At 37.4% G+C, this 271,976-nt stretch overlaps 6 protein-coding genes across 8 annotated transcripts; 2 read left to right on the forward strand and 4 right to left on the reverse strand.

Annotated features, from left to right (window-relative positions):
• Positions 1-2,016: 2,016 nt before the first annotated feature.
• On the reverse strand, positions 2,017-20,604 carry gareml (GRB2 associated, regulator of MAPK1-like). Its single transcript, XM_044106923.1, has 7 exons — positions 19,628-20,604; positions 14,949-15,089; positions 8,662-8,792; positions 8,055-8,220; positions 5,177-6,006; positions 3,755-3,924; positions 2,017-2,913 (listed from the first exon to the last, which is right to left on the reverse strand). Exons 1-7 carry the CDS (start codon positions 19,737-19,739, stop codon positions 2,322-2,324), a joined length of 2,142 nt encoding a protein of 713 aa, XP_043962858.1. The 5' UTR covers positions 19,740-20,604; the 3' UTR covers positions 2,017-2,321.
• A 2,088-nt stretch (positions 20,605-22,692) lies between these two features.
• On the reverse strand, positions 22,693-25,355 carry atp5mj (ATP synthase membrane subunit j). The gene is made up of 4 exons (XM_044106879.1): positions 25,210-25,355; positions 24,443-24,566; positions 24,185-24,211; positions 22,693-22,814 (listed from the first exon to the last, which is right to left on the reverse strand). Exons 2-4 carry the CDS (start codon positions 24,564-24,566, stop codon positions 22,801-22,803), a joined length of 165 nt encoding a protein of 54 aa, XP_043962814.1. The 5' UTR covers positions 25,210-25,355; the 3' UTR covers positions 22,693-22,800.
• Positions 25,356-27,083: 1,728 nt separating this feature from the next.
• syne2a (spectrin repeat containing, nuclear envelope 2a) lies at positions 27,084-59,524 on the forward strand. The gene is made up of 36 exons (XM_044107433.1): positions 27,084-27,379; positions 27,618-27,720; positions 30,546-30,607; positions 32,702-32,797; positions 32,901-32,978; positions 34,362-34,454; positions 34,535-34,716; positions 36,059-36,258; positions 37,387-37,487; positions 37,838-37,927; positions 38,103-38,216; positions 38,287-38,424; positions 39,237-39,401; positions 39,481-39,593; positions 39,681-39,849; positions 39,971-40,067; positions 40,748-40,932; positions 41,029-41,181; positions 41,266-41,403; positions 42,067-42,168; positions 43,287-43,442; positions 43,537-43,695; positions 44,511-45,041; positions 45,742-45,876; positions 48,012-48,164; positions 48,242-48,387; positions 49,748-50,069; positions 51,349-51,452; positions 52,492-52,645; positions 52,725-53,500; positions 54,302-54,460; positions 55,250-55,400; positions 56,405-56,563; positions 57,302-57,469; positions 57,573-57,674; positions 59,315-59,524. The coding sequence occupies exons 2-36, from the start codon at positions 27,648-27,650 to the stop codon at positions 59,522-59,524; spliced, it is 5,934 nt and encodes a 1,977-aa protein (XP_043963368.1). The 5' UTR covers positions 27,084-27,379; positions 27,618-27,647.
• On the forward strand, positions 59,409-139,112 carry LOC122825189 (nesprin-2). 2 transcript variants are annotated; one of them, XM_044106375.1, is made up of 75 exons: positions 59,409-59,520; positions 60,967-61,074; positions 61,272-61,551; positions 62,618-62,790; positions 63,688-64,003; positions 64,751-64,915; positions 65,005-65,283; positions 65,386-65,513; positions 66,172-66,304; positions 67,682-67,828; positions 68,905-70,320; positions 73,446-73,616; positions 75,136-75,291; positions 76,178-76,416; positions 77,072-79,088; positions 79,933-80,267; positions 80,338-80,482; positions 82,082-82,270; positions 82,366-82,604; positions 82,675-82,825; positions 83,536-83,679; positions 83,770-83,901; positions 84,110-84,292; positions 84,410-84,547; positions 85,355-85,540; positions 85,643-85,765; positions 85,905-86,084; positions 86,851-86,955; positions 88,317-88,415; positions 88,808-88,855; positions 88,945-89,310; positions 89,401-89,477; positions 89,568-89,724; positions 90,011-90,106; positions 90,923-91,075; positions 92,312-92,512; positions 93,618-93,710; positions 93,849-94,007; positions 94,159-94,329; positions 94,448-94,582; positions 95,285-95,484; positions 97,093-97,207; positions 97,951-98,112; positions 98,649-98,798; positions 99,314-99,490; positions 100,287-100,442; positions 100,625-100,786; positions 101,343-101,513; positions 101,865-102,001; positions 102,910-103,099; positions 104,997-105,179; positions 105,262-105,375; positions 105,463-105,638; positions 107,003-107,150; positions 107,445-107,539; positions 109,925-110,153; positions 110,243-110,440; positions 112,542-112,652; positions 113,974-114,129; positions 117,490-117,648; positions 118,522-118,688; positions 123,721-123,883; positions 124,676-124,866; positions 125,650-125,800; positions 126,617-126,799; positions 128,496-128,633; positions 128,867-129,058; positions 130,279-130,594; positions 132,980-133,113; positions 133,199-133,325; positions 135,219-135,421; positions 135,507-135,683; positions 137,301-137,429; positions 138,394-138,644; positions 138,713-139,112. In XM_044106375.1, the coding sequence occupies exons 2-75, from the start codon at positions 61,031-61,033 to the stop codon at positions 138,912-138,914; spliced, it is 15,582 nt and encodes a 5,193-aa protein (XP_043962310.1). In that variant the 5' UTR covers positions 59,409-59,520; positions 60,967-61,030; the 3' UTR covers positions 138,915-139,112. The 2 variants fall into 2 exon arrangements, with proteins under 2 accessions (XP_043962310.1, XP_043962311.1); XM_044106376.1 differs by lacking the exon at positions 88,317-88,415 and having other exon boundaries at positions 105,460-105,638.
• Positions 139,113-141,714: 2,602 nt separating this feature from the next.
• On the reverse strand, positions 141,715-171,350 carry esr2a (estrogen receptor 2a). The gene is made up of 9 exons (XM_044106064.1): positions 171,156-171,350; positions 160,175-160,772; positions 158,841-159,007; positions 156,325-156,441; positions 154,551-154,859; positions 152,673-152,811; positions 150,649-150,782; positions 147,492-147,675; positions 141,715-146,054 (listed from the first exon to the last, which is right to left on the reverse strand). Exons 2-9 carry the CDS (start codon positions 160,543-160,545, stop codon positions 145,823-145,825), a joined length of 1,653 nt encoding a protein of 550 aa, XP_043961999.1. The 5' UTR covers positions 160,546-160,772; positions 171,156-171,350; the 3' UTR covers positions 141,715-145,822.
• A 46,568-nt stretch (positions 171,351-217,918) lies between these two features.
• Positions 217,919-271,573, reverse strand: jag2b (jagged canonical Notch ligand 2b). Of its 2 annotated transcripts, XM_044105911.1 has the most exons (26): positions 271,161-271,572; positions 269,603-269,920; positions 251,788-251,842; positions 246,034-246,291; positions 244,892-244,952; positions 240,918-241,048; positions 238,497-238,616; positions 238,204-238,317; positions 237,971-238,084; positions 235,003-235,116; positions 234,603-234,649; positions 234,351-234,524; positions 229,733-229,895; positions 228,620-228,781; positions 228,427-228,540; positions 228,195-228,308; positions 227,315-227,428; positions 226,931-227,047; positions 225,705-225,732; positions 225,124-225,209; positions 223,004-223,117; positions 222,757-222,872; positions 221,921-222,178; positions 221,703-221,834; positions 220,765-220,915; positions 217,919-220,257 (listed from the first exon to the last, which is right to left on the reverse strand). In XM_044105911.1, exons 1-26 carry the CDS (start codon positions 271,227-271,229, stop codon positions 219,746-219,748), a joined length of 3,756 nt encoding a protein of 1,251 aa, XP_043961846.1. In that variant the 5' UTR covers positions 271,230-271,572; the 3' UTR covers positions 217,919-219,745. The 2 variants fall into 2 exon arrangements, with proteins under 2 accessions (XP_043961846.1, XP_043961847.1); XM_044105912.1 differs by lacking the exon at positions 235,003-235,116 and having other exon boundaries at positions 271,161-271,573.
• Between the last annotated feature and the right edge of the window lie 403 nt (positions 271,574-271,976).

Raw genomic sequence — 271,976 nt, forward strand, 5'->3', positions numbered from 1 at the left:
CCTAACAATACTTTGAATTAATTGGTGTTATAATACGTCAAATATTAATGAACAATAGCAAAAACTACATACCCCTAAGACAACAAATGCTTCACTATTTAATAATTAAATTTTGTCATTATCAGTATAGTGACTGAACCACTGAGTGACTTTTCATCGATTGCAAACTGCATGTTGATGAGTTCAGCTCAGCTAAAAACTATCAAAACTCATTTAGTTATTTAGTATTTCGCACATCACTCATTTATTTCTGCATCGTTCGTCTGATGGCAGTCATGCAGTTACAGGGTCAATATTTCATTTACTTCAGTCTGTAAAGTAACACAAGGAGCAGATTTCAAAACATCATTAAGCAGCTTTTTCATTCGTCTATAGACCACTGAGTTTTGGGAACATAAACTTTTTTTAAAGAGAAATATAACTGATATAATGTCGCAACAATACAATCATAGACAAGTGAGTATAGAAAAACAGAAATTGCGTCTTCATAGTTATCCGGACACATCTGGCCATTTTATTATTCTATAAATAGAAAATAAGTCTGTCAAATCAAATTTGGGTCTTTAAACTTTAAACTATCTAATAAGTTAGCAGGTTAGACTTTTTAAAGATCGGTGATTGGCCAGAAATCTGCAATCTGTCTACTTTTACTGGGACTTTAAGTTGTTCTAATTTAAGTTTTAAATGTTTGTGAAATAATGACAAGGAGATTTTTAATTGTAGTTACATTTATTTGGGTAAATAAAGCATAACAGAACAAGAAATTTGAGGTATATCATAAAAACTCATTTCTCAGGTTTGGGGAAACTAAAAAAAAAAAAAAATTAATGTGTGATTGAAGCAAATTAATGCAACTAAAATTATTGATAATGTTATGCTGTGATTCCCTGTAGAGCCAATGCAGTGAAACACAGAAAAGCACAGACACTCATGGCTGAACTTTTAACCCCAATTTTGTACTTATAGAGTTAACAACACATTATATTTGTTTTTATTTTATTAATTTAGTTTAACTAGCTGTTGTTGTTGTGTTTTTTTTAGCTCCTAAGCTCCTCCATTCATTCCAGTTATATCCCACAGAAGCTCAAGGGAAACCAGTTTGAAGGATATTTTCAGTTTTACTCGTCCTACTGGTCATAAGTTTAGGTTTAATCGACCAAAACTCATTGAGTACCTATAATAATAATAATAATAATAATAATAATAATAATAATAATAATAATAATAATAATAATAATAATAATACCTAGAAATTACAAAAAATAGTCAAAATAATTTTTGCCTTCTTCCAAGATATTGAAAATGTCACTGAAAAACAGAGCATCTTCAGTCAGAGGCTTCTTCAAATTCACCGTGACACACACTGCTACAGGAGATCCTTCCTGCCCACATTTACAAGAACTCTGAATAATTTTGAATTAACATGAGTTAAAACAACATTTAATTTTCCTTTGGGGTCAAAAAAGCATTTTTGAATTTGAATTTTAAATGTTTTTTTGGGAACACTGTATTTCAAGGGTTGTTGTCAGCAACTGTCATTCTGTGAATAATGACATTTATTAATACAAAGTTGCGTAAAAAGAGTAACTATTAATCCAAAACTGCATTTAAAGAGACAATTTTAATGCAGAGTTTCATTAAAAGTTGTAAATAGTGACACCTTTAATGCAAAGTTGCAATCATAATGTCACGTTTTCTGCAATACTGACACCAAAAGACACTTTTAATGCAAAGTCACAATGAAAGTGTCACTTTTAGTGCAAAGTCACTTTAAAAGTTGGAAATAATGATTCTCTTAATGAAAAGTCATATTAAAAGTGTCACTATTTATAACTTTTAATGCGACTTTAGAATAAAAGTGACACTTTTTATGTGACTTCTTATTAAAAATGTCATTAATTACTGAGTGACACTTCAGGACAACAGTCATGCAGGTTCATGACGCCTCCTTCATGTTTATGACTGCAACATGTCAGTCTGATGCATACACCTTCAAATAAAATGTTTTTTTTTTTCCTTGTTTCATGGCCACTGAACTCCTCCTGGTGTCTAAAGGCTGTTCTGTTGAAAATTGAAATAAAAACTAAAGCGGGAATATTTGACTGTTCAATTCTCACCTGGAGTCAATGTTAGTAAACTACTTCCAGTCTGAAATTCAGAGAAAAATAAAATTCAAATCTGCAGTTAGAGTGAAGAGTCAGTTCTGCAGTTTAACCACAGGGGGGCATGGTTTCCTTAGGGGCTCAGCAGCCAGTGGGTCACAGTGGAAGGCACATTCAGGATGACTGAGTCGCCATCAGGCACATTACCGGGGTGGTAGGTTAGATTTTGGGCCTCCAGCCTTGGATGAACTGTGTGATTTTGGTCACATGGAGGCGGCTCAGGTGGAAGTCGTGTGACAGAATGTCTTCAGTCAGCTGCACCAAAAGGCTGCCGTCGATCCGCTCCCTCTGGAAGACGGCCACCGCCGCCTCCGGCAGGCCGATGAACCGCAGGCACGCCGACACCTCCTCCAGTGACAGAGCAGAAAGGTCACTGGGCGGCCTCCAGGTGGGGTCAGGAGGAGAGGGGGACCCATCAGCGCCGCTCGATGATGTCCCGCCGCCTTCCGCGCCTCTGGAGGAATCATTCATCATGGGTTCGGGCGAGGGGCAAGGCGACTGGCGGTTGAAGGGGTTCAGCGCGCCAAACGGTGCGAATCGGCTCTGTGGGGGCGGCGGCCGGAGTCGGGGTGTGGGGGATGTGTAGGACTCCACCCAGGGCTCCGCCCAGGTGGCCTGCGCAGGCTGAGAGCTGGATGTGTTTTCTGCAGGGGCGGCGGAGGCTGGGTCCGGACTGGCCGGGTTAGGAGCGGGACAGTCGGCCCAGGAACAAGGGTAGCAGTAAAGGGTGGAGTCTGGAGAGGGGGAGCAGCTGGGAAACAAACACATATACCAACATATCTTAAGCCTTATGTTTGGAGCAAATTGGAAACAAAAAAGTTACGTTTTTATTAAATAACAAAAATTAGCTATTTTAAAATGAGATTTAGTAGTAAAAAGGCTAATTTCTCAAAAAGGAACAACAAAACCAACAAATACCACGACTTCAGTAGAATCTTTTAATTCTGTAATGCTTTCTAAACTCTTTTCCATCAGGGATTAATGAGTTTTAACTTACGAATTCTTCATCGTTAAAGTCGATCTGTTAGTTACAAGATTAAACTTTTTGCACCTAAGAAAAATCAATTAAGAGGGTAGGCTTAAGGGACTTTTCCAAAACAATCATTTAAACATTTTCAGTTAAATGCACTGCAGGATTTAATTTGTTTCGATGACCAAGCCTTATCTACACAAAGATTGAAGTTTAAAAATATTGGGCATATTGTGATATTAGTGTTTCATGTCAGTTGATATTTTGTGTTTTAAAATCTGAAATACAAAATATTATGTTTCCTCTTTTATTCACAGTTTTCACTTCACATTATTATTTTGTTTATTTTTATTTTTGAGCAGTTATGAGGCACAGTGGCAAAACCTTAAACCGCTGCTGTGCCAGTTACTCAACACTTTGTTGCTAGGTAACCAAAGAGTGAGTGAGTTGCTAGGTAGCCAAAGAGCTGATATATTTATTTTGCACTTCATTACAAAACTGTGTAGTTTGGAAATCAAGCACTTTCAAGGACTTAACATAGAAATCAAATACTTAAACCTTGAAAATGCTGAACATAAATTTAAGCATTTCCAGCACTTGTTGAATGCAAGTTTTCCTGCACCTGTCCTGCAGTCCGGAGGAGTAGAAGGAGAGGTTTGGCCTCGGGGAGGTGGAGGTTTTGGGGAAGCGAGGTGGAACCGGCGGGCTAGGGGCTGGACTGGAGATGGAGCCTTCTTTAGAGCAGCGAGGCGGCACCGGAGGGGCGAGCAAGTAGCGGCACTCCTCCCTCACCTACACACACACAGTATAACACACATGCATCAGGGAACAAAAGTGAACGCCCAACACTTCTAACTGTGTGTGTTCGACTTCGTAAATGTCAAACTTGGTGACCTTTACACCTCAAACAAACTCTAATACACACACACACACACACAGTTGTGTCTTTGTGTATTATGGAGACTTCACATTGACTTCCATTCGTTTTCTACAGCCTTCCCCTAAACTACCCCCTACCATCACATACTTAACCTTTACCCTAGCCCATACTCTAATCCTCACATACCTAACCCCTAACCCAAAAACAGTATTGCCCCCAAGAAATGTCCCCACAAAAAGCAGTGGTCCCCACAAACCCACAGACAAAAACAGGTCACCATGAGAATATAAAAACGGGATTCTCACACACACACACACACACACACACACACACACACACACACACACACACACACACACACACACACACACGCAAGCCCATTGTTCTGGCAGGCTAAATATCAGGGAATGAAGAAGACTGTTGGAGAGGCTGTAATTTAGTTGCTAAGCAGATGTCTTCACCCACACAGAGAAAGAGAGAAGTTTAGTAAATGATAATCTAGTTTTCTACATGAATGTAGAGGGACAGATTTGACCTACAGGAAAAACTGTATATATATGTTTTTATTTCTAATAATTCGATTTAAATTTTTGTCCACTAGAAGAAAAAAAAGTTTTGTTTGGTTCATGAAACTAGATACTGAAAACTACCTGACTGCTTGAGTTGGTGAATAAAAACATTTTTCTTTCTTTATTCCATTCTTCCTTCTTTCCTTCTTATTTTTTTCTTCCTCCTCTCCTCCCTCCCTTGATCCCAAGTTAGAATCAATGTGAATATTTTCTCTATGATCCTTTAATCATTTCTCTTTGTCTTGATTAATATGCTCTTACTTGAACTCACATTGCTAATAAAAAAAATCACATTAATTCATTTTTAGGATCCTTGAACTGAACTTAACTTTCATAAAACATTCAGTAAAACTGAGAATCAATCAGAAAACCAAAACAGTGATAAAACCAGTCGTCTTAACCTGCAGCTGTTTTACTTTTAATTATCATATCTGTTTGAATTGAGTTTTCAAAGATTCTGTTAAGAGAAACGTTTCCTGAAAACGGTTTGTGTGTGTAAGTGTCTCAGGAGCTTCAGAAGCTCTTATATATGAATAATTCAAGCTTCTAAAAGCCGGATGCAGCTGAGGACTGATGAAACCCAGAAGACACTCACAGCATCAGATTTTGGAGGTATAGGTGGCGGGGTAGACACTCTGGTCACCACGGTACCAAGAGATCCGTCCAATGAGGAAGACGTGTGGAAGGAAATGAGGTTTGGTTCTTTCCCCAAACTCTCTACGTTCTGATTGGTCCAGAGTTCTTCATAAGGGATTTCCTCATTGGTCCTCAACTCGTCCTCAGTCCAATCTGGAGTCACATACTCCCTTTCGTCACCGGGTCCTTCACCCAACCTCGCCCCTAGGGAGTTTTCAGAAAGCCCGCCCATGTAGCCGCACATGGAGAGCCGCTGGAGCGCCGGTGCTAGCGAGTCCTGACCCGACACGCAGAGCCGCGACCGCCGGGGGCTCACGCACTCCTCCGTCATGCACTCAAGCTCCGGACGGGTCTCTCTAACTGCCCGAGAGTAGGCATCTGGGTCGAAGGCGTGCCTCAGCAGCAGGCTCTCCAGCGCCGCCGTGTGGACGGAGGCCTCGGCCACGTTAAAGCGAGGCATGCAGCGCAGCAGCAGGAAGTGCGAGGGAGACACTTCCTGCCGCCGGAGGACCAAGCAGAGCACCACCGTCTTGCTGACGATGTTCAGCAGCTTGTAGCGGTGGCCCTCGCGCACGCTGTGGCGGTCGTACGGGTTCCGTGGTGGGCGTGAAGGCACCGAGACGTTCACAGGGAGGCGGACTCTCTCGATGATGCTGCGGACTGTGTGCTCCCCTCCCAGCATGCCTTGCTCCAAGGGGGAACGTGTGCAGAAGCGTCCGCGGCAGCCAAAGGGCAAGCTGACACTCTGGTTGGTGCGGTGGTTCATACAGACCAGACAGGGCGTCTTACCTGAAGAATCAGAGAGAGGTGTGAAAACCTGACAACGCTTTAACCTGACTTATTATGCTTAGGTTAGGATATATTTATGGCCCTAACAAATCACCTATTTTGCACAAAATCATTCTGGCTGCAAACATTATGCTATTATACAACCGTACATCTTTGACAAGCAGAAGTAGAACCTCCTGCACAATAAGCAATAATGCAGGAAGTGTTTTCTAAATGGTAAGTAAACAACAAAACACTTGTCTTTTCCAGCAGCTGACCAAACATGTTGGAACTCAGCTTGGGTTGCTAGGTAACGGTGCAGTGTGACTAAACAATTGGGAGGTTTTTGAAACGGCTCCTTTTTGGATTCAATGACTGAAATGTTTTGATAGCAATTTTATTACCAAAAAAAGAAAATAGGAAATGGTGATTACAGAAAAAAATAAAAATATATAGAAGATGCAAAGCAAATATAAACTACATGGCAAATTCTTGACATATTTTGGACGTTTTAATTCAATTTAAAGACTTTTTATAACTTCTAAAACCTAATCAAAAGCCCTAAAAAAGTATTCGTGCCCCTTGAACTTTCTTATATTTTGTCACCAGTTTACTGTCATCATTTCTGAAAGATGATTCTTTCAGGCCACACTTTTCAGAGTTTCATTTATAAAACTTTGAAATCCGTCTGTTGTTTTCAGTCTGATTTGCAATTCAATGCTGTACCATTTTGTTCAATCACATAAGTTTGTGGTTGTTATATGACAAAATGGCGTGAATACATGTACAAATAAAACAAATTAAACATTTAGAATGAAAAAAAAAGTCAATTGAATTCAATATCAGTAACGCGTACATGTTTGCCAATACATTGCGTCAGAGCGTTTTTATACAACATTCTAAGAATTTGGAAGCCCTGCAGAGCTGTTGGTGCAGCTTTTAAAGTGAGATGTTTTCTTTCTCAGGCGGTTTAGCCTGCAGCTCGCAATGTTCATGATTTCCAAAAGAATTACAGATTCATCAGGTTATGAGACAGTTTCCGCTTCACCTCAGTCCATCGTAGACCAACTAGAGGCAAGCTGAGGCAGAGGCCTTTCTGGATCGTGTTTACAGATGTATTTTTTCCTCACATGCCAGAGTTTAAACATTTTTTATTAATGCAGCGCAGCCGGAGGGCCTAAAAATCACTACCATTAGAAATTGATTCTTAGCCGTGTCCCTTGTGTACAAAGATCCTCCTGGTTTCTCTGAATCCTTTAATAATAATATGTGCTTCAGATGATGAAATCCTCAAATTCTTTGCAAGTTCTATTGACAACTGTTTTTCTTAAATTGCAGAACTGTTTGCTCATGAAATTTTTAATTTTTTTTCCTTACGAAGTAGTTAGTCTTTCTTATAAAAGAAAAGGTTTTCAAAGCTACATCTATCACGTTTCTGACTCTTCAAATTGAGTTTATAAACTTCAGAAGTTAGTTTGAGGTGAAATGTCACTAGCATTAAATCCATAAAATAATTGTATGCTTTCTTTAATTCAAACAAATCAATAAAAAATAAATATAAATACAGATATATGGTACATTTAAATATATTCACAAAAATTTACAACATAAGAGTCAGTCATTTTAGCTGCTTGTACTTTTTAAATTCTCACTTTCTTATACTATTCTTCAATAAAAACTTATATAAAAAGTATGTTTATACTATATTTAATGGAATCATCCAACAAATATCCTGTATTATATGTATGTATGCTTCTTTGTCCAGATAGCTATTTGGAAATATTTTTGTACTTTTTTGGAATATATTTATATTTGTACATTGCTATGAGTCATACTATTCCACAAAGTCACCCAACAACAAAAAAAGAATTCTGACATTTGTTCCTCAGAATTCTGAGATTAAAGTCAGAAGTCAAGGAAAAAAATTCTGAATTCGACATAAAAGTCAAAGGAGAAAAGAGTTGGAATTCTGAGATTATGGTCTAATTCCTCCTCACCTGTTTGTATGTTACTAAAACAATTTTGTCAGATATCCTAAAACTTTGAGCTCAATAGCCTCCCGTACTTACTTCTTGGAGTTTTTCCCAGGCGTCTCAGGAGCGCGGTCAGTCCAGTCTTTTCCTTCGGGGGTGTGGCACACAGAAGCTCGGCCTTCCCCATCAGTGACAGTTCATCTCCAGCCTGCAGAGTGAAGCTGTAGGACTCGCTGTCCTCACTGAACTCCCCGGAAACCACCTGGAACGGAGCAACACATGAACCTGATCACAGTCTGAATGGTAAGTGTTAAAAAGTGAGTAACTTAACATCAAATGACCTGCTGTAGACAATCCAGAGTTTACTGGAGAGTTCTATACATTTTCAATCAAATTATTTGTTTATTTTTGACCCATTTAAAGTAAAAAAAAACAAAACAAAAAAAAAAACATAAGTTCACTGAATTGTACTACAAACATCCATCCATCCATCCATCCATCCATCCATGGATAGACGATAAAAAGAGTATTTATATTCTCTCCTCCTTTTTCTATATTAAACCTGAAAATCACACAAATCAAATTCCAAAATGTTTTCCGGTCATTCCCAGCCTGCGTTGGAACCCGGCTCTAAACTCTATGAATCGCAGCAGAACATGAAGTGTGCTACAGGTGAGCCCAACAGGAAGTGAGCGGTTTTCACCTTGACGCTGAAAGTGATTGTCTCCATGACAAAGACCCGGTCAGGGAAGACTCCAGCAACTTCCTCCACACTGGAGAAATACTGAACCGGATCCCGGACGTCGCGGTCCTCATCCAGCAACTTGAACTTCCCTGGAGAGCATCACGAAACAACAACGTCCAAACGAGTCGGGAAGAAAACAGGAAGAAAACATTAAGAAATCAGGAAGAAGTCACGAAGGAAACAGGATGAGAACAGGATGAAAACAGGAAGAAAACAGGAAGTAATCAGGAAGAAAAGAAGAATAGAATGTTAAAAAAGGAAGAAAACAGGAAGTAATCAGGAAGAAAAGAAGAATAGAATGTTAAAAAAAGGAAGAAAACAGGAAAGAATCAGAAAGAAAACAGGAAGAGAACATTAGGAAAAAGGAAGAAAACAGAAAAAAACAGGAAAAAATCAGAAAGAAAACCTTAAGAAGTCAGAAAGAAAACAGATAAAGAACATGAAGAAAACAGGAAGTAATCAGGAAGAAGTCGTGAATAAATCAGAAATAAAACAGGAAGATCAATGGAGGTTAAAAGGGAAGTAAAAGGCAGAGAGAGGAAGAGAAAAAGTTTGTTTTTGTGGAAATGTGTACGTCTACCGCATACAAGGAGAATACAAAGACACCTCAATGACCTTTGACCTGGCACCAGACTTTACCCAACTGACAGCCAACAGTGTCGGCATGGCAACCAATAAAGGGGCCCCCATTTTCACGCAGAGCAGAGGCCCATCACCATGGAGACAGTTACACATACAACTCTTTCTTTTCCACCGTCGCTTTTCTTTTCTCATCCTCTCGTCTGACTGTAACCTTTATGGAGTTGCATTTGCATGGCTGATATTTCTGGCTGTTTAGCTAACTTTCTTTGATGGATTCATGGAATGCAACCAACATATCAGTTCGGTTTCAAAGAGCCTTAACAGTATCCTTATTTATCACTTCTCTGGGTTGCGTTTAAACAACTACATGCCTTGGAGGAGTCTCCTTTTTTCTCACAAAGTGATGGACGTGTGAAGATAAGACCAAAGAGTTTTTCTTTTCTATCTGCGAGGCAGAGCGGCATACCAAACTGTACCATCCTCTACCAGCACCGCCTTCCTCCTACTAATTCAAGCTGAACCCCAAGGAAAAGCAGCTTCTCTCCACCAAACAATGCAACACTAATACTAACACACCATCAGGGATTTTTCAGTTCTGAAATGTTGAAATTCAAGCATTTTTTTGAGCACTTTCAACATGTCTATAGGATTATCTGTAATAAATAGAAAAAACATTAACTGCTGAATCTCAGGTTTGATTGTAACATGATTTTGTTTTAACCATGTTACAATTGTGAATATTTGTCAACATTGATTTATTTGTCGTTCAAATTAATTTTGCTTATTTTCTCCTGCTTGTGACAGTCGGTGGTTACCATAGTAACCAGTTATAACACTGACTTGTAGTTTTTAAGTTTGTCAACATTGCTTCATTTGTTCTTCAGATTCATTTTGTTTAGTCAAAAAGTTTGTTTTTTTCTGTATTTTTTTTCCTGACATTTATTGCTCCTGACAGTTGGTGGTTACCATAGCAACCAGTAATAGACAGTCTGTCCCCTTTTCCTGTTGCTGTCAGTAACTGAGTATTATATTTTAACATATATGTTAGAAAAATGTAAGGGTTTTTGTGTAGCTTTGTATATATTTTAACATAATTAATGTTGTGAATTTTAGCTGTGTTTACTTTTACAACTGTTAACTGCTGCCAGTTGTTCATTGGGAACCATTTCCCTGCAGGTTGTTCTGGGTTATTTATTGTATTTTCTTCGGGGCATTCAACTATTTCAATGAGGATAACATTTTCAAGCATCCATAAAAACTCTTAATAAAAATCATATCAGGGTTACTACAAAGTATTGGGGCCGTACTAAGAAGATAAAAAAAATAAAAGCATGAGAATAAAGTTATAGTATTATGAGAATAATCTTGTATAAAGTTGAAATAATATGAGAATAAAGTCATAAAGTTATAGGATTAGGAGGATAATGTCATATTACGAGAATAAAATTGTAAAATAACAAAATCGAAATAATACAAGAACAAAGCCGTCATAATGTGAGAATACAGTAATAATATTTTGAGAATAAAGTCATGATTTTACAATAATAAAGATTATTATTATTACGAGAATAAAACTGAATGAGAATAAATTTGAAATAATATGAGAACAAAGTAATAATTTTATGAGAATAAATTCGTAATATTATGAATTCATTTGTTATTGTATCCATATTACGGAAGGATCGTCCAACTCTTCCAATCTGTCCTTATATCATCTTCCTCGTCAAGAGGAGGATGCAGTCAGCGGGATGAAGAGGGAGACATCCTGCTGTCTTATCCCCCCAGAGGAAACCTATATTGCTCTCATCCGAGGCTTATTTAGACTTCCTGTATGAAGTCATGCCTCAGACGTTAGCTCATCGCTGTCGGTTGGCCTCTGATGCCAAAACACCTGCCATAATTAAAAAGATCATAAGTGATCTTTAAACATAGGTTTACGTAACTTCTACTTATTGACCCTTTACAACGCCATGACGGACGTCGGAAGTGAGAGAGGAGAGCAGCTGAAATTGTTTCCAAAGTTGTTTTTGCCACTTTATTCATGGATTCTACTTGTTTGAGTCGAGCTAATTTGTGTGTGACGTAACACACCTGATTGGGGCTCATAAACGTCGGCGGTATTTACACAATTTTCAAATAGCCAACTTAGAAACCGACCCATACCTCATCCCTCCTGACGTGTTGATCAAATTACCGACTTTGCCTGAATTCGCACCACATAATTTCTGTCACTATGTCATAAACAGCATTTCGTCTTCAACCGGAGCAACATTAAAAACTTACCAAAGACGAGATGCTAACCAGTTTTTCTCCATACATGCTAGACTACATGACGAAATTGTTTCCATGGTTACTGACGGTTAGACCACATACTTTCTGTGTTCCTTTGTAACCATGGAGACAGTGCCGCATCGTCATGTAGCCTAGCATATAAGGAAAAAACTGGTTAGCATATCTCGTCTTTATACTTGCCTAGCGCACACAGTGAGAAGGAACTGAAGGTTGTAAGAAATTGATGAAAGATTAATTTATTTTAATAAGTTTCGACATCTTTACCAGCCGTGTTAATAGACGTAGAAGTTTCTGTTGAATAAAAATCGGAGTTTTTTTCCCCTTCTTATCTAATCAGTGTTTTTTCTGTCTTTTCTTACAAAGAAATATCAGGAAAGATGCACCGATTATCATTTTTATTTTATTTTATTTTTTTCTAAGAACTTTTGCACATTAGAGAAAAAAACTGTGCTGCAGGTTTTCAGATTTAAGTATTACTTTTGAACCCTTGTCAATGAGAAATTAAAATAAGATTTGATCTTTAATAAACTCAAACAAATGCATCTAAGATGGTAGATGCGTTTAAAGATCAGACAAAGATGGGAGCTTTTTAATAAGGACAACATATCAGGAAGATATATATTACTATATAAGAGTATATTACAATACTATTACTGAATTTCATGTTACTCTATTTCTTTTTTTTTATCATCACACATTACTATCGTCATTGTTATTGTTAAACTTGTCTTTTATATATTGTTTTAACACTAAACACTTTTTTATTCCTGATTATGCTGTTGCACCTGAATTATATGTTTCCTTTCTTTATTATTCTATTTTATTCTATTTATATAGTTAGCTGAAAGTTATTTAACATTATTTCTGGAGATTCAAGGTCTTAAAAGTCTTTAATATGTGGAGTGTTTTGTTTTGTTTTGTACTGTGTTCTGAAATGCTTACCACTTCTTTTTCTTTGTATATAAGGTGATAAACTGTCAAAATGCAAACAATTAAATCGCATGCATTTAATTTGTACATTTTAATTAGTTTTGAAGTTGAGGTGTTAGAAATGTAACAACTAATTTAGTTTCCAACAATTTTTTTTAAATGTGACTATAAGACTCTGTGAGCTTTTATATCTTATCACTAAAAATCTATACTGTCCATGAAATATATTTGTCCAAATACTCCTCTGTAAATGCAACATTGCACGCACTGAAAAACAATTACAACGCAATATATCATGCAGATGTAGTTTTGATGCATTTAAAATAGAAATTTTTTTTTTACCTGCTGAACATCAATCACAGACAATAAAATAATAAACTGTCTGATTCTGAGCTCTTATTTAAGTGATTTTAAAGTAAACCTTCTGGTAAATCAACTCCAATTTATTGACAAATACCATTTCTAATTGTAAAAACGTCTTTTTACAGGGTTACTGTGAATTAGTGAATGGTCTGAAGTGACGATGATCTCAGCATCCCCTCCTCCAAAACAAATATTCATTCTTTCTTCCGAAGCGGAGCCTGAGAGGCGGCAGCAGCGTGAGGTGACATCAGCGCTGCATCAGAGGAGGAAGCAATGGAGATGAGGCATTAAGATCCAGTTACACAGCAAATACTGAGGCTGCAGTGAGAGGGAAGAATGGGCTCCGGTGAGGTCATCCTGACTAGACTCATTCAGCGGGAAGACCACAAGTCAATGAGCAGGAGGTCACATGGTGGCAGGTTGGAGGCATGAATGAAACGGGAGCAGTAAGAATATTTGCAGTAACGCTGTTGTACTGTCAAAAGTGACATTTTAAACAACAGCTTAAAAGCTGCCAATTTCCATTTTTCCTACCTTGTAAACAAAAATGTAAAAATGAAAAAAGATTAGACTGGAATCTAGATAAAAACTTATTGTTTTAAATCTATAGGTTAAAAAACTTTTTGGTAAAACTTGCCAACAATAATAGGGCTGTAACGATTCCTCAAATGATTCGATTATTAAAATTCCTTGAGGAAAATCTTTCTGCCTTTAAGCTTTGTTAAGTTCTGTTTTAATATTTAGTGTCCCGGCTGGGTTATTATTTGTGTTAGGCAGCGTTCTCACTTCCGCCTCTGAGTTGATGCTAGCATAACGGCAAACTGTCCGGGTATTCGTTTTTTTGGGTGAACTAATAAACACTTTAAGTTGACTGACGCGTTGCTTGGAGTACGATAGCTTCTTTCCTCCTGGAACAGCGAGGTTACCGTTTCAAAGTGAGCGGTGGGAAAGGCGCTACCAGTGTCATTTTGAGAAAGTAATAATAGAGAGAGAGACAAGGTTCTGATTACTTGATTAATAGGAAAAATAATCGATAGAGTAGGAATTCTTTTACAACAGCCCCAGTCAATTACACAGCAATTAAAAAAAAATACTTCTGTTCAATAAAAGGTTTTGTAGTTTATCGGCTGTATTTCACTAAACTGCAATAAAAACACTTTTTTTTTCTCGTCACACGAGTCACATGATCAACAACCGGATGCTACTACTGGACGAAAAGACGAAAAAGACGATAGGAAGTGGTGGAAGGATGATGGAGCAGCATGTTTTTTAATGACACGTCACATCAACAAACTTATTCATGTTTGATTTTAAAAGCATTTATTATTTAATGGTAACTAGACTTTAAATTTATGCAACTTACCTCAAAGCTAACTCAGTCTGTCTTAACTTAACCCACCTTTTAACTCTAAATTAAGTAATTTAACCTAGCATAATTTAATTAAAATTGTTTTAACTTAACTTTTATGTAACCGAAGTATTATTTGTTTAGTTTCTCTTAACTTTTAAATAAACTTCAGGTTAATAACTTACATTAATCTTAACATTTAAATTTCTTTATTTTAAATGAACTTAAATTATCTCAAGTTGATTTAAGCTAACATCAGCATAAATTTAACCACACTTAATCCAGACAACAAACACTGAACTTTAGGATATTTTTAACTCTCAGAGCTCAACTGCACATCTGCAGCGTCATTTAAGAGCACAGTGACCAGTCCTGCTTTTCAAGATGAGATTTTTCTCTGTATTAAATAAGCAATAAATTAAAACCAGATTTCAACACAAAAACACAGCATTAGTTTCCTTTCCTTTGACATTATCCAGCCTGCTTTAAAAGGAACAAACAGAACCCTCTAGAAATAGAACAAGTGGAATATGTTGACCTTTACCGAAAATAAAATGAGTATTTATTTTTACCCCCAGAGAGAATGGGACATTTTATAAACAATGGTTATTTTTAGGTTGTGGATAAACGTTTGAGCGACTACTTGGTGATTCCTTTGTCTATGGGCTCCATGGTTATGAGTAACCAAACTGCAGCTGTGAACTGTGTGTGTTTAAATGTACATGCTGACCCTGGTACTGCAGTGGGATGTCGATCTTGGGCCCGATGACGTAATGTCCCTCCTCCAAGCTGTGGGCCGTCACAGTGGTCCACTGACGGCAGGAGTGCAGCAGCACCACGTCGTCCTCCGACAAACCCTCCACGCATTCACCTGAAACGCAGAAAAACACAATGGAAGACTGGATTTATTAAAATATTTCACCTTTACAGTCTCACTTACAAGGAGATCTGTGATGGAAAATGCTTGAAAACATTTAAAGTTGGTTTAAATTGAAAATGAAAGTCCACCTGCTTCCTTGAAAATGCAATTTAAGTCGACAAGAAAATTGTTTTGTTTTAACTCAGAAGTTAAAGTTCATGAGGTTGATTTAACAACAGAGACAAGTTGTCTAAACATTGTTTTTAAGCTCATTAATCTTGAATAGTGAATTTTAACTTAATGCTGCAATTTAAAACCAACAATTATTTCACAATAAAAAGAAAAAAAACTGCCCTCACCTGGTTAAAGAGCCACATTTTTATTTTATTTCACTTGCAGCATCAAGTTAAAATAACTATTTATTTTACTTTTGAATAATTTGAATTCTTGTTTCAAATTGCATGAACAAAATCAGAATTTTATCAAACATCACAATGAATTCTGCTGAAAAACATTTAGTGTGAACAGGACATTAACTTCAAGCTTCGCACTGAACTTCATTAAAATAAACTCTTTCCTAATTAACACACCGAAGTCAGATCAATGTAACGCACTTTCATCTCAGGATATAAAAACAAGCCGCTAAGCATTCTGGGAAATAGTTCCCACTCCTGCCTTTTTCTTCTTTCTGTTTTTTTAAGTGCTAACCTAAAAACTCTTGTTTATTCAACAATTAGTAAAACGTTAACACAACTTACTCCTGTAAGTTTATCTTTCACAAACTCAAACATTCAGGTTCAAAATCTAAATCTGGCTGAATTTATTTGACTTAAAGAGCAGCAGAGTAGACACAACAAATGTGGCTCAAATGTTTTACAGTGTGACGTCCACACACACACACACGCACACACGCACACACTCGGGGTTCAGTGTTCATAATTACCACCATCAGAAACGCCTCACCAACTCTCTGGCTGCTACTTACCAGGACCCTGTTATTCAGCTGGCATCCTACTATTAGATAACCCACCTTCCTCCTCCTCCTCCTCCTCTTCCTCTGTAACGCCACAACTGGACTGATCTCAGCTGACAGAGCAGTGGTCCAGTTCAATCACAGAAACACTAGATTTTTTTGGGTACAAACTGTAGAAAGGTGGCTCAATAAAATTTTTATTTTATCTAAATGTACAGCAGATTAAAACTTCTAATTTACCAAAAATATCCTGATTAATGTTTTATGAAGTAGAAGGATGAAACATGAAACCACTGAGTGTTGATACAGGAAATTTTATTTTATTATTGTTATTATTTTTTTCATCAGGTTTTAATTACTGGTTTTAAAAAAGACCATTTCTATTTTTCCTATCCTGTAAATAAAAATGTCAAAATGAAAAAAGGTGGAACTGAAATCTGGATAAAAACGGGAAATAAAAACTTGTGTTAATTTGTTAAATCTTAAATCTAAAGGTAAAACTTGCCCTCAACTACAAAGAAACTAGAAGTTGGGTTTCCATTGACCATATAATTGCGCAAATTGGAAATAAATTTGCTTAATGGAAACACGTAAAAGAAAAATCTCCCGTTTTTTGATAAAAAGGTTTTTTCACTTGAATAAAGTGGTTTGCGTCAACATTAGTGTATTTAGTCAAACTGCAATGAAAACGATTTTGTTTGGATCATAGAAGTCACATGATCAACAACCGAATGTTACTACTGGAGGAAATGACGAAGAAGACCGGGAGGTGGTAGGAGGAGGATGGCGCTGCATGTTTCACGTAATTTTAAAAACATTTCTTATTTAATGGAAACTAAGCTTTAATTCATGTAAGTTATCTTTCAACCCTGACTGTATCCATTCATTTTACATTCATTTTAACCAATTTTTAAGTAACTAATTTAATTTATAAGTTTTTTAACCTAACCTATATGTAATTGAACTAATATGTATGAACTGTTGATCTTTATCAAGTTATGCAGCCAAAACAAGAGAAGTTGATTATCTTTACAATCAAATCTGTAACTACGTTTTTTTGTTTTGTTTGTTTTTTGTTGTTGTTTTTTTTAAAAGAAACAAAACAAAACAAAAAAAACCCCATAAGAATGGCATCATTATTTATCTCCTTCATATTCTGGAAGTTAGATAAACTTTGTAACAACCAAAGTTTATAAAACTTCCCAGTTGTAGGATTATAGATGTCTGAGGATTTCCTTTGTAGAGCCAAATGTAACGCAATCAGTTCGACTTCTAGATAATTTAATATCGTGCAATCTGGAGCATTCATAACGTTGCAGGAAATTCCCAGTCACATTAGCTCCTTACGCACTCACGCAACCGCACTGCAGTTTCTGCACGCAGATAATCGCCCTGTTGTTTGTTGACTTGAGAAAGTTGTCATCTTGTTGCACATAAATGCCATCTGGCAGTGCAAACAAGGAGGGATCTGTGGGGGCAACTGCGGCGCAGTTAATAAAGACCAACCGGTGCTGCGGCCAAAACAAAACGCGCGTCTCCAGGAGGCGAGGTGCGCATTTTTCCAGGAGTCCGACATGCGCGCTTCTGTCCACGGTGAAAAGTTGGAGCTTTGCCTCGCCGTCGCTCCTCGTTAGTATTCTCCACGTTCGTTGACAGATTACAGCATTTGCATATGAATGGGATTGAGCAGCACTTCAGCAGCACAACAGACACTTTGTGGCTTTCCGGGCCTCCTGGACTGGAACAACTTGGCCGAGATACCCATCGCCCGTTCCCATAGTGAAGACAGCAATTCTGCGGTCAGAGTGGAAAATCTTCTGGCAGTAAAGCATGTGACGAATAAACAGTGTGCGCGATGAAAATGTTTAGTTTAACACCTCCGTGGGCGAGTGAGTGGATTGATATGAAAGCCCTTGAAGTCACTGCCCTGTTAGAGATGAATCAAGAGCCACAACGTGGACAGATTTTCCCAAAACGCAACGGAAATACACCTAAGCTGATTTCAAAATAAGAGTGGAAAGAATTGGTCAATTTAAATTTGAGTTGGTAAAGTAGGTGGTTAATTAATTAACTCGTTGCATTTATTAAGAAGAATGGAATAAGCATTTTCATATTGTTCAAATAAGTGAATTAGTTCATGTCAAACTTTGGAAAACAATCTAAACTTAGGAATGATAAAAATTTAAAAGAGTTGAAGTATGTGCATACACTGAAAATATTTAATGTCTACATTATTTTTATGTAGACAGTACATATTGGGTTAGGTGGGTAACGTAACCCAATATTTGAGATGGATTGCACAAAAAAATGTTAAAAACAATCAAGGTAGTTTCATGGAAACATCACAACTCCAAAGCATTTAGCACTTTCTGAAAGAAGAAATTGATTAAAATTGTATTTTATTGTCTTGAATCTCAATTGTTTCTTTTAGACAGGAAGGTTAGTCTCTTTAAAAAAATGTAAATATTTATTGAACAATAATATAATAATATATCTCTATTAATAGTAGACTTGCAGGAATTTGGCCTAACCTGTGGAGAGTATTATTTAGATTATATTATCCATTCCCTTGAATTTCAGATACTTTTTTGGTCTTGGAATTTCTTCCACTGATTTTTTAAAATTATTTGTCTAAAAATATATTTTTTTTTTTCAGTAGGGATTTGGCCTGAGTACTTCAAATGAAAAACATTTCTACTCATATCAAAAACATTCTTGTGTTAATTATTATTATTAGGAAGTCATGGTTATTGCTTCCTTGGTTCTCTGATTATTTCATAAAGTAAATTGTGCATCAACCCTTTTGTGGAGCAAATCTACCAATGACACTGCATGGCAACCTAACCCACCATAAAGAAGTCATTTTATTTGTTTATTCCATTTTCTCAGCTAAAACACAACATATAACAGCTACATTTATGATTTAATGCTCCATATTAGTCAGCGTACACACATTTTCTTATTATATTTGACTCATTTTTCTTAGTAGGACAAACTAATAACTCAAGCAAACTAATTTGTAATCTCTTCTGTATCTTTTAAATAGTAAAAAATTTTTCTTGAAAGAATGAGTTCCTTTAAATCAAGGCTAAACACCCACCCGTTTAGAGTTGCTTTTGAACCTGCATTTTTGAAGTGAATTGACAGCAAATTAGTTATTTATTTTTGTTTTATGATTTAAATAACTTTGATCTGCCTTGTTGCTGAAATAATACATATAAACTTGATTGACTTTTAACATTTCTTTTCTAATCTTTTCAAAAGAAGTCAGTGCATTTATTTTGAAAACATTAAACCGGAAGTTGCCATTTTCTATCGAGCGGCTTGATATTTTCTTAATTTCAAATTTTTTTCAGTAAAATTTTTACAATTGTTTCATAATACTTCAAAGCTGTACTTATAAAAACTCATACAAATATTTTTTTAATATATCGATTTAATAACTTTTTATCTCGCTTGCTAGCAGCAAAATCACATTTGTGATTATTTATAATCGTCAATACTACAAACATGCGGTGAAAAGTTGACAAATGGCGAAATCTTTTTAAGCACCCACGGGGCGTGGGTTGTCTCTTACCGTGGGCCAAGCGGACCAGAGTGGGCAGGCGGTACTTGCTGACCACCGCGTCCAGCGGCAGCGCCAAGGGGCTCCAAGTGATCTCCGACAGGCTCGCCGACAACTTCTCCATCCTCCCGGGTCATCACGGGGCCGGAGATAACGGCAGCGGTGGCGGTAAAGATGGTCACGCTAGCGCTGAAGCGGAGGACGGTGACTGAGGTGGGATAATGGCAATGAGTTTCGCCATGTTTGAATAATGTAGGAGAGAGGAGCGGAGCTCGGTGCGCACAGGGAGGAGGGAGGTGGGAGGGAGGCAGCGCTTCGCTTCCCCTCTCCGTTAACCGGTTTCTGCCTGCTGCCGCCCCCACGCAGGCAAGTGAGCGTAAAAAAGTCAAGTCAAAACATTTAATGTGGCCAAACAGAGTTCGTAACTGAGCCTATTTGCATACATTTGCAAGTTCTTCTTGGATAATGTCATGGAGAAAATTTTATATTTTTAGGTGTTGCTAATTAAACAATTTTGATTAACCGATTACCAAATGTATGACCAGCAGCTTTCTGCTCTAAAACCTACAGGCAGGCGTTATAACACTACGCCAGGAGGAAGAAGAACAGCAATAACTTTAAAGTAATAATGATTCCTGCCTTTCAGTCTGGAGTGGACTGAAAGAAAGTATCCAAAGAAAGTCTGAAACGAATGTGCTGAACCAACTGGTAACTGGAGCATACAATCTGAAAACAAGGCAATTATCTTTTGAAACTCCTTTCATTTACAGGAGACCTGCTACATACATCACAACAAATAACACAAACACAACAATAACACAATCTACTTAACACTTCTAAACATCCATACCATATATGATCTTTGTGAAGATCATGTATGGTAGAACTCAAGTGGCACCTGGTTGAAATTTTGCTTAAACACAACTTCTTATTAATGTTGCAGTATGTAAATTTTTTTTTTAAATGCTTTTACATATTTCTTGAAACCTTCACTATGTCGGGTCAGTATGGCATTAAACACTAACAGATAATCTATGAAAAAGTTGAGGTTCTCTGCCTTCCCACAGTGCTAACGTGAAACAACCAATCAGAGCCGGGGGGAGGGTCTTAGCGCTGTCAATCACAATTTACAGCTAGCATAGCATGTTGTGAATGCTAGGCTAGTTAGCATAGCTACCAATGAGAGCAGGTGAATAGTATTACTGTAGCCGTAAGTTGTTTTTTTTTTTTTTGCTTTTGGCACGTTTAGCAGGATTGATTGACAGTGCTAAGACCCGCCTCTTGGCTCTGATTGTTTGTTTTTGTTTGGAAGTGGAGCATTTCTTCATGCCGTAGTAGCTCAGGGAGGATGTGAAAGAGATTGACCATTTCACAGATTGTGTCATATTTCACTTTTACAACATGGTGACAGCTTTAATAAATATGGAAAACATTTTTTGTAATAAAAGTTTCATACAAAAAGCGTCTCAGCACCTCTTTTTCATTGACTATTAGCAACACTTTTGCTGTTGGGTCAGTAAATGTTCAACTGGGCCCAGATCCGCCAATAAAAATTCAAACATGTCAGGTCAGTTCCACTTTTCCACTTCCATTCTTCACCCCATTTAACACAAGTTGCAGACTTTCCTTGACTTACAATCTGGAGTAAAATTAGGCAAAAAGTTGTGTAATGTGTCCAGATTCAGAAACCTGCAGCTGTAATCACAACTAAATGGTATGAGGTGGGCAGAGTATCCAAAACCTGTATTGAAGTAAGAGTAGCACTACTTCAACTTAATTTTACTCAAGTAAAAATTGGCCATCCAAGAAATTAATCAAATAAGAGTAAAAAGTATTTAGTAAAAGGTCTACTCAAGTACTGAGTAACTGATCAAATGATCAACCATTTAATATTAAAAAATCACATAACCAGACAGACCAAAGTATAAAGTTAAGGGGAAATTTTGGACAAAAATGTCAAAACAAAAACAAGCAATAGAAACCATTCAGCCATTTTCTGTACACCCTTGTCCCTGGATTGTATTCCTTAATCATATGTGGAAGTTTATCCTCATAATTATTTTTCTTTATAAAAAATGAAGTTTTGGGGCGTGCTCCGGTGGCGTAGAGGGTAGCGCGCCCCACGCTTGGAGGCCCTCAGTCCTCGACGTGGCCGTCGCGGGTTCGATTCCCGGACCCGACGACATTTGCCGCATGTCTTCCCCCTTCTCCTGTCAGCCTCCTGTTGTATAAGGGACACTAGAGCCCACAAAAAGACCCGCTGGTGGGGATAAATAATGTAATTTCAGATTCTGAGTCACTGAAATCTGTTTTAGTGTGTCTAGTGAAGTTCAGGAGCTTTTTACTTTGCCATATTAGCAGAATCATTTATGCATTACTTATGTGTTCATCAATTATTTCAACATGATGGCATTAATGTTTTCATCAGCTCGTGCAGGCCGTTCATCTAGTTTCCCAGCTCTGAATTTGTGGCCCCGAGCGCAGCGAAAGCTCCGCGTTCTCAGAAGCAAAGTGTACAGACTGCTGTTCTTTGGTTATTGATTTTTGTCAATGAGGCAGTTGTGAAGCTAAATCCATTGTGCTGTAATGCAGAGTAAGGATTTCAGCAGAATTATGTAACCAAGTTAAACGTTTTATCCATCATTAAATCAGGGAAATTGATTCGAAAGGTCATCCGTGATTTTAGAGGATCATCCTCAAGCAGCATCTAACCTAAAAAAAAAAAAAAAAAGTTTCCTGCAATCACTAACCGTATAAAAACATCCACTCAGCACCAAAGAGGCAATATGGAGGTTTATTCCCGGTTCAATTAGTTAAAATGCAAACCCAAACTGTGATTCATTGGCTACAAATAGCTCACTAATTCTCTAAATGGAGCAAAAACTAAAACACGCAAGTACAGAAATGTTTAAAAGGATCAAAATCAATTTAAATGAAGCAAACTTTTAATACTTGTAATGTATCAAAGTTACACATTTTCCTTTTCCCCGTTTTATTATGTGTGAAATCCAGAGTTAGTCCTCTTCACCAATTAAAACAAACTTTCACAAAAATATAATTCAACAAAATGACCAAAGTTGAGGACAATAATTTTATTTGATCCATATTAATGAAATTCAAACATAAAGTTGGACTTTGGGATTGATGAGACAGGTATATCACAGGTGAACAGGATGGTAGGAAGGTCAGTGAGAAGGCTCTGAAAAAGTGACAAAAGATTAGGGTCAATTATTTCTCATTTATTAGCCATGAATAATAAATGTGCATATAACCAATAAATTAATCTCAAAATAAACCAAATTTGATACTGTAAATTACAGATGCATCAATGGTGACCTATAACTGGGCCCAATAACCTAAATAAAATACTAATCAAAATACACTTTATGGAAATTATTTTTAGTAATTTTTCACAAAATTCAATCGCTGAAGTTAAAAACTTGCAAAATATTTATGAAAAATGTGAATTAGTCTGCAGTAGTCTTAAAGACAGACAAGTTTAAGGAGAAATAAAATAACATTGTAACAACGGGCTGACATTTACAAACATTACTGTCAAATAAAATCATTTTAAAGAACCTCAAAAATATTAAACTTGATTCTGATGATAGTTTTTCAGACTATTATTCAATATCATTCAGACTGTGAAACATTTAAAATGTGGGTTAATTTAATCTAATAGCATGATCACAATATTTAAGAATATCAAAATGACACATCCAAAAATAGTACAAACACACATTTTAAATATTAAAATATGTGTATTTACATGGCTACATGTAAATACACATTTTGTGTGTTTTCTTATTCAAAACATGGCTATTTAGTAACTTAATATATAATAAACAGCTGTTTTTCAAAGATCCCATCCAGCACAATATATTGTAAATGTATTGTTATTGAAATATTACTGTAACTGATGCCAGATCATTGCTATAGTTTTTTTTTTGCATTTGGGTTTTTTGTGCCTGTAATATATTTGGTGACACCAGCCTAATATAGCATGAGAACGTTTAGAAGGTAAAGAAGTGCTATAGTGTTAAAGTTATTAAAAAACCTATTAAGTTGTTTAAGTGTCTCAATATCAACCAGATATTAACTTGTTGTTGAAATGGAAATAATAAAATTAACTTTCATAACAGTAACTGGAAAGACTACTTGCTATGTTGGGTCTATATTTGCTAGGAAGCCAAAACTGAATGACAGCAACAAGTTATTATTTATTTATCTCAAGCCACATCACTAGTGCAACTTTCACCAAAATTATAGTATGTTCAACGAACCGTTGTCCTTATTACGTTTTTTCTAAGTCTTGTTTAGACACAGAGGGAGGTAGATAAAAGCAGAGAGGACTGGGAGGCAAAGTAGGAACTTATTATGTCCCAATAAAGATGATTTTAGGGGAATTCGAGCAGCTCTGATGAAATCTCATTTTGTAATTTAAAACAGGAAAATATTTTTAGTTTAGAATCCATCTGCACAGAAGTAGTGAAAACCTGCTCTCACATATGATCATATTGCTTAAATCTAATTACACATCATAAGTTAAAAATATATTAATGAACTTACTGTTTGTCACTGCTGCCTCCTTCTTCCCTAGAATAGAGAAAAATCAAAGATATATTAATCTCACACATATACATATCGAAAATATTATTCAGACTGTGAAACATTTAATCTACATAATCTGAAAAGCACAATGATAAATTGATTTACAGACTGTTTGCATTGAAATAGTCTCAGTTATGTCACACTCCATCCAAATCAACTTTATCTACTTCACACAGCACATCTCTAGTTTATAATGTGTCTTACTCTTCAACTTACCCCCGTAGGAAATTCTATAATAAATGACAGCCATTATGCCAACTCCAATATATACATCCCTGTACGTCTTAGTGTAGTAAGGGCCCATTTGGGCCCACCATCTCCTAATGGCACCCGCAAGCATCTGTGAGAAAAAACAAACAAAAAAAGAAACAATAGAACTCACTAAACCTGACTCAAATTTGTAATAAATCTAAAAATAATAACAATAATAAAAACTTGGCTTGCATGCCTCCTATGTTAGGCAGAGATATTTTATTACTTTGTTTTCTTGAAGAAAATATTTATGAACATTGTTACATTTGACATAAATCCAGCTGATAAACTCGGAGAGTTGCCAAATCGCTTAGAAACGATGGAGGAAGATAAAGTTAGCAAGTTACGTAGAAATCAGACAGGACCACTGTTGTTTGTGCTAACTGAGAAGCTACAATAATGCTACCAACTCCCATCTTCTTCTTAGCAACTTTAAATGCAACTTTAACCGTCCGACAAAAACTCAGTGATTGATGAGCAAATATGAGACTAATTAATCTCAATTTCATTTGAAAATATCAATTCGCTAACGAATAAACTGCTCTGCCATCACTGGCTAACCCCAGCTTTAGCATAAAGCTAAACTGCTAGCTACGGATAGCTGCAAGAACAGTCCGTTCAAACATGAAATATAGCGACTTATTCGATTAAGATTAAATAATTAAGTCGGCGTGTGTCACACGGACATCACCATAACATCTCAGAAATGTAATATGCAAATAAATACTCACATTTCAGTTTATCGCGCTACAGTTAGAAGGTCAAACGGTCGCTTTGGCTAAACGTCAAAGTCGAGGGGGGGGAGAGACTTCTTCTCCTTTCAAGCTATAAGGTGCTGCAGTTCCGGTTTGATTAGGAGCGCCCCCTAATGGTTAAATAGAACTGATAACTATGTCGTGAACTGTTGGCTCCACCTTGTGGATAATTATTAAAACAAGGGGTTTAGAGCTAATATTTGGTCATTTATCTTTGATTTCCAAAAACAGTGTGACTTTGCCATATTTAAAAAGTATATATATCATTCAAATGTAGTATTAAAATGTAGTTTTCAAGTAATGTAAAAGATTAACACAAAATAAGAGGAGGTACACAACAGCATCTCAGTGAAGTACAATATGCAAAATTACTTTATTTCAGCAGTTCGCTTGAAAAAGTGAAAGTCACTAAGGCTCATTACACACAGAGTGAAATGTGTATAACATTTATTTACTTAACTTTGATTATTATGGACTATGGCTTGTGAAAATACAAAATCCAATGTCTAAAGAAAACAAACAACAACCAGTGGAACAAAATGTTTTGTTCCACTAGCAGATTATTTCACTTATAACTAATACTTTTATTTAGTTTTTTAATCAATATTAAGATATTAAGGACTTATTAACTTTAATAAAAGCTCATATTTCTTGCTGAAAGTTACTTGTAAATTAGTTTTGTCTTATTTCAAGTGGTCTAAGATTTTTGCTTTAGAAACGACACCAAAATTACTTGGTAAGATTTTGTGTTTTTGCAGTGTGGAATTGTCATAGCATAAAATCTCTACATTTAAAATCCCTTTTCATTAGTCACAGGCAGCATTGTGATTTTCTGAAAACAGATGATTGTATTTCCATTACCTGTAAGTCATAATCAATCAAATAAAGAGTAAAAAACACCTGAAATATATTCCTATGTATCAAGTCATAAATGAGTTTCACTTTTTGAATTAAATTACAGAAATAATTAAGTTTTTCAATGAGAATCTAATTCATTGAGATGACTTTCTGCTAATCACAGCCAATCTGCCCCACAGTAACTGTCCTTTTTCTCGAGTTCATTAACTCACAGTAACTCTGTCTTGAACTTGAACTTAAATCACTTCTTTTATTCAGTTTCTCTTTTTCTCCCATCGCTCCAGCCAAAGCTCCCAGTTTACAGCTGCTGCATGACATACAGACTCCCCACCGGCTCTGCCTGCTCACCATAGCGAAGGAGTAAATAAAACTCTGGCACAGCGCTCAAGGGTAAATGTGACACTATGTAACAACATTTAGAGCAACCTTGTGTTTTTAGGTGAAAGGGAATTTAAATAGAGAAGACCTGCAAAACATTAATATCTAATCTTTCAATTCTATCTACTGGATTTTCTTAGAAACATTTGTTGTGAATTGGCACTAGATAAATGAGCTGAACTGAATTGAATAGAAGTTTATTTTGGATTTCCCTTTACATTTTAGAGGAATCTGAAGCAATTTCTTATAAATGCTTCAAAGCAAATAGGGAAACTATTATAAATAGTTTCCCTATTTTCAACTTGGCCATCATTACTGCCTTTCTGAAGAAGAAATTCCCATATAATGAAGTGATACTTGTTTTTCTTTCAGAGACTGCACTGCAAAAACAGAAAATCCTGTCAAGCTTTTAGCTCAAATATCTTATTATACTTGAATTAAGATACAAACTAACTTACAAGTAACTTTTCAGCAAGATATAGGAGCTTGCCAGATTTTGAAAAAAATACTTTTTGTTAATCAATATTATGGAATATTTAGACTTAAATAATCTCCTAAATCTTGCTGAAAAGTTACATGTAAGTTAATTTTGTCTTAATTCGAGTGGGATAAGATACTTCCATCAGGAAATACTTGATAAGATTTTGTGTTTTTGCAGTGTGTGGTGCTTTTTGCCCGGGTTATGAAGTGGATCTGGGAGCTGTGAAGTGATTTGGACCTGCAGCAGAAAAGGTGGGTCTTTTCTCTCTGTTCTTTCATGCAGCTCCAATGGGCAGCAGGCATCTTGCTCAGCTATGAGCGCCTAAAGGCCACGCCGTGTTTGAAGGCATTCGCGAATGTGTCAGCTGAGGAGAACAGCTGAGCGAACAATCTTCACTCTCAGATGTTATAACATTCTGCCGCGCTCCAGGTATGTTGAAGAGCAGGTCATCTATTTTTGTACCCTCATTTTAACGGAAACTGGATTTTAGAAACTGTTGAGCTCTTTGGTGGAGAGTTTGCATGTGTGTGCTTGTATGAGTGTGTCTGCGGTAAAACGAGGGTGTGTGTGAGCTTTAGATGCGTTCCTGACATGACCAATCAAGCAGTCGACTCCAAGTCGTTCTTTGGAAATGTTCAGCTTTGATTTTGCTGCTGTATTTCTTTAGTTTCCAGGAGTTTCCAGGGGTTCAGACAGCATGGCTTCAGGATCGGAGGGAGACGATGGAGGCATTGCCCTGGACATTGACGATGTCCACATGCTCCTCCAAGGTCAGGCTATTTCTGCTCTGGTGTGGATGTGGACGTGATGTTGTGCCATGTGTTGGTTTTGTTCTGCTCCCACATTGGAAATAAATGATAAAAATGACAACAAAAGATAAAAACTGTCATAAAAAGTTTTGTTGTATCTTCTGCTTTGTGCCAAGAGTCTGCTCTGGTTTTAATTTCTCTTCAGTCTTTTGCTTTCTGTTCAGGAAAATACACTGTAATTCCAGAAGTGAAAAAACTCAACTTGCATATTGCACTGCAAAAACACAAAATATTACCAAGTATTTTTTGTCTAGTTCCCAATGCAGATATCTTAGTGCACTTGAAATAAAACAAAACTAACTTGCAAAAAACCTTTCAGCAAGATGGAGGAGCTTATTTAAAGTCAATAATTACTGAATTTTGATTTAAGCACTTGTTCCAATAGCAGATTTATTTTCACTTACAAAACAGGAAAATGTTTTGTTTTCTATATTTTTCAACTTGTTTTGAAAATTATTTTCCTGTTTATTAGCCAATAGTCTATTTAAACTGGATAGTTTTAAATGGCATAAAGAGAAAAAAAAGGTTCTATTGTGGAAAATAATTTGAACTGCCTCGTTGCTGAAATGGGCTACACAATAAACTTAACTTGACTAATAAGATTTACAATAAAATATATTCATAAACACATCTATGCTCTTAAACACAGAGTCTTGACAAATATTTATTATCTTCTTGCTTTTTTGTTTCACCTCGATGCTTCAGATCATCAAATACATTTTAAAATCAGCCAAATTTTACAAGAGGAAAAAGGAAATGCATTTTTATCTAAAATAAATGAAAAACAATATCCAAACCAACCTGGCCCTGTGTGAAAATATAATTCATAAAATAACTGTTCATTTATCCGATTCTCCATGTCAGGAGGAACCAGCAGACCAGACACTCCCAAACCTTACACTGCAAAAACACAAAAGTATTTTTATCTGGTTTCTAATGCAAATATCTTAAAATGCTTGAAATGAGACAAAAACTAACTTAAAAGTAACTTTTCAGCAAGAAATATAATATTGTTTTAAGTAAATATAATTGTACAAAGAAGAGTGAGTCAAAATTCCCATAAAATGTTAGATTGTTTTGCCTTTTTCCTCTTAATAAATGAAATAATCATTTGAAAACTGATTTTTATATTTATTCTGGTCATCTTTGTCTGATATTTAAATTTTATGATGTTCTGAAGCATTTAAGTGCAACAAAAAAGCAGAAAAGAAAAAATTCTTCAAGAGACAATTTAAGAATAAAATGTGTTAAGAAAACATAAAAACAAAAAAATCATTTTTATTTTACTGTAAATGTTAAATAGAAAATTGCATTTAAAATAATACAGTAACAATATGTTATCTCTTAATGTCTCAATTTTTAATTGTATTTTAATGTTTAAAAGTTTTCCTTTAAGTTTTTCAGAACAATTTATTTCTAAAGGGAACTTTTTGTACACTTAACATTACATCTGTCAAGCAATTAAAAAACATTTAAATATCAAAATAGATTGGAATAAATTTGATAATCAATAAATTGCCCTTAAAACTGAACTGAATGTAGCAGGAAACTCACTTTTGTTCAGTTTTGTCAACACATTAAATTTTTTTGCAGACATTCTTTAAATAAAACATTAAAGCAGAAAATTGAAAATAATTTCTTTTTTTGTGTGGAAATAAAAACCTCACAGTTAAATAAATTACGGCGGTGGAGGAGTGATGATGTGGGCTTAAGTTTATATAAATGGTCACATTCTCTTTCTTACAAAATAATGTTCCATGGTTTTAAACTCGATACAAACAACTGAGTTTAAAACCATCTAATTTACAAAAGTGTAAATAAATCAGATGCGAAGAGTTTAAAGTGAACGTGCCTGAGCATGTCTGTAGTCGCTCCCTTTGAAACCCATTTACTGCTTTCATTTTTACGCAGAGAAACATATTAAACAAGTGCTGCCTTTCCTATTGTTTGCTCTTCAAACAGGGTGGAGTCCAGCTATTAGCGGTATCTGCCGTGGCAGGCTCTAAAACAAACGGAAAAACTTCAAACTCGATCCGATTCAGGCGCACTTTATGAAAAACAAGCAAGTTTGTGGACAAAAAGCTCAAGTTTTTCTGAAAACAAACAAACTGAAATTGGAGTGATGCAGGAGTCCTGAAACATCTAATGTTTAATTTGAGCTGCAGTGTGTTTCGGTCTGCAGTGTGTGCTTAGTGACGGGGTGTGTGTGGGTGTGTGTGCGTGTGCGTGTGCGTGTGTGTGTTTGGGTGCGTATCTATGTGTGTCTCCGTCTTGGAGGCGATCCCGTCCTGCAGGCAGATCCTGCTTCTTACATTTACTTTAGTCTAATGAGAAAGCCAAACGCTCTCCAGCTGCACCAGAGGGAAAGAATAATAAGAAGAAACTATTTAAACAGTTTTAAATGGATTATGTTTTATTTTTTAGTCATAATTCATGGGCAAAATTAGCTAAAGATTAAAAACATGGAGTTTAGAAAGGTCCATTTCTCTGACGTAGGTGAGTGATTGGTGTGCTTGTACCGATATAATCCACATCAACAGTCCAGTCTATCATTTTAAACTCTTGATTTTACTCAGCTTTGAGCATTTTTGTGCTACGAGTGTTGAAGAAATTCACAAATTTGCAGTGAGGCATAACTAGGATGTTTGGTTAAGGATTTTTTGTAGATATTGTTGGTTTTGCAGAACTGGAAATCACAGCACATGAGCGTATCTATCACATGTTGCATCATATTAATACCAGAAAACATATGAATAATACTCTATTTACTTCTCGTTTTTTGACAGTGGAGCATGAACAGATCCAGAAAAGGACATTTACCAACTGGATAAATGCTCAACTTGCCAAGGTTTGTAGGAAAATCGTGATTATTTTCCTGTGTCAAGATCACAAAAACGTTTTCTAGAGATATTTTCAGAGTTTGTGTTACATTTGAATCCTAATCCTAATAATACGTATTGTATCTGCAACCCATTGCTCTATTCTGCTTTTGGATTTAAAAAGCAGCCTATTTGTTAATGTGGAGCTTGACATGCTGTGTCAGAACAAACCAGTGCACGTCTCCTTGCTGTTCCTGATCCGTTGCTAAGCTGAACAAAGCTGCGTTTGGAGCTCGGCTTGCTGACTCACCGGTCAGAGATCAGTGAAGCAACTCGTCCCGACTCCCTTTGGACGGAGACGCCGAGCTGCTGACATGGAGCAGGAGTATTAATAGAGCTTCTGTGGAGCAGAACGGGTTGTAATGTGAGCCCAGACCCTTCATAACTACATGTAACACTGACCGAGCTCATGACCTGCGACCTGCTGAAGTTCAGAAACTGGAAGCTGTTTCTGTCTGCAGCTCAACGCTCAGCGCTGAGATCAGACAAAGGACTGAAAGAACCAGGAAATATTTATGTTCTAGGGGTTTTGTTGGCCTTCACATTGAAAGTTATGCTTTCACTTTCTCTGCTTCCATGTGGCAACAAATCAGTTTCTGTTCTCCTACACTCTAAAACGAAATTAGTTGAACCAACTTAACTGAACTGCTTCAATACTTAACAAGTAATTCAATTAACTTTAACCAACCTAATTTATTAAGTTGAACCAACTCAATCAATTCATTTTGTTCAACTTAATAAATTAAGTTGGACAAACTTAATTGAATTACTTGTTTCCAATTGAAGCAATTCAGTTAAGTCGGTTCTGCTATATTCATTTTTCAGCTTGAAAAACTAAAATAATATGTCAAAACATACATTTAAAATCATTTTAATCGTAGCCGTGTTTTAAGTACAATGTGAGTGATAATGTAATTGTGAATATTTTAGTTTTTTAGTTTGGAACAACTTAAATCAGGAGTGTCCAAACGTTTTGCAAAATTGTAGACTGCAAAGTCCAAAACCCAAACCTAAAATCAAGCAAATAAATTTTGTAAATAGGAAAAAAAGGAGTACATTTCCTCCTAAAACTCAGAAATTTTCCAGAAAACTTGTACATTTTCTAAATAAATTTTTAATAGAAAATTTTTGAAATTTGAAATTCAGACATTTTAAGTCAAAGAGATTTGAATTATTTGTTAGAAAAACAGTGATTTGAGTAAAAGAGACTTAAATTTGTCCTATTAATGAAATAAGTTATAAAAACGTAGTAAATTGAGTTGGTCCGGCATTGGATATGAAGCTGGCGTTGAACTCAATTGTTTCAAGAAAAGTTGAAGTAAAAAGTTCCTTTAAGTAAATTGTAAGTTGTCATCAATAAACCCAAAAAAATTTAATGTAAATTAATATAAATAAATCCATTAGATGAAGTACAGCCAACAGCACTTTTTAGAGTGTAAAGTATCTTACTGTGTAGTAGCTTTCACTATTTCCCAGAATGCTTAGCGGCATGTTTTAGTATCCTGAGATGGAAGTGCATTGATGTGGCTTCTGTTTTATTAAAGCAAAGCTTAAGGATAATGTTCTGTTAACACTAAATGTTTTTGAGCTGAATTTAAGAAAATTCATTATCAGATCAGAAATTTTGTTCTTTCAATTTGAAACAAGAATTTAAATAACTTTAACATAAAATAAGTATTTATTTTAACTTGATACGTGAGTAAATAATAGAGAAATGTGGTTCTTTAACCAGGTGAGGGCAGTTTTTTTTCTTGCATATTGTGAAATAATTATTTGGTTTAAATTGCAGCATTACATTAAAACTCACAATTCAAGATGAATTAACTTAAAAAACAATGTTTAAACAATTTGTCTCTGTTGTTGAATTAACTTTATGAACTTTAATTTCTGAGTTAAGACCAAAACAATGTTCTTGTTGACATTAATTGCATTTTCAAAGCAGCAAGTGGACTTTCATTGTCAAGTTTAACCACATTCACATGTTTTACAGTGTAAGCTAAAAGTTTTAAAAGTTTCTTTTTCTCTTCCTACTGGTCCAGTATGTTTTTATTTAACTCTTTCAGAGATGTTCGCCTTCCTACGTGTCGGACTTATTTTCGGACCTCAGAGATGGTTCACGGCTTCTGGACCTGTTGGAAGTGATGAGCGGTCAGTCGATGGTGAGGAAGGACTCCAAATGCCTCCAAAATGCAACAGAGTTTAGAGCTAATGCTACAAGAAAATGTGCTAAAATGTGCTGAAGCTGCTAATTTGTTTTTCCAGAAAAGACAAAAAGGTCGAGGAGTTTTCCAGCAGAGGGCCAACGTTGAGTCGGCTCTGGACTTTCTCAAGAAAAAATCTGTAAGTTCATTAACATTTAATTTCACAAATAGATTGCAACACAACAATTCAGTGAAGTGATTGAGGCTGTTAGCAGAACATATGTGCAGGGGCGTGTCTAGACTTTTTTTCTTTCGGGGACCTGGCAGCGGACGAACTGTAGAAAGGTGGCACAATAAAATTGTCATTTCTTTTAAATGCACTGCAGTTTTGAAAAACAATAAACAGTGAGCCAAAATTTTTATAATTATTTACCCAAACAAAAGCGGAGGTAGACTATATGAGATTTTGTTGCTTCGTACTGCTTCTTTTAATTCAAAACATTTGTTTATGTCAATATGTAAAATGTTAATTTTAAAAGAATGTAAAAGAATGAAACATGTCGATCTTTTCTAGCATGGGAAATAAATTTGCTCATTATTATGGCTTAGGGTTAGCACTTTTTAGCTTACAATAGCTTAACTGTACAAGGTTTCCCGCAGAAAACTGGCTAAGCCCGGTGGTTGCGTCCTAGGTCGTGTTTTTGAATTAAAAAATGTTTAAAGTTGACAGGAAATCTGAAAATATCACTTGATAATCATGTGTCATTGAAAGATTGGAAGATTATTACCTGAACACCAACTATAAAAGCTTTAAAAATGCAAACATTTTAAAAAGACTTAAATAACTAGCTATTCTTAGCCTGGCGGGGTCACCAGTAAAGCCTGGTGGCCTGCCAGGCTTACAATACTCTGGGGGGAAACCCTGCTGTATACAACACCATTTTTAGCACCGTTATGCTAACTATATTCAACTAATCAACTAAAAGTCAAAATTATTAAACCATTATAGGCTATAAATTGTGAACAACTGCTTAATTACTCATTTTCCTCCTTTATTAAGATTTTTATTTTTGTGTGCAGTAGCCTGGAGCTGCTTTTTAAAATTATTATTATTAAACATTATAAAACATTATAAACATTGACCTGCCAATGGTCTTCAAAGAGGTTGAAGTTAGCCACTTTGCTATAATCTCATGTATTTAAAATAAATAAAATAAAAAATGCTAATGACAACAAAACGAGCATTTCTGGTATCTACTGACATGGACTGTCAGTAGAAACCAGACAAAATGCTAATCTACAGCAGTGGTCTCCAACCACCGGGCCAATTGGACCAGTTGGTACTGGGTCACGCAAGAAATAATTAAATATGTCCATTCTATGTATTGAGTCTGGAGGAGCTTTTATTTTGAAAATGCTAAACCGGAAGCTGTTGGTTACGTCTTGCGCGCCAACATGCAGCAGTCTGTACTGTATGATCTGAACAAAGTGAGCCAAACAGATTTCGACCACATAAACTTCAATTTAAGATTAAAAAAAGAAAAATTAACGGTCATGCTAAGTAGAATCGTTTTGTGTTTAGATCAAGCTGGTGAACATAAACATCCCAGACATCATAGACGGACGTCCTTCCATCATCCTTGGCCTTGTATGGACCATCATCCTCCGCTGTCACGTGAGCATAACTATATTTTATTATTTTAGGCCATTTTATTAATGGGTTTCAAGCCTTTTTCCAACTTTTACATGTTTCAGATTGAGGAGTTGGCCAGTGCGTTGTCCTTTAGCTCCCGTCACTCTTCCCTGGACTCTGTGTCAAGCCTGGACTCCTGGTCCGGCAGTCCGGTCCCAGCCGGTCCGATATCACCTCTGCACAGGCGCTTCCGTGTTTCTGCCAAAAAGGCCCTGCTCATGTGGGTCAGAGACCAATGCAAGAAGTAGGTTTAACACAAACACATTTTTATTTCGTTTTGGGTGTTAGTTTCTGTCTCTTTTGCCAGTTTTTTCAACAGGGTACTAAATAAATTGGACGATTTTATTTTGTCATCAAATACGGACTTTCTAATAATTATATTTGATCAGTTGTAATTCTATGTGTTATACTGTGAATTTAGAGGTCAAGGATGCTCTTAAAGGGCCGGTTGTGGCAGAATGTTTTGATAAAACCCATTAACAAACTGTTAAACTATTAATAATTAGCTGTTTTCGCATTCAGTAAGTACTTCTGAAAGGTTGTTCACATTGATCAATCCCTCCAGGATTTTGTTAATGTTTTTGTGATTTTTTTTGCAATCAGAAATTGGGTTTCTCAAATGTATTTGATGAATTTGGCAGTATTTGTTCTTATGTGCGACTGTAAATGGACATTTGTGTTGCTCGTTATATCAATCACACAACTATGTACCAACTATGAAAGTAATATAGAACTAATTTTTGCATGTACAATAACATTTAGATTACATCATTCAATCCCATTATATATTTTTATTATTCTAGTTTGCTCCTCTTGGGGGCCCCCTGGTGGTCCAGAGGCCCTAAACAGCTGCTTTATGTGCAAATGCCTTGGGCTGGCTCTGTTCTGCTGCAATGCTGCTTCTTCAGCCTCAATTGTGCCTCTTCACCACCAGGGGGCCCCCAAGAGGACCAAGCTAGAATAATAAAAATAGATATTTTTCAATAAATGGGATTGAATAATGCAATCTAAATGCTATTGTACATGCAAAACTTAGTTCCATATTACTTTCATAGTTGGTACATAAATAGTAGGTTGATATCTTTTTGTTATTGTGTAGTGCTACTGTTGGGCAAATACAATTCAACTTCCTATCTTATTTACTGTATATTTAGTGTTTATCAGCTGATGTTACTTTAAATAGTTAAAATATTATGGCTTTTTTAAAAAGTTTGCTGCTCCTGTAAGGTTAAAATAAGCAGCCATAATAACACCAGTACAATGTAAGCTAACTATAAATTATGCGAATGATAGCTTAGGAATGACGATGTTCATATGTTGGTATGGGGGCCCCTGAATTAAAATATTCTTAGGGTCCCAGAAAGGCTTGTACCGGCCCTGTAGAAGAAGTATGAAAAGCTGCCACCTTCAGGAGGGAGTTAAAAGTCACTTAAGCCCAATGGATTTGGCTACTTTCGCAAAACAAATGTGCAATGAATTCAAAATTATGCATTAAAGCGAGAAAATGCGAGTGCCTGTCGATTTTGGGTGAATTTCCACAATCGCAAAATTGTGAAAAACTGACTTACGGCTGTGACTCTGCGCAGGGTTCACTGCACTGCCAATGTGAAAGACTTTAAGTCCAGCTGGAGGAGTGGGGAGGCCTTCCTGGCCATCCTGTGCTCGCTCCGACCAGAACTGGTGGATCTTTCACGGGTCCAGACCCGAAGCAACCAGGAGAACCTGGAGGAAGCTTTTCACCTGGCTGAGAGGGAACTCCACATTCCTCGCCTCCTGGAGCCCCAAGGTACGTCTGGATCAATGATGCTTTAATAACACTTTAAAAAACTAACTACACTGCAAAAACACAAAAACTTACCAAGTATTTTTATGTAGTTTCTACTGAAAATATATTAGTTCACTTGAAATAAGACAAAATTAACTCAAAAGTAACATTTCGTCTTTAAGTTAATAATTACTTAATACTGATAAGAAATTAACTTATCAATATAAGTTAACAATATAGATTTGATTAAAATCAATATTTTATTAACACAATTGTTAATTAAATGTTGTGTTTTTATTGACAATATTTTGGCCAAAATATTGGCACAATTGTGCTAATTGAACAACGTGTCAATTGTTCAATTGGCAGATTTTTTCATTTATACCAAGACATTTTCCACGTTACAAGATTTAAAATATAACATGGGAACTATTAGAACTAAAATACCTAATTAATTTTCATCAATGTGGCGTTTTAAAAACAACAGAAGTTGATCAAAGTTCCTCACAAGAACAAAATCTAAAATAAGCCAAAGCTTGAATAGAGTTTTTCCTGAACAAACTGGTTAATTAATATGACTATAGCATATAAATACTATAGTATTTAATATTAGGGCCATTGTAGATGGGAAAAAATATTCTAGAAAAAACTGCTAAATTGCAAAGATTTTTTTTGTAGACATTTTCTAAGCTTAATCTCAAAATCTCTCAATTTTTTCTCGCTGATTTTGGATTTTACAAACTCAGATATTTCAAAGTTGTTTTGCTTTGTTTTTTTTTTTTAAATTCTGATGTCAAGATAAAAATGTCCAAAAAGAATTTCTAGCAAATTTTTGACTTTTCTCAAAAATTTCTTAGATTAAGCTCAGTTTTTTGGTGGATGTTTACTCCTTGTTTTCTATCTACAATGTCTGTGTCATAAATAGGTGCTTTGTAAAAACAAAAAGTAATTTATTGCTGTTTAATTTGCCTCTAAATTGCAGGGAGTTGGTTAATAGACAGTTATTACATGGTTTATTTCTGTGACTTAATGTTACATGTTTCTAATGTTATGTCTTATTATTTGCATATTCTGTCCCTAATATCTCCACATTTCAAAAACAAAGTATTAAAGTAACAAAGTCACATTACTGATGATGGATCTTTTCAGATGTTGACGTTAAAGATCCGGATGAGAAGTCCATTATGACGTATGTGGCCCAGTTTCTGCAGTACTCCAATGATCTGCCGTCGCCTGATGATCATCTGCAGGTTAACATCAGAACCTCTTTCATTCAGCTTGTCCACCTTATTGAATTAAAAGAAAAATTATTTTAGATTTGGAGTTTGTATTTTTCCCTTGTTTTATCATTTTACTCATTAAATATCTTGGAATGTCAAGAAATATCCAATAATCTGATTGGTGCTAGGAGAGAAATTTTATGATTTTTTTGTAACCAATCAGAACAGATTAAATTAGTTAAATAGTTGCTGTTCTGCATTATTAGTTGATACATTTTAAGAAAGTTGTCAGTTCTTTCCCTCCGTTTGGAACCTCACACCTTTCAGCTCATCTTCTCTTCCCTCTGACTCTGTCTTTCTCTGAACTGGTGGTGGTGCAGCTGTTTCCTTTGGAGCAGCCTTCAGGTTTCTCCTCTGAGAATTTGCATGCTCACTTCGCTCCAGCAGCTGCTATCTCACCATTACACCCGGTACATCTTTTTCTCTGCATTTGTCTACTCATTTCACATGTTATTTGGACGTGTTCTCAAAGAAAACATAAGCAATGTTGGGTTTATTTTGTCAGAAATCTTTGTTATTCAACTGTATTTGTGATTGTGCAGCAGAAACACTGCAATTCTCATAACTTGAAGAATAAAATTGCAGGTGTCACTAAGCGATCGAGTGCAGGATATGATTCGTTGGCTGCAGCAGGCCTGTAAGGAGCTTTCAAAAACATGGACAGCTACAGAGGGATCAAATTATGCAGAAAAATATCAGGTAAGGCAATGCACCAAAACTTCTAAAATGTTTTAATTTTAGATTTTATAGTAACTAGGTTTTTTTTCAGGTATACAAGAACTTCACTGCTTCCTTTGCTGAGCAGAGACGATCCGTTATGAAGCTCCTTGCAGCAGCAAGACGGCGCTCAGAACTAAATCAAGAACAGCAAGCTCTGAGGACAGCGTGGGATCGGCTGGAGGAAGAGGTAAGATGATCTGCTGTGTATAAAAAGCTCCTGGTAGCACCACTACAGCTTCACTTTGCTTATTAAATTAAGTTTTTTGCTTTAGTCTTAGATTTTTGGCACAAAATGGGAGAATATTATGTATTTTTCATACATAATGCCAGTTTTTAATCACAATTAAGCAACCGTGTTAGCATAAAAATGCTACATATTAAACATGACTCAAAAGAAATTTGACTTCTTAATTTAAAATCTTGTAATGGGGCGTATGTCTCTTTAAGAAGCTCCTGCTTTTTCTGACACTCCGCCTTCAGGAAGCCATCACAACAATGTTCCTCCATTAAGCTTTTAAAATCGTTACTATAAGTGACTGGGAATATTATTCCAAACTGAAAAAGTTTGAAAAAAGATCAACTTTGATTTGAGTGCTTTATTTTGTCATTGGGAAAACTAAGAAATTATTATTAACAATTCTGATACTGGGGGAAAAAGTCGGAATTCTCCCACAATTTTTAATAATCTGAATTCTGAGAAAAAAAACACAATTGAATTCTAGGATTAAAGTTAAGATTACGAAAAAAGTTAAAATTCTCATTATAAGGTCACAGTTGTTAGAAAGTGTTAGGAATTCTGCCAGAAGTTTTAAAAAATCAGAATTGTTAGACAAAAGTCAGAATTCTGGAAAACAAAATCTGAAATTTGAGATTAAAGTCAAAATTATTATTTTTGTTAGTGGCCCTAATTTATTTCTGTCTTAATACTTAACGCTGACAACAGAGAAACTTTCTCTAAATGTGTTGAGAAAATGTTGTAGTGAGTCTGTCCTTGTCCAGCTGTGGCGGTGTGAAGCAGATCTGGAGCGGAGTCTTCCTCCTCCTCTGGACTCGGTCGTGTTGTGGCTGCAGAGAGGAGAGGCGGCGCTGAAAGACGAGGGAGAGATGACCGAAGGTCATGCAGAGGCGGCCAAACATGCAAGAGCAAAACAAGACAAACTAAAGGTAGTTTTATTTTAAAGCAGCAGAAACTGATACCAAGCATTCTGGTAAATGTATAAAATGAGCTGATTCTGTGTTTCAGACATTAATCAAGGAGATGAATCATTATGTGACGCTCACCGACTCGTTCCACAGTGTTGATGATTCTGGGAGTGTGACGGTACCTTCAGAAAAGCTGGACGACATAAAAAACCGGTGTGTGAAATCATTTTTAAACTTTCACCAGACGACGTTGTAGAATTCGTTATTAATTTGTTACATTTTTCAAATTTTTAAAAACAGTTTGACTGGCATCCGAGTGACCACAAAATACGAAATAATAAAGCTGGAATACGAGGAATCTCATCACACGGTCCTGGATCTGCTGGGAGTCGTCAAAGTAAAGGTCCAGTCCTGGAGAACTCCCTACGGATCTCAGCAGTCTGTTCAGGTTCTTCTGCTTGACTGGCATGTGAGTTCACATCTGAAAAAGCAACAAGTAACATTTCATCTAACATTTATTATTATTACTGCAGAAAATCTCTGTTTCTGAAAACAGGACAGCTTTATTCTCCTGTTTGATGTTTGTCCAGGAAACAGTGGAGCGCCGAGGGTTGCTCTTGATTCTGACTGATGCTCTGCAAAGCCTGAAGGGCAAGATGGATGTTTACACCAGGAAAGCTTCTCTAGGTATGAATTAAACATTTACTCAGAGGTGGTTAAATAGCCAACAGTTACAAAAGTGTGTAAATTAGTTACAGACCATTGTTTTCAAGACTTTATCTTTGTTAATTATGATGATTTTGCATTTACTGTTAACAAAAACATGACATTAAAAGGGGACCAATTATTCAAGATTCTTATTTTGCACATTTTTGTACTTCCACTTGCTTCTAAGGCAACTCAAGCGCTTAAAAAGAACACTCAGTTGTTTTTTCGTAATGTTTTTTTTTTTTTCTTGGTGTTTGAAAAATGAACATTTTCAAAAACACCTTATGCCGTTACCTTGCAACCCACATGGAGCTCCAGCATGTTGGGTCAGCTGGTTTTACTGCTATATGTGCTGTACAATGGCTGCTGGAAGAGACAAGCATTTTGTTTTTGGCTTACTATTCAGAGACCACTTGCTGCATTCATTTTGGTTGTGCAGAAGGCTCCACTTCTGCTTTTCAAAGCTGTGCTATTGTATAATTGCGCATCCTTTTGCAAATGGTACTTTTAGCCTGACAAAACAGCCTCAACAGCATGTTCTATTTTATTTAATATGGCTGTATGTGCATTTAAACATTACCCATTGTCATTAATTCACTGCAGAGTGTTATATTCATCTTTAAGATGTAATGCTTTTTTCCACACACTTCATTTCCCAGGTGGAGATTTGCAGAGTGTCACTCGTCAGGTGAAGGAAGCTGAAAGCGAATCAGAGCTGGTCAAACAGATGACAGCGGCTGCTAAAGAAATGATGGAGAGAGTGGCGTTTGCATGGGACGTGTACAACAAGAACCTCACTTCTCTTGAGACATGGCTGGTGAAATCTTCAGCTGCAGAGACACGGGTAAGCTCAGCTAGATTATCCTGGAAATCTGTAATTGGAATAAAAATCCATCAAATTGGATTTTGGTTCACTTTTTCCAAACGTTGGTCGTTGTAGGATGTGAGCGAATGGAGTTCATGTCATGCTCAGTTGAATGAGGCGGGAAACCTCCTAATTGAAATGACAGAAGCTTCAATCAGCTCCAGTTTGGTGGAGCAACTCAGCAAAGTCAACCTGCAGTGGGCCGAACGCATGAAGAAGACTGTGTTTGTAAGTGAGTTTTGGAACAAGGTGTACTACAAATTATTAAACATTACTAATGACGAATGATACAAATGTTTTTTCTTTCTATAGGAAATACAGTCAGAACCTAAAGTTGGTTCCTCATCTGTTCTGATGTTGGATTCACTAACACAGGAGGCAGGTTTGCTCCTGAGACAGCCTCTGGAGGTAGCTTCAGTCCCTTTGAAGGCTGTCAGACAAAAACTACAGGTGAGCTAAATGTTAGACAAAAAGGATCTGAAATGCTATAGTCATATTTTTGCTTGATTTTACTTCCATTTTGGGTCTCAGCTGCTTTTAAAAACAAACCAAGCTCTTAGGAAAAAAAAAATCACCCAGGTGTTTTTTGGTGTCTGGAAAATGAACTGTTTCATAAACCTTCCAGATGTAACATCACAAATCAGCAGGCACTGTCCTCTTACCTACCAACCCAGAAAGCTCTCCCTGTTTCCTAGCAACCTCCAGCATGCTTGGTCAGCTGGTTTTACCACTGTATGCACTGTACAATGGCTGCTGGAAAGGTTGGGTGTTTTGTTGTTGACTTACCATCTAGAAGCCAATTGCTGCATCCTTGCTGGTTGTGCAGCAGGCTCTACTAATGCTTTTCAAAGATGTACGGTTGTGTAAATGCTTGTAGCCATTTTCATGTGCAAGCGTAAACGATGAGTTGGTGGGTGTGGCCAATTTGGTTGTAAAGTAACAAAATGCCCTTAAACAGCTCATTCTGTAAAGAGCTCAAAATATGCAGAACTAACCAGACTAAAATCTTATTATCTTAGAATGATTTTGTGCAAAAAATGTAAAAACGTATTCAGTGTTTAAATATTTATTTCAGGTCTGCTGTATTATTTCTCTCTTTTCTCTCTTTGTCAGTCCATGAGAGCAAAGATCGGAGAAGTGGATGCATCATCCAACATCCCTTCTGCAGACTTTCAAAAGGGCCAAAGAGAAAACCTTCAGCAAACTCTCTTAAAGGTAATGTGCAGAACTCAATCCCTCCTTATAGCTTCCCGTCATAGAAAGTTAAAATGATGCAATATCTTGCAAAAGTATTTGTACTCCTCATATGATTTATTGCACATCTTGTCACCTTACAACCACTTTAAAGTCAGAACTTCAATTCTGTGTCAATCAATTTCAAAATCTGAATAAATAATCCAGCATTCTTAGGTGTTTCAAGTCCAGTAGGTTGACTTCATTACAGACACATTCAGGTTCACCGGGATTATTCTAACAAAATAGGAAATCAAATTGGTGGTTAACATCAGTCCAACGGCTTCTGCCTCTAAACATTAAATAAAATATAATAAATAACCCTAAAACTCAGAGCAATAGCTCCCAATGAGCAATTAGCACCAGTTAGCAGTTGTAAAATTAAACGTAGCTAAATTGGACAACATTAATAATGATAACAGCTAAAACAAATACAACATATTGTAAAATTCCTCATGAAACACTATATGACTAAATTTGACTAAGATATAACTTGAAATATTATATTTGTAAAGAAAACACAGAGCTGATCCTAATAAGTAGGACAGTTACAAACAGCAACAGAAAACGGAGGGAGGGGGGCAGGGGGGAGCTGTCAGTTACTGGTTGCTATGGTAACCACCAACTGCCAAGGGCTTACCGGCTCTTCATACACCGGTATGAAGATCCGGTGTATGATCTTCATACACCGTTAGATGTCAGGAGAAACAACTTGAACAGGATGCATTCAAAGAATAAGCGCATTTTGATAAACCTTACATCTTTAATATTGTTAAAATAAAACACTATTTGTGTGAATTATGATGCTAGTATATGAAAATGATACATCGCGGTGCGTAAACAACAATTCTGATTCTGTGGAGAAATTTTTTTTTTAAATTGTCAGAAAAGTCCAAAGTCTTTTTCTTTTTTTTTCAACTTAACAGAGGGCTGGTTAGAAATTCACTCCACACTTTAGAATTTTATTTTTTTTGCTCCTGAAATTCTTATTTTCGGTTGCAGGTTGACAAAAGGTGAACAGATTTTATTGGTGTGATCACTAATGCAGCATTCTGTTTTATAAGGAGCTGGACTTTTAATCTCTTACGTCTTCATAGCAGCTTGTTGAGGCAGAAAGGTGCTGCGGGGCTCTGCAGAGAGCAGCGTCCCAACTCGAGGGGCGTGTGGCTGAACTCGATCACTGGAGCAGCGAAGCTCTGGACTGCTATGATCAGCTGATGGAAAGGAAACCCAGAGGAGAACAGTCTGCTGCCAAAGTTAGTAACCACAAAAACATCTTCTTAAACCGTTTTGGACAGATATGTGGGTTCTGGATTTGTTTGAAACCGTCTACTTTAATGCGTCGTTTAGGTGTTGATCTCTCGAGGGTTGCTGCTAGCGCAGCAGGTGGTTGCAGAGTCGCAGCATCTGGAAGCTTTTGTTGCAGAACAACAGAAAACGTCTCCTTTGCAGACTTTCAGCACCGCTGACACGCAGGACAGGATTGCAGCCGCAATCTCCCAAAGCCAGGCAAGTTATGTAATCATTATGGTTTATTGAGTATGTATTTTGGTTATTCTGGTCTTCTTGTGTTGTGTTGTCCACCTTTAATTGTTTCCACATGTCTCTTTTCTAATCTCTCCTCTGTGGTTTTTTCCCTGCTGGATCCTTTAGTCATTTTGCGTCACTTACCTGCTACCTCCTGTGTCTCCCTTCGTGTCTTGGACTTGTTACAGATTAAACAACATTAAGCCATTTTTTACTACTTGACTCTGGGCTTCAACCATCTACCTAAAGAAATCATGACAAATCATTTTAATTATGGATGAATCTATGTATTACTCTGACAATCCGATAAAAACAGGCATTGTCCAGATTTTTCTTATGCAACATCAGAAATACATTAAAAGATGCAAATAAGCAAATAATTCAATTCCAGGTATTTTGTATTGAAGAAATACATCAGCTTTTCTGCGTGACTTAACGTCAATACAGTGTAGATCTCATGTGTTGATTAATTTTTGGATTAAACGATTAGTAATTGGATAACGAAAGGTGTTTAATAGGAGATTTATTTTACAGAATTTGAACCAGGTGAAGCTAAAACTTTACATTTAGGATAGAAAAATCTACGCAGAAATCTTTAAGTGTTTCTTGTACACTTTGTCTTAATTACCTCTCTAAATGCGCTCTTCTTTCAGTAGTTGGGCTATTTTTTAATCTGTGTACTTGATTATTAAATTAGTTGATGATAATTAATCCTTTCAGTCCTGAATGAATGAGTAAAACTTAATTAGTTGCTGCGTGTCAGTAATTTGGAATAACATATTTTTTTATTTGTGTAGGAGATACTTGATAAGTTTAGTTCCTGTGGTTTCAAGCAGCAAGTTGGAGACTTCTGTGAACGGATGCAACCAGTTGAAACTCTCCATGCAGACACTGGATCATACGTTCTGGCCAGAACCAAACAGATTGTAGATGTTAAACTGCAAACTCCAGAACTCATTCAGCTTCCTGATCAGGGAGTGAGACGTCGCCACGATTCCAAACGAAGCACAGAAGACAGGAAGGGCTCTGCTTCCCACGAAAAAATTAAAACAATCCCTCAACCTGTGATGGTTCCAGTTCAAACCGAGAGTCCTGCAGCAGGATCGACAGAGATCAAGTCCAGAACAGCGTCACAACCGAACACCACACAGGGACAAACACACACACAGCCGCCGCTCATGATCCACAGTGAGGTTCATCGCAAAGCCCAGTCGATGGCCAGGAGCCGACTGGAGAAGGCCAGGCTTCGTCTGCAGGGACGCATCCAGCAAGCCATGAAGTTATTCAGTGGCAGAGAGATGACCGAGTCACAAATCAAGAAAAAACAGGTGCAAGATCGATCAAATGCAGCTTATTTAATCCATTTCAGATTTTATCCTGCCCTTTGACTTTTGGTAATTTGTGCTGTTAGAACTTTTGACGTATTTAAGATTTAATGTAGATTTCAGACAAATTGAAATACATTGAAATTCTGCAGAATTTCACAAAATTCAGCAAAAATTTTGTATTTTCCGACAGCTCACTACTTCTGCCGACTTCAACTTGTTGCTTATTGCTGTAAATACTGGAAAAAGCTTATTTATGTTGTTATATGCAGTGCTCAAATTTTACTTGAAATTGGAACAACAGTATGAGGACATACACTACAAAAAATGCTAAATGTTACCAAGTATTTTGGTCCAGTCAAAAACAAACCTACAAGTAACTCAGCAAGATGTAGTAGCTTGATTTAGGTCAAAACTCCTTAATGTTTATGAAAAAGTACTTATTATAAGTGGAATAATCTGCCAGTGAAACAAGCACTTTTTCATCAATATTGACAAACTCCTATTTATCTCTGAGAAGTTACTTGTAAGTTTGTTGTGTCTAATTTTAAGTGTACTGATATATTTTTTACTTGGATCTAGACCAAAAATACTTGGTAATATTTTGTGTTTTTGCTCGTATTCTTTAAATGTCTGATGTTTTGGTTTGTCCGGCTGTCAGTTTTGTTTGAGCGCCTGTCCAGCTGTGTGTTTTTCTGTGCAGAAAGCTCTAAACACTCTGCAGCCTGCCGTGCTCGATGAGTTCCTGGGTGCAGCTGAAGCTTTCGGGGCCTTTTGTTCGGGGCCCCAGCTCCAGGACTTGTTGCTTCTCTCTGAGTCAGTCAGAAATCAGTGGGAGGTAAAAACTGGACAGAGTCTATAGAAGACTGACTATCTAACTATGGATGCAAACAATAATTGACTTACGATTAATTATTTCTTGATTAATGGTTTACTAGAATAAAATTAGTTTTTATTTTAAAATTAATTAGTTTCTTTTAGCAGGGCCGGCGAAATTTGGTTCTGGGCAATCAGCAGTCCGACCATTAGGTCATTCCCACACTTTCTATAAACTTATTGCTTCTCTGCCAGTGCTGTTTACATTATAAACATATATAATAGGATACATTTATTGGCCAACTGATTTATCGACCAGTTGATTTCTGGGTGCCGATTTCCTTTATTTTGGGGGATTGTGATTGGCCAATACTTACATGTGAACCTGATCTTATCCCCTAATCTTATCTTTGTCAGCAAAGGTTTAAAAATCAGCTTCTGTCCTCTTCTGCTCTACAGTGAGAGGTTTGACTGACAGACCAAACCACCAGGTCAGGTCTGAACGATTACAGTTAATATTCACCCCACTGTTGCCAACTCACCGACTTTATTGCTATATTTAGCGACATTTCAGACAAAAAAATTAATATCAGCCAAAATCAAAATGGGCAGGTCAAGCTTTTTAAAGATCAGTAACCAGGGATCGGCCAGAAAACTGCAATTGGTGCAGCTCTACCCACATATTCATGATATTCTTTGATTAAATAAATTTCTCTTTAGCGTAACTCCAGTAGTTAAAACTTTAATTTATACCAGGTAAGTTTTTCTGCTTTGAGAATGTGGACCGGTACCGGTACCGGGTTGATTCTGAGCCTTCAAATGATTTTGGCAGAAGATTCACATAACTTAGAAGTGGATGTAAAAAAAATAATGTTTGTTTAATTTATTATTTATTAATTTTTTTTAGAACCATTAAAATGATGATTTCTACATACATTATCAAATATATATTATTGTAAAAACAAATTACTTCATAGTGAAATTGTGTGTTTTGATATTATGACATAGAAATCATCACAAAAAAAAAAACAAAAAAAACCCATCATCTCCACTGAGGGGGCCCCTTATTGGCATTGGGGCCCTAAGCGGCTGCTTAGTTCGCTTAAGCCTTGGGCCAGCCCTGCTTTTAGTAACGTCTGCTCAGACCTCATTTTAGAATTGTAGTTCGACCTCCATCCAACAGAGGGCGCTGCTGGTCATCCTCAGGCGCAGCCGTTGACATGGAAACAAAGATGACGGAGCTGTCTTTGAACGTCAAAGCGGAATGATCGAAACAGAGTTCGGTGTGGGATGTAAAATTTACTTTATGCGTTTTTTTTTTTGTTTTTTTTATATAAACACTCGACAAGCTCTTTAAGTTATCACTTTAATAAATCTAATTCAACCGCGCCGCAGTCAACTTCTCGTTCAAAAGTTAATTGTTTATTACGAAAGCGACAATCTGACAACAGAAAAGCAGAGGAGATTAATTAAAAAAATCGTAATATTATGAAATAAAACATGATGTCAATAAGTAAAGGTGATTTTTTTGATGGCTGTGGTGAGTTAATGCACTTCATGGAGCGAAGTTTTAACATTTCTATCTTAGGCAACGATGACAGCACTTTTGTATAACTTTCTGTTAATGAGGGGGTTTTATGTTTCACATATTTTAATGTCATTTTTCTATTCAGCAACGTAAGAAGTTCCTGTTTATATTTTAGAAATATCTCTAACTATGTGAGAAGTTGGTATTAATACAGTTGATACAAAATAATATTTTAATTTAAGGTTTTTCACCATATTATGAAAAAATGTGCCCAGAACAGCGGTCCTCTTGATAAAAGAAAAAACTCAGATTTTTAAGAAAATGGCCGTTTTATGAATTAATCGTTAGTCAATAGATAAGGTCAGTCAACTGTAAATCAACTCATTAATCGACAACTTGCATCCCTAAAACCAATGCTATAATCAAAAGTTAAAATTTTGGCCTAAAAGCTATAAAAACAGATATGACATTTGTTTGGGTGTACAATGTATGTTTATTTTAATAAGTAAAACTATTATGATTCCAATTTAATGCCTTTACTGTTTACATATACTGATGTGAATTGAACTAATTAACATAATAACGTCACCCCTAACAGACACCAGTGTCCTTTTTTGTGTCATGTTCAGGATGTGCGCAGAGAAATGGCTGACTTTATTTCCATCCAGGCGTCTAAAATCAGAGAAGTAAAGCAGCCATTTACTGCTTGTGACATTTTTACTAATGCTCTGCATGACGCTGCTGACCAGACTGACCACAGTTACTTTCAAGAGAACCGTAAGGTACTTACAGGAGTTTAATATTACCACAACACCTGATGATATTTAAAGATATTTATTAAGAAAGGTTTGTCTCCCAGGCGGTCACCCAGGAGGCTGCATCTGTCGAGGAACGCTTTGAATCTCTCAGAGAACTGTGTGAGACTTTGTCAGTGGAGAAATCCTCCGGCTCGGCAACAGACCGGCAGACAGAGCCTGGGAAAGTGCAGAAAACTCAAATTAAGAGGTAAGATAATGCACATCTAGATTTGCAGTTTATCCTGCATTTAGTGCAAAACTAGAACAGTAATTTCTGGATACTCTACCCACTGAGAGTAACTTTTCTATGTTTTCACAACATAAAGCACTTTGAGCTGTCTTGTTACTGAAATGTGCTATACAAATAAACTTGATTGAAACTTGATTGATTATAGTTTTAACCAAAAACTCACCAAACATGCACACACTTGGATTCTTTGGTTAGTTTCATAAGTTTTATATTGAAGGAAACTGATTTAGGACAATTTTTCTTTTTCAGATTTTGTTATTTTGTAATTATGTTAGTTATATGAATTATTTTCATTTTGCTTGTTAAAATACCAGAATTTCAACAAAACTATATTTTTGGTACATCTGACGATGTAAATATTAAATGCTTAAAGTTTAGATCAGTTTCTCAGCACTTGAGTAAATTTTATACCAAACACTTTTGTACTTTTTATTGAGTTATTTCTTGGCCGGCTACTTTATACTTTTACTTGAGTAAAAATATGTTGAATTAGTTCTAATAATTCGTTCTACTGATTAGGGCTGGACAGTAAATCAATAACAATATATATTGTGATACGTAAACAATATCAATATATAAAAGTATTCAGTATATAGAATATTCAGTGAACTCAGATTGAAAACTGCACAGCGTTCTGGGTGATGTAGGCAGAGGAAAGGCTTTATCTGTTCAGTGTCTCACAGCCAGCTAAGCTAGGTTGGTGGAATCAACTAACTCACTTGTCCTTTGGTTACCTAGCAACAACCTGTTGAGCAGCACACGCAGCAGCAGTTTAAGGTTCCGCTAATCCGCCTCATAACTGCTTAAAAATAAAAAAACAATGACATGGAGTGAAAACTGTGGATAAAACAGGAGCTCCGCCAGTTTGGCATTATTTTAGATATTTAAAACAAAAACCTTATCAATAATTATCAATTTCAACTGACATGAAATTCTTATGCTGAGATACGTTTTTCATCCATCATGTTCAGCCCTGAATTCAGTTGATTTCAACCTTTTCTGTAAATTTATTTATTTTCATCATCAGCTTGTTGTTTTTTATTACTTGTTCTGTCATTAAGTTTATTATTTATTCTTATTGTTGCATTGAAATTATTATTATTTTTTTTTTTTTTTGACAGATTTTCTTTAGAAAAGTGTTGAATGTTTATCTGGGTAAAAATCGTTACGCTTGATGATTTAACTGATGCAAAAGATTTTATTTCCAACTTTTATCTCTCTAATCCCTGCAGTCTCTAAATTTAATGAAACGTCTGTTGGGTTGAGTAGCTGCGGCTGCCTTTGGCCTCCCCCTCATCAGCGTCTCTTATCTCAGCAGGGGACAGCAGCCTGCGGTAAACCCCCCGCTGAGTCCGGCCGACACGCAGCCAGGCTGCAGTCTCGCTCCGGAGCGCGGCCTGGACGGAGCGCAACAAGACATTTTGCCCTCAGGAAAGGCAGCGGACGCTCAAAGAGACGACGACGCCCTGCGGATGCGAGTCTGGGACGTCCCGCCAGGAAACAAGGACCACCTGAGGCAGAACCAAGGAGACAGGCGGGAGAAGAAGCAGAAGCCTTCACTTCGGGCTGAAGAGCAGCTGCTGCGAGCTCACCTGCTGCACATCACAGGGAGCGGTCAGCAGGCTCAGAGTCATATACAGGTATGATGAAAAATATTGTTTTCTTCATGTAATTTAGCTCCGGAGCTTCATTTATTCACATGGTTAAGAGGTTGAATACCTGATTTTCCTCACTCCAAGTTCACAAAAATGAAATGAAAGCCCAGGTCTTTTAATGTATTTTGAAAGATGAGTTGTAGTTTTGTCTCCAGAAAGACTTTAAGTAGATTATCGCCATAAACTACAGTTACCTTGCCTACAATCTTTAAGTTTTAACTTTATTGCATTCAGCAGTTAGCATTTGTCCTACAAAGCTTTAAAGTTAGACTGATCTTTATTTCAACACTAATGTTCAAAAACAGACCCATTATATGTTTGAGATATTATTAATATTATTATTTTTTCTTGTTTTAAATTTACACGTGTAAAAAAATAAAAATAAACAGATGGAAAGTTTTAAGTGTTTCACACGTGCAATATAACTTACATTTAAAAGTTTTGTTTTTATTTTTAAAACATTTTTAATAACCAAACATTTTTGGAGATATTTAAATATTTTAATCCCTAAATGTAAAAGTAAGCGGTATAAATCCAGTTTTGCTCCAAAATTCAATTTAACATAACTTTAATATATTTTTTAATTTTTTTATCTTGTCCTAATGTGGATACTGTATTTAACTGTATGTTTTTATTTTATTGTTTTTATGTTTTTTTAAACATTTTAAAGTATTGAGCACCTGGCCACATCTAATTATATTACTATTTATTGTGTAAAGTTTGCTGTTTGGCAAGAAAGCTAACTCTTATTACTGTAACCAAATCTACCTAATGGTATAAATAAACTTGATTGATTAGTTTATATTTTGGTTGCTTCTTTTATTTTTCCTTTATCAATTTCTGCCATTAGCCTTTCAAATAATCACAAAATAATAAATATTTCCTTTGTAAATGTTCCCTTCTTTCTGCAAGGGATTATTCAAGCTCAACTTGAGTACCAATCATAGTTTCATTGCTGATTTTAGTTTTCTCTACCGGGTTCAGCTCAAAACTCTGACTTGTTTGCTTTACTTTCAGATTATTCTCAAATCTGTTAGTATGGTTTTATGTCCTCATTGTTAAAATACAAAAATGATAGATTAGATGTGTTTCTTTATCGTTGCCTTTTCACCAACCTGCCCAGTCAGAAACACACTCAGCAGTTTCACCTGCCATGCTTGACCTGTACAGGAGACTAATCTGTTTTTAATCGGATAGGCTCACTGCTCCACCTCTTCCTCTCTGCTCTGATGGTCTGTTACTACGCAGCTCTCTCATCTTCCAGGCTGTTGTTAGGAGCAACACTGTGGAGAGCAAACAGGAGGCAGAATGGACCGTCATCCCAGAACCAGATGAGCGGCGGGCCACTAAACAGGACGCAACAGGAAGGTACAGATTAAATTCACTGACAAACACAAAACCTTACCAAGTATTTTTGGTCTAGTTTCTAGTGCAGCTAGCTTAGTACTTGAAATAAGACAAAACTGGCTCACATGTAAAATTTCACATATAGGAGCTTCTTTTAAGTCCATAATTCCTTAATATTGATGGAAAGTTCTAGTTCCACTGGCACTGTTACCTAGCAACGCCAAGCCAAGCCCAGCCCGTCGCCTAGCAACCCAGTTATAGATCCACTGGCAGATTATTTTATTTATGATATGGAAAAAATGTCAGATTATAAGTGAAATGGTGGATCAATATTAAGGATTTATTTACTTAAAAGAAGCTTTTACATTACATTACATTACATTTTTACATTACACACATATAATGTGAAAATTATATATATATATATATATATATATATATATATATATATATATATATATATATATATATATATATATATGGACCCAACTGTGTGTCCAAACTTTTGGTCTGTACTGTATATCAAAGAGATGCAGGTAGAAAATTATATAATATATTTGCTGGACTATAAATTGCCCCAGAAGTTACCGCGCTAAAAAATAATATTGTTGTTTTTAGATCATTTTCAAGTAATAAAGTGGTAATGCCATTAAAATGCAAAAAGATATCCTCAAAGATCAACAACGTTAAGTTCTAATGAACATTTGACTCTGGAACGGAAGACATTTTAAATATCCCAAATAAATAAATAAACAAAACGGAAACATAAAAATGAATTATCAAGTTTCTGTAAACAAAAATTGTGCTTAAAAAAAAGAAAAAGCACCAGACTGAAGACTTTTGTCCTCCAGGTTTTGGTAGAAAGAGAGCAACAATAAATTATTCAAATAGAAATTATTGAGCTTACTATAATTTATAATACAGTTAATTGATATATTGTTTATTGACACAGACCTAGTGGTTACGCTTAACTAAGTTTAGTGGAGTATGAATAATTTAATTTCTGTCATTAACACAGTTTATTAAAGGAATTGTTTTTTTTCTGTGATTCTTGGTACAGCAGAATGGTTCCCCTGAAAAGTACCTCCGACCCGATGGAGTCTGCAGACAGTCAGGCGACAATAATAACAGAAAAGCTAAACCAGATCATCAGGCAGCCTTTGGACGTCTCCTCTCTGGCGTTGGATGAATCCTCACTGTTTTCTGACCTGAAGGTAAGCGACGGTTTCCCACCAGCCTGCGTCTGGACTGAAATATGCAAACATGAGCGTTAACCCTTGATGTGTTTCCCAGGAGATGGATGAAACGCTGAAGGATGAGATGAGAAGGCTTGAAGAGGAGGAACAGCGAGGGCCGGGAGCCACATCGCAGCCATTCCTGCGCCAGTCACTCCTCCTCTGTAATGTTCGTCATCTGGAGCAGCTCAGACAGCAGCTGGACGGCGTTCAATCCGCCGTGGAGACTCTGGATCACTTCCTGGCCACCCTGAGAGACATCAAGGCTGAGAGTCCAACACTGTTGGCAAACCGAGACCCCAACGATCGTAAAAATGAAACGGAGCTGCAAAGGGAGAGACATTCTTGGCAGGCAGCAGTGGAGAGTTTGAACCCTGTTATGGAGCAGTCCCATATTGTTGACTGTAGCTTAAAGGCGGCAGGGATGACTCTGACCATGGATGGTGCTTCTGTGACATGTCGGGATGTGGCGGCCTTTCTGTCCGATCAAATGAGAGCCAAGAGGCAAGAGGGAGATAAAGAACTAGATATTCTGGAAAAGATTGGCGTCCAAAGAAGCAAGGATGTGGAGGAACCAAGATTTGCTCCAACTGTGACAGAAGAAGAGTCAACACTGGAGGTTAAGAAGAGGAAGCAGGAGCCAAAAATTCAAATATTGAGATCTGAAGAGGGTTTCTTGCAAAGAAGCCTGAGCAGTCATGCTGGGAAAGCTGGAAACGAGCGTAAGGGTTTGGTGCAGAGGAAGTCTGCCTTGTTAGCAGTGCTGAAAGAGACCAAAGCAGCAGCTGAGAGGTTGGAGCTGCTGGAGCCGACGCTGCCGGCCCTGCAGCAGAGGTACGACACTCACCTGGTTCTGACGAGATTCAGCTTAAACTACAAAGCAGCTAAACACGTGCAAATGGCTGCGCTCCCACTACAAATGTTAGCAAAATTACATTGTCAAAAACTCCACAGTTTATAACTTTTATTAGAAAATGTGTTTTTTACGTATATGTTAAAATTATCATCAATAAGTGGAAAATCGAGGTCTTTTGCCTTCTCCCAGTAGAAACTGCAGAAATCCATCACTCAGTTAGAAACAACAAAACGAGGCAAGGAGGAGGGTCTTAGCGCTCTCCATCACCCTCACGTATCTGCTGCTCTCTGCTACACACAACGTAGCCTCCGACAAAAGTTAATGCTAGTTAGCATAGCTACCAATGATGGTAGATAAATGGTTTTCTGTTGTTTCTCTGCCATTAGCACATTTAGCATCCTGTACACGAGGATGATTCACAGCACTTAGACCCGCCTCCTGGCTGTGATTGGTTGGTTTTGACCTGGAGCGTCGCATTTCTTCAGATAGCAGTAGCAGCGCAGGGAAGAGCTTGAGTTTCCGGTTTTTTTCCCACAGATTATCTCTCTCATACCGAACTCTCACAATAAAGTGACAGCTTTAATAAATATACAAAAACAGACTTTTTAAAATAAAAATAACTTTTGAAATTCCAATTTGTGCAGTTTTATGGTCAATAGAAACACAGCTAATTTTGCATGGTATAATTCTTATCTAGTCAAGCGTCTGGACAATTCCAGTAACTCAAATCAGCTGCAGTGAACATATTAGGTGAGGAGTTTCTTTGACTTCCTCTGCAGGACGCGGGCTTTGACGGAGCTGGAGAGTTTTCTTGCCAGCCTTGACTCTGAGGTTCAGTACGTTCATGATGCGTCTTCAAAATCAGATTTCCCCAAGGAGAATCCGAGCAGAGAGGTGGAGGATCTCTGGGAGGAGACAAGGAAAGCCACATCAGAACGGTAAAGTCTAGCTAAATGTGTGTGTCTGTAATGTACAACGGCGTGTTACAGTAAATACAGATAGAGAAAAAGGTTAAAAAAAATCAGATTTTGAGATTAATCTCTAGAAAAATCATGGAAATTTCAGAACTTCACAAGTAAAAAAAAAATTCTAATTTTGAAACTCAGAAATTTCTAAGTTTATTTTTTTGTTTTAGAATATTTCTCAAATTAATCTAAATTTTTTAAGTGGTTTTTTTTTTTTTTTTTTTTTTTTTTGAAAATTTGGACTTTTGGAGCCCAGAATACCCTTATTTTTCTGGGATTTTTTTTGTTTGTTTTAACACAAAATTGGTTAGTTGTTTTTTTTTTTATTGTTGACTTTTCAAATCAAAATTTTTTTATGTTTTATTTTTCTAGAGATTAATCTAAAAATTTCCAGGGTGCTGGGGGTTTCTAACAAATTTTTTACTTTTCAAACTATGAGAGATTAAGCTCAAAATGCCCCAAGTTTTTATTTCTAGAAAGTTTTGGACTTTTGGAGCCCAAAAATATTCTTGTTTTTTCTAGAAAATATCTTAGATTTGTTGCATTTTTTTAATTTATTTTTTTACAGGATTTAAGAGATTAATTAAGGTTTTTTCATCAAATTTTTCAATCTTGGAGCTGTTTTTTTCTGGAATTTTTTCTCTTTTATTGTTTGGTGGAAATTTACTCCTCTTTTTCAATTATTTTCTGTCTTCAGTTGCCCTGACACGCCACTGTCTTAATGTGTGTTAGTGAAGAGTTTCTGTTTGTGTTCACACCCAGGCTGGAGCAGGCTCAGGCCCTGACCGAACTGCTGAGGAGGTTTCAGATTATGCGAGCTGAGCTGGACGGCACGCTGCAGAAGGCTGAGGCAACCATAGCTCAACAAGCCTCCTACATCGGAAAAGATTTCCTTCAGAGGCTGTACGCTAAGGTACAGCAGGATGTTACATTCATGCTGACATCACCTTGTCTTGTTAAAACCAGAAATGGAGATGCAGTAATGGGTAACGCTGGCTACGGCTAGTTGTGCTACGCTATAGCACTAATTGTAAACATTAGTTCCGCTAACACCAAAGCATTACCACACCGTATTTTGCAGAAGATACTGCTAAAGTGCTAACTTTAAATCAAATTACATCTTTCCTTGAAAGACTGCAATTCTCTATCACCAATTTAATTTTGACGTTATATTTTTGATGTTAGACATTAAATATTTTATTTATGTTCACATCTTGTCCCCATGGTTTTTTGTTCCTGCATGTTTCTTGTTGGAAATGGGGGGAATGGGAAGAGGGGAAGTGGAACTGCTCCATTCTCCACCCACTTCAAAATAAGAGCATGAATATAAACGTTGAATTCTTACCAATCCACAATCCAAACTTCAAAATTAACTTAGGGGGAACTAAGTGCACTAAATGTTTTCAAAGTTAGGAGAATGCTAAATGGAAAATTAACTCCTCTATTAGCAGGTTAGCAGAAATGCACCTTCCACTGTTAAAATGCAGTTTATTAAGGTTTCAGACCAACAAATAAATACAAATGAGAGCCAGGAAAACGTAATTTAAGCTTCCTCTTGTTTCTAAATAACCAATTACGGTCAGAAGTTATCTACTTTTTGTGTTATCTAATGTCATTATACATAGGACAGCTGTTTTGTGGATAGTTCAGAGGATTGTTAGAGAACATTGTGAACCGAAAGCAACATGGAGTCCAAGGAACACAGCAGACAAGTCAAGGATAAAATGTACTAGTTAATTTCTCATCTGAAAATATTCTAAAACATCTAAACGTACCTAGACATGCCCGTCCTCGAATTCTGTTGTAACAGGGAAACTACATGGAAATGTTCAAGAATATTTCTACTTATTACATTAGGTTACTTTAAACTGTAAAGTGTGAGAGATTTGTAATTTTTTTCTGTGTGGGGTTTTGAAGGTTGGAGAGACAAAAGCAGAGCTGAATGGTCTGGGAGACGACATAGAGGAGGTCCGCAGCGTCTGCAGGCAGCTGCAGTCTCTGCTGCGTCAGGTCCCGGGCTGCAGCGGTTCTCCGTTTGAGAACGAAGCCGATGCGCTGATGGACCGCTGGCTGGATGTAAGTTCACTTTATCACATCTTAATGCTGCAATTTTAACCAAATAATTATTTCACAATATGCATGAAAAAAAAAAAAACTGCCCTCACCTGGTTAAAGACCCACATTTCTCTATTATTTCACTCATAATATCAAATTAAAACATCCACTTATTTTACTTTAGAATAATTTAAATTCTTGTTTCAAATTGCATGAACAAAATTTCTGATTTGATAATGAATTTTATTAAATTCTGCTCAGAAACATTTAATGTGAACAGGACATAAAAATAAACAAGAGTCAGATCAATGTAACGCACTTCCATCACAAGATACAAAAACATGCCGCTTAGCATTCTGGGAAATAGTTCCCATTCCTGTCTTTTTCTTCTTTAAATTTTTTTTTTGCGCTAACCTAAAAACTCTTAGAGGTTTGACTAAATTAGTAAAAGGTTAACACATCTTACATCTGTAAGTTTATCTTTCACAGACTCACATATTTAGGTTCAAAATCTTAAACTGACTAAATTTATTTGACTTAAAGAGCAGCAGATACAACTAAATGCAACTCAAATGTTTTACAATTTTTTTTAATTCCAGCTATTTTAGGTTATTATGTCTTATTATGAATGCATCTTCACTTTCTCTCTCTGTTTTGCTGCATACTTCCTGTACATGCAGATAAATTCAAGTTAAACGTTTGATAGTCTGCAGTAAGGTTTTGTGCTTTACTGTGATAAAATCTCTCTGCTCTCTGCAGCTGTCTGAAAGAACAAATTCCCAGCTTGAAAACCTCCATCTTTGCTTGATGTTATGGGACGGAGTCCTGCAGCTGGGGGAGGAGGTGGAGACCTGGACCAACAGCAGAACCGCGGCGCTTTCTCAGGGTCCGTCCTTCCAGACGGAGGACGACATTAAGGCTCTGCAGGTAAAACCGATTCTCTGCTGTGTTTTAGAACATGAACTCCTGCTGGTTATGATTCCCCAGCTGGCTTTTTGAAGGATACTAACTTCTTTCACTGTGGCTCCAGAATGAGATTATGACCCAAGAGGAGAGTACACGGCGTTTCCACAGAAAAGCTGCAGAGATTCAGTCGCTGCTTCAAAGTGCAGAGCCCCCTCCGGAGCTGCAGGTGCACCAACGATGCTTTGCTTCCAGTTTGTCTGGTTTAACGTGTAAATTTCAGGATGCATAAGTATGAAAATCTTGTTCTGTTGCAAATCTGAAGGTTCAAATTTCCTTCAGACTTTCTGGACTGAAGGAGCTCTTTTTGGAAAGTGAGGAGGTGTATAAGCAGACGGTGGTGAAAAAGAAAATTTTAAATACTATAATATATTTATCTTAAACCTAACCAATTTTTGGGTTTTGAAATGTGTCGGAAACAGTGTTTGCATGAGGACCATGTTTGTAAGGTAAATAATCCATGTAAAACATCGACCTTCCAAAATCGTCAAAATCGTCAAAATTTTACGGTGAAGGAAGAGTCCTGCCCCTCCAGAAGATTCAAGACTCACATATTGACGTTGCAACAGTTATACCCTTCAGCTGTTTAATATGCTTTTTGTTGTATTATGGTCAATTTGGCGTCCCAACTCGTCAATATATGACGAGTCGGGTGTGAGAATGTGTTGAATAAACACCAACCCGTTTTTTTTTGTTTTGTTTTTTTCGTGAAATTAGTTGTTTTGAAAACATTTGAAATGTAAGAACAACAAAATCGACAGGACCTGCCCCTGACCTGGTAACCCCAGTGAAGCCCAACCCGTTACCTAGCAACCCGAGAATTCCTGCCCGTCACCTAGCAACCCAAGCTGAGCCCTGTCATGTTTGGTCAACTGGTTTTACGGTACGCTGTACAATGTCTGCTGAAAAAGACCAGTGATTAAGTTTATAATTATGTTCTAACTTGTTAAACAAAAACTCCTTCACAAATTTGTTCCTTTTCGGTATCCAGCGTCCTCCATTTGGTCAAAAGTTGCTTATTTATGGTGAAATTTCTGTTCAAAAATTTGAGATCACTTTTTAATTTCTTATTTTCTTTCTCAAGGAAGTTTTAACTGGAGATTCGTGTTAAGCTTTGCTCAAACTTGCTATTTCAGTGTTTTAAAAATGCTCGTTTATAACAGTAACATCTTCCTCTTCACCAAACTGGAGGCCCGTGGGCCAAATCCGGCTCGCCGTAACTTTTTATGTGGTCCTCTAGATTCTGCACTAAACACTAAGTGAGATTAAATATCATGTTATCGACGATATTTAATCCCAATGCAGTTTTTATCTGTTTACTGCCAAATTATATCAATCAGTCCCTCCAGATTCTTGGGAATTATTGTGGAAATTCACACAAAATAAACAAATTTCCGCACTGCTTTGCACTAATACATAATTGGGAGTTTATTGCAGATTTTTCTCAAAAACTGTCAGAAATGTTCTTACATGTACTAAACAGCTGCCTCAGTTTGAATTAATGTCAGATTATAGTCCATGATCTGTACAGCGAGTAATAAAAGTCAGATTTACCGTCATAAATTAGTGCAAATATTTCCAAATTAGTACCACAAACACTTTGATTTTTATTGGAAAAATTACAAAAAGAATCATGAAATCCTGAGGGACTGAAAAGATGTTCAGTATTATATTTAAATTTTAAGGATTTATTGCTATTTTAACAGTTTGTGTACAGGTTTTATCAATACATTCTGGAACAACCGGCCCTTTAAGAGCATTCATAATCTTGATTTGGGCCAAAATGAGTTTGACACCGCTGGTCTGCAGGAATTATGTCGGCGGCTCCACACCGAAGATGAACAAGCGCAGAGTTTACTGGAGGATGTGCAGGTTCTGTCCTCCATCGCCGGCCCTGGCAGCCTCCAGAGTCTCTCTGTCAGAGGGATTGAACTGGAGGAGAAGCTCAGAAACACACATCAGCTTTTCTCCGAGGTGGAGGAGCAGACCGAGAGGAATGTCCACCACCTGGACAGGTAACCTCACATTTTCAATCAGATCACGTCCTGGGAATGTAGTAATTTAAATGGTTTTGTTTAGTTCTTCTCAATGAATTAGCATTTATACATTTGTCGGGACAATCTCACATTAAAACAAAGCTGCAACGATGAAATTCTGTTGATTTTATCTGAATTTGTTCAGTTAATTTAGTTATAGATTAATCGTATAGAAAATTGCCACATTCTGCTTATTTTTATTCAATCCTTAAAGATGCATTTTCCATCCATCCATCCATCCATTTTCTATACACCCTTTGTCCCTAATGGGGTCGGGAGGGTTGCTGGTGCCAATCCCCAGCTAACGTCCCCACCCTGGACAGGTCGCCAGTCTGTCGCAGGGCAAAAAGATGCATTAAAAAATAGAAATAAACAAATCAATTATTTTTTTAAAAACTGAGAATAACATTTTAATGCCTAAATGCAACTACATAGCATCCATTCAGTGAATGCTTGATCATTTGTAGCAAAGAAAAAAATACTTCTAACATCAACAGATGACAAACTTTGACTTTTCTGCTTGACTCAGCGTTACTACAGTGTTGGACTGGTCTGCTGATTATTTTTTGGATAATAAATAATCCAAAATTTGGCTGTTTTTCTATTAAAGACTTCAATAGCAAAATATACTTCATTTGAACCATGTGAAGCTAAATTAGGGGTAGAACATATTTAGAGACAAATGTCTTTTTAGATCAAATGTAAAATGTATGTTGTTCATTAATCATTAATTGAGTCTGTCTACTCCAATTAATGATTAAACAATTACTAAATTAGTTGATGACGATTTCAGTAATTACTTAATCATGATTAATCCAATCTTGAAGTTCAGATTCAAACCTTTTACTCACAGGCTGTGGAAATAAGAGTCAAGCAAGAAAACAGGTTAAACTGGAGATAAAACCAGAGCTGCAGCAAGTTTAGCTTGTTTTAATTTAGCAGTAGGTCCTGATTATTCTTTCGTGTTTTTTACTAGGCTCCTTTTCTGTCTGTGGTACATTATTAACTGTTTTTTGGATGTTTGTTTGGAGGTAAGAAACGTTTACACACACGTCCTGTTTCATCAGAGGAACAGGAAACAGTGCCATGTCCATAGTCACACGCAGACTTAAAGAAAAGAGCTTGTATTTAAATGCTGTGTGCAGCTGTTAAGAGGGACAATGTTCGTGTGATTAGGTCATACTCTGTTTCAATAAAAGACAGTTGAGGACTGAGAGACCCAGACAGTGTTTGACTGCGGTTCTCCGTGTCTGGCTTCTCTTCCCTCTTCTGAAGAAAAGTAACTTGTGTTTTTTTGGTCGATTCCTTGCAGGTTGAGAACCAAAATAGACCCAACACTCTATGTGGGAAAGTTTCTCTTATTGTAATCACTTCAATCTATTGTATACTGTGCAGTTTGTGCATTAAAGCCTATGGACTTTGCAGGCTGCAAGCGGAGAAAGAGCAACTGGAGGAGTGGCTTTGTGCAGCTGAGGAAGATGCACCGAAGATGAAGAATCTGAGTTTTCTGCAAGAAGAAGCACTTCAACAAAGGTAAACTGCTAAACAAATGAAAAAAGGAGTTATTACAGCAGAGTTAGTTGTTTTTAATCAATAATATTGGTTAAAAAGTTGTAAAAACAAGCTATGGCGGGCCGGATTTGGCCCATGGGCCTCGAGTTTGACACGTGAAATAAAGAATCTGACTGACTTGTTTGTAGTTAATAATTAGTTTTTTCTGTGTTTTGCAGAGGGAGGACAGAACGTATTGCTGAACTCGTGTCGTCTTTAAGAAGCTCTAACCTGCAGCAGTGTGTGCTGCTGCAGCAGAGCTGCGATCTGCTGCAGCGATGTCACAACTTCTGCACAAAGCTGGGAGGCGTTTCAGAGGAGGCGACGCCCACGCCGAGTAACGATTCAGAACCGTTCCAGGGTTTGGTTGAATCCATTCAGTCATGGTTTGATGGTCTGAGACAGAGGGACGGTGGAGAAATTGAATCTTCAGCAGAGCAAAGACTTTGTCATGCTCAGGTAGGAGCGTAATCCATATTCTAAACAAATATTCTTGAAATATTTAGCAAAAATTAACAAAATTACTTATTTTTGTGTAATTTAAAGATCTTCAAACAAACCTAAAACAGCACAAAATTAACTTCCAAACCATTTTATTATTAGTTTTCCACAATTCAGCCTTTAATTATACAAAGGTAATTATAACTGATGATAAAATATTTGTCAATTTGTGAACCTCAAATTAAAATTCCACCTTTTGTGGTGGTGGTAGCATCATACTGTGGGAATGCTGCTTCTTGTTAGCAACAGAAAAGCTGCAAAAGACTCAAGATTGGATTGAGGGTTCAGCAGAGCGTCTAGATCACAGGTGTCAAACTCCAGTCCTCAAGGGCCGGTGTCCGGCAGTTTTTAGATGTGCCACAGGTACAAAACACTGGAATGAAATGGTTTAATTGCCTCCTCCTTGTGTAGATCAGTTCTCCAGAGCCTTGCTAATGACCCAATTATTCTATTCAGGTGTGGAGCAGCAGAGGCACATCTAAAAGTTGCAGGACAGCGGCCCTCGAGGACTGGAGTTTGACACCACTGGTCTAGATTACAACACATTCTTGATAGAATGGTCTAGTCAAAGTCTAGCCCTAAATGTAAATGAAGCTCTGTGCTTAAGCTGTTTCTCTAGATATGCTGGTAGTGATACACCCTAAAAGACATTTCTAATAGCACTGAAAAGTGGTGCTAGATGCAAATGCACACCACACTTTTCAGATTTTTACTCTTAAAAATGTTAAATTATGAATTGTATCTTTTCCACTTCAAAATTGCATCTATTTTGAGTTGGTCTGTCATGTGAATATGAAAAAATGAAAGAAGTATGAATAATTTAGCAAACCATTGACACATTTTCTCCCTTTGGCTAAAGTTTGTCCAGCTTGTTCTAGGCATGTTGTGCAGAAGTCAAAACAAACTGAAATCACCAGTTAATGACCAGACACAGTAATCTAAGCAAAAAGATTACGTCTCACGCTGCTTATGCCAGAGTTTGGAAACGTCTGTGATTCAATAAAACATTTTGTTTTTGTTTCAGGCTGTGTTAAAAGCTACCACTGGAGCAGAAACGCTTCTGGAGCAGCTCAGAGTTACTGGAGAGAGTCTGAGCCAGAGATTGTCTCCAGAACTGAAACGAGACGTTCAGCTGAAGATCCAGAAAACACAACAACACTGGAAGAACCTTTTGGAATCGGTTCAGCCGTATTTCAGGTGACTAGAGCCAGAAATATTTCTTCAAAAACTCAGATTGTCACAGTTTTAAAACCTTCTCCAGGGCCAGCCCAGGGCTTTTTGAGGCCCTGGGCAGATTTTCACTCGGGGCACCCATACCAACATGTCAACACCGGATTATTTTTTATTCCTGTGTTTAACATACCTGCTATCATATTAGCATAATTTGCAATTAGGTTACCTCCAATTATGGCTGTTTATTTGAACTTTAGTAGCAATTTAAAAAGAAATTGGGATTTTTAACTGCAGAGTAATATTTAGGTGTTCCCTAATATTTAAATTTTTTGAAAGTAACATCAGCTGATAAGCACTAACTTTACAGTAAACATGTTAACAAGTTTGATACAGCAGGAAGAGATTAACCTATTATTGATGTAACGGCTATAATAAAATAATACAAATAATTCTTCCACATGTAATTTGTATTATTCAATTGCTGAATTTCCATTGACCATATAATTGCGCAATTTGGAATTCCGGAAATAAATTTGCTTACTGGACCTACAGCAATTTAAAAAAAAACTCACGTATTTTGATATAAAAATCGAGTAAGAAAATTTGCGTATTTTAGCGTGTGAACAAACTTATTCATGTGTGATTTTAATTCCTTTAAAAAAAAAAAATGGAAACACAGCAGTTTGCAAAATTGTTACGTTTTCAGTTTATTGACAAAATATTGTGCACATTTGTAATGTAAATGCAGCTTCTGTTACTTTAAATAGGTATACATTTATTATATTATGGTAGCTTGGTGCTCTTGGGGGCCCCCTGGTGGTGTGGTGGTCCTAAGCGGCCGTTGAACTGGCATTGCATTGGGCCGATTCTGACTTTCTTTGTTGGTCTGTATATTAAGGAGCTTTTGCAATGTTCTTTTAGGGCACTGGAAGATGATTTGGAGCTCTCCTCCGCCTACCTGACCAGCAGGCAGGAGGCTTCCTGCAGAGTGGAAGAGCTGAAGCACCAAGCGGAGCAGCTTCCATCTTTATTCCCCTGGCCGGGCTCAGCCGAGCGAGCGCAGGCATGCCTTCTCGCCCGGCAGCTTCAGGCTGAATCTGAATCACTGAAATTAACCTTAATCAGTCTGGATGAGAAGAGGAGGGAGCTGGCTGAGAAAACCAGGAACCCCATCTGGAAAGATTCCTCCTGGGATGAGTTAGAAACCCGTTGGTCAGCACTTATGGCAGAAGTGAAGGTAAAAAGATTTTCATAGTGACTGCCAGTTGAGTTCATGTTAAAATACATTAGAGATTGATAAATGTCTAATTTGATTTGTAACTTTTTTCTGCAAAACCTCGTTTAAGAATGCAAAGACGAAAGACCACGTATCCAAAATCAAACAAGTAAAAAGCTAAATGAATAAAATAAAATAAATTAAAGCCGTGGTCTTTAACTTGGGGATTGTGAACCCTACACTGCAAAAACACAAACTCTTAGTGAATATTTTTTGGCCTAGTTTCAAGTTGCCCGCTAGCTCACTCGCTCTTTGGTTGCCTAGCAACAACCTGTTGCATAACTGGCGCAGCAGCAGTTTATAGTTCCGCCGCCGTTACTTATAACGTCTTAAAAATAAAAAACAACAACTTGGAGAAAAAACTGGATAAAACAGAAAATCTTACATATTTTCCATTTTAAATGTTATATATTTAAATCTAAAAACTAACATGAATTATCAATATTGACTGACGTGAAACATTTAGATGGTGATATGTTTTCAGCCGTATCGTCCAGCTCTAGGTGAATTGTTTTTATTTTTACATACTCTTGTCTGATGATGTAATTTTTTAAATAATAAATGATTGGTTGTGTTTCCTTCTTACCAAATTCTTAGTAGTAATTTCCTGGAAGGCCAGTGTTTAAAATATGCTGAAGTAGTGCTACTCTTACTTGAGTACAGGGCTCTCTGAGTTTGAGATGCTTGGTCTGCCTGAAATGTCCGCAGGGTTTGTGCGCCCACCTGCAGAAAGGTTTGAGTAATGAGGAACAGTTCGGCCAGCTGCTGCAGGCCTGCCACCATCACCTGACAACCCTTCAACAGAGGATGACGGCTTGCCAGACCCGAACAGAAAGCTCCGGTGGGCTGACCTCTGATGCAGCAGCTCTGGAGGTAAAACCCTTTAAGAAAGCTGACTCTGCATATTCTATTTCCACCTATATCATGTTTCACATTTCTCTTTGTCTCCATCCACTTCCCAGGCTTTGCCAAAACAAGTAGCAGAAATTGAAAAGGAGCTTTTAGTGCTTGTAACGCTCAGGGATTCCCTCACAGCCAGCTGCACAGCAGAAGCCCAAGCCAGCCTTTCAGAGCAAGTCAGTAACCTCCACAACCACAAGAGGGCGATAGAGCGTGCAATCCCTCTGCAGGAGGAAGTCTCCCTTTTACAGGCAGATCTAAGAGATCTTGCCAAAAATGTGAAGGAGCTGTCTGTGTTGCCAGATGTCTTGCAGCTGACACAGCAGTGGCGTTCGGTTCAGGTAACATTAAAGAAAACTGTAAAGTGTCACTACATCCCCAAATAAACACATGTCAAAAACTGCATGCATGCTTCCAATAAAATAAACATTTGTGCTTCTCAGGGGTGGGATAAAAAACTGACACAGCTGGATATCAGAGCTAATGGCCTGCAGAGGACAAGGGAAACACAGGAAGTGCCTCCTGCAGAAACCATTTTTACTGTCAGTGCTGTTAGGAAAGAACTCCTCAGGTACATCGTCTCAGTTTATGACAGCAAATAAAAGCAGATGTGAGCCGCAAGCAGCTCTGTAACTGACAGAAAGCAGAGAATGGCTGATTTAGCAGAAAAAATGGAGAAAACAATGTTCTTAGTGTTTTATTATTTATGTTAAAATTATATATAAAACAGACTGATCTGAAAATTTCATAGCTTTGTCAGTGGAGTATTAGGGTCATACTAAGAATATAAAAATAATAAAATTATGAGATTAAAGTAATAAAATGTAAAATCTGAGAATAAAGTCATAATATTACTAGAATAAAGTTGTATGAGAATAAAATCATTACTTTGATATTATAATATCGACTATTTTCAAAATATTATGACTTTATTCACGTATTATTTCAACTTCATTCTTGTAATATGACAAGTTTTTCTTGTTATATTGTGACTTTATTCTAATTCAACTTAATTCTCATTATAGTATGATTATTATCTTATTTTTTATTTTTTAGTAATGTGGCCCTCATACTTGTAGAGAGTCACACAGTTCATAGATGTAGAAGTTTCTGATACAGAAAGAAGAGAAAAGTTGTTTTAATTCCCGTTAAAACTCACCTCCCATTAATTTTTAAAAACATTTTGACTAAAACACTGAATTCTCTCCTTTTTCGTGCCCTAAATCCAGCCTGAGGTCAGTTTTTGACCAGAAAAAGGAAAAATGTGTGGAAGTAATGGGCGAGGCAGTGAGAGGCGCCATCAGAGATCTGCAGCTGTGGATCCAAGCAGCAAAAGTTCAGAGGTCGTCATCATCCAGTCAGGTAATTCATTAATGTTTTTATTACACATGGATCAGGTTGAGATTTAGATCCAACCACAGAAGTTAAGAAAAGATGCTCCTAAAGTAAAATATTACTGCTTTGTTATGTCTAACATTTATTTATTGTTTTGTTTTGATACATAAGCCAAGATTTAAGTTAAGTCAACTTTATAACATCAAACAGCAACCAATGAAACAAGCAATAAATGTTGCACCATTTTTAAAAATCCTCAAGCAAATTCACATCAAATATATTGATCAACTTGTTTTATTTATAATTTGAGCGAATCATGTATTATTATAGAGATTATTTCATTTACTTAAAAAACTTCTAGGTGTGTCTTGATATTAGATTTTATGATTTAACATGAAGCTGTAATGTCAGAACTACCTGAAAATGTAAAGTTTTTGAACATTCAGAGTTGTTTCATGCAAACTTCAGTTTGCAAAGTCAGTTTTTTTCTCTTTTTTTGCCAAAAATGTTAAAATTGTAACTTTTTCTGCAAAACATGTAAATTTCAATTCTTAATTTTAATTAATTTATGCAAATTATAATTTTAGATTCTAATTTACACATCTGAATAAATCTCAGATGATTAAAGGTTGTTTCAAAGTCTTTTTTGCCAATAACGTTCAAATTTAAACTTTTTCTGCAAAATTTTTTTAATTAAAAATTAAAATAAATTAAATTTTGGGATTTTAATTGACATGTCTGATTAAATTTTTAATGATTCGGGATTGTTTCATGCAAATCCTTTCTTTTTTTTTTGGCAAAAATTTTCAAATTAAATTTTTTTTTACAAAACATGCACATATTTTTTTTATTTTAATTTAAAATTAATGTAAATTATTTTTTTGTGGTTTTAATTTACATGTATGAATCAATTTTTATTGATTCAGAGTAGTTTCATGTAAACTTAAGTTTGCAAAGTCCCTTTTTTTTTTGCCAAAAATGTTCAAATTTAAACTTTTTCTTCAAAACATGTAAATTAAAGTTGTGACTCAGCTCTCTGTGCTTTTGTAAGTCAGAGAGGCTTCAGCCTCCAGTGCTTTTTTCGGCTGCACTTTGTGTTAATAACATGAAAATTACCTTTCCCTTTGTGCCTTTCAGACCAAGCAGAACAGATTTTTCTCATGAGTTTTTTTTATTATTCTTTTATTCATTGAGCTTTAAAATGCCACAGATGGATCCATCTTCTAAAATATAATACAAGCGTTAGACCTTTCCCCTCTTCGTTGTTCCTGTTAAAAATAAAAAAAACAGGATGCAGCTGGAGGGTCAATATATTTCAATCAGCTTCTTGGTGATAGTGATGTTTTCATAATAATAAAAAAACAAATATAAATGTAATTAAAGCTATTTTTTGCTCTCCCATAGGCGGTTCTGGATGAAGGTTTAAAGCTTCAAAACAAACTTTACGACGTTCTTTCCCAGCAGAACATTCTGGTAAATTGTCTGGGTGAAGAAATGATGAAAACTCTGCTGAAAAATGCTTCAGAGGTTTTGATGGAAAGTCGAGGCCTGGTGAGAATATTCTTACTTCAAGAAGAATTAAGTTACGAGTGTCAAACTTATGGCTCACATTAGCTTTTTATGGACCTTCAGAATAACAGTTCTGTGCTTAAATATTAGTTCATCAATCAAATCAAAGCATGTTGCCAAATTACATCAGTCAGTCCCTCCACTTGGTCACTATTCCACAAAATCCATGCAAAATCAACAAATTGTTTTGTGCTAATGTATAATTGTGAGTTTATTGCAAAATTTCCACAAAAATGTTCAAACGTATTACTAGCTCCCACCTGCAGGTGGCAGTATTTCCTATATCTACAACACCGCTTGTCTGTGATTGAAGCAGCGAGTGGAAGGTAATTTATAAGAACATTTATCGCAAAATTTATTACAAATATTTAAACAGCTCTGAAAAAAATTAAGAGACCACATTTAACTTTTTATAGGTTAATAATAAAATAAATAAATTTTTAAAAATCTGGAATAAATATACATATATAAGAGACACCATAAGAACAAATACAATTTGGCAAATTTTTACTAAAAATCTAATTTATTTGCCTAAGTATATATCTGTGAAAAACTGGAGAAAACTTAAAATGATCAGTTTTTTAATTTGACCTTTTATAGGTCTATGAGTAAAATGAACATTGTTCTTCTATTCTATGAACCACTGACAACATGTCTCCAAAATTATTAGCAAAAATGTATTATTTGTTTGCAGAACACGAGAAATAACAAAAAAGATGCAGAGTTTCAGACCTCAAATAATGCAAAGAAAACAAGATCATATTAATTTAGAAGCAACAATACTGACGATTAACTCAGGAAGTGTTCAGGAATCAATGTTTGGTGGAATAACAAGGAGGTTTTCATTGGGGTTTAGTGCAGCAAACTCCTAATTTTTGTATATCGCAAAATGTATATTAGTGATTTTAATTGCAAAAATCATCACAGAATCAGTCATAACATCCTGGAGGAAGTGATTAATGTGAAAACTATTAAAATTTAATTTTATTTAAAGACGTACATCTCAAATCCACACATTGCTATTTATTAATATTTTTGTTTTTTGGGGGGTTTAACAGGTTAATCAAATGCAAGCAGAATTGCCAAACGGAGGTGATGAAGGCTGTTTAAGGAGAGAAAAAACAGCCGGAGATGTTTGTGATTCCAACTCAGACAGACACCAAGACGGCCGGGAAACGTTGCACATCCCAACCAAACTGCTCACTTTTCAATCAGGAGTACTGAAGAATGAAACTGACGCCACTAAACCGAATCAAGAAAACATCCCTGTTACTTGTACAACAGCTGCTTTAGACAATATTCCAGCCCCGTGTTCAGAAAGTCCAGATGTTTTCGGATCAAAGGTTCCTCCATCTGCTTCAGGAGAAATTACCCATCAGATTTCTGTTGAGTCAACGGACATGATAGTTTCTGGAAACATTACAGGAACAATCATATCCGCCTCACTAAACACTGAAGAAGCCTTAGTTTTAGAACCATCTTATTCAGACAAAACCAACAAAATCAAATTACCGATCATCTCGTCCCCTAAGGAATCGAGTGAAGCAACCATTCCTGAGATCAACGATGTGTCCCTTCCTGTGCCGATCCATTCAGAGAGTCTTGATGCCTTGAAAGAACATTCTGATGTCTCAACAAAAGTATGTGCAGTTGAACTGGAAATGGAGAATGAAAAAACAGAAAAAGATCTGAAGGAAATCACAGAAAAAGCAACTAGATTTTCCACAGAATCAGCCCAGTCAGAGTCGGATCAAACGCCCTTAAAAACCTGCAGAAAAGCTGCAAAATCAGAGAATTTCGATGCAGGTGCAAGAGAACAAGATGAGCATAATGGGCAAGTCAGTGAAAGTCAAGATAAAGTGTTCACTGTAGTTTTGGAGCTGCAGTCGTTTGGCATACAGCAAAGTGGATATGTAGGAGATCAACACTGGAAAACAAGTTCAAGTGCAGGATTTCTTGAGAAGAAACCAAGACTGAACCCTGAGTTAGACGGAAAGCCTGCAGAGCAAAAAGGTTCAAGCAGGCAGTCACAAAACAAAGAGACTCAACCAACCCAAGCAGTAAAGCATGATGAAGCTCTGACTCTGTCTAAATCTGACTCCAAATGTGAGTTTGGCGTTGAAACAGGTGAAAAATCCCCAGTCAGCTCATCTGGGGCGGCTGCCTGTCAGTCTTTGGGGAAAACTGTGCCTCCTGCCCCGAGCTCTGCAGAGGATTCGGTGCCGAATCGAGATGAAACCGAAACCGAAAAACAAATTGATGCAGCTGACAAACAACTGACAGCTACCGACAGAGCAATGAGGACAGGTGGAGCAGGTGAGGGGGCGGCACGAGGAGGAGCTAACGACTCTGAATGTGCAGACGGGAAACTCTGTGCAAAACCCACGGGACGAAACGGCACTTCACTGCTAGGTGAAGGAAAGAAATGGGAACAAAATGGAGCACTGAAAGAAATGCTGTTGCCACTGGGAAAGGTGAGCTGTTCTGGTTTATTTGTTAGCACATTTAAAAAAAAATTTCACTTCCTTTCCTTTTTCAGTAAGAATAAATGGAACAAAAATAACATGAACACCTGGATAAACAGTGATTAAGACTTTCTATTCACTGCATTATCAATCAATCCATCAATCAAATTTTATTTGTATAGCACATTTCAGCAGCAAGGCATTCCAAGGTGCTTTACATCATAACAAACATAAAAACACAGAATCAACAATCAAAACATTACATTGAGTCATCATTAAATTTGTAATTGATTACGTTTCTAATACAACTCTAAACAGGCGGGATTTAAAGGAAGTCAGTGTTTCAGCTGTTTTACAGTTTTCTGGAAGTTTGTTCCAGATTTTTGGTGCATAGATGCTGAATGCTGCTTCTCCTCGTTTGGTTCTGGTTCTGGGGATGCAGAGCAGAACCAGAACCAGAACCTGAGGGGTCTGGAAGGTTGATAAACAACATCAGATCTTCAATGTATTGTGGTGCTAAACCATTCAGTGATTTATAAACTAACAGTATTTTATTTAAAGTCTATTCTTTGAGGAAATTGAAGGAAATTGTGGATTTTTTTTAATTTTTTTTAACGGTTTTTAAATTATGGGTAATTCAATTTTTTAAGATAAGATTTATTTGTCATTGTCATCAACAGATTACAACCAGATTGAGACCGTGCTTGACTCGAGTTAAAGTGCAGGTTATATACACATGCATACATATTTTGCAGCTACGTCTGTAGCGATGTGTAATTACCTTTTATCACGTTGTAATTGGGAAAAAAAAAAGAAGCCACCTTCATAACGTTTTTGTTTCTTCCTTATTATAAATGGGGCCAGGTTTTATTTTCTCAGAGTTGATTCTAGGGGTGAGATTGGTTTTGGTTAATCCAGTTTTCGTGGCTGTGGTGGAAAATATTCCAGACAAACAGCTTTGGCACAGTGGCTCATCTGCTGGAAAATCTTTCTAAGAAACTTTGTCACATCAGTTTTGTTAATGTGATTTCTAAGTTTGGAGTTATAAGCTGAAGTTATAGCGCCACCTACAGATGGATGTGGTTGAATATTTGCATCTGAGTGCTGAACCTGGAGTTTCAGGGCCGTGACTTGCATCAGTCGTTCGCTCGCTCCCTCGGGCTCAGAAACCTAAATATAAAGGCGGTCAGGTTAAGCACTCTTCTGACAAATAAATGTATTTTTTCCTTATGGATAACTACATACAGATTAAGACAACAACCTGTTCTCAGTTCTTTAGATTTTTTTTAATAAAGTGAGATTGACATTTACAAACATGTCTTGCAGTCAAGTGTGAGAGACACCAAGAAATAAAAATGACATTTTAAAGCTGCAATTTTATGCTAAACTGTACGCTGCTTTTACAAGAACAAATTTGCATTTCTTTCTTTTCCTACCTTATCATTTATTGTTTGAATGGCTCCCATCTGCCAAAGTTAACTGACCTTTGGCCATCCACCAAACAATTTGAGCAAAATCCTGAACAATTTGAGGTTGGTGCCAAAGCAGCTTTCACTTCCTTTCACTTCTGGTTGTTTCTGGATGCCTGACATATTTCTTTAGGAATTTGTCAATAAGAATATTTGTCATTACACCATCGTTCGTTATCTTGGTTAGCATCTGGTTTCTGTTTACAGTGTTAACTGTTCCGCCAGGAAAGTTTGGCTTCTGTGTATTTTTTACAGATAGCCAACATGCACAGGTGCAGAAGAGCATGAAAGAATTGACTTTTTGTCGTTCACATTTTGAATTGACCAGCTGACCAATCAGAGCAGGCCGGGTTTTTGGGACGGAGCTCTTAAAGTGACAGGAGCAGAAATGTGGCACTCTTGTTGGAAATCTAAACAACAATAAAATAAGTGAACTTCTGCTTCTGCAGAAGACAAAACCGATTTTGTTTTGGGCCATATGAACATCGTAAATGTTCTCAAAGGGTCGATTGTAGCAGAATGTATTGATAAAACACATTAACAAACTGTCAAAATATTAATAAATAGCTGAATTTGATAAATTCTTCTTAGATTTAAATATTGAATTTTTTCTAATTGATCAATTCCTCCAGGATTTTGATTGTTTTTCTGATACTTTGCAGTTAAAATCAGAATATTTAGAAACATTTGAAAGAAATTTTCCGCCATATTGAGCAAGATGGTAGTTGTGACTTTTTACATACTTACCTTATGGATCACAGACTAAAATTGACATTAAATAAGGAAGTAGAAGTAAAAGCTACTACCACGTTAGTTTTTAACATTTTTGCAGAAAATTTTATGAAAATGAAAATGAAATCATAATTAAACATTAGCACAAAAAAAAGTGTGACAATCTGGTTATTTCGCATGAATTTCAGCAATTGTGGAATCACAAAAAACCCAAAGAGACTGATTGATGTGCTTTGGGAGTGTAGAAGTTTCTAAAGGGCCACATAAAAAGCTGTGGTGGGCTGGATTTGGCCCCTGAACCTTGAGTTTGACACCTGGGCTCTAAATGAAGCTCATTTAACAGTTATATTTTGATCGTTAAATGACTATAACTATTTTTGAATTGCTGTATTTTTTTTTTTACTTTTATCAAAATCTATAAATTAGATACATAAATTTAATTTTTTAAAAATCCCTCTTTTGGTTTTCTCAGCCATATCAGTATTAAAAATACAGTTTTTCTAAGGGTCTTCTCCATTTTTCCATTTCCTTGTTGCAAATCGTTTTGCATGTTTCCATTCTTTCACCGCATAGAAAACAGCCACCATACACACCTTCGTCTTTCCCCTGATGTTTAGCAAGGCGACTCCCTTCTTTTGTAAGCTGCTAACGTTTTTGGTTTCAGTCCAGTTTGGCCACACTGTAAAAAAAAACAGAGCCAGCGTTGTTTTATGTGAGCAGACGGTGAGTCCTTCACCCCCAGGGCTTCCTTCTCTTCATCACTCACTCGGGCGCATTCTGGTGTTAACTGCACTGACTGGCTGAGCCGCTGACAACCTGATGTTTGCACCGGCGGAGGCGGGAAAAAAAAGAACAGGAAGCACTGTTATTATCTGTGGACAAACATGAGGAAAGGATAAAATGTGACGCCACTCTTGGCTTCTTTCTGTGCAGCTTCAAAGCCAAACAGTCATGGAGTCGGAGCGGATCCCGCCGGGCTCAGCATGCGGCCCCGGCGCTGAAGTGTTGACAGATAGATCACCGGGAAGCTACAACCGCAGCTCCGCCTTGCAGGACAGTTTATCAGCGATTCAGGCGTCGGTGGAGCAAAGTAACATTTTACAGGTGAGTTTTAACTGGTTTTAGTGCAAAATCTGAACACAGCTTCTGTTCTAAACTAAGTCACTCATATTATCTCTTATGTTTTTGTGCACATTTAATACATAATCTGGCAGTTTTGTTGCACAATAAAACACTTTTTTCAAGTCCCTGCTTCCAAATGAAAGGTTAAATCATTTCGGACTGTTTATTCCCATGATGCTGCCTAACAGGAAGGATTTATGAGAGTCGTTTCCTGTGGACTCTTTAGTCTAATTACACTTTATATAGATCAAGATAAAAGAGCAGTTATGTTAGAATAATTACATTTTGTATAATTTTTCGAGAACATTGATATTTGATATCGATATTCATAATGTTTCTTGACTTATTTATGTGTAAAAGTGAACAATTTGCACATCACATAAACTTTGTGCTTCTTTTTTTGCGAAAAAGATCAACTCAAATTAGTTCATTACTGAAGTGGAAAACAATTTTTATACGTAATAATCTCAAAAGTGTGGTGTGAATTTTTATTCATCTGCACTTACACTGCAAAAACACAAAATCTTACCAAGTATTTTTGGTCTAGTTTCTAGTGCAAATATTTTTGTACGCTTGAAATGAGACAGACTAACTTCAAAGTAATGTTTGTTTCAATGTTGTTTTAAGTAAATAATTCCTTTTTATTGATGAAAAAATGTACAAGAAGCTGTCTTATTATAAGTAAAATAATCTGCCAAGGAAAAATGAACTTTTTCAACAATGTTAAGGAATTGTTTACTTAAAACAAGCTCCTATATTTAGCTAAAAAGTTACTTGTAAGTTATTTTGGTCTCATTTCAAGTTTATTTTAAGATATTTGCACTAGAAACTAGACGAAAACATTTGCCGAGATTTTGTATTTTTGCAGTGCACAGCTGCAGTTTTTGGGTTATGTTCGTTCTTCTTCCCCAAACACTTCCATGTTTAGTCAGATTGGATGGAGAGTGTTTGTAAAAATCACTTTTTAAGCTTTGTAACAGATTTTTAAGGGATTTCTGGTGTAAACTTTGACTCAGCCATGTATTAGAAATCTTTCAGTTGTTCCTTGCAGCTGTTTCAGGTGATTTATGAAACTTCACACAACAACTGGGAATAAATTACACACAGTATTACAACATGCACCCTGAAATTATGTGGCTTCCAAAGGAAAATTGCTTCACTGAGTTTTCTTTAGGAGGATCAGAGAGCTGGAGGTGGAATCCAAATGCAGACTTTTAGTTTTTTACTTTTATTGGTAAAAAATGTGAAAACTAGGCACATTTTCCCCAATTTTTATGCTACTTTGTTTGAGACTATAACATAAAAACCAAATATAATACTTTAAAATGTATAGCTGTAATATGGCAATGTGGAAAATTGCCATCATCTGCTCTTTCTTTGTCATGAGATCATGTTAATAGCACTTTACTTTCACTGTTGACTTTGTTGCTCCAAGGTTATCAGAAGGCCTGGAAATGGATTTTATGTGCACTTTTTGGTTAATTTTTAATTTTCTTCTTAGAAAATGCCTCATATGGACCTGAGTTGGTACCTGACGTCCTCACCTGGTGATGCTGACATTCGATTAGCACGGACAGTTCAGCGTGTTCTTGCTTGCCGATATCAACCTGCACGCCTCGATGCTGCAGCTACGGCTAGACAGCAGGAGGAAGCGCAGGTATGTGAAGCACTTAAGAATTATTACATCACATTTTGCATTAGTCTCCTTTATCAAAACTTTTTTATCCTGTAAAAAAAGACACGTTTAAGAACTGATTTTTCTCAAAATTTATCAAAAACATTGGGTTTTAGTGACCGCCACTTCGGCCTTACTTGATGTCAAATGCCAAACGAGGAGAAGCAGCATTTACCATCTATGCACCACAAATCTGGAACAAACTTCCAGAAAACTGTAAAACAGCTGAAACACTGACTTCCTTTAAGTCTCAACTAAAAACCCGCTTGTTTAGAGTTGTATTTGAAACGTAATCAATTACAAATTTATTGACGGAATCTGACTTTATGTTGTGTTTTGATTGTTGATTCTATGTTGCATTGTGTTTTTGTGTTTGATTTGATGTGAAGCACTTTGAAATGCCTTGCTGCTGAAATGTGCTATACAAATAAAGTTTGATTGATTGATTGATTGAATTGATTAAGAAGGTGATTAACAAAAAGTCATATAAGTGCAAATATAAAAAATCCTTACAAATATTTCTAAATGAGCACGAAAACAATCACAAAATCCTGGATGGACTATCCAGTGTGAAAATAGGTTTAATATGATTTAATTCTAAGAAACACTTATTGGATGCTGAAACAAACAGCTGTTAACATTTTAGCAGTAAAATGGGTTTCATCAGTACATTCTGAAAGATTATTCCGATTTTTGATTTGGCCCAAAATGAAAATGAGCTTAACATCCCTGATCTAATTCATAACATTTTCATGACTGCAACACCTAATGTTGAAAAGCTGATGTTTTTCTTACTGAAGCACTTTTGATTTAGCTTTTGCCAAACTAATCTTGAGCTTTTCTCTCCCTGTCATTGTGCTTCTTTTAGGAGTACAGGCGATGCGTGCAGGAGCAAGTGGCTTCCATGAAAAGCAACCTGACAACGGTTTCAGACCCAAAGGCTTCAGAAAGAGCAGAGGGAGAATGGAGCTCAGCGCTGCTGGATGCCTCTGCCACCGTTCAGGTCAAAGCAGCTCAGCTGGATCTGGTCAAGCAGTACCACCTGCAGAAGAACACCACCAGAGCTTTCCTTGAGGTCGTAGCAGCGGAGAAGGAAAAGATGAGCTTGTAAGCGTCTTGTTATGTGAAATTCACTTTTTGTCTGGTTTTTTACACTTTGATTTGCATTTCTGCTGCTTCTAAAACCAGCCCAAGCAATAAAAAAAAACCCAGATGGTTTTTGGCATTAAGTTGATGTTTTTGTTGTCTGGAAAATGAACCTTTTCAAAAACGTTTGCGACGTTACCTGGCAACCCAAGTGGAGTGCCAGTACATTTGTTCAGCTGGTTTTAATGCTGTGTGTGCTGTACAATGGCTGTTGGAAAAGACAAGTGTTTTGTTGTTGACTTACTATTAAGAAACCACTTGCTGCATTTTTGTTGGTTGTGCAGGAGGCTCCACTTCTGCTTTTCAAAGATGTCCGGTTGTATAATTGCACATCTGTTTGCAGCCATTTTCACGTGTGAGTGTAAACGTTGATTGGGGGGGCGTGGCCAGCAGCAGCTTATTTGGATTTAGAGTGACAGATGGATAAAACAGCTCTTTGTGAAAGTAACTCAAATTGGCGGAATCTGAGCAGAATAAAATCTCAATTTGTGTAAAAAAACATTTAATGAACATTTTATAAATCTGTTCAAGGAATCATAATAAGTCACCTTAAAATGTCTTTTATAATTCATGTGTTAATCTAGTATCATTTTGTGTTGGTCTTTACTTCTTTTAGAAGTGTTTTGGGAAGCAGTTCCCTTCAAGAGGAAAAGCTGAATGCATTGCTGCAGACCATGGAGCAGAAGAAGTCAATGCTGGAAGATTTGCTCTGCCTAAGCAGCCAGCTGTCAGCCCACCTGAGTGATGCGGAGAGTTCAGGTGTTCTCGTTGCTCAGCTCGGTGATGTCCAGGAGGATTGGAGGCTTCTTAAAGGAAGCATCAAAAGAGCACATCAACAGGCGTCAAATTCTGCATCTCAGTCAAAACTTGTTTTAAAAGAGGCTGCTGAGCTCAAAGCCAAACTTGAAGTTCTTTTAAAATCTGAAACTGACAACATAAGTTCTTTAGACTTAGCTTGTCTGACCACAGAGCTAAAAGTGTCCAACCAGCTTCTCCTGCATTTACAGTCCCAGGCCGGTGCCCTCATCTGCTTTTCTCTGGGTCAGAAAGAAAAGGCTGCGATTGAAGAAAAGATTCAGGACCTGAAATCTTTGCTCCGTGTCACTAAAGAGAAGCTCAACTCTTTGCCAGAAATCTGTGAAAGTGGATCTACAAGTAAAATCAACAAGCAACTACAGGACTTGATCAATTTGACAAACAAAGCAGAAAATCATGTCTCTACTGGGAAAAAGTTGTCTGTTTTTCCTGAGCAGGCTCGTCTTCAGATTGATGAAATGAGGAAATTTCACATGGAAACTTTATCTAGACGAAACAAGATACAAATGCAGGTCGGAGAGCTAGAGAGTAAAGCTACTGAAATAGAAAATCAGGAGTTAATTAGGACTGTAGCACTGTATGAAACTGTTGCTGACAGGTTGGGTCGTGTTCTTGAAGCCATGAAAAAGGGTCTTGATGAAAGAGAGAAGATTATGTGTGAGTTTGGTAGGTTGGATGTCTGGGTAGCAGAAACGTACGTGAAAAGAGAGACCCGCATCAACGTTGAGAATGTTTCAAAAGCTGACCTCAGTAAATTGGAAATGGAGCTAAAAAGTCATCAATTAGCAGCAGTGGAGCTGGAGACTCAACTCAAATTAGTGGACGCACTTTCAGAAAGTTGCACAAAATTAGCCGTTGAGCTGAGTCCCACTGAGAGCCGCTACCTCGGCAACAAGCTGACGGGCCTTTCGGCAGAATTAGACGGACTGCTAGCTCATGAGAAAGCCACCTGCTGGGAATTAGAGGAGCTAATTCATGAGAGAACATCTTCCAGTGAGGAGTTAGCTACCATTCAGGCTAACTTGGAGCAAACATCTGCTGATCTGAAGAAGCAGAAGTTCCCTTTGACCAAACAGACACTGTTAGTTATTACACAGTTGGAGCACAAGCTAATGGAGCATCAGTGGGAAGTTCAAGAGCTACAGCATTGCCAAGAGGACCAGATAAACTCGGTGCTCTGCTCTATTGGTGAACTACAAGACCAGTGCAAAGCTCTCAGAATAAACGCCGTGGAGCAAGAGAGATATTTTCACCTCAGAGGACAAATGGAGGAATCCATGGAGATCGCCAAAACTCAACTCCAGGAGGCTAAAAACCAATCGGTGAGCGTGGCTGAGAGGTTCACATTGAGTCAAACGCTGCTGGTCGAACTCGCGATGGTCAACACCCAATGCCAAGAGACAGCGGATCAGCTGGAGGCGATCGCGACTGAGTTAGAGCCGTCTGAGCTCAACGCAGAGAAGAAGAAGCTTCATGACATGGTGGAAATGCTGATCTGCTGGGAGCAATCTGCCACGGATCAAATCAAAAATCTGGAGGCCGAGCTTTTACCAGGTCTCCAGTTCAGGTTTGAGCTTCCGGCATTGATGGATCTGTTGCAGAGAGCTAACAGGCAGCTGGAGGAACCCAAACAAGTCAAACCCAATGAGAAAGCAACAGATGGTGCAGTGGTTCAGTGTTGGGTCATCAGGAGAAATGTAGAGTCTGGGATGAGAGTGTTGGAAGGTCTGGCACAGAGAGACAACGTTAGCCTGGAAGACTACAATGAGCTGTATTCTCTCAGAGACGCAGTGATGCAACAGTCCCACTCATGGATGGTAAGGCGGTCAATACCTTAAAGCTGCAGACAAAACAAATATGTCTTTTATTTATAAAACTGTCACCATGTCATGACAGATAATCTGTGAATCTCTTTCTTGAGCTACTATTGCCATCTGAAAAAATGCACCAAAAGCAACCAATCAGAGCCAGGAGGCGGGACTTAGCGCTGTCAATCAACATCATGTACTGTGGAGAATTTATCTGTTCTCCATGCTAAGTTCTTGATGAAAGAGGTTGAAGAAGAGTGAGTGAATTGAATTCATGAATTGCATTTATTAATACTAAAATACAGCTGGTCCATTTCTCATGCTACCTTTAGGAGTTAGCAGGACGAAATGGCATCAAACAAAAGTTTTCCATTCTCTTTGTTAGCCTCTATCTAAGCTACGTCTTAAACAGGGCGTTCCCTAGTGTGTCATCGTGTTTCCTAACATGTCATTTCCTTTAGCTTTAGCTTTGCAACTAGCTGAGAGAGATAGAAGGAAAACGCAGAATTATTTATTCTCAACAGTACTCACTGTTACAGGTGCTAATGAAGGCGAAACGACTTGCTGTTAATGGAAAACCGTTTATCTGCTAAACTAACTAGCCCAAGCATTAACTACACAAGCTATGCTAGTTAACAAAGTGATTGACAGCATTAAACCCCGCCTCCTGGAGCTGATTGGTTGTTTCTAGTTAGCACAGGGAAAAGACAGAGGAACTCAATCTTTTCACAGAAACGGTCAAAACATAGTGACAATTTCAACAAATATGTAATAAGTTACACTCTGCAGCTTTAAATAGTTTTTGATTCACCCATTTGGAAGATATTTTTTACATTTTGAATGTGTCCAACAGGTCAGTCTGTCTCAGGCCAGGGAATCCCTTAAAGATTACCAGTGGGCTGCTCAGGGAGCAATAAACTTCCTCCATAATGCCGAGGCGACCTTCCTGTCAGCTTCCGGAGGCTTTTTGGATTGCACCCAGGAGCAAAGACAAACCCAACAGGCTTTGGAAGCTCTTGAAAACGGCTTTCAAGCTCATATAAGCCATCTGATGGAGCGAGTGCCGCAGGAACGCTGTCTCTCACGACCGGAGACCGAGCTCCTTCACATCAACGTCCTCAGCCAGTTGTTAGTTGGAAAAGCTGTACTGGGAGCTCAGGCAAAACTCAGAATGGAGCATTTGCAGAGGTGCTACATATTACTAAATGTCTAAGGTGCATTTATATGCTTGTTTTGTTTACACTTCCTGTTCTTACAGGTGTGAAATAAGACAGAGAACCCATAGAAAGTGGCATGAAGACATTAAACAGGAAGTGTTGCAGTTTGAAGCCAAGCTTTCAGGATGTGCATCAGAGAAAGTCACATCATATGATGAGTGTATCGATCAGCAGAAGAGAGTGAAGGTAGGTCAGATGTAGAAAATCTGCTAGAACCTTTAAATAAAGCTATAAGGAGTTTTTACGCCTGATACTCCGGTAGACTCGGTTCAACTGGGAACCAAAATGGAAACATTCGTTACATTTTCAGTTAGTGTGGTTCGCTTTCACTCTGCTCTGTGTCAAACCAACCAAAGCTTTCGAAAAAAAAAAAACCCTGTTCCCCTCCTCACCTGCGGGGGCACTGCACCAAAAACAACTGAAGGAAACGACACAAAAACCTCTGAAGACATGAGTTCAGCTTTATTCTTCGCAAAATGTAAACAAAAACGGAGTAGCGTCAGATTTTAGAGGTGGGCGGATTTCTGTTTTGTCTTTGGTAAAAAAAAAAACACAAGCCATTTCTTCTGCTAGCGCTAAAATCGCAGGTTTGTTTTGGTTGTATTTACCCAGAATGCCCTACGCCAGTAGTGCCCAAAGTCGGTCCTGGAGGGCCGGCATCCAGACTGTTTTAGTTCTCTCCCTAGTTTAACGTACTTGGATCAAATGGTGACTCGTTAGAGGCCTAACAAGAACAACGACATGATGAAAAGGTTGTTACTACCACCAGGGAGAGAACTAAAACATGCAGGATGCCGGCCGACCAGGACCGACTTCGGCCATCCTTGCCCTACGCTACAGTTCGCTTCCTGATTTTCTCAGATTCACATGTTTTATATATGCATCCCAACCACAGCAGAGTTCAGCCAAACCCAGGAAATAGACGATACAGTTTAGAGTTAGTTTGCAGTTAAATGAACTACAGCGATTTATTCAGGCCAGTGCAGGTAAAAAAAAAAAAGAAGGTGTAAATTTCCACCAAAAGTCTTAGAAACTTTGAAAATAATCTTAGAACATTTCTAGAAAAACCTGGACATTTCTGAGCTTGAAGAGTTGAAAATTTGCTAGAAAAACCAAACAGAATTTTGAGATTTATCTCATAATTTTTCTACCAAAAAGCTTTGAAAATTTCTGAGTTTTATTAGTAGAAAATGTTTGACTTTTGAATCTTTGAAATTGCCATGTTTTTTCTAGAAAATTCCTGAGATTATTGTCAAAATTTCAGAATTTTTTCCCCGTAAATTTACTCCCCTTGTCATATATTCACAGCTCCCCAAATAAACCAAACTTTCTAGGCAAATGTTCAATTAAAGCAGAGCTGGTGTGAATGCTTAAACAGTTACCCCTCTATTTCAAGTTGCACTGTCTTTTTAATATTTATTTTGTACTTAATTTTACTATTTCAATTTTGTGTCTGTTTTTATGTTAAATTATGCAAGGTGACCTTGAGTGTCGAAAGGCGGCTAAAAATAAAATGTATTCCTCTTCTTCTTCCTCTTCTACTTATTATTATTATTATTATTATTATTATTATTATTATTATTATTATTATTATTATTATTATTATTAAGAGGTATTAATTACTGTTTGATGAGAAAGTTTAATTGAGGTTTGTTTTGACAAGCCTGAATTAAACTTTCTCATCTTTGGTAAGATGGTAACTTATTGCAACTGGTAACTTGCTAGTAACTTGTTGGTAACTTGCTGGTAACTTGGGTAACCCAATGTGTTGTGCTCTTTGTGAAGGCTCTGAGGGAAGATCTTCGTAACCTCGCTGGGAAGATGGTTGACCTGAAAGCCGGATGTCCAACGCAGGGCTGTGATGGCGAGCATGGCGCCCTCTGGAGGCGCTGGACGGCATTACGACGACGTTTGGGCCTCCTGTTGGTGCACACAGAACAGAAGGAAGAGGAATGGAAGGACATCACGACAAGTGTGAGTATTATTGTTGACAAATACCTACAGGCAGAAAGTAATCATAATTTATGCTTTGATGGTAATTATTGACGGCTGAATTCTACTTTTCTTAGATAGAGGAGAGTTGCAACTATTTGTCCGGTCTTCAGGCTGAACTTCCAGGCTCTTCCACTATGAGTTTGTCTCAGGAGGAACCTTGGGAGCTTCTGGCCAAAATGGAGCAGCAGCAGCTGGCCTTTTCATCCCTGAAGCATCGACTGCAGCACGCTTTGGGCTTATCCTCTTCCCAAGACGGCGTCCTCCCTGGATCCACTGGAAAATCCCTGGAGAATATCCAAGAGAGCATCTGGAGGTGGGATTTCTTAAGTCTGGTAGAAGCAGCTGAAAGGTAAATGTTTTTAAAACATCATTGATCCCCACAGCGTGAAAGAGAGAAACCTGCTTGTCGTGGCTGCAGCGGAGGAAGAGGAGAAAGAGAGACGGCAAACTGAAGAAGAAATACGAGACGTTGAGAAAATAGTGTTTGAGATTTTACCAGAACTGGAAACGAGTTCAAATCCAAGCAAAACGCAGGTCAGCTAGTTTTTTATGCTCCATTAGTACACACACATAAACATAAATACAAAAACAAATCTTATAAAAGATTGAGAGTTTGTGTTTGTCTGGAAGATAAGTGGAAATTTTAAACAATTCAATACATTTTCTGGAAGATTATCTTGAAACCAGAGCAGTTACATTTACTTGAGTAGAAAATGTGCTTTTTACTTTTACTTGAGTAACTTAAAGTGTCGCTACTCTTACTTGCGTAAAATTTCTTTATTCTGCTTCTTTTAACCAAAAAGTCACCAGACACACACCTGCAGTTTCTGGTTAAAGTTTCATACGTTTCATATTGAAACAAATTGATTTGGAAAAACATTTATTTTACGTAATTTTGTTATTTTGTAATGATGTCGTTTATATTTTGGTCAATTTTTTTTTACTGTGTATCATTTATTTGTTCATCAGATCATACATATATTGATATTGCATACATTGTACAAAGCTTACATGACTTCTCCGATTTTTTGTTTTCTTTTTTACAGTTTTTTTTCTCCCCTTCCCTCTTCCTTCCCTCCTTCTTCTCCCCTTTAGATTACGTAATTTTTAAATATTAAATGACGTGAACAATAAAGTTTTTACTGTTTCACTCGAGTAATTATTTTTTCTTTTTTACTTTTCCTTGAATCCAGTTTTTGCCTTTGCTTGTGACATCCTGTTTTTATGTTTTTCTGCACTAAAAGGAGCTCCAGGAAAGCGTTATCTCTCTAAAAACCCAACTCAAGCACATCCTGGACACCTTGGGGAGCCGACATGCAGAAATCCCGCCAGATATCCGGAAAAAGATCCAAAATGTGGAACAATCCGTCCAGAAAGCAGAAGAAATGGTGACATTAATTAACTTCCATCTTTACCGACACACGAATCATCTTCCACCAAAACCGTTTTTTCCAAACTTTATGTTTTTTATTCAACAGCTTTTGGAGACGGACAACCCAATCAGGAAACTTTCACGCCGAGTCAGGGAACTGGGTTCTGGTCTGGAGAGAGTGAAATCTTTACTGCAGCAGAAAAGTCCAACAATCAGAGAAGCTCAACGTGTCCTGAAGGTTTTTATGTCTTCATTTTGTATTTTTGTCTGTTTGCTTGAACATCTTTTTGATAATTTCATAAAATGTGATTTTTTTCCCCCCATATATTTAAATTACTTTCCCCGCTTTTAATCAATGGATTAAACCTTTTTGGTGTCTGGAACTAATTTTATTGCAGAAGAAGCAAAGAAATGTGCTTCAGATTGTTGTGGTTGTTGTTCTCCAGTGTGTGTGGGATGAACTGGATGCCTGGCACAGCAGCTTGATGCTCCTAGAGAGCGAAGTGCAGGACGTTGCGGAGGACCAACCGGATGAGGCCCAGCTCCTCATGGACCAGCTCACAGAACCGCTGCAGCTCTATCAGAACGCGTCCCGCCTGGCTGAGAACCGAACCGCCTTCCTCAACAAGGTTTCCTTCTTCTCTCATTACTCAGATATCTACACTCAGCTCAACCAGGACTGAAAAACATTACCAGTTGCATAAAAACGTGTATGCTGATGTTTCTATTTTCCTCCCGGACGTTAGATTCCCGCCTGCCTGCAGGAGTTTGAAGACATTTCTCACCGAGCGTCCTGCTGGTTGGATGAAGCCCAGTTATGGCTTGGCACTCAGTGCACGTTTACAACAGCCAAAAGTCTCAGCAATCATGTCAAGTATTTACAGGTCAGAGGTCCACTGAGGCTCTCGCTGGTCTACAAATGTCAGCCTTTTTTGACCCATACAATATATGTTTTAATTCAGGACAGACAATTTAAAGGGCATCTATTTTACAAAATTCACATTTTGTGTGTTTTTATACTTCTACTTGGCTCTCCACTGCTTCTAAAAACAACTGAAGTGTTTTAAAAAAGACCAGGATGTTCTTTTAGTGTCTGGAAAATTTGCAAAAATTGTTAAGTCACATTCGACAGGCGCTGTGCCGTTACCTAGCAACCCCAGCCGAGCTCCAGCACATTTGATCAGTTTGTTTTACCACTGTACAATGGCTGCTGGAACAGACAAGTGTTTTGTTGTTGCCTTACCGTAAAGACCACCACTTGCTGCATTCTTTTTAGTTGTGCAGGAGGCTCCAATTTTGCTTTTCAAAGATGTATGGTTGCATAATTGCCCATCTGTTTGCAGCCATTTTCACGTGCGAGTGTAAAAGCTGAGTGGGGGGCGTGGCCTGCAGCAACTTATTTGAATTAAAAGAGTCACAGACCAAAAAGGGCTTAAAATAGGCAGAACTGAGCAGATTAAAATCTCAAATTCTAAGAATTTGATTAGATTTTTTTGCAATAAATGTAAAAAATCTGTTTTGTACAAGACATAAAGCTATCCCAAAAACACAGTATTACCCACTGATTTACAAGTAAATCAGAAACTTTAAATCAGATATTACACTTTGCACATTTTATCCCAACCGTGTATTAACTGGTTGTGATATTTTTGCTTTTTTTTTTTTTTTTTTTACTGAAATTTCTGGAGTAGTTGATCCTGGAAGACTCTGACAGGATCAGATACACCCTGCAGGCGTTTAAGTCGGGCCTGGCGGAGATCTCTGCCGTGTGTGACGTCAGCGCTCAGGAAGAGAGGCTGCACCAAAGAGACCAACAGGTTCAGGAAATGCAGCAGAGCATCCTCGAGCCACTCGACCAGCTCCAGCAGGCTGCTGCGGTAAAAACCCAAAAATAAAAGCACTTTTTTGATGCTAATGCTAGCACTGAAAGCTCCCACCCAACTGGAATACTTCGAAACTGAAGCCAGTTTCTTTTGCAGATAGTGGAAGTGGTTGAAGCTGACATTAAGGCGATGGAGAAAAACGTTTCAAAATTCAGAAACGTTTTATACTCGATGGATGATGCAGACGTAGCGCAGGCAGAACGACTTTACGACTGTGAGGTAAAAAACAGCTGATGACGATTCGATCGTCTGTTTGACAGTTAAATGCTTCAGCTTGGTTAGAACTTGTTTAACTGATGCATTTTCTGACTAATGTGGACGTTTTAACTCTAGTTTAAACGGTATTTTGCACTTAAAGGAGATCCTGAGCCAGATTCAGTCGATGCAGAAAAGTTTGGAGGACGTGGAGAGCTGGAAGGAGGAGGTCCATCTCCCCGAAGGAGCAGAAAACCTGCTGATCTTCTCCAAAGCCAGAATGCTGCTTGAGCAGCTGGAAGGGCTGGAACAAATCACCAGAGAGAAAAGCTGTTTGCTGGAGGTTCGGCACGTTTTAGGACGGGATTATGTCAACATGCTGTCAATGAAATCTTATATAAGTAGAACAAAAGTTAAAACATTCAAAAGTATTACTATTTTAAATGATGTGAAGGATTATTAAATAAAACGGCTTTGTATATTTTGAGTAACTCACTGATTGTTCCATATGTGATATTATAATATATTTTAACATTTGTGTACAAAGCGCATATATTTATAAAAAATTTTCTTTACCAAACATATTCAAAAGAGATTTGTAAGAAGAGAACTTAAATTTAAATATTTGTATACATATATACTCAGAACTTTGACAATGGAAAGATGTATTTCAATTAAAGGTATCGGTTTATGGAACAATCTAAATCTTTTCCTAAATTTAAAAATAATGTGAAAATCCTTCTGTTGAAGCGATATGAAGCTGCTCTTTGTGTATTTAAATTATTCTGTAATAGTCTTCTGAGTTGAGTAACTTTTATATCTTCTTGTGAATATGGGGCACATATTATAAGTTCATATTGCTTTCTGCTCTGTTTAATCATTATTTCCTTCAGTTATTACATTCACTTTTATTTATTTCTGTATTGTATTTAAAATACAATACAAACCTGTATTTTTTGATTACAGGTTGGCAGCTTGTTTGTTTTTTTTGATGACAAGAATGACGTGAAGCAGAAATCTGTGTTTTTATATGTCCATTTTCTTTAAATAACACAACAAATGAAACAGGCGTGATCATTTGTCTTTTCTTTACTGTTCTTGACTAACAGAACAAAAAGGAAGAAGAAGAATCGACCGAGAATCTTAATATTATCTCTGATTCATCTGAAGCGATGCCGCTGCTGGAGAACCCTGCACACAGACGCTTTTTCCAGGTAACAACAATAACAATGTTATTATTTTAAAGAAAAGCTTCTAAGAAGACTTGAGTGATTTAAAACTTTATTATCTGAGAATTTTGATTGCCTTACACTGAAAAGCTTGCGGGATTTTGCCACTTTTAAGTTATATGTTTGTTGGGTCTGTTTTCTGGATTTATCTGAATCTGCTTATGAAAGTTCTCATAATAAAGTTAAAGTTAAAAGGGAAGTTCATCAACTCATTGAATATTAGTTTGGCAGCTGTGAAAAAGTCTGGCTTCATTAATTGATTGTTTTTCCGTCTGTAAAAGGACTTTTTAATTACTTAACTTTTTCAGTCCAGTTTTTGGTCACTTGTATTTGGCTGACAAAAAGTGACCAGCCTAAGCTAAATAATCAATTTAACTCGACAGGTTTCCTATGAGTTTATACGAGTTACAAGTGTGTATTGAATGCTACGGGTCACATGTGGGAAATTTTTAAATAAGTTTTATTACAGAAGCTTGTTTTAGGTCAATAATTGAATATTGACTAAAAAAGCAATAGTTCCACTGGCAGATTATTCTACTTATAACATGTGAAAAATGATTTGTTACAAGGGAAATAATCTGCCAGTGGAACTAAAACTGGGTTGCTAGGTGACGGGCTGGACTTGGGTGATGTTGCTAGGTAACGGTGCCAGTGGAACTAGAACTTTTTTATCAATACTAAAGAAAATCCCACCTTTATATATGAATAAAGGTTGTGTGTATATATATACTTATAAAGGTGGGATTTGCCAGTGTTGTACTTCTCAAATTTTTTCTCCTTCTCTAAAAATTTGTTATTAAGTGAAAGTTGCTTACTTCATCACCGTGTAGAAAATAGAATAGAATAAAATAGACTTTACTGATCCAAAGGAGAAAGTGCTTGCTAGTTGACTAGCTACTCCCTCCAAAATGTTATTGGCAATAGAAATATAACCATAAGAGATAAAGTTTCTAAATATAAATATGCCTAAGAGTGATGTAAATAATTCAATATGACTGAATATAAATAAATAACTAAATAAATAAGCACATACAAATACGTTCATCTATAAATAATCTATAAATGAGTACTGAGAAAATTAGATTAATTTAGCTTAAAATATTGAAATATTAGATAAACATATATTTTTATGTATTATTTATTTTATAAATATATACATAAATATATCAATACTTACTAAACTGATGTAGTTTTTCATATTATGCTCTAGATTTGAGTAAAATCATTCATTCATCCATGAAAGTAGCACCGGCGTATCGACACAGTTCAGTGACTGAGTGATTATTGCTCCATTTTAATTCAACTCACACGTCTGGTGATTTATTAATTCTCATCCCTGCAATCAGGAGGCTTTGGAGGTGTATGTTACAGAGGAAGAGGAGGATGAAGGAGATGAGAGTTGTCACTCTTCCTCCTCTGACACACTAACATGCAGTATTCCAGAGGTAAATCTTTGAAATAATCCGAACCTGAGCCCAACTCTCTTTTGGGCTCCGTTCAGAAAATCTTTACATCTCCTGCTATTTACAAAACATACAAATTTTTATTCTGAAGAGAAATAGAAATGCTCTTTGTATTTATTAAGCTTCCTTTTAATGATTTTCAAATAAAATCCATGCATGTATCCTTTGCTACTAATTAAATTAACCCATTTTTGGGTGAAGTGAAGCTGTAGCGGACAGGTTTTTGTTTCTCCTTAGAAACCCACTCCTCCACTGTCTAGAGCAGCTGCTTGAAACGCTTCCTTTCATCCATACACTCAAAACGAGAAGGTCATGTTTGAATAAATTTGTGGGCATGGATTTTATTTGCATTTCTATTTCCACAAACTCACCAGGACCTGGAGGAGCCACTCAATCTTCCGGATGAACGAAGGGAGGACATGGTAAAAATATTAGAAACATAAGGATATGAGGATTTATTCTCAACAAAAACAATAACATGTTAGATTAAAGTGATACATTTGTCTTTCAGGAGGAGCAGAGTGCAGCTTATCAGGCTGAAAACGGTTCAGACGAACCTGGAATCACTGATTTACGTGTGAAATTTGGACTTGATGACAGTTTTGGACCCTCATCTCCAAAACTGGACTTGAACGCTTGCCAAACCTTTCATTTTGAAAAAGTAGAGGATGACGAACACGTTACAGGATCATCAGAGCAGAAAATGGCCGACGTCGATCCACAAACAAACCCGTGTTTGATGGAAGCTGCGGTGGGAGAAACCAGGCTGATTCCTTCGAGACCCGTAACTCCTTTTTGCTCTAAAAAAGCCTCAGATGAGCCGAGAGAGGAGGAAGATAAACGTCTGTCTTCGTCCTCGGCTGACCTTTCACACCCGGTGAGTGTCCAAGAATAATGGAAATTAAAAATGATGCTAATTTTTAAACTATAATCCAACAATCTGGATGTTTTCCTCTTTAATCTTCAGGAAGTGTTAAACAAACAGAAGGAGCAGAACGAAGTCAGTCCAAGTCCAGAATCTCAGAAAACTGAAGCATCATTTGGGTAACAAACTGCAAATGAGAAGAAAAAATGTTTTCATACTGTAGTTTGTTCAAACCTACAGCACACCCGTCCTTATTCTGTGTCCCTCAGCTCTCCTGATGATGATGACGATGATGACGATGATGTGGAAAATCAGCATTGGGCTCATATTTGTTCCCATGTTGGGAAAAAAGTGAGCGCTTTGAGGAAAGTTTTGGAGGATCAGCAAAACATGATCTGCACTCAAGATGGAGGAAAAAAGAAAACGGTTGGAAAATACGTGAAAAATAAATGTGGAGTGACAAAATACATCAATAGAAATACCGAATAGATGTTTTCCATCTATTCAGGCCTTTAAGTTTTCAATTTAGCTACAAATTTAAGTTGTTAATTTTAAATGAAGCAGAGTTAAAGAAAGAAGAAGAGGGGTAAATTATTTTTTTCTACTTTAAGCAGACTAAGTATAGAAAAAAAAAAGATTCGAATGCATTTCAAAGCATAAATTGCTTCCCGATCTAAAATGGAGTTTCTTCTTCTTTTTTGTTTTCGTTCAGGTTCCAGGAAAAGAGTCCATGTCTGCAGCATCTGTTTCATCGGTTCTACAGCAAATAAAAGACACAAACGCTAAGCTGAGACAAACGTTACATGAGGTACAAAAGTAATCTGAAAAGTGAAAACAATCCAATTCTCAACCTGGTAATTTTGACAAATTGTGTTGATTATGTAAGATTTAATCTAGCAAGATAATAAAGAAACTAAGATGACATGTAAATAATTTTTTATTAATACTTCACTTTTTCAATCAAATTTTGGTTACTTCTATATAGCTGACAAAAAGTGACCTGTCAGGTTTCCTATGAGTTTATATGAATTACAGGTGTGTATTGAATGCTATGAGTCACATGTTATATATAATACATGTTACATTATAGAAGCTTGTTTTAGGTCAATAATTATTGAATATTGATAAAAAAGCATTAGTTATTACACTTATAACATGTGAAAAATGTCTTGTTATAAGTGAAATAATCTGCCAGTGGAACTAGAATTTGGTTGCTAGGTGACGGGGTGGTTTGGCCTGCGTTGCTAGGTAACGGCGTTAGTGGAACTAGTACGTTTTACTTAATTATTTACTTAAAACAAGCTCCTATATCTTGCTGGAAAACTACTTGTAAGTTAGTTTTGTCTTATTTCAAGTGAAGATATTTTCACTACAAACGAGACCAAAACAACGTGGTAGGATTTTGTGTTTTTGCAGCGTTTCAGTGATAAAAAGAGAGTTAAAAAAAAAACTAGAACCAGAACAGTTTGATTTGTAAAATATTCAAGAAGTTTTTAAGCTTTTCTTTTCACTTAGTGGTTTTGCTCTATTTTGTGTTCGTCTGCCACATAAAATCTCAATAAAAAACTGAGGTTTATGTTTGTAACGTGGAAAAAAGAATGACTGTAACTTCGGTAATCCCCAGGTGAAGGCCTCAGGTTCTTCTCATCCAGGAGTGAAGAAGAAGTTCAGCGAGGCGGTGCAGAGCGTCGTAACTTGTCTCAACTCATCAGCCGACCTGCTGACCCCTGATGAACCTGCAGCGGCGGATCCTCAGCTGAGGCTGCTGCAGCTGGAGGTGGGTGACCACCATCAACCTGCTGAAGTTACAATATTATCAGCAAACCTGAACATACAGCTTAGAGGTGGAGGAGTACCCAAAAACTGAACTCAAATAAGAGTAGCTGTTGGGTTTTCTTGTTCAGTACTCATATTCTCAATGAGTGAACTGTGTTCATTTTTATTGCTAACGTTCAGGTGATCAACTTCTTCACGTCTTTTCTTTGTTAGAAAAGTGCTGCCTACACACAAGAACTCGCTCTCATTGCCCCCAGTGGACAAAAGCGGTACAACATGCACATAAACCGAAAGTGACAGGATACAGAACTTTTAAAGTAAATTAGAAAACATGAACACATAACACAAAACTCAAAGACAAGTTAAGATGAGATCATATTCTAACAGTAGCACTGCTTCAACATGTTTTTAATCTAGTAAAAGTAAAATTCTAAAGAAAAGAAATTTCTCAAGTAAAAGTCAAAAAGTATTTGGTTAAAAGTGCTGAGTAACTGGAACAAATTATAATTTAACATTTAAAAACCACATAATCAGATGGACCAGAATGTAAAGTTAAGTTAAAATTTTGGTATTGTAAGGACCAAAAGGACAATAATTCATACAAGTAACAAAAAATGACAAAATCAGACAAAATAAAATTTTTCCAAATCAGTTTCTTTACATATAAATCTTATGAACCTTTAACAAAAAACTGAAGGTTTCTTTTAAATTTTTGATTAAAACATGTTTGTTCTTCATTCAGTGGGTAGAGAATCCAGAAATTTTACTCAAGTAAGAGTAGAAAGGTATTTGGTAAAACGTTTACTCAAGTACTGAGAAAGTGATCAAATTATCAATCATTTAAAATAAAAATAAAAACTACATCATCAACAGGCCAAAATCTAAAGTTAAGTGGAGATTTAGCTATTTTAAAGACCAAAATGATAAATAAAATAAAAAATAACAAAATTAGACAAGAAAAATCCAAATCAGTTTCTTTAAAAATAAAAATTAAAAAAACTTATGAAACTAACAAAAACTTCAAGTTTGTGGTGATTTGTTTTTTCTTTATAAAATCCAGAAATTTAACTCAAGTAAGAGTAGCGATACTTCATAGTAAAATTACTCGAGTAAAAATAAAAATTACTCCTAAAAACAATTTATTTCAAAAAAGGCTGCTAATGTAAATGTAAGTAGTTACTTCCCATCTCTGGCTCTACATTTCAGGGGTTTTCTTGTTTTCCTTTGTTTGTCTCAGAGTTTATGGGCTCAGTTGGAGCCTTTAGCTGAGCTGGTGGGTGAAGTGGAAGCACAGATCAAACCTGCTCTCCGGATGGGAGAATCAGACGCTCACAGCTGTTTGGCGTCGCTTGACGATTTTATCCAGACGGTCCAGCTTCTCCTCACCTCCTCCCACAATCGGCTGCTGGAGCGCTCAGGGCTGCAAAGCCAACATCAGGTTTGATGTATTGCAAATCAATGCCAAGCTTTTCCAGATGTATAGAAAATTTCTCTCTTTAAATGCTAAAAACACAGACCATCATTTAAAGGGGTAGTATTTTGTAAAATTATGTTATAATGTTATTCCCTTATTAAAAATATTCCTGGTTTTTTGCCTTGATTCTTTCGTGCATGTTTGGGAAATTTTTAAATCTCCACGGCAACCATGCAGCTGTGGAAATCACCTGCTTTCACCAAGCGTCGTTTTTTCAACAAAGCTCCTCCTCACAGCTTCACCCCACTCAGCTCCTTCAGACTAGCCAGCAGTAATTAGCAAACATCTGTTGTGAATTTGTATCCACTAAACTCACTACATGACCTACTTCTCAGTGAAAGACTGGTAAAAATGTTGCTGGAGACATTCTTTTCCTTTGGTCCAACATCTGTTTAGAGTCACAAAAGCTACATGAAACAAATTAGCTTATAAAATAGTTTTGTTTTTTTTTTAAAGAAAGAGGAGCACTTTTATGTTTTAAAATGACTTTTTTTTTTACACAAAAGGAATGAAACAATGTTTGAATAGAACATATAGAAAAATAGAACATATTGTTTCAATAGAACATATTGTTTGTAGTAGAAAGTTACTACAAACAATAGTAGTAGCTATTGTTTGTAGTACAAAAGTACTTCCAAAAGTAGCAAACTAATTTGCAACCAAAAGACTTAAAAGTTACAATTTAAAAAAGAAAGACTTTTTCTTACACTGTTAGAGTTCTTTGTAAAAATGCTTTACATTTATTTTTATGTTTACATGTTTGAAACAATAATTTTTTGACATTTTTGACCCAAGTTATTAGGAGCAACATGTTTCTCTGTAACCACCGACTGCAGAACCCTAATCTAGAGGGCCACAGAAATCACTATGGCGGGCTGCATTTGGCCCCGCGCCTCCAGTTTGACACATGCACAATATCCCTGTAGTTCAAGCTGAAATAATAAAACTTTGTAATAAAATTTAGCCAAATAACCCGCTAGTAAATGATTAATGATGAAATTAATGATTAAATTCAGAGTTTGCTGTGAAGAACTTGATAAAAATCAGCGTCTTTCTCTCCGTACTGTAGACTCTTCCCTCCTGCCAGCCTCGTCTCCTGGATCCATTTGACACGGGACTTTGTGAGACCTTCCCAAACCTGAAAGGTCCGCTCAGCTTTCAGGTAACAACCGCTTTCTGAAAAAGTTTTAACAACAAGATTGCAAACATTTTCATTACATTTAAATTTTTTCCCTGCTGTTTTTCTGAAAGTTCAACCCATAAATATTCTCACCAAAACTCTGGTTCTGTATCGTCCCAGTGTGAGCCGGGCGGAAAGGAGGAACTGCAACACGCCTCCCAATGCTTGCTTCAGGGGATTTCTCGCCTCTTGAAACGGAGTGAGGAGAGTTTAACAGAGAAACGGACGAGCCTTATTCCCAGCCGCAGCAAACTTCAAGCTGATCTCTGCAGACACAAGGTATCTGATTATGCAGGCAAAGCCCAGATTTGAGTTAGAAACTCCACTTTTCCCACAAAGTGAATCCAACCTCCAAGAGTTTATGATTCTTGTTTGTTGAATTATTTACCGTTTAACTCACTTTTGTCACAAATCTGGATTCATTATGCAGAAACTCCTCCAGGTCCTCGGATCCCAGCTGTCTTTTCTTCAGTATCTATTCCAGCATGAACCTAATGCACTTAGCAGCAAGCAGGATGAATGGGCACATCTGGAAGTCAGGGCCAAAGCTCTGCAGCAACAAGTTCTAGGAGAAAAAGTGGCTTCTCAGAAGAGGCTTCGGGTTTGTAATGTTTGTTTGCTGAAGGCCATTTCAGCTTCTGCACACATAAATACGCATCTTTGTTGTGTCTAAAAATCTGTTCTGAAACGTAAGGATTTTATGTTTGCCTTTGCTATAGGACTGGACCCACTGGGAGCAACTTTGTGGCCAACTTGGCAGCGTGTTGGATGAGTCTGAAGCTTTTTTTAGCGCTGGAGGACCTGAGGGAGACGATGAGGTGGAGACGGTGGAGCGGAGGCTACATGCCTGCAAGGTAAGTCCAGTGAAAACTTCACTCAGCTTATCCTCATTTCTTCTCTCAGGTTGCCTAGTTACTCCTTTTTCCAACAAAACAGAACCACAAATAAACAGGAAATACAGATCCGTGAAGGGGGAAAAAGAAAAAATCCCATTGAGATTTTAATAAAGCTACTAAAGGAGAAAAGGGATCAAAAAAACATGTTGCATTAACAAATAATGCAACATTTGAGACGCAAAAAATTTAAAATTTAAAAAAGACAGTGGGATTTTAAGTTTAAGAAACAAAACCCACAAACACTATTTTCAAACAAATGGAAAAAAGATTATTTTAAAATAGTAAAACTCTTCTCAAAAACATGAGTATTTACCAAAGTACAGTTTGAAAATGTTGTTTTGTTGTCATGTATTTATAAACAAACAAAATAAATACAGAAATCATGTACCACTGTAGACATAGAAATTAGTTTGAATTAATCAGATTTCTTTGGGAAAAAGCACGTCAACATACATTTTGTCAATATTGTACATTTTATTTACTCTCATGTATAAATTATGTATTTTCCTGCTGAAGTTTAAACATACTACGTTGATTATTTTTATTTATACGCCATATTTTCATCAAAATAAAGTTATTTCTTCTGCGTTTTGAAAAAAGTAATCAGAAGTTTTGCCATTGTTCAAACTCGACATAAAACTTGTTCTGCTCGATTCCCAGCGGACTCTGATCCGGCTGGAGGAGAGCCGCTCCGTGCTGGGATCGTTTTTGGACCACAGGCTGGTGCTGCAGGCAGAACCCTGGTTCGGAGCCTCGGTTGTACAGGAAGGGGGCGCTCTGGAGCTGCGATGGAGAGGCGCCTACAGGCAGACGGAGCAAGAAATCCTCCGCCTGAGAAACATCCAGGAAAGCAGAGCCAGGTGGGCAAGATGGAGCATTACCAACCTGAAGCATCTAATCAGGAGAAAACGTGTTTGAACAAGAAGCAGAGGAGCAGAATTATTATGTCTTGAGCTCTCGACGAATTGAAATAACCAGATGAGCAGTTTTATTTAGAATTACACTGCAAAAGCACAAAATGTTACCAAGTATTTTTGTCTGTTTTGTAGTGCAGATGTCTTATCTTGTCAGTTTGACAAAACCTACTGACAAATAGTTTTTCAGCAACATAAAGGAACAGTTTTCTTTAAAGTTTTATTGGCTCTAGTGGCCTTTATCTGAAAGTGGAAGACATGCAGGGAAGGTTGCCAGGCCGGGAATCGAACCCGCAACAGCCACATCAAGGACCCACTGTCATTGAGCATCAAAATATTGCCTGTAAAAATTTAAATTAACAAAATATTGACTGCATAAAAGAACCAAGGTGGCAGTTATAGCTTCCTAACTTTTAGGGTTGAATGTTTTTTATATTTTGTTCAAGAATATGCTTTTCTTTATTTTCCTAGCAATATATTTGAGAACTTTGTTCCAAAAGCATCACAGTATTAGGATAATTTTATTGAACTGGTGTGTCTGCAAAGCAAAAACAAAACATTACTAATAAAAGAAAATATCATTTAACAAGTTACACATCTGGAAATGTAAAATACTTGCACTCCATTTGGTGGCTAATTTTTACTCTTCTTGTTGTGCAGAAGGGGCCACACAAATTGATTACAAGAGCCATAAATGGCCCTCGGGCCCCACTTTGAACACCTCAAGTATAAAACTTGGAGGAATAAATAATCTAAAGCTTTAGTTGTCTTTGATTAATATTTTCATCTTCATTTCACATGAGAATCCAGCAAAAAGCAGGTTTACTCTACATTATATGAATCCAAATATAATTTGTTGTTTAATTAGAAAACAAAACAAAACAAAAAAAAGAAATAAAAAGTGGTACTTTTTTGTTTTCAAGCATGCACTTATGAGCAAAAATTTTTTAAGGGGTATAAATGTATATAAGTTAAAATTTTATGTTTCAGATCGATTTTTTAATGTTTCTGCTTGTAATTTCTATAAGAAAGTTATATTTTTGTCTTATTTTATCCATATTTTAAAGATAAGGATAAGTATTTAGTTCAATTTGATGCCATAAATCTAATATTTGTGTACCTTTTCAGTCAAGCTGTTTAAAAGTTTTGAGTGATTGATTTTTGATTTATTTAGTCATTGAAACACTAACAATTTAAAGAGTTTTGATTGCCTTTAAATCAAGATGGTGGAGTGAACTGGGAACAGTTCAGTCTCTGACTTTGAAGCAGCTTAAAGACGTTGAGTCAAATAACATCCTTGGATTATAGTTTGTTCATCTGAGCGGGAAGAATTCATAAAAGTACAGTTCGTTGCATTTCTGGATTCAGAACAACAGACGGAGAAAGAGTTAAAAGAGAAGACAGGTATATACAAGAAAAAATTAAAAGGAAGCTTATCTTTTATTTTCATTTTTGCCTTTGGACGTCCACCAAGCTGGCCTTTGGTGTGTGGGCGGGGCCTTTCATGTTCTGCCCCGCTGGTTGATCTATCAGTTCTGGCTGTCCTCCCCACAGATTCCTGGCTGCCGTTGCTTCGGTCGGTGAGCGTCTGCTGGGCGCCGGCGAACACCTGAAGACTTCCTCAGACCTGAGTCAGGAATCCCTTCAAAGGCGACTGCTGGAGCTGCTGGTGAGGCTCTTTCATCTGCTTCATTAGAAATGACCTGCAGGACGAGCAGGCTGCTGCTTTCTGCAGTGCAGGGATGATGCCAACATCAGTGGCTTATTATTGGTTTATTATGGTTTGTTATGGGTTTATTATGGGTTTATTATGGTTTGTTATTGGTTTATTATTGGTTTATTATGGTTTGTTATTGGTTTATTATGGGTTTATTATGGTTTGTTATTGGTTTATTATTGGTTTGTTATTTAAGACGTATTTAAGTCCGAAATGTTTTAATGGTTTTCTTTAAATTCATGAAAAGAGTGTATCATGAGCACTGATCATCCATCCATCCATCCATCCAGAATGACTGGGAACTCTCATAAAGTTTGGAATTTGAATAAAAAATGTGCAGGTCCCCATGTTAGGAAACAGCAGAATAACGCCGAAGCATGCATTGATTCATTCATTCATTCATTCATTCATTCATTCATTCATTCATTCACGTTGCATTCTCTTGTCTCTTAAAAATGAGACACATGATCTTATTTTTAAGAGAGATCTGCTTAACCCACGGTTCGATGTAAAATAAAATTTACTGTGAACAAAAATCCTTCAAATGATAAAAATTATAAATGTTTCATCAAACTGACCACATTAAATCACTAAAACCACAATACAGTTTTTCAGGTGTCCTTAGTTTAATAAAACCCAAAATAATGTTCCAAACATTAATTATAATTATTCCAACATTGTCAACTTTTCCCCAGGACGTCTCCGTGGAGCTGGCAGCCGTTTCCATGGAAACCGGCCGGCTTGTCCACCTGAGGGTCGCCCAGTGTCTCAAACTGAGAAGTCAGGTCTCACAGCTGGAGGCCAGCTGCAGCCAGCTGACCTCTGACCTTTCCAAGATGCTGGAGCAACTGCTGCAGGTTCAGTGTTTCAGTACTTAGAGAGAATAACGTTTTAAATTAGATAAACAGATATGAAGCAGCTGAGAGTGTTTGAGAATGTGTCAGGTTCCATGTTAGCTCTGTTCGTTTTCAGAAATAATTAGACTCAGAGAACCGCCCTCTGCTGCTGGGAGTATAAACTTAAATGTCTTCTAGGCGATCAGAGAGGGGAGGAATCAGCAGGAAGGTCACTTTTAATTTTTTCTCTCCATTCATCACCGGTGACTGGAACCAGATATTTGGTTTCGCTATAATTAGTCAGATTTTGCCAGATTTTTTCTCCCAGTTGGTTGAGTTTGAAGCCTTACAATCTGGAAACCATGTCAGCAGATCTTATCTTCTGAAGAGAGATTTAATAACACAGACACTGACGATGTTCTCCTTATAAATACCAGATTTTTTATACAGAATTACTTTGATTAAGAGCAATAAAACCAACCAGCAGAGCATTAAAAGGGGCAGATGTTTATGTGAAATGAAAATCAGTTACTGTTATGTTGGATTATGTTTCTTAGCGCCTGGTGAACGAACAGCCGCCACTAAAGCTGCTGTCTGAACTGGAGAACTGGCTGAAGGAAACAGAAACTCGGCTCAGCCGGGAGAAGAAAAGAGTCCTGACGGCCAAAAATGCAGCTGAGATGGTTGAAATTCTGCAGCAATGTCAGGTGCGTCTGTGTGTTTATGCACTCATTTAAATAGTAATTAAATTAAAGATGCTTTTTTTGTCAGAATTTCTGATTTAAGTTGAACTAGTTCAGCTGGCAGGTTATTTTAATAACAATTAACGATTATTAAAATAATGAGAAAATACTTTTTCATCAATATTAAGGAATTATTTAGCTAGAACAATCTCTTATATCTTGCAGAAAATTTACTTTTAAGTTAGTTTTGTCTTATTTCAAGTGTACCAAGATTGTTTTGGTGGCTAAATAAATCTGTAAAAAATTATAATTTTTCTGCTACTTCACAATTAAATGCAGCTTTGTCTCGGTTTATTACACAAAAACATTAACGTTTGTTGTTGCAGTGTGACAAAGTATAGTAAAATTATGATTTGCATTTATTGTTCTGTACAAAATCTCAAAGGAAGAAAATAAGTGTAAAATTAAGAGCTGTTAAAAAAAAAACCAAAAAAAAAAACCTTGTTACAAATAAATTCCTCATATCTCCTATTTTCCAGGCGTTAAGGACAGCTGTCGACAACTGTCAGCAGCTCCTTGATTTTATGTCCCAGCCTGGGTCCAAAATGGCGGGAGCAGACGTCCCGGCTCGCCGCTTGGAACGCACGACCTTCGCAGAAAACCTGGGCGGCGCCAGACAGCGGTGGCTGCTCCTGCAGAGGGATCTGGACTGCCAGGTCAGCGCCTCGGTGGAACCCGAGTCAAACGGGACCCATTACCCAAAACTCACATTTTTCACGTCTTTGTACTTCCAACTGCTTCCAAAAACCATTTTTTAACAACAAGTTCATGTTTCTTTTTTTCTGTTTGTTTGGAAAATTAGCTGTTTAAAAAAATTCCCAATTGTTAAGTGACAGTGCGCTGTTACCTAGCAACCAAAACGAAGCTCCAGCACATTTGGTCAGCTGGTTTTACCGCCATAAAATGGCTTCAGAAAAGACAAGCATTTTGTTGTTGACGTGACATCCAGAAACCACTTGCTGCATTCCTTTTGGTTGCGCAGGAGGCTCCACTTCTGCTTTTCAGAGATTTATGTTTATATAATTGCGCATTTGTTTTTGTTCATTTTTATGTGTGAGTGTAAACGTCAAGTTTACAGCAGCAACTTTTTGGATTTAAAGTGATAAGAGGCCCTAAAACAGCTCATTCTGAAAGAAGCAGACCAAAAATCTAGTTATATATGAATGACGTCTAAATAATGTAATGAAAATGTTTTTTATAGAACAAAGTTCTGCGCCAACCCGTTCAAGGACGCATAATGGGTCACCTTTAAAGTTTTGCTGTTCAAACTAGTTTTATTCAAGTTTTAGAAATGGAGGAAATGTGATTTGAAGACAGCTTGTGTGCTACATTGATCAGTTTATAGATTCAACATATTGTTAAATAATGTGTCCAAAATGCACATGTCCATCCAGAGTAACATGGAAACAATGACTGTGTTTGAATTGGCTCCATTCCTCTTCTTTTCCTCAGATTCATGAACTTGAACACATCCATCATACTTGTGCAGAACGAGAGAAACATCTGCAGAAACGGCAGGACTGGACAGAGCAGCAGAAGAAGAGGATGAGTCAGTGGAATCGGCCCGGCAGTCAAACCCTGGCGGGCTGCGCTCTGCTGGAGTGGGAGGTATGATGATGGAGATCACACAGGGACGTGTGGATGCTGTGGATGGTTTTCTATCTGAGTGACTTTGTGTTTTCTGGATAGTTTTCTATCTGAGTGACTTTGTGTTTTCTGGATAGTTTTCTATCTGAGTGACTTTGTGTTTTCTGGATAGTTTTCTATCTGAGTGACTTTGTGTTTTACAGGCTGAAGTTGCCAGAATCCAGCAGGTTTCTGCAGATCTGCAGGATCTGGGAGAAGGAAGAAGAAGAGTGTCTTATGGGAAGGAAGAGAAGCTCCTGTGGGATGAGATCTTCTCCGGCCAAGTGGACAGTGTGAGGCGGGCCTGTGTTGATCTTCATCAGCAGGTAAATCAACCTCAAGGTCAAAGGTCAGATTTACTCACTGAGAAGGAGCCATGATGGATTTAAAGATTCTGCAGGTTTGGACAAGTTTGGTGGACTGGAGTCCAATCATTCCTTCCTTCCTTCCTTCCTTTCTTCACTCCCTCCCTCTATCCTTTCCTTTCCTCCCTCCTTTCCTTCCTTCCTCCTCCTCTCCCTTTCTCCCTTCCTTATTTCCTCCTTTCCTCCTTCCCTCCCTCCTTTCCTTCCTTCCATCCTTCCTTCCTCCCTCCCTTCCTTCCTTACCTAACTGTCCAGAATGAAGTTGTTTTATGACCATCCTTTGTTCCTGTGCTGACCGTTGGACCAACTCGATTCTGAAACCATTAAAGATAAAAACATTTTCAATTGGTCTTTATTTCATTCCCCATAAAAAGTATAATGTCCTTCCATCTTCTTTTACAAAACAAACAATGTTTTTACATTTTAAACTTAGAGAAACGTCTATAAAGAATGGAACCTGAAATTACCCAAGCTGTCTAATTGATTTTGGTTTCTGTTGCTTCTGCTCCGTTTCCAGATGGAAGATCTCAGAGCGCATCTCGAACAGTCAGTGGAGAAGTGGAGTTGTTTCCGTAGAGCTCTGGGGGAAGTTACTTTGTTGACCACTAGGGTGCGCTGTGCCCTGCAGCAGCAGCGAACGCCTCTCTTCTCTCTGCAGCAGGCTGAAGGAAACTCAGACCGCCTACAGGTGCGAAATGAACTGGTCTCCATAAACACATTAAAGCTACAAAAACAAACATAAATGTATATTATCATCAGAATCATTTATGGTAGTTTATTAGTTTTAAAACAGGTTGATCTAGAGTCTAGAACACTGAGTGGCTACAATTAAAGAAGGACTCATAAAACTTTAGTGTTTGTGTGGAACAGCGAGCTGCAACTGCGGTTAAAAGCCTCCGAGTCCGGATTTGAAAGGTTCAGTGAGAGTGTGGGCATTCACAGACTTCAAGCTGTCAACTCTTTTATTACTTTTTGGGGAAGTAAATGCACTTCCAGAGAGCGAGAGCTAAAAGGAAAAGGTGTTTTTCATTTTGCTCAGCACCTCCAGGTGAAGGCGGAGGAAGACGGAGAACAACTTTGGACGGATGTGGACAAATCCTGCAGGATGCTGATGGAGACGCTGCATGATGCGTCAGCGCAGCTCATTAGAGATAAAGTAGAGGAGCAGCGAAATGGGTCAGTGGAGGGAAACATTTAGATTAAAATTTTACCAATTAATGTAGGGGTGTCCAAAGTGTGGCTCGGGGGCCTTTTGCGTCCCCAAGTGACAAAGGTTTGTCTCACTGGCTGATGCAGACGGAGACGTTTTTTACACCAGTTAGGACAAAATTAAAATCTTCTCTAAAAAATGTCAGATATTAGGTTATACTAATAAAAAATAAATAAATAAAATTACGAGATTAAAGTCAAAACAATATCAATCAATCAATCAAATTTTATTTGTATAGCACATTTCAGCAGCAAGGCATTTCAAAGTGCTTTACATCATAACAAATACAGAAACACAAAGTCATGCAACATAGAATCAACAATCAAAACACATTAAGTCAGGTTCCATCAATAAATTTGTAATTGATTACGTTTCAAATACAACTCTAAACAAGTGGGTTTTTAGTTGAGATTTAAAGGAAGTCAGTGTTTCAGCTGTTTTACAGTTTTCTGGAAGTTTGTTCCAAATTTGTGGTGTGTAGATGCTGGATGCTGCTTCTCCTCCTTTGGTTCTCATGTTATGAGAATAAAGTCTTTTTATTTTGATAATAGAATCATATAAAAATAGTCAAAGTAATACGAGAGTAAAGTTGCAATAATATGAGTATAAAATCATAATATTTCAAGAATAAACTGAATTACAAGAATAAAATTGTAGTAATGTGACAATCAAGTCCCAGTATTTAAAGAATAACGTCATAAAAGAATAAAGTTGAATTAATATGAGAATGAAGTGATTTTATTTTGAGAATATTTCTATTTAAAGGATTTGCCTTTAAATTAACTTTTCTTTTCTCATTTCTAAAGTTATTGCTTGAACTTTGTTGCTTCATATAATTATTACACACTCAGTACCTTTATGTTTGCCTCATTAGGTGGAACAAAATACTCACAGAGATAAAAGAGGAGCATAAAAACACCAAAGGCATTTTCTCCCTCTGGCTTGAATACTCAAATCTATCTGAGCGCTTTTCTCTTCGTTTGCAACACCTGAGGAATGAGTGGGAGGAGTTATCAGGTTCCTCACCTGGACATGATGCAGAAACCACAGTTTGCTCCTTCAAGGTGAGTCAGAGTCTCATCAACTTTATCACCAACCAGAACTGAAACAAAGTCATTTCCAAGAAACAGGAGAAATGATTAACTTAGAAAATTCAGCCTTAAAGATGACCTGTTATGTTTCCTTGAACAGGTGAGGGTAGGTGGCCTGTCGCACAAACATGTTCATCAAATGTTTAGCATAAAATCATTCTTATATAAAGAGATTTTAGTTTTAAACTCCTTTCAGAATGAGTTGTTTTAGGGCTCTGTCTCCCTTTCATGCATGAATTGTGATGCTTTATGTCAGGATTTATTTCCATATTTATTTTTTAAGGCATAAGAAAGGGAAAAAATAGGGTTTTTTTTCTGGGTGATCAGTTGTAATTATCTCCAAATACAAATATATTTGGAAAATACATCAGTAGTATTAGTCTTTAGGGGTTTCTTGATATCAGTATTTTTTTTTTTTTTACCTGCAGGAGTAGAAGCAGGGACCGGATGTTCCTGAGTTGCTTTTTTTGGTCTGCCTGCCATATTGGAGTTAAAAACAAATCCTTGCAGTTGCAGTGGGTGGCCAGTAGTTGGCAGTGTATTGTATGATGCACTGCTGTCCAGATCAGTGGTCTGTGTGCATTTATAACATAACATTTAAAATGCAAGAAAATAGCTGTCCAATGCAATGACCGCTTTGGATGAAAGGGTTAAGTGTAAACTAACCCTTTCTGGCCTCTTCTGGCCTCCAACTTAATGTTCGAACGACTCGAACGTGAAAATGGCTGCAAACAGATGCACAATGATACAAAAGTACATCTTTGAAAAGCATTTGTAGAGCCTCCTGCACAACCAACAACAATGCAGCACGTGGTTTCTGGATGGTGAGTCAACAACAAGTAAGTCACTTGTCTCTTCCAGCAGCCATTGTACAGCTCATATGGCGGTGAAACCAGCTGGAGCTCAGTTTGAGTTGCTAGGCAACGGGGCAGACAGCTCATTTTTCAGACACCAACCAACATTAACCAACAAAACTCAACAGGTTTTTCTTTAAAGCGCTTGAGCTGTTTATGGAAGCAGTTGAAACCCAAATGGAAGAAAGAAAACGTGCAAAAAGTGGATTTTACACAATAGGTCTCCTTTAAAGTGAAAATTGCACACCGGCAGTCTCCTTAAAGATACATCAGATTTATTAATTGTTGCCAGAAGTTCACACAGAACAGAACTGTACTTGGACCTGATGCTAATTTTCCTCTGGTTAACCTAAAGTGCATTTCTGTCCAGGTTTGTTTTTTCTGCTTAAAACTGGCAAGAAAATACACAATAAAGCACTGAAAGCCTGAGCCTAAGTGCTGGAGTTTAACCAGGTTCACAAACCCTGTTTTTCAGCCTCCAAATGCATTTCTTTTTTCCTCTTTTCTTTTTTTTTTTTTTTTTTTTTTTTGTTCAGAATCATTAGATTCCCTGCTTGACTCATCTGTTCCAGGTGCAGGTTCGGAGAGTCCATGCATTACGTTCCCAATTTAATTAAATGTTTTTCTCAATACCTGCTCTTCTATTCTTGGAAAGGAACGACGTTGCATGTTCTTCTGTTGAGAAGGATGACTGAAGACCTGCTTCCAGTCGGTGCACCTGCCCTCCTCTCTAACCTGTTGCAGAACATCCAGATGACGTGTTGTTGTTTTGCTCATTTGACCAAAGGAAAATGTTTTTATTTTTTTGGTTTCCGTTTATAATACCTCCTTCGTTCCTTTCTCTTCCAAAATTCAGCGGAAGAGGCAGTATGTTGAAACGTTTTACTGCATAAATTGCGTTTTCCCACAGGACTAAAGTATCAATTTATTTGAATGAGACAAGTGGAAAGTGGCAATACACTGCATATAAAAGCCTGCTCTTGTTCCTCAGCTTGTCTCCTCTTTTCACAATCTAGAGGCTGCAGGATGCTGCTGATGAGCTGCAAAGTGATGCAGGAGATGTGCTGGCAGCATCCAAAGCTCTTCTTAGGCGACTCGAACCTTTACCTGCAAATTTAATCAAATCAGAAGCCAGGTTGTTGAGTCGCGATGTCCTGCTGCTGAACCAAGAAATATCAGAAAAAAGGAGAAATCTGGAGGTGAGATATTTTAAATGTGACACATAAAGTATGTTGTTTATCATGGAGGTTGTTAAATATGACGTATTGTCTAAATGTTCAGGAGGATTTGGAGCGAGAGAGACGATTTAAAGCTCAGCTGGAAGCACTTGAGGAACAGATGCAGAACTCGCTTTTTAAACTGCGTGGGGGCGCATGTGATGCAGACAGTCTGGAGGTTTTAAACTCCCCTTCTGCAAACCTTTAACTAAAAAACAACAACATAGTTTTTATAATTTTGTACTTTGTCTTAAACTCAAAGCAGGTTCTTCTGGATCTCAGTGACATGACTCCATCACTAGTGGACGTTAAAGAGATGAGTGGCGACATAACCCTCAACAACGAGGAGATGGAGAGAGTTCAGTCCCTCAGCAGGCTGTGGGCAGAAACCGTTACCAAGGCAACAGACGAAAACATGCGAGACAGTTTGATCTACAACATGTAATTATTGCCATGTAGAATCCAAACTGTAATGGAGAGAAAAGTTTGACATAATGCACTACTTTTGAAAAACCAGAAAACACAAAAGAAAATTAACTCACAAAAAATTTAATGACAAAGAAATATTATGGCATGAAAATTTAAAAAGAATAAACCACAAAGTACTGCAAAAACACAAAATCTTACCAAGACGTTTTGGTCTAGTTTCCAGTGCAAATATCTTAGTAAACTTGAAATAACATAAACCAACTTAAAAGTAACTTTTTAGCAAGAAAGAGGAGCTTGTTTTAAGTAAATTATTCCTCAATATTCATGAAAAAGTTAAATTGGCAGATTATTTCCCTTATAACAAAATGTTTCCACGTTATAAGTTAATTTATCTGCAAATAGAACTAGAACTTTTTCATAAGTAATAAGTAATTATTTACTCCTATATCTTGCTTAAAAGTTACTTTTAAGTTGGTTTGTCTCATCTCAAGTGTACTAAGATATTAGCTAAGATATTCACAAATGAAATAATGTGCCAGTTGAACTAGAACTTGGTTGCTAGGTGATGGGCTGGGCTTGGCTGGAGTTGCTAGGTAACGGCGCCAGTGGAACTGGAACGTTTTACTTAATTATTTATGCAAAACAAGATCCTATATCTTGCTGAAAAGTTACTTGTAAGTTAATTTAGTCTTATTTCAAGTGAACCAAAATATTTTCTCTACGAATCAGGCCGAAAAAAGAGTGTAAGGTTTTGTGTCTTTGTAGTGTATTTACTGAATGATTAGAGCTTCAACTTGTCACAAATGTAACAATTCCTGGTTTTACATTCATCAGAAGGAAAGAAAGGTTGTGTTGTGTCTTCATAGTCTCAGAAAAGTCTCTGAAAAACAAAATGTACCGCAGATGAAACTGTGCATAACCTGAAAGGATGGGTGATAATGCCACATTTTGATGGATAAAGCTGTAAGAAGCACGAAAAACACAGAAGTATAACTACTTTAACTTTAGTCATTTAAATGTAACACTGCAATTCTTTAAATAATCACCAGAGGCACAATGAACGCTAAATATAGCTCTGGAAAAAATTAAGACACCACTTAAAAGAATCAGTTTCTGTAATTTTACTTTTTATAGGTATCTGAGTGAAATGAACTCTGTTCTTATTAATTTAGAAACAACAATACGAATGTTTTAACTCAGAGTTCAGAAATCCATATTTGGTGGAATAACCAGGAGGTTTTCAATTGACTCTTATTTTTTTCCAGAGCTGTACAATAAATTTCCTGTTTTTTTACAGTTAAACTTTTTTCCCTATCTGTCTTACAGACAGTGATTGACAGTTTGCCTCTGAAGTCTTTGTTCGCTTTATTTTATAGAGTTTTGCAAGATGAGCTTCAGAGCGGCTATGATTTTGAAGAAAAATGTGAAAAAGTGAAAATGATCCAGGAACACCTGCAGCGAGAATCACTTTGCAGAAAAGATCTGAGTCACTCAAACCTTAAAGAGATGCTGGCTGTCCATCAGGTTTGGCAGATCTTACAAATTCATTCATTTCTTGAGTTTTACCATTTATAATCTGAGGCTTTTCCTGCACATTCAACAAGTTTTCAATCATAATAGAAAGAGCACAGAATAATTGAAATGCTAATATGTTATCTCAGGAAACTGCAAGTTCAGCCTCAGACAAATAACTATTATTTATGTCAAACTTCTGGACCATAAAGTTTCACTTTATGGTCCAGCTAATTTGAGCTAATTTGTTAAAACCAATGAAGGTTTCTGGCTTCTGTTCTTTAATCTAACAAATCTGTCCCACAGAAAGTTCAGGTTGAGGTCATGAAGGGGCATCAGCTCCTCCAGAACCTCGTCTGTGATGCCCTCAACCTTATGGAAAAACAAACTGAGGACAAAAGGTGAGTAATGATGCGGGAAGTTTGAACAGATTTATGGTTTTTAACCGATTTAGGAATTAGGACTTAGTGCACTGTAAAACATTTAGAGGTGGTTTAATCTGCATTGAAAATGCAATTAAAGTCGACAAGAAAATTGTTTTGGTTTTAACTCAGAAATTAAAGTTTATGAAATTAATTTAACAGCAAGAGACAAGTTGTCTAAAGATTGTTTTTTAAATTCATTAATCTTGAATTGTTAGTTTTAACATGATGCTGCAATTTAAACCAAATAATTATTTCACAATATGGAAGAAAAAAAAAACTGCCCTCACCTGAAGAGCCACATTTCTCTATTATTTCACTCACAACATCAAGTTAAAATAAATACTTATTTTACTTTACAATGATTTAAATTCTTGTTTCAAATTGAAAGAACAAAGTTTCTGACTTTATAATGAATTTTATTAAATTTTGCTGAGAAACATTTAGTGTGAACAGAACATTATTCTCAAGCTTTGCATTAAAATAAAAATTTTCCTTAATGAAACACCAATCAAATCAATGTAACACACTTCCATCTCAGGATATAAAATCAAGCTGCTAAGCATTCTGGGAAATAGCTCCCACTTCTGTCTTTTTCTTCTCTCAGTTTTTTTAAGTGCTAACCTAAAATCTCTAGATTATTCAAACTTTGGAGTTTTGACAAAATTAATAAAAAGTTAACACGACTTTATCTTTCACAAACTCACATATTTAGCTTCAAAATCTAAAACTCGGCTGGTAAATGTACCGGAATGGAACATTTTAACTGCCATTCTGGAAAGTCAAAATGTAGTTTTATCTAGTCAAGATGCATTTTTAGATATCTAGAATGTTATTACAGAGAGTCAGATGAAACTGAATTTATGTTAAAACGGCTTGCCATAATGGGTCGGTTTCTAAACTAGCTGTGTCCAACTTTTGTAAATATCACCGTCTAAGAGCCTCAACCAGGTGTGTTAAGTTTACAGACAAATTGGCCATGAATAAACTGACAAAAACTGATTTGAAAACACTTTCAGTCGCTCTGTTTGAAACTCCCAGCCGTCACTTCCGACGTCCATCATGGCGCCTCGAATGATTAAGTGACGCATCGGTGCGTTTCCAGTCGTTTTCTTGGTGAAGATGGTTTTATTAGCAAATATTTTTGGACAGATCTGTAATCTTCCCATGGTCATCCAGTGAGGAAGGATCTTGCTTTGAGCTCCAGAGACAGTCAGTCCAGTCTTGTCCAGATGTACTGCCTTTTCCTTGACGTGCACTGACAGATTTTTGGTTTTGACTAAAAAGAAGAAGGTACTCTGCATACAGAAGGGCTTTAAAATCTGCAGAACCATCTGAGGTCAGAGGTATTTGCAACCGGCTGACTGATTACTTGTTCTTCTTTCCGCATGGGTACAAAAACTGATTACTGGAGTCAGAACTCCTGCTTGTTGGTCTGAAACCAAATTCTCATTACACTCAATGACAAGCAGATATTATTTAATGTCATGTTTTTGTGCGTTTACTTCTGGATTCATTGATATTTTTGAGTTTTTGGAAAAGGTTAAGGAATCTGTTGTAAATCATACTAGAGTTTCAATTCAGAAAAGGCTTGATTTCTGTATAAAAGCTTGATATTTAAAGCTGCAAAGTTTTATAATAAAGTGCAATTTACAGTTGAATTATTTTTCAGAGACGCACAAATTTATTTTTCATCTCATTAAAGTTAAATCAGATTAAACTTTTCTTGAGTCAGGTTAGTTAGAAAGACCAAAATTACTATTGCTAAACATCAGAAAACTTACAATATTTTCTATTTTCTTTTTGAATATTTATTATTCCCAGTGGCTCAATTGATTATTGAAGAGTGTAATTGAAATAAAGGTTGACTCATATTTTATACATTAAAGTCATTGAAACTGGGGGGAATTTTTTTGTGTAAAATTTGAATTTTGATATTTCCAAACATACAATTTTGTTGTGTAATATTTTACCTTGTCCCTGCGGTAGCATGTGGAATACTATCACAAGACATTATTAATAACAGTAATAAATAATATCATATAATAGTGAATTGTGAAAGTTTGAAAACTTACCTTGAAAAGTGCTTGAATTTTACTGTGGCAAAAGTGTAGAAACCCTGTGAAAACAGTTTTTTCTGCTCTTATTATTTTGTCGTTTTATTTTATGATCATTCATTTAGGATCTGTTTCTTTCTCAGTGGCCCTTTTTTGTTCTCTTTCCATTAGAAGCATGTTTACTATATTCCTGCTTTTATCATTTTAATTTTGTGCAATACCAAGTTTTATGAATTCGTGTTGATTTCAGGTTTTTCTCCAAGTAAAGCTGACAAACCTAAACTTTTTTTTCGTATTTCTTGCTCAGATCTGAGCTCACGGTTCAAGTGGCGCGTCTCAAGCGGAGCTGGACCGATTCTGTGGCTCTCGCTGCACACAACTGGACCTCAACAAAGGAGCATCTGCAGCAGTGGAGAATTTACCAACGCGGTTTGAAATCTCTGAAGAAGCTGTTTAGAGAGGTGGACTCTCTCCTGCCCCCTAGTGGACCGGATCTTTACACGGTGCAGCAGCTGCAGAACTTAAACGTTTATGAGGTCAGTGCACTTTGTTGCAGTTCAATATCAAATGTATTGTTTTAATAATTTCATATGCTAATTAAATTTTCCTGTTTTTGTTTTTAAAGCTTATTGAAGAATCTGTAGGTCTGCACTCCTCTGTCTTCGCCCGGACTGTTGAAGCTGGGAAACATTTGTGTGAAATCGTTACAGAGTCAGAGAGTCGGACCCAACTGCAGTCAGAGCTTCAGGATTTACAGAAAGTCTGGGAGCGAACCACCTTACTGCAAAGAAAAAATAAAGATCTGCTCAATATCACTGTCCAGGTAACATGCTGTGCTTTTTATCTGCAACGTTTTCACAGCTGATGTTTACAAAATGGGATGTACTCAAATCAAAACACGGAAAATAGTTTCAAAGTTTCATTTTTAATATTTGTTTTTGTACACTGATTGATTTTTCTTCCCGTTAAAAAGGAGTTTTACTTTCCACTGTTGCCACATGCATGCTTAGTTTGAGAGATTTTTGCAATGTTAACAACTAAATGCAAATACAAAATACCAATATTCTGAGATTCTATCTTTAAGAATCAAAAATCTGCACTTTCTCCTTGAGGAATCACTTATCTATATCTTTAAAGTATTAAAGAAAAGACTACATGTATTTAATAGCAGGGAGTTTTAAAGTGTTACATTTTCACGGTTAGCAATGCAGAAATATCAGTTTTCATGATTCTGTTTTTAAGAATCTTAACTGAGATTTAAAAATCTGGAAAAGAATAAAACAGCGATAAAAATCCATTAAAATGCTTTTCTTCCCTTTTTAATATTAAAAAATTTTGAGAAGTGAGAATTTAAATCAGGTGAGGTAAATTTTATTTCAGGAGTTTGGGGTAAAACATATTTACAGACAAGCATTTTTTTTTATCTTAAATGCTAAATGTTGGCTCAATTGCTGCTCTAACTGTGTTATTGTTTCAGCAAATGGCCTTTTTAAAAAAAAAATCTGTATGTCCCAGTTAACGATTAATTGATTACTAAATTAGTAGATGATTATTTCAATAATCGATTAATCGAGATTGGAGTCAGTGTTAGTTTTGTAACAGATTTAATGCATAGCCTGCAGGTTTTAGAACAACAAAATGTGAAAAGAAAATTGTGCTGTAGTGGGGATTGTGTGACCTTAATCCAGGACATGATCTCACACACACACACACACACACACACACATGCACACACACGCACACACACACAGGCTGCACAGCCCTGATCTCCTGCCAAGGGAGATCAAATCTCTTCCTGATCCACATCCTGGAACAGCTGGTTACCAGTGTCATTCCATCACAGCGACGCAGCATTGTGCTGGGAGACGCTCATCAGCATAAATCTAGAACAAGGGTGTTCAAAGTGGGGCACAGGGGCCGTTTGTGGCCGCTGGAGTGATCTTGTGGGCCCCCATGACAACAATTCAAAAATAGATTGGGACAAAGCCATGTCTTTTAAATTAAAATCTACTCATAAAATTAAATTGAGTGATCATCTTTTCCAAGCCTTCTGGTTTTCTGTTGTCATGGTAACTAGGACCACAGCTACTCATTGCTCTGAAGTACATCTTGGTTTCCCCTTAAATCTGCTTTAATTTGCTGTATTCAAACATTTTGAAATGAACACTTGCTTCATTTGAAAGCAGGAAGGCTGACCTGGATCTTGTTTTTATTCAGAACAGACAAATTATTTTTCCAGTTTTCTTCAAAGTTGAGAAATTAGCAAGGAAAATGTGCAGAAACAATTTGAATTTTTTTTTCTCTACGATCCCGTTGCTACACAAAAGAAATCCGATTACTTCATTTATTCAATCAAAAAGATTGATACTTAGTTGTTATTAAGTAGGTAAAAGAAATCACAATGGTTTTGGTGATTTTAGTTTTTAAATTGATATTTTGTTTGTACTTTTGAGCTGATGATTTTGGCCAACATGACATAAAATTTGTTCACCCCTGATCTAGATCGTTCCTCTTTCTTCATACAAGACGAAGCTCCATGATCTTGTTTAGATAACTTTAATCCAAGCATAGCTTACTTTTGCTGATATCTAGTTAAATCTTCATAATTTGTGATCAATTTCACCCGAATATCTGCAGATTCTTAGTGGCAGTGATCAGAAATCTTTTTTGCTTTTACTACTTTGACCAAATGCAAAAAATAATCTGGGAAACAAGGCCGACTCATCAGACCTCTGGCTCTGTTCTTCTTATATAATCCCTGCAGATAAACAGGTTGTGACTTCCTGTTCGGTGTTCTGTTTGTATTTGAAAAAAAGAATCTTTTTTTTCTCCCATAGTTTCGTTTTCTACCTGTTGGACACATTTATTTAAACATTGTAAAATCAATGCGTTGACGAGCATTTTTGCAATGTTTTGCTTCACAGACGTGGTCTGAGAGTCAGGAAGCAACAAGCAGCATCTCCTCTGGACTGGAGGAAGTTGACAATCTGCTTGCAGAACGACCGGCGGGCTCAGAGGAGGAGGCGCACATCCAGGTGAACAACTGACTCCACTTGACTTTTTTAATAGAAAACTAATTGAAAGCATTATATCTTTTTCCTCCTACTTCACAATTGTTTGCTGCTTCATGATCTATCACATAAAATCCCAATAAAAAAAGAATATTTTAGAATGTGCGGTAGGTATGAAATTGATATTTGACTCATTTGTCTTTTTAAACTCAATATAATAATGTGACACAACAAAGTAACCTCTCTAAATTTCACAGAATGTAATAAACAAATCATTGGAGAGTAACTTGGAGAGTCTTTTATGTACAAGGGGAAAATTTTACCAGGAGGTTTTTCTGCAGAAAACGAATTAATAAAAGAAAAACTTCTCAGAATTAACGTGTGGCTTTGACATGTTGCAAAGCCACACCTCAAAATTTCAACATTTGTGTCTCATTTTCCTGAATCCATTTGTCGTATCTACATTTTCTGAATTTCCAAATAATAATTTTAGAGGAGAACTATCATGCAAAATTCACTATTTGCACATTTTTGTACTTTCATTTGCTTCTAAAAACCGGCCAAGCGCTCAAAAAAACCACCCAGCTGTTTATTGAGCAAAAATTAATAATTTTTAGTGTCTGGAAAATTAGATGATTGAAAATCCATCCAAATGTAACACCACAAATCAGCAGGCACTGCCCTGTTACCTAGCAACCCAGGCAAAGCCTGTCCCATCACCTAGCAAACCATGTGGACCTCCAGCATGTTTGGTCAGTTGGTTTTACCTCTTAAAGTGCTGTATAATGGCTGCTGGAAGTATTTTGTTGTTGACTTACCATCCAGAAACCACCTGCTGCATTCTTGTTGGTTGTGCAGGAGGCTCCACTTCTGCTATTCAAAGACGTACAGTTACATAATTGCGCATCTGTTTTCTGTCTTCTTCACGTGCGAGTGTAAAAATTAAGTTGGGTTCATGGCCAGCAGCCACTGCTATGGCTTTAAAGTGACAAGATGCCCTGAAACAGAACAAAATAGGCATTACAGAGACTAAAATTATTATCAAAGAATAATTTTGTGAAAAAATATTTAATGAACATGTAGATCTATGCTAAAGGAAGCTAGCAGGTCACTTTTAATTTATGAGAAGTTCCCCACTACACAGCCTTCCAGCTAGCCCCCCTTCCTTTTATTTAACGCACTGATGCTTTCACTCCCCTCCCCCTGTACATCCCTTCTACCCTCCCCCTGTCCCGTCCACAGCCCTTTAATCTGGACAGTCGGGGCAAACCCAAGCGAGAGGTAAAGCAGCAGCTTGCATGGCCGCCTGCTGACCGTGCTGCATGTTTCTGTGTGTGTTATGCAGGAGGCTGAGGTCTCTCTGCAGCGTTTGGCCGGCGGACTGAGGGAACTGGCCACCATGAAGACAGACCTGTCCCAGTACGTGGTGGCCAGTGACTCGGCGCTGCTGGAGCAGCAGCTGGAAATGCTCCACGCTCAATGGGAAGAGCTGTGCACCAAGGTGAGAACCAAACTAAAAGTTTTTACTAACAGTTTGAGGTGGGTGAAGACAAACTTGGAGGGAAGAAGTTTCTGGTTTCTTGATGGCCGCACAAAGGCAGAAGAACACACACACACACACACACACACACGTTGGTCGCACTGATTTCTTTGATGAAAGAGACGAAGTGTGCTGGTTCTTGGAGGGAAACCAGCAGCTTACTTTTTAACAGTTTAGCTTCTGTAAAGGATCCAGTTTCTCCTTGCAGGTACAGTTAATATTAATTATAAACATAAACCTCCCTCATTGTGTCAGCATGTGAGAATATTTACTCCCTGATTCAAGCTGTTCATCATTCTTGCTTGCTAACTTTGTGATTAGAATATTATTTTTGGTAACTCCACACATTCCTACACGTTTGGTCTTTAGAACCCAATGGTTAGTTAGCATGTTAGCATGTTGTAAGGCTACTATAAGGTAATTCATGCTAGTGCTAATTGGGCTTTCAGTTAGCGAAGCTGCTTGCACCTGCTCTCCTGTTGGCAAAAGGTTTTCAGATTCAGCAGCAGGAAATGTTTTCAGTGTGCATTTCTTCTTTCTGATAGTGAATTGATTTGAGTTTTTTTGGCTTTGCATGTGAATATAAATTTGTAAAATGCGTATTTTTGGTCAAAATACCCAAAAGTAGTGGGAAGTAACAACTTACATTTATCTGAGCAAAAAAAAAAAATTGTAGGACTATTTTTACTTTGCTGTACGTTACTTTTATTTGAGTAATTTTACTATGAAGTATTTCTACTCTTAAGTAAAATTCCGGTATTTTCTTTTTTGTTTACAGAGAAATCATAAAAAGTTTTATTTATGGTTTTGGTTTAGTTTGTGTTCATTGATTGTTTTTCGTTTTATTTTGGAAATTCAAACAAAATGAAAGTTAATGAAACTCATCATTAAGACGGCAGACTTGCATTATTGAGCCATTATCATATTAGTTGATTGGTAAAATGTGTTATAGTTTGTAATTATCTTGTTTATGTAAATAATTTTAATTTTAAAATATCAACATTTCGACTTATTTTTATATTTGGGTCCATCTGATTATGTAATTTTTAAATATTAAGTGATTTAATCTGATCAGTTCTCAGTACTTTAGTAGCTTTTTTGCCAAATGATTTTTTTATTCTAGAACACAGGTTTCAAACTCGAGGGCCGTGGGCCAAATTTGGCCCGCCATAATTTTTTATGTGAGCCTCTAGATTCTTGACTAACCCCTAAATATCATGTTATCAATCAAATCAATGCAGTTTTTATCAGTTTACTTCCAAATGATATCAATCAGTTCCTCCAGTTTCTTGAGAATTATTGTGGAAATTTACACAATCAACAAATCCACACATTTCTTTATGCTAATACATAATTGGGAGTTTATTGCAGATTTTTCTCAAAATTTGTCAAAAACTTCTTACTTGTACTGAACAGCTGCCTCAGCTTTTATTGATGTCAGATTATAGTTCATAATCTGTACAGCGAGTAATAAAAAGTCACATTTACCGTCATAAATATTGCAAATATTTCCGAATAATTACCAGAAACACTTTGATTTTTATTGCAAAAAATCAAAAAAAGAATCATGAAATCCTGGAGGGACTGAAAAGATGTCCAATAATATTTAATTTTAAGAATTTATTGATATTTTAGCAGTTTGTGAACAGCTTTTATCTGCACATTCTTGCACAACCAGCCCTTTAAAAGCATTGATGATCTGGATTTGGCCCAAAACAAAAATGAGTTTGACACTCCTGGCGCTTACTTTTTACTTTTACTTATGTGAAAATATGTTGAAATAGTGCAAATGTTTGTCTAAAAGAGTGATGTGTTCAAACATTTCAATCTTTTTTTTTTTTATTCCCCAAACTGTTGAGCTTCAGTTTGTGAAGTTGTGCTACTTATTAAGTCACCAGCTTATTAAAAGCAAACAGTTCATCGTGTTTCTTCATGACATACAGGGATGAGTCTGCGGTTAACAGGTTGCAGGTTTTGTAGGTGGGGGTTTGGTGAGCAGATGGCCTGGCCGGCCTCAGGGAGGTGCAGGGACTTGCTCTATTGTTCCCACGGCGACACTCAGTCCTCACAGGGTGACCGCAGCGCTCAATGCATCCCCGATTCTTCACACTGCAGCGGGACCATCTGCGTCTGTGCATTCATACCAAAGCAGGACTCTTTTTAATAGCATGAGTGTTGATGATCAGTCAAACAGAGCAGCTCTAATCATAAGCCCTGAAACATCTAAAAGATCATCTGCCCCCTCCGCGGGTCGTAATGGGCTGTTCTGCTGGTATTAAGCTGTCATTAGAAAAATGGACCTTGTTAATTTGAGCGAATAGCTGCACTCTCCTTCAGCTGTTTACTAAATCTACTGAGTATGTGAGCACATTTAATATTCTGATTCTTGGTTATTTTTTTGCAGCTCAATGCTTGGATTTCTAATGCTTTGTCTGTGCATTATATTTGGGTCACTTTGTTTCCTGAATGCATACCAATGTCCTGCTGCAGACTCAAATTCATCGAGGGCTTTGGCACCGCTCCTTTCACCATGAGTTAATGGTGTAACTAGTACAGGACTAACTGTACTAGTTAATTTATCTGTACTAGTTAGTCCTGCAATAAAACTTTGGGGGAAATAAATGAAAAATACCGTATTTTATGATGTGATTTTCCTGTTGTAAAGAGAGTGTCTGCAGCTCTGGAAACATGAAGAGCCGTCTGCACCAAACCCATTGAAAACCTCCCAGTTATTCCACCAAATATTGATTCATGAACTCTTCCTGAGTGAAAACATCAGTATTGTTGTTTCTAAGTTAATATGAAATTGTTTTATTTGCATTATTTGAGGTCTAAAAGGGCTGCTTTTTTTTCTATTTTCACCATTTTTCATTTTCTGCAAATAAAAACTAAATTTTTGCTTGGAAAATCAGAGAAATGTTGCATTAGTCCATAGAATAAAAGAACAATGTTCATTTTACTCAAACGCATACGTATAAAAAGTAAAATCGGAAAAGCTGATCATTTTAAATGGTGAATGAATTTTTTCCAGAGCTGTAGGATTGTTAATCCTGGTGCACTCTAAAACTCACCCAGTTATCTTTAATGAGTTGAATCCAGTTTTTAAATTTTAAAATAATTTCTTTTGAGTGTTTTTAGGTGTTTATGACCATTAACAAACAAAAAAGATGGAAAAATTTGTATTTTATTTATATTATCCAGTGTAGAAAAATAAAAAGATTCTTGACTTTCTTTGTAAGAAACAATTTTTTTTATTTAAAGCTGACATTTAACAAACTGCTTACCAAACACTAAATGTCGTCATTATTGTGTTTCCTCCAGGTGTCGTTACGCAGACAGGAAATAGCCGACCGCCTGAATGCCTGGACCATTTTCAATGATAAAAACAAGGAGTTCTGTGATTGGCTGACTCAGATGGAGAACAAGGTGTGTCACAGCGCAGATCTGAGCATCGAGGAAATGGTGGAGAAACTAAAAAAGGTATGAAGTCAGAGCAATTTTCAACAAAAGAACCTCAGAAATGAGACAGAAACCTTGAATTTGATTTTGATATCTTCATTAAAAACACATGAAGCCAAGTTGCAGGTAAATTGCAGAATATGCTGAAAGGAACTTTAACAACTTTTATCCCTTAAAAGTTTTGTTTGTTTTTTTGTTTGCAATGTGAAATTTATTGAGGTACTCCTGAAAAGTTGACCTGGTTTTGTAAAATGTAAAACACAATCAGTTCTAAATGTATATACTGTTTATTATAATGTAGTTTTGTTGCAGGTCTGATAAGTTTCTCTGTTGCAGCTGAAGAAAAGCACTGCAAAAACACAAAATCTCACCAAGTATTTTTGTTCTGATTTCTGGTGCAAACATCTTAGTAAACTTGAAATAAAACAAAATTAACTTCAAAGTAACTTTCTAGCAAAATATAGGAGCTTGTGTTTAGTAAATAATTCCTTAATATTGATGTAAAAGTACGAGTTTCCATTGGCGGCGTTACCTAGCAACGCCAGCCGTTGCCTAGCAACCCAGATCTAGTTCCACTGGCAGATTAACAAGATCATTTTCCCATGTTACAGGTTAATTTATCTGGCAATACCATAACTTTTTCATCAATATTAAGAAATGATTGACTTTAAACAAGCCTCTGCATCTTACTGAAAAGTTACTTTTAGCATAGTTTACCTTATTTCAAGTGTAGGAACATTTTTGTACTAGAAACTAGACCATAAGCCGCATGGTTCAAAGCGTGAGGGAAAAAAGCAGTGGCTTATAGTACGAAAAATACAGTGTGTACCTATTTTAAACCTGTCTGCATCAACATGGTGTTCATGTAGCTGTGTGGTCGTCATGTGTCCACAGGACTGCATGGAGGAAATCAACCTGTTCAGTGAGAACAAGAGCCACCTGAAGCAGCTGGGAGAGCAGTTGCTGTTCGCCAGCGACCAGGCCAAGCAGACCCAGGTGCGCGGCTCGCTACAGGAAGTCAATCAGCGATGGAACAACCTCTTTCAGCACATCGAAGCCAGGTGAGAGCCGTTGCAGCATCTGCTCAGCGGGAGTTTGGGTGTTCATATCAACTAAGCACTTCCCAAAACACTCTTTATGCCGTTCTGTGAGCACTTTGCAGAGATAAATAGTAAGACGCTGGCAGGGTTGCAAGTCAAATTGTGTTTGTGTGGCGACATGAATCAGACTCTTAAGTACCGCTCTCAAAATTTACATCGTTATCCTTTCAGGGCAAAGCCACTCTGCTGCAAAAAGCATAATTAAGTTCTGTGAAGCTTTAACTAGATTCTTGGAAGTAAACAATAGCTTCTCAGGGTTTCCATCCACCTGCTGTTGTGAGCCGTGCCTGGCAGCTGTCGGGAAAAATGGCCTCTCATGTATGGACTGCAGAGGTTAAGCTGCTGCGTTGTTAAACTGTTGCTGCCCCCCAGTCAAACAGATGGGCAATCCTGTGGACGAGCAGGAGATACAAACCCCACAGCTTCCCCCTCTGGCAGAAGAAGGGGGAAGTTTGGGCCGTCGAGGGCTCAGACAGGACCATATGTCCCCTGGTGCGCCCTGATCGGGCCCACTTCCTGTAGCCCAGGGGTGTCCAACTCATTTTGGGCCAAATCAAGATCATGAATAGTGCCAGAATGTATTGATAAAACCTGTTCACAAACTGATAAAATATCAATGAATTCTTAAAACTAAATAATATTATTGAGCGTCTTTTCAGTCCCTCCAGGTTTTTGTGATTTTTTTCAATAAAAATCAACGCGTTTCTAATTTGGAAATATTTGGGATATTTGCACTTATTTATGATGGTAAATGTGACTTTTTATTACTATACATGTACAAATCATGGACTATAATCTGATATCAATTCAAGCTGAGGCAGCTGTTTAGTACAAGAAAGAAAGTTTTTGACAATTTTTGAGTAAAATCTGCAATAAACTCCCAATTATGTATTGGTGCAAATAAATGCAGGGATTTGTTGATTTTGCATGAATTTCCACGATAATTGTCAAGAAACTGGAGGAACTGATATCATTTGGCAGCAAACAGATAAAAACTGCATTGATTTGATTGTTAACATAATATTTAAGCTCACTTAGTGTTTAGTCGAGAGTCAAGAGGGCTGCATAAAAACATATGGCGGGCCGGGTTTGGCCCCCGGGCCTCGAATTTGACACGTAACCCATCAGTGGGAGAGCACAAAGTGAACAAAATTGGTGCCAAATGTTTGTGCAGCAAGAAGTTTCATTTGTGCCGCTATCATTTTAAAGATGGTGATAACTGATTTGATGTCAATCAAACCATCACCAACATGCATTTTATATCCAGTTTGTTTGATTTTGGTTGATGTCCTACAGAATAAATTTTTAGATTTGATCTAAAAAGTTAGAACCACGAAAACAAACCTTTTGCTTCATCAATATTGTTTTCGGTAAAGAGAAGAAAATTCTCGAATTTTATAGTTGTGGAAGCAATTAATCGATCGATTTATGATTAATTGTCTATTAAAATTAGTTCCAATTAACTAATAGACCTTATTCAGTGTTGCAGTTTGGCCCAGCAGGGGGCGCCGGCGGGCATCTGTTAGCAGAGCCGTTATATAGAAACAAAGATGGCTGAGATTTACAAGAACCTGAAAGAGAAACGGGCCAAACAAGAGGCCCGTTTTGAAACATAAACACTCAACAAGTTTTTAAGTTTCCACCTTAACGACGCCCATTCAGCCGTGATGGAGCCCAGATTTAATGTTTCGCCAAGAGGAACAGACGCTACTTCTGTATAAACGCTTTTCTGTTTGTTCATAGGAATTAAATGTTTCACTTTTTATTTTAAACGGTTCCTGTTTAAACTTTATATTTTATAAAGTTTAATAATGTGAGAAAACCACAATGTCCTGTTTATTCAGTCATACAGCTAATGTTTTCTTAAATTAACCATTTATAGAAAGATTTTGTTATGGAAATACAGTTGATACAAGAAAAAACTTTGGTTTTTAAGAAAATGGCTGCTTATAAATGAATTGTTAGTCGATCGATAAGATCAATCAACTTTAATTGAACTCATTAATCAAGTTGTGGCAGTAAAATTGAGCTCATCTTTCAATCAAACCAAAGAAATGATTCTGAAACAAGAATCACTTCATAATCAACTTTTTCAAGTTGGTTAGTGAGTAAAATCCTAATTTAAAAGCTGCTTCTTAAAGTATTTATGAAAAAAAAAAATCAAAAACAGACCAATATGTTTTCAATGCACTGTATGTTTTAATACTGAAAATAAAGTCCTTTCAGTCACATCAGCGTGGTTTATTATGGTAATAACCCTGCAATGCTGAAGGACCGCCTGGTAAATTTGCAGCTAAAGTTGGCAAACGATCCTACTTGAGGGAGAAGAAAGAAATAAGATTTGTTTCCATGACTCTTTTTAATTATACTGTCTGTAGTTAATTTCCGTGCAAGCAATATAAATTGAACAAAGCAGATTTTTGCTGAACAGCTCCATAAATACAGTGAGAGGAATAAATGTCAGCCGGAGTTTTATCTCTCTGTAACTTCGGGCCCTCCTTTGGTCAGCTGCACTTTGTTATCTCGGCTCCCAAGCCATATATCCTCATCCTGGGCTCTTTTCTGCTTCATTTTCTCCAACCATTCTGTTCATGTCCTCTTCCTGAGCGAGCCCCTGCCCGGCTTTTTCTGTCTTTGTCTGGCCTCCACATGAAGCTGCTGGCCTTTGTTAGGCTGTCAGAGGTGGAGAGGGAGGCGGAGGGAGAAAGAGGCTTGTTAGTTGAGCAGGATGGTTGCATCTGCAACAATACTCCAGTACCTTACACTGACTGTGCTGTGGATTAGATGCATCACTACACCCCCCTAATCCTTCCTGTAACTAGTCATTAGTCCCATACATCATAAACCAACCACATAATCAGAGACGTGACCCGGATGAAATTCAGATGGGGTCAGGAAGTGGATTTCTCCAGATCAAAACAAAACAAAACTGATCACAGCGAGTAGCTAATGCCCTGAATGAGGCATCTCGAAAAAATGCACTTATATTTAGGATATGATCCACATTATCTCGGTAAAAAAAGACTTGCTATAAAATGTTGAGGATTGACAAAACTATCTGTCTGGAGCTGCAGACCTCATATTGTACAATAGAATAGAATAGAACAGAATTACTTCACAGTTGGACCACAGAGACAAGACACAGTAACAACTAGTTGTAGATAAGATAAAATATAAAATATAAAATGCTATAAATTATAAAATTGTAAATGCTGTAAAATATAAAATGCATCTTAAGAGCAGTCCTTGCAGAGATTCAAAAAAATGCAGATCTGTAAACGAGCCAGAAGAAAGTTTTCAAAAGCCTGGAGAAAACAATCATTTAGTTTCAGGTTTAGGATCAAAAGAAGCATTAAGTGGCTGTCGACTTGTTTCTGCCCATTAAGTAGTGAGTTGTGCTATTTTAAGTAATTAGTCTGTGCTAACGATGCTATCGCTAACAACAAGCTAACCCTTGTTATTTCTATGAGCTTGGATCTACCTGTAAATAATTTATTTCTCTTCTGTAAACCCAGATTCATGCTGGAGTTGTATGTTAATGTTGAAACACCATTAAAACATGGTTCAGCCAAAAATACTATATTTTACCTTACAGATGACAGCTTGTCTTTCTCAGTAACTGTCCAATAAAATATCTGAAATTACGATTTAAACGATGTGATCGTAAACTCTGGTGTTGTTAGTTTCCTCACCTTCTGTTTTTATTTTATTGTTGACACACTTTTCTCGTCTTTTTTTGGTCAATTTTATAAAATGAACTCCCTTCAAAACCAGAAAACAACGTTTATCGTTCTGTTTATTAGATCATTATTATTTACTTTAATGAGTGTCAACTAAAACTCTGCAACTCTAACTTTATTTTTAACTCTTACGCCAAAGCTAGCAGAAAATGTCAGCTATATTTTTTATTTACTGATCAGGAATGTCGGGAAAACCCTGGAAAAATGTCTAACCTTAAATAATTTTCTTTGTTTGGAGTAGTTTGGAAAATTCCAGTTCCTATTTAAATGCTGAATCAATCTCTCTGTCTTTCTCTGCTACACAAATTTTACTTTGTGATCCATTTTGCCCACAGGAAAAATCCAGACAAAGCTTGTCAATGTACTCCTTTACAGGAGTCTGAGTGTCTTAGTGAAGACACTTCAGGATGTTTTCAGATCTGAGGCTCACTTTACACCAGAGGAAGTTGGGTTTGTTCTTCTGTCCGGCGTTCTGCAGAAAGCGTCTCCCCGCCCGGCTGGACGTCCGCGGGAGAAAACGATCAAATGGGGGAATTAACTCCAACTCCGAAAACGGGGCACACTTCAGCCTTTTAAGCCTCCAGAGAGCTTTTATTGTGATCTGCGTTGCCATGACAGCAGCTAGTGTGGCGCTTTGTGAGCGTTAAAGTGAAAGATACCAGAGAAGTTTTTATGTTTGCAAAAAGCTTTTTCTGTCTTTTTCATCCGTACTTTATTTTTTATTTTATTTTATTTTGCCTTTTTTCTCATTATTTTGTTTTATTCTTTTTCTTTTCTAGTTTAGTTTTTCTTTTTCTGTTATTCAGGTTTTTTTCCTACTCTGATTTCCTTCACATTTTGTTTAACCTTTTTAAATGTTTGCTCTTTCTTACTTTCTTTCCTTCTTTTTCTTTTCCTATTTTTCCTTACTTCACTTTCTACGTTTAGTTTGTTTTTTCTTTGGTTTTTTCTTTCATGCCTTTTTTCTTTTTCAGTATTTTTCCCTTTTTCTTCTCTTCTTGTTTTCTGTTTTATTTATTAATTGTATTACTTTTCTTTCTTTTTATTCTGTCCTAGTACTTTCTTAAAACTATTTCAGAATATTAAAATTTCCAGAAAAAACATCAAGTAATCAAATGTTCTCTTTCTCCCTCTAATAGATCAATAAATTACTCATTAATTGAGTTTTGGTAACTCAGTCGATAACTATTAAAGTTCAGTGACGTTAGGAAGGTTTGTTGAATATTAAAGTTACTAACCGTCTCGTTTTGAAGGGTGAGGAAGCTGAAGGAGACTCTGGTGACGGTGCAGCAGCTGGATAAGAACATGAGCAACCTTCGCTCCTGGCTTTCTCGCATCGAGGCCGAACTTTCCCGGCCGATCACCTTCAGCGTCTGTCATGAGAGTGAGATCCAGAAGAGGCTCGCTGAGCACCAGGTAAATTACATCTACTGCCATGTTGGTTCAGGTTGTATTTAACCTTTTTGGACTTTGTTTCACTTCCTAAATATCTTATTTTTCTCACTTTCATTTCCCCCCTTGCGTCTTTAGTATTTAGTATTTAAATTTCTCCATTTTGCTGCTCACTTCTTCTCTGTTTATTATTAATAATTCTTATTTTTTGTTTGCTTAATGTTAGGAGATGTGGTGCTATCTCTCTTCCGCTTTATTCTTTAATCCTCATGTGTCAAACTCGAGGCCCGGGGGCCAAATGTGGCCCGCCTTAGGTTTTTATGTGGCCCTCTAGACTCCAAATTACATCAATACGTCCCTCCAGTTTTCACAAATCTGCTAAATTAATTTTAACATAGAATCAACAAACCCCTGCATTTTTTCTGATTTTTCTAATTTTTCTCAAAATGAACAAAAACATGCTGCCTCAGCCGCACTTGATGTCCAGTTACAGTCTGTGATTGATAAGGAGAGTAATACAAAGACATACATTAGTGCAAATATGGTAAATATTTCCTACAAATATTTCTAAATTAGCATCACAAAATCCATGATTTTGATTGGAAAAAAACCCATAAAAAACAACCTGGAGGAACTGGAGGAAAATATTTAACTTTAAGAAGCACAAACAGCTATTTCTTTATTTTTTTAACAGTTTAATTGGTTTGATCAATACATTCTGGCCCATCCGGCCCTGTAAGAACATGCAGATGTTTGATATGACTTCGCCGTTTTAATCCATGAGGGCTGCAGACTGATGGTTTGGCGTCTGTGCAGGACCTGCAGAGGGACATGGAGCAGCACACTGAAGGCGTAGCGTCCGTCCTCAGCCTGTGCGACGTTCTGCTGCAGGATCAGGACGCAGCAGGCGGTTCCGAGGCGGAGAGCGACTCCCTGCAGGAAACCAGCCGCAGCCTGGACCAACGCTGGAGAACCATCTGTGCTCTGGCTCTGGATAGAAGACTCAGGTAGGTGCAGTTGTGCTACTTGCGGTGCATTCACACCAAACGTTTTCAGTCTGCTTTAATCCAGCTGTACTTTGTTTGGCTGGAAAGTCCGGTTTGTTTGTGGAGGTTTAATTCTGATCCAGCTAAAAACCTCGGTCTCAGTTTGGTCTCACTGAACTCTGGTGTGGTTTGTGTGAATGTGTGAATGTAAGCCGATGGGAGATCGCTCCAAAAGCATGAAGCAGACTCTAACGCAGGGAATTCTGGGAAAATGAAACCAAAACAAAGACTGTGAGTCTAGTTCTAGAGCGAGAAATGACTTGTGGTCTTTTACTAAAGAAATCCTGCAACCTCTAAAGTCTGACTGTCTTCTCTTGAGGTTTTTGCTCATAGGACTACTTTAGTAGTTCTTGGTGCAGCGCCCCCACTGGTGAGGAGAGGAACAGGCTTTTAGTTTGACTGCAGCAGCTGAAAATGTAACAAATGTTGCAATTTTAGTCCCAAATGAACCAAGTCTGTGGGACTATGAGGTGTAAAAACTCTCTTTATCTTTATTGAATAACTTTTATTCTGCGGAAAGGCTTTTGTTGTGTTTAGCAAACTATTTAATTTGTTCTTAAGACGTTTGCACAGGAAGCGTGAACAATAACTCTGTCATGAGTAAAGTGCATGTGAGCGAGTTGCCTGTTGGACCTTGTAAACATTTTCAGGTTTTTCATGTTGCATATTTTCAGCATAATTCATGCGAAGCAAAATTTCCAGCCACAATAAACACTATAACTTCAACATGATGTGTTCTTGCAGAATCGAGGAAACTTGGACTCTGTGGTGCAAGTTCCTCAACGACTTTTCCCGCTTCGATGATTGGCTCAAGATGGCGGAGCGAACTGCTGCCAACCCAAACTCTGCAGACGTCCTCTACTCTGCAGCCAAGGAGGAGCTGAAGAAGTTTGAGGTCAGCTGATTTTACTCTTAATTTCTGTTGTTTTGGGAAATGACACATTTCTCTCCGTTGTAATAGAGCTCATTAAGATTTAGAAGTTGGGCCTTTTTTTGTTAAAAAACAAAAAAAATTGTTATTGTGAAACTTTATGTATGATTTAATCAACCTTTGTCAATCTATTCAGTTAAATTTTAATGTTCCTGGAGTTTGCAAGAGACCACATAACTACTAAACTACTGAAAATAAGTAAATAAACATTAGAGCTGAAATGATTAATTAAATTATTCGATTATAGAAATAATCGACTAATTTAATGATGGATTAATTGTTAACTGGAGCATACAGACTGCAAAAATGGCAATTTGCTGAAAGAACAACACCTTCAGAGCAATAATTAAGCAAAATATGTACAAAATATGTTAATATCTAAAATAAATAAATCTTTTCTATCCAGAACTTTCTGTAAAAAGTCTCCTATTATGCACCTTTTGCTGTCCGATTATTAACTCAAAAATAATCAACAGATTCATTGATGGTATTTATTTAGATGTAGATGCATCTTTTTGCTACAAGTAATCAAATGTTCACTAAGAATATGCTTTTATTGCATTTTAGGCAATGCAATCTGATTTATTTTATTCAAAATAGCAATTAAATGATCCTATTTTGATATTTTATTGCATTTGTAATATTGTGTAAAGATGGCTTAAAACCTCTAGCGCTCGACGATCCCACAGATGGGAAGAACCAATCACCTGTTAGAACCAACACTAAAAAGCCTTTTGCTGATCCAATAACAATTAGTTTTTTTATTTTTATGTGCTTCAGGGTTTCCAAAGGCAGGTTCATGAGCGCCTGACTCAGCTGGAGTTCATCAACAACCAGTACCGCCGCCTGGCCCGGGAGAACCGCACCGACCGGGCCAGCCAGCTGAAAGCCATGGTCAGAGAGGGAAACCAGCGCTGGGACGGCCTGCACCGCCGAGTGGCCGCCATCTTACGCCGGCTGAAGGTATCAATCACACCGTAACGCACTGCAGTGTAACGATCCAAAGAACTAGAGACGCTCCGATCCGATACGAAGATCTGTTTCAGTTCTAGTGCTTCATGAGCGCATCATGCGTTATTTATTTTACATGATACTTCCTGAACCATTTGAAAGAAGGTTTGTTGCAGTTTATTTTTTACATGTTGTTTTTGTCAGTTTCTTTATTACCGTATTTTCTGCACTATAAGGCGCACCTAAAAACCTCCAGTTTTCTCAAAAGCCGACAGTGCGCCTTATAATCCGGTGCGCCTTATAATCCGGTGCGCCTTATAATCCGGGGCGCCTTATAATCCGGTGTGCCTTATAATCCGGTGCGTTTTATAATCCGGTGCGCCTCATATATGGACCAATATTGAGCCACAACAGGTCTCACCACTACGGTAAGCAGCCGCCGACTTCATTTTCCCCCGTAGAAGAAGAAGCGCGTGGTGCATGCTGGGATATCTGACTGCGCGAAGCGTGCCGTTGCATTTCCATTTGTGTGTTTGTGTAAAGACCCCAAAATGGCTCCTTTTAAGAGACGCAGAGATTAAACTCACGGCGATCAGTCAAGCAGCAGAACAAGGGAATAAAGCAGCAGCGAGTTTTCAGAACGCTGGTTTGTCATCTATTATTACGGTAATAAAGTTTGACTGACCTGTCTGACTGTTTTGTTGACGTTTCCTTTAGCGCAGCTCCATCTAATGGATGCATAACGTAACCCAGCCTCTACTGTAGCGCCTTATGTATGAAAAACATTTTAAAATAGGTCATTCATTGACGGTGCGCCTTATAGTGCGGAAAATACGGAACTGATTTTCCTGATTATATTGTCTGAAGCCTGTGACACTATTGCTGTATCAAAGTGAGTTATCAAATAAATTTACAGTTCAGATCGTTTATGTCTGATTAAAAGAAAGAAAATGTTTTGAGTCGGTTCAGCCACGTTTTTCAGTTTCAGTCGATACTAAAAACCTTTTGGCATGGGGGCCAAAAATGTCAAACAAAATGTTTAATACTTTTATTTATAATTGCAGAAACTATTTTATTTTGTTATTTTTACTAACTAAGTAACAAAACACAGTAATTTAATAAAATAGCCAAAGCAGTCAGGACGTGTTGTTCTTTGTAGATTTAAGAGAAATAAGGATTTACAGAGTTTACAGATTAAAAAACAAAACAACAAATTATATCCTAACTTTTTCATCTTTTTCTGGATTTTTATCTTTTTTAACTACAAGAGCATTTGATGCTCCCTCTTTATTTTTCCAATTATTATTAAATAGCTGCTTTTATTAAAGGCAACTGGATGTTTTTAGTCCCTATTTCTAATAAATTACATTAAAAGCAAAACCCCTTGATGACATTACAGTTTTCATGTAAAATTTGAAAATTTTAAACAACAAAAAAAGTTTAGGTTACTCTTGAAATGTGATTAAGGGCCGCCCAAAACTCTTCTGAGGGCCACAAATGGCCCCCGGGCCGCACTTTGGACACCCCTTTGTTTACAGTAAAGAGAAAAATTATTTTGTCGTATTGATTTTCTAAATAAAATGTTTCCATGTCATCATATGAGCAGTTTTTACACCAATCCAAAAGCCTAAAATTATGGTAATCAAAATATTCTGTCTGTTTTCATTTCATTCTCCCTCCTCCGTTCTTGTTTTCGTTTCTCTCTCAGTATTTCACCAGCCAGCGGGAGGACTTCGAAGGCACCAGGGAGAGCATGCTTGTTTGGCTGACGGAGTTGGACCTGCAACTCACCAACGTGGAGCATTTCTCCGAGAGCGACGTCCATCAGAAGATCCAACAGCTCAATGTGAGGCACACGTCATTTCATCCCTACACACACATCTCGGATATCCGATTTATTACCTCTGAAGGAGAACTTGTCAAACTTCTAAGCTGCTGGTTTCATCTTTAAGCTGCGTGTGTTGGTTTAGGGAGGATTCTCTTACGCCTCGTTGCGAGGACGCTTTTAAATTTCACAAACAGGCATGTGTTACTCGTTCTGGTTTTCCTGACTCCGTTCGTCCATCCATCTTCCGGCAGAGCTTCCAACGGGAGATCAGCCTGAACTCTGAGCGCATTGACGGGTTGATAGTGTTTGGTGAGGCTCTGATCCAGAAAAGTTCAGCTCAGGATGCGGCTCTGATAGAGGATGAGCTGGAGGAGCTTCACTCCTACTGCCAGGAGGTTTTCAGCAGGCTGGTCCGCTTCCACCAGCGCCTCAGCCAACCTCCGGTGAGCTGGACCGCACACGAGCTTCACGTCTTACTGTGCATCACGGAACATTAAACATTTAAATTCCTCTGAATCCTAAAAAGAAATAAATTTTATGTTCTTTACCCACTGTCTCGTATCCAAAACACAACAACAATGATATATTTAAATAACATCAGCCTTTCAAAAATGTGCCAGTTTGCAATTTATGTTTTGCAGTGAGGAAACTTATCAAGCTGCAGAAGGGCCGGTACCAAATGGACCTGTTAGAGGACGGGGTGCACATGTAGAGAAAATTTCTCCACAGATTATTTTCACTGTAAAGTTTTCAGATAAAGAAAAGGTAGATGGAGAACATTATTTCCATTATCCTGCAGCAAAAAAGTGGAACTTCAAAAATAGGAACTTTTAAAGGGTTTTTAAAGAACATCCTGAAAACTAAACATGTTTTACGCCAGAAGTGTCCAAACCTTTTGGAAATGTCAAACTGAAAGAGCTTCAGTATATTTTGTTCTGAATCACGTCCACGTCAAAAAGGTTGGCATGAACGAGACAAAAAAATCCAGAAAAAAATGAAAAATTTAGGATATGATTTGCTGTTTTTTTTAAGAAGTACAGATATCTGACAGCCTTTAACAGATATCTGACAGCCTTTACAAAGAAGTACAGATATCTGACAGCCTTTACAAAGAAGTACAGATATCTGACAGCCTTTACAAAGAAGTACAGATATCTGACAGCCTTTACAAAGAAGTACAGATATCTGACAGCCTTTACTCCATATCAAGAATAACTTAACCTGGTTTTGGTGGTTAAAATCTTCAAATTTAAGATTTTAAAAGATTAATAAAATTAACTATGTTGTTATATCCAATAATAACAGTGTGGTTATATTCAAAATAGCATTATTTTAAATTAATATTTTAATAAAATAATTATGTTTTTTGTTTACATGTAAAATAATGTTATTTTTAGAACAACATTTTAACAATAGATGTTTTCATTGTTAGCACAACAATAAAAACATTTATTATTATTTCATGTAAAAGTAACACAACTTTAATTTCATTATTTTATTTCATTAAAATATTGTGCCTAGTTATTTATTTAAAAATAAAATAAAATAGATTCCATTATTATAATTAAAAGGACAAAAACTCTTGTGGCCCCTGTTGGAACCCATCAAGCCAAAAGTTTGGACACCCCTGACTAAAACCAATGGCGTTCGTTTTTTAATCCAGATGATCAAAGAGGAGCCGGACCTCTCTGACCGCTCTGACCGCTCTGACCGCTCTGACCTCACCGTTTCCCTGGAGTCGAGCTTGGAGCTGATTGGTCGGCCTTGGCTGGGGCGGAGCCAGGCCAGTCTCCCGGCCACGCCCACTCACCTGCTCAGCTCTCCTTTGGATCGCTCAGGGCGGGAGACGCCGGTGAGCGTCGACTCCCTCCCTCTGGAGTGGGACCACACCGGAGACGTGGGAGGGTCATCGTCGCACGAGGAAGAGGAGGAAGAGGAGGAACAGGAAGATGAAGGGGCTTACTTCAGCGCTCTCTCAGGTATTTTCAAAATAAAATGCCTTTTTATTAGTTCAACAATGCCACAAATTTGGCCCTCCGATACTTTTTATAATTTTTTAGAATGAGAGTTCTTCTTAAACGGAAAACATTAATCAAGAATACTTGTTCTGTAGTTGTTGTTTATTGTTTATAAATCACTGAACGGCTTAGGAAGAATATATATATATATATATATATATATATATATATATATATATATATATATATATATATATATATATATATATATATATATATATTGTGCAAGGAGGCCCCTGAGACAGTCCAACACATAACATGGAACGACACAACCAAGTGGCAGGCATAGTGTACAGAAATGTCTGTGCAGAATATGGACTGGAACCCCCAAGATCAAAGTGGGAAACACTCAGCTGTAGTGGAGACTTTGACTAAAGGTCCTGTGGGACTTCCAGATCCAGACAGACAAAATGGTGAGGGCGAACCAACCAGACATAGTCGTGGTGGATAAACAACAGAGGAAAGCCGTTGTGGTGGATGTGGCAATACCAAGTGACTGCAACATCAGGAAAAAGGAGCATGAGAAACTAGAGAAATACCAGGGCCTAAGGGAGGAACTGGAGAGGGCCTGGAAGGTGAAGACCACAGTGGTGCCTGAGGTCATCGGGACCCTCGGGGCAGTCACCCCCAAACTGGAACAGTGGCTACAACAGATCCCAGGAACAACATCAGACATCTCAGTCCAGAAATGTGCAGTCCTAGGCACAGCCAAGATACTGCGCAGAACCCTCAAGCTCCCAGGCCTCTGGTAGAGGACCCGAGCTAAGAGGAAGAAGAATCACCACCCGCGGTGGGTGAGAAGGGAATTTTTTTTTTTTATATATATATATATAAAAGCTTTTAAAGCATAGACGTTAAAAGCTTTAACTTCTATGAGAAGTTAAAGCTTGTAAGAAGCTGTTGAAATGCATCTTTTTGATAAATGGAAGGTTGGAATTGGCCTGTAATTCTGCAGATTGTTCCGTTTTTTTTTATCAGCTCCTGTTTTTAAAGCCTGGGGTAAAAAAAAAAAAACACCGGATGAGTTTACCATTTGAACCAGATCAGATGCAGCGACAGGCTGAAGTTTCTTAAGAGAGGTTGTGGGTGTGACGTCTCGTCAGATGCAGAGGGTGAGATTTATTTTTCGGCTTACCTCAGGAGGTTCCAGGGTCGTACGAACTGATTTCTGAGATGCCTGGAAGCTGCCTGTCAGATAGTCCATTACTTTGAGTCATTGGTATGTTTGTCTCATTTCCAAAACCTGCGTTGGGCTTGATATTTACCGCAAGTCGATGAATCTTTGATTTTATTCAGCTTAGAGGAAAAAAAAATAGAGTAAAAAGTCAAAAAAAATAAATCCCACGCTTCTTAAATTTGAAGTAAACCAGTTATGAGTGACTATAAAAACTTGATGTATTAAATAACTTTAACAGACAAAAACTATCAAACGAGACCTGCTACATATCTTCATGTTCTGCGTAGTAAATCCGCTTACACCTCAGCTCCTCGGGGCGCAGGAAATGCTTCCAGGAAATATCTTCCATTAGATTATAAATTAGACACATCCACACTGTTTAGTGGATTGTAAACTATTTGGTTTTTCCCAGTAAAAATGAACAAACCCAGGATAAGTCTATGGTCTATATAAACATGATCATTAAATTTATTGTAAAAATTGATTTTTGGGATTTAAATAATGAGGTTTGGAACCCATGTTTGGTTAGCTAGTTTTACTGCTGTATGCACTGTACAATGGCTGCTGGAAAAGCCAAGTGCTTTGTTGTTCAGTTACCATCCAGAAACCATTCGCTGCACCACTTCTGCTTTTCAAAGATGTACAAAGATGTTGTATGAAAATGGCTGTTTGCAGCCATTTTCACAGGTGAGTGTAAACGTTGCTTATAGAATAAACTAGAATAAAGTGTCCCTTACCTCTGGAGAGGTAAAAAAATAAATAAAAAATGATGCGCAATTATACAGCCGTACATCTTTGAAAAGCAGAAGTGGAGCCTCCTGCACAGCCAATAAGAAGAATACAACAAGTGGTCTCTCGATGGTAAGTCAACAATAAAGCACTTCTCTTTTCCAGCAGCCATTGCACAGTGGTAAAACCAGCTGACCAAAGGTGCTAGATCTCCGCTTGTGTTGCTAGGTAACAGGGCTACGCTAAGCTGAAGTTGCTAGGTAACAGGTCAGTGCCTGCCAAATATCAGGAGGCTTTTGAAACAACTCATTTTCCATACACTAAAAAAAACTTATTGCCAAAAAAATGCTTGAGCGATTGTGTTGATTTTAGAAAACCAAATTTTCCTGAATTGTGCAGAGAAGTTCTCCTTTAACCTCCCAATAAATTTCGTCTTGCAGTTTCCAGCCTGTCTCTGGCTGTTCGCGATTGTTCATGGAGAACACCAGAAGCCACAGAAACTGAGCCGGATCCAGAAGGACACGCCGGGCCGACACCCGCTCTGACCAGCACGCCTCTGAAGCAGCAGGGTTATGTACGTCTCACTGTTCCCTCCGCGGACCGTGTTACGGGCCAGAAGTCTCTCTGGCTCTGATGAACTACTTGTTGTGTTTTTCCAGCTGCGGCTCATGTCCCAGTGCAGCGGGAGCATCGAGAACATAAAGAGAGTCTCTCTGATCCTCGACGACGAGGAGCAGCCAGAGGAGTTCGGCTTGACGGGCCTGAATGCCTCAGACAAACAGTCAGGTGAGATTACCGTGCAGAAAAGGTTATTTATTAAGAGTGTCTGCACTGCGAGGGAGGACTCAAAACAGACATACTGACATAAATCAAACTGACATAAAACCTCAGAAACAGTATAGAAGAAACCAGGTGGTGAATAAGTTATGAATGTATGCAGTCAAGGAATCGGTTCCAAAGGAAATAAATTAGAAAAACACTCATTTTAACTCATTCACTTGTGAATCTGCAAGAGGTTTTTTTTAAAAAACCTTTATAAGTCAGAAAGGAAGATACTTGAGCATAACTGCAGTGGGATTAAAAACATTTTAATCTGCAGAAACTTTGATTTAGACTGAAATGAATCATTTTGACAACAGAGACATAAAATCACGTCATTCCCAGCGTTGGGTTTGTCAGAGGAACCGTGAGGCTCCTGGTCTGTTTCTGTTTAACTGGACACGGGAACTTTGTTACAACTTTAAAATCTTTGGACATTTTAAAGAATAACTACAACTTGCTGCCAGAAAACTGCTAATGAACGAGTGGATGTTTCTGTGGGATAATGATGCTGAATATTTCCACAAATCCACATAAAAATGGTTCACTTAATACAAAATAATTTGATTATCTCAGTCCTCTGATTTAAATCCAACCAAAACCTGATGGTTGGGCAAAGAGCAAATATTTTAAACTAAAGTACTATTATCCATCTGCAACAGGGAGTTTTAATAAAATAACAGAAGTGATGCCAAAAAGTGACTCTTAATTTGAGCTTAATGGATTTCTCTCTTTTTAATTATTCTTCTTGAGTAAAATATTACATTATTTTCAGTGTTTTTTGAAGGTCTTTTAATAGGAGTACTCATTGCTTATTGTATCGTTTATCATTTATTGTGATAAATTTCTTATCATGAGAAGAATTTTGATTCATCAATGTTGCGGTAAATTTCAATTAATATTTAAAATGAACTGTCTGTATTGTTGGGATTGTTAATTTACCAAATTGTCCACTGTTTTTTTCACAGAGAGTATCAGTGACTGTAAAAATATGATTAAATGCAGTTACTATAAGGCTGTAACAATTCCTCAAATGATTAGAGTTCCTCAATTTTTAAATTTCCTCGATTAAAATGTATCTGCCTCGAAGTTTCGTTAAGTTCTCTTTTATTACTTAGCGCGCCGTGCTCCAGCCAGGTGATTATTTATATTGCGCAGCGCTCTCACTTCCGTCTATGAGTTGATGCTAAGCCTTAGCAGCATAACGTCCAATTTTCAAGTTCGGTCTGGGAGGATTTCATTAATTGACAATAATGTCCGAGTTTTTATTGTTTTTCGGGGGACTAATAAGCATCTTTAAAATAACTGGCGCGACGCCTTGAGTACGGCAGCTTTTCTCCTCCTGGAGCTGCTGCCTGGTGGCGGTGAAGTGCGCGGCGGGTGCCTCTGTAGTTGATGTTTAGCTTTACAGACGAACTGGAAAATTTATTTAATATCATCCTGGTCTCAGCAAATGGGTGGTGGAGCTCATCGCGGCGGATTTACCAATGTTTTATTTTATTAATTTTTTATTTGATGACTCGATTAATCGTCAGAATAATCGATAAAATACTCGATTACTAAAATAATTGTATACAACAGCCCTAAGTTACTGTAAGAAGTTTAGTGATATAAATCACCTTTCTTTATGTGACTGGTATCCAAATGAAGCAAATTATAATGTTTCAAGAACAATATTTGTGTTTTTGTATGATTGCTGTGCCATTCAATCACCTGAAAAAGAAGCAATAAGAAGTTCTTACTGCCATGTTATAACATCAGTACTATAAAATAAAAACTTTAAGTCCATATTCCCCCGTCATAGAAACACCAGTAAGTGTTAATAAACGGCTGAGTTTATTGGTATTTGTGTGTTTTCAGGTGTGATTGAACGCTGGGAGCTGCTCCGGGCTCAGTCCAGGTGCAGCCAGCAGTCTGGCTCTCTGGACCCTCAGCAGATTACCTTTGACCTGGACGACATCACTTCCTGGCTAGAAACCGTGATCCCTGAGTTGGAGCGCCTCTCGCAGTCTGAACCTGCAGGCAGCATAGAGGACATGGAGGCCAGAGCCAAAGAGCTGAAGGTGACTATTTAATCCGACCGTAGCAGATTGAGTTTAATCCAGATTAAGTTTTAAGTGATTTTTATTCTTTGTTTTCTTTTTACAGGAAATGGAGAAAGTGTTTTGCCACTACAAGGCCATCATGCTGTCTGTGAACCTGCAGGCGAAGGAGGATCCAGAAAGGCAGGAGAAAGTGGCGAGAGCGAACCGAGACTGGAGCAGAGCGTGTACTGGTCTGCAGCACTGGGACCACAGCCTGAGGAGGAAGCTGCTGCGCTGCCAGGTGGCAAGAAAACACTTTAATAAACTAATACATTACACAAATTAATGTTAGCAGTTAATTTGTTTCATTCAAACTAAGTCAACTACAACTTTACAGATTTATTTAGTTGATTTCTATAAGCGAATTGGACCGGTCAAAATGTTGCTCTTCTACATTTAGTACTTTTGTATCACTTCGGATCTGATTGAATACAATTTTAATCAGTCAAGTTTGCATGGCGCATTTCAGCAGCAAGACGGTTCAAAGTTCTTCACATCATAAAAACAAAAATAGAAAGTCAGTAACAGAAACATTACATTTTCCTGCTTTTACACATCAGAATATTGATTAATGTTTCATTGATTATGTTTCAAAAGCAACTTTAAACAGTTTAAACAGCAACTTTAAACAGTCTGGATTTAGAGGCGCTCAGTGTTTCGACAGGTTTGCAGTTTTCTTGATGCTTGTTCCCGATTCTTCTGAGTGATTTTGATAGAAATAAGATTATTGTTTGATCATTTATTGCTTCTTCTATCAATACTGAATTTGAAATTATTGATTTTAAATGCTATGATGAAACACTAATATTTTTAAAATAAAGTTGTAACTCATCAGACTCGGCTAATAAAGTATTAAATACAAATAAATCTGAAGATGAAGCAAAAACCCATATTAAGAAAAATAGCTTAGATAAAAGCAGATTTTATAGAAATTAGTTAATTTACTTTTACACCATAACTGTAAATCCAGGTTTTCTGCTACCAGAAAACCAGAATTGCGGTGTTCAAAGTGTGGCGCCGGGGCCATCAACCACATGTCAAGAATTTTCTGAATTCTTGAAATTCAGGGCGTTTCTGAGCCCAAACTATTAGAAACACATTTAAATAAAATATGAGGCTGCAATTTAACAACTTAAAATCTAACATGTAAAAATATTAACCTCTTATCAGAGGGTAAAAAACACAACAGTAACCCATTTTAAATAAAAATGTTCCTTTATGTAATTCCAGCTTCCCCTTTAGTTCCTAAAAGTTTGGAAAATGTCAATTAACTAAAAGAATCTGATCAAAATTATATTTTAGGAACTCGGTAAAAGAGTTTTGTAAACAACTAAGAGCGACTCTTAAATAAATCCCATTTCTGCTCCTCATTTCTGGTTTCTGCTGTAATTGTAGCGCCAACACTGATTGAAATGTTATTTTTTTCTTATTCTGACGGCCTGAAAACCGGAGCGAAGGTTATAAAACAAAACATCTGTAAAAGATTAAAATCATATTTCAGTTTCTGATCTTTTATTCCTCCGACTCCGACGCGTTTTTCTCAGATCTCTTAAACGTGTTATTAGCTTTAAGAAAATTAGCTTTAGATTATTTGCCCACTTTTAAAAGGCCTGTTTCTCCTATTTCTCCTCAAACCCGTATAAAACGCTTGATCAGGCTTTAGAGTAGCATTACACAAGTTTTATGGACGTCCTGCTCCTGCCAGAACGTTTTGAAAATATATTGCTATTGTCAAACTCCACAAAAGGCCCATAAACAATGAAGCAAGTGATATCTTGTTTTCGTTCAACTTTCCAGTAAATGCAGGACTTTAATGGTGTGAAACGCTGAACTCTGAAATATAACTTTTTCTGTGCAGGAGTTTCACGAAACTCTTCACTCGCTGCTGCTGTGGCTCGCTCAGGCAGAGAGCAGATGCTGCAGCGTAGATATAAAGCATCCAGAGACGAGCGCAAGAGCCCTGAAACAGCAGGAAGACGCGCTGACGGTGAGCAGCAGATTAACAGATTGGGATGTGAAACGAAGCGTGAAGACCGAAGCAATTAATGGGATTAATCGGTTCTTGTAATAACTTAGGCTGTAAACTCCAGGTAACAATTAATCAGTTACTGAATTACTGAGAAAAAGGTCATTTTATGAAAAAAAACAACATGTGCAGAGTGGCAATTAAACCAAAACAGTTAAAAAAAAACAAACATAAATATGCATTTTACATTTAAGATAAAAAAACAAAACTTAAAATTTATTCCACTGGAACTGTTCAAGTGGCAAAGTTTTAGTTTCACCTGGTCCAAATTCTGTAAAAGAGAAAAATGTTGTTTTTTTTCCTATGGAAGAAGATTACGTCCACTGCAAAAGTAAATTTAATCTTCTGAGATTAAAATCAAAATCCCAACTGTTTTCTCAAAATTTCTCAGAAGATTTTGTATTCTGAGAAGAATACAACTACTTTAATCTCAGTTCTTACTGAGATTAAAGTGAGAACTCCAACTTTTTTCCTCAAAATTATGACTATAATCGCAGAATTCTGACCTTTTTAATCTCAGAATTGAATTAAATCTTCTGAGATTAAGGTGAATTATGAGAAAGAAGTCAGGATTTTTGTTCAGTAGTCCATTTATTAATCAAATAATCCAAGAAATAACTATCAGCTCTATGTAAGGTCTGAGCTTTTCACATGTTAAAAGTATCTTTTAAGCTGCAGATGTTTCCTTTGCTACAAATGATCAACTTTACGCTAAAGGAGTGACGTTATTGCATTTTATACAATAAAAATATTTATTTTCAGATTTAAAAAATGACTTGATTTTTATTGGACTTGCATGTTTTAATGCATTTCTATTATTGTATAAAACAGGCAGTCGATGTTTTCAGCCTGTTAATATACAGATTAACGTGTCACCAAGTCGTCTGCAGACCTTCTTATGTCTCGTGCCGTTTGTGCTTTGCAGGAGCTGCAGGCGGATCTGCGCAGCCGCCAGGCTCACCAGGCGTCTCTGCAGGCCCTCTGGTCTCAGCTGCAGCCTGAAGATGCAGCGGAGGACTGCGACGAGGCGCAGGAGAAGCTGCATGTGACGGGCACCAAGCTGAAGCAGCTCAGGAGGAAGGTGGAGGACGACCTCCGCGTCCTGCAGCAGCGCCTGCTGGTCCAGGATCCCGGCTGTGCAGAAGCAAACACAAAACCAGCCTCCTCCACCCAGAGGTACGTACAGAGGAGAGGTTATTTAGGAGTTAACTCCACGTTTATTAACTTTTGTTTCTGTTCTACAGAAGGGAGTCGTCCCCACCTCGATCCTTCTTCTCCCGCCTCCTTAGAGCCGCCTTCCCCCTGCAGCTGCTGCTGCTGCTCCTCCTGCTGCTGCCCTGCCTGATTCCTCTGTCGGACAGCGAGCCGGGCTGCACCCTGACCAACAACTTCGCCTGGTCCTTCTACCCCATGCTGCACTACACCAACGGCCCGCCGCCCACCTGACGGCAGCTTGTGTCCAACGAAAGACATTTCCCGACAAAACATGGGTGACTTTTCCGGAAAATGTTTTAAAGACGACCTCTTGTTCTTCCTTGAACAGATTAGGACAAACAAAACATGATCACTGTCACCAGCAGAGATTCCAGTTCTGCCTGTTTTCAGCTTCTTCCAGAATGTTTTAGAGTCTCTGTCACTTTAAATCCAAACAATCTGCTGCTGGCCACGCCCCAAACTCAACATTTACACTGGTATGTAAAACAGATGCGCAATTAAACAGCCGTACATGTTGGAAAAGCAGAAGTGGAGCCGCCTGCACAATCAACAAGAATGCAGCAAGTGGTTTCTGGATGATAAGTCAACAGCAGCCATTGTACAGCACATACAACTCTGGACAAAATTAAAATGATCAGTTTCTCTGATTTTAGTTTCTATAGGTTTATGTTTGAGTAAAATGAATATTGTTCTTTTATTCTCTGAACTGCTGACAACATGTCTTTGAAATTACGAGCAATAATTTAGTTTTTATCTGCAGAAAATGAGAAATGGTCAGAATAATAAAAAAGATACAGAGCTTTCCGACTTCAAATAATGCAAAGAAAAAAGTTCATATTCATTTAGAAGCAACAATACTGATGATTTAACTCAGGAAGAGTTCAGGAATCAATGTTTGGTGGAATAACCAGGAGGTTTCGGTTCAGCGCAGTGGGCTCTTAGTTTATTCCAGAGCTGTAAAACCAGCTGACCCAAAGTGCTGGTTGCTAGGTAACAGTGCAGAGTGATGCAATAACAGGCTCGTTTTCCAGACGCCAAAAAAACAACTGGGTGGTTTTTTAATGTTTGTTTTTAGAAGCAGTAGAGAATCAAATGGAAGTTCAAAAAGTTAATTTGGCATTAAAGGTTCTTTTTTTTTAAAATCTGTTTAAATATTTCTTTATTTGACACAAATGGTAACATTTGCAAATGTATTTATACCATTTCTAAACATTTACAACTAAAATCAATATATTTTAATTAGACCAACAACTGAGGAATATTTTCAACATTTTCTGCAAATAAAAATCAAAGTTGTTGAATTCAACTTTGTGTTTCCAAAAATGGAAATTAAAAGTTCAAATTAGTAACACTGGATTTTGTTAGAAATTGTCTGCATATATATTTATATTTCTGATAATTTTCCGTCACACAAAATCCCAGTAAAAACATTGAAGTTTTTAGCTGTAATGTGACAAAATGTTAAAATTTCAATCATTTTTGAAAAATGGCTCAAATCTCGACATTTTTTGAGATCAAACAAATTTTTAACCAACATTACATTTTTATTAATACCTATTTATGCTCTTTTCAATTTGTCATTCTGAGGCTTAAAAACTGTAAATCAAAAGGAGAAATTTTAAAAACAAAGATGGTAAAACTCCCCGACTCATTTTAAAAATAAGGCTTGTATTTGTACAGTTTTTTGTTTAAAACATCTGTACTAATTAGATCCATTTTATATCGTCACACATTTTGTTTCATCATATTCCAGCTTTTTAAAATCGGATTTATTGTTTTTAATTACCGATTCAGAGGTCAGATTTAAATCGGATTTTTCTTTAAAATGACAAAAAGTTTGTTTTTATTCATTCAACATTTCATCGTGTTTCATGTTTGTTCCTGCTAAACCGAATCCCAGCAAACAAAATTATTTGTGTTTTTATACATTTGATTCATTTCAGAAAACATAGCAGGATATATGTGTACAGAATGTAATGTTTTTTATTTGTGACTGATTTTCTGTTAGTAAATCCTAATTGTTTCCCTTCATTCTCCATTTGCCTGATTTAATAACATCAATCAACAGAAGGCGACAGATATTACAGGTTTGAACATTTATTACTAAAAGTTTTCACCAGAAATGAACAAAGATCGACAGTTTTCTGGGGGTGGTTTTCTTCACAGCCATAATACGGTTTGTTTTAAGGTGAGAAAAAGGCAGAAGTCCAGAGATCCGTTTGTGGTAAACAACCGTAAATCTTAAAGTGATTGTCAAAGCTGCAAAATATCAGTTCCTGCTAAACCCAATCCCAGAACAAAACAAAATTATTTGTGAATACATTTTAAACAAACAGCTGAAATTCAATAATATATGTGTACAGAATGTAATGTTTTTTATTTGTGACTGATTTTCTGTTAGTAAATCCTAATTGTTTTCCTTCATTCTCCATTTGCCTGATTTAATAACATCAATCAACAGAAGTGCGACCATAAACAGGTTTGAACATTTACAAATGGACATTAAAAAAATAAACTTTCAGAAATAACTGGGGTTCTGTTGGAACCGATATCCTAACTTTCATTTTTTGTAAAAATCAGTTGAACCAGATATTTCTTTCTGCTTTGGACAATTCAGCGAGTATTTTCTGTTAAAAATGGATAACAAAATAAGCTTCATACATCAACATTTTAAACTTCCACTATTAAATCATCCCCATTATAATCAACAAATCAAATTCCAAATAGTTTTTACTGTTTATAGAAAGTATCATCTGCAAAACTTTTCCTCTTTACACTGAAGAGGTAAGAATTGAATTATTGAGTCATAAAAATGGAGAAAGTGAAACAAAATGAAAGTTGGTAGCTGTTTATAAAAGACAATAAACTTCCTGTTTTAGGTTTTAACTTTATTAGATTGGGACAATTTAAGAAAATGCATATTTAATATGTTAATATTTCCAGGGTTTCTCCTGATGTATTATAAGCCTGGCGGGCTGCCAGACTCAGCATCGTTTATTTTTTAACTTTGTGTTTATGAGTTAATATTGTCTTCCATTACAAGTGATTTTTTTTTTTTTACATTTCCTGGCATTTATCACATTTTCTGAATTTGAGAATCTGTAGTTTGATACACTGTAGTTCCTAAAACCCAACAATCATCCAAACCTTAAAGTTATATATTAAAAAAATGCAAACAATTCTGGTTTGTTATAGATCTAAAGCAGTGTAGATTCACAGTTACGGCTTCCTCAACATACCTCTGCTTGAAATAAAAATTATTTTCATCTCATTGAATTTGGTGAGTTTGATAAACACGGACAGAGAACTCCGCCATGTAAAAATCACCTAAAGTAGCCGAACATAAATTATTCTGCAGGCCATGAGTTACACGGTGATGTCAGACCTCTGCTAGGAATCTTGGTTTTACTTTTGATAGTTGTTTAAAGCTAGATAAACAAGTTAGCTCTGTCGTTAGATCAAGTTTTTATCACCTGCGTATTTTAGCTAAAGTTAAATCTTATTTTTGTTTAAAAGACTTTGAAGGACTTATCCATGCCTTCATCACATCTCGTTTGGATTATTGCAATTCATTATATAGAGGTCTGGATAAATCACAATTCAAATGATCCAGAATGCATATTTACAGGAATATTTCCAGGGTTTCTCCTGACTATATAAGGCCCATACTGGCCTCTTTACATTGGCTGCCTGTTTTTATCGAATAGATTTTAAGATTCTCTTATTAACTTATAAAGCTTTAAATGGCATTTAGCTCACATTTTCTGAACTTTTAAAATCTCAGTCCGTGTTCCTAAAACCCAACAATCATCCAAACCTTAAAGTTATATAAGAGGAAAGGAGATCGGGCTTTTTCTGCTGTTGCTCCTTCTCTATGGAACAATCTACCTCTCCAAATTAGATCTGCCCACAGCCTGGATCATTTTAAATCGCTTCTTAAAACTCATTTTTATTCCTTGGCATTTAATTGAACTAGTGTTTGAATCTCATTGAATTTGTGAGTTTGATAAACACGGACAGAGAACTTCTATGCCTGTTTTAAAGTGCTATATAAATAAATTTGACATTGACATTGACATTGACATTTGACATTTTACTTCAAAATCTTATATCTGCTTGGCTTCAAACACTTAAAAACTGTTTTTATTTGCATAAACTCGACTTAAAATGATACTTCTAAAATAACGTTTCCAGTTCAGGAAAACAGGCTAAAGGGGAAAAGCATTTAAACTTTTTTTTTTGTTGTTTTGTAGCTGAAGTGCCCTGAGGAGACGTGGGTCCTGGGTTGTCCTTTATAATTTTATAATTACCTCAAAAAGTGACAAGAAATAACTTTTTTTAAGCCAAAATCTAAAAGATTTCACCAAAGTGGTAGTTTATTGGTTGGAGCTCTAGTAGCAGCTTTTTATTCTCTTTTCTTTACAGTTTAAGAATCGTTCTTGTTTTTTTTTTTCATAAGTGCACATTTCTGTCCGCCAGATCCCGTTTTATGCCTTGTTGATTCATAATACTTTAATTTTTAAAGGATTAACAGCAAAAAAATAACAGAAATTCTGATTTCTGTTAAAATTCTAACACGTTTTAAAGGCATTTCTGTTTGTAAATTACACTGCAGTAAAAAAAAAAAGAAGCTGTGAGGAGTGATGAGAAATCTAGTGGTTTTATGTCATTTATGCAGAAAATGTAATTACTTCCAAGAATACAAGCCTTGATGTACAGTGCTGTGAAAAAGTAATTGCCTCCATACAGATTTATTTATTTATTTTTGTCAAATTTTCATATTCCAGATTAAATTAAATGTAAAAAAAAAAAAAAAAAAAAAGATTTAATTTATTTAGAGAGAAACCAAAACATCCAACCTGATTTTATGTGAAACTGTTGACTCTTTGCACGTGACGTCACGGACTCCAGAACTCCGCCCACTCCGCCATGACGGACCATCGCGCTCCTTTAGAGCCCGTCTAAAAACAGACATCTATAACCTAATATCGCTTCTATTTAGTTGATTTCACTTTAAAAATGGTCATAGGGCGCTGCACAAATAGACAGGGATAGAAACCATTTTATTGAACAACTTTTAATGAGGAAAGATACGGCGGAGATGGACAGCAGCCGTCAATCATAAGACCGTCAGCCCTCGGCGAAATCACTGATTCGCAGTGAACACTTTTTACAAGGTAATAAGATTAACGTTAATTTACTTTATAAGTAATTATGATGACAGATATGAAATATCGCACTATGGCAAAGGTGCGCGTCTAACCGTTGGTAACCATGGAGACGATGCCGCAGAGTCTTGTAGCCTAGCATGTGTGGAAAAAACTGGTTAGCATCTCGTCTTTTGTGCCGTTTTTAGTGCTGCTCCGGTTTAAGGGGAAACGTTGTTTAGGACATAGTGACATAAATCGTCACGCAAAGTCGGTAATTTGATCAACACGTCAGGAGGGAGGAGGAACGGGTCGGTTTCTAAGCTAGTGTAGTAGAGAGAAAAGTGTGTATATATGTGAATTTTAACCAAAATTATAATAACAGTATGTATTTATAATGAGATTTTTAATCGATGCATATGTTTAGAACCACCTAGTGGTGTGATGAGTAACTATGCAATGGGTCCTTCAGGCGCTCTCACGGCTTCCCCACCAGAATCCTGAGGAACGCTGGTGGAGGTAGGTGTTAGTGAAGCAGCTCTTCACTACTTTTTTTTATTTATTTATTTTTTTACTTGCGGTCATATTTTTCTAGTTAAACTATTAACCAAATACTGCAAGAACATCTAATATCTACGAATATAATTTGTACAGTTTTCTCGTGGTTGGGCTGGAAAAATATGACCCTATGAGTTGGAGCTGCGCCAGTTGGTGTTGGTGGCTGAACACTCAGTCACGACACTAACAGTGTCTTTTATTTTTCAGCTGTGGGGCCGCTTGCATGCAGTTAGAAGTCACATTGTGAAGAGTGATTTATTCTGTGTCGCAACTAGAAGGTGACAACCGAGCGAGGACGGTTGCACTAGCCATGACCAACTTCTGTAAATATCACCTCTATGAGCCCAACCAGGTGTGTCATGTTCACGGACAAATTATTCTAACAAGTAGAAACCATGAATAAACTGACAAAAACAACTTAGGAAAACATTTTCCAGTTGCTCTGTTCAACACTCCCGACGTCCATCATGGCGCCTCCAATGATTTAGTGACGTGGTTGTAAAGAGTCAATAAGCTTCCATGTTTTTTCACTCTCAATTAGTGCCGCAAGTAATTATTTTGATGAATAATCAGTTTAAAAAAAAATTGGCATTCTGCAAATTTTTCATTTAAGTTTTGACTAGAACATATTTACATCTTTTATTTCATCTTTTATGCAAAATGTATAAATTTTAATACAGTTTTGTATTATCTTATATATGTATATATTTATATTATGTATTATATTTCAGCAAATTGCCTTTTTTTTGGAGTCTTGATACTCCAGTTGATTAATTGCCGCAAATCTGTCAGATTTAGGTCATTCCAAAATTAAGCTTTTTATTTTAAGTATAATATTTGGAACTGATTTTATAATAAAGGCCTTTAAATTTATTTTTGCCCATTTTTTTCCCCTAATTTTTAAGTTAAGTGGGGCCTGCACTTATGTAGATCTATTTAAAAAAAATTTGTGAACTCATGGATTATTCTTTGACTCATCTTTGGATAATTGTTATATAAAAACTTTGAGAAATGTACTTTTTCACATAGATCCAGGTTGGTTTGCAAAGCTTTTTTTCCCTCTCAGTAAATTCAATCATAGAAAAAAAATACTATTTGAATCTAATCGAGTTCTCTTTGCTGTTAAAAGTTGTGACAACGCAACTCTACAGGAGTAAAATAACGTACCACTGTCTGTCGCAGTGAAGGCTGAGTGATCCACGATGATTAACATGAAGCCCTATGTGTTAGAAGCGAGAGTTCAGAAGGTGAAAGTCCTGACGCTGCGTGTCAGAACGACGGCCTGTTTCCAGGTCCGGTCTGTCCTCTGAGAACTCACCAGCAGCAGTGCACAGTGTGTTGAAGATTCACCAGTGGTCAGAGAATCCAGCTCTCGGTCTTTGCAGATTGCTCCCGAAAAGCGTCGGTCCAGTGAGAGGTCGTCGGATCTGAGCTTTAATCTGAACACTGGGCTTCGACCCCGACTCCGGCGCTGCTGGGAGTCCAGGTGTTGGACGGGCCGCCACCGGACGCCGGCTCCGGCTGATCCGTGGACTCCTGCTGGGCGGGCCGGCGAGGGAGGCGGGAGCTGTGCATGATGTGAGCGTCCAGCATCTCCAGCAGCAGGTCGTACAAAGGCACGATGTTCTTCATCTTCATGCAGTGCAGGTGGTCCATGCCTTTGTTGCTGCACATTGGAAGAAGAAAGGCCAAGAAGTTACAAGTTTTCACCCCTTAAAAACAACTACAAACTATAATCCATGCTACTGGGATTACCATATTTACTGGATTATAGGGGCAAGTCAAAAAATACGTCTTAAAACGTCTGGACTAAAAGTACAAAGTATTACCAGCAGAGATGGATAGTAACTAGTTACATTTATTTTAGTAACTTTTTTGACAAAAATGTACATTTTGGAGTATTTTTACTACACTCTCGTTTCTACTTTTACTTGAGTAATTTCATTATGAAGTATTGCTACATTTACTTGAGTAAAATTTCTGAATGAAAAAGCATATTTTAACTGAGAATTCAAACACAAACCTGCAGTTTTTGTTTATTTGAAAGTAGTACAACAGGAAATAAGGTAATCAGAGAAGGGAAAGACATGGAGCAAATGTCACCAGGCCGGGAATCGAACTTGTGACCACCGCCACAATGACTAAGGCCTCCATACGTGGGCCGTGCTTTGCCACCACAGCACCCCAACAAGTTTAATAAGTTTTCTAATAAAAAAATAATTTTGAAACATTTTTTTGCTTCCGACCTGAATTATTGTTATTTTGGTTCTTAAAATACCAAAATTTCCACTTAACTTAAAATTTTGGTCCCTCTGATGATGTAATTTTTAAATATACACCTTTTACCAGATACTTTTTTACTCTTGAGTAAAAATATTAAGTAGTGCTGCTCTTACTCTAACTTTAGTTTTGGGGACTCAACCATCTCATTCTTAGACGATGGCGTCGTTCTCCAAATCCAAATTAGCTGCTGCTGGCCGCAGCCTCAAATCAACATTTACACTCGCTTGTGAAAATGTCTGCAAAAAGGTTCGCAATCATAGTATTGCCTCCTACACAACCAACAAGAATGCAATAAGTGGTTTCTGGTTGTAAGTAGACAACAAATAACTTGCCTTTTCCAGCAGCCATTGTACAGCTGACCAAACACGCTGGAGCTCAGCTTCGGTTGCTAGGTAACAATCTGAAGGTTTTTGAATCAACACCAAAGATGTTAACTTATTGCTAAAAACAAAACTGGGTGGATTTTTTCCAACACTTTTTAGAAGTAGCAGAAACTTATAAAAATGTCCAAAATGTGAATTTTGTGTAATAGATCCCCTTTAAATATTCACAGTGTTCCAAGCTATTCTATTGCAGTTCAAGCTTTAAATGTAATCATTTTTGTAGCCTCCAGGAAGCTTTCTATCAGAATTACTCTTTATTTATTTCCATCCATCTCCTCCCCACAGCATGATGCTGCCGTTAACATTTTTTCAGTTTTACTTGCTGTACATTTGCATCTTCTTTCCTTCCGCTTCACAAGTTTTGCACCATTTTGAGTCAATCCGACGTGAAAGCGTTTTTCTTGTGGGATGGAGCCTGCAGTCGGTGAGCAGTTTACCTGACGTGGCGGATGTGTGAGAGCAGCATCAGGAGGTGGGCGAGGCGCGTGTACTGCTGGCGGGAGGTCAGGCCGCTTTTGGCGATGGCCCACACCAGAGCGTCGGTGACCGAGTCCAGGAGGCGCAGCAGCTTGGAGCGACTCTGCAGCTCCTCGCTGCCTTCGTTTGAGCTCAGGCACATGTCTGGTCACAAAAAGAAGATCACAGTGAGCCGCGCGAACTCCACATATCCAAGAAACGACGACAAAAAGCCTACAGCTACAATGAAGCTTAAAATGAGAGCGGAAAACTGACCTTCAAATGATTGAAACTGTCAGCTTAATGTGATTCCTGTGGTGAAATGTAATAAAAACCTAAAAATAACAATTTTAGCTTCTGTTCAAATAAAAATGAAGCAGATAAATAATTTTTCTTGTGACCAATCGCATGCAAAAAGGAATGAGAAGTGCGCGATTGTGAAACGCAGAAGAAAGACGCAGCTTGTGTTTATGGAGGTCAACGATTCAGGCATCAAATGATCTGACCGGAAAACAAAGCACTCAAAGAATCCGATATGGATTTGCTGTGAACAAATTTATTACGTAGTAAATCTCTTTAAAAGCACTTGAAGACATTTCCTTCTCAGAATACGCATTCATTTGTAACCGCATCCTGCAGCTGCAGAACTGCTAAAATTACAGCCAGAGTCCTGCTAATCCGCCTTTGACACTGCTTAATGTTCCCTGTCAAGTTTGCCACTTATGGGGCATAAAAACAAGTGAAAAGGCACTTCATTTCTCCCTGAAGCATGCTCCAGATTTGGCATAAAGACGCCCACAGAGCCCTGCACCCATTTTTTTTGCTGGTTTTAATGGGTTTTTTTCCACTCTGCACATTCGGTTCACGTCAGGATGCTGGATCTGCCAGGCCATACATGCCGTTGTGTCATTTATTGGTCCAATCAAACCGCCACATTTCAGCATTTAAGGTTACGACAAGTAGCGACTGTAAATATATATACTTTAAGAGTTCAAAACGACCAATTCTTATTTAAACTGGACACAAAATGTCACTTTTGATGCAAACTGGAGTCTCATGATTATCAAACTGCTTCCTGAGAAAAACTCTTCGTGTTTATAGAGAAGCAGCTCCTCACTTTTAGAAACTACAGGTTTTACTGGAGGTCAAGTCTGGCAACTAGGATGGAAAATCTTCTGAAACAAACCATGTTGGACTTTAAGGAATGTCCAAAAGTCCAGCCACTCAAAATCAGTAAAAAGAAACATGTTTGTAAAACTAAACTAATTTATTGTAATTAAATAGCAGCTCTAATGTAAAGAGCTGAACTGGATTCATTAGGAAAAGTTGGGGTAAAATATCTGACCATCTGAAGTTTATCAGCCGGAGTCCCAGTTTTACAGCAGTGATGAGGGGGAAAACGTAGTAAATTTGATCCAAAATAACTCAGAACTTCAAGAAAAGGGAAATGTCTGACTTTGAGTTTTAGGATTTCTAAAAGTAAAGAATGTTTTTGAGAATTTCAAAAACTTTGGAATTTCTGAGTTTCAAAAATCTCCAAATTGAGAAATTTCAAAGTTTTTTTCCTACTGAAAAACTCAGAAGATATTTGAGCCATTTTTTCTATCAAAGTTTAGATTTTTCAAACTCAAACTTTCATGTTTTTTTCTATAATATTTCTGGGTTTCTGTCAATTTTTTCTAACAAATTTTAGACTTTTCACTCAAATTTCCTCAAATGTATAAAAGGAAAATGTATTTTTTTCTAGCAATTTTTAGATCTTCAACACTCAAAAATTTCCATATTTTTTCCCCTTTAAAATTTTGAAGATGAACATTTCAGAAATTTATTTAAGTTTTTTTTTTTTTTTTTTTTGATGTTTTGGTGAAAATTTACTCCTTTTTTCCATCTACAATAATTATTACAGGGTTTCCTCTAGGATTTTTATTTTTATGCAGTTTACATGAAGTCATTTTTAAACTGACTCTTGCAACTGAAGCTCAATTGCAATATTTTTTAGATTTATTTGGTTTATTCTGTGGGATTTTGACCGCCTGCCTTCCTCTTGTTGATCATTTTCTCTTCCTGCCGCCGTGAAACAGTGAAGCTGCCGTTTCTTCACTGGTCATTTTGCCAACTTTCACCCTTAAGCTGCTTTTCTAGGAGCATTCAGGGTTTTTGCTACATTTTTCTCCCTCTTTTTTTTGAACAAGACAAAGCTCTCTTCTCAGAACTATTTGGAGAATTCTGCCGACTCGGGCGTATTTCGAAGAAGCAATAAAATGTTAAGCAGTCCAGATGTTTGTGGCGTTCCATCTCATCCTCACCTAGCGCAGCAACAGAGACACTAATGAGGCGAATAAGACACGCGTCAGAGCAAATGTGGAAGAAATGTCCTCCGGAGATTAAAGTCATTTTGAGACAGAAAGTAAAACTTTATGGAAGAGGATTAGGGCCGCTGGAAAAAGAAGAAACAAGAATGACTTTTTTCCTAAGATTAAAAGTCAAAATTCTGAGATTGAAGTCAAAATTTCAAGGGGAGAAAAAAAAAAAAAAATCTGAATTCTGAAATAAAAGTCAAAATTCTAAGAAAAAAAAAGTCAAAATTCTGAGATTAAGATCAAAATTTGAGAGGAGGAATCAGAATTCTGAGATAAAAATAAAAATTCTGAGAAAAAGTCAGAATTAAACAAATAAAGACAAAATTCTGAAATTGTCAGAATTCTTAAAGTCCCATTTCTGTAAAATCAGTTTTTTTTTCTTTCCTGAGGTCTTGATCTTCTGTAGGATTCTGTATATCTGTAGTTAAACCACAAATCTGAGCACTTTTGATAATCCTTGATTATTTCTTTCATGTGTAAAATCTCACATCACCAAAACCTTCCAAAAACCCCAATTTTTTAAAATAAACTCCTTTAAACAAACACACCCAGGCTGTGTGTTTCACTTATTGCTTTCTTTCCATTTAGTAAAATAAAACAAACTGTGATGAAACCTGGTATTCATCAGAGCAGAAACCCCGACAGGAAACGCTGTTTTTTTGAGTTTTTTTCCCTTTTGGTTCGGCTCCTGCTGAGCCTCCAGTGAAACAGGCGGCCATGTTTCATCTGTGACGCCAGCAGCAGCGAACGTCGGCCCACGATGACGCGCTTCACTCACTGGAATTGAGGAGGATCATGGCCTTGAGGCAGACGTACTCCTCCCTCGTCAGCTTGAGCTCTCGCACTCTGGACGTGGCGGCGATCAGCATGTCGAAGATCTCCACGAAGCCCTGGACGCAGCTGCCCTCCTCCCTGCCACACACACACACACACACCGCTGTAAACCCTGGCATTTATGCAGAACAGTTCAGGACAATCTGTCTCATCAGAACCAAAGCAAAACATCCAAAGAAAAGGTCAGAAAGCCTGGAGAAAACCTGACCATTTGAAATAATCACAGCAATGAAAGTAAATTGTGTCTGTATATCTGCACAAATCTGACCAAACATTAACGTGCAGCTTGCGTCGACTCACCACACTGCAAAAACACAAAATCCTACCAAGTGTTTTTGGTTTAGTTTTGTGCAAATAACTTAGTTCACTTGAAATAAGATAAAACTAACTTTCCAGCAAGAAAGAGGAGCTTGTTTTAATTACTAATGAGAAAAGGACATAAAACTAGACAAAAGAAATACTTTGTAATACTTTCTGCAGTGCATGGAAATGTCAATTTTAGATCCAATTCAAATTTCCAAGCTTTTTTTCTATTAAATTTATCTAAATTTGAGTTTTTTTCCTAGCAACTTTCTGACTTTCCATGATTTGACAAAAATTTCTAATATTTATCAAAATTTCTGAGTTTTTTTTGTAGCAAATTATTTTTGTCTAATTTTAATGCAAATATCTTGAAACTTGACATAAGACAGAACTAAATTATAAGTAACTTTAGCAAGACAGAAAAGTAAATCATTCCTTAAGTTCTGCTTCTACAGGCAGATTATTTTCCTTACGAATTGAGAAAAATGTTGAGTGAAATAATCTTATAGCAAAGCATTAGTATAAAATTAAATTGATGCTATAATCTACAGAAATATCAGCATTTGTATTTCAGTGATGTTTTAAAAACACAGATTTAAACTTCAGGAATTTAAAAACAAGTCAAACCACAACAAAATTTAAAGAAGAAATATTTCCATCTAAAATTCTACAATGCAAACAAAAATGATGAAAATAAGGCAGAAAATATATTTTATTTATCTACATAAAATAAGCGAAACTAGCACTTTTTTTGCCAATATTAAATCAATAATTGACTCAAAAAGCTCCTGTTTTTGCTTTAAAGTTACTTGTGAGTTCATTTTGTCTTATTTCATTTTTCTAAGGTATTTGCACTAAAAATAAGAACAAATATACTTTGTAAGATTTAGTTTTTTTAGTTGTTTTGCAGTGCGGTGCACAAATTTAAATTTAGTGTGTTTTTTTGTAATCAATACAGGATCAAACATACCAGATCAGAAATGATTAATCGTGAAAAATCGATTTCTGAAATAACCTTCAAATAATTTAGTAAGTAATCCACTCAAAACAGGACATTTTGTAATAATTATCCCAAAACTGCATGAAAAACATACAAAATTTGAATTTTGGATTTAAAAAAAATAAATTCTTATTTAAAATTGAATTAGGTTGTTTATTTGGATATTTAATGTATTTCTAAAATTGTATAAATGAAAAATCTGCAGAATGTGTCCAATGTTTATCCCTTTACTTGTACAAATAATCGGTAGATGAATCAATTACTCAAATAATCGTTAACTGTAGCCCTAATATATAAAAGCACCAACTGAAATATTTGGTTAAATGTCCTCCGACAACAATAGGCTTTTGTTTTTTTTCTGTGGCGGCACTCAGAACTCTTCTTGTGTAATTCTGGCTCTGATGTTTGGCCGTCTAGAATGAGATGTTCCAGTTCCTCATGCAGAATGCTTCGTTTCCTGGCATCAACCTTTTGCTTTCATTCATTCTCCACTCAAAAGGGTTGAAGTTGAAGCTTTGGGAACGGCATTTAGAATTTGACTCGGTGTAGAGAAGAGATTTTGCTTATTATGCGTTTGGAAAATCTTCGAATCAACAGAATAAAACAGAAAATGAACCGTAATAAGGTGATAAATCTTAAGATCTGAATCCAAGCGGTAGTGGTACCGGCTCAGGCAGAGGTCGGGGGAGAAGATGAGTTTCCCTGGATGGTCCAAGGATCTCCACATCAACCCCATCATCAGCACCTCCAGCCAGCAGCACTCCAGCAGATGGACCTGGTCCAGCAGACAGAGCTCCACAAAGCCTGAGGAGAACGACGGTAGTTTGAGTTAATGTCTCCCTGCCAATGGTGCAAACCAATCCTGAGACTCCTGACAAACGTTTAGCGCCACTAAAGATGTCAGTGCGGATCTAAAGAGAAGCAGAAATCTAAGAAGAGACTAAAGTCAGGCATCTCAGTAAAAAACAAGAAATTAGTGTTCGGGTTGGAGCTTTTTCTGTCTTGGTCTTTTTTTAGTTTAGCTTTGAGGCATTTTGAATGATAAGAACTTTGGGAGGAGAAAAACCAGAGTCTCAGAAATCTGACTTCTGAGAACAAAAGACAAAATTCTGAGATTAAATGTCTGAATCCTGAGATGAAAAGTCAAAATTCACAGAAATTTTGAGATGAAAAATCATAATTCAGTCAGAATTTTGTGAAAAGTCATAATCCTGAGATTAAAGTCAGATCTATTAGATTTTTTTATTCCTGTCCCGCAGCATCGTGACGACGCTAAACAGACGGTTTCTGCGAAGGATCGTCAACGACGTGCGGAGGAAGTCTGAGGCATCGCAGACTTCCTCATGACTGACGGCCAGCGAACGCCTCCGAATGTGGAAAGAAAATATTCTTATTCACACAAAAACAAAACAAAAAAAGCCAGGCTCATTTTACAAACTGGTTTGTTTTGGATATTTTTCTGCTCATGTGAAGCACATTTGTTTGATTTTTACCACAGCTGTAAAATGGTGATGAGTCATTTAATTTCAGCCTGAAAGAGTCTAATTTGATAAAGTGGCGTTTGCTCCAAACATTCGCTCAGTTTCACGTTTTAATTTGAGGAGGAAGGTTTCACATGCTACATAAAGCAGAGACAGTGGCTGGATTCACCGGACACATTACAACAGATCTGGACTTTTCTCCTGAAGATGATTTGGTAATAAATATCAGAACCGTCCAGTAAAAACAAATCACTCCAAAATCTTTAACAACTACAAACTGGAAGCTCTCCATTTACATAAAAACTATTTCATTTACAGGATTCATTTCTTAGCAAAAATCATGAGAATAAAAGATTTAATTTTATGAAATATTTAGATTTTGCTGCTGCAGCAGATTCATTTTGCTCCATTTACAACGAACTGATAAATATCTGCATTTATTCCTGCTAGATTATTGCTAATCTACAGTAACACTGAAGAATTTTAATTAATCAGTTAGAAGAACATTTACTTTTCCTTAGGGATCAGTAAAGTATTTGATACATTATTTTTTTAATTCCTAATTGAACTTTTTTCTGGAAAATACAAATAATTCTATTTTTTGTAATTCATTTTTCTAAAAATATAATCACATATTACACACAAAAACTGACAAAAATCAATTGTTTTTGGTTTCTTATTTTCTTACTCCTAATTGAACAAATTAAAGTTGTTTTTTGACCAGAATGATGAAGATATTTAGGAAGATATTACCGTCACATTGCTTGTTTTTGGACTCCGGTCCCAGATTGAGAAACTTGATACATAAATAAAAAATGTTAAATTAAATGTTCTGTACTGGTGCAAAATTACCAAATAAATGGATAATTCAGTACATTTATGTCGGTCCAAAAGAAGGAAGGTCTTCCGTCAGTTCACTGATGTTTTTCCTGAATCGGATCAGTCGATACTAAACTTCAGACATCGGAACCGGAAGTGAAAAGCGGATCTGTGCGTCCCTAAGTTACATCCTAAGTTCTGCTGTTGGCCGATCTGAACGGGGCTCCGGCCGCCGACCCGTACCTGGAATCTTCTTGGCCCAGCCGATCATGTGAACCAGCTCCTTGTCAGCCAGGTTGGTGAGTGACATCATCACGTCCGCCTCCGTCAGCGGCCTCTTCATGTCCTTCATGAGGTAGATGTCCGGCGGCTCCGCCTCCACGATCCGCTCGATCAGCTGCTCCGGCGTCAGTCCAGGTTCTACAGGCTCGTTTAACGAACCCTCCACCGGCCTGCTCATCACCCTGGGTCTGCTGATTCGCCCCTGGGCGGACAACCGGGTCACCCGCCTCACCAGCGTGCTCCTGCAGTTCCCACGCTCCTTTCGGATCCCTTCAAAACCAGAACCCACACTTAATTACTCCAGGCTTTTCACTGTAAAAACACAAAATCTAATAAAAGTAATTCTGGTGCAAATATCTTTTTACACTTGAAATAAGATAAAATTAAGTTACAAGTAACTTTTCAGCAAGATATAGGAGCTTGATTTAAGTGAACAATTCCTTAATATTGATGAAAAAGTTCAGTAAAACTTTGACATAAGACTGACTGTCATGAACATGAAGGAGTCTTTATCAACGTCTATGACTGTTGTCATTAAGTACCATTCAGTAAATTACACTTTTATTGCAAAGTTACTCTAAAAGTTGCATTAAAAACCCATCAAAAGTGTCAACTTTGCATAATTTTGTAAATAATGACAATTTAATGCAAAGTAATTTACTGAATCTCACTTCCTGACAACAGTCACAGACATTCATAAAGACTCCTTCATGTTTATGGCAGGTGTTATGTTAATCTTTTGCACACCCTGTCAAATAAAGTGTTACCAAAAGTTCTAGTTCCCCTGGCCCCGTTACCTAGCAACGCCTGCCAAGCCCAGCCCGTCACCTAGCAACCCAGTTCTAGTTCTACCTGCAGATTATTTTAATAACATGAGAAAATGTCTTGTTATATAAAAGTGAAATAATCTGCCAGTGGAACTAGAACTTTTTTTACTTTAAAAAAATAAAATAAAATAAAAATTAATATTAAAGAATTATTTAGTCAAATCAAGCTCCTATATTTGCTGTAAAAAATACTTGTAAATTAGTTTTGTCTTATTTTAAGTGTAATAAGATATCTGCACTAAGAAATTGGAACAGAAATACTTGGTAAGATTTTGTTTTTGCAGTGTTAATTTAGATTTTTCACAAAAATAAACTTTTTTTTGAGAAAATATGTAAAAGAAAAAAAAATATATGCATCATAAGTCATTTATAAACATGTCAAAAGGATTTGGAGGTTATGTTCTGGTTTCCATTGATAAAAATGTGAAAGTACACTGAAAAAAAAAATCTTACCAAGTATTTATAGTCTAATTTATATTGCAAATATCTTTTTACACCTGAAATGAGACAAAACTAACTTCACCAAGCTATAGGAGCTTGATTTAAGAAAATAACTCTTAATATTGATAAAAAAAGTTCTGGTTCCATTAGCGCTGTTACCTAGCAACGCCAGTCAAGCCCGGCCTGTCACCTAGCAACCCAGACCTATTTCCACCTGCAGATTATTTCACTTATGATGTGGGGAAAATATCTTGTTATAAGTGAAATAATCTGCCGATGGAAATAGTACTTTATCATCAATTAATATTAAGTAATTATTAACTTAAAACAAGCTCTTATATCATTTACATAATTTGCAAATTAAAATAGTTTTCCAATCAATACAAATTATACCACAAACTCTTTTCTGTGGAATATGTTGGATTAGTTAGTGGCAGTTAAAGAAATAAAGTAAAAGCCCGACGAACCACATTTGGTCATGCCAACTTCGTAGCATTTGCGAAGGCGACACGCTTGGCAGCTCTTGCGTCGGTTCTTATCTATAGTGCACTGATTGGTTGCTGGACAGATGTAGTCGTTATGACCTAAAAGAAACACAAAACATACAAGATGTGAATTTGTTACTTTATGAAAAAGAAGAGAAAGTGAATGTTTAATTTTCCATATTTTGTTCTCGTTTTAATGGAGTTCAGTTTTGACCGACTGATGCTGATGGTCAGAATCAGAGTTGTATTCACTGAAGCTGTGATTTTTGCCTGGCTGAATCATTCCTTTGCTTTTGTTTATGTTAAATCAGGCAGACTGGACGTGAAATGAATTCAACAGTGGCAAAAACACCGGAGAGACGACGTCTTTAAATCATGTTTGGAGCCGCCTCTGGTCCAGTTGCCAGCCAGGACTTTGTGCCAAGACACAACTTGTTCTCGTTGTTGCTTTTTTAGAAACAGGAAGAACCGGTAAGCAAGCAGAACACCAGCTCAACGCCGGCGCCGGACACAGACGCCTTTACATGGTCCAACATGCTGGAACCGAGCTCTCCAGAGTTCTGCTATTGACGTCATTATTTGACCCAGAGGTGCTGAATCAGAGTCGCATCAGAAACGCTGCAGGACGCCGCAGCCTACACTGCAAAAAATAATGGCTTTGGTTTAGTTTCAAGTGTGAATGTCTTAGTGCTCTTGCAGAAAAGTTACTTGTAAATCAGTATTAATCAGAGCTGGGTTACATTTACTTGAGGAACGTTTTTGAAAAAATTTACTTTTAGGAGGAAAACTTTTACTACTCTGTACTTTTACTACTTTTGAGTATTTTTGTTACTCTTACCCGAGTAAAATCTCTGGATTTTCTACCCACTAAATGAAAAACAAGAATGTTTTATTTAATCAAATATGCACCAGACCTGCAGTTTGTGTTAAAGTTTCATAAAAATATTTATTTTAAAAAACTGAAATGGAATTTTTTTGTTTGTTTGTTTGTCTGAATTATTGCCATTTTTGTGCTTAAAATACCAAAATTTCCACTTAACTTTACATTTTAGTCCATTTGATTATGTAATTTTTAAATAATTGATAATTTGATCAGTTACTCAGTAGTTCAGTGAACCTTTTACTAAAAATTATTTCACTCCTACTTCAGTAATTTCTTGAACTTCTTTTTACTGTTACTTGAGTAAAGACATGTTGAAGTACTCTGCCCACCGCTGGTTTTAAGTAAATATTTCCTTAATAATGATGGAAAAGTATTATTCCTACTGGATTATTTCACTTAAAACATTTTTATGAGTGGAACTAGAAATTATTCATCTAAAACAAGCTCCTATGTCTCGGTGAAATGTCCCTTGTAAGTTAGTTTTGACTTATTTCTGGACAAATTTACCAGGATTGTTAATAAATGTGGAGGGTTGTGCACTGCAAAAACTCTAAATATTACGAAGTCACTTTAATCTAGTTTTTAATCCAAATATATTGTTATACCTCAAATTAGACAAAACTTACAGGTAACTTTTCAACAGAACATAGTAAATAGGATTTTGTGTAACATGAATAATCACTTTATATTGATTTCTTTTTTAAACGTTCTTGTTCCTCTGGTAGATTATTTCACCTATAACAGGTGTAGGGAACTCCAGGCCTCGAGAGCAGGTCTCCTGCGACTTTTAGATGTACCTCAGCTTCAACACACCTGAATCCAACAGCTGAATCTCCTCCTCAGTGCTGTCAGGTTCTCCAGTCCTGCTAATGACCTCATTATTTTACTCAGGTGTGTTGAAGCTGAGCTACATCTAAAAGTCGCAGGAGACCGGCTCTCGAGGCCTGGAGTTCCCTACCCCTGACCTGTAACGATACACTTTTCCATGTTCAAAGTAAAATAATTTGCCAGTGGAATTATTACTTATCAATATTAATAAATTACCGACTTAAAAACAAGCTATTATGTCTTAATGAAAAGTTACTTTTAACTTAGTCAAACAAACTTTTTGTCTAGACAAAACTAACTAGTCTAACTAGTTTCCTTCAAAAACTAGTTAGACAAAAACTAACTAGTTTTGTCTGGACCAAAGTCTGGATAAAAACATTTGCAATAATAGAAAATATTTTCAAATTATTCCCTATAATCTGACATTTTGGTCTAGAGTGCAAATTAAAACTTTTTATTTGCACTAAAAACTAAAAACCACAAACAACTGGTAAGATTTTGTGTTTGTTCAGTTGGTGTATCATCCATGTCCTGAACAAAGTCACCATCTTGTGATTGAGAAAACATTCAGTTGAAACCAACAGGGAAAACCCAAACGGGTCACAGCAGGATTAAGGTTCTGTTCCAGAGATGAAACTTCGCAGGCGGACATTTTTAACCCGGTGAGTTATGGGTTTGTAAACTCTTGGAGTTTAGCGTAGAAAGACTCAAAAGGCAAACATAAATCACAGATTAGCAAGAACACAAAAAAGCAGATAGTGGGTTTTTTCTTTTGATTTCGTCTCACCTTGGATGCTCCTCTTGAAGAAGGCCTTGCAGCCCTCACATGACCACACGCCGTAGTGATACCCCGACGCGTAGTCGTGACACACGGCGCAGTAGTGAAGGTCGCCCTTCCCGCCTGAAGACACCACGGCGTCCTCGTTCTCCTGCGACAGCTTCTTCGTGCTCTTACTAACAGACACTTTCACGTCATCGTTTCTCACCAAAAACAATTCACTCAAAAATCACCAGCTGATAGGAATTACAGAAACCCAAACTAGGATTTATATGTAAAATAATCGACATTGCAGATAGAAAAACAAGTTAATTTCTGCCAAAAAAACCCCCCAAAAAAAACTCACAACATGAATAAATTTGCACCCAAAAATACATCAGTGAAGGTTTGACTTTCCTTCAAAATGCAGCTACTCTAATGTTACAGACGAGATTAAATTTAGTTTCTTTCTAATGGATTCCAAAACGGCATATTGGGGCCGCTGTAGATAAAAAACAAGAAAGGGAGTAAATTTCTGCAAAAAAATTTAAATTCAGGAATTTTGAGAGTTGGCTTTGAAATTTTTTAAAAGTGTGGAAATTTCTGAGCTCCAAAACTCAAAAAATTTGAGTTTGTTAGAGAAAAAAAAATTTCTAGAAAAATCATGGACATTTCTGAGCTCCAAAAATAAAAAAAATTGAAAGAAAATATCCCCTTTTTGTAATCTCAGAATTTTTTTTTTTTCATTTTTGAGTTTGAAAAGTAAAAAAAAAAAAAAAAAAAAAAAAAAAAAGCTAGAAAAAAAGAACATGGAAATTTCTGAGCTCCAAAAATCAAAGATTAACAAGTAAAAAAAAAACAAAACAGAAGTTTTTATTTTGGTCTCAGAAATGCTTTAGAAAAACCCCAAAAACTTAGAGAGTCTGAAGTTTTCAACTTCTCAGACTCAGAAATTTTCAAAAGTCAAAAAGTTTCAAGAAGGAAAAAAACCCAGGAGTTTTTATTTTAATCTCAGAATTTCTAGAACAAACGAAGACATTTCTGAATTTGAAAAGTTGAAAATTTTCAACTTTCCAAGTTTTTTTTTCTATAAAATTTCTAAGATTAAACTTAAATTTTCTGAGCTTTACGGCAGAAATTTACTCTTATTATTATTCCGTATACAATGGCCCTAATATTCAGTTGTACTGTTGGAACGTTCCGGGTCTCATACGGGCAAGAAAAAGCGGATTTGGGCCCCATTGCTGCTGAGTGAATGTGACCTTTGTGTTGGTTGATTGAAAACTAAAAATATTAGTAAACAAACAAAAAAACTCTTGGAAGTGCATCAATGCATGTGGCATTCTGGGCGTTTCCCGGCCTACCTGCTGGTCAGGACGTTCTCCCAGGGGTTCTGGACGGCCTGGCCGTGCTGGGCTCGGCCCGGGGAGCGGTGCAGCGGCAGGGCCGCTCCAACATGGCCGCTCCTGGGCCAGAACAAAGAGGCGCTCAGTGACGGATGGACAGACTGACACTCTGAAATGCTCTGGCCAGCGTAGCTGAAAATTGTTGGACTGTAGAAAGAGATGGGGGTGAAGTCGTGGCCCAGATCGGTGTACGGCGCCGGGATGCAGATGGGCTGGCAGGCTTCGTGGGTCAAAGCAGGAGACAACATGCGACTGCCGACTCGGCTGGAGTCCACCTCCTGGAGCTGCAGCAGCGGCTGATGCTTCTCTGGAGAGCTGGCAGCGGCCATCGCAACAACAGGAGCTCTCAGGAAACAACGGCTACTACATCGTCTGCAAGAATTTATTTATCCCGGCTTAGTCAGAGAATAGTCAAGGTGAAGCCCCGCTCAGATCAGCATGTCATGTCGGGAAAATTCACCCAAACTGATTGCAGGCGGTCCAGTTTAAATCAGAGATGTGCAGTTAAATCCCAGGGAGCCGGAGGTCCTGCCTGGTGGAACGCCACCACATGATGCTGAATGAGACGAGAGAAAATACCACAACCTGAAGTTAGAACAGGAACAGGGAGTAAACAGTTTGGTTGAATTTAATGTAGAGAATATCAATTTCTGTAAAACATTTAAACATCGACCGCAGGATGAAAACACACGAAGAAAAATTATATTTATTGTTTCAATCTTCCCATTAAACTGAAAACAGAATATTAAATATTCAAGACACTAAAAACTGGGGATGGATTTGTAGGAAGATTCAAAAAACAAAACCACTGCAAAAACACAAAATGGTACCAAATGTGTTGTTCTAGTTTCTAGTGTAAATGTTTTAGTACGGCGGTTTTCAAAGTGTGAGGCGCGCCTCCCCTGGGGGGCGCCAGAGCACTTTAGGGGAGGCGCGGTGCGAGGGAAAAAAATAAACCGGAAAAGCTATCTGCTTGCTGTCTACTGATGTGAGAGAAACTTACGCACACGATCAACTCTGTGGATTTAGGAAAAAGTTGGTACTGTGGGGTGCGCGTGTGGAGCGGGGATCAGTGGAAATGTTTCCCCCCTTAGAGGATGTTTTGGCCAGTGATGTCAGTAACGTTACTGACGTCGACCACTTTTTTCTGTAACGAATAATATAACGCGTTGCTATTTCAAATACAATAGTCAGATTACAGTTACTTATCAAAATCATTTTTGCGTTACTATCTTCTTTTGTTATTTAATCGCATTTCCTCTACGTGTCTTGTCGAGTGACCGACGTCTCTATGCGACAGAAATGTAAACAATGGAGGGAGATGCGCATTTTGTTGGTGGAAAAACTGGAACTATTTTCAGTTTCTGTCGCCAAGTCCGATTATTATAAACGGCTTTGGGCTTCATTTTTTAAAGTCGCAAAAATTTAATGAGCGGCGGGTTGCGCCTTTTTGGGCTCGTTTTTGAACGTGAAGTTGCTCATTTGGGGTTGGGAATAAGCAGAGACTCATAATAAATCCCAGAATGTGTCCGTCATTAAGGTAGTTTTACTCAGTCTCTCCCTGTTCATCATTTCCCGGATGATCCGTCCCGCTGAGTCTTTGTTAATGTCAAGTTAATGTATTACCTCTGAATGACGTCGAGCTTCGCGTTGCGCTCCAGAAAACTGCAAATATCGAGACTAATTTAAACAGCGCAATAAACGTGAAAACAGCCACGAATGAACGTGTCCGTAGTTGGAAATAGTTATAATGGCAAGTGCTGACTAGCACCGTTATAATTATTAATATTACGATAAGTGTCGCAGCCATCTGAGCTGTGGAGCTGCAGGAGGAGCTCTGTGCGCTGCGACATCAAACTCAGGGGCGTAACGCAGAATCTGGAGGCTGGGGGGAGAGGGGCTTTAAAATCCTTCTTAGAGTTTTCCAGACAACAGTGGACCACACAAATTACTCATGTTTTTTATTTTTGTACAATCTCCTCTTCAGTTCAACCTTATCAGTGGAGACACATTGTTGATGTTACCATTATAAAATAACTTACAATTAAGTATTGGCAAAGATCAATGTGATTTTCACAGGAGGCAGAGCGTTGTTGTTAGCAGCTGCTGAAAGTAACTAAAAAGTTACTTAATCCTGCAGTTAGTTACTTTCCTGCAGTTAGTTACTACTTGACTTGGAAAGTAACTTACTTTCCAAGTCAAGGAGTCAGTAATATAACTAAGTTACTTTTTCAAGGAGTAATCAGTAGTCCGATTAAAGTTACTTTTTCAAAGTAACTATGCCATCACTGGTTTTGGCCAGAGCGGGGCTGAAGGTGGAGTTTTTAGAACTCCGCCCCCCTTCACGGGTGGGGGGGGGGGGGGGAGGCGCAGCAGGCATTAAGCTCCTTGAAGGGGGGCTCACCCTTTCATACTTTGAAAACCCCTGTTTTAGTACATTAGATACAAGACTAAACTAACTTGTAAGCACCATATAAGAGCTTGTTTTAAAAAAATGATTCCTTAATATTCATTTTATAAAAACTGGCAGATTAATTTAACTTGTAACAAAAATGTTTTCCATGTTGTAAATGAAATAATCTAAAGCTTTTTCATCAGTGTTGAGGAATTATAGATGTTAAAGGAGCCCCTATATGTTGCTGAAAACTTACTTGTAAATTAGTTTTTGGTTTTTTTTTTATGTCAAATGTACTAAAATATTTGAACTAGAAAATAGACCAAAAATACTAGGCAAGATTTTCTCCCCTTTTGAAAGTGACACGTTTACATTAAGCAAATCTATTTTCATAATTCTAATTTACAGTTTTATTGTCAATGAAAACGCAGCTGGGCTGACATGACCAACAAAATGCAACCAAAATGAAATAAATATAATCTGTTAATATGAGCCCAGTTTTATTATTTGGTCAGATTCTAATATGTTTAACAATAACTAATGTCAGCCGATAATGTTAGAGCCAATATACCGTAGATCCCTGCTAAAAACTGGCAGATTATTTCACCTATAACACAAGAAAAATGTCTTGTTACAAGTGAAATAATCTGCCAGTGTAACTAGAACTGGGTTGCTAGGTGACGGGCTGGGCTTGCCTGGCGTTGCTAGGTAACGGCGCCAGTGGAACTAGAACGTTCTGATAAATATTAAGGAATTACTGACTTAAAACAAGCTCATATCTGTTCTAAGATATTTGCTCTAGAAACTAAACCAAAAATACTTGCTAAGATTTTGTGCATGGTTTGCTCTTTTTATTTTTATAGGTTTATAAATTTATCTGCTGTGTGGGTTAGCAGATAAATGTCTACGATACTGTGAATCACACAAACCGTTGCACTTTAACACCAACATTAACAGAAGAAAGTGAAAGCTTGTGCAATATTTCCTGGTTTACAGTAAACTACTTGTACAAAATCCGTTTCCTCCAACTGTTTCTCAGTCACAGAGGTAGTAAAAAACCGTGAGGAGAGAAAACACTGAACAGGATTTATATTAACAGACAGCTGGCACATGAATATCCAAGTCCAGTGGAGTTTAAGGAGCTGTTACCACCAAACGCAGCAAACTGAATCATTCCTACAAGGCAGGAGTTTGTCTTCAGTCAGAGTTGGTACACAGTGTCTCTACGTTCTGGCTCAACGCCCTCCACTGCAGGCCATTTCATTTCTTATCCAGAAAAAAAATAATTAATCAAATTCCAGGGAATCTTTTTTTTTTTTTTTTCCAGCAAACAAAGCTTTACAGGATTAGTTTGGGAATAATGTGGGAACTAATTAGAGCATTGCAGGTAATCATGGATTACCTTTGAAGTTGTGTCTCGAGTCAAAGCGTTTGTGGTTTTTTTTTTTCTCCTCTAAATGTTTTACGTCGCGAATTAAACCGAACCTAGAAACATTCTCCTTCCAGCTGTGAAGAAACTCACTGAAAATTGGCTCCCTGAGAGAAACACAAATATTATTGCGGCTCATTCCCCGTCCAAGACGCTTAATATTGATATTATCCGAAGCAAGCTGTGTGAAACAGAAACAGTAGAAACGCCACACTCCATTACGCTTTCCTCCAGGAGTTTGGTTTTTGTCAAATCAGAAGTACTGCTGATTTATTCTATTTCATATAAAAACATTTGTGACCTAATCAGGAAGAACTGTGGACATATTTTAAAACGCGATGCTCCGACATGAAACTAGGCAGATTTATGCTAAAGCAGGAATCAGGTTTCACTTTTATTTTAGTTCCTTTGTGTGAAATACTTTTACACTCACATTGAATAGAATCAAACTGAAATTACTTATTTTTAAACTGGTTAATCAACCAGTTTGGTTTTCTTTTGATTCAGCAATTTAATAATTCTTACATAAATATAATAACTAATAAATATTCAAAGCCAAACTTTAGATTTTAAGAAAAAAAAAATCACTTTAAAATTCTTATATTCCATAAGTTACATAGTAAAAACAAAGAGACAAAAGTTGCAATCAACTTTCTGAGTTCTGAGGATCTTTGTAATGTATTAATATTTTTATTTATTATAATTATGTGTTTCAGAACCAGCCACACCCAGAGTGAGCTTCAGGGTATTTTCACACCCGATTGTCTGTTTTGGGAACAAAATTGCTACTTTTTTTACATTTTCAGCTTTCTCGCTGCACTGAACTAATTAATAAACCTGTTCCCCTCCACACCTGGGGAGGCGCTGCACTAAGAACTATTGGAGGAAACGACAAAAACCTCAGAAGAAGACACTGAGTGCAACTTCCTTCTTCATAAAATGGAAACAAAAATGGAGAAGCATCAGATTTTAGTGGTTGTGGGATTTCTCTTTAAATCTTTAGTAAAAATTCACTAGTCATTTCTCCCGCTATCGCTAGATTAGCACGTTTGTTTTGGCTGCATTTACCCAGAATGCCCTGCACTGTGGTTTACTTTCTGCTTTTGGAGCTCTGGTCCACTTTGCGTTCATATATACATTCAAACCGTACCAGGGCTCACTTCAATCGAACAGAGACCAAACTAGCTTTTTGGGTCCAATTTAAACTTAGAGGGATTATGATTATCTGATTCATCTCCTTAATAACAGATAGAATGATTAAATATTGCTCTGTAAATAAAGAAATAGTTTGACTGAAGGATGCTCTTGTCTATGTTGGTGCTGAGACAAATGGTGGATCAGCAAATCTATAGAAATTCTGCACAAACTAAAAGCAAAACCTCCAAAAAGTCTGTAATACCAAAACAGCAACCAGTGAAAAGCTAAAATCTGCAAATACTTGACAATCAAACAGCCAATATACACATTAATACACAAAGTAGAAACTATCTTAGCAATACAGCAGAAGTCAACATCTACAGTCTTACTTATCTTCACTCTTGAGGGAATCAATCAGTCGTACTGAGCCACAAATTGGAAATCTATTAGTTTCTGATAGGACGGCCATAATGGAGCAGGAAATAAGTAGCATGAGTAACATTAAAATTACACCGACTCAGACCGACCTCAGATCAGAACCGCTCCAGCTTGAAGGGAGTCTTGCTACCGTTTCTGCAAAACGACGCTTGAACCAAAACAAGTCCTCCATTCAAACTTAACAAAGGAAGCAAATCAAACAGAAAAAAAAGGGATAATAGCAAAATAATTTTAAAAAACGCCGTCAGGAGACTCAGAGTTACCCAAGGCTGAAACGATTAATCGAATTCTTCGATTATTGACATAATCTTCAACTAATTTCGTAACCGATTAATCGTTAACTGAAGCATCCAGACTCAAAATGAGCCATATGGTGAAATAAATATCAGAGCAGCAATTATTCCAAATCTTTACAGGAAACGTGTACATTTTGTGTTTAAGATAAAAACATCTTCTGTAAACATGTTTACAGAAAACTCAAACGTTCAGATTTACTAAAGGAATGATGTTATTGCAATATTTACTCTCATTTAAAAATGGATTTGATTATTTTCTTACTTAATATATTTCTAGTGTAAAAAACAGGAATGTGGTTAAATGAGAACGTGCCATTTTTTAAACTGATTAATCAATAGAATAATTGATTGGCAATTTAATCGTTGCAACCTGAAGGTTGTTCATGTTGGGACAAGCTGTCATACAGGTAACAAGGAAGCAAGAAAATTACTTTAACTTCTTTACAGTTCGTTCATAACAAACACCCAAAAGCTTTACGCCAAAACAACTTCATCCTCTTTTGTTTCTACTACATGAATAAACCCACAACTAGAAATCAAAAAATATATCCATTAACATTTTTTTTGTTTTTCAAAGACGCCCAAAACGTTGGACTACGGATGTAAATCCAAGTTTAGTTTTTCTTTCTAATACAAGTATTAGGCCCATTGTAGACAGAAAAAATAAATAAATTTTTGCAAACAAAACTCAAATTTTCTTTAAAAAAATTAATAAATAAAATTCTAAGATCCAAAAGTGGAAAATTTGCAAGAAAAAAAAAAAACAAACAACTAATTTTGAGATTAATCGTGAAGTGAGTTTCAGCAACATGGCGTTCAGAGAGCTGCTCATCGCAAAAACCCAAAAATAAAAAGTTTTGGTAAGAAATTTTCTAAGAAATACAAAACCTTGAACATTTTAAGTAAGAAAAATGTTGAGATCAGAAATTTTCTTTTTGAAAAAGAAAAAAAAAACAACAACTGGACATTCAGAGTTTCAAAAGTAAAAAAATTCAGAAGTTTGTTAAAATTAATCTCAATTTTCTAGAAAAAAAAATAATTTCTGAGTCTCAAAGATCATATTTTCTTTTGAAACTAAGAAAATTTTTGACTTTCACTCAAAATTGTAGAATTTTTGAGTAAATTTTTGATTTTTCAAGCTTCGAAATAATTGAATTTTTATTTAAATAAAAATTTTTTTCTGATAATCTAAAATATTGCGAGTTTTTTTCCAGCAAATTTTTTACTTTTCAAACTCAGAAATCTACCAAATTTAATTTTAGCAGATTTCTGAGATTAATTTCTTTGAGTTTTTAAGGAAAAAGTCCCCCTTAAATCTGTCTTTTACCATTGCGGTGGGTTTTGTACCAGGCTGAATGTCTATTATGTCAAAAATAATTACAGTTTAGCAGTAACTGATTTGCTTAACTCATAAATCCTCACAGAAAAAGTCCAATCAATCACGCAGCTTTCCGCCTGGCGTCAGACGTACCAATTGTTCTCCTCGATGTTCGAAACGGATTTTAATCATTTGTTTCTTCGATGATTTAAAGCCATGAAATCAAAGCGTTTGCGATGTTCAGGCTCAGGTTTAATTACACGGTTTGTTGGCTTATCTCTTTCGGCTGAATAATGTGGAATGACGAAAGACAGCCTGGACCATTAGATGTGAAAATGGAAAGATTAATAAAAAATAAAATAAAATAAAAATCACTGGTGATATTCAAGACATTTCTGGATCCATTTTAGGAGTTCGGCAGTGACCTCGCGCCTGCAGCCGATCGTGATGAGTCACTTAGGAGTCCAAAAGATCCTCTGCCAGTTGCTGTTTTTTTTTTTCTGCTTCTTTGACGACGTTTCCAGGCTCAAAGCAGATGTGGATGAGTTTTTTGTTTCTTTTGAAGATCTGACCTTGCCTCCAAACTTCCTCGCTGTCACAGTCTCCGGGAGCTGGCAGCTCACTGTGGGAGAAAAACTCCCCTGCGCTCCACGCCGCGGCTCATCCTGCCGCCACTAATGGCTCGCATGGAGCCGTCTCAAACTGGAAGACCTGCTAAATGTTACTCAGGAGACTTGAGTTTTTTATCCTCAGCTAACCTTTTACGGGAGAAGAGACATTAAGTGGGAGGAAAAAAGGGATCAAATGTGCTTTAAAAGTCAATCGTAACGACTTCTGGGTCTGTCAAGCTGAATCACTTTGAAAAGTGACAAGAAACATTTCGATATAACACTTTGCTGAAGGTCAGAGAGGAATACACTTGTTCAATCCACTTCTTCTTTCTTTTCACTTCATTAAATGTGGTGCAATCAAAGCTCTGGCTCCAAATGTTTTGGCTAGCACCAACTACAAACTAAAACCAACATCCAAGTCATAAAAAGGGAAATCTGAAGTCCTCCCGGCCATTAGCCAGATTCCACAAAAGCTCAAGGTCGTGTCGTGTTCCCATCCTAAAAGTTTCCCTGCCTCCTTATGGTCCAGGCGGATCAGGATGTGGAGCTGCTCCGAAAGTTTCTATATACAGTAATGATCTGATAGTGGAGCTGTGAGAGGACAAAAAGCTAAAAAGGCACATTTAATAAGCCGAAAGTGATAAAAACCCTGATTGTTTATAGATTTCCAGCATCTAGAACTCAACGTAATCCTTCAGGATTTATTCATTTCTGTCAATTTTAGTGAAATATAACAAAATTAAACATTAATGAAGCTTCAGGATTTGTTTTTTAGATTCATGAATGATGCACCAATTTACGTTTTATCAGCCAACTCCAATAGCTAACCTTAGAGTTACAATTTTAAATCATAAAAAACACTTTAAACATCTTTACTAAATCTAAAACTTGACTGGGTTCGAAGTTAAACATTAAAAAAAAAGTAAAAAAAAAATAAAGTTTCAAATTAAATCTAAATAAAAGTTGTAGTAGCTCACAAACCAAAAGCAAAACTGTGCAACCGAATATTTTAGATCAAAGTCAGACTTAATTTTAATTAAATGGATCTAAAGAAGATTGTATCTCACCTGAGAAACATCAGGTGAGATACTTGTGAGATAATACTTACCTGTATTATTATCGTCAAAATACAAGCAAAAGGTTTAATCAAAGGTTTAAGTTAACCAGAATTAGTTTAATTAATAATTAGTTTAATAATCACTGTAGTATTAGGAACAGGACTAGCAGCAGCATTATTTCATACATAGGAAATTAGACAAATATCCTTTATTAAAGAGCCTAAAAATTATAGTCTACAATTTAAATATTTAAAAAAAATGGAATACATAAAACAAATTAACTTCAAAAATATTTTTTTCAAATTATCTATGGTTAAAAAAATATGAAGATACAGTACATAATTCTATTCTCTTTAAAATTTTATTTATAAAGGAGAAATTTCAGAATATTAATAATTGAGGCTTTTATTTTGAAGGCCTGCAAAAATTGGGCTATTACTGTATTTTACAGTTTTGACTGTAATTTTCTTTTTAAATACAAACAGTAGAAATGCCAACGAAGAAGGAGAAGTTTTCTTTACTAACATCCATCAGCAATAATGACTGAATTTAAACTTTAAAAGTTACATTTGTATCCAAAATGTTAAGTTTGTGTTTGTTTTGTTCCGTCTGCTGTCTTTGGAAATGATCTGATTTATTTTTAAAACTTCAAGCACTTGAAAAAGTCACATGCAAGTTGAGCTCAGAGAGTTTTCTATTTGCTTGTTTGCATCTTAAGTGGACTGGAAGAGGAATGAGGGAAGTTGGAAAAGGGGAAAACGTCCCTGGAGCAAAAAGTATGACTTCAAATGGCCGAGTTTCCTCAGACAGACAAAATTTCATCAGATGGAAAGAAAACAAATCAAATTAGATTAACAAAAGAAAGAATATAGAGGGGAAAAATGATTGATTTCACTCAAATACTTTAATTAAACCCATGAAAGACAAAAGCTTGTAACTTTTCTGCAGAAAAACAGAAAAGAGAAATAAGAGGGTAAATCAGGTGAGACCAGAGTTCCTTATTTATGTTCTAACTGTTAAAATTTATCCTCTTTCACAATATTCTTCATCATGAAACATTTATCTAAATTCAGACAGGGATTTCGAAAGCTACATCTGGCCAGACGTTTTAGTTTCGGAGCAGATGTCTGGCAGAAAACACTAAACTAAACCACGCACATTTAAGTAACATATTGAGGATTTTATCCACTGTGAAAATATGCGGCTCAGGTGAGATCAGGGCAGAGTTCCCACAGGAACGTCAGACGTTGTAGAGACTGAAGAACAGTTTTGGTCTCCAGCGTCAGACAAGTTAGGAAATACTCCAACTTCTGACCCCAGAGTTCAGAAAGATATTATGAAATAACAGGCAAGAGTACAAAAATATGCAAGAAAACAAAAAAGAAAAATGAACCAGAAAAAATGTGTAAAGCAAAAAAAAAAAAAAAAAGTATTTTAATACAGACATTTATGAAAACTAATACAGCAGTAAAGAAATCCCGAGAGTATTCAAAGGTCACAACCACTAAAAAATAAATAAAGCTGCATTATAACCACATTTAAAATTCATATTTATTAGCTTTAACTTCTTGCGCATTAGTTATACTTTGTTTCTGACTGCTAAGCCAAAGTGGTAAAATAAACTCGTAAAATTTATGTGCTCCAATTTATCGTGTCGTTACCAGTCTTATCTTTACGAGTTTTAGTCATAAGGCTGGTCATGTCAAGACCAATAATGTTTCACACCAGCAAAATGTCAGAAGATTCACGCTTGAACCTGTTGGTTATCAATTAAAACTACCTGAAAACACATTTATAGAAAGACAAATAAAGGATTGCTCGATGGCACTGCCGTGGTGAGGCAGCCTGCGGGTCTTGGGGAAAAGGAAAGTGGTCCTGGGAGATTTTCCATATCAAAGCAGCTGAGTGACAGCAGATTGTTTATAGGTGTTTCTGAAATGGTCATTAAAACAAAACAGTAAATATAGATCGCAGCGTTGCAGTCACACCAGCTGATTTATTTAATGCTTAATGATTTATTTCTGAACAAGCTCAAGGGTTGGTTTTAAAGCCGGGTTATCCAGCTGAGATCTGGTAATGATTACTGAATCCAGCAGCCGGACTTGTTGCGCGAGTTAATCCCGCCACCTGTTAACTAGGCTGATCAGACAAGTCCCGGTTTTAGGCCTCCAGTTTGACGCCTGATTAATTCACCAGCTCCCCGCCGCTCCCCCGAAAGCTGTTTTATTACTTTAGCCACCCGGAAAATTACAATTACCTGCTTTGTCAGAAGCTCCTGTTGTTGACAAACTTGTCAGCCCGGGCGCCTGAAGTCCCGCTGCGGGGTCAACAAAGTGTGAAATAACGCGGGAGTACCGTTCCGATCCGAACCGCACAAAGTCCGAGCGCGGAGTCGCTCCAAGCTGCCAAACTGGTCTGATTTAAGCACGCAAGTTTCAGCTCACAAGCTAACCAGCTGCTGCCTTCAGGGAAATAAATAACCAGAAGCTGGTCGCCGTAGGACACGCAGCTTCCGGTTGGCTCCTTCAAAATAAAACATAGCAGGTTATGCACTATTTGTAAAATCTAAATAATTAAAATGAATTGACAAAGTGACAGATAGCTACATAGGGATATTGTAGATAGGAGAGAAGGGAAAGTACATTTCTGTCAAATTTTGAGTCAGTCTCAGAAATCTACTGGAAAAAAACAAGAAAATTTTAAAGTTTGAAAAGTTTAACATTAGCTAGAAACAATTCAGAAATATTGGGATTGATCTAAAAAAATAAAAAATTCTACAAAAGAACAAGGACATTTCCAAGTTTCAAAAGTTGAAAATTTGCTACACAAAAATCAGAAGTTTTTATTTTAATCTCACAAAGTTTATTTTACAAAAAGGAAAGATAATTTTAAGATTGAACAGTTGTAAAATTGCTACTAAAAGAGAGAAAAAGTCAAACTTTTCCAAGTTTGAAAAGTTGAGCATTTTCTAGAAAAGAACTGAGAAATTTTGATATTAATTTCTGAAATTTTCTAGAAAAAACCAAGGGAATTTCCAAGTTTACAGTTGAAAATTTTCTAGAAAAAATTCTGAAATATTTACATTAATCTCAGAATATTTTTAGAAAATACACCAAGAAAAATTCAAAGTTTGAAATTTTCAAAATTTGCTAAAAATAAAATAAAAATTTTAAGATTAATCTCCAAATTTTTCCAGAAAAAAAAATGTGATTTTTAAAAATTTAAAATGTTAAACTTTTGGATTTTTTTATTTTGAAAAGTTGAAAACTTTTGACTTTTGAAACTCAGAAAGTTTCATGTTTTTTCAAGAAAATTTCTGAGACTAATCTCAGTTTTTCTAAAAAATGTTCAACTTTTCAAACTCAGAAATTCCCTCATATTTCCTTTCTTTTTTTTTTTTATTTAGAAAACTTCAGGGCTTTTTGTTAGAGATTTACCTGTCCTTATTCTCTATCTACATTGGCGTTGTTGTAGACAACTCTAATATTTTCCAAAGCCAAAAATAAACCATTAGTGGAAAACATTTTTAAAAAATAGATTAAAACTAAGGAGCAAATTAACAACTTATGCAGGGAATCTCAGTTTTTACACGGAAATCTTTTTACTTTTATAATGTCGGCTGAAATTATGAACAATTCCGATTAGCAGTCAGTTATTTTTTACCTCGTCCAATTAAGCGTCTGATAGATTATGAGGAATTTCACATTTCGGCATCACAATAATTTGAAGATTGCCTCCAAATAGTCATGAGAAGGAAATAATTTGTGCCACAAACTGAATCTGACAGAAACAGAGTGTGAACGAAACATTTTCTTACAACAAAAGAGCTTTAGAGAAAAAGGAAAAGCGTTTGCATGTCACCAAGTCAAGATGCGGGACAGATTCCTCCCATTAAAGAATGAACTCTGAAACTGAAAAGTGGTTTTAAAAAAGTTTGAGTTTACACTCTTGAGTGCTTAGGTTATTGCTCCGTTTTTAGTTTTAGTTTTTTGTTTCAGGTGAATTTCACAGCAGAGGTGGATTGTGAACATGTTAGATAAAGAGATGGTGGGAGGAAAAGGAGTGAAAAGAGTTCAGAGAATATCCACTAAAAGACTTAAAAGCTTTTTAAGGTATCACTTCTAAAAAAAAAACCCAATAAGATCCTTTGTCTTATCTGATATAACAAATAAAAAATACCAAATCTCTTTAATCTAACTGAAAATACTCTCTCTCCCATTTCAGCAGGACAGCCCAGAACTTCATTTTAAATGATTTTGCTCGTATATTTTGCATTTGAAGGACTTCAGGCATCAGGTTTGCATATTAAATTAATCTTGTTTTGTGATGTTTTTCTTTCTTTTTTAGTGGTTCTAATCTTCTTCTGTACATATTAGAAGTTTATTTTCACAGCTGACTTTCACGTTGAGGCTTTGAAAATTTCCTGAACATAAAATTAAGGGGCTTCCACAGAACTTTGTTCTGCTCTGTTGGGTTTTGTTAGGATTTTAAATTTGCAGCTTTTATTATGAAGGAAAGTTCAGAACTTCTTGTGAGCTCGACACTGCAGAGAGAAAGTCCCAAAAATCATAGGAATAAACCACGCCTCATCACCGCCCAGCACAATTTGTTCTCAGATTTCATCAGGAAACCTTTATCACACGTGTGTCAAACTCAAGGCCCGTGGGCCAAATCTGGCACGCCGTAACTGTTTATGTGGCCCTCTGGATTCTGGACCTCACACTAAATGAGCTTAGATATCATGTTATCGATCAAATCAATGCAGTTTTTATCAGTTTACTGCCAAATTATGTCAGTCAGTCCCTCCAGCTTCTACAGAATTATTATTGAAATTTACAATAATTCCTGAATTTTTGAGCTAAAAGACAATTGGGAGTTTATTGCAGATTTTTCTAAAAAAAATTGTCAAAAACTTTCTTACTTGTACTAAACAGCTGCCTCAGCTTTTATTGATGTGAGATTATAGTCCATAATCTGTACAGTGAGTAATAAAAAGTCACATTTACCGTCATAAATAAGTGCAAATATTTTCAAAATAGAACCACAAACACTTTGATTTTTACAGCAAACATCACAAGAAAGAATCACAAAATCCTGGAGGAAATGAAAAGATGTTCAATAATATCATTTAATTTTAAGGATTCATTGATATTTTAACAGTTTGTGAACAGGTTTTATCGACACATTCTGGGACAACCGGCCCTTTAAGAGCATTCAGGATCCTGATTTGGCCCAGAACCAAAATGAGTTTGACACCGCTGCTTTATCACATTCACTGCAGATAGGAAAACCTTCACTGCAAGGTTAATACCACACAAATCAACATAGATCTCTTCCAGCTTTAAGAATAAATCAAAAAGCAATAAGACAAAATCCCGTTTGCATGTTGTTTCCTGAAGTGGTTGCAGCTGAAAACAAGAAGGTTTGTCCCTTCCTCACCTCAGCAGAGGAAGAGCCAAATAAAGCAGGACATGTTTTAATCAAACTCAGCCTGCAGAGCAGCTGCAACTCTGCAGTTTAAGTGCATACAGATAAAACTAGCCTGTTAAAGAAGAGAAGGAATTTTTACATTTGGCAACAATTCAGAAATCCATTTGGCTAATGAAGGTATGCTTCAGTTTAGCGTTAAATGCCTGCACTCACGACGACGGAAACCTGAGCGCGAAGTTTAGAAAGGAAACTGCTTGTTAATCTGCAGCCAAGTTGGAAAAGAGGAAAACAAACAATGACCCTCCTGCATTGTCTCATTATCAGACGAGCAACGATGCACAGATGTTGTTTGGCTGATGTTGACGCTGAGCGAAGAGCTAACGGTTGTTACCGTTACAAAAGCAGCAAAAACGAGGGAAAAATATTAGAAAATGGAACGAGATCATAAAACTGGAGCTGCTGGACTTTTATTGGAAAAGGTTGTTTATTAATATTGTTTATTTTTTGTGAAATTCAGAGCATTTTTTTTTTATCCAAGCTATCAACAAGTCATCTTAGTGTCATCAAAGAATATCTCTCTTGCACACAAAAGCTGGATGTGGCTACTTAATACAGAAATAATGCAACAAATCGTAACAATAAATGAATTGCATGATGAATTAAAAGAAACTCAATCATTTTTACATGCTTGATTTATCGTTTTTCTCTTTTTTCTCTCTTTCTACCAAAAACTGAATGATAAAACTCTTCATTCTGGTGTTTTGGTCTCAACTATTCCTTTTATTTAAAAGATACTTTTGTTTACAAAGACTTTATAATTTGTCTTATTTGTTGTTTCTGTTGTTTTCTTTATCAGTTACAAGACTACTAACCAATTAGTAGTCTTGTAAACTGACTACTATTCAGTTTCCGAGGCTGAAATATTTCATTGAATCCAATTAGTATAAGAATAAGAAACAGAACATGTTAAGCACATTTGGTAAAATTGTTTCCCCACTAAAAACAAATCTCTCGGTGTAGTTAACAACATATCTTCACCAAAGTTCTGCAAAAAAACACGTAATATTTGGTAAAACTAGCAACATAGAAAGTGTAGTGAAAACAACAAACCAAACCATTATTCTCCTACAACTTCCTGTCGTCTTCTTCATCGTTTTCCTCCAGTTTCATCTGGGTTTGGATCATGTGACTCGTGTGATGAGAAAAGTGTTTCCATTGCAGTTTTTATTTCAATACGGCCAAAAATACCACCTCATCCTTGGATCACAGGTGAGCAAAGTACCCAAAAGATTTACCGAAGTGAGAGTAGAGATATTTTTACTCAAGTAAAAGTAAAAAGTAGCTGTTCAAAAAATTACTGAAGAGTAAAAAAAAATGTATTTGGTAAAACGTGAAGAACTGAGTAACTGATCAAATTATTAGTTAAATATTTAAAAATTACATAATCAGACTGATCAAAGTATAAAGTTAAGTTGAAGTTTTGGTATTTTAAGAACCAAAATTACAACAATTCAGATAAGTAACAAAATATAACAAAATCAGGCAAAATAATTTTTAAAAATCATCCATCCATTTTCTGTTCACCCTTTGTCCCTAATGGAGTCGGGAGGGTTGCTGGTTCCTCTCCAGCTGCGTGCCGGGTGAGAGGCGGGTTCACCCTGGACAGGTCACCAGTCTGTCGCAGGACAACACAGAGACACACAACCATTCACACACTCACTCACACCTAGGGAGAATTTAGAGAAACCAATTAACCTGACAGTCGTGTTTTTGGACTGTGGGAGGAAGCCGGAGAACCCGGAGAGAACCCACCATGCACAGGGAGAACATGCAAACTCCATGCAGAAAGACCCCGGGCCGGGAATCGAACCCAGGACCTTCTTGCTGCAAGGCAACAGCTCTACCAACTGCGCCACTGTGCAGCCCACTTTAAAAATCAGTTTCTTTCAATAAAAAAGAAAAAATAACTTATGAAACTTTAACAAAAACTGCAGGTGTGTTTCAGTGTCTGGTGGATTTTTGGTTAATTCAGTGGGTAGAAAATCCACAAATTTTACTCAAGTAAGAATAGAGACATTTCATAATAAAATTACTCACATAAAAGTAAAAAGTACAGCATAAACAAATAGTTAATTTTAAAAATAAAAAAATTTAAAAATCTTACTCCATGTAACTAGTTTCTACCCATCGCTGCCTTTTTAATAAAAAAACATGAATTTTTTTCTGAATTGGTGCATTTCCAATATTATGGTTAATTGAAACTACGGGTAATTTTGTATAAAATATTTTTCAAACAAGGCTATTCTTGCGTTTTAGATGAGGTCTGTAGCATGAGATGTGGAAAAAGCGAAGGTGTTTGAATCCTGTCTTTATGTTTGGAGCTGCTGCTGCAGCATTAATCCTGAAAGTTACTACCAAATAATTCCAGATGGAAATGAGTCAAATCCTCTAACTCATCAGCTCTGTTTATGAGCAAAAGAAGCGGTGAGACAAAAATGATGTGAAAAACAAAATCTTCCTCCAGCCTGACAGCCGATGTAACAGAGAATGAGGCCTAATTTACTGCGGTCACTCTTCAGGCTGGAAAAGCTTTTCTTCAGATTTAAGACTCTCTCTGCACCTTTTCTCCCCGGACCGAAGGAGACAGTGTATTTTTTCTGCGTGTGTGTAAAAGAGCACTAACACTTGCAATTTTCTCCTCAGATAAAAAAAGAGGCTTTTCCTAGTCATGAAGCCCCACCACACATGCAGAGATAATCATTAAGAATTACGTTTCTCACCTCTCAAAATCCAATTTGGGTGATTACATGCGGCGGTCTTGAAGTCTATCAGAGTTGCAGAAGCTCATTTGACATTACCTGGTAATGGATTACCGTCTTTACAGCCTGGCAGAGCCCAGATGAGCGCTCCGCAGGTTAAAAGGTGCAAATTGTGCCAGAAGATGTGGCAGGGCCTTCTTGAGTTTTTCATTCTGTTCGTGGGGACCCACAGAGGCAATTTGGCCCCTAAAATTGGGCTTTTATCCACCAACTTTCAAGGAAGAACATAACTAATGAGTGTCTTCAAATTCTGGTCCCAGACAAAAACACGGTCTTGTAAACATGCAAATATGACAAAGTTTAGTTTTTACTTTAGCGCTTTAGAGGCATTCACTTCAAAAATACTTTTAATCAATCAGACTTTGCTGAATTATTCAGAAAGTTTTTTGGGGGCTCAGCTTAGTTTAGCATTTATCCACTACATAAACTGATTAGTTTTACAAGCACAAAGCCCCCCGCCCCATAAAAACAACAATAAACTTACAAAATAGATCATGTAAGACCCTTTCTCCGTAGGGTGGCTGGGCTCTCCCTTAGAGATAGGGTGAGAAGCTCAGTCATCTGGCAGGGACTCAGAGTAGAGCTGCTGCTCCTTCACGTCGAGAGGGGCCAGTTGAGGTGGCTCGGGCATCTGGTCAGGATGCCTCCTGGACGCCTCCTTGGTGAGGCGTTCCGGGCACGTCCCACCGGGAGGAGGCCCCGGGGAAGACCCAGCACGCGCTGGAGGGACGATGTCTCTCGGCTGGCCTGGGAACACCTTGGGATTCCTCTGGAGGAGCTGGAAGAAAAGGCTGGAAGTCTGGGCCTCCCTTCTGATGCTGCTACCCCCGCGACCCGACCCGACCCCGGATAAGCGGAAAAAGATGGATGGATGGATGGATGGATGGATGGATGGATGGATGGATGGATGGATGGATGGACTTTTACTTACCTGGACTTTGTCTTCCATAGGTTTTGTTTGAATTTTTATTGGTTTTAAAGGCTTTTTAAATCAGGTTCTGATGTATTTTAACTAGTTTTTACACTTAAAAATAAACGTTTTTTGTTAGTATTCTTTCACTTAATTAATTTCTGAATATTCACAATAAGACAAATAGAAAAAAAAGTTGCTTTAAATGTTTTTACTACTGGAAAAAATGCAAGTATTGTGTATTTTCCAGCCATAAAGTGCCATTTATCAGCACATTCAAGTATCTATGTTACCTTCAGCTGTTGTATATGTCAAATATAACATAAAATAAAATAGATTTTTGCAGTTTGATGCCCTGTAACCAACCGGACCCCATGTGTCACCTAAACCTAAAGCTGCTTGTTTCGCCTTGGCTGCTGCTGCTGCCATCAAAGGTCTGCAATAAAAAGAGATAAATATTTTCCATCGTTGTGGAGGAATTTTGTGGTTCTGATTTCCAGCCACCTTGGAGGAGGTCGAGCATGAAAAGTTGTTTTTTTTCCCCACATGTTCCAAGCCAAGCAGTATGGCGGCTCCGGTTGCCTTTACAGCGTCAGTCCGTTTAAGATCTCCATCAGATTTAAGTTCCTCCTAGGCCTCGCTAAAAAACTTTCACTTATTTCAGGTCATTTTTCTACTGCATAGCTCACCATCACCATGTTTGATTACCGATTTGATATTTTTGTTGCCAACTGTGCTTAAGGGCAAGAAAAATGCAATTATGTCCAGTTAATCATGATTTAACCACCAGCTTTATCCCTTAATACAATTACAACATGCTTTTACTCGTGTTATATTTCTCTGATATTCATATTTTGGATAATATGAAGCATTAAAGTTGAACAAAAAAAGCAAAAACAAAAAATTTGCAGATAGGAAACTATAATTATATACAACTGTAAACAGATGTATTAAAATCCAGTTAAAAATGTTTCTAATACACAATTCTCAACACAGCCTGAAACAAACTCCAGAAGACATTGAATAGTAAGAAAAAGGTTACAGATGGTTCTATAAGTAGAAGATCTAAATAGAAAAGCATGCCACACTTTTCAGATCTTCATTTGTAAAGAAACAAAAAAAGGGGGAAAAGTCACAAAAATCCAACCTCCTTGTTATTTTTAATTATTCATTTTTTTCTCCGAAGAGTTTTTGCGGCGCCAGTGGCTCATATTTTTGCGACAGTAGGCAGACATGAAAGGGTGAAGAGAGGGGAGAAAACATGCGGCAAAGGTCGTCGGGACCGGGAGTCGAACCCGCAACGTCCGCGTCGAGAACTCAGGCCTCCACACGTGGTGCGTGCTAACCCGCTGCGCCAACACGTCACGCCCCCAACCTCCTTGTTATGCCACTTTCCAATTCCACATATTTTAAATACATTTATGACTAAAAATATCTTAAAGTTTTTACCTCCAAGACTATTACTGTTTCCTGAAAAAAACAAAACTGAAGGCCATTGCAGTTTTGTTTTATTTCTAAGTCTCTGAAGCAGCAGCAAAAAAATGAATAAGTAAAAAATAAAAAGAAAGAAAGAAAAAAGTTGTAAATCTTGGTAATAAACATATTCCTTATTTTAGTTAATCTGGATCAATTTAAAGAACCACAAGCTGAAGTTTTTGTGTTGAAAAGGATAAATGTATTTGTTTCAGAAGCTAAACTTAGCAGATCTGACTTGTGCATCTTTTTGTTTTGTGTTAACCGATAAATAAAAGCCACATAAACAATAAAAATCTAAATAGATATATATACATATTTTCCCAAAAATGTAATTAAATGGAAAAGATATTTCAGTTTCTGTCCAAGCAATCAATGACTCGTGTAAATACAGTTTTGTGTTTGGAATATTTTTTTAAAAAATGTGTTTTTGGGGCGGAAACAGCTGGCACACAGAAAGAAGAAGTCCTTTGTGCCCGGGGAGAGATGGATTTATCAGTAAGAGGAACACAGAAGGTTATGTTGCCTTCAGAGCGCATAACCCCTCAGAGCTGACCTCCAGTTCACAGCTGACCCCTGACATTGTAACGTAAACACCTAAAGGTTCTGCCTGACATCCAAACTTGGGTCGGTCCAGGATCAATTCTCCCAAAAAGAAAACACGTAGGAACTTTCAGAGCTGAACTGCTAAAATCTCCCATCGAAACGCCAATAATCCTCCAGAGAGCTGAGAACCAAAACAGGAAATCAAAAGTGCTGGGCCTCCAGGCTGCTGGGGTCAGAGGCTCACGCTGACCTCTTGGTTACGGGCCGGGCCGGGCCGGGCATCACATGCTGGCAGCTTTGTAGAAGTGAGAGTGGGAAGTTGTTGCTCTTATTGTGGCAACCTGGGTCTGGAGGTGACACTGAGGCCACCGCTTTGCATGTTGGGTAGCCAACGCTTCGCACTGATGGACAGTAAACAGGCAGGTCCACAGAGCTGGGCAGAAACTGGTTACATTTACTCAACTCCATTTACTTAAGTAACTTTTTTAATTAACTTTAAAGATGCTGTGCTTTTTATTTTTTTATTTATTTTTTTATTTTTTCTTCCCTCCAGGGGGTCTTTTGTGGGCTCTAGTGTCTCTTACATGAAAGTAGGCTGACAGGAAGGGAGGAACACGCGGTGAATGTCGCTTGGTCCAGGAATCGAACCCCCGTCGAGGACTCAAGGCCTCCAAACGTACGCCCTACCACAGCACGCCCCGTACCTTTTATTTTTACTGGAGTGATTTCGTTGTGTAGTATTTCTACTCTTACTTGAGTCAAATTTCTGGATTTTCTACCCGCTGAATGAAAAACAAAAATGTTTTAACCAGAAATTCAAACACACACCTGCAGTTTTTGTTAAAGTTTCGTAAGTTTTTTTATTCAAACAAACTGATTTGGAAAACTTTTCTTTTGCCTGATTTTGTTATTTTTTTGTTATTTATATGAATTGTTATCATTTTGGTCCTTAAAATACCAAAATTTCCACTTAACTTTGTAATTTGCTCCATCTGATGATATAATTTTTAATATAAAATGATTGATAATTTGATCAGTTATTCACTACTTGAGTAAACTTTTAACCAAATACTCTTTTTACTCTTCAGTGATTTCTTGGACTTTTTACATTTACTTAAGTAAAAATATGTTGAAGTAATGTTACTTTTAAGAACCATTTTTAGGTCCTCTGCAGGTACAAAATTAAGATAAATGCAAAAACTTTAGTAAATTGGAAAGCACCTACCGGTAATATATTTTTAATTCAATTCAAGTTTATTTGTATAGCAGTTACATCATAGAGTCACCAAGAAGGAAAAGATGTTATTTATCTGTGGAAAAAATGGTGCAAAAGATGAAAATGTGTCTGCATCAACCATTTATGCTTATAGGCTACATTTGAGGTCAAGGGTCGCCCAGAATCCTTTAGAGGGCCACAAATGGCCCCCGGTCTGCAGTTTGGTCACCCATACTGTCAGCTGTCTTGGAAAAATAGTTCAAATTTGACATTTTCTGTATTTTGTCATGTTGCAATCACACATTTAATGTTCTCTAAAAGGACACATATTTGTGAAGTGCAGGACTTTGAACATTTTTACAAGTATTTCAGATTTTGAACTGCAGCTGATCAAACATAACTGGGTCAGAGTTAATTGGAAGATGATTTTTCTGCAGGACTGCAACAGACATTTAGCCAGAAGTTGATTTTCTAACTGAGCCACTTTAGGATGATTTAAATCCAGTCAAAATCCAGACCTAAATCTAACTAAGAATCTGTGAAAAATAATCTCCACAGATGATCTTTATGGTACCTGATTGAGCCGAAGCTCTTTTGCTTTGAAGAGAGCCTTCGAGTGTCAATATGAGCAAATCAGGTTAAGATGTAAAACATGGAAATGCTTCAAAGGGTTGAAATATTCCACAGAAACATTTTTCTCTTGCTGAATGTAAATCTGAAAAAGAAAAACGTGTAAATCTGCCAAATCAAATGAGTGTCTCGTTAGCAGACGTCTGCAGAGTTGAATGACTGAAGGCTGATGAGGGAATTCAGGCATTTCCCGAGAACCGGGTATAAATTTAAGGCATCAGAAGCAAAAATTTAGAAACTGATGAAAAGCATAGCAACCTTACCAGATGAGCAACAGCTAAAAAATCAGCAAGGTTCAGTTTATATAAACAAAAAGATCCTCATGTGATCCTCCCTTTACTAAATTCCTTGATTATTTTTAATTGTTCTCATGCCTCATCTTGGACTCACCTGTGGGAATTTATGACATTTTGTCTGGGGAAAAAATGTAACTGGACTTTCCCTGGTTTCCCTCCTTTATCCATCAACCTTGTATCAAGAGCTCACATAAATGTTTCAGCATAAATACATCTAATTTTCTTTAAACCAGAAATTATCAGGATTTAGAAACCCTTCTGCAAATTTCTTCTAGATTTCATTTGTACGGAAGAGGATTAGAGACACTCTGCAGGGGAAAAAAAAGATTTCTTACTTTAATTTCAGAATTAATTTGAGAATTGAAGTCAGAATTCTGAGGAAAAAGTCACAAAAGTCTCAGTAAGAAGTGAAATAAGGGTCACTGATTCTGCACAAGCAGAATGTCGGCATAAATCGGTTCAGAAACCAGAAAAGGAGATTCTGAGAAGCAGAATGGCAGCAATCAGGTTGCTTCAGTCTGGTGCCTTATTCTGCAACGTGAAAAAAATGGAAAAGGACAGAGGAAAAAATACAAGACGCACATGGAGGAAAGGTACTTCACAGCCACTGAGTAGCATGAGCCGACAGGTACACAATAGCAGACAAAAACATCAGAGTGAGAACTCTTGGCCTGCGTACCATCTTTGTCCTTCATTTGAATAGATTTATTTCACAAGCCCAGAGTGCAACTCCTGACGACAACGAATAAATCAAATCCACATTTCCTCCAAATATTTCTCAGACGTTCCTCGTCTGCTGTGCCATTAAAAGTTTAAATCACATGTTGAAAAAACATTTTTTAACTATAGAGAGATGTCATCGAAACATTTTTAGAGCATTGAAAGAAAAGCACACAGACGAGAATGTTTTATTGCCATTTCAAAGAATCAGTCAATGAACTTTAAGAACAAAGTTGATCAGCGGCGTTGGACTCATTTTTGTTTTGGACCAAATCAGGATCAGAAATGCTCTTAAAGGGCCGGTTGTGCCAGAATGTATTGATAAAATCTGCTCACAAACTGTTCAAATATCAATGAATCATTTAAATTAAATATCATTATTGAACATCTTTTCAGTCCCTCCAGGATTTTGTGATTCTCTTTGTGATTTTTCCAATAAAAATCAAAGTGTTTGTTGTTCTAATCTGGAAATATTTGAGCTTATTTATGACGGTAAACACGACTTTTTATTACTCACTGTACAGATCATGGACTATAATCTGACACCAATTAAAGCTGAGGCAGCTGTTTACTACAAGTAAGAAAGTTTTTCACTATTTTTTAGAAAAATTTTTTGATTTTCCATGAATTTCCACAATAATTATCAAGAAATTGGAGGGACTGAATTTGGCAGTAGACAGATAAAAACTGCATTGATTTGATCAATAACATAATATTAATCTAGAGTTTACTCTAGGATCTAGAGGGCCACATAAAAGCTGCGGCGACATGCGACGATGATTTGTGGATTCTCTGCAGCCTTTAAAATGTCTCCAGATTTTTTCTTTCAAGAGAAAGACAGAATAGTTGGAAATGATCGGATTGCAACATATTTACTCTAATACGAGAAATGTACGGAAAATGCTAATATGGGAGCATGACGGGACAGAGCGGTAAAATACGGTAGTTTCCTGCCCAAACTGGCATGTTTCAAAATAAAAGCACACCTCTGTTTGAATCACACTTTAAGATGCTTTCAATTGACTGTAAAAGTTTAAAACTTTGTGTCTATGTATTTTCAAAAGGAAATTATGCATATGAAAATAAATTAATATATTGTTGTCAATAATAGTTTTTTTTCCCTAAGTTGCCATGCATATTGCTGAAAAACTCTGTAACCAGTGACTTCTGGGTCACACGAGGACAAATCCAGACGACGGACGACAGCACAAAAATAGATGTATGAATCTATTTTATGCTGAGGCATTTGAATATGATTCTATTTGAGTGGTTGAGTGAAACCACTTGACCACCTGATTGAGAGCAGATCGACTTTCTTTTGGTCCAAGGTCACACGGTCAAGAGGAAACATCTCGTAATGCTCAGTATCACTTCTTTACAAGAAGCACAAGTCGTGTGCCGAGAGCGGTTTCTCCTCACAGACAAGCCATTCATGAAAGAATTGTTTGTCTCAAACATTCTTCCTCAATCAAGATTGCTGAGAGTTTCAAGTCAAAATGGAGAACTGGACCAAGATGGGTCACCCAGGAACACTTCCAGGGTTTCCTCCAGAAAACCTGCTGAGCCCAGTGGTAAGGTCACTAAGGTCATCCATCAGCGGCCCGCTGTGGGTTTGGGTTTAAAGTGTAGAGTAAAAAGTCGGAGGAGCACGATCAGGCATCACGCAGCTGGAACGGGACAACTGGTTCATAACCCTCTCAAGGTTATCAACTATAAACCTCCAGCTTCATCCATCTTTACTGAAAAATCCCCATTTAAAATAAACAACACAGATACCTGGTGGGGGCAAATAAAGCCTGGCGGCCCGCCAGGCTAATAAAACACTGGGGGAAACCTGACTTCTGTCTAAATTTCCAGTTCCAGCCAGGAACTCTCTCTTTCTCGTCTGCTCTTGGTCAGATCCCACACCTGGGAGCCGTTTGCCCTGGCGGCCCGACCAACCAGAGACATGAAGCCTCTGACGGCTCCTGGGATCTCTGGGACTCTCAAGCCCCTCCACCACAATAAGGTGGCAGCCCATGGAGGGGAAAAATAAAACCAGAAACAGTTCAACTGATCTGGAGAGAGGCCTGAAGGTGGCGCTCTGGTGTAGGGGGTTGATGAAGGGCGAATGGGCGTATCTAAGATCAGAGATCCTACCTTTCATGTGGAATATAATTTTTTTCCTACGACTACTAGATCTATTCTGGTTGCTGTACCTGAGATAATAAACCCAAGCTATCAAATGGTGTACCGTGTCTTCCCTGCATGGAGCGTTGTGCGTAGAAAACATCCACCGCTTCGTTGTAATCGTTTGCTTGATCGGATTCCGAGTCTTCTAAGTCCATATCCATGTGGTGTTAGCAAGGCCCTAAATTCTCAGAACTATTATCCATCACCATAAACATGCTAAAGATGCATGTGGTGACAGTGGAAAGGAAAAACTTCCCATTAACAGGAACACCTTCTGAGAAAAGAACAACACTGCACCAAATATTTCTGTTGGCTAAACAAAATAAACCAACTCAGCTTAAGCAGGGTCTCATATTAAGGATCCATGTGGTGACAATGGGAAGGAAAAACTTCCCTTTAACTAGGAGATTTTCCCAAAAAGAAAAACTTCCCTATAATGGGAAGACTTCCCAAATAAAATTAACCCTGCCCCAGATATTTTGGTTAGAAAGTAAACTTAAACAATGTCTCATATTGTGAATAAATATGGCGTCAGTGCAGAGAAAGCCAATAACATGCCAGACGTCCATAGATTAATTACACACAAATCCATATTTGAACGCCTTTATTTCTGTTAATTATGATAATTTTACGCCTACTGTTAGTAAATTAACATGTTACTTAAATATTGTCAATTTTCAAAAAGTGTTTTTATTCTGATAAATGAGCCTCATCAAAAAATAGACTCTAATTCATTGAATGTGACTGTAAAAGTGCAGAAGAGGTTTTCTGGCTCTTTGGTGTTTATAAGTTATTTGTTTCTACTTTACTTTATTATTAATTGATGCAACTGTTTTGAGGGGGAAACGACGAAAAAATAAAATCTCTAATTTTAAAAAAATCCCTTATTCTTAAAGTTTTTGGGGTTTTTTGTTCCCCACCAGGGGGTCCTTTTTGTGGGCTCTAGTGTCCCTTATTCAACAGTGGGCTGACAGGAGGGGGGAAGGAGAGGGGGGAAGACATGCGGTTCCGGAATCGAACCCTGACGGGCCGTCGAGGACTGGGGGCCTCCAGGCGTGGGGCGCGCCACCCACTACGCCACCAGAGCACGCCCCATTCTTGAAGTTTTTAATCGACTGTACAGCCCTCCCTGTTTTCTCCTGCAAAGCAACACAACAGTGATGTTTTTCCACCAACTTGAGGAAAAGCATCAAAGCTTTGGATCCGTTTTACGCCGTATAAATTTGCAGCTGTATGGAAATAGTTTGAAACGGTCACGCTGCCCCGTCTAAAACTTTCTAAAGTTTTTCCTTTATTTTCAGTTTTAGTTGCTGCTCTTATGTTTTGGCACTAAAAAATAATTAGGCAACAGTAGTAAAAATTTAAGCCTTGCATTTAAATAATCTGGTGAGAAAAGCTTATCTTTCACCTGGAACAGATGGCCTTGATTGCAAAAACTCGTTTAAAGTCATTAGTGAAACTAGACCGTCAAATCTTCTTGATGTTTAATGCCGGCTTAATTTTATTTGTTTGTTAGGCCCCTAATAAGGACATAAAACCAGATTAAATTGGCCTTGATGGAAAAAATGTAGGTATGAAGCAGTAAATTTATATGTGTCCGTTGAGCCACCTCAATCAGATCTGGAAGCAATAAGAGTAGAAGAAGAAAATTACATGCAAGGTCAGTGAGGTTTTATTTTTATTCATTCATCTAAATACATTAGACAAAAAAAAAATGCTCTGCTTAGTTTTAATGTTCTGAATGTTTGCAATTTTGCTGAAAACAAATACCTTCTTTTTTATCACTGGTGCTTATGCGGCATTTTTAAAACCCAGATTTTACAGAACCGGCTGCAAATGGACCAGAGAGGGCTTGGTTCAAAAGAAGAAAATGACAAGTTATTGGTAATAACAGATGAAAGACTGAGAGCGTTTAGTCTGACAGGAAAGGTTGAAGAGTGTGTGTGTGTGTGTGTGTGTGTGCGTGTGCGTGTCAGTGTGAGACTGACACACACAGCAGAGAGGAAAGTTTTTGTCCGTGTGTCAGACTCTCTTTTTTTTTGCTGCTGCTGGTTTCCTGTAACAAGCTGAAGAGGCTTATTTATTGCTGGAGAGCTCCGTGCCTCGCATTCTCTTATGGTACAATTTGTGATGTGGGAGTATTGCTGTTCTTCCGAAAAGCAATTAAAACCATCCAGGGATAAAAATAGAAAAAAAAACACACACAGAGATAGAAAGAGAGAGAGAGAGAGAGAGAGAGAAAGGAAGCAGCCGTACAGCCTTCACCTTTATTTGTAGAATCGCGTTTCCTGTCTCCTATTTTCTGCAGGTTGTCCACATCCTCCATGCGTCTCTGCAGCAGATTATCTGATTTAATTCAGCTGAATCTAATATGCGTCTCTGCTGTGAAAATGCATGAAAATTAAGCAGTTATTTTTATGCTGAGTCTGAGCAAAGTTTAAAAGCTCTTTGATGGCTTTACTCTAGTTTCGGTTTAAACCAGGCGTCCTTCTCTGCCGCTCCAGATGACTGTGAGGAGAGAGATAATTTAACGTGATGTTTCTCTGTTCCATGACCTGTTGCTTCTCGACAGATTAAAAGCTTGCTGGCCTGCAGTCGCACTGTTTTTGGACTCTCCGAGAGGCAGATGCAGCTTCAAACGCGGAGATTAAAATATATTCTGCTGGATGTTGAATGTTTTATTTGATTCTGACCGTTCTCAGATGTCACAAAGTTTACTGTGGTGTACTTTGCACTGTACGGAGTGACAGGTTTAGACTCCTGGCAGAATTCGAGGGCTATAAAGGCTTAAATCCCTTTGTAGCTTGTTTTTCATCAAATTATTTCAATGCAAACCCTAAATTTTACAATTCTTACCTAATTACTTTCCAGTGCCAAAACATAAAAAAAAAAAGCAGCAGCTACAACTGAAAGTTAGACTTAGAAAGCATTAGAGGGGCAATGTGACCGGTTCACAACATTTTCATACAGCTGCAAATTTACACGGCATAAAACGGATCCAAAGCTTTGATGCTTTTCTCAAATTTAATTTGTGGGAAACAAGGTTGTTTTGCAGGCAGAAAGGGGGGAGTTCCACAGTATATTGCTCTGCAAAAAGCAACAAAACTTCAAGTGAACTTTGGGAAATACAGCAGAGTTCCCCTCAGACTGCAAAATGTATGTGCAACGCAGATCGTAACACTTAGGTTCATTCATCCATCCGTGAAAAGCATTTAAGCAAACTGATTAGTTGTGCCAAATCTTTTCAAGCATGACCAGCTTCCTTAAAGGCAGGGGTGTCCTAAGTATGGCCCCGGAGCCATTTGTGGCCCTCGGAACAATTTTGAGCTGCCCTTCATTACTATTTGAGAATTATCTAAAATTGAAGTTTCCACTGTTATAATGAAAACCTTAAAATGGAAAATGTAAGGTGCAACACAAAGTATTCATCCAGGTTTTTGCTTTCAATTTATTAATAATATATACTAAAAACATCCAGTGACTTCTACTAAAATTCAGGTTTGGGCGGCCATGCCCATTAAACGGCCATGTTTAATAAACTTAGTAAATATGAAACAAATTTGAACAAAATCCTGATATTGTTGCTGAAAAGATCTGGAAAAAGATGACCAATCTGAACAATGTAGGATGTGGTTTTTGGCAAACCTTCAAGATCCGTTTTTTGTTTAAACTCTACAACAATTGTCCACAGAAATCCACTTATTTCATCAAAATATTATGAGTTGAGTTTGTTATTTATAAAAATTAAAATAGTTTTTGCAATGAAAAAGAATAATATTAAAATAATTTTGTGGCCCCCGAATTAGTTTCAGTTTGACTTTTATGGCCCATGTTACAAAAAGTTTGGACACCCTCAGATACCTGTTATGCTTCCTTGAATGGGTTCGGATCGGTTGGTGGGCGATACAAAACATGTTCATTACATTCTTTTTAACAAAATTACATTTTAATCAGGTCAGTTCTGATTGTTCTGAACTATTTTTGGTTCTCTTGTCACAGCTTATTGTCACAGTTCTCTTGTCACAGCTTATTTGGAGCTGCTGTAGCAGCTCCAAATAAGCTGCTGTAGGCCAAACTCAACGTTCACACATGAAAACGAACTGCAAACAGATGTGCAATTATACAACGGTTCATCTTTGATAAGCAGAAGTGGAGCCTCCTGCACAACCAACAAGAATTCAACAACAAAACACCATTCTTTTCCAGCAGCCATTGTACAGCTGACCAATGGTGCTGGATCCTAATACGGGTTGCTAGGTAACAGCGCTGTGTGACTCAATAATCACAAGGTTTTTGAAATGGCTCTGTTTTCAGAAAGGTTCCACTTTTGGGTAAAATGTTAAACAAAGCCTTTATATATTTTATTTTTTTTACCAAATCTCCACCTTATTGTTTTTGTATAAAAATACGGCCTGGTTGTCACTAGTAAAAATGCACTGAACTTCCCATAAAATGTGAAAAACAAAGTTATTTTTATGATGTAGCAAGGAGAGAAATGACGTTTTTCATAGGACCAGTTTGATTTGGATTTCTTTCCCTGTAAAGACATTACATCACTGTTCATTCATTCTATTATTTATTATTATTATTATTATTATTATTAGTAGTAGTAGTAGTAGAAGTAGAAGCAACAGTGGTAGTTGCAAAAGTCATTATGTAGTTATAATTTTGTCCACTTGAGGGCATCAAAGCTAAATTAATATAATTTAGTTTTTAATAATGATCAAATTTAATGTTCTCATCTTCATGCACAAGCTTATTTTTATTTATTTATTTTTTCTAACCAAATCAGAGTTCATGCCAGCAGTTTGATGCTGAGCAAAATCAAAAGATTGCATCAATACCACATATGGTCAGAGTACGAATGTAAGTAATGTAGCATTTCTTTAAATCCCAACTATTATTGCAGTAAGAATTGTTAATATGATTCCAGAAATAGTAAATATAATTTGCAGATCTTCCTAAATTGTCAAAATTCTGATGTTCCTTTCTGTTTTCAGCAATTTTCTCTGGCCCATTGTCCCTCACTTTCTCACTAATTGCATCACTGATGTTTCCCGCAGCAACCGGTGAAGCTTTTAACAAAGACACTATTAAAAAAATAAATAAAGAAAACATAATGCAGTGCCTGGGCTCTGTGGAATGGCCGGGAGGCACCCAGCTGGTGAACACAAAGAAGCATTTAGAGTCCGAATATTAGCCGCATGTGGACCAAATGGACCTGAAAAAAACGATGCAGGCCTTTTGCTTCAACAGCAACACAGCTTGGAGTCTGAATTTATAAATCTGATCATAAAAACCCAAATAAAAACACACAGTTTGTTTCAATTTGTCTGCTTTTTGTTAGCTTGATGTTTAATTTCCAATATGAAAAAAAAATCTGTTTTTAGATATTGTAAATAAAAATTGGTAATACCTGTGAGCTTTGACTTTTAAAACTTTCCTAACTTATCAATAATTTTGCTTTCTTATGTATTTTTTTTTCTTGACTTTGATTAATTTGTCAGCTTTTCTGTTTTAGAAAGCTTGACATTATCTGGAATCCGTTTATGTGCTGCAGGGGTTTTTTAAGTTAAACGACAGTGCCCCCTAGTGTCTGTTTTCCAATTTACACCTCAGTATGGAAAAACTTTTTTTATTGCCACAGATCAGATCAGAAATGAGTAATCCAGGAATTATACGGGGTAGCTAATCCTCCTACGAGGCTAAACCCATTTTTACAATATTATTTCCAATTTTCACCCAAAAATCTAAAAGCTAAATAAATAAATTTGATTTTATTTATTGTTCATGCTGACTTAATTATGTTATACTTAAAGTTATTAAATTTCAAAAAATTTATTTTTGCAGCTATTTGAAATAATAAAATAAATATGTGTTAAGTTATGGTGCATCTGCATATCTAACAGCAAATAAGTGATTGCAAACAGCAGGGGTGTCACTAGGCCTAGTTTAGGGAGGCCAAGGCCCTGCAATTGTATTTCCTTTTTTATTTACAAAAAAAACCTCTCAACAAATTCAATTTAATGCAGCCCAGAATATGTGTTTAGCTAAATCATAACATAAAGTATTGATTTTAACTCAAATATGATCGTAAATTTTTGAATTTCCCTTTACTTTGTATTAGAATAGTCTGGGAATTGGTGTAAAATATGGCTAAAAGGTGATGCCAGCAGGACATTTTTTATAATTGCTTTTCCAAAAGTACCTAAAATTATAATTATCTTAGCAACGATTGCTAGGAAGTCATTTTATTGTATTTATTAACTCTTTACAGTCACATTTTGTAGTGGAAGAGGTTAATACTATTTTAAAAGTGGAAAAGCAAGTTTTCTGTTTTTGTTTGCTCACCCTGTTCATCTCCTTGGGGCTAGGCCCCCTTGTCCTCAAAGCCTAGTGACACCCCTGGTGAGCAGACATGATTATTGTTTTGAAAGTTATACTTATTTTATATAGTTATAAGTTATTTTTTTGCTTGTTTCTCTTTATCTCGCTGCAAAAATCCAGCTTTTTTAGTTCATCCATCCATCCATCCATTTTCCCTTGTCCCTTAGAGGGTCGGGAGGGTTGCTGGTGCCCATCTCCAGCTAATGTTCTGGGCGAGAGGCAAGGTACACCCTGGACAAGTCGCTTTTTTTAGTTCAGTTTCACATAAAAGAGCCATTTGGGAGGAAGAGGCTGTATATCTACGTTAAGTTGACATTTTCCTCCTCACTCAGTCACTATGCTACAAATGGAGGAGTTCAGCGAACTGTAGAGACACTAATGGGATTCCTGACAGTATAATTTTACAATGAGGTTAATGCTATTTGTCTCCCACACATCTGCTGCTGCTTCTCTCTGCCCGACACTCATCCATTAAATAAATTCATCACTCCACAAAGCTGTGATGGCGACTCATTCGCTTTCATCTAATTCAGTAACTGTCAGAAATCTGGATTATTATGCACAAGTTAACAGGACATTCACTATTTCACTGAATAAATATCTGTACCATTTAGGGTGAAAACAACAAAACAGAGGAAAAATAATGTTCCTATTACGATAGTATTTGTTAAAAAAGTGTTTTTAATGCAATTTGTTACATTACAAGTAAATTATTAATTTTACAAAAGAAACTATTCCAGTTTTTTCATTGTGTGTCCACTAGGTGTCACACTAGAGCAGAAAATTGAGAATTTGATGCCTGAAAAACTTTTATTGGTTCACTGAGAAATTTTAAATATTTTTTTTTTTTAACAAAATAAATTCTGTATGATGTTTTTTTTTCCAACTGCATGTGATGATTTCATGTATTTATTATTATTGATCCATATCTTATTCACTCTTCTCTACAGCTCAACCCAAAAATGTTTCATCTAATTTATATCTGAGGAGAAATAGCAATAGTCGTTACAATTGATATGGCTCTCCAGCCTGGGCAGCACAGCTAAGGGGGGCAGCAGAAAGACGCCCAAAACAAAAACTTCTGAAATTTTTATTGTTTTATTTATTCATTCTTATTGTCCCTAAAGCTGATACGAGTTTCACAGGTAGCATTTTGGCCTTAAATTAACATTGTGTCCATGTTTTCAATGATCTGGACTTTATAATCTGGGGTTTTAAATCTGAAATAATTGATTTAATCTGAGCTCAGTTATTCTACATTTAATAAACATGAACTGAGACTGAGATGTATGGATCTACTTTTGATCTTGGAGGAAAAATAACAAGATAAATTTTGAAAATATCTATGTCCTACCACACACTAAGAGAAGAGAAAATAAATCCCACAGCATTACAAGCCCTCCACCATGTTTAACATTTGACCAAAGAAGCATTTCTGCATCCTTTTTTCATTTTATTTTATTTTATTGCCAAAAAGCTAATATTTTAATAGCATTTATTTAAAACACTTAAAGCAGGAGGTAACCCTAAAACTGATTGGTATTTTTTTTGATGTTTTTGTTCTTATTTCTGTCTGTTTAAATAAACATAATATTTTCAGTCATGACAAACATTTCTGATTTGCTTGCTTTACATTTTAGATAAAAAACATTTTCTGTGATCAATGCACTTTTCTCCTGTCTGCAGAGCTGGGTAGTAACTAGCTACATTTACTCAAATGTATTTATTTGAGTAACCTTTTTAAAAAAATAAATGTTTACTACACCGCACGTTTTATTTTTACTTGAGTAATTTTATTAAGAAGTATTTCTGCTCTTACTTAACCAAAATTTCTGGATTTTCTACCCACTGAATGGAAAACAAACAAGTTTTAACCAAATATTCACCAGACACAGACACCTACAATTTCTGTTAAAGCTCCATAAGAAAAAAGCATTTTGTCTTATTTTGTTATTTATATGAACTTTTTCATTTTGGTCTTTAAAATACCAAAATTTCCACTTAAATTTACATTTTGGTCCATTTAGTGATGCATTTTTTAAATATTAAATAATTAATAATTTGATCAGTTACTCAGTACTTTTTACCAAATACTTTTTTACTCTTACTGGAGTACTTTCCTGCTACTTTTTAATTCTGCTTAAGTAAAAACACGTCTACCAACCTGCAGCATCGCAGATTAGCTGCTGCATCTCTGCTAGGCTTAAACTGCAGGTGCACCATCTAATGCAAAGCTAATTAAATTAAGCTTCTGGTGAGTTAACAAGATTAAAGTTAAAACAATTCAGATGCTTCTTCCAGTTGAAACTGATTTGCATCCAGAGGGAAAATCCACAGATAAATCTAACAGGTTTGGGACCAACTCCTGCTAATTCGTTAACCCTGCTTCTGGTTAACAGTTAACCGTCTTTCATGCTTGATTTCATGGCGACTCCTGAGATGCATTTCTGCCTCTGAGGTCAGGCAGAAGTGATGCAGGAACATCTCTGTTACACCGAAGCCTGACTGATTCTCTGCAGCTGCTGATTTATTGCTGAGCAACAAAAGAAAGGCTTCCTTTGTGTCCCGGGAATAAAAGCCAGGAATGTTGGACGCTCCATTAATTAGCCACTTTGTTGTGCTGTTGCATGGGGGTAGCAGTAATGATTAAGCTGCCCTGTAGTCACATTAACAGAGACTAAGGAGCGGTGCTGTGGTTTAATGGCTTGTCTCTGTTTGGCTTTTATTCCTAGGAGGTGTGTCCTACAATTTTACAACGCGGGGAAAAAGATCAGCATTCACAACTTTACCTGGGAGTGAAAATTTATTCAATTTAGGTCATTCTTGTTGATTGTAAGAGTGTAATTTCTATTTGTATTAATCATCTTTATTGCTGCAATCATTAGAATAAAATAAGAGAAAGTAAAAGAAATTACACAAATAATTTGCTGCATTTCTGCAAGCAAAAAATTACAAATAAGTAAATGTATTGACAAAATGAATAAAAACACAATTAGACCAATAAAAAAAACACCTTTATAACAGAAATGAAAGTTTATAAAAAGTAGGTTTAACAGCTGCTTAAAATTTTTTTTTTTTTTTTTTTATTATTTAGAAATAATGCTTTTAATCAGATGATCATGGTTGATCAGATCCATATTTTTATCTATTAAATAGATAAAAATTATATAGAGTCCACGGCACTGAACCCTGTAGAAAACCTACTGGTTTTTCCACCAAACATTGATTCCTGAACTCTTCCTGATTTAAAACAATAGTATTTTTATTTCTAAATTAATATGAACTTATTTTTTTTGTATAATTTGAACTCTGAAAGCTCTGAATCTTTTTCCTTATTTTGACCATTTCTAATTTTCTGCAAATAAATAAAAAATGTTTGCTTTGAATTTGAGAGACATGTTGTCAGTAGTTCATAGAATAAAAGAACAATGTTCATTTTACTTAAACATAAACCTATAAAAAGTTAAATCAGAGAAACTGATCATATTTAGTGGTTTCTTAATTTTTTTCTAGAGCTGTATGTGCGTACACATCGTCCAGCATTAAAGAGAAACTTCTGTAATTTATCTGTACCATTTATAGTCAAATCAAAAGTCTTGATTATATGACATTAAAGAAGTTAAATATGTTGCACGGTGGGACAGTGGGAAGCTTCAAAGCTACAAGTTTGTTTTTCTTTTCATTGAGTTTATAATTTCTCCCATGCATGTGTGATTTTTCCTGTCTATAACATTTTATATGACTTACTTTTAGAAAAACAAATTTAATTGTATCTTTTCATTGATTTACTTATTTCCCAGTGTGTTTCTTTTTAAGCTAAATGAACCCAAACTCCCAATAAAATAGGTAGTTGTATAGGCTTTTGTCCAACAGTAGGGGGCAGTAAAGATGCGCACATCTGAAATAAATAGCAGCACTAATTGTGGCTCTGAAGTTGGAAATTAATACATCTCAGAAGAGTCTTCTTGCATGTTACATGTGCTGCAGTCTGTATCTGCATGTTGACAGACTTCTCTGTCGTCACGTCTCTGTCATGGAGACACAGCAGCCTCTTCCTCCTCCTCTTCCTCCTCCTCTTCCTTCTCCTCTTCCTCAGAGCTGCAGCTGTCATGATCCTCAGGTTCTCTTTGGTTTATCTTGCTTTTATGTTTATTTTACTGCTCTCATATTCATGTTGTTTATCTACCTGTTCAGATTACCGATTCCACTGTTTCATTATTATTTCTTCTACGTTACCCAGTCACATAAATTCATCTGTTCTTTTTCAGATGTTTCGGTTTCTTCTTTTCGTTCTTCAAGTTGTGATTTTTTGTTTTGTTTTGTTTTTGTCCTGCTTTGTGTTTGTTTTTGATTTCCAATAGTTTAATTAACCCCCAACTTTTCTTATTGTCTGATTTGATAGTTTTAATCCGTCCATCCATTTTCTGTACACCCTTGGCCCTAGCGGGTCAGGACGGGTCGGCAGACGGTCATGGTTTTGGACTGTGGGAGGAAGCCGGAGTACCCAGAGAAAATCCATGCATGCACAGGGAGAACATGCAGAAAGACCGTGGGCTGGGAATCGAACCCAGAACCTTCTCACTGCAAGGCAACAGCTCTACCCTTGCTCTACCACTGTGCAGCCCCAAATAGTTTTAATATTTTTTCTTAAATAAATGCTTCAATGGATACCAATAAATTTGAAGATAAAGTTATCAGGAGCAGTTTAGTGATGCAAATCAAACTTCTCTACATGACTGGTGTCCTAAAAAGCGCCTTTACAAATGGGAATGTCTTTCCAAGAATATTATTTGTTTTGGGGGGGGCTATAATTGTAAATGTTATGTAATATATATGTAATAAATGTTAATGACTGCATAAATTAAATTAACAATATAAGATGCAGGTAATAAATCATGCTGCTGGTTATAAATCTTTTCTTATAAAGTTTTTTCAACTTATCCAAAATGTTCCCTAATTTTACTCCAACCATCAAAATGTACATTTGCTTTTACGTAGTACACAGTTTTACTGTGCGTATTAATATGCACAATAAAACTGCGTACTATTTAATCAGTACTACACGGGCCTTGAGTTTGGCACATGTGCTACGTGGTGATGAGGCGGCGAGCAGCGCTGCGCCCCACGCTGACTAACTGCATCTTAACACCTAAAATGAAATTATATATGGCTGAAAGAAAATGTTTGTGGGCTGCACAGTGGCGCAGTTGGTAGAGCTGTTGCCTTGCAGCAAGAAGGTCCTGGGTTCGATTCCCGGCCCGGGGTCTCTCTGCATGGAGTTTGCATGTTCTCCCTGTGCATGGTGGGTTCTCTCCGGGTTCTCCGGCTTCCTCCCACAGTCCAAAAACATGACTGTCAGGTTAATTGGTTTCTCTAAATTCTCCCTAGGTGTGAGTGTGTGTGTGAATGTTTGTTTGTCTTGTATGTCTTTGTGTTGCCCTGCGACAGACTGGCGACCTGTCCAGGGTGAACCCCGCCTCTCGCCCGGAACGCAGCTGGAGAGGAACCAGCAACCCTCCAGACCCCATTAGGGAAGAAGGGTGTAAGAAAATGGATGGAGAAAATATTTGTTTTTGCCAAAGCAAATCAAGTCTATTTTTCTTGTTTTATGCTTTTAAACTACAAATAGCCTGAAAAGGTAATCAGTGCCACAACACTTGCAGTAAAGAACTCGTTTGATTTCCATGTTTCCTCTTTTTGGGAAGCTTAGGATCCATATTTCCAGAATCTGTAAATAACTCAAAACGCCCTTCGTCGTCGTAGTTCGTGGTTTTATCTTGGCCTCACGTTTACGAAACAGCGCCACCTTTTACATTAGGAAGAACATAAACAAAGAGTTGAGGTTGAGATGTTGTATGCACATCATTAGCAACATTTTGTTGCTTCCAGGCGTCATCCTAACTACACTGAGTTTTCCTGAAAGAACATTAATATATTCTATAAATAAAACCTGCTTTATCTGTTGGTTCTCACTGCAGAAGGAGCTTTTACCTATAAGAGCAGCAATTGAGATATTTTCCTCTAATTCTTCAGAGTTTGGCCAAAAAGATCAAGAGCAACAGATGAGATGAGGCTCTCAACCTGAATAAGCGGTTTAAAAATATTTAAATGTTCTGTTAGTTTGCTGTTGCCGTCCTCACCGAGCCCAACAAGTGCAGTCAAACGCAGCCGCACAGAAACAAATCTTCCACTCATGAAGGGTGAAATTATTGTTGTTCTGCCCACATACTTACATAAATCACAGCCAGAATCAGGTTTACTGCCAACTCACTTCATACACAGACAGGGATTTTTTTTCTCTCCATTTGGAAATTAGAGAAAAAACCTTCAGAGAAAAAACTATTTCAAAACTATTCCCACCCACTTGAGCCTTTTTTTAAACATTTAACCATGTACAAACACAAATTTTAATGATTTTTATGCATTTTGTGTGATAAAGCAATTCAAAGTTGTGCATAATTAAAATAAAGTGAAACGCAAGACTTTGACTAGGCCATCCTAACACATGAAAATGCTTTAATCTAAACTACTAAATTGCATTTTTGTGTCTTCAGCAGCTTTTAATATATTTTCTTCTCTGAATTTAGCTTCACCCACTTTCCACTCAATGTCAGCCAGTGTTCCCATTCCATGATACTGCCACCACCGTGTTTCAGAGTGAGTGAAGGGTATTTAGGGCTATCTGAACCAAAAATAGAATCAAGGCTGAAAGGTTGCTCCCACCCGAGATTCCAAAAAATAAATTATTGTTACATTTCTGCATAATATCTAAAAAAAGAGCCAGAAAATACGTGATATCGCTTCCTAAATGAGACATTTTAGTTGATAATCCATTACATTTATAGCAGACATATTATAATATTTCAAACTTACCCTGCAGGTCTTTGTTTCTAAATAAATCTCTTCTTCTTGAGATGAAGATCTTCCATCTTTGTCTTGCTTTTCTCCAGAGCGTGTGCAGTGGAAATCTCTTCCTCCCTCCCTTGGTGGTAAACTTACTGACCCTCTCTGCTGCAGCAGCTCAGCTCATCTCTGCACCGACTCTCTCTGTGGAGAAAATCAATAATCACAGGTCAAAACAGCCACCGAATGAAGGAGTAACACTATAAAACCATCAGGATCTGCTGAGCATTCATCGATGGTCTTTAAACACTAAATAGTGTTTTAATCACCTATTTACACATTGAGAGGAGAATATCTTCCCTTTGGCAACATTGAGGGGGATTTAGCGTGAATTTTACTGAGAATCACTCTCTCACACAGACAGGAAATGTCTGATAAGCGAAATGTGAAGACAACAGTCCTCTTCTTTCCACAGAAGCTTCTCACCTCCAGCTCTAGCAGCAATCATCGTGGATGTGAGTATCTTTGGCTCCTCGCCTGCCGCTGCTCATGCTAAACTCAGTCTACTTATCAGGTGTCAGATATGGCTGTGGTGTCTCTGAAGTCCTGTCTCCCCCTCCAATCCTCAACACAACACAAAAACAATAGAACAAAAACAGTAAAAGTAAGTCCAGCAGCCATTGTACCCTCATTTTTTATTCACCTACTTATTAGGAAATTGATTAAATATACAGAAGGAAAAGGGTCGATAAGTTTTTAGACTAGAATTGAGGTTTTTTCAAAAACATTACTACTAAAAATGTCAAGTAGTTGTGGTGTAAAAAAACAAACTCTTCCTTCATTGTGAATCGACCTGACATGACAACAAATGTGCTACAAAATAAATTGCCCCAGTAATTATCGTGATAAACAATAATTGTTGTTTTTTTTTTAGAATATAACAATGCAAATCTGACCTCTCAAACACCAGTAAACTTTAATTATGCAAACACTTAAAACTTAAACTGGAAGATATATTTAACTTTAACCAAAATAAAACATTGCAACCAAATAAAACAGAAATGAAAAACATTTACAACCTTACAGCTCTGTAAAAGTACTAATCATCTGATCGGAAATGATCAAAATCTTTTAGATTCTTAAAAGATTAATTGCGTTTTGTGACAGACTTATTAGCAACTTTTTCTGTGGAACACAACTCCGTATTAAAGAGGAGAAGTTTGCCCATTTCTGATCCCCCGACATCCCAAAATATAATAAAAATAATTCCACTCACATTCTATCTAAATCAGGGGTCTCAAACTCCAGAGGGCCGCAGTCCTGCAACTTTTAGATGTGCCTCTGCTGCACCACACCTGAATAGAATAATTAAGGCTCTGGAGAACTGGTCTACACAAGGTGGAGGTAATTAAGCCATTTCATTCCAGCGTTTTGTACGTGTGGCACATCTAAAAACTGCAGGACTGCAGCCCTCCAGGCCTGGAGTTTGAGACGCCTGATCTAAATGAAAGCAAACCCCACAGCATGATGCTTGCATCGCCATGCAGCAGAATGGGTGTGGATCTGTGATTGTTGTGCCGTTCAATCTCCTAAAGTTAGATGTAAAAAAAAAAGCAATAAATAGTTTTTTTCCTCACTTGTATCGTTATCACATCAGTACCATAAAATATCATGATAAAACTTTCAGTCCTGTACATAATACTTAGTTTATTGTTGAGCAATTTTTAAAAATATATCTTTTTTGACCCACAACCACATTTGTTTCTGATTTGAAATGGAGCCTTTTACAGAATTTGACCTAAAACATCTGGACACAAACACTGATGTTTGGATGCCTTTAATTCAATTAAAGTTGAAAATCCCACATCACATAATGCTTTTATGAGATTAGTGTTTAAAGTAAATTTATTCCAAATGATGTCGCTGAAGCCATTTCTGTTGTTTCAACTCAAACTGCCTCCTTCTTGAAGCTCGGAAAGCCCCGCGGTTGAAGCGTGGGAACGCGCTACATCAAAGCCGCTGGCTCAGTACCGGGATAAGTGAATGAACTGTTCAGATGTAACGTTGTCTCTTTGACATTATTGGCAATTAGCTGCTGATAAGTGGCAGGAAAGGCGGCAGACAGCGTGCGAATGTCACCACGGGGCTTACGGAGAGAGATACGACACTGCAAGCTGAACAGGGCAAGGTCACGGAGGTCATGCTGTCACACAAACACATCGGGACGCATCGAAAGTCGAAACATGAGCAATACGACCTGCAAAAACAGCAATTAACACAATTACATTTACACAAGTTTCTAAACAGACAATTTAGAAGTTATGTTTTAAATTTAGATGGTTAAAAAGCTCTGAAATGTTATGAACACACAATTTCTAAAAAAAAAATTAAAAAGCACATTTTTCAGATTTCTGAAATTCTGTTTGTAGTTTTCCACAAGATATGGGGAGCAAAACAAACACGACATGGAAGAAAGTGTTTATTTAGGTCAGGGATCTCCAAAGTGTGGCACGTGGGCCACTTGTGGCCCTATGAATGATTCAACATTGTAGCAAATTTACAATTAATTTGTCATTTTTACTTACAAATTAAATCTTCTTAAAATATTTATTCATTTAGGTACAAGACAAGGTATTTTTTATTTAACATTCTTGAAAGAAAAAAAAACAGAGGACAATAAATCCCAAAAAAGTTTTAAAATATGTGCACCTGTCATTTAAAACAACAACTGTACGAAACCCAGACAGTGTTTTACAGATTCATCTTCTACAAAAATGTGACAAATTAGCTCGATTATAATATTGTCTATTTAGTGTATTGTAGAAGACACAAAGCAAAAGTCTTAAGAAATAAATGTGGCCCTTGAGTGCTCTAAATTTGACACTGTTGGCACTAGTGGCAAAAGTTTAAATGCTACATGTGACGGAAAACTAGCACTGTAGCTAAAATGTTTAAGATTAAAGCAGGGGTGTCCAAACTTTTTGTTATTAGGGCCAAAAGTGTGAAATTTAGAGCACTCAAGGTCCACATTTATTTCTTAAGGCCAAACAAAATCATCCAGAGCGCCACACTGTGGACATCCCTGGATTAAAGGATGTACAACAATGTCCCAGTCAAAGTCTAGACCTAAATCCAAATGGTGAATCTGGGAGAAGATTTGAAAATTGGTATTCAGAGATGCTTTCCGTTCAATCTGACAGAGGTTGAAAATATCATGTTTTTACATTTTTTTATCTTTAAAAAAGTAAACAAGGTTTGTTTTCCAGATGGATTTAATTCACCACTGAAAACATTTGTATTGGTTTATCACACAAAATCCCAAATAAAATACAGTTAATCCACAATGAATCATAACCTTGGCAGATTTAGATTTAAATGTATTTTCATTCAACCAAGAAGGTTCTGACATGCTTCCCCCAAAACATAAGGAACCAACGTAAAGATCTGTGTAATGTTTAGGAAAGAAACGTTTTTCTTTACATTTACAGTCAAATTGCATGTCAAGAACTGTTTACATCCTTCTTAAAAAGCCAACTGAGGAGCATTTTTGGCATTACAGCATCAGACGCTGCTTTTATTTGCGTGTTTCCACTGGTCTTCTTGATTACTCACTTTCAGCTTCAAGCCTTTAAGGTCGGAAGGATTCTTTGCAATCACCCTAATCTTTAGCTTAGATTCAGCAAAAGTTCAAGTCCGGACTCTGCTGGGCCACCCAAAAGCACTGACGCTGCTTCCAGTCAGACAAAAACATTTTGGTAAACTTAAAAAATTACTTTAAACCTAAATCTTCCATTGGTAAAACGTAATTGTGGACTTGAAGTAAATCCCATTTAAACTTAAAAGTGACTTTTCAGCAAGATATAGGAGCCTATTTATAGTTAACAATTCCTTACTAATGATGAAAAAGTTCTTGTTGCATTGGCAGATTATTTCACTTGGCAAGAATGTCATGCTATAATTGAAATAATCTGCCAAAGGAGTTAGTATTTTTTCATCAATATTAAGACATTATTGGCTTAAAACCAGCTCTTATATCTTGTTGAAAACATTACTTGTAAGTTGGTTTTGTCTTGTTTCAAATAAACTAAGGTATTTGTACTAGAAACTAGACCAAAACCTGGTAAGATTTTGTGTTTATGCAGTGAGCACAATGGAAACAAAATACCGCCCCGTTATTGCTCACTTAGATTAAGAGTTTAAATTCTCATTAAAAGCTGCCTGTGGAGGGCAACAAAGTCTGCATGGACTCATATTTAAACATGTACCTTCCTGCTTTTCTTTTCATAAAGTAAAGAAAAAAATTGTGAGGAAATTCTGAGGAAGGAGATTTTGAAAGAGGTCTTTCACAGACGAATGCAGGATGTTTCATTGGGAAAGACGAATGGAATGTAATCTTGCGTGTATGGATCTGTGAATAAGCATCAGGTCACTTCCTTTAAGATCAGAGAGAGAGTTGCTCAGCGAATTCAAAAAGGATCGGGAATGAGCAAGAAACAACATAAATATTTTCCCCCAGCATGCATGAAGCAGAAATCATGAGGACATTTCTCCCCACCTTTGAAGTGTCGTCAAGGGGGAACTATTTATACAGCCATCACTTGTTGTCTTGGACGTGCACGCCTTGTGCTGCTGCGTAGATCCCCACTGTACACAGGCATATAAACACGGCCTGAGCTCACAACACAAGGCTCCTTATCGACAGGAACCCAAAGTTCCTCCGGTGGAAATGTCTTTGTTCCCCTTCGGCCGCCACACAATGAGCGCGACTCTCTGGAGTCTGCCGAAGGCGCTGCGAGCGAAGGCCTTCGCTCATTCCACGCATAGCACAGCAAATGCACTGACCTTGGCTATTAAAATTGCTCTCCATTGAAACATGCTTGCGTACAGTCACCTTGGCACAGGAGAACAGGCGCTTGTTCGCAGCAAAACATGTTTAGTTAAGACTGCAGTGAAGAAAACAAATGGAAACAATGTGTGTTTATCTGTTATTAACAAGGATCTCTTTTACTTTTTTTACTGCTGGTAATTTAACAATGTCAGTCAACAGGAAGGTCAACAATGAAAGGAATAACCATCATTAAGAGCTTAGTAATAGGGACAGAAATACCACTGTGCAGAGAAGTTAGCACATAATTATCATTTGCATCATACTCTTCAGTGATTCCCAACAAACTACATTCATGATGGTATTGACCCTTTGCAAATACGTCACTAAATCATTGGAGACGCCATGATGGACGTCGGAAGTGAGGGATGGGAATGTTAAACAGAGCTATTGAAATTGTTTTCCAAAGTTGTTTTTGTCAGTTTATTTATGGCTTTTACTCGTTAGCCTCGAGCTAATTTGTCTGTGAACGTAGCACACCTGGTTGGGGCTCACAGACGGTGGTATTTACAAAAGTTGGAAACAGCTAGCTTACAAACCGACTCATATCTCCTCCCTCCTCACGTGTTGATCTAATTACCTGGTTTGCTTGAATTCACACCACATAATTTTTATCACTATGTCATAAAAAGCGTCTCCCCTTAAACCGGAGCATCCTTAAAAACATACAAAAGACGAGATGCTAACCATTTCTTTCGTACATGCTAGGCTACATGAAAGTGCGGAACTGTCTCCATGGTTACCAATGGCTAGACTACATTCTCTATAATGCGATATTCCATATCTTTCTAACCATACTTACTTTGAAAGTAAATGAACGTTGATCTTCTTACTTTGTAGAACGTGTTCGCTGCAAATCCGTGGTTACGCCGAGGGCTGACAGTCATTATGATTGACGGTTATTATCCATCGCCGTTGTATCTTTCCTCATTAAAAGTTAAAAATTAAAATAACACGTTTGGTTTCTATCTTTTTTGTTTATGCACCAGACCGTGCAGCACCCTGTGACCACTTTAAAGCAAAATTAACTAACTAGATGCGATATCAGGCTACCAGATGTCTGTTTTTATCCCAGCTTTTAAGGAGCGGTTTGGTTGTTTTGACGTCCGTCATGGCGGAGCGGGCGGAGTTCTGGAGAGCGTGACGTCACTTGCAAAGGGTCAGAACTGCAAAAATACAAACTCTTACCAACAATTTTTGTCTGGTTTTTAGTGTAAATATCTTAGTACACTTTAATAATGCAAACTAATCTTTGAATTAACTTTGTAGCAAGATATATTAGCTTGCTGCTTAAAGTCAATAATTGCAATATTGACTTAAAAGATGCCAGTTTATAGAGTATTACTTTACTTATAACATGGGGAAAATGTGTTATTGTAAGTGAAATAATTTGCCAGTGGCACTAGTACTTTAACAAATCAATATTCATGAATTAATTTCTTTAAACAAGCTATACCTTGGTGAAAAGTTAATTGCAGGTTATGTGACCGGTGCACATCTGCGTTGTGTGTGGTGATCAGACAAACCACAAAACTCCGAATCAGGGTTTGGAGGCGGTCTCCGTTTATTTACCCTGTCAATCGGGAGACATTAGCATTAGCACATAGCATGTGCTCTAGTTCGCCAGCCCGATCTATACAAAATAACAGTATTAACATGCATCAGATGTTATAAAGGCGTAATAGCAACTCAACTGAAAATAGCCATCATTAATACAGGCGGAAAAATAAACATTCGAACAATGTAAATGAAAGGAATACAACGGATTATAAAACTTGCCTCTCCCCAGTGGAACAAGTAACAAAAAGGAAGAGGAAATTAATAACTGAGTATATATAATGGTCCTGGAGGACCCCGAACAAAAGAAGAAGAAAGAAGGGCGGAGCTGGAGGACCAAACCCCTAATAGCAGACACAGAGGAACACAAGGATAGACAAATATAAGAGGACAAATAAATTAAAGAAAACATTTTGTGGAAATATATAACTAACAATATTAGTTTGGTCTTATTTCAAGAGCACTAACATATTTGCAGCAAAAACTAGATTTTGTGTTTTTTCAGAGTATTGCACACAGATCTTGTATGACTGAACATTTACAGTTTTACCATCCTGAGCAGTTTTCAAGATGCTCCATCTTTATGACAGATTGAGCCTCTCAGACCCAGAGGGAAGTAAAACCTCCTTCATGCTGCAGAGTATCAGCAACGGGTGGAGACAAACACGCTCACACAGTGAATCTCCCTAATGACTCGCCTCACGGCAGCAGTCAGTCGGAGCGGCACAGAGGGCGAAATCCTGTTACAGCTGGCTTTTCATGATGCCTTTAACCGTATTACCCACAACGCTCTCAAGTCTAGATCCAATTTCCCATCAAATGAGATGGCCCACACAGTGACGCTGTAACACGGCTGGCTGCCTCTAATGTTGTAAAAAGAAAACGAAGTATGTTTTTCTCCTTGGTGCATCTCCAGTGGCTGGGATCTCTGGGTAGATTGGAGCAGGAACTCAGTCAGACATGGGTCTCAAGGAAAGGCAGGGAGAAAGTGGATATCTCCCTTGACTCCTGTTTGTTTTGCTTTCAATATCATAACTAACTATGGGATAAAATGTCCTGTTCAGTTAGCTCAAAAATTGTACTACAGTATTTGATTCATATTATCTATGACAGCTAATAATTAGCTAGATAAATTATCATCCAGATATTAAGTTGAAGATTGATGTTTATCCTCATTGAGCAACACACAGTAAATAGGGATATACGAAGTGTGGATGATTTTGTTTGGCCACTCTGTCCACAATTCAACACTGTAGTGAATTTATGATTAATTTATAATTTTTACAGACAAATTAAATCTTCTTAAGTAGGTAAAGGTTTTTTTTTTAACATTGATTTAAAACTTACTTGTAGGTTTGTTTTGTTCTATTTCATATGTACTAAGATATTTGCACTAGAAACAACACAAAATATTTGGTAATATTTTGTGTTTTTGCCTTTTAGTTTTTCTCAAAATGGAAAACTTTAGGTAATTACTGTCAAACTGTTTTCAGATGTTTTCAAAAGAAACACGACAGAAATACTTGGTAGGATTTTGTGATTTTGCCATGTAAAAATATGGATATTTAAAACGAGAAAGGACAAATACTAATCTATTGTTGAAATAATTAATCTTCTCCCACCCTCACCATCAATTAATGAAAAATAGGACAGAGGCTGTTTTAGCTGCAGCCACATGTTCGTCTGCAAGATAAAGCATCCGCCTTGTTAAGTCATCTGCCACACTGGGCATCCATCCAGGCAGTACATCCATCCACTTGCTATTCCCAGCTGTGCCCTCGTTCGCTCCCTGCCAGCTTCCGAGTCCTTGCATGACCTAAAAAGAACTCATTTAACAGATTTCTTACTGGCCTTCTTGTACATCCACTATCAGTGCACCTCTACATTTTATTCATTAAGATTTTTCTTTGCAATAGTGCATCTGAAACTTTAAGTTAAACCAGATTGATGGATGACTTTGCAGCTTTTCTACATCAAGGTTTGAAAGTACAGTTGCATCATTATACATATAAACTCCTTGCAGCGTGACGTCGTTCCCATCTCCCTGCCGGAGGGCAAAAAGCTGCTTTTAACGATGACTAGCATTGGTTTTAGCTGTTAAGTTGTCAATGTAACGCACTAAATCTTAAATGCACACGTGATATATATATCAAAAAGGGACGCAATTCTTTGCTACACAATGACAACTTGAAAACAAGGTCAGTAAAAAGATTCAAGAAAAAATAATAGCAAGGGAGAGGGAAGTAGTTCAATTATGTTAGTTTGGATTTGACAATGTAGCATGTAGTTTTACTTTAAATGTTTTGGTTCATTTAAAAAATAAAACCTACACACTAACTTTGACAAATCCTCAGTAGGGCAGGTGTTTAAATTAGCTAATCAACCGCTGCTGTGTTAGCTTAGCTAATAGCAACGGTAGCTAATCTACCACAGCGATCACTTATTAATATTCACAAAATTAACATCAAGCCTGAAAACATAAAACTGTAACGGGCTGAACGTTCTGTTTTTTTTGTGTGGGAAATGTTTGAGTGTTTTTTTTTTTTTTTTTTGCGTTGAATCCTAAAATGTATAATAGCGTCAATGTCAGTTGCTATGGCAACGAGTCTGTGCGTTGTGGCCAACACAGACAGCGAGAAAAAATGGCTTTGAGTTATTCTTTAGAGGTTTTTCTGTGTTATTTTTCCCTTTGCTGTGGTGCACTGCACCAAATTAATAATACGTACCTTCAATTAGTTGTGGGACTGGTTCTAACAGCTGTAATGGATGGCATGTAAAAGGATCATCTTTTTACCCTCCAACGTTGAGCGCATGATTGAAATTTCAATCAACATGCAGGGGGTCCATATATTAGAGGTGAGTGGGAACTTTGATAATGTTTTCATTGAGGGAACGTAACTGACTGACCCAAGATGAAGCTGACCTCTCAAAGTCAAAAATCTCAAGTGTCGAATTGACAGGATTGATTAACTGGTTTCCGATTAATTGATTTTCTGTTGTCCTCTGGAGAGCATTTGGTTTACCGCTTTCCATTAACTCAGGAAAGACACAGAAATAAAATCAGCTTCACAGTCACTCAGCTGTTGTTTTAAAACGTGTAACGTTTAAAGATTAAGATTTGCACACTGTTTTATGAGAAAAAGTACAGTTAGATAGGCAAAAGTCAATGTTTGTGTCCAATGTTCAACTTAAAAATGTAAATTACACTGCAAAAACAGAAAATCTTAAAAGTATTTCTGCTTTAGTTTCTATTGCAAATATTTTGGGCACTTGAAATAAGACAGAACTAACTTACAAGTAACGTTTCAGCAAAATATGAGTTTGTTTTAAGTAAATAATTCTTTAATATGGATGAAAAAGTACTATTTAGATTGGCAGATTATTTAATTTATAACAAGACATTTTTGCCATGTTATAAGTGAAATAATCTGCCAGTGGAACAATAACTTTTTCATCATTAATAAGAAGTTATTAACTCTAAATAACCACCTGTAGCTTGCTGAAAAGTGACTTTTAAGTTATGTTTGTCCTATTTCAAGTGTAGAAGTTGAGATTTTGTGTTTTTACAGTGTAAAAATAGAATTTAAGAATTAGAAATCACAAACAAACTTGAACACTGTTGAAAAAGATATATATATTTTTTTTGTTACCCACCAGGGGGTCCTTTTTGTGGGCTCTAGTGTCCCTTATACCACAGTAGGCTGACAGGAAAGGGGGAAGACATGCGGCAATTGTCGTCGGGTCCGGGAATCGAACCCGCGATGGCCGCGTCGAGGACTGAGGGCCTCCAAGCGTGGGGCACGCTACCCTCTACGCCAAAAAGCACGCCCCTGAAGAAGATATTTTGACAAATATCTCAGGATGGAAGTTTTATCTCAATTTCCTTTGTATTTTCTTTTTGTTTGTTTTTCTTGACTTGAATCCAATCAAGATTCTCTAACATGACCTTCAATCTACTGATTTTGCTAAAACAAATACAAAACAAACACTGCCCATGTAGATACATTAAGTCAGTTCTGCATTGACATAATATATTATAGACCTTTAGGAAAGGTCTATAATTCCTGCACAGCAAAAAGAACCAGTTGTTAAAGCTTGATGGTTCATGGGTCCATGGGTGCAAGGGTTAATACAAACATTCATCAAGTTTAGGGTCAATGATGTTTTTATCTCTCTTTCCTTGGTTGCTATGTTACACAAGTATTTTTTGCAGGTGATTTTAGTCTCTGTTAGATCTTGTTTTGGAGCATAAAAAGGAAAAGGGATGGTTGGACACAAAGTCCCCAATTAAGTCTACTGAGGAGAAGCTGGTTGCTTTTTGCACATAAAATTTTACTTTCCTGTCTTGACAGTTTTTACGCTGCCCTTAAGCAGTTTTTGATGATCCCATAATAATCTGACATGCTTCAAACCATATACACCATAAATTGGTGCACAAGAAGAAGATAAAACTTTGTGAGATAATATGGAAATACACGAGGATTCACCAAGCTGCTACATGCTTCAGCTGGGATGTGTTTTTGCTAATAATTATGGACTTTTTATGACTTCAGTGGAGAAGGGTGCTGCTGTAAAGTCCCTTTTCTCCCCCTAACTAAGAGGCAGATCAGGGCAATTATGGCGATGCTTTACATGCTTTTTCCTTTTCGTCAGAACATTACATCTGTAGCACTCTCTGCGGCTCATCAATACTTACCGTAGCTCAAGGCAACATATTTCTAAGACGTGCCCAAACCGAGCCAGGCAGGAATGTGTGATATTTCAAAGTCATGCATTCATTATTTCTTTATTCACGCTAAACCGAGTGAGCCAAGGATGAGTCATACAGGAGTGCCAACATAAAAAGATAAGCTAATAGACGTAGGTGTGCATAAGACTGTTCACCTTTCCAACACTGAGGGATTTTTTTCCATTGCAAAATCAAAACCTAAACGTTTCCTAACCAACTGCACTTTCTATCAGAAGTTTACTTCCAGTCATTGGAGGGCAAGAATGAGTTTTTTTTCTTGCACAATGCACTGATAGCATTAGATACAACTGAAAAATAAAAGCTTGGTTCACAGATTTTGCTTTTTGTGGAAGTTTTGTAATCAAAACAGGGTCAAAATTATTACCACAGGTCGAAGTATGTATGTACACCCCATTAATATTTTCCCCCACCGCTTATATATTTATTGCTTTTATTTTTTCATGCCTAAAGGTTTTAAATCAAACACATTTTAATAAAAGCCAAAGATAACCTTAACAAAAAAAACAGTCAAAATTAGATTGCAAGTGTGGGCAGCTGTGTTATTGTCTAATTGGAAATTGTGTCCAAGATTCAACTGGTTAAATGTTGCTTTTGGAGTTAAACAGAAAAATGTAAAGTCCTAACATGGTGATACCGCCGCCGTGCAGGTGCCCGGGCAACAAAATGGAGCTTTAAATTCTGTTGAATCAGAGGCTAACTTTGGCAGTGTGCATCATTAGAGGCCAAATCAGGGAGTTTTATCTTTTACTTACTACTCTAGTTCGTTTGCCAAGAAAGTCCGGTTCGTTTGGGAATGTGAATCCACAATCTAACTCTGATGCGGATAAAAAATGCAAACTGTGGTACACCTAAAAACCTAGGTCCCGGTTCAGGTGAAGTGAACTTACATGTGAACGCCAAGGAGACCAGAGACTATTCCAAAAGCAGAAAGTGGACTATAGCACTGGGGATTCTGGGTAAATACAACCAAAACATACATGTGAGTCTAAAGCTATAAAAAGAAAAGGCTTGTGGTATTTTACCAAAGATAAAAGAGAAAAATGACAACGGTTAAAATCTGATGCTACTCCATTTCTGTTTGCATTTTGTGAATAAGGAAGTTGCACTTATGTCTTCTTCTGAGGTTTTTATGTTGTTTCTTTTAGTGGTTCTTGGTGCAGCGCCACCACAGGTGAGAAGGTGAAGTGGCTTTTCAAAGGGTTTGGATTGTTGGATACAGTGGAGATGAAAATGTGACAGATGTTACAAGTTTGGTCCCAAATCAAACCGAGTCTACCGAACTATCAGGCGTGGAAACATCCTACAAGCACAAATATTGCAGTGAATCAGCTGACTTAAAGCCTCTTTAATGTTCTCAGTCTACATAAAAAGCATGCTAACGTTTTATCAGAAACTGTGATTTAATCAAATTTAGTTGATTAAAATTTAACCACATTTTTTAAAGAACATTTTTCAAAATCCAGGTTAAACCGTCCACCAAAAGGCTGTTTTAGAGAAAAAACAAGAATCTGACAAAGTCAACTGAACTACGGCCTCAAATCCACAGAAGTCAATAAAAAATAAACTACAGGAGAGCTGATGGTAAACAGAAACCTGTTGTTAACTTGAAACAGGAAGTACGGTAAATTCAATTTTAAAGAAAAAAATGAAAACCAGTTTTATGTTTAATCACAAATTCAAGTCATGAACAAATACTGAAACCCAGATGTATACAAGACAAACAACTACTTACACACATTCATACCATAGATTCTCCAAACTACCTAATGTGCATGTCTGTGGATTGTGGTGGAGGAAATACGTTCCCCGAAGAAAACAAACATGCAAAGGCAGAACATGCAAACTCGATGCAAAAACAGCCAAGTTGAGGTTGAAACCCAGGACATTCTTGACTTGATGTAACTATGAAAACAACGGCACCAAAGTGCTCTTATCACAATTCATTTTGACTTTAGGCACAGACAATGATTGCTATGAAGATTGACTTTAAAATAATGAACTTATATTGCAAAAAATCTGTCTCTATTTACTCAGTTAAGTTGTCAGAACACACCTAAAATCCCACAAGCAAAATACCTCCATCTGTCAAAGATTATTCCACATGTGATGGATGGATTTATGAAAATACTGCCCTCAGCCAGAATCTGATATTATTAAAAGAGAAAGAGCTCTATATAACCAAACGTATGCGGAGGAGAGGTCAAATAACATCTTGGAATTCAAATAAATTGATAATTTTAAAAGATCTCATCAATTAGGTTGTTGTTTTCCAGAAAGTGCCAGAGGTCTTGAGCAACAAATACATCATAATTGAAGTCAACTCTTATGATGAAAAGGCTATTTTTGTGCGTTTCTCTCACTAATGGTGTACATGTATATTGTTATGAGTCACGATGGGGAAACTTTAACTCCTTCAGACTGAATTTTTATCTACAGAGCAAAAAAATATATAAAAATTCCAACTAATATTTATTCCACTTTAGCCTTGAAATAAAACCAAACAAAATTTTTTACAAGCAATTCAAGAAAGTCTGAGAGATTACAGTCATAAAAAACATAAAAATAAAAAATAAAACAAAAAATAAGCTATAAGATGCTTACAGATAGTTTTTTTTTCTTTGCATGGTAACACTAAATAATTAAGCATTGGCTGATATATCCCTAATGATGGAAAATATTGTCAAAATAATTTTAAATACTATATTCTACTACTATACTGTACACTACTATAAACTGAAATGAATATTTACTTACTCCTCCCATTCTCTATTTTCAGAGCAATGTTTGTCTTTTCTGATGTCGTTGTTCAGTAATAAACTAGTCGGTACCAAGAACTGTACAAATGACAAAATCCCTATTTTCTATTGGTCTGAACCCAGAATCACATCACATCCTTTCCACCGGATGTTGGGTCGGAAGGGGTTAAACTGCAGCTGCGCCAGCTACTCCACAGGTTGTTGCTAAGGTAACCAAGAGTTACTGAACAAGTAGTTGCTAGGTAACCAAAGAGTGAGTGAGTGAGTTAGTTAGTTAATGCCACCAGCCTTTCTTCTGCCTAAATCCCCCAAATTGGAGAAATTATTCAGTGAGTTTCAATTGTCTTATCTATTGATATTGATCATGTTTCTATCATGATATTGTTATTGATTTATTATACACAACAATGGAAGCCAAATTGCAAATTCAATCCCGGTTAGGAGAATTTGATCCCTTTTTGTCGACTGTTACGTCAAACTGATAGTATCATATCTAGGCTGTTTGGTACCATTAGAGTCACATACCTCAAATAAAACCTGCAGTGCAGCCAGAAGCAGATCCTAATCTAAGCATTTCCCCGCTGCCCTGTTATTACTGTTCCTTTGCTTTTCATTTGATCTCACTGTTCTTGCTGTAGCTTGGTTCAGAAAGGCTCGTGTGGGTACTCAACACTCCCAAACATGACAGCAAAAGGTGCAAATTGACATTGCACTTCCCCGTTCTGCATATTGACTTTCACTGCACACTCTTACTTGAGCATGTACAAATAGACATGCATGAAATATGTGGAGGCAAATCTTCAGGAGGATGGAAAAATACATGATGAGGCCTTAGCAAAGCGCACTCTTTCCATTGGTAGGAAAAATAGGTGTGGAGTGGCGTTATGTACGTTATCCTTTGGTAACACATTTCATATTTAAAATGAAATTATTTTCATTTAATTTTAAATATGAAATGAAAATCATTTTATATTTAAAATGAAATATGATGTCCATCATCTGATGGACCAAAATATGAAGTTATGGGGACATTTTGGTATTTCCACACAATAATTCATGTAAAAATAATTACAAAATAAAAGAAAGACACTATTTTGCAAATCAATTTCTTTCAATATGAAACAAAACTGTAGACGTCTGCTGAGTTGTTGGTGAAGTTACTGACAAAGAATCCATAAATTTTACTGAAGGGTGTAAATACTTTATACTAAAGTTACTCAAATAAAAGTAAAAACAGAGTAGTAAAAATAATTCATTAACTCTTCGTTCATTCCTTACTTCATCCTTTCCTTCCTTTCTTCCTTCCTTCCTTCCTTCCTTCCTTCCATCCTTCCTTCCTTTATTCATTCAATCATTACGTAGTTTGCTCATTCCTTCATTTAAATTTTCATTCTTTCCATGGGTTGTTTGTTCCTCTCTTCTTCCATTTATTCATTCACCTCCTTATTTCATTCGTTCCTTCCTTATTTGTTTGTTCATTCTTTCCCCTCTTAATTCATTCCTTAGTTCCTTCCCTCGTTTATTGGCACCTTCCTTCCTTCCTTCCTTCCTTCCTTCTTCTGTTTCTTCCTTTCTTCATTTGTTCACATAAAATGAACAAATGACCCTAACCCTTCATTTGTTAATTTGTTCCTTCTTCTGTTTGTTCATTTCATAGTCCATTCATTCATTCATTTCTTCCTGTTTATTTCATTCATTCATTCCTTACTTCCTTATGTCCCTCATTTATTCTTTCCTTCCCTCATTCCTAGGTTCCTTCTTTCCTTCCTTCTTTCAAACTCTGAGATGTTTCTCATGAAAAGTAGGAAATTCTGACCTGAGACATGATTGTGTTCTCTAAAGCTGCTCACGTTGTTCTGATGTTAGCATGAGATCAAACCCAAACCTCCTGGTCCTCCTTCCACCAAACAGACTCAGAAATACCATCACCCACCAGCTGCACCATCCCCTTCTGTCTATCAAGCGTCCTCTGCGTATCCCTGCAGAAAGTGACTGCAGTGCCAAGACAGACCTGCAGTGCAAACAATCCGCTCTCCCCATACAAACACACTCAGTCTGTGAGCTGCGGCTTCAGTCAGCTGTAGTGCCAGCTGCAGCCTTCTTTCCACCAGCACGTGCCAATTTGATGTCCCATTAGGGCAAATGTGGACGTCCAGTAAGTGTGCGTTTGTGTAAAGGGGTGAAGGGCTTAGCCTCAAACCCGGTCACCCAGCTGCCTCCGCTGTCAGATGGTCCCAAAGACCCACATCAACAGATGCACTACGGAGAGCAGAGCTCACCAAATGTCCTCACAGTCTGTGTTTGGTTTTTATTTAAGGATCCACATTCATTCCTACTGTAGCAGTCCAAACTACAAACGTTACAGTGAACCACCATAAGGAACACAAACAAAGTCAAAACACAAAACCAACCGCCTCAGGAATTTTAACATTTAGCATTAAACATTAAAATGTTAATACAGAGATCTTTACTCGCTCTATACAGCTTTGGGGAAAAAATAAACTGATCAGTTTCTCTGATTTTACTCTTTATGTTTGAGTAAAACGAACATTGTTATTTTATTCTATGAATTACTGACTACATGTTTCTGAGATCACAAACAAAGATTTTTGTATTTATTTGCAGAAAATGAGAAATGGTCAAAATAACAAAAAAGATGCAAAGAAAACAGATTCATATTTATTTAGAAACAACAATATCAATGTTTTAACTAAGAGTTCAGAGGTCAATATCTGGTGGGAAAACCAGCAGGTTTTCAATGAGGTTCAGAGGTCAATGGGCTCTTTTCCTGATGAAATAAAGGTTATTAAAACAGACAAAATTAAGAAAAACAATAACAATCTTCACTTTCACTACAAATTCATTCATTTCATCATTCAGAAATAAACAGTCCAGCAGGAGTTTAGATTAATTTTCCCTCCCTTCTGCTTTTATCCATTTTGAGACGAGTGTAGTAACGTAGTACTACGTGTTTACAAGCGAACTAAGCAGAAATGTCCTTGGCTGCAACGCGGAGCCACTTTAGGAATCTGGTGTCAGTTTACCCAGGCAGTCTGGACTCACTGGGGGTTATTGATGTTGACAGGCACAAAGACAGCTTGGCAACACACCTCCACTGTGTTTCACCAAGCAACGGCGCTGCAGACACAGCTCTATAATTCACAATTAGAATTAAAATGGGATTGTCAACAAGCAGCAATGGATTCTCCTCAGGTCGGCAGCTTTAGGACAGCATTTTCTTCATCAGAGTTTTGTTTGTTTATGCATAAATTATCTCTTTAAACTGTTTGACTTGAAAAACGTAGCATATTTTTAAGGAAAATAATGTTTTCTATTTATTTTGCAAATGGGTTTTACTGCTAACAGCAGGATCTGACTACTTAAACTGATAATCAAATTGATAATAAAACTCTGAATAAAAATTAGCTCTAAAGCGCTACAATTTATTAGTAAATGTTTTAATATTACATTTACATTTAAATCAGACTACTCTGTTCCTCTTTCATTAAATATATGGTGACCTTTTTTTTATTTTTTTTCTAAATAGAAATATGAGAATTTTAGTGGATTTTTTTTTTTATTCAGGAATTTTTCTACACTGAGATTACAATTAACTTTACCTCAGATTATCAAACTTTGGAATCTGCGTAGTTATCTGCTAAAATTGATTTGATCACATTTAACTTTGAGGAAAACGATGCATGAAATGGTGTTTTATATCTGAAAGAGACAGATCCCGTTTCAGAATGAAGTAAATCTTTAAATATGGACTTTAAAAAAAGGTAAAAACTGACCTGAATAATAAGGTTGGGATATATAAACCAGGCCCCGTTTACAGGACCTGATAGTGCAGATTGGAAACTGACTCAGCAGGTTGTTGCTAGGTAACCACAAGTTACTCAGCAGGTTGTTGCTAGGTAACCACAAGTTACTCAGCAGATCGTTGCTAGGTAACCACAAGTTACTCAGCAGGTTGTTGCTAGGTAACCACAAGTTACTCAGCAGGTTGTTGGTTGTTGATTTATTGTCCAGCCCTTGTATATACAATAAGGGAAGTTGAGATGCAGATATTGAATGTTAATAAACATCAGTTTAGATAATTTAATTACTGCAGCGTTGAACTGATATATCTAGCGTGTTTAGTATGCGTCTTGTAAGCAGTTAATTTTGGGGGGGAAAATGCATGAAACGTTGGGTCTTATCTGAAAGAGACATCTTGTTTCTTCACAAAGCTACCTCTCACTTTTAAAAGGAAGAGGTGGAAAAATCAGATTGGAATATATAAACCAGACTCCATTCATAGGAACTGATCTGAAACTGCTGCTGCACAGGTCGTTGCTAGGTAACCACAAGCTACTCAGAAGGTTGTTGCTAGGTAACCAGAGAGTGAGTTAGTTAGTTGCCACCAACCTTTCTTAGTTAACCTGGAGAGTTTCAGAGGCTAACCACCAGTCCAGAGGATTTAATTCCTGTTAGTGAACTGATGTATCTGGGCTGTTTAGTCCAAGCAAGTAAAAAATAAGATTTTAAAAATTATTAACTTTAGCTCTGACTATCAAACTCTAGTTGGGTTTATCACACTTAAATTTGAGAGACAAAATGGTGGATCATATCTGAAAGAGACATCTGTAAAAACAGACATGAATAATAAGGTAGGTAAATATGAACCAGACCCCATTTACAGGATCTGATAGTGCTGATCTTCATATCCGTAAACATCATCAGCTCCCTTCCCCCCATGAATGATGACACAACCTCCTCCACAAAGCTGTGTAACTCGATCCGGCCTTTCCGACAAGGGAAGGTCCCATTAGCACCGGCCTGGGGCCCCCAGGGGACTCCAGGAGGCAACGCGTCCCACCACACCAAAACCCCGTCAGGGAGGATCACGCCAGCCTCCCATTGGTGGAGAATGGATCAGCCCAGAGAGGGAGAGCCGTTTCCATTGGTGCAGTGGGAGTGAGGGTGATGGCAGGATGTGGGCAGACTGGTGAGGTTATGGGATCGATTGATCGATCCAGATCCTCCTACAGACTCAGGCAGGTTTTACAGGGCCACCAGACAAGATACTCACTTTGTAGGTAGAAAAAAAATAGTTAAGCTAAAATGTTTATGCATATAGACGAACAGCTTTTGTTTCTTTACACTGCAAAAACACAATCTTACCAAGTACTTTTGGTTTAGCAGAGCAAATATCCTAGTACATTTGAAAAGATAAAAACTTACATGTAACTTTTCAGCTTATTTTAAGCAATTAATTCCTTAATATTAACCAAAAAGTACAAGTTCCATTTGCAGATTATTTCACTTATAAAGAGGGAAAAATGTCTTGTTACAGGTTAAGTAATCTACCAATGGGACCAATTTTTTAATCAATATTAAGTAGTTATTGACTTAAAAATGGCTCCTGCTGCAAATTTACCTGCAAGTTAGTACACTTGATACAAGATAAATATATTTGCAGTATAAACTAGACCAAAGATATTTGGTAAAATTGTGCTTTTTTGCAGCGTTTTTAATTTTTGTTTCCTGATAATTTTTTTCTGTTTATGACTGAATCTCCCTTACTGGACGAAATGCGCCGCTTTCTAAATAAAAGTGATCCATATTTAAAACAAAGAAAACTCCACTGAAAGAATGAAAACTTTTTTACTTTATACAAAATTAACTGATGTCCCTTGAACAGCAAGTGTATACAAAATGCATGTTGAACAGCGATGCATCTTCAATTCTTTATTTTTGCTGTGTCCCATTTACAGAAATACAATGGCGTTTTGAGACAGTGGTATGAAAAAACAAAACATAAAAAGGATGTAAAATTTTGCCTTTTGAAGCTGAACTAGCAACTGAATAAAAAACGAAAAAAATATATATATATTCCTGCGTCTGCAAACATTGTTCCCTTCATTAAAGCCTTTGAACCAAAACATGAAGCAAATGCATGAAATCCACATTTGACCCACATTCAGAACTGCTATAATTTTAATTTTCTCCAAACTGTTTAATTCTAGGAATCACCATGATAGACAAGCAAGTGAGATAAATGGGAGTGTTTTATTCTGGTGAATAAAAACACGCCATAATACACCACACTATGTTTGAGACAATTAAGTTCCTCAACACGTGGAAATACAAAAAAAAAAAAAAAAAAAAAATTCTGAACCCAAATAAGAAATGTAATAAATTATTACATTAAGGCACCTGAAATAAAAGGATTTCCAATGGGTTTAGAAATGGCTTGAAAACTTTAAGGCTACAATGTTGTTTTAAATGCTTTATGTTGCTTAGAGACAAAAAAAATATTAAAGATTGTGCCCAACAGTGTTGTGTAATGGCAGTGATCATTTCCAAACCGCGAGAAAGTTACTCTGTTTTATAATTTAAAGACGAGACGCCAAGCCGTTTCTAAACCCGTCAGAAAATCCCCCATAGGTGGTACCTCTGTGTAAAAGTTTCAACCGGGGGTGTCAACCGTTAGAAAACCTGCTTGTATCAACTGACATAAATAAAAGAAACGACATTGTAAAAAAAATAAAATAAAAATAATATTAACAATAATAATAAAAATGTGTGACTTGTTTTTAACTTACTTATTTCAAATATACACAGCGACTCCTTTAAGTATTTACATGTATGTACAGCGTAGTCATTTCAGCTTTGATCAAATACCTTGAATGGCGTTGCTGTGAAACTGAACTCTTTAAATGTACAAGAATCCCTTCGAGATCAGAGAGGAAGGAGGTCAAACTGGGCAGCACGACTCGGAGCCACGGCGGCTCGTAGAAAAGGCACTTGCTACCAACTCAAATACTGCAAAATATTACAAATACAGCTTTCAGCCGAGACAACTGAGACAAAGGAGAAAACAAAAAAACATGGAAGGCCACGTAGTAGGCACTGGGGTTTCTGTCCCGTCTTCCTCCCTCCAGGCCAATGTTTTGGTAAGGCATGACAGCCGCAGGTGGATCGGTGGGCAAAGCTGGAAGGTGACGGAGAAAACTGTCCATTTTCGTCCAAATCCTTAGAGCCCACTGACATTTCAACGAAAATCATAACAGTCTGTAAACAATCTTTGTACAGCTTTTTTTATTTTTTATTCTTTAATAATTCAAATGTTACTTAAATAGCAGAATTCCATAAATGAACTGAAAGAAAATAAGCAGGGAGCTTCTTTCGCCTCCTGAAATTATATATATTACATTTCAGCGCCTTCTTCCGTACGCAACAAAAAGTAACAAGAGAAGCAAAAATAAGATGTTCACTGTGCTCACACCTCCTGAACGAGGGGAAAGAAAAAAGAAGAAATCACCTTCAGCGACAACAAAAAAACATAAAAACAAAGAACGGCTTCTTAAACGCAAAGCCTCGTTTCGGTTTCGAAAGAAGTCAAAACATAATAGAATAGTAGCTGCCTTGCAGCCTCTCTTGCTTCTGCATCGTCCTTTCTTCACGTTTTCTTACACACAATGGTCTTTGAGCTCTTTCTGACCAGTCAAGACGGCACTGACGTCTTTCCAGCGGTTGTCTTTAGAGCTGTAGCCTTGGGTCCGGTGGGGGGCTTTGAGCGGCGGACTGGAGCTGTGCAGGGTGCAGATCACCCCCCCACTGGACTGCACTGCAGTTTTAGAGTACCTATAAACAAGCTCCTTTCCCGCCTCACCACCACCGCGCTCCTCCTCGAGCTCGCCCTCCGTCTCCTCCTCCTCGTCGTCACACGTCCGACAGGAGGGGCCCATGAGCTTTTTGCGCTCCTGCTCAGTCTCCCTGTTGCTCTCCTTCAGCTGCTGCTGTGGCTGGCGTCCCACGACGAGACGCAGCGGTTCCCACTGGTTGTTTACGTTGCCGTCAGGAGCAGACTGCGCCGTCCTCTCACGCTCTTTTCTGCGTTTCCGCGTCCACCACACACAGACGATGATGCAGAAGAGGCACAGCAAGCAGAAGAGGACGCACAAAAGAGGCACCAGGTAGTCTGTGGCGTACGAGAGGGGTATTCAAAAAATTAGCATCTGAACACGACCTCTAGCACGAATGAGGATTAGGACCACTGAAAAAAATCTGAATCTGACAAAAAAAATTTAAAAGTCTGAGGAGAAACCTCGCCGGCCAAACCTCGCTGGCCAAACCCGCTAGCCAAACCTCGCTGGCCAAACCCGCTAGCCAAACGTCGCCGGCCTAACCTTGCCGCCCAAACCCGCTAGCCAAACGTCGCCGCCCAAACCCGCTAGCCAAACGTCGCCGGCCTAACCCGCTAGCCAAACGTCGCCGGCCTAACCCGCTAGCCAAACGTCGCCGGCCTAACCCGCTAGCCAAACGTCGCCGGCCTAACCTTGCCGGCCAAACCCGCTGGCCAAACGTCGCCGCCCCGCGGGAAGTCAAACTTCAGAGGAAATAATTCAGAATTTTGAGGGAAAAAACCCCATTATTTTCCCCAGTGGTCCTAAACGTCTCCCATGACAAACCGTTCATTGATACTCACCCACTGAAGGAGGCATGAGCTGCGTTTCCACCTTCACCTCTATGACTGCCAGCATCACGGTGCTGTTGTGCCTCTTGGACAAGGTGCCCACAACGGCACTGGCAGCCTCCTGGATCAGACTGTGGTCTGGAAGATTTTCCGGCTGAAAAGACTTGGAGCCAAAACAGAAAACAATACAGCTCAGAAACAAACAAGCAAACAAACAAAGGCTTGTGCAAGACTTCTTTACATAAAAAACAAATAAACAAAAAAAACACCTGCTGACTCGGCCCAAACAAACAAGTTCACACATTGCAGATGTTTTAAATCCGGTGGTTGTCGAGTCACTTTCAGTGAGCAATTGGCTTTGCCTCAACTGGTTATTTGCTCTTAGTAGAAAACGCAAATTAAAACAGAAAAATTGTTTAAATAATCTGACGGTGGTGCCTATCTTAAAAGGTCCAAGTTTTATGGAACAACTGGAACAACTTAGAACAGCAAATCTTCAAAAGCAAAGTGCAATTACTCAGAGGAGAGGGAAATAAATCTACCCTTAAATTTTGTAACTTTAACCTGCTGAGAAGCGAAATAAATCCCTTCAAAAACTGAAATCCTGTAATACCTCATGGTTCCGTATTAGGATCAATGTACTTTTGGGTCGACATTATAGTTAAACCTAAATATTCTAGAGTATTTAGAGCGGTATGTACGCAGAAGATACTATTGATTGGTGATATTTAAATGAAATGATGTACATGAATAAACTGACAATGACAAATACATCAGATTTAGCAAAATGCTAGTTTCCATATGTAGTCCCATTTATGTATGCATTTACCAAAAACTAGAAAAGCAAACACTAAAGCCTTTTTGCTAATTCAACATGAAACTGAAAGAAGTAAGCTTGCACCTTTCATGAGGAAACATATTTATGCGCATTATTTGGGTCATTTACTTACAATGGCTACCTCTACGGCATCTGGATTTGAATGCGAGAGGTCGCACAAAAGAAGAAGAGCGTGGTCTTTCGCCAAACTCCTGGTGTCTTGAAGATACCTCAGCTCAAAGCAGATATTCTCCACTGTGATCCCCTGCAAACACCACAAATTTCAGGAGAAATCTCAACCACAGGCTGCAACAGGAAAAACAAAAACACTACAGGAGCGCGATGACTCACGGGCGGCACTTTGTCTCTGTTGAAAACAAGAGTTATGCGGCCACAGCTGTTGTCCAAATGGCCGCTGTTTGGCTGGCACTTGGTGGTTGCTTGGGGAGCCGGGGGTCCAGCCATCGAACAAACCCCCCACTGATCGCAGGGGTGAGAGAAGCAGGTGTAGTAGTTGTGCTCCAGACACTTCTGTCCGGCTGGGCAGGACTTCTGTCCCGACTCTTCTTCTGACGGATTGAGCCGGCAGGGGCGGCGACCACACAGCACCTGGCGTCAAACAGTCAAAAATGTAAAGAAACAACTTTGTTTTTGACAGATTATTTCATTTCTTGAGGTAATTTTGCAAATGTGTTTAGATTAGTAGCTTTTTTTGTCAATCTGGACGATACCAGAATGGAAAGAGTAACAGCAGCTGCGTTTCCATCTACCATATATTTGATGTCCAAACTTTACCCTTAACAATAAACTAAACATGCAATACTGTTCAGCCTATTACTTTTAGAAATTGTTTAGTACTTTATTAGCTTAGCTCAACATTTAGCTACTTTTATAAACTGTGGAGTACTTGTTACTTTAGATCAACACTTCGTTTTATACTTTCAATATCGGAGCAAGACCAGGAGAAACTCCTGTTTGTTTACAAATCTAGAACTTAGAAAGTATCACCTACTTAACAACCAGAGCAGGAATCAAACATGGAGAACCAACATTTAGCTTTATATTGTACAAATCTAGAACTCAACCCAGAACAACTGGGACAAACGTTTAAGAATTTAAGGCTTTTTAAGGATGTGAGGACATCCTGCTTCAGAAAACCGTTAGAGTGTGTGGAAGGGTCTGCATACCTTTGTGCAGAACACTTTGCCATTGATGCAGTGACAGTTGTTGCACTCTTCCTCCCAATGGCTGCCATGAGGAAACTGCAGACCAGCATAGTGACAGGTCCTTCCAATGCCTATGACTGCAAACACACACAGGAGGTTAAGCTCTAGTAATTGAATATTTGGAGTAATTATTGAGTAAAGCAATTGGTGTGATAATGGGAATACTAAATAAAACAAACTATTAAGGTAAAATGTAAAACTTAATTACATTCTTGGCATCTGGCTCCTGATCTACCAAGAGGACAAATGCACCGGAAGCCATTGATGTCGTCCACACAGGTGGCTCCGTAGGCGCAGGGAGAAGACTGGCACTCGTTTACGTCTGTACGGAGAAACAGCCGTGCCAAAAATAAACAGTTCGCACAAGATCAGTGTAAAACTAAACAGGATTTCTGGATAAATTTCCAATACACAGTGAAGAGTAAAACCAAGCCTAACAAGGAGATTTATGTAAAAAATGTTGTGGGTTACTTTTGGTTGGGGAGCAGAGTTGGATAGTAACCAGTTAGATTTATTCAGCGCAACTTTAAAAAAAAAAAAATACTTTTGGATTCTTTTTTCTGTTGTACTTTTTACTCTAGTAATTTTATTATGAAGTATTTCTACTCTTACTTGAGTAAAACTTCTGGATTTTCTTCCCACTGGGTGAAGAACAAACATGTTTTAACAAAACATTCACCGCACAGAAACACACCTGCAGTTTTGGTAAAGTTTCATGAGTTTTTTATTGAAAGAAACCGATTTGGAAATATTTTTCTTTTGCCTGATTTTGTTATTTTTTGGTTACTTATATGAATTATTATCACTTCAGTCCTTAAAATACCGAAAATTCCACCTACCGCTACATTTTGGTCCATTTGATGATGAAAATTTTAAATATTGAATGATTAGAGCATTCAAATACTTTTACTTGAGTAAACATTTGAAGTAGTGCTAGTCTTAATTCAGCTAAATTTGGGGGGTTTTATACCCATCTCTGGTCCTGAGCATCTCCAGGTCTGCTAATCTTTTACATTTATGAGATATATGAAGCATAAGCCCAGTTTAAATGAGCTTCCTCTATAAAATGGCTGATTCCAAGTGTTGCTAGGGAGCGATAAGCAACCAAAGTTTGGTAAATTAATGCCACAAAGCATAAATATCAAAAAAAGATCTCAACTTCTGGGTTTCTTGAAACCCATTGGAAACTTTGGCGTTTTGTTGTTCGTAAACTCGACATGGACGGGAATTTTCATCTTCAAGCTAGACAACAAAGGTGAACGCTGTCCGGTCCAAACAAAGGAGCAGAAGAAGAGTTTCAGGGTCACTGGGTAATTTGTCTTCTGTGTGTGAAAGTCTGACCGTGTGAGTGTGGAGGAGGTATGACCTCTGACCCCGGAGATGTCAAAGAACTGAGAAAAAGGGTAGAGGGCTTGCTTTTAGCCGTCATTGTGTCCGTTTCATTTTGAGCTTTACCTCTTCAATACATCTGGATATAAAGAATATATCAGGATTATGGGAATTTATTGTCTTCCATTATCCATCGTGACAATATTTTAATTTATTGTCATCACTGTAAATTCAAATTCATTTTGTTGAAAACTCCACAAAACTTCCCTTATTGTCAGGTTTTGCTATTTTTTTCCACCGTTTGTTCAATCAAGGCATAAATAAATGGCAACAAATGATTTTTAAATAAAGTTACCATGAGCAGGTTTGTGATAAATCAGGACTCGTGTCCTGAAGAAGCGCTTTACAAATAGGAATGTTTTTCAGGAGCATTTTTTGTGTTTGTAGGACTATAATTACTGTGACACACAGTCAAAATCATACGGTAACCTAAAAAATATCCAATAGTTTTTATTATCACTTTTATTGTTATTATAATAGTACTAGGACTGAAGCAAAAAGCTAGAAATAAATTAATCACATGATAAATTAAGATTAACTTTTTCTTTTCTCAGTTTCTACCAAAAACTGGATGATAATTTTGTTTACATTTCATTTTGTTTGTTGTTTCTGTTGGTTGGTTTATTTATTTTGAATATTTAAAATGTCTTCCAGTTTTAAATCTTCATCAGAGTTTAAGGTTTACTGATCTTTGAGAATGTTTTATTATATTACTTGAAAATTGTCTTAAAAAAAACAATATTATTATTTATCCCAATAACGTCTGCAACAATTTATCATCCAGTAAAATTTATCGTGACACCTATAATACATTACCGTGATATTTCGTGGTACTAAATAGTACCACGAAATATCGTAATAAAACGTAAAGCCCGTATCGCCCACCTCTGTTTTGGATGTTGACTTTTCTGGAGTTTTATTTTTTAGTGTTTTACTCACTTATTCTACAGTCCGGTCCAGCAAACCCAGGAGCGCACTCGCAGCGGAACCAGTTGACTCCATCCACACAAATCCCACCGTTATAACTGCGAGAAAAAAAGGAGAAGAAAGATGATTGGATGAGGCTGGACATCCTTTCCAGCAGAGACCATCGTGTGTGTGTGTGTGTGTGTGTGTGTGCGTGTGTTAGGGGTGCAGGTCACAAAGCTCAATTCAGCTCATCAATACAAGCCTTCACCTTTCAGATGCTAATAGGCGTGTCCAGCGCCTCCCCCCTCCCATCCTCTCATCATGGCTTCCTTCCATTCCTCCTCAAAGCTGAGCTCCCCCCAGGTCGCACGGGAAGAATGGACCCTACGACTCGACCCCCAGCCTCCCCACAACCCCACCTGCATTCACCGCAGGGTCGGTGGGACTCTTGTCCTCCCCACAGAACTCCCACCTCTCACTGTCCCATTGAGGATGGTAGCGCACCTCCCCCTTTAAGCCTGGATTTAAAGCCAGGTTGCTCCGGCCTTTAAAGGCCGAAAAACGTCTGAATGAAGCGTGGAGAAGGCGGAGAGACGATGAGCGTTACATACCATGGATGAGGGTTGCAGTCGTCTATGTCTGTTGAAGGAGAAAGAAAATATTGTTAAGGTAGTTTGGAGAAAGTTTCCTAATTTAGAAGGAACTTTCAAAGTCACAAAAGATGGTTACAAAGTCAGCCTTTTATCACCTGAAGAACATTTCCTGGATTACAAGACTAATCTCGTCTCTAGTTGCATTAATTATTGTCTACCTGAAATTATTATTATTTTTTTTTAAATCACCCTGACCAGAATGCTGCTGCTGGCTTTCTGACTAAAACCAGGAAGACGGAGCGCATCACCCTGCCTTACTAGTTTACTGAACGGCTTAGCATCAAAAGACTTGAAAGCTTTCAAGATCTCTCGGGATTCTGGTTCTGGATCTACAGAACCAAACCGGGAGAAGCAGCATTCAGCTTCTATGCACCATAAATCTAGAACAAACTTCCAGAAAACTATGAAACATCAGAAACACTCAGTTCCTTTACATGGAGAAGCAGCATTCAGCTTCTGGAGCAAACTCAATTTATTGACTGAACAATAAATTAAACATGTAAAATCTTTACCAAACCCAACATCAGTATGAGATTTATCTTAATATTTGCATTTATTTAATTTTTTGGACCAATTATTTTCTCTTTTTTTGGTCTATAAAACATTTTTAGTTTATTTCCAGCAACAAAAGTGATAATTTCCTGATAAAACCTTCGCTGTGTTTAGCCCAGATGTGTTTGTGGCACGACTTTCTATGAAATAAAAGTAAAGATTAATAGAAGAAAAAAAACTTTGTTTTGTTCATTTTCTATTTAAAATATAAACTCAGAAATATGACAAAAACTGTCCATCAGGATCAACAAAACTTTGACCAACATATTTTAATGATGATTTTAAATATGGTATTTGACAAACGCTTCTTCTGTTACTGGTTTTCATCATTGTCGACTATAAGATGTTTTCATGTTTTCATGATGTAAAGAACTTTGAACTGCATTGTTGCTGAAATGAGCAACACAAAGCAATTTTGATTGATTGCAGATGATTTCTTTTTTTTTTAAATCACCTACAATAAAAAATTTATTCCTTGTCATTTTATGAACTTCTACAATTTCTTTGAGCTGCAAAACATCTAATTGGTGCATCTCTAATCTACTCTGCAGATAGTTGCCTCCTGCTCTGGTAGAGGAATTAAACTTTGGTGCATTTCCAGAGAACATTAAAAGTTTTGCAGAGGTACTAACTCTGTCCGCAGGTGGGGCCTTCCCAGCCCTCTTTGCAGATGCAGGAAAACGCGTCTCCTCCTCCCACACACGTCCCACCGTTGGAACAAGGACTGGAGGCACAAGTGCTGTTTTTGGCTGCAGAAAGTGGGAGGAGGGAAAGAAAATTACAGAGATGCATGCAAGCATCAACAGATTTCACTGGAAATCAGAGAACCTTTAAAAACTGGCAGAAAAAAAAAGACAGAAGATAAGACTCCAGTAATTACAAATCACCAATGAAAAGCGTGAGAACAATGGAGCTACCAAGTGCGTGAAACGTTTTATCTCAAAGCAGCTGGAGCAGAAATGTATAAAGCCTGATTATTCTCCAGGGGAAAATAATTGTTGCTTTTAATGGGTCACCTGTGTTGCACGTGTTTCCTTCCCAGCCAGGCGGGCAGGAGCAGCGGAAAGCGTCGCCGTGGTCGTAGCAGGTGCCGCCATTACTGCAGGTGGTTTCATCGCACTGACTCTCACCTGATCACAAAACAAACAAAAAAATACAGGAGTAATTTTTTTTAATTCAATTAATTTTTTATTATAATTAATCAATTCATTAATCAACATAAATCAATTAAGTGTGATCATTTCTAGTTAATCAAAGTTTATTAATTAGATTAAGTGCATTTTTATGCCATAATCAATATATTACTTGAAAATGCTTTTTGTTTTGATATATTGATAAAATAAATGCAGGTGTAGCAGTTTTTCAAAGAAAAATTGCATAAAATTTTCACCAAATAATCACTTTAAAAGTGAAATATTTTAGACGTAGTTTTTGTCATTAAGTTGAAAACTTTTTTTTTTATTTCTTACACACATAGTTGTCCATAAATGTGCAGATCCCATAGAAGCAAAACGTATTTATGCTCTGGTTTGTTCTTTTATTTTTGGCTCTTCACATTGCAGAAGTTGCCATCTGCTGCTCTACATTCAACATTTTATCAATCAAATCAAAGTTATTTTTATCAACATACTGCCAAATTAAATCAATCTGAATAGATGGTCAATATTATTTAACTTTAAGAAGTATTCATTGAATGCAAAAGCAGCTGCTTATTGATAATTTAACAGCTTATTCATTTGTTTTATCAATAGATTCTAACAGAGCATTTATGATGCTGAAATGGCCCAAAGTGACCAAATTATCCCGTTAGTGATGCAGTTTAAGGTTTAGGCTGCTGATTGGTTAACCCACAAACTCCTGACCAATCCCCTGCTCTGTTGCTGGAACCCGACTCACGGGAGTGGCAGGTCTTGCCCTTCCAGTTGTCGGCGCATTCGCAGTAGAAGTCATTCACCAAGTCGACGCAGCGTCCACCGTTTTTGCACGGGTTGTGTCTGCACTCGTTGATGTCTGAGGAAGGAAAAAAACGAGACTCGTTCTTCCATTCGATAACAACCAAACTCACTCCGACCCATACAGAGAGATTAAGCGCTAGGAGGGAGATTTTCCAAACGGAAGACGAACTCACTGAGGTCGCAGAGTTGACCCTCCCAGCCGTCCGGACAGAGGCACCGAAAGGAGCTCAATCTGTCGATGCAAGTCCCGCCGTTCTTACACGGGCTGCTGATGCAGTCGTTGATATCTGAGACAAAGTTTCCATTTAGCAAATCTTCTGACATCTTCGAAAGCATGTTAGTTAGCGGAAATGTTTCCGTACATACTTTCATGACAGTAGATGCCGCTGAAACCCGGATCACAGATGCAGCTGAAATTGCCGGTTGGCTGGCTGATGCATCGTCCGTGGGGGCCGCACACGTTGGAAGAGACGTGCTGCACTCCTCCCGAGTCGTCGACGGGTACGGCAACGACGCAGCTGTCAATAACTAGAACAAAGGAAAAAAATTATTAATGGTGACCTATTGTACTTTTTTGAACAAGTTAGGATAAGTCTATGGGTTATACAAAAAAGATACGTCTATGTGTTTGGAACAAAATAGTTCTTGGATAATGACAGTTTAGTCTGCTCAGTTCTGTCTATTTTGAGCACTTTTGGGGTGTCTTGTCACTTTAAATCCACATAAGCTGCTCAACACTTGAAAATGTCTGCAAACAGAATTAAAACACAATTATACAACCATACAACTTTGAAAAGCAGAAGTAGAGGCTCCTGTACATCCAACAAGAAAGCAGCAAGTAGTTTCTGAATGGTAAGTCAACAACAAAACACTTGTCTTTTCCAGCAGTCATTGTACTGCAGTTAAATCAAACGTGCTGGAGCTCAGCTGCGGTTGCTACGTAACTAGCATAGCATCCATGGCGTTGCTAGGTAACATTCGAAAAGGTTTTCAGAGCAGCTCATTTTCCAGACACCAAAAAACATCAACTTAATGCAACAAGGCAAGAAGTTACCGCTGTAAGTAGAAAGCACACATTTTCAGTCTGAAAGCAGGATTTCAAAACACTTTCATTCTATTGGCTGAGGCGGTTACCAGGCAACTGTACTTTTTGTTTCGAGAGAGAGCAGAAAAACGTGAGGAGAAAGGTTTGAGAAAGCACAGCGAATGTTTCAAACAGAACAGAAAACATTTCCAAGCAAGCAGAAAGTTTGAGAGAGCACAGACAATATTTGAAAGAGAGAAGACATTTTGAGAACAAATCACACGATGTCCTGCTTTCAGACTGAAAATGTGTGCTCTCGACTTATGGCAGCAAAGTTCCCCCATACAAATGGAACTACAGAAAAGTCCAAAATGTGAATTTTGCATAATAGATCACCTTTAAAAATCAATGCTTCCCAAAATGTTTTAAAGATTATTTTTTAGTTCTTGAGGCACCTTGACATGTTGCAGTTTGGCAGCGCTCCTTCAGACGTTCGCAGGTTTTTCCCTCGTAGCCTTCGGGACAAGCGCAGTAGAAGTCTTGCTCCATGCTGTGGCAGGTGGCGCCGTTTTCACAGGGGTTCGAATCGCAGGCATCAGAGGGGGGCCGGTGAGAGATCTGTGGGAAGTGAGAAGAGAGACAAGCTCTGTTAAATTACATTAAAACAACCTCAATATTTAAAAAAAACAAAACAAAAAAAACAACAAAAAAAAAGACCACCAAGCACTGTGCAGCTACATTTGCACAATTTTTACACAAACTGATTACAGATTGATTTTTTCATCAAAACAAAAAGGAATCCCAAAAAGAAATTCTGATGGTTTATTCAGTAAACACAATCTGGATCTCCATTGTGAAGAAACACTGGAAATAAAAATAATTTATCAATTGGCTTTGCTTGCAGTTACAACTCAGTCAAAAAAAGTAAACTCAAAAATTATCATCAGAAAAGTAACGATAAAAGTAATATTAAGTTGGCCAATATGTAAAGCTGATGGACACCGATGAGTATACTTGTTGGGAAATTGAGTTTTTATGTATTATTTTTTTAAAATAAATTCTTCTGAGGGTCAAAGTTGAGGTCTGATTGTTGAATCTTCCAAGCAAGATGGTTTCAAAAACATTAAGTCAGCTTTGAAACAAGCTAGCAGTTTTTAAATTTCTGGAGTGACATTAAGAAATATTCATTTCACATAAAAAAACCCCATTAAGACAGAGAAACAGCAGAAACCAAAGAGGCGGCAGAGAAAGAAGAGCTTAAGTATGTTCCGATGAGCAGCTTAGTGGACTGAAGCCAGCGCTGTTGTTCTGAACAAAACAAAGGTAAGCAAACGAATTAAGCCTCAAAAAACTTTCACTAAGCTCATCAAGGGAATCCAGGCGTTTGGTTCCCTAATCTTGCAAGATTATTCTGAGGCAAAATCCCAGCTGAGTGTGAGAATCTGAGCAGGCAAAGAAAAAGATTATCTACAATGAGAGTAAATACCGACCGAGGTTCATCAGACTGAACAATAATAGAGATAAATCACCAGGGTGAGAGGCCAACGCGGCTTTCTAACATTATACTAAAAAATGGAGAGTTTAGAGAGAAAATCTCTTCGTTCATGTAAACAGAAGCCTACTGTGCATAAACCTTGGGCTGGACCTTGCTACCATTTAAGGTGGTGAAGCAGAGAGGTTAGCAGGGCATCATGGTTGTCAAAATTTGTGGTTTATTTTACTGCAACAGTCAGGCGGTCCACTTCCAAAAATGTAGAAATCGCATTCACATTTTATAACAAATGTGTCTGCAGGCGTCTGCACAGTTTCATGGGTTCAATCAGCCCAAAAACATTTTTAAAGTTTACTTAATCTTTTCAGATTAATAGCAGCCGCCATAGTTTAACATAGTAATATTAAATTATGCAGATTAGTCAAACTACCTTATTTTTTTATACTCCAAAAACACAAAGTCTTATCAATAAATTTGGTTCAGTTTCTACTGCTAATATCTTAGTAAACTTCAAATAACTATATGTGAAAAATGTCTTCTTATAAGAAACATATTTCCCATGTTGTCAGTGAAATAATCTGCCAGTGATAAAAAAACAAAACAAAACTGGGTTGCTAGGTAACGGGCTGGGCTTGGCTGGCGTTGCTAGGTAACGGCTCCAGCGGAACTGCCACTTTTTATCAATATAAAAGGAATTATTGACTTAAAACAAGCTCCTACATCTTGCTTAAAAGTTACTTGTGAGTTAGTTTTGTCTTATTCCAAGTGTATTTCAACATATTTGCACAAAAACCTGACCAGAAATACTTGGTAAGATTTCGAGTGTTCAGAGCAGCCGATTATGCGATCGGCACAATGCTGGAGAAAGATTAAAATTTTCCGCCAAAGACAAACCAAAAAATGGGATGCGATCACAGCTAGAGCAACAAATGTTCAATGTTTGACATTTCTAAATCAACAAAAACAAAATGAATGACACAATTAGAATCTTCAGACATGTTTGGTTTGAGCAATAAAACATTTTCTGAAGCATTTCTGAAAACGTTTAACCGTTTAGGGCATTAACAGTGGTGGTATTTGATATGGGCAGTTGCCCAGGGTGACATCAGAGAGGGGCGGGGCACAGAAGAGCCGTAAGATGAAAACTCTCATCTGTCCCCTGAACAGGTTTGGTGCTACTTGTATGCATGTGTATTGGATTAAGTTTCCCTTTGATGCTGCCGAGTGTTGGGAGAGTAAATTACGTGGTTTGACACAAAAAATATATATATAATTGCTTGTATTTTAATTGGTTGGAGTACAGCAGAAGGAGGGGCTTCCCCAGGGCATCATTCCTGCAACAACCACAACTAGTTTGTGCGATTACTCTGATTAAAATCTTTAATCGATCGACAGCACCACATATTAAATTTCCTGTCAACTTTTAGCATTTAAAAAAAAAACACCCGAGTGTCTCTACAACGAAGCTTTCCAAGTTTTCTGATTAACTTCTTGATTTCTAAATTTACATTTAAAACAAAACGAGTCCTTTAAGCCTCCCTGAATATAAAAACCTGAAAAAATATATAATTTTCAGACTTTTTCTTAAACATTTCAAGCTTTCAAAGTTGAGCACCGTGATTGATCCAGATTGAAAATGAAACCAAAATACAAGATGATTCTTCAGGGTCTAATGAGTCAGTTGGCTTTTCTCACCTGGATCCGATCAGGGCAAAAACTGTTACACAATCAAATTTCTAATGACCTGATAAGAGATACTAATCAGAGAAATATGATGCTGCGGGGTATCGTAGTTTTGGCACGACAGGGCAGGAATGTACATCATGCCGTAGCAGGCAACACGGGCAGAACTCCAGCAGCTCCTCATTCAGGGAGCCTCACATTTATAGTAGAGATGCTAAATCCGGATTGGCCCCAGACCAGCAATGTCCTCCATTCAGGGAGCCACAGATACAGCAAAGTGTCGGTTTCCTCACTGATAACCCAGATTTAGACGCAGACCGTGTTTGAAAGGGGTCGGGAGGAACCCGCCGAGACCGAAGTCTCACGTAGGAAAAAAAAAAAAAAAGAAAAAGAAAAGAGGGCTTGGCTTGCAGAGCTGGGATGGATTACAAAGATCACAGCATGTTGGGTCACATTACTGTTAAATGCTGAAGCGCTTTCACGGTTTTCTCCATTGTGTGACAACTTATCAAAGGGCAATGTGAAACCAGGTGTAATGACTCAAATGCAAAACGCTGAACAAGGACATAAAGACACCCAAGTAGCATTAACTTTCACTTTCATTTACCACAATAACGGCTTTATTGTGAAAAGTTAGCTACAGATTAGAGGAGCAAAGATTAGGGGTGCACCAATCTATCGGTGCCAATTTCCTTCATTTTGGGAGGTTGGTGACACTTGTGAAGCCGATCTCATCTACAAAAACCCAACCACTGTCCTCGTCTGCTCCCCCATGAGGAAGGTCTGACAGACTGACCGGCCCACCAGGTCATGTCTGCATGATTACAGTCAACAATATTCACCCCACTGTCACTAACTCAGCAATGTTCTTGCTATATTTAGCAACATTTCTGACAAAAAAAACAACAACAAACAATTGCAATATGCAGGTCAGGCTTTTTACAGATTGGTAATCGGACAAAAACGGCAATCAGTGCATCTTAGTAACGATGCACTGATTGTTCCATTTCAACTGGTTTTAGGAATCCACCAATTTTTCCTTCCACAGATAATTATTCAAATAAGCAAAATCAAGCAAAACTAATCGTTTTAAAGAATCTGTAATTACATGATAAGTTCAGTCCAGATTTCACCAGGCCAGGGTTTTTTATTACACTGATGTCACACAATTATGACAAAAGTTTCATAAATCTCAAAGTGTATTCACTCTAGAAATGATCCACTGGGATCCAGGATCATCAGAAAACCAACAGAGAAAGTTTTAAAGCCTGACAACTTCTGCTAAAAGTCAGCTAGTCACAATATTATCACAGAGCTGACATACATCTCAGCTCAAGAATGACTTCCTTAATCATTTCAAAATAAGAGTTTCAATGGTTTATAATTCCAGAGAATGTTTCCATCTCCCTTTCGCACATTAACCTTTTTGGAAAAATCAAAAAACAACCTCAAATGAGCAGAAATATTTTTGCGAGACTGAGGGAATTGTTTAAAATGTAACCATTTCCAACCAAAATTTCTAATGCGATAATTCAAAATGCGCTTATGGAAACATGGCAAACGTGACGTAAGGAAAACCAAAGGTGCTTTGAGAGAATAAAAAAGGGAAACAATCAAAATTTTCCCAACCATACTTTCCGTCTTTTACATTTGGTTTCTTGAAGACTTTTAAGGTGGTTTTCAGTAATTCTCAACTACTTAGCTGTATAACCTTTGGTCATGTCATTTTACCTGAACCTGACACCAGAAAACAGTTAAAAATTGGACTCAAAGTGAGTGACAAAGCAGCCAGGATACAAAGAAAAACTAAACCACAAAATCAGCCTAAACGATTGTAAGAATGTTTAGAAACTTGGAAGCAGAACCTGGACAAATCAAAGTTTTCTGGTCGGTCTCACCTCACACCGTTGGCCACCGAACTCCGGTGGACATTCACACACGAAGCCGTTCAAAACCACGTGGCACCTGCCACCGTTCTGGCACGGCCCGCTCTCACATTTATTCCTCTGGATTTCGCAGTGATTGCCGACAAAATCAGGAGGACATTGGCAGCGGTAGCCCCTCTGTCCCTTCTAAAAACATAAAAATAAAAATAAGCCAAAGTCTCAAACAAATCTTTGCAAATTAAAAAACAAAACGAACAGTCATACCTTACAGGTTCCTCCATTCTGGCATCGGCCTTGGCAGCCACTGACGTCTGCAGAGATCGAAGATGAGAAAAGTTTAAAAGTTGAAAGCATTAAATTGTTTGTTCATTAATTAATTAGAGGTTAAATCTGTAGTGCAGAGTGAGCAGATTTAGTTGAAGGCTGGAAATAGGAACATCTGAAGTCAAGCCAGTGTCTTCAGTGTAGATCTGGGATAGTGAGGCAGCATGCAGATTCAGTTCGCCAAAGGAAGACTCAAACAGGTTACCACATGTGTGAAAGTGAAGCTAAGCTACACCCATGTTGGAAAAAAGAAGGAGCCAAAGTTCAGCAGGTGTCGTTATTGGGAAAAAAGCGAAGTCACCAGATGAGTGACGCCGAGTTGAGGTAAAGAAATACTGACTGATGTCACAGTTTCGGCCCGACCATCCCCGGAAACAGTTGCAGTGATATCCACCAATTAGATTTTTGCAAGAGTTAGCGTTCACACAGGGCTGTCCTGCACATTCATTTGCATCTGTGAAGGCAGGAAGGCAGATGGAGTCCATCAATTGAAGGAAATTTAGAAAAAAAGAGGAAGTGGATACAAGAGCTCCAGATTAAACAGAAAAAAAATGGAAGAACCAGAATGTAGTGGTTTGATTGGAACATTAACAATATGCACGGCCTGTGTAATAAATAAAGGCTTGGTCAATTAAAAAGGATTTTCACACCTGATGGGAATTTTCTGCTAATTTACTGGAAGAGAACAACTTTCCTCTGAATTATTGAGTTCTATACCTCAACACTACTAATGAGATTGTCTCATGTTTTATTGCCGGGTGGGAATGATCCAATAAAATGCAACCGCTGGAATATTTCAGATTGCGCAAAGTTTCTCAGAGTTACGGTTCTGCAATGTTGGCTCACAGTCAAAAATAACTCAATTTTCCCCAAACTGGTGTGACAGAACCAGAGGTTCCTAGAATCTGAAAATTTTAGCTCCAATTATTTAAAGGTGACCTTGAACAGGTTAAGATAAGATATGGACTACATAAAACATATTCATTCCTTTCTTTTATTTAGTTAATGTTAAAACCAGTTGTCCAAATGTGTTGGAGCTCCGTGTGGGTTGCTAGGCAACACACTGGGCTTTGCCGGGGTTACTAGGCAACACACTGGGCCTCGCTCAGGTTGCTAGGTGACGGGCAGAGCCTGCTGATTTTTGACGTTGAAGCTGATTTGTGAAGTTTTTCAAATGGCTCGTTTTCCAGACACCAAAAAACAAACATATTGCCAAGATAAGTTCTTGGCTGTTTGTAGAAGTAGCACTGACCAACTGGAAGCACAAAAACGTCCAAAATATGTGGAAAAATCCTCCATGGTGTGTCTATCCTTCTCTGTTAGATTCCTTATCTAACAGAGAAGGAAAATGAATTGTAATCATTTAACTGCACTATAGGACATTTTTTATGGTGCGCAATTATACAATCTGAAGAATCACTTTTAGAACGTTTTTGTGGATTTTAGATGCAAAACCTGCTGTAAAAAAAATTATTCTTCTTGCAGACCTTTGTATTGTTTATTTAACTTGGAAATTTTCCTAATATTTTGCTGATGTCATCAGTCAAACAGTTAATTGGGCATCTTTTTTTTAAACTCCATAAAATACTGTCATCCATTAACTTTTTTTGTTGTTTCAGCTTTCAGATTTGGCGATGTTTATTGTTAACATTTATTGTAGGGAATAATTAAAATTCCTACACAAAATATAAATTTTGTTTAAAAAAAAAAAAAAGAAACTTCAACTTAAAACACATTTGGTGTAAACATTTTGCAAGCAGAATGCTTCATCATGGCTTTACTGCAACATAAACGAGTGGAAAAAAAATAAAAAAGTTGCACAAACACAAAGAGATGGAGACTATGGGGGAGGCCATCAGCAGCACAATGTCCTGCAACACACACCTACCACACGGCTGTCCTCTCTGAAACCCAACACTGCACTCACAACAGGCTCCAGGTGAGACAGGAGACCTATACCTGGCTGTAAGCCGAGACCAGAGCTTGTAAGATGAGACCTGACACTCGGGATCCCTTTCCTGCCTGCACCTCCAGACGCACATACAAGCACAACAACCTTGTTTACTGGCCGTCATACATTTCCTGGCTCGGCGCCGGTCACGTCCGCCTTTCGGACGGGGAGCGACGGAGGAACGAAAGCCGCAACCGGAGAGAAAAACCGCAACTTAGAAAGTCTTCAAAATCTCCATTTAAGATACTAAATGTGTCCAAGGGATTACATTTTCCACAAGAAATGTTAAAATATTGATACATTTTTGGAACATTATAATCTTTTTCTTATTTTTATTTTTTATAAGTACCGTTTGTCGCTCAGTATTAGGGGGCTTTAAATACTGTAAAAACAAATTCAGACCAATAATTTTAGGTCTAGTTTCTGGTACACTTGAAAAACTAATTTACAAGCAACTTTTAGTCAAGATAAAGGAGCTTGTTTTAAGTAAACTCCTTACAATTGATGAAAAAGTTCTACTTCCATTGGTGCCGTTACCTAGCAACGCCAAACAAGCCCAGGTTGTCGCCTAGCAACCCAGTCCTAGTTCCACTGGCAGATTAGTGGACTTGGACGTATTCACGTTTCACAAGTGAAGTAATTTGCCCTTGGAATTAAAACTTAATCAATATTAAGGAATTATTGACGTAAATAAGCTCCTATATCTTTCTGAAAAGTTACGTGAAAGTTAGTTTTCTCTTATTTCAAGTGAACCGAGATATTTGTACAAGAAACTAAACAAAAAAACTTTGTTCTTCACTGCAAAACCATAAAATCTTACCAAAAAAAACAAACAAACAAAAAAAAGTGTTGGATTTCAATGAGTAAAACCCAAAAATATATGATAGGTGGAAGTTTTGCACCATTCTTTGTTGTAATTATTGTAGTTATTGACAGAAGTCTGTCCTACTGAGCAAGCACACGGCGACAGTAAGCAGTGTTTAAATCACACTTGCTGCTTCATTTTCTCATTTTACCTTCTCTGCTGACTCGACATAAAAAGTGAATTTGTGAGAAACAAGGTTTGTACATTTCAACCTGCAAATCATCACAGATGATGCAACGCTGACGGATGACCCAGAAATATCATGAATGACAGCGCTACTCAACACAAACACTGCCAATGTTTACACCATGATCATGCTGTCCAGAAAAATACATAAAAACCAGAATATTTAGATGATTAAATGGCAAAATTTGCAAGGTGTTAAAACTCCAGACGAAAACACAGCAACTGGTTTGAAGGCCTTTTGGCACAATTAGCATGAAGAACTAAAAGCAGAATTGCTTTAAAAATTATTATGAAAGGTCAACTTACCTATGAGACACGTCTTCCCTTCCCACTGTGGGCGGCACACGCACTTGTATCCATCCTCCAGGTCGATGCAGGTCCCACCGTGAAAACACGGACTGGACGCGCATTCATCCAGATCTACAAACAAAACTCAGTTAAATGAGACTGGACTCAGAACAACGGAATGACGAAGTTACGGAGCAGTGTAGAAAGTAAAAGCAAAAAAAAAAAAAAACAAAACCAGTGAAACGACTGACTTTTGTCGCAGGTCGGCCCCTTCCAGCCTGGCGGACACAGACACTCGTATCCTGCAGCGACGTCACGACACGTCCCGCCGTTGGAGCAAGGGTCGGAAACGCAAGAATGCTCGGCTGATCGCAGAAAATATTACAGAAAAATTCATTCCAGAGCTAAAATTCACAGTGACATCGTAAGAATCGAAAAATTTTCTTTTTTTTAAAAATGTTGTTAGGTTTAGAAATTAATATTTTATATAAAATCGAGCACAATTTCAAAACTGAAACTAAAAGTTGTTTAAAAAGCGACTTGCCTATCTCACAGTTTTTTCCAGAGTAGCCCTGCGGACAGGCGCAGTTGTACTGGTTTGGTTCGGAGTTCATGCAGGTTCCTCCGTTGACGCACGGCTGGTGACGGCCGCAGTAATTTAGATCTGTTAGGAAACAGAAAGAAGACTTGAAAAAAAAAAACCCAATAAGGAGAAACGCTCCAATAAATCGGATGAAATTGATTTTCTGTCCAACCGGAAGATGCCTGGAAGTTTAAAAATTCAAACATTTTCAGAGAGAAACCTCTTCTGAGGAAAAAAAGACAACATGTTGGCCATTTGAACGCCACTGAGTAGAAGTGAGAGCAAGACTTCCAATACATAGTTGGTACAGAAGAAAAAACATTTTTAAATATTTTGAACGCCGTCATATTAATTTTTCTATTATAGCTCTTTAGATTAAATCTGATTGGACACTGACTGCACCAGGAAGTTGAAACCTTAGGGGAAAAAAGCACGAGTCTTCATTTTATCAACACAGCAGCTTTTCACCTTAAAGGTGACTTATTGCGATTCCTTCTACAAAACATGTTCTTTACATTTTTCAGAATGATTTGTTTAAAGGCCGACTCAACGTTTGCACTTCCACGTCAACATGGCTGCAAACAGATGAGAATGTATGCAACAGTACATCTTTGAAAAGCAGAAGCGGAGCCTCATGCACAACTAAAAGAATATGCAAAGTGGTTTCTGACGAGCAAGTCAACAACATTTGTCTTTTCCAGCAGCCATTGTACGGTGCATACAACTGACCAAGCATGCTAGAGCTCAACTGGGGTCGCTAGGCTGGGCTTCGTTGCAGTTGCTAGGTAACAGCGAATGTGACTAAAGCGGAAAGTTTTGGAAACAGGTAATTTTCCAGACACCAAAAAACAAAAAATACATTTTTTTTTGGAACAACTAAAGTGCAAGGTCTGGTTTCAGAATAGTTGAGACTGATATGGGAGTATAAAAATGTGCAAAATTAGAAATTTGCATAATAAGTCCCCTTTAAGCTCTCTTGAGAGAAAAAATATCCATTTGATCAGCTGAACTGAGTCATGAAGACGACTTTAAACTTTAACTTAACCAATTGAACAGATAGAAACCTGTTATAATGCAACCAAATGCATCCCATCCCACCATCTTATCAACGTTTAAGTGAAGCTTCAAGTCTGCAGTGCGCGTTTTGTTCTTTGCAGAGCTCTGTGAAGCCACCTCCATGTGTCACTTTTTCTGGGATTTCCCAGAAATCTCGTTGCGGCTTCGCTCTGAATCGAGGACCAGCTGCCTGCGTTGGCAGGAGGTGTTTTCTCAGCCCCCTGCTGCTCCGCTTTATGACTAATGTTTCTGTATTTGCAGGCTGCAGACAGGTGGCTGAGGAATTAGCAGCACAAACCAACTTCTTATTTGCACATATTAAATTAAAATAAATGGTTGTGCTTATTTTCTGTTGTTTTAAATAAAATAAATCAACCAAAGCATTTCACACAAGCCTCAGGCTGAAGCCAGGTTCCCCCAAAAAACCTGGTAAATAAATGAGCAGGAATCCGCCTCCACTGGGGATCTCAGGATCTGTCCTCATCCCCCGAAGAGCCGTCTGTGACGGAGGCATGAGGGCGGATCGGGTGATCCTGCCGCTGCTCAGATCTCAGACAGTAAAACTATCCAGCTTCTGGTTTCCATTTAGACGGAGACGCCTCTAAAGATGAGGCAGACTTCATTTTAAACAACTTAATCTGGTGATAGATTACAGCTAAGATTAGGGTCAGATTTTTCAATTAATTTCTCTACAAACTAGTAAACACCTTTAGTATACATCTTCATAAACTACCATACTAAAGTCATCAGTAGTTCCATTTCTGCAGATTTATAAAAGCACAAAAGTAGCTAAAAATGTGAACAAAACTTTGAGAATACTCCGCTAACGCAAAAAATACACCATTTTTTAAATTCAATGTTTCCTTCAAATGAAAAATGCAATTAAAAATTACATGGGATACGTTTTTTCACGCAATAGGTCATTAAAAACATGCAGCTCCATCAAAATCCAACCACTTCCTGTCTTCTTTGCAGTTTCCGCCAGTAGTAACATCCGGTTGTTGATCACTTACGGAAAAAGTGTTTCCGTTGCAGTTTTGCCAACTACACCAATTTTGATACAACCAGAAAAAAAACAACTCATCCTTTCTTTGGGCACTGTAGATAAAATAAAAGGGTAAATTTCTGCCAAAAAAACTGAAAATTTTAAGATTAACCTCAGAACTTTTCTGCAAAAAATTTAATTTCTGAGCTCCAACAGTCAGAAATCAACTATTAAGTACCTGAATGTTCAAGTTTGAGAAAACTTCTGTTCACCATGGTAACGAATATTCAATATTTCATAAAAAACAAACAAACAAAAAAACAAAAACAAAGAGTGCATACCTTTTTCACACCAGAGGCCGCCCCAGTTCCTCTCACAGTTGCACTCCCAGGGCCGGTTGCAGGTGCCGTGAATGCATCCGGGAAAAACCTCACATTCATCGCAGAACTGGCCCTTCCAGCCGTACTTACACCTGTTTAAAAAGATTTTTTAAAATAAGGTACGGCTTCTTTTCCTGAAACATTTCCTAAAGCAGATACTGATCAGATGCCGTTAAGATTTGACTGAATCATCTCATCCAAATGCAGGTCTAACCACAACTAAACCTTAGATTTCTACAAAATAAGATTTTTACCCTACAAGAATTTGAGTTTGCCTCAAATCTTACTTTGAATTTCTACAATATTTACTATTAACCTTAAAGTCACAATTCTTACAAAAAAAAAAAAAGATACTGACATGGTGGTTAACATTACAGCTGAATTTGCATATTTACATAGACTGTAGGATTAAAAAAAACAAAACATTTTACTCCCGTTGCTACATTTATTTTCATGTTTTTGGTCAGTTTGAATCATCAAAATAAGCCATTTTTGTTAAATGCCAGAAGAATGAGATTTGAACTTTTATTACATCATGTTGAAAAACATTTCATGTTAGATACATATAATAACCAGAAAAGTCCTGTCATGATTGACATGCTTTTATTTTGAAAGGAAAAAACATTTTCTCTACCAAAGCCTGCAAACGCCACTGAATTTCATCCGTGTCGTTTTAAGCAATCAAAAATTCTGACGATTAATCGGATTAAAAACACTGACACTCAATGAATTTTACATTCAACCACTTCAGTATCCAACACAAAAAAGATTAAAATTTTTGAGTCTGAAAACATTTTGCCGTCTAAAATGCAGCAACATAGCGTTCCTTTCGGTAAAACTATTTCACTTGACGAGTTTTGGGTTTTGACGAGTTTTACAAACAAAGATGTTTTCATCTTAAAATGCCCATTTTTAATAATTTTTTTACAGTTTTCGCTTAATTATTGCTTTAAATAGAGTTGTTTTATATATGGCCTTTTCTTGGGTTTGTATACTCTAGTTTATGATTAATCAATCACTACTATAATCAATTACAATTAATCCAATATAATCCTTTCAGCCATAATGTGAAATTATGGTTCAAATCATCAAATGAGAGAAAAAGAAAAATTTCTGAATTGATTTATGGTTTTTATAGAAGTTTGGTGGAATTCAAAGACATCAATCCGATTAATCTTTGAATAAATCCTCAAACGGTTGTTGAATGTGGCAAAAAATGGCAAATCATTCACAATACAGGCAGCCCTAATATTTATTTGGACTCGCCTAATCCTCAAATTACAGAAATGGGAAAAAATAAATAAAACCTTTGAATTGATTTATGGTTTTTATAGACGTTTTGTGAAATTCAAAGACGCCAAACTGATTAATCTTTGAATAAATCCTCAAAACTGTTAAATGTGGCAAAAAATGTCAAATCATTGGTAATAAATGCATCGTAGAACAAAGCCCTAATATAATTGATCTGAACACGGACTCATCCTGGTCCCATGGCTTGCGGCCAAGAAATCCCAGTGCATGTTGACATTCCAGGGCAGGAGAGGTTAAGTATACTTCCATGGGCTCCCGCGCGCAAGCAGGAGTCTGGTTTTGAAGGAGAGTGGCGGCTACGAGGGTGGTAAACTCGCTCAGGCAGTGAGTGGCTGGAGACAACTGTGTATATACACAGAGTCCGTGTAGCGCAGCCACAGAGTCGTACGATGCTATTCCAAAGCCGCGGCGTCGTCGGGACAGCTGTCTTGTCAATTGACGGCTATTTTGAGCCCCCTGCAGACGGCACCACTGCCTTTCCGAGAGACCAAGACTTTGGAAACCAGCCACTCTCCAGCACTGCAAAACAAAATCTTACCAAGTGAAATAAGGCTTCAAATAAGACAAAACTAACTTACAAAGTAACTTTTCTGGAAGATTTACATCTTATTTCAAAGATATTTGCACTAGAAACTAAAAAACACTTGGTAAGATTTTGTTTTTTTGTTGCATGTTTCTGGACAAGAAAGCAAGATAAATGCAGGGGTGGGTTATATAACCTTAAAGTTTATATTTTGATAAGGATAAAAGCGACATTATTACGACCTTTTAGATAGTGGTTGATTTGCACCACTGGGCTGCACACAGTAACTGAATTTAATCATGTTTTCAACTTTATTGACATTACCATTGAACAAACAGTGGAAAAAAATAGTAAAATAAAAAAACACCACTGTTATTTATGGTTGTTTTTAAGTATTAATTGGAATTCATCGTGCTATTAAATCAAAATGTGTTTTCAAATGCAACTTGAAAATATTGTTAAACTGCTCACAAATGCAAATATTAACTGTACGACTGTGTGCATAGTGATTAGAAAGCAGTTTATATCTTATTGCATTTTGTAACTTGTCAAATTACATTATGCTATAATCTGGTAAGATCATGATAAAAGATGAATTAGACGATAAAATGGTCCCCAGTAGGTAGAGCGAGTTCACGGTTTCAAAATAAAATGGATTCCAACCCACAAAGTCTGAATCTTTCTGGGAAAGAAAAAAAAGTTCTGCAGATCCAAGGTGATTCTTAGGACAAGCCTCTTAAATGTGTCGGAACAGGCCCAAAGCGGCGAACTCTGAAGTCTGAATGGAGCGAAGTAAAAGCCGACACACACCAGCTTTTGTGCAGCAGCTTTAAGGTGTGACGTACATGGGCGAACACCGAACAAAAAGGAGGTGGTAAATGATTTAATGCCAGCTTTTTGGGCCCTGGGGAATCATTAAATTCGTGCTCCTGCAGGACGACCTTTTTACTGCCGCTCCCCTATTCAAGTCGCTCTTCCTGTTGACGGTTTACATGAATCAGTCGATTCACCAACCGGAATGAGGAGGACGAGTAACAAGAGCTAAAATTGGTAGAACAAGACTTGGTAGAAAAAAAGTCAAAATTCTGGGAAAAAAAGTCAAAATTTCAAGTCTGAATTCAAAGTCGGAATACTGATTAAAAAAACACAACATTTTGAGAAAACCCCGTCCGTCCAAATTTGGTTTAAACCAAAAAAAACACAACAAAAACCAATGAAAATTCTGAGAAAAAATCAATTCTAAAAGTTCTGGGAAAAAAACATAAAAAATCTGAGGAAAGAAAAAGTTAATGTTTTGAGAAAGAGTCAGAACTCCGATAAAGTCCAAATTTAAAGTCAGAATCTGAGATAAAAGTCTTTTCTTTTTTTAAATTGTCCCTAATTGTCTCATCCAATCTTCCATAGTGTTTGGCTTAGGAGGCGTCTTTTTTGTGTTTTGTTTTAAAGTCGTGGAGAGCGTCGTCACATCCGCCAGGTGGGGAGAGGACAGAAGGGTTTCCACAGATGACAACGGGATGCACAGGCATCCTGGAAACGAGGGACCAGCAGGGACGGTGCGCGTCACCTCATCTAACCGTCATTTCCACTTCAGGGGAATGAAAATAACACAGCGGGCATTCATTTCCTCCGCTGCCCTTTGCCCTTCAAGGAGGACTGCAATGGGGACAGGGGGGGAAACCGGTTTACAGCGCAGAGATTCACTAAACGCAGAGCAGCGTCTTCCTTTGGTCCAAGGAGCAGAGAGCTGATGAGGCGCTTGGTATTCTGAGGAGGATCTCGAGCTGCTAAAAATACAAGAAGGCTGGAGCGGCTTGGGCCTCGCCTTCAGAAGAGATCTGGGAGATGCCCACAAGGGAAGGAGAGGCTGGAAACAACAAGCCTCATCAAGTTGATGCTGCTTCTGTTCAGAATCTCAAATCTAGACGTTTCTCTCTTTTTGTCATCGTCTGCAAGATTTTTATGGTTTCAAAATGCTGCAGGATTCCTCCTTAAACATCAAACTGTCTCAAACTAGCAAACATCAGATACCAAAAACACACGGAATGCATCATTCATAATTGCATTTACCATCGGAAGCTCTAAAAGGAAAAATATTTCTTACTCGCATTTGCCTGGAGCAGAGCAGTTGCCGTGTAGCGGGTCGCAGCCTTGTCTGCAGATCGCTGGAGAAAAACCAGAAAAAAGTTAAATTCACATGTTGAAAAATGTCAAAAATGAAAGATGAAGGTGGGAAAATCATAATTTCAACAAATGCAGACACAGTTATTAACGGTGATGTGAAACGAGGGACAATTTTACGGCTTGCATATAAAACTCAACCCAGCTTTTAAAAACAACTCCACCCGTTTCACACCTTTCAAGGTCAGCTGAATGATTTACACTGGACCCCCCAGTCCTCACTGTTAGGACCGCAGCAGCAAAAAATAAATTAAAAATCCACTCAAATTCTGAGTCTCATCAGAAAAAAAAAAAAAAAAAAAAAAAAAATCCTAAGAAAACTTACATTTTGAGTTTAATCTCAAAAATGTCCGGGTTTTTAATTTAAGCTTCAAAAGTCAAATTTGCTACGAAAGTCATTTTTGGATTTCAGAAATTTTCTAGAAATGTATTTTTGGAAATTGTACTTTCAAAGGGTGCCAATTTTTGAAAGTGGAACATATTTCACTTGTGAAATTCAGAAATTTGAGTTTTAGAAGTCAAACGTTTGATAGAAAAAGTCAGAAATTTCCCATCATTTTCCAGAAAATTTCTGAAATTAACCAAACATTTTCCGGAAACTTTTAGACTAATTTTAAAAATCTGTTGTTTTTTTTTTTTATATTTGACTTTTGGTACTCAGGAATTTTCTTGTTTTTTCTATAACATTTCTGACTTTTGGACAATTACATTTCTGAAATTAATCTAAAAACTTTGTATCTTTTGAAACTAAAATTTTTAGAGAAATGTCCTTGTATTTTCTAGAAAATTTGAGGTTTTTTTTCTTGAAACTTTTCAACTTTTGGAACTCAATATTCCAAGAAAAACAAGGACATTTCTGAGATAAATCCCAAAGTTTTGGTGGAAATTTACTCCTTTTTCTGTCAATCAATAGTCGCCCTAGCATGCTGTCGAGCTCCACTCTCTAGATTTACACAACCATGCTTTTATAACTCATACTGAGCCACAAATGATCTAGAGAAAAGGTTGGACAAGCAGTCGGTTCCACAGCTAATATCTAGTTGGGAAAGTGTTTTCTGGGCTAACCTGTCTTGCACTCTTTGCCCATCCAGCCGTCCAGACAAACCCGAGTCCCTGAGGCGTCGCAGCGATAGTGTCCAAAGTAGTCGTCCCGAGGATTGCACAGCTCGTTGCACTTGTTCCCGTAGTAGTTCTCGTCGCAGCGCACCCGGATGCGGTAGATGAGGCGAGCCGTCGGCCCGTCGTGGCGGTTGGTCTGCCAGGGGTCGCCGGGGTTGATCATGCCAGTGTGAACGCCGCGCTCGATCAGCAGCTCCTCGCCGTCTGAAACAAACATGGAACGATGTCCAGTCGATGTAGTTTGAGTAAAAGTTTGAGAAAACATTAACCCTAAACCCGATTTGGGAAACAAAAGCTGATCAAAGGATCCAGAACCCAGGACTGATGGGATGGATACTCCTTCAGTAACTGCTGGACTGGCTACATGCCCGGAAAATCTTCAAACGATGTCGCCTAATTAGATGTTCAACCACCTCAACGGACTCACTTTGCTTTAGAGGAGCAGCGACTTTACTGATTGAACTCCACACCCCGTCTTTAAGGCCAAATGTTTGATCCTGTTCTTTTAGTGATGATCTAAATGCTAAATCAAATGAAAGGCAAACTGAACCTTATTGTCCCAAAATATAAAACTCCACACAAAAAGAAAGAAAATAAGAAATAAGAATCATTTCAAGTCAAGTTTGGGGTTAAAAAAAACCCCAACAAGTCTTGATTGTTGCATGTTATTGTTCCAAAAATGCCTTGAGAGCCAATGAAATATTTGCTGAAGGCAATGAAATGATTTAAAATAGTGATGTGAAAACTGGTTTATGATGAAAACTAAATTATAAACAAGTTGATCCAAACTGTTTTCATTTGAGAAAATACTTTGATCGTCACAATCAGATAATAAATTAAAATGGGCTCAATAATTTCCCTTCTGATTATTTTTTATATTTACAGACTTCATAATCCATTTCATTTATGGTTTCAGTTGAAGAATGGTTTTTAATTTTGCTTTATCAATTTTGAAAACAAAAAAATCTTACTAAGTACTTTTGGTCCAGTTTCAAGTGCAAATATCGTATTTATAAAAGACAAAACTTACAGATAACTTAAGAAATCATCAATCACATTTCCCCATGTTTTAAGTGAAATAATCTGCCAGTGGAACTAGAACTCTGGGTTGCTAGGTGACGGGCTGGGCGTGCTGGCGTTGCTAGGCAACGGCGCCAGAGGAACTATAACTTTTTAATGAATATTAAGGAAGACTGGAATTAAAACAAGCTCCTGTATCTTGCTGAAAAAGGAATTCGCATTAGAAATGAGACCAAAAATACTTGTGCTTCTTGCAGTGCTGTCAATATGCATCTTGAAAAGGGTTACAAAAACAACTCTTATGGTTTATCACAATAATTACAGTGACAGTTTATTGTCCATCAAAATTTGTTACCATGACAACCCTAAGAAAATGTGAAAATTACCAGTTGATCAAGTAACCAACTGAAAACCATTCAATTTATCCGCCATTTGAGAGTTTTAGGCCTCCACACTCACGTTTATCTTTGTTGCCAGCTAACAACGTTCTGAGAAACCCAGCAGCAGGAAAACAATCTGATTTATCAAAGCGAGCTCAAAGCAGACAAACAATCGCCGTGGAGTGGGGACCGCGATTTCTTTTTCTCCACGGTTTTGGACTCGTTGGAAACAGGAACACGCACACATGCCTGCACCTTCCTCTGCTGGGGACTTACACAATGTCAGACAGAATTAAGCAACAACAGCAACAGAAATAACCCTCGCCAGTTGCCAGATAGAGAACAATGGGCTCTGGGCCCAAGCCGGTCTCTGCAACCAAGTGTCTAAACAGTGGGCCATTTCGCCCAGTCCGCTCCACTTCCTGTTCGATAAACACAAGGAAAACAGCCAGCTGCCTTTCCTGAGGACGCGGTGGGATGGGGGGTGTGGAGGCAGACGGGAGGATGTGACGGTGGAGGAGAGGAATCCACCGACAGAACCACGCATCGGTTCTTATGTAGAACCAGGCCGGCGTGCCGAGTCATGGCCGACATGTTGGGCTTCATGTCTGTTAGACTTGTAGAGTCATGTCGTCAATATTGAACGTTTAGCGAGTTTACATACAAGATAATGTATCCACAACACACAACTTCTGGATGAGGAAGAGGAAAGTCTTAACATACTAAAAATGGAGACGCACCGTCAGTCGTTCATAAAATAGTGATGCTAGTTGATCAGCCAAAAATAGGCAAGTTCTCTTGTTGCTTCAATCAGTGGCAAAAGAGTTGGAATCAACTTGATTACATTTACTTGAGTAACTTTTTTCTTTTTTGGGGGGAGATAACTCTTGGGAGCATTTTTACTGTTACTCGAGAAATTTTATTGTGAAATGTCACTAATCTTACTTCTGGATACTTTACCTACTGTGAGTAACTTTACTGAATGAACAACAACAAAAATCACCTGCAATTTTATTGTCTACATTTTTCTTTTGCCCAATTCTATCCACACTATTTTCATTTTGGTCCTTAAAACATCTTGTGATGTATTTTTTAAATATTACATAGATTTTTTGATCAGTTACTCAGTATTTGCATTGCCTTTTACCAATAAGTTCTTCTTTCTTTTGATTAAAATGTCTGGACTCTACCCACTGAGTAACTTCACTGAATGAACTTATTTTAACCCAAAAATTCACTACAGACAAACACCAGCAGTTTTGTTGTAGTTCTAGAAGTTTTACATTGAAGGGAGCCGATTTGGAAAAGTGTTCATTTTGCCTGATTTTGTTACATAATATAAACTATCTTTATTTTGTATCTGAAAATACAAAGATTTTCACATTTTAAAATTACCCTCAAGCTCAAAGCTAGAAAATTATGGCAAAAATTTATTGAAATTGAAAGTGCATTATATTGTATTTCAATATAATGAGACTAAAGATCTGTTTTTATGTTGCACCTCAGGACTTATTTCTTTGACATGTTCACCCTTTGACCTTAACCTGACCTATTAAAACAAACATGGGTCCAAACAATGGAAAGAAAAAATAAAAAAATAAATTGAACTGTATGCTCCATTAACCTCCACAGAAGACATGGTCTGCCCAACTGTATGAACGGCAGAACCTGTCAGAAAAATGTGCAGCTCTGCTGAAAGCGAGTCTCAAATATCCAGATCCCACTCAGTCTGGACGCATCCAGACTGTGGACGCATTTTCAAAAACTTCATGCAACTTCAGGAGGAAAGAAAGGAAAATTTAAACTTCCATTTTTCTTCCAAAACCTATTCAGAAGACTACGGCAACAAAATGTTCACTGTAAAGAACTAGGTTAATTTCTGAAATATTTCTCTTTCTTTTTAAATAAAATTAAAAAACAGCTGAATCGAAAAAAAAAATAATAATCAAACAGTTTCAGCTTAGTTTCAAGATGACCAAAAAACTCAACACAGGGCTTTATCCGCTCAATGAAGTTAGCAAAGTTGGTGGAATCAACTCCCTCCCTCGCTCTTTGGTTACCTAGCAACCACAAGCAGTTACAAAGGTTCCGCCAAACATCGGTTACCTAGCAACAACTTGTTAAGTAACTTCCACCACTCTGCCTCATAAACTGCCTAAATATAAAAAACAAAGTATCGGAGTGAAAACTGTGTATGACACAGGAAATGTTTACCTTCATTACCTTCTAAAGACCAGAAATTCACTTTTTTTGTTTCACATTTTAGGTGGGAAACTTTGAAATTGCCAATTATACCAAACCACAATTCTTAACCCATCAACTGAGACGTATGGTGGTGGCAGTAAATTTACCAATACTTTTATTGGTCCTGATATTGAAAATAACTCTAGATCACACATTAGCGATTGAGGATTAAAACCAAAAATATGAGTTGAATCAATTTTTTAAAATATTTTCTGGAATAGCCAGGATCTTGCACACTAAATTGAGTCTTTTTGGACACTAAATACATAGTATCAAGATTAAAAAAGTAAATGTGTTTAACATTAAGCGACAAACTGATTTAAGACGATTCAAACACTCGGACCAGAAACATCCATTTAGGTTCTTTACGGTGATTTGGCACAGGCGGCTGCAGGCTGGAAGGAAACCAACTGGAATGTTTCGAGAAACAATTAGGCTTCCGATCCATCAGAGCCGCAAATTTACTCAACTAATGCAGCAACAAAAGACGACACACAGCTAATCAAAGAGTGATGATGTCAAAATCTATTTATTCTCCATTGTCTCCGTCTGCAGGCGGAAGTCTGTTTGATGAGGGCGCCAAAACAGGATGCAAAAACCTCAAATAAACACGGGGTGATCAGAAACCGTTGATTCTGCGTTAATGGACGCGTAGAAGAATCTCATGAGTAATTATTGGTATCTTTGCAGATCAAAGCCGCATTCAGACATGCGGATATTACAGCTGATGATAGTTCTTCCTGAAGACGGCCCAGATGTGTAATAAAATGTTTAAAGAAGTCCACCAGGCGGACATGCTCAAAGGAGAAAAAAAAAACAGGATACAGCTGGTCAAAAATGACCATCAGAGCCAACAGTTCTAACCGTCAAGGTTTGCACTGTGAGAATATTTGAGCATAAACTCCCACCTAAAAGAAAACTATTCTGGGATTTTCTGCCAACACAGACATTCACATTGGATGAAAATACATTAATCTGTAAAGATTTTGGAACTAAATTTACTATTTTCTATTAATCGTACAGATTTGTGCGTCTTTTTATTTGGTCTTTCCGATTAATTCAAGAAGTTGTCAAAAGTTTATCCAAGTTTCTAACTTTGACCAGAGCTGAAACGATTAATCAGATTAATCATGATTATTCAAATAATCGTCAACTAATTAAGTCATTTTTAAGTACATAAACCCCAAAACATAAATAATAAAAATCTGCAGTGATTAAGCCAAAACTGTACAAAAATGTATCCATTTGGCATTTTGGATAAAAACACTTTTGTCTGTAAATGTGAAAAAGTCAAAACTCCTGAAGTGATATTCTGTTAGCTTTAACCAGATCAAATTAATGAAACTACTGCAGTTTTATTGTATCTTAGGCAATAAAATGTTTCTTTTTCCTATTTAAAAAGAAACTGATTTGTTTATTTACATCTTTTCATGCATTTCTAATGAGCATATATAAAAAACACTTAAGTCATTAAGTGAAAAATCTGTATAATGAGCCTTTTTTTAAAGCTGATTAATTGTCATCAATCAATTACTAAAATAGTTTGTTGTACTGGTTTCTCAAATCAATAGAAAGCTAATTTTATTTTGATATCAGTCACATCTTTGCAGTAAAACTTGCTACATATTTGATTATCAAAATGAGGCTGTGCAAAACGTTTTTAAGAAATCAATTGGTTTAAAAATTGAAGGGATAGAATAGTGAAATTACAACAATTCAATAGATCTGATACAAGTATATACAAATGATAATAATATGAAATAAAAAGAATGTTTCCACATTACACAGCTTTTAATAGCAATTCAGAAGCAGAAATCATTTTTATTTATTGTAAATTGTTTATTCAACTTCACATTTTGGAACTAAATCGTGTTCAGTAGTTTTTATAAAAGCATGAAATCTTTACTTCAAATGTCTGATGTAATTAGAAAGTATTGATATTTTGTTTCATGACGAATTTACAGTTACCACCACTGTAATAAATAAAAATGCCCAGAAAAGACTGAAGGAAAACAGATTAAAATAAAAATGACTAACTCATAAAGTATGAACTTACTGTTGCGTGTGTCGTTGTCCCAATCCCAGGCTTCAACAATCAACGTAAAAGTTCGCTGCGGAAAAGAAAAACCAGAAAGAGTGACACACAATGAGAATTAAATTAACAGACTTTACTCTTCATGCATCTAAAAACAAGCATTTACTCCAGAGGCATTATTTCAGTACAAAAATATATTTTGCAAATCATGTTTCTTGTTGCAGAAAAATGTGGTGCACAAGTCCAAACCCAAAACGGACACAAACCTTTAGATTCACTGCAAAGGAAACGTCAGCAAAAAACAGCGGCGCATCATTTCAGTCACTTAATTCTTGAACAAGCATCAGACACACGAACCAATGATGCAAAAATCAATTTTATTGCTACTACAGAGTCTGGTATTCAACTTGGCTTGACTACAGAGCACCGCTAGAGTTACAGCCCCAATGAAACCCAATGATTCAGAAATAAGAGAACATGCTACAGTAGGTCCAACTGTGAGCAGCCAAAAGTAGCAACAGGAGAAGAGCATCAACTTTAAGCACCAACTCCTTTAAACTTTCCTCCAGCTCTGCATGGAGCCCACAAATATCAGCTCTAACTTTTCAGCTCAGGAGAGAAACTTTGCAGGTTCTGAAAGCTTCGGCTCGATGGGTTAAATGGTTTTATAAAAGACGAGCCGTAAATGGAGTCATTACAAGGAAATCTATGAGGAAAAGTGATTAATAAAAGAAAGTCGATATTGTTTTGTGACTGTACTAAAAAAAATAAAGCTAGAGGTCTCAACTTTTATTCTAGATGGAAGTAAATACTGATAAAATTCTTTTTAGGACGTAAAAATAAAAACTGTTTATATTTAACAGTTTCTGCAGTTTTAAACTCTTCAACTGCAGAGTACACATGCAGAAATTAAAGTTAAAAAATACTTTATTGATTGAAAAGGGAAATTAAATTTACTTGCATCACTTCAGATTCTTAAAAAACCCACCATAAATAAAGGAGTTTTAACACTTTTGTTGTGTTTTAGCTTTTACGAATTCCCACTTTGATACAAAACAGACAAACAAGCAAAATTTGGATAATTTATGCATTTTTTAAAAACATTTTGTAGCTCTACTGTAAATCGGAGCAAATTTAGGAGAAGAATTATTTTATTTTTACTCTTGCTTGAATGGCATGTTCTCTAATCTTTCCCATTTTGAAGAAAACAGAATTTTGCTTCATTTATGTAGAAAAAAAAGGAGAATTAGGAGTTACCATGCTCTCTGATTACTGCAAAACAATAAGCAATAAATCAATTAATTGCATGATCAATTAAAACAAGCTCAATAATTTCCATTAGCATGATTCATTTCTTTTTTCCTCTTTCAACCAACAATTGAACGATAAAGTCTTCGGTTTTTGCTCTCCCCTTTTTCTGAAGGACAATTTTTTTTAGAGACTTTATAATTCATTTTGTTTGATTGATCTATTTTGTACATCTAAAATATTTTGGTGTTTTTGCATTTTTATACCATAACATTACCAGAAAAGGGTCTCAAAACGATCATACGGTTAATTAACCGTCCAGAGTTACTGTTTAAAGTCGACTTTTTGCCCAATTGACTCAAGTCAAAAAGCTGGAATTTTTCAAAACATATTTTAATAAAAGGTTGTCATAAACATAAAAAAAGTTAGATTTTTTTAAGAGTTTCTACAAGAAAGAAGTAACTAAAAGTGGGGGTGCTGCAATTCCAGAGCAAACCCCCCGCCACTGAAAATGGTTAATCTGGATAAAAACCAAAAGAATGACCTGAAGCCGGGGTCAGAGTAGATTACTGCCAAACACTGAGCTTCCTTTAGGAAAAAAAAACAAAACATAAAATATTTCACATGCAAATGAGTTTCAGTTCTTTTCCTGATTAATATTAAAATCAATTTCCCTTCATCCCCTGCAGGTTTGATTGCCAACAAAGTGACTCTGCCTGCATGATGATCTGCACTACATGGACCAGCTTTGCCCTTGGTTGTCAGACGGGGAGTTAAATCACCGGTAAGTGGATTATCACGTTTCACACCAAGTTATGCTTTACACTCGTAGCGTGTTGATGAACATCGTTCGCTCGTTTATCAAATTTATACTCAAAAACTTCAACGATTTGGAACAGAACCAAAACTATTTGGATAACTCGAGCCTATCAATACCAAATTAATGTCTTCATCCGCACAGTTCATTGAAGTGGATTAAAACATGACTGGAAATGATAGAAAGATTAAAGTGTTAATATATTTTTTAGATTTTAGCCCATAAAGACTGTAAAACCAGTAGCATTTTGCACAATCACAGCACAGACTGGTTTGAGTAAATGTAAATAGATGTACACACAAACCAGCATCACTGCTAGGCAACCAGCTGACCTAAATAGCAGTCATTACATCACTACCAGTGACAGTCGTAGCACCCATCGTGTGACTGCTGTGACCTCTAGTGTAAAGTCACCGACGGGATATCGGAGCGGGCGGGGGTTGGGTCAGGGGAGGGAAAAAAATGGATTTGTGAATGCATGAACCAAGAAACCAGCGAGGGAAAGATGGCAAAGAGTGTGTTTGTAAGTCTGTTGTTGATCTGGGGGACCTGCAAGCTGGTAGGCTGGTAGCTGCTGGGCTGTGGGATTAAGCAGGCTTGTCTGGCTGGCAGGAGGAAGGGGAGGGGAGTGTTTTTGTGGAAGACCATGGGTGACGAGAGAGTAACTGGGAAGATGCAAGACACCAAATCAACAGGTAAGACATAGAAACTACCACAGTGTAAACCAAAAAGTGAGATAAGCGTCAGGGTGATGTTTGGTTAAACCATCAATCCAACTGCAGGCGTGCAGCAGGTGCAGCTCCGGCGATGGATTATGTGACATAAACGTGCATCATCCCACGACACGTAGCTCGGCTTCTGACCTTTCCACCCATCCCCCCACCACAAAAGGAAAGGCGGGTTGCTCCGGTCTGAGCATGTGGGTTGGTGTGTGGGTGTGTATGCCAGTGCAAAGAAAAGGAAATGACTGGCAAACACTGGCTGTAACTTGGTGAATAAATCTATATAAAAAACATTTTTAGGCTTCACAAAGATTTAGAGTTGCTTGCATGCCTACATGCTGTAAATGATTCAAGTCAGAGGAGCAAAGCCATGGACTAGACTGGTTTCCCACAGACCATCCCAGTCTGTGATTAGCTGGATTAAGTGACAGCTGCCCAAATGGTCGGAACAAGATAGATGGATGGGCTGGGGGATAAAGGGGAGGATTGGGGGAGGGAACGGGGAAAGGCTACCAAACAAAGACTCTTGTCCCAACACCGAAACTCACCCCCATTCCAATCAAAACCATTGTCCGTGAAGAGACGCAGTCAGCACGAGGACAATTAGTGTCAGCATGTGTGCTGCCGAGCCTGAGCAGGACAGTTGCAGGACGGCCGCCAGCGGTTCTTCTATCAAGTCCTCACGGTAAATCCAAACAGGTTGCACTTCAGAAAAAACAAACATGATCTCAATCTGCCTGACTTCAACTCTTTCGTCAGGGTAGAAATGTTTGATATCAGCCTGACAAGGCAAAGTACACACTTTAGGTCAAAGCGCCAAAATCCTACTTGTTCCCCTGATGGATTAGAGGATTTAGGCAGAGGAATCCTAGTTTTGGAAAATTGGGACATGGCAGAAAAACATGGAGCATCTTCGCTTAATGCAACAAGATAAGACCTCTAAGAAGGTATCCAACTCTTAACAATGAAAGGGGTGAAGACGTGGTGATGCTGCTGCCTGGGGAGAGCCACAGGTGTAGGTTCCCACGGCAGATGAAGGGGTGGATGGATGAGTGGAAGGTAGTCGTTGAAATAGAGAGAGGGAGGGAAAAAGGGAGAGATGGCAGTGGGAAGTGGAAGCTGGGGCAGGTTGGGGTCACTAAGCATGGGATCTGCACGCTTCTTTCTGAAAAGAGGGGTCAGCCCTCTGCATGTGGGGTGACGTGCATGTTTGCATTCGAAGAATACTAAGAATGTGAGATCCGGGTCTGGTGTGTAATCCCAGGCCTGATCCCAGTCTGCCCACAATTCAGCACCATCAGAGTCTGGCGTTGTAGGTTGAAGCTTTGATTGACTCGTAGTCTCTCGGGGGAAGGCTGGGATCACAAATGTTGATTGAACTCGAGTCTTTCACACGTGTTGGGTTTTATTGACGCCTCTAACAGACACAATTCGTACCGAAGGCAAACACCCTGTGACCTTCGTATATCTCCGTTTCCCATGTCACAGAGAGGTGACCTGATCATCCACCGCCGTCTTCCCAGCTGATTTATTGCCTTCTGATGGGACACCGGGTCAAACGTGATTCATCCCGTGGCCTATGGAAGCTGTGAGGGTAATCTTCATTAATCTGTGATCTCAATCCCATCTTCTGGGTTTGTAATGGCTGCATTACAAATTGTATCACTCAAACAGTCTCTGATGTTTTCAGCATCACCTGAAGGGAGCATTCACACCAAACCCGTTTAGTCCGATTTCATCAAACTCCAGGCTGTTCGTCAGGAAAGTCCGGTCCGTTTGGGGAGGTGTGTACACAGAACCGAACTCTGCTGGGAATTAATGAGAATTTATTGATACCGACTCCATTATCAATTTTTTTATTGATTCTCACCGAGTTAAGAAATAAACTCTTTAGTTCAAAATGCGCACCATGTTGAATTTAATTCAAACCGAGTTAAAACTTAAACAATAAAAATCTCTGTCAAATGAGCATCTTAACATGAAATGCAACTTTCTGCAGTTTTTGTTCTCCTTATACAACAAACAAGCCTCGTCAGAAAACATATTTTAATTTACTGAATCTGACTAAATGTTAGTATAAAATGGAGATTATTCATTTGTATGGCACCTACATTAACTCTGGTCCGCCTAAAAACTCAAGGTATCGGATCGGTTCAAGTGAACTCCAAAAGCATGAATAGAGCAGGGCATTCTGGGTAAATATAACCAAAGCAAGCACTCATGTCTTGTGTTGGTGAGAGAAAAGGTTCGTAAACAAACTCCTAAAATCTGGCACTGCTCCATTTTGTTTCATTTTGCTAAGGAGGAAGCTGCGCTCATGTCTTCAGAGATTTTCATGCCACTTCCTTCAGTAGTTCTTGGTGTAGCGCCTCTACAGGCGAGGAGGGGAACAAGTTTTTAAAAAGTTTGGATTGTTTCACAGAAAGTGAACCACACAAGCTGAAAATGTAACAAATGTTGCAAGTTTGGTCTGAATTGAACCAAATCTACTGAACTATCGGGTATAAAAACATAGTAAGAACTTTTTTTTTTTCCCCACCAGGGGGTCTTTTTGTGGGCTCTAGTGTCCCTTATTCAACAGTAGGCTGACAGGAGGGGGGTCAGGAGAGGGGGGAAGACATGCGGCAAATGTCGTTGGGTCCGGGAATCGAACCCGCGACGGCCGCGTCGAGGACTGAAGGCCTCCAAGCGTGGGGCGCGCTACCCACTACGCCACCGGAGCACGCCCCAACATAGTAAGAACTTGACTGAAACCAGTACTGAACAGAAATCTACAAAATAATCTCAATCATCCTCCAAATCGACTATTTTTGTAAATTCCAAAGTGATATCAGGGGATGTTATTGGTTCTCCAAATTGGATATTACAGCTTAGACATTTCAAGTGAAAGCCAGAGGAGAAGTTTTGGATGTAAAGTTTACTGGGACAAGTTTTGAAGGTGCAAAGAAGTAGCAATAGATGGCAGCCAAGTCTGCTTCCTTTCCATTTCGCCAAGAAGATGGGGAAGAAAGTAAATATCCGCTTCACCTTGCTTCTCAATCTGTTCAGGGGCAAAGATCAAAGACCCCCAGGGGCAAAATCCAAGCAAATGTGGAGATGATGTTGACAGGAAGATGAGGAAATTCTCTGAGAAATTGACCTCGTCTTGAAGCCTTCCCACACGAACACCACAAAATAAGGTCAAAGAGGCAAACATTACCTCTGGTTTTAGTAAATGGATATTTCCTCACCTTAGGTAAAAGAAAAACGAAGTACAAATATCTGGCCAGGAGGAGGAGACAACAATAAATCACTTTTTCTGACATACAAGCAGAAAGAGTAGAAGCTCGACTTGGAAACATGTTTTCAGAGAATGCTCATTGTGATATCCCAATAAAATGTACATCATTGTTAATGAACAGATACAAAGCCTTTCCTCTCTTCAATTTCCAAACTTTAGTGTTTTATCATCATGACTACAATGTGCAATTCTACAAAAAAACGTTTTGCATAAATATCCAAGTGTGAAGCGCACAAAGTATTAGTTTTGCTGAAAAATGAAGGTGATGGGAGGTAAAGATGAACAGAACAAAAAACAACAACAATCCAGTTCCAGTTTGACAAAAATTATCTTGCACTGCAAAAACACAAAATCTTGCCAAGTATTTTTGGTCTAGTTTCTAGTAACAATATCCCAGCTCACTTGAAATAAGACAAAACTAACTTGCAAGAAACTTTTCAGCAAGAAATAAGAGCTTGTTTTTCACCTATAATAAGGAATTATTGAAAGTTCTAGTTCCACGGGCACCGTTACCTAGCAACATCAGCCCAGCCCGTTACCTAGCAACATCAGCCCAGCCCGTTACCTAGCAACATCAGCCCAGCCCGTTACCTAGCAACATCAGCCCAGCCCGTTACCTAGCAACATCAGCCCAGCCCGTTACCTAGCAACATCAGCCCAGCCCGTTACCTAGCAACATCAGCCCAGCCCGTTACCTAGCAACATCAGCCCAGCCCGTTACCTAGCAACATCAGCCCAGCCCAGGCCGTTACCTAGCAACCCAGTTCTAGTTCCACTGGCAGATTATTTCACTTACATGGGAAAAATGTCCTAGTGAAATAATCTGCCAATGGAACAAGTACTTTTTCACCAATATATTGACTAAAAACAAGCTTCTAGATCTTGCTGAAGAGTTACTTGTAAATTAGTTTCATCTTAGTTAAAGTGTAGTAAGATATTTGTACTAGAAACTAGACCAAAAATATTTGGTAAGAATGTGGTTTTGGAGTATATGCTTGAGTTAAATTATACAGGATTAAAATATGAATCAAATCTTAACATTTGAACAATTTGCACCAACAACCACAACATTTTTGCCCTTTTTTTAAAATAAATGTTTGGGTTTTTGTTTTTTTAAACAGATGAATATCTGCAGATTTGTCTGATGGAGTTTTCTAACAATACTAAAAAAGCCAAAAGGTTGCTACAAACATACATCAAGGGTTGAGGAGGCAGAGTTCTCTCTACACAGAAAGACGGAGGGATCTGAGTTTTGCCCGTTAGCCGCTTGCCAGATTCCCGAGCCAAGAGTTGTGTCGCTGAAGGCCAGGCATTTGGCTGGCTGCTGTATACCGGCTGTGCGCACACATACACGGCCCATTGAGCATGCTGCTACTATGCCAACAGGGTCATTACCCATGCACTTCCAATACAACAAACCCCTCCTTCTCCTGGTGCTAATTAACCAGCATGATCCAAGACTATGCAACACGTGAAAACAAACACCAGCACGCTAACGTTCGTTCTGAGAGAGTGCTGTAAATGAGTTTGCATGTAAACCACAGAAGTCTTACATATCCACCAGTTCATAATTGTTCAAAAGACAAATTTACTATTTGGTTAGAAATTAAAGAAAAGGAAGAAGCCAGATTCAAATTTCAACTGATATCCGCTTTGTTAATTGATGAATTTCAGCAAAAACTCAACAAAAGCTTTACAGGTTAGGCTCATTTGAATATTTGTCCATTACTTCCTCTGCCATCAGTTAGCCTGAAGCCTGAGAGCTGCCGCAGCAATAAGCATGCTTCAGAAACATTAATGGGCTAATTCCTGATCCAAGGCAACGAGTGCGACGCAGCGCCGCCTCCAGCCGAGCGCCATTATCATTTCAAACAGGTTCAGCAGTACGGTGACAATTTAACTGCCCGTGTAATGACATGCTTTAATTACCTCCACAAGAACCTCTAGCACCTGCACGCCATTCATTTAGCAGGAGGCGGGGAATGAACTGCACACATGCAGAGACCAGGCATTTGCAGAACATTTGTTGATGGGGGCGTTGAAATTATATTGCTGGTCGTCATGGTAACAGCTTTCTCGGTTAGCAACTAATCAGAAGTTTGTCAAAAGTTGTAATGAAAAATAATTGGTAATCAGAAAAATACATGTCCAATAAACAAAACATTAAGGCTGCACCAGATTTTAGTTACAGATTACATTATTGATTATTCTGGTGATTAATCGCATAAAAAGAAATTGGCATATTCTGCGGATTTAAAAAAATAAATAATTTTTACCACTGAAGCCATTTTTATAAAATAAATACATTAAGAGATGTAAACAACTAACTCAATTCATTTTTTATAACTGAAATACAAAACCAGCATTTAAAACTTAATACAGCTTACAGTTACTTTGTTTATTATTATTATTATTTATTTACAGAATTTGAACCAAATAAAGCTAAAATGGTGTCATTTGACCAGTTTTATACATAAAATTTTAGACAGTTTATCATTTAAATGCAAAATTTATTTTTATTGTACTGTTTTTGCTCAATAGCTGCTCTGATTGTGTTCTTTCGTTAAATTGTCTTTTGAGTGTAGATACTCCAGTTAATGAATTGATTACTAAATCAGTTAACGATTGTTTCAGTAACGTTCATCACGATTAATCATTTCAAATATAACCATTACCATTAAAATAAGATCAGTAGAAATAACTAAAGATGAACATAAGTTTTAATGAAAAGACGCCGAGTAGATTCATTTAAAAACATTAGATTTACTTTGAAACACTCTACTGCTGCCAGCCTGTTTGTATGGGAAAAAAATTGTCATTTTAGTCTTTATGTGCTCTCATGCAGGTTGTTTTGGAAGAGATAAACATGACAAATATACGATATACATTATATGATTTATATTAGATGATTGATAAATTGATAGGGATGCAGGGATTTATGAGTTTCAGCCAGCTGACCGGGTGAAAATGCACACTGAATCTATTTGGACTGGTTACATCGACTCAGCCATCACTGCAATATCACTTTATTCAAGTGCCATGCATTTTAATAATATAGTTACACTTTGGGTAGATTTTCCTCTGTGTGTAGTTTTAGTGGCGCAAGTGTTGAAGTACACAAGGAGGCCTACGGACATTTTCTTTTATAACAAACGCTAAAAAATAATTAGCTTCAATATGATTGATGTAGTCCTTGCAAAGCTCAGGAGTTTCATTTTTTCTGATTGTGCAGCTCTGCCTTCACCACATATGGGATCACAATCAATGGGTACAAACCACAGACAAGGTTGGTTCAGTTGCAATGTTTGGTAGGATTTAATATTTCAGGTGTCGTACAGTCAAGCTCTGCCAAGTATGTAAAAATCTGGACAGTGGAACCGACTCCAACGTCTTTTACTGACCACACCAGGAGCATTTCCTGAGTGACCGAGATCCCAGAAATCATGGGGTGTGGTGAGAACGTCTCTTAAAAGGTTTTAAAACACTGGAATCGAGTCATTAAAACTGCGGTGAAAAGGTCAAAATAAGCTCAGATATGGGTCGCATGGGAATGTGGCCAAACTGTTGGTTACCATGGCAACTGAGCAGAGGCTGGTGGACAGATAGTGCTGAGTGATGCTGATTTTTTAATCCCTCCATTTTCTCTAAAAACCTAAAGCAGAACAGTACTACATTAACACACAATTTTATTGCATTTTGGATTTTTTACCCAACTGAAATTAAATTACTTGCTATATTTTCCCTCTAGTAAAAAGGAACAGAAAAATGCTTCCTTACTCTACTCCGTTGTCCCACTGTTGCTTGACGAATATCTGCAGTGTGGATAATACTACAGCCATCTACAATGAGCTCATTAAAAATTTAAAACCAGTCCTACTTGGGAACATGGCCATTGTAAGTCGATTGCCAAGACAACAAAAACCTGCAGCTTGGACAAACCAGGTGGGGTTTCATGTGTCTCCCCGCCTCACTTCATCTTCACAAACAGACTTCTCCACAACGTAAAAAAAAAAAAAAAGAAGAAGTAGTCTCCATGGCAGCTAAATTTGAATACTGGTTACACGTTCAAAAACGCTAAAGCCATGTAATCGAATCCCAGTCATTCACGGTGCGGTGGTTTGTTTAAGCTGTTGTTGAGACTAAGGCACTGATATGAGGAGGATAAATACAGGGATTTATTCATGTTTTGTGCTTTACAGGAAGTCTCAAAGAATTGACAGGCAGTAAGCAAACAAACCAGGTTCCTTTGGTCACCTAAATAATACTTTTCATGACTGTAGACGCCTTAATCAGCTGCCGCTCTTCAAAACACTTCACAAAAGTGGAATAATTTCAGCAGAATCTGAAAAAAAGCAGCTTTTGCTTTCTGTGTTACGGTTTATACATGCTGCTTTGTAAGATATCTGGGTAAGGAGGACAGCACTAGAGGGATTTTGATGCATTTTTTGCAGACTGAAATGTGTCCAAAGTTAAAAGAAAGTCAAAGTCACAAAACCTTAAGCATAACAATCAAAAACAGATATACCACTTTCCGATGTTTTAGGCAACCAATTAGTTCCCTGCTCTGATCTTTGACGGAAATCCAAACACTTCATAAAACATGGTTCCCTTAATCACATGAATAAGACAACAGGAGTTCAGTAGTTATGGAGAAGCTGTTGTGTTCCTCTTGTACACGCTGTACCTTGTGTGAAATCAGACCGAACAAAAACAAAACGCTCTCATAGGAAATCTCTGCAGTCTCCTGCCCAACACTATCGCACAAATATCCAGAAACTTTAGGGTCAGATGGTTCTGATAAAGGCCAAGAAATGCTCCTTCCTCATAGAGGATGTGTGATGACAAACAGTCCAGGACATTTTGTCAACTTTTTAAACTGGAGACAGACGAAATTGGACAATTTGAAAGAGCAGAATTCTTAAACGCAGTTTTGGTTCAAAACGGCAAATTTAACCTCTCTGGATAAAATAAAGAGCAGTGACATTTAGCTTTATGGGAAAAGTTGTAAAACAACACATAAACTGGGTCATGGCTTGTTAACAGTCAGTTCTTTCCCCAATTTACTGTGATGCAGTCAGAACATGTAGACATTTCTAATCACTTTGTTCATAATTTTACTGACAAGAAACAGACAAAACTTTACTGAACTTAACGACTTTGACAAGCTGATAAATCTTTTTAGTCCTGTCAAAAAAAGTAAAAACATTCTCATATATCATGTGAACCTTTCCCTGAACTCTCTAAAATATTCATATTTGGTCAGCAGTTCAGCATTTTATGGTTGAGCTCAGGTTTATTTTAGAACTTTAAAACAGCCAGAAAGTGTCTATTCTGGTTGGTTTTTCAGCATTAATGCACATGATTATCCAACCAGGCAGGTAATCGCAGGTCGATTTATACTTCCAAAGGTTCATGCAAATTCTTTGAAGATTGTAGAAAGTTACATTCACATGGAACAGTTTATTAAAAAAACATAAGAATGAATTTCAAACAACTTGAAGGAGGAATAAAACTATAGTGACTGATTATTCTTAATCTTATATTGCATAATATTGATCGTGCACATTTTTCCATATACGTTACTCAAAAGAACATGTGTTCTTTTGTTGAAGGTTTTTCATTATAGTATAATTCATTTGTTTTGATCTATGGCGTTTTATTTTGTATTTGTTTAAATTATAGTTTTACTTTGAATTTGCCCAAGGCCTTTCCTCTGGGTCTCCCCAACAGCTCTGATTCACAGCTCCTTATTGCCGCCTTTTGGAGATGGAGGCAGTTGGCCAGCGTCTCCAGAACGATTTGAGATCCAGCTTAACATGCACCACTGTGTCTCACTCTCTTATCCAGCCAGTCATGATTTTTGTTAAATAAATCTAATTTTAAGTTATTCAATGTGTTGCTTCCCTTTTGTTTTGTGGTTTTAGAGCCAGACCATAAATTGGGGGCTCGTCCGGGATTGATCTCTCGCAGTGATCTATGTATGTTATGCATTTTTAGTTGTTTATGCTGAATTTGTGGATCACAGTAGCAGTAGATGCAGGAAACCTCAACTAATTGGGATCCAAATTAAAGTTCAGACTTTGACTACACCAGAAACAAAAAGCAGGACTTATTGTGTGCTGCCCTCTGCAGCGTAGGTGAGTAAAGCTGCTAAACGCAGACTTAGGACATAAATACCCTCAGCATGACTTGTGGAAAAAGAAGTCCTCTCCTAACAAAACGTCACCTTGGAAGCTCAGACCGACCGGCTAATTGCATAATCAATACAGAGCCGAGCTGAACCACAGGTGAGACTCGTGCGAGTGGTTTTCCACGCTGCAGTGCTGGGACCAGGAGGAGGACGGGTGGGTGAGTGGGGGAGGGAGGGAGCCACAGATAATTGTTTACTGGAGGCCTATGCACGCCATCTCCTAGCAACAGCTTTGACAAGCTCCATATCAGGTGTGGCTAACCATGACGGCGCAAATTAGCCTCCAGTTGGCTGCATCCAAAACATGGATGCTTGATCTCTCAGGAGTAAAAACAGGTTAACAGTGTAAGAGAGTCAAAGAGGTTCTACCTGCTGGAGTGAATTCAGTTCGGAGAATCAGAGAAATTCTTATGGGGAAGTCCAGTTAAAATCTTTTTAAACACGAGACCTATTTTGAGTTTTTTGGCAATATTTTCAACCCATAGTTGCTTTTAAATGACGTTATGCAATGGGGCAACTGCACTGACAAAAATACTAAATCTTAGCAAGCCTTGCACTTGAAATAAGACAAAAATAACTTAAAAGTAACTTTTCAGGAAGATAAGCTTGTTTTAAGTCACTAATTCTGAAATATAGATGCAAAAAGTACCAGCTCCATTGGCAGATTTCTTTTTCCACTGAAAAACAAAAAATTTCTTGTAACTAATGAAAAGAATGTGCAAGATGCATCTTACTGGAAAGATACTTTTAACTTGGAACGGTTGAAATAAGGCAAGACTAAGACATCTGAACTAAAAACTTATTTAGACAAAAATACTTATTTTGTTTTTGCAGTGCAAATCTACCAGATTTATTATGTGAAAATGAAATGAAGTGGTTTTAAGATTTTATGTAAAATCTGCACAATTGTACAATTTTTCCAAACACACACTAACTAAGAGTGATTAAAGTAAATTGACAAGTGTCTAATCACAGCTTGTAATTGATTATCTTAGAAAACAGGCAATACAGCTGCTGTTTGGTTCAGAAACACGCAACAAAGCAATAGAAAACTCAACGGTTTAAGTCGTTGCGTTGCATACATCTGCTCCTAAAAAAGAAAAACCATCTTGAGTTCTTCGAAGACAACATAAGTGCTTCTCCAAAATTTGCAAATAAAAAACAATAAATATTTGTTTGTCAAAAGAAGATCAGTTTTGTTCCATCAGGAATATTTGTACAGCACCAACAAATAAAAAAAATAGTTATTTGTAACTTTAAGAGAAGATAAATATATAATTTTGTGCAACTGCATTAGTTGGAACAATTGGATTAATTAATTATTCACACAACTGACCCGTCAAGTTACAGATCAAGGAGTTCAATTCCAATTTCCACAGATATCTTCCATATTCTTGTCCTGACGCAGAAGAAATCAAGGAGTGTGACGGGAGCATAAAGTAAGCATTAAAGGAGCAGCGTATGCGTGTAGCACGTAACAACCCAGGGAGAAATGCCAAGACCAAATACTTTGGGTTTGAGCCAAGAAAAGCCGTTTTGCACACGTCTGTGCAGGTTAGAAAACAGTTGATTTAATGAAAGGGTAAATGTCAATCTCTCCCTACAAATGAGAGGCTTAGGAGCTTCTGTAAATTTTACTGAAAACTTGAGCAATTCAGCTTTTCTTTTTTTTTTCCAGTTCGGCCTTACTACACGCATCCAGCAGAGAGAGGATGGAGGTTTGACACATCATCCGAGTCCAGAGGAGATACAGTTACAGACAGGCTCACGTCAAACGGACGTCCGGTGCGCCGATGTGGCCGGCGGGCGAGGAGGGACAGGCAGAGAAATTCCACCGGCAATTTCATTAGCGATCAGATGGATGTAGGACATGTCTTTCCCCCTCCATTCATGCTCCTGGAGCGCACAAGCAGCGGCAAACAACCAAATGGAAACTCAATCAGGCCGGACAGATGAGACCCTGACTTGTTCAGCTGCCTGCCAAACTGGGCTAATGATCATTAAAAGGTTTTTATCCATCTTTGAGAAGGTATTCTTGCATTATTGTTATATTCACTGCAAAAACACAAAATTTTACCAGGAATTTTTGGTCTAGTTTCTAGTACAAACAGTTCACTTGAAATAACACAAAACTAACTTAAAAGTAACTTTTTAACAAGAAATAGAAGTTTTTTTAAGTCAATAATTCCTTAACATCAATGAAAAAAAAAATACTAGTTCCATTGGCAAATTATAACAAGACATTTTACCCAAAACATAAGAGAAATAATCTGTCAATGGAACAAGAGCTTTTTACTCGTTAGTACATTTGAAATGAGACAAAACTAATATAGTTGCTCTAGAAACTAGTTTAAAATTACTTGGTAAGATTTTGTGTTTTTGCAGTGAAAAATGTCTCAAAACACTAATATTATCATTTATCACTAAACTTGTTATGACAAGCCCAAGTTCAAACATCTCCAACCTTTTATGGATGCAAACTCGACTAAAAACCCACCTGATTAGGATTGTATTTGAAATGTAATCAATTACAAATTTACTGACGGAACCTGACTTAATGTCGTGTTTTGATTGTTGATTCTACGTTGCATTGTGTTTCTGTGTTTGATTTGATGCAAAGCACTTTGAAATGTGCTGTACAAATAAAATGTTATTGATTGATTGATCAATAAAATCATCTCTTGACGAAACAAACCAATCCCTGCTCAGATTTATTCTCAGACGCCGCCTGCAGTCCAAGACTCCGAGCCTCGCCCGTTAGCTGGCCCGTTAGCTGGCCCGTTAGCTGGCCCGTTAGCTGGCCCGTTAGCTGGCCCGTTAGCTGGCCCGTTAGCTGGCCCGTTAGCTGGCCCGTTAGCTGGCCCGTTAGCTGGCCCGTTAGCTGGCCCGTTAGCTGGCCCGTTAGCTGGCCCGTTAGCTGGCCCGTTAGCTGGCCCGATGACACAGCTAGCAGAACACTACATCTTTGTCTCTTGAGTGAGGACAGCAACGACGCCGCGGCCAGTGACCCCCACCAGCTTGCTGTGACATCTGGCACTGGAATAGTGCAACGTTATCAGCTGGGACACTTAACAGAAGGACAACACACCAGAATAACCCTCTTCACCTCTGCCAGGGAGCCAAACAACAGCCTTCTCAGCGGGTTGCTTTTCTGTGTGAGGCGAGGCATGGAGTTAATCCACAGAAAGCAGAAGCTCAGGTGGTGAGAAAAAAAAAAAAAGAAGAAGAAGAAACACCTGACTGTGTAAACGGCAGCCTCATTGCTTTAACATATGGCCTTTAGTGTTTGAAATTACACCTCTTGGCATTTTCCCCTGAAGCTAAGAAATGTGTTAACAAGGCAGTTGGTTCAAAACGGGATTGGCTTCTGCTACAGAGACCAACGTGTTCCTGCTAACAAACCACGTCAATATGAATACATGATCTTAAAACTCAGTAAACCAGCATTTGAAAGTTAAAATAAAATTAGGGCTGAGCTAAAATTACATCTGAGAAACGTTTATCGGTCAGTAATATATAATTATTGACTAGTTTTTCGTTTTATATAAAATACAGCCAAACCTGTGGCGTGATATTTCCTGTTTAATCCAGTTCTTTCTCCTCCTCGTCGTTAATTTTTAAGAACATTAGCGGAACCTTTAACTGCAGCTGTCACTCAACAGGCTGTTGCTAGGTAACCAAGGAACGAGAGGGAGTTGCTAGGTAACCGAAGTGTGAGTGAGTTAGTTGATCCACCAAACTAGCTTAGCCCTGACAGATTGAGCAGCTAAAGGTTCAGTGAAATTATTGAAAAATCAGACGTATTATCTATTGATAGTCTATCGCAATATACAATATTGATTTATTGTCCATCCCCAATTAAAATAATTACTGATAATCTAATTTTTGACTCAACATTTTTAGCATAATAATCTTCAAATTAGTGTTGGGCACTTACCGCATTGTTTATCACGAGAAATGTAACATTGTTATTCATTATTGTCACGATAAACTCCAATTTTTAACGTTTAAAGAAAACCCTAAAACTATCCGGATCGTCAGGATTGTTGTTTTTACTGTTTTTCCTCCAACGTTTGTTCAATAAAAGGTGTATTAATCGATTTGAAAGAATAATTAAGTGCAGGTCAGTGATATAAATTACATTTTTCTATGTGACTGGTGCCCATTACAACAGGAATGTTTTTCAAGAGCAGCATTTGTGTTCACACACCTCTACTTTGCACTACGCTAAAAATTCAATAAGTAGCTTTAAAAGAATAAAAATCTGCAGGTATGAAGTGAAGATTCATGTCGTTTCCCTGAGCCAAAATCATCAGCTATCACTCATCCACAGTCACACAAGCTTAATTGCCCTGAAGGGGCCACCAGGGGCCACCTGGCACCCTCAGCAGGAGAGGAGGAGCGGGGGGAGGAGAGGTGTCAAAACCAGCCAGAACCACCGCCGGCAGGCATCGCTCACTTCAGCTGAACGCATAATTCAACCTTATGGGATAATGTCAGCCATTCATCACGTTTTTTTCTTCCTGGTTTATTAAATGGAGCATCCAACACCTAACAGCAGGCGCCCCTCACTCCCTCACACACCTGTGAAAGCTCGTCAGTTTGCTCCTGCTTTGCATACAAAACAAAATGAGTAGGTAAAATAATCGCGTTTTATTTGGAGTGAAATACGACAAGGTCTTCCTGAAAGGCGTCGACATGACAGTTTCTCCACAGACTTGTAGTTCCCCGCTTTGATAAAGATCTCAGTAGGAAAACACTTCTGATTGATCCATCATGGCCGCAGCAGGTGCAAGCTGGTGAACTGGAACAACCCTGAGAGTTTTATTTACCCATTTAGGGGCAAGTTTAAAATATGCAAAAACACTGCAACAACGCCTGCAATAGTCCTACACTTAAACATCCAAATACTGTTTTTCCATGAAAACAAAAATCAATCAAAAACAGATGGATAATATCCACATTTGGCATCAATCTAAAATGAGTGGTGCATGCATTTTCAACTTCAAAATAAATGTGTATTTAGCTGCAACATGCAGCTTTTTTTGGACATGAGTTGCTATTGAAATGATAAATTGGAAATTATCCAATAAACATGCAACAAAGCCTACAATAGGTCTACCCTTAAACATCCAAATGTCGTCTGTTCCTGAAATCAAACCAACGTTTCTCAACTAAACAGTTAATATCCACATTAAAGAGACATTTGGCATCACTCTCATGGTGTAAACTGAGTTTTATGTAGCTAAAATTAATGAAAATTCAGCTTTTGGTCGACTAAACATCCAGACAGGGTGCACCCATTTTCAACTTCAAAATAAATATGCATTTAGCTGCAATATGCATTTTTTGATAAGCAGTCTCTATGGGAAATTATCCAATAAACATGAGAATGTGCACACAGACATTTGATGCTCCAACTGATTTTGAAATTCAGAAAATAAACAAAATTTGGAAAGAATCCGTTTATAAAATCCATCTAAAAATAAACCCACTTCAGAGTAAAGTGTGATTTTGCTTCAGGTGTGCACAAACGACACTTCTTCTTAAAATAAAGGTGTCAGGAGAAGCTCACTCACCACCCAGGCGAACTGGAAGGGAATCACGATCTTTCCGGCTTCGTCGCTCTTCGCGTTGTTCTTGGCGGCCTTGAAAGAAAACGTATTCCCACCGAGAACCGGCGTAGATCCGACTCCGAAGGTGCAGGCCCCGGTGGTGGTGACCTCCATCTGGTACTCCTTCAGGCACACTCTCAGGTAGGTGTCGCACTCGTCCCGGGTGCAGCGCAGGTCCTGGGGACTCCTGGGGCCGTCGCAGCACTCCCCGTCCGCCAGCTCGCCGTTCACATTCTCCACGGAGATCAGCTGCAGCTCAAAATAGCCGGTTGACTGGGACACCTGGAAACAACGAGGCCAAAATTAAATGCAGTGGGGTGGCTCCCCCTCTCCACTTCTTTAGAGAATAATAATAATAATAAAATAAAAAACAGACCACAATAGCATTTGTGCAGCTAAAAGAAGCAGAGCCGGGTGTAGGAAGTTGTCACGGTGCAATCAGATTGTGGGAAAGGCGCAAAAACTGATTTTTATTCGTTTATATAAATAGTATCGCCATGTCAACATGCATATTTAAAGTGGTTTGACAGGACTTGTAGCTTAAGTGTTCAGACGGTGATAATTATAGAGAACACTTGTGAAAAACATGGATACGAGAACGCAGAGCCAGAGGTGGGGCAGGAAATTTATACAGGTTGGCACCACTGGGGTGGCAACACTGGTCTAAAGTCAGGAGGGTGGCCAAACTGGGAGCTTTCATCCTCCCGGTTGCTTCAGTTTACACAAAGGCTTTCACAACAATCTCATAAATAAAATGTCAATACCACAAAAATAAGTCAAAACCTCATTTTATTGGGTCTACAGGGTCATTTGCAGGATACTAAAACCAGGTGTGGGTTGGTGATTGCCCATCCCAACATACATGTTATCAAAACTTGTCTTCTCATCTGCTAAATTCATACCGGTTCCATGTATTTCCATATAGGTTGTGTGTCTAGATTGGGGTCAAGACATTTACAACCCCCCCTTGGTGGCACCAGATGTATAACTGGTCTAATTGGGTCCAAATTAATGGCAATAATGAGGCTCTCCCCCTCCATCTCAGCATGAATGAAGCAGGTGAGCACGCAAATTATCCACCGCAGCGGCCAATTGATGCAAAGCAGCAACTTCCAACTTGCGCGGCGACACTTTGCATGCAGGGATTTCACACCAGCAGCTCATTAACCGCGGCTGCAAGCCTCAACCGCGATGCAACTTCCAACTTGTTCCGTCCGGGCCTCATTGTCACCCGCAAATAATTGAGATTAAGAGGGAGAATCCGAGTGAAACACGGAGAGCAGCCGCTACCAGCTCCTCGGACTTCAGTCTTGTCATGGTAACACGATCACATGCTCCACAACTGAAGGGCTACGCAATTCAATTATCGATTAATTTGATGCGAATACGCAGCAAATCCATCTCTAACCCACGCCCACCAAGTTTCATCTCGTTTAATTTATCTAAAGAGGAAAATGTTGTTGTTTTTTTAAAGAGCGTGCTTGTGTGCAGGGCAGGGTGGGTAAAATTAGAGTCTCCTTACCTTCGTCCATAACGTCAACAGCAGGCACACTATTGGGAGGCAATTCCTAATCCTGGTGCGGTTCCACATGCCTCCGATTAATTAGAGTGACATGTGAGGGAGGGAGGGGGGACAGAGAAGCGATAAGAAACAGACAAACAGCCGCGGAGCCGGCGACCAGTCCCTCCTCTGCTGACATGCAAATCCACAATATTTCACATGCGCTGCGTCCTCTCCGCCGTGGCAGATCCTCACCGAGGCATTACGGATTGCGGCGCACTGATGGCTCCACGCACGGCAGCGTCCCTCCGTCAAATCTCTCCACACAGCAACTGAGATGTTTCGCAGTCACAGCCTGAGGAGAGGATGTCTGCTTTGATTGGCAGCTCCGCAAACCATTTACAAATTGGCCTGCAGGCAGTCTCTGAGCCAACCGGATTAGGGGGCGGACAATAGTATAATACCCCCCTCCTCCTCCTCTTTTTTTCCTCCTCTTCTTCTTCTCCTTTACCTCCTCCTCCTCCTCACAAAACTTGGATTTCTGCTCTATTGAGCTTCACTTTAGACGGCGCGCAAACAAAGCGTGGCTCGACTTTAATTAAACGCTGCTGCAAAGGCGTCACATTTTTTTTAAGTTTATAACCTAAATAAGTTATTTTAGATGATTATGACAATATAAAATTAATAGCTTATAGCATAGTATGATATTCTACTTATATATTAGTTGAAACTCTTTAATTTATTGCAATTTGACTGAAATTTATATATAATTTTCAGCGATTAATTAGCGTTAAAAGGTAAAATTGCCCGTTAAAAACCAGCGCTTGCAAGCAATGG

This window comes from Gambusia affinis, linkage group LG22 (assembly GCF_019740435.1).
Source record: "Gambusia affinis linkage group LG22, SWU_Gaff_1.0, whole genome shotgun sequence".
Classification (NCBI taxonomy): Eukaryota; Metazoa; Chordata; class Actinopteri; order Cyprinodontiformes; family Poeciliidae; genus Gambusia; species Gambusia affinis.

What these genes read in the sequence shown, in the direction of transcription:
- gareml (XM_044106923.1), bottom strand. Translation starts at nt 19,739, where the DNA reads ATGGAGAAGTTGTCGGCGAGCCTGTCGGAGATCACTTGGAGCCCCTTG. An exon ending in TCTGGTCCGCTTGGCCCACG is followed by an intron (nt 15,090 to 19,627) that starts GTAAGAGACAAC and finishes TCTGCGTTTCAG; the next exon opens with GTGAATGCGTGGAGGGTTTG. An exon ending in TCCTCCGGACTGCAGGACAG is followed by an intron (nt 2,914 to 3,754) that starts GTGCAGGAAAAC and finishes TTTGTTTCCCAG; the next exon opens with CTGCTCCCCCTCTCCAGACT.
- atp5mj (XM_044106879.1), bottom strand. Translation starts at nt 24,566, where the DNA reads ATGCTTGCGGGTGCCATTAGGAGATGGTGGGCCCAAATGGGCCCTTAC. An exon ending in TTATAGAATTTCCTACGGGG is followed by an intron (nt 24,212 to 24,442) that starts GTAAGTTGAAGA and finishes TCTCTATTCTAG; the next exon opens with GGAAGAAGGAGGCAGCAGTG.
- syne2a (XM_044107433.1), top strand. Translation starts at nt 27,648, where the DNA reads ATGGCTTCAGGATCGGAGGGAGACGATGGAGGCATTGCCCTGGACATT. An exon ending in CACAAATCAAGAAAAAACAG is followed by an intron (nt 45,042 to 45,741) that starts GTGCAAGATCGA and finishes TTTTCTGTGCAG; the next exon opens with AAAGCTCTAAACACTCTGCA. An exon ending in AGGCTCAGAGTCATATACAG is followed by an intron (nt 50,070 to 51,348) that starts GTATGATGAAAA and finishes CTCATCTTCCAG; the next exon opens with GCTGTTGTTAGGAGCAACAC.
- LOC122825189 (XM_044106375.1), top strand. Translation starts at nt 61,031, where the DNA reads ATGAAGAATCTGAGTTTTCTGCAAGAAGAAGCACTTCAACAAAG. An exon ending in AAGCTCAACGTGTCCTGAAG is followed by an intron (nt 83,902 to 84,109) that starts GTTTTTATGTCT and finishes GTTGTTCTCCAG; the next exon opens with TGTGTGTGGGATGAACTGGA. An exon ending in GGCGACTGCTGGAGCTGCTG is followed by an intron (nt 97,208 to 97,950) that starts GTGAGGCTCTTT and finishes ACTTTTCCCCAG; the next exon opens with GACGTCTCCGTGGAGCTGGC.
- esr2a (XM_044106064.1), bottom strand. Translation starts at nt 160,545, where the DNA reads ATGGCCGCTGCCAGCTCTCCAGAGAAGCATCAGCCGCTGCTGCAGCTC. An exon ending in CTTCAAGAGGAGCATCCAAG is followed by an intron (nt 156,442 to 158,840) that starts GTGAGACGAAAT and finishes TGTTTCTTTTAG; the next exon opens with GTCATAACGACTACATCTGT. An exon ending in CTGGGCCAAGAAGATTCCAG is followed by an intron (nt 152,812 to 154,550) that starts GTACGGGTCGGC and finishes CGTTCTCCTCAG; the next exon opens with GCTTTGTGGAGCTCTGTCTG.
- jag2b (XM_044105911.1), bottom strand. Translation starts at nt 271,229, where the DNA reads ATGTGGAACCGCACCAGGATTAGGAATTGCCTCCCAATAGTGTGCCTG. An exon ending in GACTGCAACCCTCATCCATG is followed by an intron (nt 225,210 to 225,704) that starts GTATGTAACGCT and finishes TTTTTCTCGCAG; the next exon opens with TTATAACGGTGGGATTTGTG. An exon ending in GCTCATGCCTCCTTCAGTGG is followed by an intron (nt 220,258 to 220,764) that starts GTGAGTATCAAT and finishes CGTACGCCACAG; the next exon opens with ACTACCTGGTGCCTCTTTTG.